Consider the following 288358-nt stretch of genomic DNA (forward strand, 5'->3'; position numbering starts at 1 on the left):
CCTTGACCCACAATGTACCCAAGGTAAGTCATAGTGGCATGTCCAAATTCACTCTTAGCCAAATTAATAGTTAAGTTAGCCTTTGAAAGCCTTTCAAACAATTTCTCCACCGCAATAATGTGTGCTTCCCAAGTATCATTTCCTGTCACTAAATCATCAATATAAGCATCAGTATCGTTCAATTCCTGAATCACAGAGTTAATCATCCTCTGGAAAGTATCTGGGGCATTCTTCATCCCAACTGGAAGAACATTATATTCATATAACCCAGATGGAGTTACGAATGCAGAAATCTCTCTACCTCTGTCTGTTAATGGGACACCAATACCCTTTCAATAAATCAATCTTTGTAAGGAACTTTGCTTTTCCAACTTTATCTACACAATCATCTACTCTAGGAATTGGATATGCATCTGTTTTCATTACAGCATTCACCTTCCTATAGTCCATACAAAACCTAATACCACCATCTGGTTTTGGCACCATAACACAGGGTGAACTCCAATCCGAGTTAGAATGTCTAATGATATTATTCTCTAACATAGATTTAATATCTTTCTCAGAAAGTTCACATTTTTCTATGTTCATCCTATATGGGTGTTGTTTAATAGGTTTGGCATCTCCAACATCTACATCATGTGAAGCTACAGTAGACCTTCTCGGAACATCTGGAAACAAATCCTTATATTTAAAAATTAATTCCTTCATCTGTTGTTTCTGCTCTAGCTGTAAATGTGCTAATTTCTCATCAATATTTTCCAGAATGGTTGAATTTGTTAACCTAACAGAAACAATGTTGGATTTAGAATGAAATTCAGATGAATCATCATGTTCCTTGTTAAATCAACCTCATTATCACTAACCACAACAGTCACAGTATCAAATTGTTTCTCATAATATGGTTTTATCATATTTATATGGCAAAGTTGTGTTGACCTTCTACGATCTGGAGTTTTTATCACGTAATTCAAATAATTGATTTTAGACAATTTCATAAGGACCATGAAATCTAGGTTGTAAAGGATTCTTTTGCACTGGGAAAAGAACCAACACCTTATCTCCAGGCTTAAACATCATCCTAGCTTCTTTATCATACCAAGTTTTAATTTCTTCAATTTTAAATTTTCCTTGGCTAAGCTACAAGCTTTATGTAATCTGTCCTTAAATTTCAAAACATAGTCCAACAAATTAGTGTTTATTTCCTTACTAATCCACTGTCCTTTTAATAAAGCTAAAGGTCCTCTAACTCTATGCCCAAATACAAATTCAAATGGACTGAAACCTAAAGATTCTTGTACCAATTCCCTTACTGCAAATAAAAGTTTATACCCTCATCCCAATCACTTTCATTTTCCACACAATATGTCCTAATCATATTCTTGAGGGTAGAATGAAACCTCTCCAAGGCACCTTGAGATTCTGGATGGTATGCAGATGAAGTGACTTGCTTAGCTCCCAATTTATAAACTATCTGTTGAAACAATCCAGACATAAAATTACTGCCTTGATCAGTTTGTATTTCCTTAGGTAATCCAAAATAAGTAAAGAATTTTATAAGAGCCTTTGTCACAGTTTTAGCTTTTATATTCCTAAGTGGTACTGCCTCTGGAAACCTAGATGAAGTACACATGATAGTCAACAAATACTGATAACCAGTTTTTGTCTTTGGTAATGGACCAACACAATCTACAATAACTTTAGAAAACGGTTCACCAAATGTTGGAATAGGTTGTAATGGAGCCACTGGTGTAACTTGATTTGGTTTACCCACAATTTGACAAGTATGGCACGTTTTACAAAACATCGCCACATCTTTTCTTAGACCAGGCCAGTAAAAATGTTTTAAAATCTTGTCCACAGTTTTCCTTACCCCTTGATGTCCACCTAAAGGCACACTATGAGCTAAAGTCAAAATCTCATTTTGATAAACTTTAGGGACAACTACCTGGTAAACAATATTCCATTCCTCACTTGCAGGAATTGTAGGCGATCTCCACTTCCTCATCAACACTCCTTTTTCCAAGTAATATCCTACTGGCACCTTCTCAATTTCACTATCTAGTAGAGCTTGTTCTCTTAATTTTATAATCTCAGGGTCTCTATTCTGCTCTGCTATCATCTCCTTCTGAGACAGAGATAAATCTTCATAGTCAGACTTACTCCAAGAATCTTGTTCAAACAACGAAGGTAAGAAAGTCTCTGACACATCCTCAAAACTCGAATCCTGAGTTGAACAGTCATGAGTGACAACCTCATTCTGTGCATCAATCTTTTTAGCCATAGCTCTAGTCACAACACAGGAAGAATCTGTGTTAGAATTCATCTCTGGTTCCTCTGACTCCATTGTCAAATGCACTTCAGGAAAAACTTGTCCACCTGCCAAGTCATTACCTAACAATAAAGAAATACCCTTCACAGGTAAGCTATGCTGTAATCCTACTTTAACAAATCCTGTAACTCTGACTTTAAATTTACTTTATGTAAATGTACAAGCATAAGATCACTCCCAACATCTCTTATATAATTTACCTCACCAGTATCAGACTCTTCATTAAACTTCAATACACTGTCTAACATCAGTGATTGAGAAGCTCCAGTATCCCTAAGGATTTTTATTGGCACCAGAGCATATCCTTCTTTCAAGGATACAAACCCTTCAGTTATAAAATGATCATATCCCTTTCTAACTTGGTCAGACTCTAACAAAACCTCATTTGTGTTTATCAAACCCTGTAATTTTACAGATGCTTCAGTATGTTGCACACAAGCATCTGGAACTGCTTTCTTCTCTTTTTTCAATCTGAAACAGTTAGCTAATACATGGCCAGGCTTCCTACAATAGCTACAAATAAGACCAAACTGTCTTTCTTTCATAGGTTTTCCTTCCTCCTTACCTTTCTCATTAACTTCTGATTTAATTTCTGATTTAGACCATAAGACATAGGAGCAGAATTAGACCATTTGGCCCATCGAGTCTGCTCCACCATTCAATCATGGCTGATCATTTTTTGCCCTCCTCGACCCCATTTCCTGGCCTTCTCCTGTAACCTTTGGCGCCATGTCCCTGGCAGCCTCTAACAACTAACTGAACTAACTATGATAAAGCGTGAATACATAACTATACTCATTTGCTTCTACCATGTCCCAACCAACATGATAAACTACCGTAACCCATTATAAAAGCACAACACAAAGTACAAAGCAGACAGACAGAAAATAGATACATGCTTCTTCATCCTGGCCCATAATTATTACACTGTAAAGATTACAATACATATTACACAAATAGGAGACATGAAATCTTCAAGGATAAACATCTTAACATTAATGCAAATGTCCTCTCTCTTCTTTCTTCTAAAAGTCAAATCATGTAATAGTCATCTAGGCCAGAAGTTATTAGCACTTAGGCTAGAACAGAATGGTCTTTACCGGCACTCTCTGTCAAGTCAAAATCAAAAAGCTTTGAGAGCTGTAGCTCCTCAAACCTCTGACTCCTGGAGAAGACAGATCTTAGTTATCAGCCTGTCCAGACTGCAGGTCCTGGTCTTGATGCACATCTGCCATACAAATCCTCTTCTATTTGGAAATACTTCAGTGACTCATCCCATGACCCATGAGTCTCCGTGTTATTTTTCCTCTTAAAAATTCTGCCCTGAGGAAATTTATTCTTATGGATTAAAACATACTCATCAGCTAATCTAGCACAGTCCTGCAATGTATCAGTATCCCTCTCGTTTAAGTAGGTCCTTACTTCAACAGGGATGCTTCTTTTAAATGCCTCCATTAAAATTAGCTCTTTCAATGTATCATAGTCCTCATTTACATTTTTAGAAGAAACCAATCTCTCAAAACACACAGCTTTATCATAGGCAAATTCCAAATAAGTTTTTTCCACAGACTTCTTCAAACTTCTGAATCTTTCTCTATACACTTCTGGGACTAATTCATATGATTTTAAAATATGCATTTTCACAATATCATAATCAAGTGCTTGCGCAGCAGTTAAAGCTGTATAGACTTGTTGTACTTTACCTTTAATTACACTCCGTAACAACACTGACCATTTATCTTTCGGCCACTCTGAAATCTGAGCAATCATTTCAAAATGTTGGAAATATCTTTCCACTTCTGTTTCACTAAATGGAGGGACAAATTTAATTCCTTGACTAGCAACAAACGGTTTTCTAGAACCAGAAGACTGAATCCCAGACCTTAATTTCGTCATTGCATATTCAAAATCCCTTTTTTTCTGATCAGCTTCTAACCTACAATGCTCCAATTCTGCTTTACTTTGTTCCAACTTCATCGGTTCAATTTGCAACTGCATCTCCAGATTACTTATTGGAAATGACTCTAAAATCGATTCATCAAAATCACCTGAATCCACATAGTGTGACACGATTTTACCCTGTATTACAGCCTTTGATGTAGTCTTCAAAATACCTTTAAGTTGCAATCTACTAGCTATCTCAGACACCTCAGTTTTTTTTGCCTTCGCTAACAACTCCGCGACTGGTGAAGCCAGAAACTCATCAATCTTCATTGTTGCCAAATACCACTCACAAGCCAAACAAAAGAATCAAGTATTCCCCTTTTCAAAACACCAATTCAAAATTTAACAAGCATTTAAACTCAAATGTTCCAATCTGGACGCAGCCCCCATATTTATGTTACGGATTCAAGCAACAATAAATATGAGTTAGGCAGGGGTTTTTATAACAAATAACACGTTTATTAAAAACTGAAAGCAAACCCCCCCCCCCCCAAAAGTAAACAAACCACTCACGTAACCGGAAATCAGCTGCTGTGTGGCAGCTTAAACAGTTCTTAAAGCAATGAAGCTTAAAGAGTTCTTAAAGTGATGTTGCAAAAACAGTTCTTCAAAGTAGTATTGCAAAAGTTCAAAATGCTCACAGTCCATTTAAGGGAGAGACTTTTTTAAGACGATTTAAATTCTCTTTCACGTTGTGTTGCTTCGGTTCCCAAATTGAACTTTTCCCACAAAGAATTTACGTAGATGGACACATGGAACGACTTAAAGGCACTGACCTTTCCTTTACAGAACTGTTCCCAATCCTTTCTGCTATTTCACAGGGATTAACGCAAGAACAGTCAACGAATTCCTTCCAAATGAGGATCAAACAAGGTCGAACCTGTTTCACCGTTGAAATCGATTCTCCTCGATCTTTTAACTCCCGAACTCCGATCTTCACTCTCCACTGATTCTCAACCAGCAGTATTATAAAGAAACTGCTGGCAATGAGCTTTTAAACTTTAGGCATTAGATAAAACTTCATCTTACAACTAAACTGCGTCATAACATTAAATCACGCAGTGGCATGAAGTCAACATGGCAAATCCAGCCATGAACTGCCCCTCCTCACAGGGAGGGGTCCTCCTTTTATACCCTGTAAAAAAAACCTGTCACATGACCTCTACTGGTGGGAAAATGACATCACTCCACCATCACAAGACCATTACCTCAAGTCCAGTATAGCTTCAACCCCAGTCACGTGACAAAGGTACGCAACACCTTGCCTTCTTTCGGTAGAGCTGAGATTATCGCTTCCTTCCAACTGGTTGGCATTTGTGCCTTTTTAGAGCCCAGTTCAGTATGGGGAGTAAAACAAGAATCAACTCATTTTTCAATTCTTTGTACCACTCTGCCATGTACCCATCTGATCCTGGTGACTTGCTTATTTTAAGCCTACTAATTGCAGCTTTTAATTCAACTTCAGTTATGTCAGCAGTCATCGTTCTTTTTGTTCTTCGCTTAAAGTGGTTAACTCTAGAGAATTCAAGAAGGTGTCAATTTGGGTTATGCTTCCCCTTGGAACTTTGAAATATAGAGTTTTGTAAAACACTTCAAAAGCTTCTTGAATTTCACTTAGCTTATTTTTTTTTTTTATCATTTTGGTTCTTGGGTCCCTAATTCTATGAATTGTATTTTCTGCTATCTTTTTTTTCCAGTTTCCATGCCAGTATTTTCAGAGATTTTGATCTGGTTTCATAATGTCTCTGTTTCAGAAACATTAAATGTTTCCTGATTTCTTGCGTAGCCAAACTATTAATTTCATTCCTAATTCTTTTAATTTCCCCTAATGTATCCTGTGCCAAATTCAATTTGTGTTTTTCTCTAGTTCCTTCAGCCTATTTTGTAATTCCTCTAATGTTTTATTTCTTATTTTTTTGTTATATGAAGATATCATTATAATTTTCCCTCTTAAGACAGCCTTCAAAGTATCCCATAAAATGGGAGGTGAAACCTCTCCATTATCATTAAATTCTAAAAGTAGAGACCAATTTTTTAAAAACTTGTTCCTTAAAGTACAGATCATTGAGTAGACTTGAATTTAATTTCCAAATAGTATTCTTTGGTTGTAGATCAGAATCAACATAAATATATAGGTGTATGGTCACTTACATCTATTGTCCCCAATCCACAGGTGTTTATTTTGTCTTTGTCTTTTCCAAATGTTATGAAATAGTCTATTCTTCTATATACAGAATGGGGAGCAAAATAATGAATGTAATCCCTTCTGTCAGGGAAAAGGTCCCTCCATATATCAATTAAACCAACATCCTCAAAAAATGTATTAACTTTCTTATGTAAAGATTTTGTTTCATAGGTTTTTCTGTTGGAAGAGTCTAAGTTTGGTTGTAATTGTAAATTTAAGTCTCTCCCACATATCAGGAGACCTTCTGTTTCTGTTACCATAATATCAGTAATTTTCTGAAAGAAACCAATATCACTTCCTGGGGGTGTGTATATATTCAATAGAATAACTGAATTTCTGTCTATATTCCCCCTTACCAGAATATATCTGCCCTCTTTATCTCCCCTCTTTATCTCCCATTCCAAATACTTTTTCAAAATTTAGCTTACTTGAGATAAGAATAGCAACTCTTCTCCCATGTCCTGATTTATGAGGTGAAAATCAAATTAGTAAAGCCTATTCTCTTTAGTTTTTTATGCTCATTATCGCTTAAATGAGTTTCCTGTAAATATACTACATGGGGTTGTTCTTTTTTCATTTTGGATAAAATTCTATTACGTTTGATTGGATTTAATAGCCCATTGACATTAAAAGAAATAAATTTTACTTTGTCCTTAGCCATCTGTATTTATCTGTCAATGTATCATTGAAATTAGCAGAATAAAACTTAATTAATCTACTCCTTGAACAAATAAGAACCAAGAACTGCAAATAATAACAAAAATGGCAACGTACGTGTGATTCCAAGGCTGAGGTCTCTAGTAGATGACCCTGTGTTGAGCTGGAGGAAATGTCTAGCTGTGGGGGGTAACCCCTCCTACTTGTGAGTTGAGGGCCCCCATTGCAGTATTCATAAAAGTCAGTGAACAAATCCATTACACAGAAAAGATTTCCCTGTATATTCCGCGCGCGTGCGTGTGTGTATATACATATACACACAAACATATATATTACATATATACACATATATGCACACGTATATATATTCTCATTTTGGTGGGGAAAAAGAAGTGAGCGAAGAATAAGAACTAAGTAATATAAAATCCACATTATAATAAGTATTTCTCGAGATAGGTATATCACCCTCTACTTTTGCTTCTGTTTAGCTTCAACATTTTTAAAGTTAGCCAAACCTTATGGCTCTTCTGGAGGGGGTGAGGACTGTCCTTGAAAGACTCCCAGTCTCTTTCTGATATACTTCTCTCAGCCTTCTCCCGTCTCCTGCCTTCTCGATTCTCGCACTATTTCCCAAGCGGAGCGGGATAATTCCTCTGCCAGGCTTTCCCATGGTTTGATCACGCTAACGGGCAAACCTTTGGCCTTCATGTCTGTAGTTGCCTCTTCCACTGTCTGGTACAACCTCGTCCTGTCTTCATAAAACACTCAAAGTTTAGCAGGGTACAGATTTTGAAATCTAATCCTTTTTTGCTTTGGTACTCGCTTTGCTTCAGAGTATTCTTTGTTTCTGCAGGACTGCAGGGGGGGTTAATCTTGGTTGAAATATATTAATCTATCGCCTGAAAACACCCTCTTCTTACCCCAGGCCCTTTGTAGAACCTCCGCCTTGGTACTGTATTGAAGGTTGTAACGTTCTCCTTCGGGTGTAACGAACGCCGAATTTAACGTCCGGATAAACCACAGTTAATAAGAACCAGGTCGCAGTAAGATTAACCATTTACTGTTCACTCTTCACATTAACATATGGTGAAAACTGTTGATAAAACAATACAAGATTGATACAGTATTTGTTCCTTCCTTAATATCACATTTCAAGTGTAAATACTTGCAAAGGTGACTATAACTACATTACACTAAGGTGCAGTATACAGGGAGAGTTTACCTGCTCCATTGACTACTTTAAATACACTTCCATGCAAACTATCCGCGACTCTTTAACTAACGAAAGCATAAACATTATCTACCGTCGTTACTTCTAACAGGATCGGCATTAACATCTTAGCTCAATATATCGATTATCTATTAACTTACAGCGTTGCTCTCACTGTGATTTCTCATGCCTGCAAAACTACTTCTGCTCAGGTGAGCCTCGTGGTAAGCCCCCACCCTCGCGCTAATTTCAAACCGGTATTTTCCCACAAGACGCAGCGAAACCGGATGTGACGTCATCGCATGCCGATATATTTTACATGCAATGAATATACTTTAAACACTTCTAATTCTAACTAGAAAATACTATTGAATGAATTACTAAGCGAAAATATTATAAACTAAATAACTGTCGTAAAGACAGCACACTCCCAGCTTGACCTTCGTAAGGTCACAATGAGCAGAGTACAAACTTAGTCTCTTAATCAGTCATTGGGTAGAAGTAGAATAACTTCTGTAACTGGCCTTTGGTAAATTTTCACATCGCCTTGGTCGGTAGTCTTCAATTCGATCTTCCTGACATGTCCATCCTCGATAGGGAATGTAGCAGTGATTCTGGCCGTTGACCAGCTGTTGCGAGCGACTAGCTTGTCCCTGAGCAGGACTAAGTCTCCAACTTGAAGATTCCTGCGGGGTTCTGTCCACTTTCGTCTCTGTTGCAACGAGGATAGATATTTTTGTCTCCAGCGAGGCCAGAACTGATTTGCCAGAGCCTGGACTTGTCTCCATTGCTTTGTGTACAAATCCTTGTCTGAAAAGTCTCCTGGTGGAGGAGGTGCTCCTGCCTTCTGCGTAAGGAGCGTTGATGGCGAAAGTATAAAGGGGTTTTCTGGGTCAGAAGACACAGGTAGATATGATTGTGCGTTTATAATGGCTGTGACCTCTGCCATTAGGGTGCACAGTACCTCGTGAGCCAATCGGGTGTGTTGCTGCATCTCAGGTTTCCTTTTCTGGGTTTTCCGTAAGGACGTGAACCGTTTGACTGCCTGCTCTTTGTTATCTGGTGAGCGCTGGCGTGGTTCTCTGAAAGGCAATGGGGCAACCCCATTATTTGCTTCATCTCTGAAGACCTTGGTGTCTTTGGGTTTTAAAGAAATGGTATCTTGAGCTGATTGTGCAAGTTTGTTTCCGTGCTCGGTTTGAACGAAAACTGACTGACCTAGCGTCTGGTCGGTTACTTTACGCTTGGTAATGTCTTGTTGTGCTTCTTTAGGGTACACCTCAGTGAGGCAGATCTCGGAACAAGAACGGCTTGACTGAGTTTGACCGCAAACTTCTGTACAGTTCGAGCTGACGATTGTTGTCCTGGAGTGAACCTCTCCCTCCCCGCCGTCCTGTTGTGGGGGTGAAAGAGCGTTGTCGGTTCTTTCATTCTTGACTTCATCACGGAGCCGTGAGGGTAAATTTCCTTCCTCGTATGGATGTGATGCAATCGTGACTCTCTGAGGTTCCTCGTAGCTGGGGAAGTTATCGAATACGTATGGAGAGGGGAGACGAGCCTGCCTGTCTATTTGATATTGTACATAGTCGCTCGTGCGTTCCAGTCTGGTCCTTTCTAAAGTAGATCTTACTTCGGTCAGATCACGTGACCCTTCAGCTTCTTCTGTGTACTTTGCTTCCGCCATGGCAGCTTCTCCTTCTCTTTCTAGCTGCAGCACTTGCAACTCTGTCGATATTTTTGCCATTTCCAACTGGATTTCGGCTTCTCTGGCAGCCGCTTCGGCTTCTCTGGCAGCCGCTTCGGCTTCTCTGGCAGCCTTTTCTTTCTGGATTTCGGCTTCTCGGGCGGCCTGTTTCATTTTCAAAACTGCTTCTTGTTTGGCGTAATGCAGTCGCACCTTGGCGGCTTCTGCCTTGGCTCTTGCCTGTGTGGACTTACTTGATGTCGGTTTACTGCCCTTGTCGCTGGGCGGCGTCGACTTGATGCTGGATTGAGCTGACATTGCAGCACTTGAAACACCTGATAATGCCGCTTTTTCACTGTAACGTTCTCCTTCGGGTGTAACGAAACGCCGAATTTAACGTCCGGATAAACCACAGCCAATGCAAACCAGATCGCAGTAAGATTAACCATTTACTGTTCACTCTTCACATTAACATATGGTGAAAACTGTTGATAAAACAATACAAGATTGATACAGTATTTGTTCCTTCCTTAATATCACATTTCAAGTGTAAATACTTGCAAAGGTGACTATAACTACATTACACTAAGGTGCAGTATACAGGGAGAGTTTACCTGCTCCATTGACTACTTTAAATACACTTCCATGCAAACTATCCGCGACTCTTTAACTAACGAAAGCATAAACATTATCTACCGTCGTTACTTCTAACAGGATCGGCATTAACATCTTAGCTCAATATATCGATTATCTATTAACTTACAGCGTTGCTCTCACTGTGATTTCTCATGCCTGCAAAACTACTACTGCTCAGGTGAGCCTCGTGGTAAGCCCCCACCCTCGCGCTAATTTCAAACCGGTATTTTCCCACAAGACGCGGCGAAACCGGATGTGACGTCATCGCATGCCGATATATTTTACATGCAATGAATATACTTTAAACACTTCTAATTCTAACTAGAAAATACTATTGAATGAATTACTAAGCGAAAATATTATAAACTAAATAACTGTCGTAAAGACAGCACAAAGGTATTTAATTATTATTGAGCGTGGCTTATCCCAGGTAGGTTTCAGGACTAGCGCGATGCTCTCAATTTCCAGCTCCATAGTCAAGGGAAGCTACAACGCATCCCACAGCAACTTTCCGACAAACTCCGTCATAGACAAGCCATCCGGTCCTTCGGGCATGCTGTATATTCTGATATTTTTCCGCCGTGATCTTCCCTCCAGGTCAAGCAGGTTACCTTCTTGGTGATTTAATATTTTTATTGTCTTACTCAGTATTCGTTCAACGTTTTGAACGCAATCTTCCACCTTCTTAATTCGAGTCTCTGCCACCACTATTTTTTGATTGATGTTGGCGAGCTCTGACTTAATATCACATAGCTGCTGCTTTATATCTTTCTGGAACTCCCTCATCTCTTTTCGAATTTTGATCATATTCACTGCTTCGCCTGAACGAGGCCCAGCGTCCGCCTCGCTAGCACGCTGTCGGGTAGGAGAGCCGCTTGCTGCACTCCTCTCAGCTGCAGGCTCCACAGTGTAGCTTTTTTCATTTCCATTCTTTTTCCCCATTCTTGCTCCTCTTTTCAGTTCAAATATTTTTCAAAAAATACTATATTTGATGGGTTAACAGGGCTTAATATGCATTTTTCTGGAGGAGCTAGTGACTTAAGCTGCCATTCTCGACGATGATGTCACCAGAAATGTAGCCTCCCCTTTCGAAGGCAGGTATAGCAATAACACCATTTCAGATTGGGGAGCTTTCGCCCTCCCCTTTCATAAAGCAGGTATAGCAATAACACCATTTCAGGGTGGGGAGCCATAGCCTGCCCTTTCATAAGGCAGATATAGCAACCTAAGTCTCAGTCTAGATTTTTTTATTATTCCAAATGAATTTACTAAAAATACTATTAAACCTTTCAAAAAGTAATTTTGGTAGTGGAAGGGGAAGTGATTGAAAAGGTATAGAAATTTTGGTAACATATTCATTTTGATCATGTTTATACAGCCAGTCATTGATATGGGCATTGTTATCCATTGATCCAACATCTCTTTCATTTTGTCTACTGGTGGGTCATAGTTTGTTAGGACAATCGTTTTAATTTTGTGGGTAATTTTGACACCAAGGTAGGTAAATCCTTCCTTTGCATTTACAAATGGGGATTTTATGACTAGTTTCAGTCTTTCTTCTTTGTTCAAAAATAGTATTGATGATTTTGAGTTGTTAATGTTATAACCAGAGAACTGCCCAAACAGTTCAATCTGTTGCAGTAAGTTTGGAATACTGATGGATAAATTTGTTAAAAAAAAGAATCACATCGTCAGCATTTAAGGATCTTCTGTGATCCTGTTCTCCTAGCTGGATGCCCAACAGGCCTGTATGCATTCTTATTGCCATAGCCAGGGGTTCTATGGCCAGTATAAACAACATTGGTGATGAAGAGCATCCCTGGCGAGTAGATCGCTCCAAGAAAACTGGTTTAGAAACTGCACTATTTGTTAAGACATTGGCTATTGGGTTTGTATATAAAATCTGAATCCATTTAAGGAAGTTCTTCCCAAATCCAAGTCTAGGCAATACATTAAATAAATATGGCCATTCTATTCTATCGAAGGCCTGCTGAGCATCCAGCTGATATATTTTTAGCGTCAAATTTTTCATGAATTATGTTAAGCACTCTAATATTATGGAATCCTTGGCATTTTTGCACAAAACCATTCTGATCATTATGAACTAGATGTGGGGTATAAGGATCCAATCTTCTTGCTAAGGCTTTACAAAGTATTTTTGCAATACTCTGATCCAATTAGACTTATCGGTCTAAATGAGGAACATTCTGTAGGAGGTTTGCCTGGCTTCAAGATCAGTGTTAACATTGCCAGCCTTAAAGAAGGTGGGAGTGTTCCATTCCGATAAGATTTATCATATAAATTTAAGAGTGGGACTAGTAATTTTTCTTGAACTGTTTTGTAGAATTCAATTGGTAGGCCGTCAGGCCCTGGCACTTTACCACCTTTAATATTTTGGATAACCTGTGATAACTCTTCAATTGTTAAACCTCAATCTAACTCTTTTGCATCTTCTGTCAGTGTCTGGAATTGAAACTGATCAAGAAATATGTCCCATTCTTCTGAGGCTTGGGGACATTCTGATCTATATAAATGTTCATAAAATTCTCTAAAACTTATTAATTTTCAATCGGTCTACTGTTAGGCTTCCTGATGAGATTATACTGTTAATTTATCAGACTGCACTTTTTTAATTCTCCATGCCAAAAGTTTCCCAGCTTTTTCTCCTTGATCATAATAAGATTTCTTCAGCCACATTAAACTTTTTGCAGCTTTATCAGAAGATAATTTATATTTGGCTCTCAAAAGTAGCAGATCTCTTTGTTTTGTTGGATCACCCCTTTCATTTAGTTTTACCTCTGAAGATTTAATTTGTTTTCACGAAGTTTCCATCTCCATTTTTTGTTGTTTGGACTTGGAGCTTATATAGTTGATGATTTCTCCTCTAATATCTGCCTTGAGTGCCTCCCACCTCATGCTGGCACGAGTTTGATCTGTACTTAACTCAATATAACCATCTATCTTAGTTCCCACAAATTTAACAAATTTTGTTTTTTTTTCTGGGTTTTGTAGCCATCTCATCTGAAATCACCAGTTAGGGGGACTGTGAATAAATGTCTTTATATGAATACTCAATGAAATAGCAGCATGGTTGCTTATTACTATGCTATCATACCAGCAACTTTTAATCTTTGATAAGAGCTCTCTTGAGACAAGAAAATTATCAATACGAGTATGAGATTTACATATACTTGAATGGCAAGAGTATTCTATTTTGCCAGGATTTTGTTCTCTCCATACTTCAACCAAATTTATATCAGCAATGTACTGTTTTAGTAATTTTCTAGTTTGTGCCTTATAGGTATCACAGCCTGTAGAGCAATCCATTATTGGGTTTAAAGTTCAATTAAAGTCTCCTCCAATGATATAAGAGCCTCATAAAGTGGACAAAGTAAGGAAGAAATCTTCAAAAATTTAGGATTGTCCTCACTTGGGCCACATATACTGACTAGGCTTAATGTGCAAGAGAGGATATTACTTTGCACAATAACATACCTTCCGGGTGAGTCTTGGATTGTTTTCATAATTTGAAATGGTATCGTTCTGTGAATAAGAATAAGTACACCTCTAACATAGTTGTTGTATGTTGCATATATTACTTGGCCAGGCCATCTATTCCATACCCGTTTAATATCCAAAACTGTCAGATGGGCTTCTTGAAGAAAAATTATTTTGGACTTAAGCTGTTTGATCCTATTCATAACCTGTTTTATTTTGGTTAACTTCTTTAGTCCCTTAACATTCCAGCTCGTGACTTATATTAAAGATATTCTGAGCACTCGTCTGTTCCATATATAGTACATGTCAATTATACCAGGAAAAGGAGTAAGAAATGTTCGACATGCATATAGAAAACAAAAAAACATATACATTTACACATATAGGCATTTGAACTCTTGAATTCCCCCTCCCTTACTCAAAACAAAGAAGAGTAGAACTTGTGCTGATCCACTCTGTGGAGGAGCAGCTGAACTATGGGAACCCAACTCCACAGGCAACTAGTGGTGTCCATCAACCACGCACCTTATTATATCTTAGAACATTTATATCAACCCATTTAGCATAGAAGTAAAGTCAAAGTAGCCACTGAACTGTATGCCAGTAATGTATTCCTATTATAAATGCTCATTCAGGTCCATGGAGTCCCATCTCAATAGAATTAAGGTTTCAACAAACAAAAATGTTGCAAACAATAAAAATAGACAAAATAATAAAGCTATTCTGACAGTATAAACAACCTCTTAAATACAGTATCTTTTCAAGAACAGAATAAAAGAGGCTAAAGTGGCAGTTCTACTAAAAGAAAAATAAAAGGAGAGATAAAAAGATGTCTTCTGGGACTCAGTGTAGGTTATTACCTGTTAAGCAATCAGTATCAGCTGATTCTTATGGGTATGGGAGTAAACAAATCTCACTACTGCCTTAATCAGACCCCTCATGTGTGTCCTCGATGGAAATCTTTTGCCTCTTTTGGTGATGAAAACAGGTGTATTTTCCCATTGTGGAGGACTCTCATCTTGCATGGATTATGTTGAAATTCACGGAAAGTTCCATTTTCAACGAACTCTCTTCCGACCGTGTTAAACTCGTTTTGCTGCCATATGGTCTCAGTTGATGGATCCTGACCTAAGAAAAGCTCGTTTCCCTCGTACATAACATTACGTTGTTTAATGGAGCGGAAAACAAACTCCCAATCTTGAAATTTCAGAAACCAAATGAGAACTGCTCTGTTCTGGTTTGGTTTTGATGGTGCTAGAGTTCGGTAAACTCTTCCTAGGATAAAGGATCTGTCAGTGTCCAGTTCCAACTAGCGCGGTAGCATGTTTTGTATGAATTCCAGCAGTGGTTGGTTTCCTTCAGCGCCTTACCAGAGGCCGAACAACTGCAAGTTTTTCTTTCGACTCCAATTCTCCAAGTCTTCAGTCTTGAATTCCAGGAAGGTGATTCGTTTCATGGTGTTGGTTAGTTCAGCCTTGTACTGTTCCACGTGCTCCGCTGTCATTATTCGATTTTCAGCCTCTACCATCTGCGTGGTATTAGAAGCAACATTTCACTTCACCTCCGACATATTGTTTTCCAAGACAACGACAGAGCTGGCCATCTTATCCAGGCGGTCATCTATACTGTCCAATTTGGATCCAAGCTCAGAGCGAAGTACTGTTGGGGGAAAAGCCTACCTGGGGGAAGCAACAGTGGCTGTGCCTCTGGCACAGAGTCCGACCCTGTAGCTCAGAAGGGTAGGGAAAGGAAGAGGAAGTAGTAATAGGGGACTCGATAGTTAGCGGGTCAGATAGGCGATTCTGTGGATGCAGTCAGGAGACCCGGATGGTAGTCTGCCTCCCTGGTGCCAGGGTCTGGGATGTTTCTGATCGCATCCAAGATATCCTGAAGTGGGAGGGTGAGGAGCCAGAGGTTGTGGTACATATAGGTACTAATGACATAGGTAGGAAAAGGGAAGAGGTCCTGAAAGGAGAATACAGGGAGTTAGGAAGGGAGTTGTGAAGAAGGACGGCAAAGGTAGTAATCTCGGGATTACTGCCTGTGCCACGCGACAGTGAGAGTAGGAATGGAATTAGGTTGGGGATGAATGCGCGGCTGAGGGATTGGAACAGAGGGCAGGGATTCAAGTTTCTGGATCATTGGGACCTCTTCTGGGGCAAGTGTGACCTGTACAAAAAAGGACAGGTTACATTTGAATCCTAGGGGGACCAATATCCTGGCGGGAAGGATTAATAGAGCTATTAGGGAGGATTTAAACTAATTTGGCAGGGGGATGGGAACTGGAATGATGGAGCGGAGGAGAGGGAAAACAGAAATAGATCTAAGGTAGTGAGCAGTAAGGATGTCAGGAAGGACAGGCAGATGATGGAACAAATTTGCAGCCATTGGGATGAGTTGCAGTGCAATCGATGCAAAAAGTACCAAATACTGGACTTCAAGTGTTATACTTGTAAGGGGGTTTCATCTTTGAGGGGGTTTCTTCTTCCTTTATATTACTGCGTGTGTTAATCAAAATAGCTTCTTTGTTTGTTAAAAGTAAAAATGCTTCTTTGTTATGCTAACTGGTGAGAGTGCTTTCTTTCAAAGCTTGCTTGGGTTATGATTGCTGATAATGGGAATTGTATTCTTTTGTTAACCAATTGGGACAGATTTTTTTTCTTGTGGGTCTGTGAGCTGTGGTTTTGCGGGTTTTTGGGAGACAGCACGAGGGGGTTAGAGGGAGAAGACACGATGCTGTAAGCTGGGTGATGGAATGGCCTGAGTGGGGGTCTGAGGCCCAGTGGTTTTGGCAAGGATAGGAGACGAGGACAGATTTGTGTGGAGCATCTGGTTGACCACCGTTGTTGGTCCCAGGCGGCGGGTTGAGGAGGTCGGAGGGGATCGAATGGTGGCAAGAAGACTTCGGTAACTGAGATCCAATGGGTTGTGCATGAAGTGGTTGGACATTGATAAGTTTGGCGCCTTTTACTTTTCTTTTTATATTGCCTCTCTATTAAGTACATAGTTCCAGTAAGATCTATAAAGTATAATCGTCTACCTCTGTCTGTTATTCAGCGGGGTGGGGACATCACACAGCATCGACACAAACTGATTACCCAGTTGGCGGGGCTGAAGGCTGCTCCCCCTAGACAGAAGCAAGCTGAGCGAGCCTGAGGCTTACCAGGGAGCTACACTGTGGGGGCTCGTCCGGGATTGAATTTTAGTGGAAGCTGTGTGATCACACTCTTTAAATTATGCATGCTGCGGGGATGGAAAGTTGGTGTGTCTCTGTGCAATTGGTTATCACTGCATGCGTGTTGGGTAGGGTGGCGGTTGGTACCCTGGAGGTCATTGTTCGAGTTCAGACTAGTGCTGATGAACTGGTGGTGGGACCATGGGCTATCCATACTGTTAGGAAAGAATGTTCCACCTATGACAGGTTCCGCCTGGTTGTTGGAATAATGTCCAGCACTAAAGGGGCAGAGTCATGGGCAGAGTGGAACTCTCAGTTGTTAGGTGAGTGGCAGTGCTTGGCTGAGGGAAAGTGACAGGGATTGGTTGGAAGTTTGAGTAGGCGGGCTGGTGACGTTGGTAGAACTGTCTGGTCCAATTGCCTCAAAGTGACAGCTGCCAGTTATCAGAAAGGGGGGAAAATGCATTTGGTTTGACTTGAAGTCAAATACTGCAGCTGGGGGGCTTACCATATTTGTGGCAGGAGATTGGTGGAAAGTTTTCAGGGTATCTTCTTTGGCTGGGGGGGGCAGATAAGTTGTTTGTGGTGCCCAGGGATCAGTCCAGGGGATCAGCCCCTCCCTCAGTTATTCAGCTGACCAGAGAGGTGTCGGGGAACTTAGAGGATGCCCAGTGGGGGAGCAGCTTGGGGTCTCTGGGGGAACACATTCCCAGCAATGTACCGAGGAACTCCTGAAAGGAACAGACCCTATACCTGAAGGCTTAGAGGGACCATGCGCTCTGGTGTCGTTACGGATAGATGGAAGCCACGCTAAAGCCATCCTTGACACCTGGGCACAGGTCAAGTTACTGTACAGTTCGTTTTACAACCAGTATTTGTAGCATTTACCCTTAACAACATTAAGGGCACTGGAGATTTGGGATACCAGTGCTGGTGATTATCCAGACGACGGTTATTGGTCAGTGAAAATGGAGTTTTTGGAGGCCAATGTCGGGGTGACTGAGATTCGTGAATCGTTAATGCTGATGTGTCTGGACACTGTTGAGACGGACAGCGTTTTGATTCTGGAGGGGACCAACACCCTGCTGGTGAGGAGGGGCCTGGGGGCCTGCCAGGAGGAGGCAGGCAAGAGCTGTTTGGAGGTATTGTCAATGCACCCAGAGTTTTGAGCTGCTTGTGTGGACGTATGTAGCAGTATTGGGCCAGTACCAAATTCAAACGAGAGCTGGTGGTGGTATGGCCTGTGGGAAGTATCTGAGGGTGAGACCCTCTTAGTGGACGCTCCGAAATACCACAAGGGAGGGGAGTTGACCACTGAAGACATCAGTGAGAGAGAGGTCACGGTGACTGCAGCCGTGGAAGACATAGGCAGTGTGTGTGTGGATTATAGTATTCTGAAGAGGCGCACTGTCATTGACCAGAATACAGCCCTGAGGGCCGAAGGGGCGATGGCCTGTGAGTGGTGCGAAGTGGTTTAAGGTGCTGTATCTGAGGAGTAGATGTTGCCAGATCCTGATGAGTAAGACTGGCACGGAGAAGATGGCTGTTATAGGTCTCCTAGGATTCTTCCAGTCTGAAAAAATGCTACAGGGCATATCTGGAGCCCTTGCAACCGGGGTGTGGGGAAGACCATGGGGGATGTGGAGGCGTTTGGAGTTTTGGCGTATGCAGATGATCTCCTGGTATTTGGATCTGCCTCAGAAGAATATGAAGCGAGACAGTTGCAGGAGTGGCTAAGAACTAAAGAGTTAAAGCTTTCTCTGGACACGTGCCAGGGCTGGCGAAGGTCGCAGCTCATGAGTGACTGTCTCTACGGGATCAAGTTTGAAGTGAAGATGGAGAGACCGAATTCTCAGCAGAGATTGAAGAAAGTGATCCGGAACCAGTTGGAAGTCTTGCAAGTTGGGGAAGACAAAGAAAGTTGTCTAAGGGTAACAGAAAACCGAGAGCCCAGAGAGGGGAATTTGAGGAGGTGAAGCAATTGCGGACAGATCTCGGAAGAGGGAAGCGGCAGCCTGAAGGGAACCTGAAGATGACCATCGACAGTCTAAATGAAGTGGAAAACCTGAAAGTTGACCTGGAATAAGTCATTAGGAAGAAAAAGCTGGAGATTAGTGCAGTGAATACTGAACTGGAGGCTGACCAATCTTTAACTGCTGCTTTTCAGGTCGGGGTGGAAGAAGCTAGTGGAGTAACTGCGTCCCAGATTGAGATGGCTAGGAAGCGTGAGTCAGAACTTCTGAGACTGTGGCAAGAGTTAGAGGAACCAGAGTAGAAGCTGACATCTCGATTGCAGGAGCAGTCCAGGCCAAGTGTCTCCATTTGAAGAAAATCAAACAGCAGCTACCGATTGCAGAAATGAGGAAGAATACGGATTTGAAGGATGATGTACTGGATGTGTAGTACATGCTGCCTTTTGTTAACTTCCCCTTGATTAAGGAAGAGACCTTTGGCCCTTCTTCCACTGAGTCAGGTGTAGTGGGGAGGGCTAGCTGTAGGCAGCCTGGGTTACAGCGGGGCCCGGGACACAGGACAGGGGGCTTCGAATTGCAGTGGGGGCATGAGTGAGAGCTTGAGAGAGGAGTTAGCAAGTGGACCTGAGGTATCCCCAGTTGTGTCCAAGCCTGGAGGGTTTAGGTGAGGGGGTACAGAGGTCTCGGAGGGCTAGGGAACTCCCAGATCGGTTGACCTATGTAGCACCTGAGGAACAGGGAGTGAGGTCTACTGTTTGGGGAGCAACGTCATTGTTTGTGCCTGGATTAGCTTTTGTGTTTGCAGGAAGGATTGGTGAGTTATTCAGCAGTCATGAGGACATAACTAGATTAGGTGGGGGGAGAGTGTAAGGGGGTTTCTTCTTTGTGAGGAAGTTTCTTCTTCCTTTATGTTACTGCGTGTGTTAATCAAAATGGCTTCTTTGTTAAAAGTAAAAATGCTTCTTTGTTATGCTAACTGGTGAGAGAGTGCTTTCTTTCGAAGCTTGCTTGGGTTATGATTGCTGATAATGGGAATTGTATTCTTTTGTTAACCAATTGGGATAGATGTTTTTTTTCTCTTGTGAGTCTGTCAGCCGTGGTTTCGCGGGTTTTTTGGGAGACGGCGCGAGGCAGTTAGAAGGTGAAGACGCGATGCTGTAAGCTGGGCAACGGAACAGCCTTGAGCGGGGGTCTGAGGCCCAGGGGTTTTGGCGAGGAGAAGGGACGAGGACAGATTCGTATAGAGTGTCTGGTCAACTACCATAGTTGGTCCCAGGCGGCGGGTCGAGGAGGTCAGAGGGGATCGAATGGTGGCAAGAAGACTTCGGTAACTAAGATCCAATGGGTTGTGCATGAAGCGATTGGACTTTGATAAGTTTGGCGGCTTTTACTTTTCCTTTTATATTGTATATTTATTAAGTATGTAGTTCCAGTAAGATCTATAAAGTATAATCATCTACCTCACATATGGTGTACTGTCTGTTATTCGGCGGGATGGGGACATCACACAGCATCTACACAAACTGATTACCCAGTTGGTGGGGCCGAAGGCTGCTCCCGCTAGACAGAAGCGAGCTGAACGAGCCTAAGGATTTCCAGGGGGCTACATATTCCTTATGCTGCATGCATTTAAGTAAGGTGGATGATCTTGTTGTACAGTTACAGATTGGCAGGTATGATATTGTGACCAACACTGAGATGTGGCTAAAGGATGTATGTCTCGGAGCTGAATGTCCAAGGATACACGTTATATCAGAAGGACAGGCAGGTTGGTAGAGGGGGATTGGCTGTACTGGCTTGGGTATTGTGTAATGAACCAGAGGTGAATAGAGAGATGGAAGTGAAGGAACCCTTAGGCAGCAGTGATCATAACATGATTGAGTTCACTGTGAAATTTGAGAAAGAGAAGCCGAAATCTGATGTGTCGGTATTTCAGTGGAGTAAAGAAAATTACAGTGGCATGAGAGAGGAACTGGCCAAGGTTGCCTGGAAAGGGACACTAGAGAGAAGGACGGCAGAGCAGCAGTGGTTGGAGTTTATGCGAGAAGTGAGGAAGGTGCAAGACATATATTCCAAAGAAAAAGAAATTTTCGAATGGAAAAAGGATACAACCGTGGCTGACAAGAGAAGTCAAAGTTAAACTAAAAGCAAAGCAGAGGGCATACAAGAATGCAAAAATTAGTGGGAAGACAGAGGACTGTGAAGTTTTTAAAAGCTTACAAAAGGAAACTAAAAAGGTCATTAAGAGGAAAAAGATGAACTATGAAAGGAAGCTAGCAAATAATATCAAAGAGGATACTAAAAGCTTTTTCAAGTATATAAAGGGTAAAAGACAGGTGAGTGTAGATATAGGACCGATAGAAAATGATGCTGGAGAAATTGTAATGGGAGATAAGGAGATGGCGGAGGAACTGAATGAGTATTTTGCATCAGTCTTCACTGAGGAAGACATCAGCAATATACCAGACATTCAAGGGTGTCAGGTTAGAGAAATATGTGCAGTCACAATTACAACAGAGAAAGTACTCAGGAAGCTAAATAGTCTAACAGTAGATAAATCTCCTGTACCAGATGGAATGCACCCTCGTGTTCTGAAGGAAGTAGCAGTGGAGATTGTGGAAGCATTAGCAATGATCTTTCAAAAGTTCATAGATTCTGGCCTAGTTCCAGAGGACTGGAAGATTGCAAATGTCACTCCGCTATTTAAGAAGGGGGCAAGGAAGCAAAAAGGAAATTATAGACCTATTAGCTTGACATCGGTGGAAGGGAAGTTGTTGGAGTCAATTGTCAAGGATGAGGTTACGGAGTACCTGGAGGCATATGACAAGATAGGCAGAACTCGGCATGGTTTCCTTAAAGGAAAATCCTGCCTGACAAACCTAATGCAATTTTTTGAGGAAATTATAAGTAGGCTAGACAAGGGAGATGCAGTGGATGCTGTGTATTTGGATTTTCAGAAGGCCTTTGACAAGGTGCCGCACATGAGGCTGCTAAACAAGATCAGAGCCCATGGAATTACGGGAAAGTTACATATGTGGATAGAACACTGGTCAATTGGCAGGAAACAGAGAGTGGGAATAAGGGGATCCCATTCTGGTTGGCTGCCGGTTACCAGTGGTGTTCCACAGGGGTCTGTGTTGGGGCCGCTTCTTTTTATGTTGTATATCAATGATTTGGATTATGGAATAGATGGCTTTGTGGCTAAGTTTACTGACGATACAAAGATAGGTGGAGGGGCTTGTAGTGCTGAGGAAACAGAGTCTGCAGAGAGACTTGGATAGATTGGGGGAAAGGGCAAAGAAGTGGGAAAAGAATTACAATGTCGGAAAGTATACGGTCATGCACTTTGGTAGAAGAAATAAACAGGCAACCTGTTATTTAAATGCGGAGAGAATTCAAAGTTCTGAGATGCAGCGGGACTTGGGAGTCCTCGTGAGGGACACCCTTAAGGTTAACCTCCAGGTTGAGTCAGTGGTGAAGAAGGCGAATGCAATGTTGGCATTCATTTCTAGAGGAATAGAGTATAGGAGCAGGGATGTGATGTTGAGGCTCTATAAGGCACTGGTAAGACCTCACCTGGAATACTTTGTGCAGTTTTTGGCTCCTTATTTAAGAAAGGATGTGCTGACATTGGAGAGGGTTCAGAGAAGATTCACTAGAATGATTCCAGGAATGAGAGGATTAACATATGAGGAATGTTTGACCGCTCTTGGACTGTACTCCTTGGAGTTTAGAAGAATGAGGTGGGACCTCGTAGAAACATTTTGAATGTTGAAAGGCATGGACAGAGTGGATGTGGCAAAGTTGTTTCCCATGGTGGGGGAGTCTAGTACGAGAGGACATGACTTGAGGATTGCGAGGTGCCCATTCAGAACAGAGATGCAAAAAAATTTTTTTAGCCAGAGGGTGGCGAATCTATGGAATTTGTTGCCACAGGCAGTGGAGGCCAAGTCATTGGGTGTATTTAAGGCAGAGATTAATAGGTATCTGAGTAGTCAGAGCATCAAAGGTTATGGTGAGAAGGCAGGGGAATGGGACTAAAGGGGAGATTGGATCAGCTCATGATGAAATGGCAGAGCAGACACAATAGGCCAAAGGGCTGACTTCTGCTCCTTTGTCTTATGGAAGTAACTTTAATTCATCTAACACCGTTGTTAGCTCCCCCATGTTGCTAGAAACTTCCTCTTCTTGCTTCGTCGATGAAGTGTTGATTTTTGATTTTTTGGAGCCATGTTCTCGGGTGAAAATATCACAGTCCTTGATTGTAGTCATTTTTGACATAGCCCAAGTTCAGTTGGTATTGTTAACTTAGGGTTTTTAAGTAATTTAGTGCAAGGTTGTACGGAGCCTCCACGTTAAGCTGTAAGTTCCGTACAACCTTGGTTTGAGGCTCCATCCTCTGCACCCTTTATATGGTTTCCACATCCTTCCTGTAGTGAGGCGACCAGAACTGAGCACTGAGCACAAAAAGTGGGGTCTGATCAGGGTCCTATATAGCTGCAACATTACCTCTCGGCTTTAAAACTCAATTCCACGATTGATGAAGGCCAATACATCGTATGCCTTTTTAACCACAGTGTCAACCTGCAGAGCAGCTTTGAGTGTCCTATGGACCCCAAGATCCCTCTGATCCTCTACACTGCCAAGAGTCTTACCATTAATACTATATTCTGTCATCATATTTGACCTATCAAACTGAACCACCTCACACTTATCTGGGTTGAACTCCATCTGCCACTTCTCAGCCCAGTTTTACGTCCTCAATCAATGCCTCACTGTAATTTCTGACAGCCCTCCACACTATCCACAACACCCCCAACCTTTGTGTCATCAGCAAATTTACTAACCCATCCCTCCACTTCCTCATCCAGGTCATTTATAAAAATCACAAAGAGTAGGGGTCCCAAAACCCTAACCCTGAGGCAACCACTGGTCACTGACCTCCATGCAGAATATGACATGTCTACAACCACTCTTTGCCTTATGTGGGCAAGCCAGTTCTGGATCCACGAAGCAAGGTCCCCTTGGATCCCATGCCTCCTTATTTTCTCAAAAGCCTTGCATAGGGAACCTTATCAAATGCCTTGCTAAAATCTATATACACTACATTTACCTTCATCAATATCTTTTGTCACATCCTCAAAAAATTCATTCAGGCTTGTAAGGCACAACCTGCCTTTCACAAATCCACACTGACTATTCCTAATCATATTATGCTTCTCCAAATGTTTATACATCCTGTCTCTCAGTATCTTCTCCATCAACTTACCAACCACTTTAGTTAGACTCACTGGTCTATAATTTCCTGGGCTACCTCTACGCCCTTTCTTGAATAAAGGAACAACATCCGGAACCCTCCAATGCTCCAGAATCTCTCCTGTCCCCATTGATGATGTAAAGTTTGTTGCCAGAGGCTCAGCAATCTCCTCCCTCAATTCCCACAGTAGCCTGGGGTACATCTCATCTGGTCCTGGTAACTTATCGAACTTGATGCTTTCCAAAAACTCCAACACATCCTCTTCCTTAATATCTACATACTTCAGCTTTTCAGTCCACTGTAAGTCATCCCTACAATTGCCAAGATCCGTTTCCATAGTGAGTATTGAAGCCTCTTGTAAGCTTATCTACCTCATCTAAACCCATCACTCTAGGGACATGCCAATCAATACATTGGGAAATTATAATCTCCCACCACAACAACCCTGTTATTACAACTTCGCAGAATCTGTCTCCCTATCTACTCCTCAATACCCCTGTTACTTTTGGTTGGTCTATAAAAAACACCCAGTAGAGTTATTGACCCCTTCCTGTTCCTAACTTCCACCCACAGAGATTCCATAGACAATCCCTCCATAACTTCCTCCTTTTCTGCAGCTGTGACATTATTTCTGATCAACAGTGCCACACCCCCACCTCTTTTGCCTCCCTCCCTGTTCTTTCTGAAAGATCTAAAGCCTGGCACTCAAAGTATCCATTCCTGCCATTGAGCCATCCAAGTCTCTGTAATGGCCATATCATAACTCCAAGTACTGATCCATGCTCTGAGCTCATTCTCTTTGTTCATAATACTCCTTGCATTAAAATAGACACATCGATCTGAGCACGTCCCTTCCCTATCACTTGCCTATCCTCCCTCTCGCACTGTCTCTAAGCTTTCTCTATTTATCAGCCAACTGCCTCTTCCTTTGTCACTTCAGTTCAGTTCCTAACCCCCCAGCAGTTCTAGTTTAAACTCTCACCAATAGCCTTAGCAAACCTCTCTGCCAGAATATTGGTCCCCTTGGGATTCAAATGCAACCCATCCTTTTTGTACAGGCCACACCTGCCCCAAAAGAGGTCCCAATGATCCAGAAATCTGAATCCCTGCCCTCTGCTCCAATCCCTCAGCCAAGCATTTATTCTCCACCTCATTCTATTCCTATACTCACTGTCATGTGGCACAGGCAGTAATCCCAAGATTACTACCTTTGTGGTTCTGCTTCTCAACTTCCTTCCTCACTCCCTATAGTCTGTTTCAGGACCTCCTCCCTTTTCCTACGTATGTCGTTGGTACCAATATGTACCACAACCACTGGATGTTCTTCTTCCCACTTCAGGATATCGTGGACGCGATCAGAAACATCCTGGACCCTGGCACCTGGGAGGCAAACTACCATCTGTTTCTTTCCTGCATCCACAGAATTGCCTGTCTGACCCCCTAACTATAGAGTCCCCAATCACTGCTGCCATCCTTTCCTTTCCCTACCCTTCTGAGCCATAGGGCCAGACTCTGTGCAAGAGGCACACCCAGTGTTGCTTCCCCCAGGTAGGTCGTTCCCCCCAACAGTACTCAAAGGGGGACAGCCACTGGAGTACTCTAATATCTGCCTCTTGCCCTTCCCTCTCCTGACTATCTCTCCCGAGATTATCTCTCTCCCAATTATCTCTCTCCCGAGGCCCTGATGTGACAACCTGCCTATAGCTCCTCTCTATCACCTCCTCACTCTCCCTGACCAGACAAAGGTCATCGAGCTGCATCTCCATTTCCCTAACCCGGTCCCTAAGGAGCTGTAGCTTGACGCACCTGGAGCAGATGTGGCCATTTGGGAGGCTGGTAGTCTCCTGGACTTCCCACATCTGACACCAAGCACAAATCCTGTTCCTAATAATCCTCTCTAAATCGTGTTCCTAAATCTCATAAATCCTGTTCCTAAGAATCCGCTCTATTAGTTTGCCCATCACTGGTTTTTCATTCCTAGGATTATCCCTATTGCCTTTCATGACAATACAGTAGCATTTTCCATCCTCCAAACCTTTGGTGCTACTCCTGTTGTCAGTGAGGACACAAAGATTATTGTCAAGGGCACAACAATCACTCCCCTCACTTCCTGTAATAGCCTGTAGAATATTGCGACTAGCCTCAGTGATGTATAGAGCTATAGTCAGACTACTAATGCACAAACAAGCCCTTTGACCCACCTTGTTCCTCTCAAACTGTTTATTCTGCCTAGTCCCATCCACCGACACCTGGACCATCGCCCTCCATACCCCTCTCATCCATGTACCTATCCAAACTTGGTTTAAATGTTGTATTTGAATGTGCAGCTACCATTTCCACTGGCAGCTCATTCCACACTCTCACCACCCCATGAGTGAAGAAGATCCCCTTCAGGTTCCCCTTAAGTATTTCCCCTTTCACCCTTAACCTGTGATCTCTAGTGTTGTCTCATCCACCCTCAGTGGCAAAAACATTTTTGCATTTATCCTATGCATACGCCTCATAACTTTGTCTACCTCTTCCAAATCTCCTACACTCCAGGGAATAAAGTCCTAACCTACCCAACTTTTCCCTTCTCCCAGCTCTCAACCTAATCCAGGTCCTCAAGTCTTGGAAACAACAACTTACACTCAGTACTCTGATTAATAAAGGCCAAAGGTTCTCTTTACAACATTTACCTAACACATCACTTTCAAAGAATTAAGGACCTTATGCCCAGAAGTCATAAGGTTCTGCACTCCTTATTGCCCTGCCCTTCACTGAGTAAGTCCTACCCTGATCCCCATTAAATTTAATCTGACATTTTTCAGCCCATTTTCCAGCTGGTGCAGATCCAGCTGCCACCTTGATAGCCTTCCTTGCTGTCAGAAGGCCTCAAATGTTCGTGTCATCCACAAATTTCTTGACCAAATTTACCACATCATCATCCAGTTTGTTGATATAGATGACAAACAGCAATAGACTCAGCACCAGTCCTGTGGCACACCACTAGTCACAGGCCTCCAGTCAGTGAAGCAACCACCTAATACCACTCCCTGGCTTTTCCTGCAAAGCCAATGTTGAATCGAATTTATTATCTAATCCTGAATGCCAAGACTAAGCCTTCCTGACCAGCATCCCATGCAGGACTTTGTCAAATGTCTTATCCGTCCTAATGTTTTGCAAAAGTTCCAAAACTGCCTCTTTCTTAACCTCAATATATTCCAGCATGTTAGCCTGTTCTATACGTGATCTACCTAAGCAGTCTTACTCTCACACTTGTCATCCTCCTGTTCTTCACCTACATACTACTATAAAATATAGGAGTAGAATTAGTCTCTTTGAGCCATCGAGTCTGCACTGCCACTTTATCATAGCTGATCCAATTTTCCACTCATCCCCAGTCTCATGTCCTCTCCCCATATCCCTTCATGCTCTGACCAATCAAGAATCAACAATCTCTACCTTATATATACATAAAGCCTTCACAGCTACCTGTGGCAAAGAATTCCACAGATTCACCACTCTCTGGCTGAAGAAATTCCTCCTCATCGCCATTCTAAAAGGATACCCGTCTATTCTGAGGCTGTATCTTCTGGTCTTAGACTGAACCCCATAGGAGAGTCAAGGTCTTCACCCTGCCTTGTGCAGCTGGATCCTGGACTTCCTGTCAGATCGCTGGCAGGTGGTAAGAGTGGGCTCCCTCACCTCCACCACTCTGACTCTCAACACAGGAGCCCCTCAGGGCTGTGTGCTCCCTTCTTTACTCCCTGTATACTCATGACTGTGTCACCACCCACAGCTCTAATCTGCTAATTAAATTTGCAGACAACACCACATTGATTAGCCTAATCTCAAACAATAACGAGGTGGCCTACAGGGATGAAGTCATCTCTCTGACACAGCGGAGTCGAGAAAACAACCTCTCCCTCAATATCGCAAAAAACAAAGAAGCTGGTTGTGGATTACAGGAGGAATGGAGATGGGCTAACCCCTATTGACATCAGTGGATCTGGGGTTGAGAAGGTGAACAGCTTCAGGTTCCTTGGCATCTACATCACCGAGAACCTCACGTGGTCTGCACAAACCAGCTATGTTGTGAAAAAGGCAAAACAGTGCCTCTTTCACTTCAGACAGTTGAGGAAGTTTGGTATGGGCCCCCAAATCCTAAGAACTTTCTTTAGGGGCACAGTTGAGAGCATCCTGACTGGCTACATCACTGCCTGGTATGGGAACTGTACCTCCCTTAATCGCAGGATTCTGCAGAGTGTGGTGTGGACAGCCCAGCGCATCAGTAGTTGTGAACTTCCCACTATTCAGGACATTCATAGAGACAGGTGTGTAAAAAGGGTTCAAAGGATCATTAGGGACCTGAGTCACCCCAACCACTATCTATTCCAGCTGCTACCATCCTGGAAACGATACCGCAGCATAAAAACCAGGACTAACAGTCTCCAGGACAGCTTCTTCCACCAGACCATCAAACTGATAAACTCACACTGTTTTTAGTGTATTTCTGTTACATTGGCTGTTCTATTTATTATAAGTTACTATGATTGCACATTTAGATGGATACATAACATAAAGACATTACTCCTCATACGTAACATTACTCCTCATGTATGTGAAGGATGTAAGAAATAAAGTCAATTCAATAGGAAACATCCTCTTTACATCCACTCTAGCAAGGCCTTTCACCATTCGATACTCCAAGTGAGGCCTCAACAGTACTTTATAAAGTCTCAACATTACATCCTTACTTTTATATTCTAGTCCCCTTGAAATGAATGCGAACATCGCACTTGTCTTCCTCACCTCACCTCATTTCTTTTGCCAAACTGTATGACTATACATTTCCTGACATTGTATTCCATCTGCCATTTCTTTACCCATTCTCCCAATCTGTCCAAGTCCTGTAGCCTCTCTACTTCCTCAAAACTACCTGCACCTCCACCTATTTTCATATTGTCTGCAAATTTTGCAACAAAACCATCAAATCCATCATCCAAATTATTGACATGTGAAAAGAATTGGTCCCAACACAGACCCAGTGGAACACCACTAGTTACTGGCAACCAACCAGAAACAGCTCCCTTTATTCCCACTCTTTGCATCTTGCCAATCAGCCATTACTTTATCAATGCTACAATCTTTCCCATAATACCATGGGCTCATAGGTTGTTAAGCAACCACATATGTGGCACCTTGTTAAAGGCCTTTTGAAAATCCAGGTACACAACATCAACCAATTCTCCTTTGTCTATCTTGCTTGTTGTTTCTTCAAAGAATTCCAATTGATTTGTCCATCAAGATTTTCCTTTGAGGAAACTATGCTGACTACAGCCTATTTTATCCTGTGCCATCATACCCTGAGACCTCATTGTTAATAATCAACTCCAACAGCTTCTTAACCACTGAAGTCAGTCTAAATGGCCTATAATTTTCTTTCTTTAGCCTCTCTCCCTTCTTGAAGAGTGGAGTGACAGATGCAATTTTCCAGTCTTCCAGAACCCAGTGATTCTTGAAAGATCATTATAAATGTTACCACAATGTTTCCAGCCCTTCTTTCAGAACCCTAGGCTGTGCACCATTTGGTCCAGGTAACTTACCTACCTTCAGTCCTTTTAGTTTCCGAAGAACTTCTAGTAACTTCTAGTTTCTCTAGTAATTTCTCATACTTCATGCTCCCACACACTTGATACATGTAGAACACTTTGGGGTTTTCCTTAACCCTACTTTCTAAGGCTTTTTCATGTCCTATCCTACCTCTACTGTCCCTTTTTAAGCTCCTTCTTTGCTATCTTGTATTTCCCTAGAGCCCTGCCTGATTTTTGCTTTCTTCTTCTTTCACTTGACTAAATTTCCCAACTCTGTTCAACGGTACTTCCTTTACCTTATCATCCTTTCTCTGTTTCAGTGGGATAAACTATCCAGAACCCCATGCAAGTGCTCCCTAAACAATCTCATTTCTGATGGGCATTTTATTGAGAATATCTGCTTCCAATTTATGTTCCTGAGTTCCTGTCTAATACCATCATGATTAGCCCTCCCCCAATTAAATAATCAGCAAAGTGTCAAAATGGTTGTTGTGATGTGTCTAGTGAGGTAGTGTAGTGTAATATAGAAATATAGAAACCTACAGGACAATACAGGCCCTTCAACCCACAATGTTGTGCCAAACAAGTACTTACTTTAGAAATTACCAAGAGTTACCCATAGCCCTCTATTTTTCTAAGCTCCATGTACCTATCCAGGAGTCTCTTAAAAGACCCTATTGTAACCACCTCCACTAGTCACCAGCAGCCCATCCATGCACTCACCACACTGTGTAAAAAAAAAAACTTACCCCTGACATCTCCTCTGTACCTACTTCCAAGCACCTTAAAACTCGCATTTTCATGTTAGCCATTTTAACCCTGGGTAAAAGCGTCCACACGATCAATGCCTCTCATCAACTTATACACCTTAGTGTAAAGGTGGTGCTTGTTGCTCTCACTTTCAGCTTCCACCACTGGCTAGCAGACTTGCAAAAAGGAGAGATGAATGTGTAAGCCTCTCCCTGCCAGCAAATAGCCTCTCCAACAGCAGGCCTCATGTGGTGCTCATTCAGCAAGTCAGGACATAAGAAATCCTGGAAACTTGGCTGCATGGATTCAGAATTGGCTTGCCCATAGAGGGCAAAGGGTGGTAGTAGATGGACTGTATTCTATCTGGAGATGTGTGGGCAGTGGTGTTCTGGGACCTCTGCTCTTTATGATTTTTATAAATAACTAGGATGAGGAAATGTATGGTTGGGTGAGTACTTTTCAGTTAGCGGTGTTGTGGATAGTGTGGAAGATTGTAGTAGATTACAATGGGATAGTGATAGGATGCAGAACTGGGCTAACAATTGGCAGCTGAAAAGTATGAAGTGATATACTTTGGAAGGTCGAACTTACAGGCAGAGTGTAAGGTTAATGGCAGAACCCTGGCAATGTGGAGGAACAGTGGGATCTCGGGGTGTATGTCTATAGATCCCTCAAAGTTACAGTGCAAGTCAATAGGGTGTTTAAGATGGTATATAGTTAGTTTGTTAGTGAGGGAAATGATCTCAAGAGCCCCAAGGTAATGTTATAGTTCTATAAACCCTGGTTAGACAACACTGAGAATGTTAGGCTTTCTTTAAAGAGAGTGAAACCTCGCAAGGCGGAAGGTCCCGATGGAGTACCTGGTAAGGCTCTGAAAACCTGTGTCAACCAACTACCGGGAGTATTCAAGAGCATTCTCAACCTCTCACTGCTACGGGTGGAAGTTCTCACTTGCTTCAAAAAGGCAACAATTATACCAGTGCCTAAGAAGTATAATGTGGGCTGCCTTAATGATTATCACCCAATAGCACTCACATTGACAGTGAGGAAATGCTTTGAGAGGTTGGTCATGACTAGACTGAACTCCTGCCTCAGCAAGGACCTGGACCCATTGCAGCTTGCCTATCACCACAACAGGTCAATGGCAGACACAATCTCAATGGCTCTCCACATGGCTTTTGACCGCCTGGACAACACAAACACCTACGTCAGGATGCTGTTCATCAACCATAGCTCAGCATTTAATACCATCATTCCCACAATCCTGACTGAGAAGTTGCAGAACCTGGGTCCCTATACCTCCCTCTGCAATTGGATCCTTGACTTCCTAACCGGAAGAGCACAGTCTATATGGAATGGTGATAACGTTTCCTCCTCGCTGACAATCAACACTGGAGCACCTCAGGGGTGTGTGCTTAGCCCACTGCTCTACTCTCTATACACACATGACTGTGTGGCTAGGCATAGCTCAAATACCATCTATAAATTTGCTGATGATACAACCATTGTTGGTAGAATCTCAGGTGGTGACAAGAGGGCGTGCAGGTGTGAGATATGCCAACTAGTGGAGTGGTGCCGCAGCAACAACCTGGCACTCAACATCAGTAAGAGCTGATTGTGGACTTCAGAAAGGGTAAGATGAGGGAACACATACCAATCCTCATAGAGGGATCAGAAATGGAGAGAGTGAACAGCTTTAGGTTCCTGGGTGTCAATATGAGGATCTAACCTGGTCCCAATATATTAATGTACTTATAAAGAAGGCAAGACAGTGGCTATACTTTATTAGGAGTTTGAAGAGTTTTGGCATGTCAACAAATACACACAAAACCTTCTATAGTTGTACTGTGGAGAGCATTCTGACAGGCTGCATCACTGTCTGGTATGAAGGGTCTACTGCACAGGACCGAAAGAAGCTGCAGAAGGTTGTAAATCTAGTCAGCTCCATCTTGGGTACTAGCCTACAAAGTACACAGGACATCTTCAGGGAGCGGTGTCTCAGAAAGGCAGCGTCCATTATTGAGGACCTCCAGCACCCAGGGCATTTCCTCTTTCTCACTGTTACCATCAGGTAGGAGGTACAGAAGCCTGAAGGCACACACTCAGCAATTCAGGAACAGCTTCTTCCCCTCTGCCATCCAATTCCTAAATGGACATTGAATCTTTGGGCACTACCTCACTTTTAAAAAATATACAATATTTCTGTTGTTGCACTTTTTTGTAATATATTCAATATATGTGATTGATTTACTTGTTTATTTATTATTATATTATTTTTTCTCTGCTAGATTATGTATTGCATTGAACTGCTGCGTTAAGTTAACAAATTTCACATCATGTATCAGTGATAATAAACCTGATTCTGATCAACTGCTGACATCTGAATTGGACACTGTTGTTTTGTCTGGTTCACTTACTTTGAAAACAACATTGGTCAAGCTGGAAGCAATGATCTTGAGGTCAGGATGAAAAGAGAAATAAAACTTACTGGGAAATATTTGGTGAGTAGAGTTTACAATGTTCAGAATGAATATTATAAAATTGTTAAGAAGGTTAATGATTTAATACTGTTAGGGGTTTCTTGGTACAAGGAATGCAAAATGTCTCTCAAGTGCAGCCTCAAGAGTAGATGGAAGAACAGCTTTGGAGAAACCAGGAGCAGCTTAAGTGCAGGAAGAAACTGCAGCCAAGATGGCCAAAGTGAAACCAGTGTGATCGAGAAACCTTTGCAGCAGGACGAGGAGGAGCGAAGGGCACAGGAGAGCGCTGAGTACTGGGAAGCAACTGAGGTGAGCATGCTTCAAAAAGGCATGCACAGCAGGTACTTGAGACAGTGTGATCGAGAAACCGTTGCAGCAGGAAGAGGAAGAGCGAAGGGCTCATGAGATAATTGGCAGGGACAAATAAAAGAACAGGCAACTGAAGAGGAGCGGCCAGTGGTGTGAGTGGCTCAGGGTAGGAGTGGAGCTTTGAAGCTTTGGCTCGAGAGCCTTTGGCGAGCAGAGGCTGAGGACCAGTTTGCTCCAAGTGAGGTAAGGCCGGGTAAGTTCCTTTAATTAATTTAATTAACTTAAGGGTAGGTAATGGAGGCAGCAATTAGGGCAGTCGAGTGCTCCCTATGCAGGATGTGGGAAGTCAGGGACAGCACAATTGTCCCTGATGACTACACCTGTAAAAGATGCATCCAGCTGCAGCTACTGACAAACCGAGTTACAGAACTGGAGCTGGATGAACTTCCGATCATTTGTGTGGCAGAGGCAGAAATAGACAGGAGTTTCAGGGAGATAGTCACGCCTAAAAGTCGGGAGGCAGGTAGCTAGGTGACTGTCAGGAGAGGGAAGGGGAATAGACAGGAAGAGCAGAGCATCCTTATGGCCGTTCCCATCAACAATAAGTATACCGTTTTGGATACTGTTGGTGGGGACGCCCTACCAGGGACAAGTCGTCGTGGTCGCATCTCTGGCACCGAGACTGGACGCTCATCTCAGAAAAGGAGGGAAAAGAGGACAGCAGTAGTGTTAGAGAATTCGATAGTTAGGGGGACAGATAAGAGGTTCTGTGGGAGAGATCGAGAATCTCGGATGGTCTGTTGTCTCCCTGGTGCCAGGATCCGCTATATCTCGGATCGAGTTCTCAGTATTCTCAGGTCAGAGACAGCAGTCAAACGTTGTGGTCCATGAAGGGACCAATGACGTGGATAGGAAGGAGGAGGTCCTGCAAAGAGAGTTTAGGGAGTTAGGTGTAAAGCTGAAGGACAGGACCTCCAGGGTTGCAATCTTGGCCACGTGCTAGTGAGGCTAGAAAAAGGAAGATAATGCAGCTAAATACGTGGCTAAGGAGGTGGTGCAGGAGTGAGGGCTTCATGTTTCTGGACAATTGGGCTTTGTACCAGGGAAGGTGGGACCTGTTCCAACAGGAAGGTTTGCACCTGAGGTGGAAGGGGACTAACATCCTTGCAGGTAGGTTAGCCAGTGCTGCTCCTGGAGGTTTAAACTAGATTTGCAGGGGGAGGGGAACCAGAATGTTAGAGCAGATGGTGAGGTGGAGATAAAGGTCATGTGAGGACTGCTTGTAGCACTTGTTCCATTTACAAAGGGGCTTCCCTTCGTCCACCATCAATTCTGCTCTCAAATGCATCTCTCCCATTCCCGCACATCTGCCCTCACCCCATCCACCCGCCATCCCACTTGGGATAGGGTTCCCCTTGTCCTTACCTGCCACCCCATCAGCCTCCAGGTCCAACATATAATTCTCCGTAACTTCCGCCACCTCCAACGGGATCCCACTACCAAACACATTTTTCCCTCCCCCCTTTCTGCTTTTCGCAGGGATCGCTCCTTACGCGACTCCCTTGTCCACTCATCCCTTCCCACTGATCTCCCTCCTGGCACTTATCCTTGTAAACGGAACAAGTGCTACACCTACCCTTACACTTCCTCCCTCACCACCATTCAGGGCTCCAGACAGTCCTTCCAGGTGAGGCGACACTTCACCTGTGAGTCGGCTGGTGTGGTATATTGCGTCCGGTGCTCCCAGTGTGGCCTTTTATATATTGGTGGGACCCGACGCAGACTGGGAGACCGTTTTGCTGAACGCCTATGCTCGGTCTGCCAGAGAAAGCAGTATCTCCCAGTGGCCACACATTTTAATTTTAATGAGAATTAAGGAAAACCCCAAGGCATTCTACAAGTATGTGAAGAGAAGGAGGATAAGACATGAAAGAATAGGACCTATCAAATATGACAGTGAGAAAGTGTGTATGGAACTGGAGGAAATAACAGGTACTTAATGAATACTTTACTTCAGTATTCACTGTGGAAAAGGCTGTTGGTGATAAAAGTGATGACTTGCAGCAGATTGAAAAGCTTGAGCATATAGATATTAAAAAAGAGGATGTGCTGGAGCTTTTGGAAAACAACAAGTTGCATAAGTCGCCAGGCCCGGAGAGATGTACCCCAGGATACTGTGGGAGGTGAGGGAGGAGATTGTTGAGCCTCTGGCGATGATCTTTGCATCACCAATGGGGAAGGGAGAGGTTCCAGATGATTGGAGGGTTGCGAATGTTGTTCCTTTATTCAAGAAGGGGAGTAGAGATAGACCAGGGAATTATAGACCAGTGAGTCTTACCTAAGTGGTTGGTAAGTTGATGGAGAAGATCCTGAGAGACAAGATTTATGAACATTTGGAGAGGCATAATATGATTAGGAATTTTCAGCACGGCTTTGTCGAGGGCAGGTTGTGCCTTACAAGCCTGATTGAATTTTGAGGATGTGACTAAATACATTGATGAAGGAAGAGCAGTAGATATAGTGTAGATGTAGGGTTTCAGCAAGGCATTTGATAAGACACCCCATGCAAGGCTTATTAAGAATGTAAGGAGGCATGGGATCCAAAGGTACATTGCTTTGTGGATCCAGAACTGGCTTGCCCACAGAAGGTAAAGAGTGATTGTAGACAGGTCATATTCTGTATGGAGTTCGGTCACCAGTGGAGTGCCTCAGGGATCTGTTGAGACCTTTACTCTTTGTGATTTTTATAAATGACCTGGATGAGGAAGTGGAGGGATGGGTTACTAAGTTTGCTGATGACACTAAGGTTGGAGGTGTAGTGCATAGTGTGGAGGGCTGTCAGAGGTTACAGCGGGACATTGATAAGATGCAAAACTGGGCTGAGAAGTGGCAGATGGGAGTTCAACCCAGATAAGTGTGAAGTGGTTCATTTTGGTAGGTCAAATATGATGGCAGAATATAGTATTAATTGTAAGACTCTTGGCAGTGTGAAGGATCAGAAGGATCTTGGGGTCCAAGTCCTTAGGACACTCAAAGCAGCTGTGCAGGTTGACTCAGTGGTTAAGAAGACGTACGGTGTATCGGCCTTCATCAATCGTGGAATTGAAGTTAGGAGCCGAGAGGTAATGTTGTAGCTATATAGGACCCTGGTCAGACCCCACTTGGAGAACTGTGCTCAGTTCTGGTCATCTCACTACAGGAAGGATGTGGATACTATCAAAAGGGTGCAGAGGAGATTTACAAGGATGTTGCCTGGATTGGGGAGCATGTCTTATGAGGATAGGTTGAATGAACTCGGCCTTTTCTCCTTGGAGCAACAGAGGATGAGAGGTGACTGATAGAGTGTATAAGATGTTGAGAAGCATTGATCATGTGGATAGTCAGAGGCTTTTTCCCGGGGCTGAAATGGTTGCCACAAGAGGACCCAGGTTTAAGTTGCTGGGGAGTAGGTGCAGAGGAGATGTCAGGGGTAAGTTTTTTTTACTCAGAGAGTGATGAGTGCATGGAATGGGCTGCTGGCAAAGGTGGTGGAGGCAGATATGATAGGGTCTTCTAGGAGAATTTTGGACAGGTACATGGAGCTTAGAAAAATAGAGGGCAAAAGGTAAGCCTGATCATTTCTAGGGTAGGGACGAGTTTGGCACAACCTTGTGGGCCAAAGGGCCTGTATTGTGCTGTAGGTTTTCTACGTTTCTATGAACAGCGTGGGGCCTAATGCGAGGGGCTTCCAGGGCTGTGGGTGCCAAACATTCTCCAGCAGGACATTGATAATGTGTGTTCCTATGTTGACATGGTAGAGAAAAAATTCAACATACTTGATATCAATGTGGATACACTTGTTTCTCAAATGTTTATGAATGACATGTTTGGACCACAAGAAGAAGTTCAAGGTGTTCAATCTCAGCTGACATTAAAGAGGCACTCCGAATCTATGTCACATCCAACAGTACTAGGGGCTTCTGAGGACATTAATTTACAGTACAGTGAAACTCCAGTTTCAGATGAAAGTAGTCTAAATAGTGCACTGGAAGCCATAAGGACATGAAAAGAAATAGCAAACAGTGGTGCAACAATGGATTACATCTCTGCCTAAAAAGAGATTCAAATCTTTGATAGATATCATTCATTTATGGGGGCTTTCAACAATAGCATTCAAAGCAATACTGATGATTATGGCAAACATGGTCTATTTTCTCAAACAAGTCACTGGAGATTACCCAAAAGAGCTAGTCAAAAATTCCCAGTGAGCCTATCCAGAGCAAGGATAACTAAAGCCCCAAGCTTTACCTCAGGAAGATTTTGGTGATGAGTGTGAAGTTGCTGTGGGCAACATGGAAAAGGCTCTTTCTTGGCTGCATAACAAATCAGAGATTGTGAAAGCTCTTCAAGTCTACAGACTTTTTCTTAGTCTGCTGTGATGCATTGGAAGAAGTCCAGTGCATTTTAAAGCTCTGACCAGCAACCAATCCAGACATTAGAAGTTTGAGAGGAGGGGATTTTCACTCAGGTGTACTGACTGAGTAGAAAAAGGCAGCAGCGGATCATGGCAATTTATTTGGAGCTCTGACCAGTGACTAAACAGCATTTGGGACCTCTGACAGGTGACTATTCTGACAACAGAAGTTTGAAAGGAGGAGATTTCACTCAGGTGCACTAACCAAGTAGGAAAAGGCAGTGGTGGATCACAGCAGTTAATTTGGAGCTCTAACCAGTGACCAATTTGTGTTTGAGTGGAATTAACAAGTACAAATTAAAGGAAGCCAGGGCCAAGTGCAGTGGCCATAGTTAGAATGAGCACATAAAATTGAACAAAGAAATCATTAAAGGCCCTTCAGCCCACAATGTTGTGTTGAACATGTAACTTACTCTAGAAACCGCTCAGAAATTCCCCACCACATAGCCCTCTATTTTCCTAAGCTCCATGTTGTTATTTAAGAATGTCTTAAAAGACTATTAAACCATATAATAATTACAGCACGGAAACAGGCCATCTTGGCCCTTCTAGTCCGTGCCAAATGCTTACTCTCACCTAGTCCCACTGACTCACACTCAGCCCACAACCCTCCATTCCTTTCCTGTCCATAATTCTATCCAATTTTACTTTAAATGACAATACCGAAACTGCCTCTACCACTTTTACTGGAAGCTTGTTCCACACAGCTACCATTCTCTGAGTAAAGAAATTCCCCCTCATGTTACACTTAAACTTTTGCCCCCTAACTCTCAACTCATGTCCTCTTGTTTGAATCTCCCCTACTCTCAATGGAAAAAGCCTATCCACATCAACTTTATCTATGCCCCTCATAATTTTAAATATCAAGTCCCCCCCCAAACTTCTATGCTTTAAAGAATAAAGACCTAACTTATTCAACCTTTCCCTGTAACTTAGGTGCTGAAACCCAGGTAACATTCTAGTAAATCTTCTCTGTACTCCCTCTATTTTGTTGACATCTTTCCTATAATTCGGTGACCAGAACTGTACACAATACTCCAAATTTGGCCTTACCAATGCCTTGTACAATTTTAACATTACATCCCAACTCCTATACTCAAATGCTCTGATTTATAAAGGCCAACATACCAAAAGCTTTCTTCACCACCCTATCCACATGAGATTCCACCTTCGGGGAACTATGCACTATTATTCCTAGATCACTCTGTTCTACTGCATTCTTCAATGCCCTACCATTTACCATGTATGTCCTATTTTGATTATTCCTACCAAAATGTAGCACCTCACACTTACCAGCATTAAACTCCATCTGCCATTGTTCAGCCCACTCTTCTAACTGGCTTAAATCTCTTTGCAAACTTTGAAAACCTACTTCATTATCCACAATGCCACCTACCTTAGTACCATCTGCATACTTACTAATCCAATTTACTACCCCATCATCCAGGTCATTAGCGTATATGACAAACAACATTGGACCCAATACAGATCCCTGAGGCACACCACTAGTCACTGGCCTCCAACCTGACAGTTATCCACCACTACTCTCTGGCATCTCCCATCCAGCCACTGTTGAATCCATTTTATTACTTCAATATTAATATTGTATCTGCTTCCACCACCGCTAAAGCTGGCAATGTATTCCACACACCCACCACTCTCCATGTGGAAAAACTTACCCCTGACATCCCCTTGTGTTAGCCATTTCAGTCCTGGGAAAAAGTCCTGGCTATCCACATGATCAATGCCTCTCATCATCTTATACACCTCTATCAGCTCACCTCTCATCCTCTGTAGCTCCAAGGAGAAAAGACCAAGTTCACTCAACCTACTCTCATAAAGCATGTTCCCCAATCCAGGCAACATCCTTGTAAATCTCCTCAGCACTCTCTCTATAGTATCTACATCCTTCCTGTAATATGGTAACCAGAACTGAACACACTACTCCAAGTCGGGTCTAACTAAGGTCTTATATAGCTTTTACCTCATGGCTCTTGAACTCAATTCCATGGTTGATAAAAGCCATTACACACTACAACTTCTTAACAACACTGTCAACCTGTGCAGCAGCTTTGAGTGTCCTATGGACATGGACTCTCAATTATCTCGCTCATCCTCCACACTGTCAAGAGTCTTACATTAATATTATAATTAATGTCTTTAAATTGAACAACTTCACACTTATTTGGTTGAACTCCATCTGCCACTTCTTAGCCCAGTTCTGCATCCTACTGATGTCCCACTATAACTTCTGACAGCCCTCCACACTATCCACAACACCCCCAACCTTTGTATCATCAGCAAACTTACTAATCCATCTTTTACTTCCTCATCCAGATGATTTATAAAAATCACACAAGGAGGAGACAGAACAGATCCCTGAGGCACAACACTGGTCACTGTCCTCCATGCAGAATATGAACCATCTACAACCACCCTATGACTTCTGTGGGCAAACCAATTATGGATCCAGAAAGCAAGGTCTCCTTGGTTCCCATGTCTCATTATTTTCTGAATGAGCCTCACAAGTGGAACCTTATCCAATGCCTTACTGAAATCATGTACACTACATCCACTACTCTACCTTGATCAATATGTTTTGTTATATCCTCAGAGAATCCAATCAGGCTCATAAAGCATAACCTGCCTTTGACAAAGCCATGCTGACTATCCCTAATCAGATTATGTCTCCCTAAATGCTCATAAATCCTGCCTCTCAGGATCTTCAACAACTTACCCACCACTGAAGTAAGACTCATTGGTTTATAATTTCCTGGGTTATCTTTACTCCCTTTCTTGAACAAAGGAACATTTGCAACCTTCCAGTCATCTGGTACTTCTCCTGGCCCTACTAATGATACAAAGATCATTGCCAGAGGCTCAGCATCTCACCCCCCACCCGCCACCACTTGCCACAGTAGCCTGGTGTATATCTTGTCCAGTCCAGTATAACAAACTTAATACCTTTCAAAAGCTCCAACACATCCTCTTTCTTAATGTCTATACACTCAAGTACTTCAGTCCGCTGTACATTGTCCCCACAATTGCCAAGGTCCTTTTCACTGGTGAATAGCTTATTAGGGAAAGTGAGCAGGAGATAGATAGGAACTATAGGGAGTTGGTCACCCCGAGGCTGGAGGAGTTAGATAAGTGGGTGACTATCTGGAAAGGGAAGGGAAGAGCTCAGATAGTAGAGAGCACCCCAGTGGCCATCACCCTCAGTAATCACCGTCTCATTTTGGATGCTGTTGAGGGTTTGGGGGGGGGGGGACCTGACAGAGGAAGACCACGGCGATTGGGTATCTGGCACTGAGCCTGGTTCTGTGGTACAGAAGGGAAAGATGATGAGGAACGCAGTAGTCATAGGGGTGTTTCAGAGTGAGGAGAACAGACAGGAGGTTCTGTCAACCCGATAGAGATAACCGCATGGTGTGTTGCCTCCCAGGTGCCAGGTCAGGTGCAGAGTATTCTGAAGGGAGAGGGTGAACAATCAGAAGTCTTGGTACACATTGGTACCAATGAAATGGGTAGAAAAAGGGAGGAGGTCCTCAAGAGAGAATTCAGGGAGTTAGGGAGGAAGCTGAAAAGCAGGACCTCTAGGGTAGTGATCTCAGGATTGCTGCCTGTGCCACGTGCTAACAAGCGCAAGAATAGCATGATCAGGCATATTAACATGTGGCTAAGAGACTGGTTTAGAGGGCAGGGCTTCAGATTCCTGGATCATTGGGGCCTCCGCCGGGGAAGGTATGACTTGTACAAAAACGACAGATTACACCTGAACCCCAAGGGGTCCAATTGTTATTGTCCAGTCCGGAGCCCGCATTCTGTTTCCTGATCCAGTCTGCGGACTCTGGGTCTTGTAGCCGTCCCTCATTTCGCCCTTGAGCCCAATTAGTCACCTGAGGATCATCTTGGCTTAAGGAGACCACCTGATTGATGGCCTATCAGCTGACGGTGTATATAGAGGGCTCTGGGACTGAGCATAGTTGGGGGGTTGATTTGTTTACCCTGCTTATTGCCCTGTTTATCCTGCTCTTCCTGGCTTGGAGTACCCACCGTCAAGATTAGTTCTGCGAGTAAGTCTGGCAGCCACCCTGGACCGAGCTCCCTTCCTATTCCTTGCCTGTCGGGTAAGTCAGGCTGGACTGCCGTTGCCCAGTGGGGGACTCTGACCCTTTCTATCCTTTGCTGCTGATGGGTTGTGCCCTGTAACCTGCCCAGGTGCCCCGTGACTTGCCCAGGCGCCCGTGTTCCTGTCTGGGAGGTCCGGGCCCTGTCCAGGAGTTATGCAGCCCACCCAGAGAACTCCGAGATCCTGCCCAAACTTTGCGACTCTCTCTGAACCCCAGAATCACCTTGAACACCATGTCCCTCACACACGCCACGGTCTCCACATCTTGTCTATCATTTGTCCTGTCCTGCAATTGGGTCCAGTCTCACGCCCCCTTATGACACCAATATCCTAGCATGCAGGTTTAATAGAACGGTTCAGGAGGGTTTAAACTAATTTGGCAGGGGGATGGGAACTGGAGTGATAAGGTTGAGGAAGGGGAAAACAAATAAATCAAAGATAGTGTGAAACAGATTATAGAAGGGACAGGCAGGAGGTGAGGCTTAATCACAGCCAGTGGGATGAATTACAAGACAATAGAGGCATAGTGAAAACAGAAAGCAACAAATACTGGACTGAAAGTGTTATACTTGAATGCACACAGCATAAGAAATAAAAGGACCCCAACTACAGTTGCATACAGATCTCCAAACAGCAGCTGGGATGTGGATTACAAATTACAGTAGGAAATAGGAAAGGCATGTCAGAAGGGCAATGTCATGATGATCATTGGGAATTGTAACATGGAAGTGGATTGGGAAAACCAGTTCAGTACTGGACCTCGAGAGAATTTGTAGAATGTCTAAGGGATGGCTTTTTAGAACAGCTTGTTGTTGAGCCAATTGGGGGTCAGATGTGCTGGATTGGGTGTCCTGCAATGATCCAGAGGTGATAAGAGAGCTTAAGATTAAGGAACCCTTAGGGTACAGTGATCACAACATGATCGAGTTCCCATTCAAATTTGAGAGGGGAAAAATAAAATCCAATGTGTTAGTATTTCAGTGGAATAAAGGAGATTACAATGGCATGGGAAGGGAACTGGCAAAGTTGACTGGAAAGGGACACTATCAGGAAGGACAACAGAGCAGCAATGGCTGGAGTTTCTGCAAAAAAAATGAGGGAAGTGTAAGACATATATTCCAAATAGGAATAAATTTTCAAATGGAAGGACACTACTACAACTGACAAGTGAACTCAGAGCCAAAGTAAGAGCAAAAGTGAGGGCATACAAGGAAGCCAACCCTAGTGGGAAGATAGAGGATTGGGAAGCTTTTTAAAACTTGCAGAAAGAAACTAAGGTCATTAGGAAGGAAAAGATGAATTATGAAAGGGAACATCAGAGAAGATACTAAAAGCTTTTTAAAGTATATAAAGGGTAAAAGAGAGTCGAGGGTAGATATAGGACCAACAGTAAATGATGCTGGAGATATTGTAATGAGAGATGCAGAGAAACTGAATGTGTACTTTGCATCAGTCTTCACAGTGGAAGACATCTGCAGTGTACCAGACATAAAAGAGTGTCAGGGAAGTGAAGTATGTGCAGTGAAAATTACAACTGAGAAGGTATTCAGGAAGCTTAATGGTCAGAGGGTGGATAAACTTTCTGGACCCAATGGAATGGACCCAATGGACCCTCAGTTTCTGAAGGAAGTAGCTGGAGAGATCGTGGAGGCATTAACAATGATACTTCAAGAATTGATAGTTTCTAGCATTATACCAGATGACTGGAAAATTGCAAATGTTACTCCGTTATTTAAGAAGGGTTGGAGGCAGCAGAAAGGAAACGATAGACCCATTAGCCTGACATCAGGTTGTTGTTGGAATTGATTGTTAGGGATGAGATTACGGAGTACCTGGTGGGCACATGACAAGATAGGCCAAAGCCAGCATGGTTTCCTGAAAGGAAAATGTTGCATGACAAACCTGCTGCAATTTTTTTTGAGGAAATTACAAGCAGGGTAGACAAAGGAGATGCAGTAGATGTGGTGTACTTGGATTTTCAGAAGGCCTTTGACAAGGTGCCACACTTGAGGCTGCTTGGCAAGATAAGAACCCATGGAATTACAGGGAAGTTACTAGCATGGGTGGAGCATTGGCTGATCAGCAGAAAACAGAGTGGGAATAAAGGGATCCTATTCTGGCTGAACTTCCACAGTTGTCAATGTTGGGACCACAGCTTTTTATGATGTATGTAATGATTTGGATTATTGGATTAATGGATTTGTGGCTAAATTTACCAATGATACAAAGATAGGTGGAGGAGCAGGTAGTGTTGAGGAAACAGAGACTGCAGATGGAATATAAGATCAGAAAGTCTATAGTCATATACTTTTGTAGAAGAAATCAAAAAGTTGGCTATTTTCTAAATGGAGAGAAAATACAAAAACTCAGATGCAAAGGGACTTGGGAGTCCTTGTGCAGGATTCCTTAAAGGCTAATTTGCAGGTTGAGTCTGATGAGGAAGGCAATTGTGATGTTCGTATTTATTTCAAAATGACTAGAATATAAAGGATGTATTGATGAGACTTCATAAAATACTGGTGAGTAGTTTTTGGCTCCTGATCTTAGAAAGGATATGCTGAAACTGGAGAGCATTCAAAGGAGGTTCACATAAATGATTCCAGATTGAATGGAAGAGCACTTGTTGACTCTGCTCATGTATTCACGAGAATTCAGAAGAATGCTCATTAAGTTCATCTGCCATTCCTTTGTCTCCTATTACTACCTCACCTACACCATTTACCTGTGGTTCGATATCAACTCTCACCTCCCTTTTACTCTTTATATAACTCAAACTTTTAGTACACCACTTTATATTATTGGCTAGTTTCCCCTCATGTTCAATCTCTTCCCTCCCTATAGCTTTTTAGTTGCCTTTTGTTAGATTTTAAAAGCTTCCCAATCATCCAACTTCCCATTCACTTTTGCTGCCTTATATGCCATGGTTGCCTACCCCTGCCAATTGAGAACAACTTCTGTAGGACTTATCCATCCTGCACCTTATGAACTATTCCCAGAAACCGAGAAACCGGGGAATTATAGACCAGTTAGTCTGACATCGGTGGTGGGGAAAATGCTAGAATAGGTTATCAAAGATGTGATAACAGCACATTTGGAAAGAGATGAAATCATCGGACAAAGTCAGCATGGATTTAGACAATAGGTGCAGAAGTAGACCATTCGGCCCTTTGAGCCTGCACTGCCATTCTGAGATCATGGCTGATCATCTACTATCAATACCCCATTCCTGCCTTGTCCCCATATCCCTCGATTCCCCTATCCATGATACCTATCTAGCTCCTTCTTGAAAGCATCCAGAGAATTGACCTCCAATGCCTTCCGAGGCAGTGCATTCCAGACCCCCACAACTCTCTGGGAGAAGAAGTTTTTCCTTAACTCTGTCCTAAATGACCTACCCCTTATTCTCAAACCATGCCCTCTGGTACAGGACTCTCCCAGCATCTGGAACATATTTCCTGCCTCTATCTTGTCCAATCCCTTAATAATCTTATATGTTGCAATCGGATCCCCTCTCAATCTCCTTAATTCCAGCGTGTACAAGCCCAGTCTCTCTAACCTCTCTGCGTAAGACAGTCTGGATATCCCAGGAATTAACCTCGTGGATCTACGCTGCACTTCCTCTATAGCCAAGATGTCCTTTCCTAACCCTGGAGACCAAAAACTGTACACAATACTCCAGGTGTGGTCTCACCAGGGCCCTGTACAAATGCAAAAGGATTTCCTTGCTCTTGTACTCAATTCCCTTTGTAATGAAGGTCATTAGCCTTCTTCACTGCCTGCTGCACTTGCTCATTCACCTTCAGTGACTGATGAACAAGGACTCCTAGATCTCTTTGTATTTCTCCCTTACCTAACTCACCATTCAGATAATAATCTGCCTTCCTGTTCGTACTCCCAAAGTGGATAACCTCACACTTATTCACATTAAACATCATCTGCCAAGTATCTGCCCACTCACTCAGCCTATCCAAGTCACCCTGAATTCTCCTAACATCCTCATCACATGTCACACTGCCACCCAGCTTAGTATCATCAGCAAACTTGCTGATGTTATTCTCAATGCCTTCATCTAAATCGTTGATGTAAATCATGAACAGCTGTGGTCCCAATACTGAGCCCTGTGGCACCCCACTAGTCACCACCTGCCATTCCAAGAAACACCCATTCACCATTATCCTTTGCTTTCTATCTGCCAATCAGTTTTCTATCCATGTCAATATCTTCCCCCAAATGCCATGAGCTCTGATTTTACCCACCAATCTTCTATGTGGGACCTTATCAAATGCCTTCTGAAAATCGAGGTACACTACATTTACTGGATCTCCCTTGTCTAACTTCTTGGTTACATCCTCAAAATCCATGCTGGCTCGGCCCAATCCTATCACTGCTATCTAGAAATGCCACTATTTCATCTTTAATAATGGACTTTAAATGGATTTGTGAAAGGAAAATCATGTCTGACGAATCTTATAGAATTTTTGAAGATGTAACTAGTAGAGTGGATAGGGGAGAACCAGTGGAGGTGGTATATTTAGATTTTCAAAAGGCTTTTGACAAGGTCCCACACGGGAGATTAGTGTGCAAACCTAAAGCACACGGTATTGGGGGCATGGTATTGATGTGGATAGAGAATTGGTTGGCAGACAGGAAGCAAAGAGTGGGAGTAAACGGGACCTTTTTAGAATGGCAGGCAGTGTCTAGTGGGGTACTGCAAGGCTCAGTGCTGGGACTCCAGTTGTTTACAATATATATTAATGATTTAGACAAGGGAATTAAATGCAGCATCTCCAAGTTTGCGGTTGACACGAAGCTGGGCGGCGATGTTAGCTGTGAGGAGGATGCCAAGAGGATGCAGGATGACTTGGATAGGTTAGGTGAGTGGGCAAACATATGGCAGATGCAATTTAATGTGGATAAATGTGAGGTTATCCACTTTGGTTGCAAGAACAGGAAAACAGATTATTATCTGAACGGTGGCAAATTAGGAAAAGGGGAGATGCAACGAGACCTAGGTGTCATTGTACACCAGTCATTGAAGGTGGGCATGCAGGTACAGCAGATGGTGAAAAAGGCAAATGGTATGTTGGCATTCATAGCAAGAGGATTCGAGTACAGGAGCAGGGAGGTTCTACTGCAGTTGTACAAGGCCTTGGTGAGACCGCACCTAGAATATTGTGTGCAGTTTTGGTCCCCTAATCTGAGGAAAGACATTCTTGCCATAGAGGGAGTACAAAGAAGGTTCACCAGATTGATTCCTGGGATGATAGGACTTTCATATGAAGAAAGACTGGATCAAATCGGCATATACTCACTGGAATTTAGAAGATTGAGGGGGGATCTTATTGAAACGTATACAATTCTAAAGGGATTGGACAGGCTAGATGCAGGAAGATTGTTTCCGATTTTGGGGAAGTCCAGAACGAGGGGTCACAGTTTAAGGATAAAGGGGAAGCCTTTTAGGACCGAGATGAGGAAAAACTTCTTCAGAGAGTGGTGAATCTGTGAAATTCTCTACCACAGGAAACAGTTGAGGCCGGTTCATTGGCTATATTTAAGAGGAAGTTAGATATGGCCCTTGTGGCTAAAGGGATCAGGGGGTATGGAGAGAAAGCAGGTACAGGGTTCTGAGTTGGATGATCAGCCATGATCATACTGAATGGCAGTGCAGGCTCAAAGGGCACTCCTGCACCTATTTTCTATGTTTCTAGAAATGTCAGCCATCTCTGCTCTGCCATCATCCCCACCTGTACCCTCCTCCAATCCAGCTGGGTAAACTCCTCCTGTCATAAGTTGGGTGTTGAATCAGGACCCAGATACTGTAGTACTATGAACTGGGCAGGACGGAGGGACTGGGAAACAAGGAGCCTGGGGTGGACCCCGAGCCCGAGACTGGACAAGGACCCAGAACCTGGGTCTTGCCTCGGGCTCGGACCCCCAAACCCAGGCAAGGACATGAAGAAGCTTGAGGCTGCAGGCCTGGGTCAGGGCTTGAGGAACTCGAAGGCTGGAGCTAGGGGCAGACTAGGAACTGTACATCAGCATGGAGCCCGGACTTATCCTCCGACAAGCCGGGACTCATCTTTGACAGGATACTGACATGAGACGGGACTTGTCTTCCGACAAACCAGGACTCTTCTATAACTCCACACCAAGGTGGGGCAGGACCATCCATCAGGTAACAGCAGAACAGCCTGACCTACCCAACAGAAGCAAAGGCAAGACAAGACAGATTTCCCCCCGCAGGGCAATGGCAGAATGGCCTGACTTACCCCACGGAGGTGAGAACAAGGCAAGACAGATATCCCCTCACAGGGCAATGGCAGAACGGCTTGACTTACTCCAGAGGCAAAGACAAGGCAAGACAGTTCCCCCTACAGGGTAACAGGAGAACAGCCAGACTTACCCCACAGGGCAAGGACAGGAAGAGACAAACACCAAGGAACAACAGTCAGTTCCACCTCTGCATCAGGGTAGCTCTGAGTAACCATTACAGCCAGCAGCCTTGGCTGGCTACAGAAGCAACCAGATCCCTACCTAGCTCAGAGTGGCTGACAGTCACCCAGCTGGCCCAGGGAACAGCTGAATCCATATCACAATGACCATACCAACTACTAACAGCAAGAGTCCCTGAAGCCATGGTTCTCTACTGCAGCCCCAAGGATGGCAAAGTCCATTCTTACCTTCCACCAGCCATCTGTGCCATGAGTATCTTGACAAGACACCCACCCAGGAAGGAAAAAAACACAAACAACCAACCAACCACACTCACTGCCAGGGCCACTTATATTCCTAATTACAACATGAGCCTCAGGTGTTTCTAGTTAGGTCCAACTGCAGCAAGGGACCACCAGAAAACCCGGAGTCCGCGGACCGGACCATGGACTGAACTATCACACCTCCCTTATGCCTCTGTAATTCCCTTTATTCTATTGTGATACTGACATACGTGATTTATGCTTCTCCCTCTCAAATTGCAGTATGAATTTAATCATATTATGATCACTGCCTCCTAAAATTTCTCTTACATTAAGCTCCCTAATAAGAATGGGTTATTACACAACACCCCATCTAAGATAGCATTTCCCCGAGTAGGATCAAGCGCGAGCTGCTCTAAAATGCCATCTTGTAGAGTCAACAAATTCCCTCTCTTGCAATCTGACACCAACCTGATTTTCCCAATCCCCTGGCAGATTGAAGTCCCTCATTAAAATTGTGAGATTACCCTTATTATATGCCTTTTCCAGCTCCCTTTGCAATCTCAACTTCACATCTTGGCTACAATTTGGAGGCCTATATGATTCCCATGTTTTTTTCCAGCCTTGCAGTTTCTTAACCCCCTCCACCCACAAATTTTCATATTCTCTGACCCTATGTCACCTCTTTCTAAAGATGTAATTCCATCTCTTATCAACTGAGGCACATCACCACCTCTGCCTTCCTGCCTGTCCTCTCAGTACAAGATATATCCTTCTTTCAGCAGCGACTCAGTGATGCCCACAATGTCATACCAACCAATTTCTAATTTATCGACCTTATTCTGGCCTTTTATCCTTGGAGCGAGAGAGGATGCGAAGTGACCTGATAGAGGTGTACAAGATGATGTGTGATCGTGGGGATAGTCAGAGGCTTTTTACTAGGCTGAAATAGCTAGCACGAGAGGGCACAGTTTTAAGGTGCTTGGAAGTAGGTACAGAGGAGTTGTCAGGGGTAAGTTTTTTTACGCAGAGAGTGGTGAGTGTGTGGAATGGTGGTGGAGATGAAAGCGATAGGATATTTTCAGAGACTCCTGGATAGGTTCATGGAGCTTAGAAAAATAGAGGGCTATGGGTATCCCTAGGTAAGTACATGTTCAGCACAGCATTGTGGGCCAAAGGACCTGTATTGCGCTGTAGTTTTTTCTATGTTTGTTCTGAATGTTACGTGCATTTAAGTACAGCACCTTCGTTCTGCATTCTTTGCTTTTTTGAATTTTGTCTTTGTGGTACAATTTAACTCTTTGCTTTGTCTGTGATTGTACCCAATCATTGGCTTGTCCTTCCTTATATTCAGGTTACACCCATCATCTACTTGTAAACCTGCTGGCTCATCCTTAGCTCTGTCATACTGGTTTCCATCCCCCTGCCGTATTAGACAATAGGTGCAGAAGTAGACCATTCGGCCCCTCGAGTCTGCACCGCCATTCTGAGATCATGGCTGATCATTCACTATCAATACCCAGTCCCTGCCTTGTCCCCATATCCCTTGATTCCCCTATCCATCAGATATCTATCTAGCTCCCTCTTGAAAGCATCCAGAGAATTGGCCTCCACCGTCTTCCGAGGCAGTGCATTCCACACCTCCACAACTCTCTGGGAGAAGAAGCTCTTCCTCAACTCTGTTTTAAATAACTGACCTCTTATTCTCAATCCATGCCCTCTGGTACTGGACTCTCCCAACATCTGGAACATATTTCCTGCCTCAATCCTATCAAATCCTTTAATTATCTTAAACGTTTCAATCAGATCCCCTCTCAATCTCCTCAATTCCAGCGTGTACAAGCCCAATCTCTCCAATCTCTCTGCGTAAGACAGCCCTGCCATCCCAGGAATCAACCTAGTGAATCTACGCTGCACTTCCTCAATTGCCAGAATGTCCTTCCTTAAACCTGGAGACCAAAACTGTACACTAATTCCAGGTGTGGTCTCACCAGGGCCCTGTACAAATGCAAAAGAACATCCTTGCTCTTGTATTCAATTCCCCTTGTAACAAAGGCCAACATTCCATTTGCCCTCTTCACTGCCTGTTGCACTTGCTCATTCACCTTCATTGACTGGTGAATTAGGACTCCTAGGTCTCTTTGCATTTCTCCCTTACCTAACTCGACACCGTTCAGACAATACTCTGCCCTCTTGTTCCAGCTTCCAAAGTGGATAACTTCACATTTATTCACATTGAATGACATCTGCCAAGTATCTGCCCACTCACTCAGCCTATCCAAGTCTCCCTGTATTCTCCTAACGTCCTCTTTGCATGTCACACTGCCACCCAGTTTAGTATCGTCAGCAAACTTGCTGATATAGTTTTCAATGCCCTCATCTAAATCATTGACATAAATCGTAAAGAGCTGTGGTCCCAATACAGAGCCCTGTGGTACCCCACTAGTCACCTCCAGCCAGTCTGAGAAACACCCATTCACTGCTACCCTTTGCTTTCTATCTGCCAACCAGTTTTCTATCCATGTTGAAACCCTGCCCCCAATGCCATGAGCTCTGATTTTACTCACCAATCTCCTATGTGGCACCTTATCGATTGCCTTCTGAAAATCTAGGTACACAACATCTACTGGCTTACCCTCGTCTAACATCCTTGTTACACCCTCAAAAAACTCCAACAGATTAGTCAAGCATGATTTGCCCTTGGTAAATCCATGCTGGCTCGGCCTAATCCTATTTCTGCCATCTAGATGTGCCACTATTTCGTCCTTAATAATGGACTCAAGCATCTTCCCCACGACTGACGTTAGGCTAACAGGGCGAAAGTTCTCCGTTTTCTCCTTCCCTCCCTTCTTGAAAAGTGGGACAACATTAGCCACTCTCCAATCTTCAGGAACTGATCCTGAATCTAAGGAACATTGGAAAATGATTACCAATGCATCCGCAATTTCCTGAGCCACCTCTTTTAGAACCCTCGGATGCAGACCATCTGGACCCGGGGATTTATTAGCCTTCAGTCCTACCAGTCTACTCATCACAGTTTCTTTCCTAATGTCAATCTGTCTCAATTCCTCTGATATCTTATGACCCTGGCCCATCCATACATCTGGGAGATTGCTTGTGTCCTCCCTGGTGAAGACAGTTCTAAAGTATGCATTAAATTCTGTTGCCATTTCCCTGTTTCCCATAACAATTTCTCCCAATTCATTCTTCAAGGGGCCAACATTGTTCTTAACTATCTTCTTTCTCTTCACATAGCTAAAGAAGCTTTTGCTATCCCCTTTTATATTCCTGGCTAGACTGAGCTCATACCTGATTTTTTCTCTCCATATTGCTTTTTTAGTTAAGATCTGCTGTTCCTTAAAACTTTCCCAATCATCTGTATTCCCACTCATCTTAGCCCTGTCATACTTTTTCTTTAATGCTATACAATCTCTGACTTCCTTTGTCAACCACTGTGGCCCCTTCCCCCTCTTTGAATCCTTCCTTTGCATTGGAATGAACTGCATTTGCACCTTTTGTATTATGCCCAAGAATATCTGCCACTGCTGATCCACTGTCTTTCCTGCCAGGGCATCCGCCCATTTAACTTTGGCCAGCTCTTCCCTCATGGCTCCGTAGTCTCCTTTATTTAATTGGAACACTGACACCTCTGATCTGCCCTTATCCCTCTCAAATTGTAGATAAAAACTTATCATGTTATGATCACTACTTCCTAATGGCTCCTTTACTTCAAGATCACTTATCAATTCCTGTGCATTACACATCACCAAGTCCAAAATAGCCTCGTTCCTGGTTGGCTCAAGCACAAGCTGTTCCAAAAATACATCCCTTAGACACTCCACAAACTCCCTATCCTGGGGTCCAGCACCTACCTGATTCTCCCAGTCCACCTGCATGTTGAAATCTCCCATAACGACTGCATTACCTTTAGCACATGCCAATGTTAACTCCCTAATCAACTTGTATCCAATATCCACGCTACTGTTTGGGGGCCTGTACACAACACCCATTAGGGTCTTTTTACCCTTACTGTTCCTCAGCTCAATCCACACAGACTCTACTTCCCCTGTTCCCAAGTCACCTCTTGCTAAGGACTGAATCTCATTCCTCACCAACAGGGCCACCCCACCCCCTCTTCCCATATTTCTGTCTCTACGATAGCACGTATACCCTGGTACACTCAATTCCCAGGCCTGATCCCCTTGCAGCCATGTCTCCGTTATCCCAACAATATCGTAGTTCCCCATTTTCATCTGAGCTTCAAGCTCATCTGTCTTATTTCTGACACTACGCGCATTCAAGTATAGAATTCTTAGCCCATTCCTCCTCTCTTTGCTTAAAACACTATCTACTGTACCTAACCCAGCTCCTTGAACTTCCATCGGGCAAATTGCACCCTGAATTTTGATGACCTTCTCAAGATCACCCAAACCTTGTACACATTTAACCCCATGCACCTTCTGACCAACCCTCTGGATCTGGATCCCTGCCCCCTGCACATCTAGTTTAAACCCCCCCCCCGAGCAGCACTGGCAAATACTCCCGCAAGAATGTTAGTACCCCTCCGGTTCAGATGTAGACCATCCCTTCGAAACAGATCCCAATGTCCCTGGAACAAAGACCAATTATCCAAAAACCTGAACCCTTCCTTCCTGCACCATGCTCTCAGCCTCGTATTAATGTGCATAATCATTCTATTCTTCGCCTCACTCGCACGTGGCACAGGTAGCAATCCCGAGATTGTCACCCTGGAGGTCCTGCCTTTCAGCTTCACTCCTAACTCCCTGAACTCTCTAAGCAGGACCCCCTCACTCACCTTACCTACATCATTGGTCCCTACATGGACCACTACATCTGGGTTCATGCCCTCAACTCTCAAGAATAGCCCGCACCCGATCTGAGATGTCCCGGACCCTGGCACCAGGGAGGCAACATACCATCCGAGACTCCCGATCTGCCCCACAAAATCTCCTATCTGCCCCCCTAACTATAGAGTCCCCTAAAACTATCGCTCTCTTCTCTTCCCTCCTCCCCTTTTTAGTTGAGGGTTCAACCTCTGTGCCAGAGGCAGGACCACTACAACTCATTCCTGGTAGGTCATCCCCATCAACAGTATCCAGTACGGTATACTTATTGTTAATGGGAATGGCCGCAGGGGTGCTCTGCTCTCTCTGCCTGCTCCCCCTGCCTCTCTGGACCATCACCCATCTGCCTACTTCTTGGTTTTTTGGTGTGACTACCTCCTGATAACTCCTATCTATCTCTGCCTCCGCCTCCCGAATGATCCGTAGTTCATCCAGCTCCTGCTCCAACTCCCTAACTCGGTCTGATAGAAGCTGCAGCTGGACGCACCTTTTGCAGGTGTGGTCATCAGGGACAACTGTGTTGACCCTGACCTCCCACATACTGCATACGGAGCACACCACTGCTCTGACTGTCTCCCCCATACCTGAACTGGATTAATAGAATAAGTTTAAAAAGCACCGAGCGACCTTACCTTCTTCCCCTCAGCGAGCAATCACACAAGCTTGCCGAAGCCCACTTAGCCAAAGCCCAGGACTCTGCTTCCACGGACTCCGCTGCCCGCTCTGAAAAGAAGTCCTGCCTTTTAAAGTGCGCGCTCGACGCTGACATCACTCGCGCCTGCGCAGTTCCCCCTCCTCCACAGGTATTGACCAGGTAGGCTTAAATCCTACCTACACGGTCGAATTCTCTGAGCTCCCAGCTGAATCACAAGCTGTAACTTGCTCCCGATTCAAATTAGTCCTCATCGACTGGTCAGTGGTGGAGAGAGTGAGCAGCTTCAACTTATCTGGGTGTCAGCATCTGAGAGGATTTATTCTAAGCCCAACACACTGAAAATAAGCTATATTGCCTTAGGAACTTGAGGAGATTTGGCAAGTCACCAATATCTTTAGCAAATTTCTATAGATATATCATGAAGTACGTTCTATCCGGTTGCATCACCACCTGGTATGGTGGCTCCAATGCATAGGGTTGCAAAAAGCTGCAGACAGTTGTCGACTCAGCCAGCTTCATCATGGACACAAGCATCTCCACTCTGGAGGTCATGTTTCCTAGCCCACAATATAACTCAAACTCATCTAATCTACATTAAAACAGAGATTGGAAGACAATGAAAACAAATGATAAATGTGATTTCCTTGCAAACAGTCAAGATCAACATAGCAGTGTTAGATCAAGGGTTTTTTGTGTGAGAGCTCTACCATTGGGTTCAAACAGTCATAATAGCAGTGTTGCTGCATTCTTATGTCACTGTTCATCAAGAAACCCAATTGGCAGTGGTAGAACTCAAATTCATTTAGTGAGATAAAATGGAAACAAAAATAAATCACCATCTGCAATGGTGATGATATAACAAATATTGATTAAAATGCCTTGTCCTTTATGTCTGCACATAAAATATTAAATCTTCACTCCTTAGTAGTGCCCCACTAGGCAAAAACTGGAAGCTTCATATAAACTACCTAAAACAGCTTTACTGAAATTCTGAATTAAAAAAAAAGACCTGGAACATTGTTAAAATGTAATAAAAATATTTACATGCTCAATGTCATTACTTCAGTGTGGTTACATAAATAAAACCAGTTTTAATGTATGAAATGTTAAATCACATTTTCAGTGAATATAACTGTAGATTACAAATCTGTATTCAAGAAGTTCTGTGGTTTCAATACAGTGATTCAAATACTCAAATTTGATATTAGACATTTACTTAAGAATCAGCTGCATTCCATACTGATATTCCCACTGTACAGGTGCTCGACCATGAATAAAGCAACAATCTTCATTAATATTTTTCAACACATCAAAGCACTTTGTACTTCGCACTTAAAATCATAATAAAAACAAAACTGACAATCAGTACAGCTGTGTGTATTTTAAAATATAATTACTGGGTTATAAGGTTTACAAGATGACCAAAAGCAAAATTTACAAGCTTGACATGATCAAAGGATGGTTGCAGCTATCTGTCCCGCAGAATGACGCCATAACTTCGCTGGTGTTCCAGCTGAATTTCAGCTAATGAGTGGATATTTCAGACAATTCTTTCCCTTACAGAAAGCCAAAACTAATTTCTACATGATCTAAGGAACACAAAACCTTACACAACACATTCTGCTAACTCAGCTGTGGCTCTGCTTTATACAATATACTATCACACAAAAAGCACTACTTTAACTGGTAAACTGCAGATAAAGAAGAGCCCCGATGATTTCTAAACAGAAAAGGTGTATCATTCAGATTTTTGTTATTGTGAATTTCTAAAGTAGTGTACTGACCCTGAGTTGGCAATTACAAGTAGTTGAAAATTTTGATATAAAATGTAATTAACATTACAATGAAAACTAAAATGTATATAGGTGAAATATTGCCTTCAGATTTTATTATATAGAAACAATGTCAGTATGATGATTTACTGACCGTCAAACTGCAGGAAGCTGCTCAGGCTGCTGACAAGTTTAACTCAAGGACGGATTAACAAATCAGCAATCTTGAAATTTAATTTCCAGATTCAGCTCGCTTAAAACAAAATCCAATGACTTTAACATCAAGCTCTGTTAATATTGGATTCAGTTCTGGTGGCTGGGTTCTTTACAACAAATGTTTGAAAAAATTCCAGACCCAACAAGTTCCTTTATGAAAAGGCTCAACAAGCACAGCTCTAATTACTGTGCAACTGTATATAACTACCTCCCTAAAATTATACTAGGCTTGACAACATAACCATTACATTTGTGCATCAATACCCAAGTGATTTCGAGATAAATAAGTTTGCTTCTGTACAGATACTTAACCACATTATTCAATGAAAGTTGCTATGTATTTTCTTGCACACAACCTTGTTTCTTTAAATAGGTAAAAAGCAAATAAAAAATGCCTTAAAGATTTACTAAATTAGTGTTCACATAACTACAGGTTGGAAGCCTAGTGGACTGTGTGATTGAACGTGATGACGCAGATAAAGTGATGGCAATTGAAGCAACAAACATCACTGATGAAATTTTAAGAGAAGTTTGCAATTGACTGTTGTCATCAGCTGGCATAAAGGAGAATAGTTCTTCATTTTAAAAAATCTATTTTGTGAGACTCTTTCTTGTAACTTTGTGTGATTATCTTAACCTCAGGTGTAAGATTATAACCAAACAGCTAACTAACAGAATCAACAGAGAGGGATCACTGCTGCAAGCAGAGTTAATGGGAAGTATTTTCCTTGGCTCTATGGGAGCAGCAAACTGAGGAATATCAGTGCTGGTGAACTCAAACTCCAGGTGACAATCAAACCCAAAGCAGCCACTGCCGCTTTCTTCACCACTACCTTCGTCACCTGAAAGATAAAAAAAAAATTGATTTTTTTTGGCATTCCAAATAAATGCAGTGAATTAGAATATTTTGAACATAGAATTAAGAGTTATTGGCAAAGAGGATAAAATGAACTGTTTTAATGACAGAAAGCAGAATTGTGGCAAGTAGCCCAATGAATCAGCACGACTGATTCAACCCCACTCTCCTGCCTTCTCCCCATAACCTTTGACACCCTGACTAATCAAGAACCTATCAACCTCTACTTTAAATATACCTAATGACTTGGCCTCCACAGCCACCTGTGCCAATTAATTCCACAAATTCACCATTGTCTGGCTTAAAAACTCAATGTAGATTGGGGACCACATCACTGAGCATTTTCACTCTAACCATCACAAAAGGTGGGTTTTCCCACCTTAATTTTAATTGATTTTAATTCTTCTTACCATTCTGACATGTTGCCTTGTCTACTGCCACAATGAGGCCATTCTCAGGATGGAGGAGTTACACCTCATAGACAGGTAAATGGAGGAATTTAAGGTGGGGGGGGTTATATGGGAGGCAGGGTTTAAGGGTCGGCACAACATTGTGGGCCGAAGGGCCTGTAATATGCTGTACTATTCTATGTTCTATGCAGAGGATGTTCCCTATAGTGGGTGAGTCTGGGATACAAGGACACAACCTCAGAATAGAGGGACCCAGGGGATGCTGAATCTGTGGAATTCGTTGTCACAGATGGTTGTGGAGGATAAGTCATTGGATATGTCTGAGGCGGAGGTTGATGGGTTCGAGATTGGTCAGGGTTTCAAAGGTTAAGGGGAGAAGGTGGGAGAATGGCGTGGAGAGGGGTGATGGGTCAGCCATGATGGAATGGTAGGGAGGAGTTGATGGACCAGACAGGCTAATTCTGCTTCCATGTCTTATGGTGTTATGAACTTGTTACTTACTGTCCCCTCGATAACACCCTGAAGAAAGAGCTCCCAGATTTTCAGTGAGTGATCAATGTGAGTTGTATGTTGATAAAGAAACTCCCAATTTGGCAGTCAAGGAATCTCATACAGAGTATGCCCGGCAACATAACCTGGTGTACAAAAGACCTTAGGGAGACCTCAGCCACACAAAGGTTACTAATGCACATCAGTCTCCAGATCACATTCCTGACAGGTGTCGTTTAATGTGCGCTGGCATGATCTACATCTGGTAAAATTGCTTGAAAACTGTGGGGAAATGAATCCAATTTGTATTCTATTTAAAAACTATTTAATAAAAAGAAACTAAAGTTAAATATTTAATAGTGGTGGTGATGAACAAATTGTTTTTTATTTAGCATTTTTATTTTTGGTGAGACTTTGTTGGTATCAACCAAAGGATTTATCATCTAGTACAGGCATAAACACTGTTAAATACACTGGAGTTCAAACATGAACAGAATAAAGATCTTGCAGTTTCCTTTGAAACACACACGAGATTAATTAACTTAAAAGGGTTCAATTTATCCCTTGGAAAGAAAGAATCTTCCACCATGGTATTCCATGGTGAGGTTACTAATTTCATGCCACTTTGTGGCTAACTATGCATCTGATTTTGTTTTGTGATTACTGGAAACTCTAAAATTGATATCCACCAAGTCATATTAAACAGGTTAGACCACAAAACATGGAAGCAGAATTAGACCTATCGAGACTGCTCTGCCATTCCATCCTGGATGATTTGTTGTCCCTCTCAGCCCCAGTTTCTTGCACTTTCCCCATAATGTTTGATGCCCTTACTGATCAAGAACCTATCAGTCTCTGTTTTAAACGTACCCAGGGACATGGCCTCCACAGTTGTTTGTGGCAGTAGATTCCAGTGATTTACCACCCTCTGGCTAAAGAATTCCTCGGTATCTATGTTTTAAAGGGACGTTCTTCTAATCTGGGACTGTGCCCTCTGGTCCTGGACTCTTCCACAATAGGAAACATCCTCTTCACATCCAGTCTTTCTAGATTTGATTCAGTTGATTCATATTCTGGCTGGGCATCCTCCAACTGATGGCATGAACATTGCTGGCTCCCCCTTCTCCCTTTTTCCATTCCATTCTTGCTCTCCTCTTATCCCTGCTCCTCACCTGTCCATCATCTTCCTCTGGTGACTCTCCTTCCCTTACTCTGATGGTCTACTCTCCTCTCCTATCAGATTCTTTCCTCTTCAGCTCTACACTTCTTATACCTATCACCTCCCAGTTTCTTACTTCATCCACCTTCTCCTTCACCTGGTTATACTCCTACCAGCTGCCAGCTTGTACTCCTTCCCCTCTCCCTTGCCCACCTTCCTATTCTGGCATCTGCCCCCTTTCTTTCCAGACCTGATGATGGGTCTCAGTTCAAAATGTCCACTGTTTATTTCTCTGCCTAGATGCTGCCTGACCTGAGTTCCTCCAGCATCTTCTGTGTGTTACTCTGGCTTTCCCACATCTGCAGAATCTATTATGTTTATTAGCTGTGGTAAATTACCGACTTTCAGACTAGAGGATGGTGCACAATAACGTTCTCCAAGTGTTGGCACTGGACTTTTTGATTTACATTAATGACTTGGATATGGATCTATCTGCAGATATACTGGGGTGAGGAGCATAGTAAAATACAAGAAGCCTCAAATAGCCAGTGGGCTCAATCAGAATTTTCCAGAATTAATTTTATTTATTTTTCAGTATTTAGATGTACCAATGATGATGGTATGAAAATAAATTTTCAAGATGAATCATTAAATGGAGAAGAAGTTGGAAACAATAGACAATAGGTGCAGAAGTAGACCATTCGGCCCCTCGAGTCTGCACCGCCATTCTGAGATCACGGCTGATCATTCACTATCAATACCCAGTCCCTGCCTTGTCCCCATATCCCTTGATTCCCCTATCCATCAGATATCTATCTAGCTCCCTCTTGAAAGCATCCAGAGAATTGGCCTCCACCGTCTTCTGAGGCAGTGCATTCCACACCTCCACAACTCTCTGGGAGAAGAAGTTTTTCCTCAACTCTATTTTAAATAACTGACCTCTTATTCTCAATCCATGACCTCCGGTACTGGACTTTCCCAACATCTGGAACATATTTCCTGCCTCAATCCTATCAAATCCTTTAATTATCTTAAACGTTTCAATCAGATCCCCTCTCAGAATCCTCAGTTCCAGCGTGTACAAGCCCAATCTCTCTGCGTAAGACAGCCCTGCCATCCCAGGAATCAACCTAGTGAATCTACACTGCACTTCCTCAATTGCCAAAATGTCCTTCCTTAAACCTGGAGACCAAAACTGTACACAATATTCCAGGTGTGGGCTCACCAGAGCCCTGTACAAATGCAAAAGGACATCCTTGCTCTTGTAAACGTTCTCATACCCCTGAAGTACTTGTTCAATTTAGTGACAGAGGTTGCAGGTTTGGGAGGTGTAATTGTTATAACCTAGGTGAATAAATCCAGTAATAATGATTTAGGTAGTGGATGGGATATCAATTAATTGGACTGCTTTGCACTGGAATACTGTCAAGAAAGTTGTTGGAGGCACACAGATCTAAGGAAGTAAAGACAATGTTATCATGGTTGTGACTTGTAAATTATATACTGTAGAATGCCATTTGGCTCTCAGAGGCAATTCACTTCCAAATTCTGAGCTACTCCTGTATCTTTTTGTATCACCAACAAAATGTTGGGGTATCTCAGCAGGTCAGACAGCATCTATGAAGGGAAAATAAACAGTAAATATTTTGAGCCGAGATGATGGAACTACTGATTTTGGCTGGGCTAAGGTCATTGCTCTGAGGATTCCAGCAATGAAGCTCTAGGGATGGAATATGCCTTCAGCAACTGCAACCATCTTCTTTTGGCAAAGGTATCACTCCTATCCAGTCACTGGATTGTTTTTCTCCTGAACCAGCTAACCTATGTTTTACCAAAAATCTTTGATGCTAAACTCAACCAAATATCCCCAAACTTCAAGAATAGATCAGCTTGATGATCCATGTTCAGACTGAAAAGTCTGAGCTCAGTGGCCCTGGCCAAACATAAACTGGGAATTGATGAGAAAGTTACAAGTTCATAAATGCCACTTTGAGAACTGCTAACAAATTGCTGGTGACTGAGAGATGTTGGAAAATAATTAGTGGGATAGGGAATTGTCCTGCTTTTGTGAACAGAACCCAGGTAGGTAAATGCCAGGGCTTTTTCTTGGCAAGAGGTGCTGCTGGTTAAGGAGAACAGGTTGTCATTTCAACAAATACAATGCTGTCTGTTCCATTTCATCTGCTGTACATGGCGCTATCAAACCATTCCTTCCAATCCCGTGGTGAATAGAAATGGCTGAAGACAGGTTTCTGTAATGATGGAAATTTTAGGAGGAAGCAGAGATGGATTATTCATTCACATTTGAATGAACATATTACAACTGCTTCAGCCTTGAGAGAAAGTAATGTTTAGGGTTATGAGAAAGGAGTAAGGGATCTGATTGCTCTACAGGGATTCAAGTGTCAAAGTTGCTATCTTCTGTGTTCTAAAATTTGTATAACTTTAGAACACCAGTTAAATCACATGGCCAAGATCGGGTAAAATCTGTTAATGGAATGAGGAGTGAGCACAGGAAGGAGGTAAAAGAGTCTGACTCATTGATGAGCTAATTGAATAATTGGACAGCAGCTGCTAGTAAACAGAAGGGAAGATCAAGTGGAGTGGCCACTGTGTGAGTGTCTGAGTTTAAGAAAGGTCTTCAGGCTTGGGTTTTGGAGCTCTGAATCTTGGGAGGATGGGGTGAATCTAATTGGGGTTGGTTGGTCAAAGGCCTGAGCAGGTTGTTGAAAGTTTTCTCTCAGACAGGAAGTGCCTGAGATGACAAAGTTTGTGAATGGGAGATGGTATTGGGTGATAGGAGTTGTATGAACTAAGACTAATGGCAGGTTTCTGGGAAATGAATATATAAGCGGCTAATTGAGCACTGTAGTGGCTTATCATTAAGTGATGAAGGCAGTAGACAGGATTTAAATACAAACGTGTGTAAAAGGACGGGAGGAAAAATGTAAGATTTTGTTGAGTTTTGAATGTGAACCTGTTTCTAATATCAAACTAATTAGACTAACTAATGTTCCTCTTAGTTAGTTAGTTAGTCTAATTAGAATGATATTAGAAACAGGTTTACATTCCAAACTCAACAAAATCATACACTTTTCCTCCCTTCCTTTTATTTAAATCCTGTCTACTGCATCAGGGTTAGGGTTAGGATTAGAGGCAAGAGGAACATTGGTAGACCCCAGCTTCGCTTAAGCCTTAAAAATCAACACAGAGTGCTGGGAGGTATATGGAGGAATTTAAGGTGGAGGGTTATATGGGAGTCAGGTTTTAAGGGATAGCAATGTGGGCCGAAGGGCCTGTACTGTGCCATATTGTTCTATGTTCTATACAGTAGATGACCACAACAAATGGCCAGGACTTCTTCAGCAACACCTAGAGCAAGGTGAAAGAGTGATCCTGAGTCAGTTTGAGGAGTGGAGAGCACAGCAGACAATTCCACGATGCCCTACACATGCAGCAACTGTGGCAGAGCCTACCGTTCCAGGATCAGCCTCAATAGCCACAGACCACACTGCTTGACAAACCAGTGACTACCAGAAGCACAATACCCTTGGTCGACCATGACCGACGGAGGCCACAGTACAGACTAACTAAGGATTTGAGAAAATCATTAAGAAATATTGTGGGCAGAAATATTGAGGAACGACTGCGCAGCCATGTGGATATCAGCGAGTTCGACCGGCGGGAAGAGTTTAAAACAAAGACAGCTTTATAGAGCAGGCACTGGAGGAGAGGGCAATGGATTAAAGGGAGACAAAGTAGGAGGGCTTTGACTCAACAGGACTTCAGCATTAATGGGTTGAAGCGAGGTAAGTTACTTGTGAAGAATAGGAATAGGAAGTATGTCTGTGAGGCCAGTGTTCTGTACTGGGTGTCAGATGTGGGATGTCCGGGAGAAGCCGAACCTCCCGGATGGCTACATCTGCACAAGGTGCGTTGAGCCGCAGCTCCTTAGGCACCGAGTTAGGGAACTGGAGATGCAGCTCCATGACCTTCATCTGGTCAGGGAAAGTGAGGAGGTGATCGAGAGAAGCTATAGGCAAGTCATCACACCAGGGCCTCGGGAGACAGATAAGTGGGGAACAGTCAGGAGAGGGAAGGGCAAAAGTCAGATACCAGATGCCAGGGTCCAGGATGTTTCTGATCGCATCCACGATATCCTGAAGTGGGAAGGTGAAACGCCAGAGGTCGTGATACTTATTGGTTACCAATGACTTAGGTAAGAAAAGGGAGCAGGTCCTGAAAACGGACTACAGGGAGTTAGGAAGGAAGTTGAGAAGAAGGACCTCAAAGGTAGTAATCTCGGGATTACCGCCTGTGCCACGCGACAGTGAGTATAGTAATAGAGTGAGGTGGAGGATAAATGCATGGCTGAGGAATTGGAGCAGGGGGCAGGGATTCAGATTTCTGGATCATTGGGATCTCTTTTGGGGCAGGAATGACCTGTACAAAAAGGATGGGTTGCACTTGAATCCCAGGGGACCAATATCTTAGCAGGAAGGTCTGCTAAGGCTATTGGGGAAAGTTTAAACTAGAATTGCTGGGGGGTGGGAACCGAACTAAAGAGATGGAGGAAGGGGCTGTTGGCTCACAGAGCTTGTAGACAGTGTGAAAGGGGGGACAAGCAGGTGATACAGAAGGGATGTGCTCAGACCGATGGTTTCAGATGTGTCTATTTTAATGCAAGGAGTATCATGAATAAAGCGGATGAGCTTAGAATGTGGATCAGTACTTGGAGCTATGACGTTGTGGCCATTACAGAGACATGGAGGGCTCAGGGTCAGAAATGGCTATTTTGAAAGCCAGGCTTTAGATGTTTCAGACAGGACAGGGAGGGAGGCAAAAGAGGTGGGGGTGTGGCACTGTTGATTAGAAATAGTGTCATGGCTGCAGAAAAGGAGGAAGTCATGGATGGATTGTCTACTGAGTCTCTGTAAGTAGAAGTTAGGAACAGGAAAGGGTCAATAGGTGTTTTTTATAGACTACCCAATAGTAACAGGGACATCAAAGAGCAGATAGGGAATCAGATTCTACAAAGGTGTAATAACAACAGGGTTGTTGTGGTGGGAGATTTTAATTTCCCAAGTATTGATTGGCATGTCCCTAGAGTGAGGGGTTTAGACAGGGTGGGATTTGTTAGGTGTGTTCAGGAAGGTTTCCTGACACAATGTGTAGATAAGCCTACAAGAGGAGAGGCTGTACTTGATCTGGTATTGGGAAATAAACCTGGTCAGGTGTCAGGTTTCACACTGGGAGAGCATTTTGGAGATACTGATCGCAATTCTATCTCCTTTACCATGGAATTGGAGAGGGATAGGAACAGACAAGTTAGAAAAGCATTTAACTGGAGTAAAGGTAAATATGAAGTTATCATGCAGGAACTTGGAAGCATAAATTGGGAACAGATTTTCTCAGGGAAATGCACAGCAGAAATGTGGCAAATGTTCAGAGGATACTTGCATGGTGTTCTGCATAGGTATGTTCCAATGAGACAGCGAAAGGATGGTAGGGTACATGAATCACGGTGTACAAAGGCTGTTGAAAATCTAGTCAAGAAGAAAAAAGCTTATGAAAGGCTCAGAAAAACTATGTAATGATAGAGATCTAGAAAGTTATAAGGCTAGCAGGAAGGAGCTTAAGAATGAAATTAGGAGAACCAGAAGGGGCCATGAGAAGGCCTTGGTGAGCAGGATTAAGGAAAATCCCAAGGCATTCTACAAGTATGTGAAGAGCAAAAGGATAAGATGTGAGAGAACAGGACTGATCAAGTGTGACAGTGAAAAACTGTGTATGGAACGTGGGAGGTAGCGGAGGTACTTAATGAATACTTGGTTTTAGCATTCACTATGGTAAAGGACTTTGGCAATTGTAGGGATGACTTACAGCGAATTGAAAAGCTTGAGCATATAGACATTAAGTATATTAAGAGTAAAAGGATAGTAAGGGACAAAATTGGTCCCCTAGAAGATCAGAGTGGTCTTCTATGTGTGGAGCCTCATGAGGTGGGAGAGATCTTAAACAGTTTTTTTGCATCAGTATTTACTCAGGAAACTGGCATAGCGTATATGGAAGGAAGGAAAACAAGCAGTAGTGTCATGGAATATATAGAGATTAAAGAGGAGGAGGTGCTTACTGCCTTACAGCGAATAAAGGTAGATAAAACCCCCGGGCCTGACATATTTGCTCGGACCTTGAGAGAGACTAGTGTAGAAATTGCAGGGGCCCTGACAGTAATATTCAAAATGTCCTTAGCTGTGGATACGGTGCCAGAGGATTGTATGGTAGCTCAAGTTGTTTCGTTTTTTAAAAAAAGGCTCCAAAAGTAAACCAGGTAATTACAGGCCGGTGTGCCTGACACCAGTAGTCTAATCCTAACCCTAATTATTGGAAAGTGTTCTGAGAGATCGGATATACAAGTATTTGGACAGCCAAGGACTGATTAAGGGTAGTCAGCATGGCTTTGTGCGTGGTAGATTGTGTTTAATGAATCTTGTAGAGTTTTTCGAGGAGGTTACCAAGAATGTAGATGAAGGAAAGGCTGATGTTGTTGTCTACATGGACTTTAGTAAGACTTTTGACAAGGTCCCATGTGGTAGGTTAGTTCAGAAGGTTCAGACATTAGGTATCAACGGAGAAGTTGTAAACTGGATTCAAAATTGGCTGTGTGGGAGAAGACAGAGAGTGGTAGTGGTTGATTGCTTCTCAGACTGGAGGCCTGTGACTAGTGGTGTGCCTCAGGAATCTGTGCTGGGACCATTGTTGTTTGTTGTCTATATTAATGATCTAGACCAGGCATAGGCAAACTACGGCCCGGGGGCCATATGCGGCCCGTTAAGCTTTTTAATCCGGCCCGCAGAACTTGATGAAATTATATTAATAAACCTTGTTAACGTTTTCTCCCCACAATTCTGGCGTTTTCCCAATAGATGATGCACTCTATATACATTGACCTTTGTTGAGGTGCAGCGTATTACTCCACATTTGCGCATTACTCTTTGTTCGGCTCGACCTATTTGTGTGAACAGACGTTCAGCGTCATGAACATCAACAAAGCCAGCCACTGATCCAAGTTAACTGACCAACACCTCAGATCCATCCTGAGAATCGCCACAACAAAACTAAATCCAGACTTTGATGCGCTGGCTAAAAAGGGAGACCAACACTGTTCCCACTGAAATTAAAAATAAGTTTCTTCGTTGTGTTATGTAAAAAATGCATTTGAAAATATTTTTTTCAATAAGCCTTACATGTTACATGTCATTTCTGTTAAGTGATGGACATGAGTAGTGCGCAGGTGCACGCACGTTCTCAAAATAAAAAATGCGCTCCAGATCAAATAACGCGCTCCGCATACTGGCGCGCTGTCACTGTTCTGTCCTTGTGCTGGTCGTTGTTGAGTTTTGGCACAGGGGACAATTGAATAAGAAGGAGCAGGACAAGTAGACCTGCATCTCCTACCGTTTTTGAAATAAAGACAGTCAGGAGGAGAGTGATGATGATAATATCTTGAAGGATAACAGAATTTTCAGTGCTTTAAAATAATAACTGTTACTATTAAAAAAAGCTGTATTTTATTAATTTAATTTTCAGTGTTTTAAAAGTCATTTCAATAAATAGCTAAATACCATGGGACTTCAAAGACAGATATTTTGTTGTAATGCATTTGTTCATTTTCAATTGAAATTAAAGCACATGTTTTCTACATATCCCATGATATTTTATTTTCTCTTATGAGGTGTATTACCAAAACACTCCGTCCAATTGCTCCTGCCCCCCTGTCAAATTTTAGAACCCTTTGTGGCCCACAAGTCAAAAAGTTTGCCCACCCCTGATCTAGATGATAATGTGGTAAATTGGATCGGCAAGTTTGCTGATGATACTAAGATTGGAGGCTGTCATGGTCCCTTCTGGCAATCTGCCACCTTGCTATTTACCTCAGGAATTGGGCCTCAATCCCCTTGTTTAGGAAAGAGGCCAGTGAAGGAGTGGAGCTTTGAGGCTTTGACTCGAGAGATTCTGGCAGTTTTGGCAGTTGGACTGTACAATCAAGTCAATGAAGATTTGAATAGCTCAGCAGAAAGCTGTTGATTAGACAATCAAGATTTGAATAGCTCAGACTCAGCAGAAAGCAGCTGATTGGGCAATCGAGGTCAGGTGACCAAGCAGTTTGAAAAGCTCAAACGAATAAATAGAGGGGTAGCTCAAGCGGAGTGGCCTGTGGAAAGAGGCCAGTGAAGGAGTGGAGCTTTGAGGCTTTGACTCGAGAGGCTTCGACGAGAAGAGGCGGAGGAAAAGTTTGTTCCCAGTTAGTCTGGAATGTTCCCAATGCCTCCTGAGATGGTGATGTGCCTCTCCTGTGAGATGCGGCAGTCTTGGGGGAACTCCTCTCTCCCGCAGTCACGTCTGCCAGAAGTGCATGCAACTGGGCGATCTGGAAGACCATGTGAGGAATCTGGAGCAGCAGCTGGATGACCTTAGACTCATAAGGGAAAATGAGGCAGTCATAGATGTGGGCTACAGGGAGGTAGTTACACCTAGGCTGCTGGAAGCAGGTTGTTGGGTGATAGAAGGGCGAATGCAAAGGTGAGTAGACAGGTAGTGCAGAGCACCCCTGTAGCCATTCCCCTGAATAATAAGTTTACCGTCTTGGATACTGTTGGCGAGGACGACCGACCAGGTGTGAGCCACGGTGGTAGGGCCTCTGGCACTGAGTCTGACCCTGTGGTGCAGAAGGGTGGGACGGAGAAGAGGAGAGCTGTCGTCATTGGAGACTCTATAGTCAGGAGAGCAGACAGGAGATTTTGTGGACGTGAGAAGGACACCCGCATGGTCTGTTGCCTCCTGGGTGCCAGGGTCCGGGATGTCTCTGACCGGGTGCATGACATCCTGGTATGAAAGGGAAAGCAACCAGAAGTCGTGATACATGTTGGTACCAACGACAAAGGCAGGAAGAGGGATGAGGTCCTGAAGTGTGAGTTTCGGGAACTAGGCAGAAGGCTGAAGAACAGGACCTCAAGGGTGGCGTTTTCAGGATTGCTGCCAGTGCTATGTGACAGTGATGGTAAGAATTGGAGGAGATGGCAGTTGAATGCGTGGCTGAGGAGTTGGTGCAGGGGGCAGGGTTTTAGATTTTTGGATCATTGGGATCTCTTCTGGGGAAGGTGGGACCTGTACAGATTGGATGGGTTGCACCTGAACTCGAGGGGGAGCAATATCCTTGCAGGTAGGTTTGCTAGCATGGTTCGGGAGGGTTTAAACTAATTTGCAAGGGGGTTGGGACCCGGAGTGATAAAGCAGTGAAAGAAGTGCATGAGCAAAGCCAGATCTAACATATAGAGAGGGTTTGAGAACAGAGAAGCAGAATAAAGGGTGTAAAGGTAGAAGGGCTAAACTGCGTGTACTTCAATGCAAGAAGCATCAGGAACAAAGGTGATGAACTGAGAGCTTGGATACATACATGGAATTATGATGTAGTGGCCATTACAGAGACTTGGCTGGCACCAAGACAGGAATGGATTCTCAATATTCCTGGATTTCAGTGCTTTAAAAGGGATAGAGAGGGGGTGAAAAAAGGGGAAGGGGGTGGCATTACTGGTCAGGGATACTATTACAGCTACAGAAAGGGTGATTTTTATTAACGACCTGGATGTGGGGGTAGAAGGGTGGGTTGGCAAGTTTGCAGACAACACAAAGGTTGGTGGTGTTGTAGATAGTGTACAGGACTGTCGAAGATTGCAGAGAGACATTGACAGGATGCAGAAGTGGGCTGAGAAGTGGCAGATGGAGTTCAACCCAGAGAAGTGTGAGGTGGTACACTTTGGAAGAACAAACTCCAAGGCAGAGTACAAAGTAAATGGCAGGATACTTAGTAGTGTGGAGGAGCAGAGGGATCTGGGGGTAAATGTCTGCAGATCCCTGAAAGTTGCCTCACAGGTAGATAGGGTAGTTAAGAAAGTTTATGGGGTGTTAACTTTCATAAGTCGAGGGATAGAGTTTAAGAGACGCGATGTAATGATGCAGCTCTATAAAACTCTGGTTAGGCCACATTTGGAGTACTGTGTCCAGTTCTGGTTACCTCACTATAGGAAGGATGTGGAAGCATTTGAAAGGGGACAGAGGAGATTTACCAGGATGCTGCCTGGTTTAGAGAGTATGGATTATGATCAGAGATTAAGGGAGCTAGGGCTTTACTCTTTGGAGAGGAGGATGAGAGGAGACATGATAGAGGTGTACAAGATATTAAGAAGAATAGATAGTGGTCAGCCAGCGCCTCTTCCCCAGGGCACCACTGCTCAGTACAAGAGGACGTGGCTTTAAGGTAAGGGGAGGGAAATTTAAGGGGGATATTAGAGGAAGGTTTTTCACTCAGAGAGTGGTTGGTGCATGGAATGCACTGCCTGAGTCAGCGGTGGAGGCAGACACACTAGTGAAGTTTAAGAGAGTACTAGACAGGTATACAGAGGAATTTAAGGTGGGGGGGTTTAATGGGAGGCATTGTGGGCCGAAGGGCCTGTAATGTGCTGTACTATTCTATGTTAGTTTCCAATCATTCCCAGGATCCACTAACTACACACACTTGCTTTCCATCAGAAAATGCAGGATAGAGACCCTGTGATCACAACAAGGAGCTGCCAGTTCGTGAAGTCTCGAACGACTTCGGAGGTGGAGAGCTGGGGATAGTTTCTGTTGTGGCCAGCCAGGACATTTCCAGGATACCTGCCCTCAGCGGCCAAAAAGGGAGGGCATACCAGTGAAAAAGGAGGCCCTAGTGAGCCAGACAATACTCCCTTCAGCCCCCCCAGCATCGGATGTAAATCCCAGCTACCGTAAATTACCAACATCAATCTCTGTCCCTATCGGCTTTGTAGATTCCGGTGCCGAGGGCAATCTGCTGCCCGAAGACATAGCCTCACAGGCTGGAATACCTCATGAGCTGTTAACTACCCCACTGGAGGCCTGGACCCTGGACGGAAAACTGCTGGCTCGGGTGACCCACTGTACGCCTCCCCTGACCTTGATCCTATTCGGCAACATCGGGAGGAGGTATGATTCAGTCTCAGTCGTTCACCTCAAGTTCTAGGGTATCCATGGGTGACCCAGCACAATCCCCATATCAACTGGTCTACTGGAAGGATAGCCAAATGGAGCCAGTCTTGCCATGCCAACTGTCTGCAGTCAGCCCCATCTCCCAGGGAAGCTACTGCGACCCCGCCTGTCCCAGGACCCCTCAATTTGTCCCAAGTCCCCACAGAATACCATGACCTGGGACCGGTACTCAGTAAACAATAGGCCCTTTCCCTGCCTCCGCACCGCCCATATGATTGTGCCATTGGCCTTCTCCCCGGGGCCTCGCTACCCACCAGTCGCCTTTTTAACCAATCCAGACCAGAGAGATTGGCCATGGAAAAGTATATCGCGGCGGGCATTATCAGATCTTCATCTTTCCCGGTAGGCGCCGGTGTCTTCTTTGTAGAAAAGAAGGATGGGTTGCTTCGTCCTTGTATTGATTACAGATGCCTAAACAGTATAACAGTTAAGAATAAGTACCCTCTACCCCTCAATAGTTTGGCTTTTGAACCACTGCATGGAGCCACCACCTTCTCAAAGCTGGACCTTCAGAATGCCTACCATCTAGTCAGGGTGAGGGAGGGGGATGAGTGGAAGACGGCCCTTAATACATCTCTGGGCCACTTTGAATATTTGGTCATGCCGTTTGGCCTCACCAATGCTCCCGCCGTCTTTCAAGCCTTCATCAATGATGTGCTGAGGGACTTTATTAATCAGTTCATATTCGTTTACCTCAACAATATCCTGATATTTTCTAGCACCCCCCAAGAACACGTTAACCACGCCCGTCAAGTCCTCCAGAGACTGTGGGAACACCAATTATTCGTGAAGGCAATGAAATGTGAGTTCCACATTCCTTCATTCAGCTTCCTGGGTTACATCATTGAGAGTGGGCAGATGAGAGCAGACCCCGAGAAGATCCGGGAAGTGGAAGAATGGCCAAGGTCCACGACCCGCAAGCAACTTCAACGATTCCTGGGGTTTGCAAACTTCTACCGCTGACTTATCAGAGACTACAGTCGAGTGGCGGTCCCTCTTACCTGGCTTGCCTCACCTACTACCCCCTTCTGTTGGGACTCCGAAGCTGACTCGGCGTTCACCGACCTGAAGAGGCGTTTCACCACTGCTCCCATCCTGGTCCATCTGGAGCCAGCCTGTCCATTCATTGTCGAAGTGGACGCTTCGGACTCTGGGATCAGAGCAGTCCTGTCCCAGTGATCAAGTTTGAATGAAAAGCTTCAACCCTGTGCCTTCTATTCTCGCCGACACTCTCCTGCTGAGTGGAATTACGACGCGGGGAATCGGGAACTCCTGGCAGTCAAACTAGCATTGGAAGAATGGAGGCACTGGCTGGAGGGGGCAGAACAACTGTTTGCGGTATGGACTGATCATAAAAATCTGGGGTATATTCAGACCGCCAAAGGTTTGAATTCCCATCAGGCCCATTGGGCATTATTGTTTGGACGGTTCAAGTTCTCCCTCACATACCGTCCAGGGTCCAAGAACGGGAAGCCGGATTCACTGTCCCGCCAATACGACTCCAAGGAGTACACCTCCAGCCCAGAGACTATCCTCCCACCATCCTGCGTGGTTGCCACCCTCACTTGGGAGATAGAATCCAAAGTAAAAGAAGCCCAACGGGATAACCCCGACCCTGGCAATGGACCCAGTGATCGCCAGTATGTGCCCTTTTCCATCAGGTCTCAGGTTCTCCAATGGGGGCACACGTCTCGGTTCGCCTGCCACCCCGGGAGTGATCGGACCCCAGCGCTCCTGATAAAACACTTTTGGTGGTCGTCCATGGAGGCGGATGCCCATTCCTATGTCTCGGTATGTTCCATCTGTGCCCGGGGAAAAGCCTCTCATTGGCCACCTGCGGGATTACTTTCGTCCTCCACCTGTCCCTGGTTGTCCCTGGTCACATATTGCCCTACACTTCATCACTGGTCTAGCCCCTTCACGTGGGAACACCACCATACTCGCCATGGTAGACCAGTTCTCCAAGGTGGTGCACTTCGTAGCCCTCCCTAAACTCCCTCCCGCCCAAGAAACCATAGATCTTCTCGTCCGCCACGTCTTCCGCCTCCACGGAATCCCCGCGGACATCGTCTCCGATCGAGGTCCCCAGTTCATCTCACAAGTATGGAAAGCCTTCTGTCAAGCCTTAGATGCAACGGTCAGCCTGTCATCCGGCTTCCACCCCCAGACGAACGGGCAGATGTAACGGATCAACCAAGACCTGGAGGCGACGCTACGTTGTGTAACAGTAAACAACCTGTTGACCCAGAGCAACCACCTCCCATGGGTTGAGTATACCCACAACTCTCTGGTGACCTCTGCCATTGGAAGGCCTCTATTCCAGTGCTCCCTTGGGTACCCACCCCTGCTGTGCCTTGCGCAAGAAGAAGAGATTGCAGTAGCATCAGTTCATGACCATATCGATCAGTGCATTAAGGTTTGAGAGGAGGCACGCACAGCCCTACTCAGATTAGCAAATCTCAATAAGAAGACGGCCGACCGACTCCGGATTCTGGCGCCTGAGTACCAACTGGAGCAGATGGTGTGGCTTTCATCCGAGGACATCCCGCTCAAGAACGAGCATAGGAAACTCACCCCTCATTTCCTGGGACCATTCAAGGTCGAAAGTGTTATCAATCCTGCAGTGGTCCACCTAAAACTGCCAAGATCTATGCACATCCACCTGACTTTTCATGTTTCTCAGTTCAAGCCAATTTCTGTCATCCCCTTGTGTCCTCTGGCTGAGGCTCCCACACCTGCCTGTATCATCAACAACCATCCAGCATACACCGTCCAAAGATTACTGGATGTGCGCCATAGGGGCAGGGGTTTCCAATACCTGGTAGACTGGGAAGGGTACAGTCCAGGAGAGTGTTCCTGGGACCCCCGCTCCTTCATCCTAGACCCTTCCCTCATCTAGGACTTTCACCTTAACCATCCAGACAGGCCTGGAGGCTGCCATTGAGGGAGGGGTACTGTCATGGTCCCTTCTGGCAACCCCCCACCTCCTGGATACTGATTTCTCGCTCACTACATCAGTAATGCCTGCTGACTCTGCCTCTGTGCCTGTGCTCTGCACTTGGGTTCGTCCACTGCCACACTTGTGTAATAGAAGGGATTGTGGACTGCGAGGAAGGCTTTCAAAGCTTGCAGAAGGATCTGGGCCAACTGGAAAAATGGGCCGGAAAAATGGGCCAGAAAATGGCAGATGGAATTTAATGCAGACAAGTGTGAGGTGCTGGATTTTGGAAGGACAAATCAAGGTAGGTCATACACAGTAAATGGTAGGCTGCTGAGGAGTTCGTAGGAACAAAGGGATCTGGGAGCTCAGATACATAATTCCCTGAAAGTGGTGTCACAGGTAGACAAGGTTGTAAAGAATGCTTTTGGCATCCTGCCATTCTTAAATCAAAGTATTGAGTATAGGGGTTGAGATGTTATGGTGAGATTGCATAAGACATTGATGAGGCCAAGTTTGGAGTATTGTGTGTAGTTCTGGTCACCTAACTACAGGAAGGATATCAGTAAGATTGAAAGAGTGCAGAGAAGATTTACTAGGATGTTGCTGGGTCTTCAGGAGTTGAGTTACAGGGAAAGATTGAACAGGTTAGGATTTTATTCTTTGGAATGTAGAAGAATGAGGGGGGATTTGATAGAGGTTTACAAAATTATGAGGGCTATAGATAGAGTAAATGCGAGTAGGCTCTTTCCATTTAGATTAGGAGAGATAAATATGAGAGGACATGGCTTTAGGGTGAAAGGGGAAAGGTTTAGGGGGAACATTAGGGAGAACTTTTTCACTCAGTGATGGGAATGTGGAAAGAGCTGCCATCTGACGTGGTAAATGTAGACTCACAATGAAGAATAAACTGGATGGATACATGAATGGGAGAGTTTTGGAGGGTTATGGACTGGGTGCAGGTCAATGGGACTAGCGGAATAAAGTTTAGGCACGAACTAGAAGGGCTGAATGGCCTGTTTTCTGTGCTGTAGTGTTCTATGGCTCTAAGAAGATGTGCTAAAGCTTTTGGAAAGCATCAAGTTGGATAAGTCACTGGGACCAAATGAGATATACCCCAGGCTACTGTGGGAGGCAAGGGAGGAGATTGCTGAACCTCTGGCAATGATCTTTGTATCTTCAATGGGAATGGGAGAGGTTCCGGAGGATTGGAGGGTTGCAGATGTTATTCCCTTATTCAAGAAAGGGAGTAGACATAGCCCAGGAAATTATAGAGGAAGTGGAGGGATGGGTTAGTAAATTTGCTGATGACAAAGATTGGGAGTGTTGTGGATAGTGTGGAGGGCTGTCAGAGGTTATAGCATGACATCGATGGGATGCAGAACTGGGCTGAGAAGTGGCAGATGGAGTTCAACCCAGATAAGTGTGAGGTTGTTTATTTTGGTAGGTCAAATATGATGGCAGAATATAGTATTAAAGGTGTGTGGATTGATGTGGAGGATCAAAGGGATCTTGGGGTCCAAGTATACAGAACACTCAAAGCTACTGCACAGGTTGACTCTGTGGTTAAGAAGGCATACATTGCATTGGCCTTCATTAACCATGGGATTGAGTTCAAGAGCTGAGAGGTAATGTTACAGCTGTATAGGACCCTGGTCAGACCACACTTGGAGGACAGTGCTCAGATTTAATCACCTCACTACAGGAAAGATGTGGAAACTATAGAAAGGGTGCAGAGGAGATTTACAAGGATGTTGCCTGGATTGGGGAGCATTCCTTAAGAGAACAGGTTGAGTGAACTTAGCCTTTTCTCCTTGGAGCGACGGAGGATGAGAGGTGACTTGATAGAGGTGTATAAGATGATGAGAGGCATTGATTGTGTGGATAGTCAGAGGCCTTTTCCCGGGGCTGAAGTAGCTAACATGAGAGGGCACAGTTTTAAAGTGCTTGGAAGTAGGTACAAAGGAGATGTTGGGGTAAGTTTTTTTACGCAGAGAGTGGTGAGAGCATGGAATAGGCTGTCGGTGACTGTAGTGCAGGCAGATCCAATAGGGTCTTTTAAGAGACTCCTGGACGGGTACATGGAGCTTAGAAAAATAGAGGGTTATAGGTAACCCTTGGTAATTTCTAAAGTCAGGACATGTTCAGCACAGCATTATGGGCCAAAGGGCCTGTATTGTGCTGTAGGTTTTCTATGTTTCAAAAAGTTTAAGAGATGGGACACTTCTAGTATTTTGTAAAGATAGTGAGCAGTGTGAGAAAGTTTGGGGTTAAAAGCTGCAAAGGAAGAAATGTAACCTCAAGAAATTACATTGCACAACTGTGGCTTTGGACCATGTTAAAAATAACTTAGTCAGGGAAAAAAGTTGTGAATGCTAAATATTTAACAGGGTTTCGTGATAGAATTTGACCAGATAGCTTATTGGTGTTGATTAGATTTGATGGAGAAAGTTGCCGAAGAGTTAATTTAGGTTATATGCTTATATGGGCCAAGTGTCTGAAAAAATTTTCAGTGCTAGAAGTGTGGCCATGTAGCAGCTGTGTGTAAGGGTAAAAAGCAGTGTGGTAGATGTGGTGGAGAACATGATCATGGCAATTGTGAAGAAGGTATTCATCTGAACTGTAGCAACTGTGGAGAAGAACATAACTCTGTTTATGCAGGGTGCCTTGTACATAAGAAAGCTGAGGAAGTACAGCATGTCTGGGTGGAAATGGTATATCATATGCACAGGCTCTGCAGAAAGTACAGAAGACAATAAGACCTATTAGTATCTAAGAATACAGACAGTTTAAAGAGAATATGTAAAGTGCATAATTGTATTACAAAGGATTCTCTGATTGTTGACAAACTAAAGTTTTTCACTGTCATGACAGATGTGGTAAATCGTATTGCATAAACTAAAAGGACAGGAAAAAAAATATTAAAGGCTGCAGAAAAAACATCTAGAGATAAAAGACAACACTAGAAGATATTAATGATGCCTTAATGAGTAAATAATGTTGAGACTTCAAAGGAGGGTTATAATGGCTTTTCTGATCTTTTAATGGAATGCCAGAAACCTGTTAACTAATGGTCAAGATTTTAAGAAACCTATTGAAAATATGAGGGCAGACTAGCCAGTAATATAAAGCAGGACACCAAAAGTTTTTTCATTTATATAAAAAGGTGGGTGAGAGTTGTTATTGGACCACTGGAAAATGATGCTGATGAAGTAGTAATGGGGGACAAAGAAATTGCAGATCAACTTAATGGGTACTTTGCATCTGTTTTCACTGTGGAAGACACTAGCAGTGTGCCAGAGATCTGTGAGTGTCAGGGAGCAGGAGCGAGAGCCATTGCTACTACAAAGGACAAAGTGTTAAGCAATGAAAGGCCTTAAGGTGGTTAAGTTACCTGGACCAGATGGACGACATCAGGGTTAGGGTGTACATTAGACATAACGGATGCATTGCTCGTGATCTTTCAAAAATCACTTGATTCTGGCAAGGTCCCAGAAGAGTCACTCCAATTTAAGAAGGGAGGAAAGCAAAAGAAAGGAAATTATAGGCTAGTTAGCCTAAACTCAGTGGTTGAGAAGGTATCGGAGACTATTATTAAGGAGGAGGTTACGAGATACTTGGAGACTAATGATAAAGTAAGTCAAAGTCAGCATGGTTTCTGTAAAGGAAATCTGGCCTGACAAATCTGTTAGAGCTCTTTGAGGAAGTAACAAGCAGGATGGACAAAGAAGAGGCAGTAGATGTCATTTACTTGGATTTTCAGAAGGCATTTGATAAGGTGCCATACATAAGGCTGCTTAACAAGATAAAATCCTATGGCGTTACAGGATAGAGGAATGGCTGACAGGCAGGAGTCAGTGAGTGGGAATAAAGGGGTCCTTTTCTGCTTGGCTGCCAGTGAATTGCAGCAGGACTTGGACAAATTGAAAGAATGGGCAAAAAAGTGGTAGATGAAATACTGTGTTGGGAAATGTATGATAATGCATTTTGGTAAAAGGAACTATAGTGCAGACTATTCTAAATGGGGAGAAGGTTCAAACATCAGAAGTGCAAAGGAACTTGGGAGTCCTCGTGCAAAACTTCCAAACGGTTAATTTACAGGTTGAGTCTGTGGTAAAGAAGGCAAATGCATTTATTTCAAGGGGGAGAAAAACATAAAAACAAGGAGATAATGCTGAGGTTTCCTTTATAGGACAGTAGTCAGGCCGCACTTGGAGTATTGTCAACAATTTTGGGCCCCATATCTCAGAAAGGATGTGTTGTCATTGGAAAGAGTCCAGAGGAAGTTCATGAGGATGATTCTGGGAATGAAGGGGTTAACATATGAGGCACGTTTGGTAGCTTTAAACCTGTACTCACTGAAATTTAGAAGAATGCATGGGGGATCTCACTGAAACCTACTAAATGTTGAAAAGACTAGATAGGGTGGATGTGGAGAGGATGTTCCCTATGGTGGGGGTATCCAGAACTAGAGGGTACAGCCTCAAACTTGATGGGCAACCCTTTAAAACAGAGGTAAGGAAGAATATTTTAGCCAGAATAAATCTGTGGAATGCTCTGCCAGAGACTGTGGTGGAGGCCAAGTCCATGCATATACTTAAGGTGGAAGTTGATCAATTCCTGATCAGTCAGGGGATCCCAGGTGTATGGAGTTGAATGGGATCTGAATCAGCCATGATGGAATAGTGGAACAGACTCGATGGGCTGAATGGCCTAATTCTGCTTCTAAGTCTTATGCTTTTATGGTCTTGTATACCAAATTTAAGTTATATGTGAACAGGAAACCTGGCTGAAATATTGTCAAAGTTTTAAGATACAAGGTTATGTTGATATAAGATACAATCAAAAAATCAGCAATGGGGTTAGGGTTAGGCTAACTTTGTCAAAAATGGGATGGCACACAGAGTTTTGGAGATTGGGGTTGTTTATGAGCCTATTGTAGTTGTAATTTGGGGAAAGAATAGTAAAGTATAGGTAATAATTTTTTATAACCCTTGTGAAAGGTTAACACCTGATACATTGGAAAGTGTGGGTGGAGGTGACACAAAGGTGAATGAGATGGTGGTTGGAGTCTATCTGGAAGAAAAGTGTTTGGTGTGAATAGTTAGGAGTACCAGGATAAATCTATTTAACACCATTTCTGCTATATATCTTACACTGGCATGAGGATATAGCAAGTGTGTGTAACTCCAAAGTGTATAATGATACAAAAGTGGGGAGAGATAATTGTCCCATTATGGGTAAAGATGTGTATCACAGGAATGGTTTTCATATCCCCAGATAGGATTTTAAAAGGGAAAAGGGAATATTTGACAATTTATGTGAAAGTAGATTTCTTGATCACTTGGTTTTGAAGGATATCAAGATGAACAATCATTAATACCTTGTGCTTTGTACTCCACTCAATAGCTAAGAAATCAATTCCCAGATCACTGGGAGATAATAAAAGGAAGGTTGTTCCCTGGTGACGAGGTTTCTCACAGGTCAGCAATACTTGTTTAAAAGGAGACCCTCGTGGGCATTTGGACTCATTCTGGCAGCCCAATCAGGGGTAAGAACAGGCCATTGCGATGAGATTTTGCACAGATCAATGACACTTGTTTAAAGATAAGAAGGGACAAGTGAGGGGGCCAGTGTTGGGAGTAAGCCAGCGATGCAAGTAGGAGCGTCAGGCTTTGACTCAAGAGGCTTCAACAAGAAGAGGCTGAGGCCAAAGACAGAGGTTAGAAGATTTGATCTTGGCTGCTCAGTGCAGGCAGGATGGCAGATATAGCAGTGGAATGCTCCTTCTGTAGTATGTGGGAATTCATGGAACCTGATGGTCTCCCTGATGACTACACCTGAACAATGTGTAGCCAACTCCAGCTCATGAAAGACTGCATTAAGGAGCTGGAGCTAGAGTTGGATAACTTGGGAATATCCAGGAGGCAGAGCATTTGATAGATATGACTTTTGAGCAGGAACCTTTTCTGGGGAAGGGGTGACCTCAACAAGTAGAACAGGTTGCACCTGAACTGGAGGGGAACCAATATCCTGGGAGTTTGCTAATATTATTGGGGAGGGTTTAAACTAGATTTGCAGGGGGATAGGAACCAATGTGAAGAAGCAGAGGATGAAGATTGCTTGCAGGGAGTTTGTGAGTTTGTTAGAGCAGCTTGTACTGGTGCCTACCAGGGAGAAGGCAATTCTGGATCTAGCCAGAACTATGACAAGATAGGAAAACGTCAACATGGTTTCCTCAAGGAAAATTCCTGCCTGACGAACCTGTTGGAATTCTTTGAAGAGATCACAAGTAGGATAGATAAAGAGGATGCAATTGATGTTGTGTATTTGGACTCCCAGAAGGTCTTTGATAAGGTGCCACACATGAGGCTGCTTACCAAGTTAAGAGCCTATGGCATTACAGGAAAGTGCCTGGCATGTTAGAGCATTGGCTGATTGGTAGGAGGTAGCGACTGGGAATAAATGGATCCTTTTCTGATTGGTTGGCTGTCAGTCTGCAGGGTCAGTGTTGGGATCGCTTCATTTTCTGCTGTATATCAGCGATTTAACTGATGGAATAGATGCCATGTTTGCAGTTAATATGAAGATTGGTGGAGTGGCAGGTAGTGTTGAGGTAGGCTGCAGAAGGACTTGACAGATTAGGAGGGGCAAGAAAGTAGCAAATGAAATTCCCCTTACAATTCATCTACCGACACAACCAATCGACAGATGACGCAAAAGCCACTGATGTATATACTGTCCTTACATATCTGGAGAAGAAGGGTGCTTATGTGAAAATGCTGTCCTTGAACTACAGTTCAGCATCCAACACCATAGTTCCATCTAGCCTTGACAAGAAGCTCAGACCTTAGCCTTGACCTTGCCTTATGCAGCTGGATCCTGTCAGATTGCCAGCAGTTGCTAAGAGTAGGCTCCCTCACCTCCTCCCCTCTGACTCTCAATACAGGAGCCCCTCAGGGCTGTGTACTAAGTCCCCTCCTTTACTCCCTGTCACAACCCACAGCTCTAATCTGCTAATTAAATTTGCCATCAACACTACAATGATTGGCCTTATCTCAAACAATAACAAGGTGGCCTACAGGGAAGAAGTAATCTCTCTGACACAGTAGTGTCAAGAAAACAACCACAATGTTGCAAAAACAAAGTTGCTGGTTGTGAATTACAGGAGGAATGGAGACAGGCTAACCCCTATTGACATCAATGGATCTGGGGTTGAGAGGGTAAACAGCTTTAAGTTCCTTGGCATCCACATCACTGAGGACCTCATGTGGTCTGTACACACCAGCTACGTGGTGAAAGAGGCACAACAGCGCCTCTTTCACCTCAGATGGTTGAGGAAGTTTGATATGGGCTCCCAATTCCTAAGAACTTTCTACAGGGGCACAATTAAGAGCTGGCTGGCTGCATCATTGCCTGGTATGGGAACTGTACCTCCATTAAACACAGGACTCTGCAGAGAATGGTGTGGACAGCCCAGCGCATCTGTAGTTTTGAACCTCCCATGATTCAGGATAATTCCAAGGACAGGTGTGTAAAAAGGGCCCGTAGGATCATTGGGGTCTTGAGTCACCCCAAGCACAATCTATTCTGGCCGCTACCATCCAGGAAACAGTACCACAGCATAAGAGCCAGGGCCAACAGGCTCCAGGAAAGCTTCTTCCACCAGGCCATCAGACTAATTAATTCACGCTGATTTGAGTGCACTCTATGTTATATTGACTGTTCTATTTATTATAAATTACTATGATTGCACATTTAGATGGAGATGTAATGTAAAGATTTGTAGTCCTCGTGTATGTGAAGGATGTAAGAAATAAAGTCAATTCAAATTCGATGTTGGAAATGCATGCTCATGCACTTTGGTAGTAGAAATAAATGTGAAGTCTATTTTACAAACATGGAAAAAAATGCAAAAATCTGAGATGCAAAGGGACTTGGGAGTCCTTGTGCAGAACACCCGAAAAGTTAACTTGCAGGTAGAGTCGGTGGTGAGGAAGGCAAATGCCATGTTAGCATTCATTTCAAGAGGCCTAAAATACAAGAGCAGGGATGTGATGCCTCACTTTGAGTATTGTGAACAGATCTGGGATCCTCATCAAAGATGTGCTGGCATTGGAGAGGGTCCAGAGGAGGTTCACAAGGATGGTTCCAGGAATGAAAGGGTTATATGAGGAACGTTTGATAGCTCTAGGTCTGTACTCGCTGGAATTTAGAAAGGATGAGGAGGGAGGTAAGCACATTGAAACCTTTTGAATGTTGAAAGGCCTAGACAAAGATATCGAAAGGATGTTTCCCTTGGTGGGGGAGTCTAGGACAAGAGGGCACAGCCTCAGGATAGAGGGATGTCCATTTAAAACAGAGCAAGGAAATTTATTTAGCCAGAGGGTGGTGAATATGTGGAAGTTATTACCACAGGCAGCTGTGGAGGCCAAGTCATTGAGCATATTTAAGGCAGTGCTTGATAGGTTCTTGACTGGACCTGGCATGAAAGGTTTTGGGGAGTAGGCTGGGGAGTGGAAAAAAGAATCAGCCATGACTGAATGGCGGTGCAGATTTGATGGGCCAAATGGCCTAATTCTGCTCCTAGGTCTTATCCACGGATGAATGTAAAAGAATTGTGAAGAAGCAGAATGAACCTTTTAAGAAAGTTATGCAGTGTTACTCCTCTCATGCAATTTAAAAGAGCTCAAGCTATAGTACAGAACATAGTGAGACAGGCAAAGATAATGCTCTGGAGAACATGCTAAATGCTGGAGGAACTCATGCCAGGCAGCATCCATGGGGAAAAAAGTACAGTCAATGTTTCTGGTCCACTGAGTTCCTCTAGGTAGGTAGGTAGGTAGGTAGGTAGGTAGTGTGTGTGTGTGTACAGAATCTGCCGATTTTCTTGTTTTTACTGGATAACGTAATGTGATAGGATTAGGGAAGAGATCCAAGTAGCGGAAGAAAACGATGATGGGGGGGTGGGGGTGAGTTACAGAACCTGATGCATTACCGCTTTTGTATGGTGGGGAGAAGGTTGCAGTGCAGACTCTGATAATAATTTCAGTTATTAGCAAAAACATTTGTTGGTGTACATAGTTCGGCTAATTTAAGTAAAGAGAGGTCTTGTAGAAAACTCCATTTTGGCAAGCAATCCTTAAACCGCTGAGAGAAAAAGAATCTTCCAGTTCTTGCTTGCATGTCAAGCTTACCTTGAATTTAAAAGGGCTATTAATGGTGCTGGTCAGACATCACCTGGGAAAGATGGTATTTACTATAATCTGCTTAAGCGGCTATTGGGTTCGAAACTTATGTTGGTTTTGAAATTTTTTCACTACCATATGGGTTAGAACATACAACATAGAAATCTATAGCATATTACAGGGGGCCCTTCTATCCACAATGTTGTGCCGACCATGTAACCTACTCTAGAAACTGCCTAGAATTTCCCTAGCACATAGCCCTATATTTTTCTAAGCTCCATGTATCTATCTAATGCGCTCTTAAAAGACCCTATTGTAGCCGTTTCCACCACCACCGCCAGCTGTGCATACCACACACCTACCACTCTCTGTGTGGAAAAGCTTACCCTTGACATCCCCTCTACCCCTATCCGAATCTGTGCCCCCTTATGTGAGCCTTTTCAGCCTTTGGGGGGGGAAAGCCTCTGACTATCCATACAATCAATGCCCCTCATCATATACACCTCTATCAGGTCATCTCTCATCCACCATCGCTCCAAGGTGAAAAGGCCAAGTTCACTCAACCTATTCTCATAAGGCGTGCTCTCCAATCCAGGCAACATCCTTGTAAATCTCCTCTGCACTTTATAGTATCCACAATTGAAGGGTGACTTCCTTCTTCCTGGAAATTAGCAGTTGTTATCCCTATATTGATTCTTAACAGGATTCAATCAGATTCTTCCAGTTATAGACCTATTGTGCTAACTTCACATGTAAGTAAGATAATGAAATGAATGGTTTATACCAGGCCTTCTTATTTTGTGGAAAATAGCTTTTTACCAATCTGGATTTCATAAAGGAAGAATGAAAATGGACTATGTGCTATGTTTGAAATTTAATATTCTCAAGCCCAAGTTAATAAAGAATCAGTGGCAGCAGTTTTCTTTGATCTAAAGAAAGTTTATGATATGTTATGGACACGAGGTTTGCTGTTTATACTGGAAAAGATGGGAGTAGGTGGCTGAATGCTCAAATGGATTCAACATTTTTTTATGTGATACAAAGGGACAAGTTAGTGTAGAAACAACATTATCCAAAGAGTATGAGTTAGAGAATGGGATTCCAAAGGGGAGTGTGTAGACCACTCCTTTTTAATATTATGATTACCGTATATTCCACAGTATAAGCCGACCCCCCCATTTTCAAGGTTAAAAAAGTGACTTTTTCATGTTACCTTTGTATAAGCCGACCCCTTTTGTAGAGGTTTTTGATTTAACCAGAAAAGATCACAAGATCTCTCATGCCAGTACTCAGCTTTGCCAGATCCAGAACCAGGAAATTTTGTGAACCAGTACCTGGTAAGGAAACAGGCCTACACATTGTAGAGCGTTATAAGCAAATTCTTAATAAATCAGAGAGGGAAATTTTGGATTAGGTCTCCAATGGTAAAGAATCCTCTGAAATGTAACCCCCGTGAAACCATTTAGCGCCCATCGTAATCTCATTAAAACATAACACAGGGTGGCAGGATCAGTACGTCTACTCGGTATTGAGTTTGCAACCAACATGTACAAAAGATTAGAACGAATGTGATATGATGCTGGCTTCAAGCCGAAGGTTGTTGATTTTGCTAAAGGAACGAATAATTCTCAGCTGCTAAGAAGTTTAGTGTAAACGAGAAACAAGTGAGAGAGTGGAGAAAGGCAGAGGAGATGCTGAGGGAGATGCCAAGACAAAATGTGCAAACCATGGGAAAACCAGAACTGGAAGAAAAAGTTTTAGAGTGGGTGAATCACCAGCAATCGTCCAGATGCATTGTTACTAGAGAAATGATTTGAGCTCAAGCGTTGAAATGGGCCGAAAAACACCATGAGGTCAGCGAAAATTTCAAAGCTACGTGAAGTTGGTGCACCTGATTTATGAATAGACGTGATCTTGTGTTGAGACAAAAAACAAAGATCGCTCAGAAAATTCCCGTGGGGTGTTGTTTATGTTCAAGAACGCTGCTGGATGGACGAAGCCGGTTGCATGAAGTGGGTTAAAGAGGTGTGGCGTCAACGTCCTGAAGGTTTCGGGAAGGAAAAGTCGCTACTTGTCTGGGACATGTTCAAAGTACACTTGTCAGGTGAGACAAAAGCAACATTGAAAGCTGAAAATACAGACATTACAGTCATCCCCGGTGGCTTGATCTCCATGCTCCAGTCACTAGATGTGAGTTTAAACAAATCATTCAAAGAATTCATGCGCCAACAGTGGAACTAATTTGACTCAAAAACAGCCAATAAATACGACCTGTCTTCCGTATATTCATTTTTCCAAAGTTAGCACCCTCTGTATAAGCCAACCCCCTATTTTAGGACCAAAATTTAGAGCCAAATTCTCGGCTTATACACCGGAATTGACGGTAATGATATTTTATTCAATATTGGCTGAGACATTTCCAAGTTGTTATATGCTGATGATGGTGCAGTGTGGAAGAGAGGCAGAAATAAAAATTAGTTAGGAAAATGCAGGCAGCTATTAATGAAATAGAGGAATGGGGTGTCGGTAGGGGTTTAAATTTTCTGTTGCCAAGAATCAAATTATTTGTTTTTTCATAAAAGGGAGATTATACCCGCAAATGATCTGAAGTTATATGGTAAATCTCTTAAACAAGAGTCAGTGGTAAAGTTTCTAGGTATGTGGATGGACACAAGGCTAACATGAAAGGTGCATCTGAATAAAATTCTGGAGAAGTGTGAAAAAAGCCCTTAGTGTGTTCAAGTGCTTAGTTGGGTGTGCAACTGGGAGGTCACTTAAACAAATGTATATTGCAACATACACAAAATACTGGAGGAATGCAGTTGGTCAGGCAGCATCTTTGAAAATGAATAAAGAGTCAGTGGGAGCTGGGACCCTTTTTCAGGACTGGAAAGGAAGGGAGAAGATGCCAGAATTAAAAGGAGGCGGGAAGGGAAGTATTATAGCTAGAAGGTGATAGGTGAAACCAGAAGGGTAGAAAAAATAAAGGGCTGGAGAAGAAGGAATCGTTTCGGAGAGGAGAAATGTAAATTGCTTTAATCAGATCTATCTTTGATTATGAATGTGTTGCTTATGGGTCAGCTGCACTGGTGGTCTTAAAGCCCCTAGATAAAGTTCAAGCTCAAGCACTGAGATTATGTTAGGGTGCTATTAAATCATCCCGAGTTTCAGCATTACTGTTAGAAATGGGTGAAGTACCCTTACATTTATGCAGATTAGTTAGCAATGGTTTATTGGGTTAACATAAGAGGACATAAAGTTGGTCATCCAGTACTGGCAACCTTAAGTAGAAAGTTGGGAGCACTGCATTCATTACATCTTCAGTTTTGAGTGGAAGGGAAATGAATGGGCACAAAATCTTGAGTTGTTTAGTGTGAAGTATGGTCCCCTTTCTCTCAGTCCTCCATGGTTTTCCCTTTGTCTGTGGTTGATAAGCAGATATGCAAGGATTCTCAGATGGTTCAAAAGATCCAGTGACAGCTCGTACAGGAGTTTCTGGTTATGTTCCAAAGTTTCAGGTTACCATTAAGAAAAGATTATCAGACAGATATCACTATTCAGTCTGAGATGGTTGCTATAACTTTAGCCCTAGAATGGGTCAAAGATGTGCGTCTTATTATGCATTTCTGTGCTCTGGTTCGTTCTTGGTCTTGATATCTATTAAAATTGGCATTTCAAATTGCAGGCTAGACATCCTTCTTGAGATTGGATAAGATGTGTTGAGGCCTGTGTGTACATTTCAAATGGGTTTCTGCCCATGTTGGGGTTGAAGGAAACGAGGTGACAGACATTCTAGCCAAGCAAATGCTTACAATTAAGGATTAAATGTAGTGTAACCTTTGCATGAGGGGGAGATGAAAGTCATAATTAAAACATTAATTCGATCACTGTGGCAACAAAGTTGAGATAAGGAAAAGAAAGGACTGGAATTAATATAAAATTCAGAGGATGGTGGGAATTCAACTGCGAGATGGGTATAAAAAGAGAGAAGAACACATTTACATATTGGACATACGGGGTTGAATAATTCCTGTTCAGAATTAATATGTATGATATTGGAATCTGTAGTGAGTGCACCTGTCAAGAAACAGTGCAACATTTATAATTAGAATAGAGGCGACGGTTAATGGAGATGCCATTGTTAGGCAGTCAGCCAGGTTGAACAGGTTTGTGCCAAAGCCTGTGAATAATAAAGATAGCCCTTTGGAGACCTGCCGGTTAAGTTAAACGACTGAAACGATTAGTATTCGCGTAAACTTTTATAAATGCACCTAAGCTAAGGTCACACCTCCTTAGTTTTGTTGCAGAAAAAAAAATTAAATAGGTGGTTATTGAATTGAAGTCTGATGTACGGTTCGCAATGTTAAGATATGAAAGAAAGGGACACTGTAATCGTTAACTATTTAGATACTGACTTGAATGTATAACGGTAGTATTTTGTGAAAAGAAAAACTTGTGTATTGTGTTAGATCCAAAACTCCGGTAAGACTGTGTACCACTTCGTTTTAACCGCTGGTAAAACGTCCTTTAAGGGGGGAGATGTTATGATTCCAGCCCCCTCCTTTGTGAGAATCGCAAGAGCACCCGTCGAAGGGGGGGGGGTCAGTAGACCCAGTCGGAGAGAGAGAGAGAGAGACGTGTCAAATTGCAGGTACCACCAGCGATACAGAATAAAGACAACAGCGACTATTGTCTCATGGAGACCACGTGAAAAGCCCTCTGGCAAGGTGGGCTGGTTGAGAGAGAGATTGCATCATCCCAACCTGATTGACACCTGCGACCCCGTGAGGAAGTATAAAGGAGAGTCTCAGGGGAACAGCCCCTCAGACGCACCAAGAAGACACGAGAGTGTCCCGCAGTAGCGGGAAGCCATTCTGAAGGAAGCCATGTGCGTTAGATTCCAGGATTGGAATCTGTGGCTGGAATCTCAGAAAACTGCTTTAACTAACATTCGGGGAGAGGAAACCAACGCTCTCCCGATTTCACGGGAGATTCATCGAGACTCAGCAAGTTCTTTCTCTTCTCCCCCAATCTCTCTCTCTCGGTCGCCCCACGCAAAACGCAGCGATTTTAAAAGGGCTGAGGCCCGCAGACTTTCAGAGTGACTTTTATATTTCCAATGGACAATCTATTGACCCCTAGACACCAGCAGAGCTCAATTCTTAATGATTATTAATATACCCGCGCTTTAGATTGAGTGTTGACAATGTGCCCTATCTGAATGTATGTATTAACACTACTTTTGTGTCCCTTTACGAATAAAACGTTTGAAAATAGTGACAACAGACTTCAACAGACCTCTCTATCTTTGCTGGTAAGTTATCCAGTTACGGGATATGTAACAATTAGAATACAATTTCTATTGGGTACAAAGGAAACATCGAACTAATAAATTAAGATCTATGGGACTGATGAAAATTTGTTAGCATATCACCGCTATTGTAATGTTTGTAAGTGTGTGTTTGAGTTTCTGAAAAGCAGTACACATTTTCATATTATTTGAGTTTTTTTTGTGGGGGGGGGGAATTTAGTGGGTGTACTTCCTGTCTCTTTGCTTCATACTCCAATTCAGTAGGTGGCAGTAGCCAATTGCTATTAAACTTTACAAGAAGTAGAACTCTCAGGAGGCAGAGTAAGTGAGCAGAGACTAAGGTGAGATTCTTTTCATTACATAGTTAGAGCAGTGGGAATGGTTCTCAGAATAATGGACACTCCTCTTGCAGGATGCAAGAAATCAGTGAGATCTCCAGTGACCCTGTTGACTACACCAGTGACAAGTGTATCTGGCTGTAGCTCCTTACAGACCACATTAGGGACTGTAGCTAGATGAACTGCAGATCATTCAGTAGGCAGTCACATCCACATTGTAGAAGGCAGGTTCCTGAGTGACTGTCTGAAAGAGGGAAAGGGAATAGGCAGGTGGCACAGAGTACCCTTGTACTCAGTACCCTCTAACAGGTATATGATACTGTTGGTGGCAGAACTACCTACCAAGGGAAAGCTTAAGTGACCAGGTCTCTGGCACTGGTCTGGCTCTTGCCTGGTGGCGGGGAGAGGAAGAGGAGAAAGGTAGTAATAGGGTAACAAAAGGAGATTCTGTTAACAAGACTGATGCCAGAGTCATAGATCATTCAGTTTGAGAAGTGCAGGACAGAAGAAACTGGGTAATAGTCAGGAAGAAGAGGCAAGCTGTAGTGACAGAGGATTCATTCGTTCGGGAAACAGAAAATTGGTTCAATAGACAGTAGGTGCAGGAGTAGGCCATTCGGCCCTGCTAGCCAGCACCTCCTTTCACTATCATGGCTGATCATACACAATCAGTACCCCGTTCCTGCCCTCTCCCCATATCCCTTGACCCCGCTATCTATAAGAGCTGTATCTAACTCTCTCTTGAATGCATCCAAAGACTTGGCCTCCACTGCCTTCTGGGGCAGAGCATTCCACATATCCACCACTCTCTGGGTGAAAAAGTTTTTCCGCATCTCTGTTCTAAATGGCCTACCCCTTATTCTTAAACTGTGGCCTCTAGTTCTGGACTCACCCATCAGCGGGAACATGCTTCCTGCCTCCAGCGTGTCCAATCCCTTAATAATCTTATGTTTCAATCAGATCCCCTCTCATCCTTCTAAATTCCAGTGTATACAAGCCCAGTCGCTCCAATCTTTCAACATATGACAGTCCCGCCATTCCGGGAATTAACCTTGTGAACCTATGCTGCACTCCTTCAATAGCAAGAATGTTCTTCCTCAAATTTGGAGACCAAAACTGCACACAATACTCCAGGTGGGGTCTCACCAGGGCCCTGTACAGCTGCAGAAGGACCTCTTTACTCCTATACTCAATTCCTCTTGTTATAAAGGCCAGCATGCCATTAGCTTTCTTCACTGCCTGCTGTACCTGCATGCTTGCTTTCATTGACTGATGTACAAGAACACCTAGATCTCGTTGTACTTCCCCTTTTCCTAACTTGACTCCATTTAGATAGTAATCTGCCTTCCTGTTCTTGCCACCAAAATGGATCTCTTTTTCTTTTTAAATCTTTTTATTAGTTTTAAACAAACATAAATGAAACATGAATACAAAATGTTTGAGTACATAATAGTTTAAATAGACATTCAGATATGTAATAATAAAAATATATAACCTTTCAAATTCAGAACATTAATGAACAAAGAAGAAAAAAGAGAAAACCCCAATAAAAAACAAAAAAAAATGGATAACCTCACATTTATCTACATTAAACTGCATCTGCCATACATTTGCCCACGTACCCAACCTGTCCAAGTCACCCTGCATTCTCATAACATCCTCCTGACATTTCACACTGCCACCCAGCTTTGTGTCATCAGCAAATTTGCTAATGTTACTTTTAATCCCTTCATCTAAATCATTAATGTATATCGTAAACAGCTGTGGTCCCAGCACCGAACCTTGCAGTACCCCACTGGTCACAGCCTGCCATTCCGAAAGGGACCTGTTAATCGCTACTCTTTGTTTCCTGTCAGCCAGCCAATTTTCAATCCATGTCGGTACTCCAGAAGATTAGTCAAGCATGATTTTCCCTTCATAAATCCATGCTGACTCGAACTGAACCTTCGACTGCTATCCAAATGTGTCATAATTTCCTCTTTTATAATTGACTCCACTATCTAAATGTGTCATAATTTCCTCTTTTATAATTGACTCCAGCATCTTTCCCACCACTGACGTCAGGCTAACCGGTCTATAATTCCCTGTTTTCTCTCTCCCTCCTTTCTTGAGAAGTGGGACAACATTAGCCACCCTCCAATCAGCAGGATCTGTTCCTGAATCTATAGAACATTGGAAAATGATTACCAATGCATCCACAATTTCTAGAGCCACCTCTTTAAGTACCCTGGGATACAGACCATCAGGTCCCGGGGACTTATCAGCCTTCAGACTCAACAGTCTATCCAACACCGTTTCTTGCCTAATATAAATTTCCTTCAGTTCATCCTTTACCCTAGTTCCTTTGGCCACTATTACATCTGGGAGATTGTTTGTGTCTTCCCTAGTGAAGACAGATCCAAAGTACCTGTTCAACTCATCTGCCATTTCCTTGTTCCCCATAATAAATTCACCCGTTTCTGTCTTCAATGGCCCAATTTTGGTCTTAACTATTTTTTTGCTATTCACAGACCTAAAGAAGCTTTTACTATCCTCCTTTATATTCTTGACTAGTTTACCTTTGTACCTCATTTTTTCTTGGTGTATTGCCTTTTTTGTTATCTTCTGTTGCTCTTTAAAAGCTTCCCAGTCCTCTGGTTTCCCACTCATCTTTGCTATGTTATACTTCTCTTTTATTTTTATACTGCCCTTTACTTCCCTCATCAGCCAAGGCCACCCCTTACTCCCCGTAGGATCTTTCTTCCTCTTTGGAATGAACTGATCCTGCACCTTCTGCATTATTCCCAGAAATAACTGCCATTGTTGTTCCACTGTCTTCCCTGCTAGGGTATTGTTCCATTGAACTTTGGCCAGCTCCTCCCTCATAGCTCCATTGTTCCCTTTGTTCAACTGTAGTACTGACACATCCGATTTTCCCTTCTTCTCAAATTGTAGGTTAAAACATATCATATTATGGTCACTACCTCCTAATGGTTCCTTTACCTCGAGGTCCCTGATCAAATCCGGTTCATTGCACAACACTAAATCTAGAATTGCCTTCTCCCTGGTAGGCTCCAGTACCAGCTGTTCTAAGAATCCATCTCAGAGGCACTCCACAAACTCCCTTTCTTGGGGTCCAGTACCATTCTGATTCTCAGTCTACCTGCATGTTGAAATCCCCCATGACAACTGTATCATTACCTTTGCGACATGCCAATTTTAACTCTTCATTCAACTTACACCCTACATCCAGACTGCCGTTTGGGGGCCTGTAGATAACTCCCATTAGGGTCTTTCTACCCTTAGAATTGTTCGTGGACAAGAACAAAATTTCCGGATAGTATGTTGCCTCCCAGGTCCCAGGGTTAGGGATGTCTCAGATCGAATCTACAGCATTCTTAAGTGGGAAGGTGATCATCCAGAGGGTGAATACCAGTGACATGGGTAAGATGGGGGGACAAGGTCCTGAAAAGTAACTTCACAGAGGGATTCATTCTTTTGCATCATTGGCTCTCCCCCAGAGAAGGTGGAACCTCTAATGGATAGGATGCTTTGCACCTGTAAAAGAGAGAGGTCTAATATCCTTCTTGGGAGATTTGCTGGTGCTGCACATTGGGGTTGCAGGTGGGTGGGAATCAGAGCACTAGAGCAACTAGTGGAGAGACAGATGTCATTAAGCCTACAAACAAAGTCAGGACTCAAAAGGTTGAGCATGGTGGGACTAATGTTCTGGTTGTGTATATTTCAATGCAAGATGTATTGTTAGAAAGGCGGGTGAGCTTAAAGCATGGTTCAGCATGTGGAAATATGGCATTGTAGCTAATAGTGAGGCTTGGTTGCAGGAGGAGCAGGACTGGCAACTCAATGTTTCAGAGTTCTGTTGTTTTAGATATGCTGGAGGAGGAGGGATTAAAGGGAGCGGGTCCTGAAAAATATCACACTGCACAGCATGTCTCCTGAGGCTGTATGGGTGGAACTCAAGAATAAGAAAGGGATTACTAGGATAATTTGATTATATTATAGATAACCCAATTGTCGTGGGATTCAGAGGGACAAATTTGCAAGAAACATAAGGTTGTGATAGTAGGTGATTTAACTTTCCACAGACCTGGATGGGACAGAGTTTGGCTAATGTGTTCAGTAAAGTTTCTTTAGCCAAGAAAGAGGCTGCAGCTAGAGACAGTGCAAATACTGGATCTCCTATTGGGGAACAAGACAGGGCAAAGTGTCACTTTGGATCACATACCAAGTGTATGTAGAGGATCACTTTGGATCTTATGATCATAATTCTATTAACTTCGAGATATGGAGAATGATAGGTGTGGTCTTGAGATTCTAAATTGGAGAAAGGCCAATTGGTATCAGAAAAGATTTGGCAAGTGTGGATTGGAGGAGGTTGTTTTCTGCCAAAGGTCTTCAAATGTGACATTTTGAGAGTACACAGTTCGTGTGCTCCTGTCAGAATAGAAGGAAAGGTTAACAGGTTTAGGGAACCTTGGTTTACAAGAGATATTGAGGCCCTGGTTAAGAAAAAGGAGGTGCATAGCAGGTACAGGCAGGAGTGGCGTTGCAGCAACAATCCTGCGCTCAATGTCAGTAACTGATTGTAGACTTCAGAAAGGATAAGATAAGGGAACACACACCAGTCCTCACAGAGAGATCAGAAGTGGAAAGAGTAAGCAATTGGAAAGAATATATTTAAGATAGATAGATTTTTATATAGTAGGGGAAATAACGGTTATGGGGAAAAGGCAGGTAGATGGAGCTGAGTTTATGGACAGATCAGCTATGATCTAATTGGATGGTGGGGCAGGCTCGATGTGCCAGATGGCCTACTCCTGCTCCTATTTCTTATGTTCTTGTGTTCTTATTTCAAGATCCTGGGAATCAGCATCTTTTGAGAATCTACTTTGGGCCCAATATATCGATACAGTTCCAAAGTAGCCATATTTCATTAGGAGTTTGAGGAGATTTGGTATGTCACCAGACATTCACAAATTTCTACAGATGTACCATGGAGATCATTCTAACTGGTTGCATCACACTGGTATGCGGGGTGGGGAGAGAGCTACTGCACCAAATTGAAAGAAGGTGCAGAAAGTTGTGGACTCAAGTCAGCTCCATCATTTGCACTGGTCTCCCCAGCATCCAGGACATCTTCGAGGAGCGATGCCTAAAAAAGGTTACATCTATCATTAAGGACCCCCATTACCCAGGACATACCCTCTTCTCATTGCTACTATCAGGAAGGAGGTACATGAGCCTGAAGGCACACACTCAATGAGTCAATGCTTCTTCCTCTCTGCCATCAATTTTATGAATGAACACTACTTCACTACATTTTTTGCACTGCTTATTTAAAATAGATTTATATCTACAGTAGTTCAGTTTTTTTCACTATTGTGTATTGCAATGTACTGTTGTCACAAAAACTAATTTCATAACATATGCTGGTGGTATTAAATCTGATTCTGAAGGAATATACAAGATTCTGAAGAAATACAAGAGTATACTACAGGGGCACAGCAGAAGGGCTAAAAGAAGGCATGATGCTACTCTGCAGACACGATGAAGCAGATTTCCAAGGGCTTCTGCAGAGATATTAAAACCAAAAGGATAGCGAAGGACAAACTTGGTCCTCTTGAAGATCAGCAGTCATTTATGCATGGCACCAAAAGAGATGGGGAAGATACTAAATGGATATTTTGCATCTACGTTTACTCAGGAGATGGACAAGAATCTATAGAAGTGAAGGCATGGACTATTATACAGATTACAGAGGAGTAGGTGCTTGCCATCTAACGAGTTTCTACTTTCACCCCATGGCCGCGTGGGTTTCCTCTGGGTGCTCCGGTTCCCTCCTACAATCTAAAGATGTTCCAGTTAGTAAGTTAATTGGTCATTGTAAATTGTCCCATCATTGGGCTACGATTAATATGGGGGATTGCTGAGCAGCCCGGCTCAAAGGGCTCGAAAGGCTGAGGAGGTTGTTCGGAGTACTGCGCAGGTCCAGTGAATAGCTTTAAAAACCAATTCTCAAGAGAGGTACTGCCTAGTGGACCGGTCATGTTTGGAACAGTCGTTGTCGGCATAGTCTGAGGCAGAGTAGTAAGGCTTTGGCTTGTTATGCCTGTACCCCAACTCTGAGGGGCCGAAGGGTAGAAAGTAGCCCCCTCCTTTTTGAGAATCGCAAGATCGCTATTAATTCAGGTCAGGAGACCCAGGAAATGAGAGAGAGACGTTTGGAATGTGTCCTGGCCTCCGTGATACAAAGCCATGGATAATAGCCATTGTCTCTTGGAGACAGAATTGTGTATTGAGTACTGTACTTCATGGAAGCCCTCAGGGAACGATCAGAGGGGGTTGGTTGGGGGATTGCATCATCTCAACCTGATTGACATCTGAGACCACGTGAGTCAGGATAAAAGAGGGTTTGGGGAACACCCCTTTAGACGCACCAGGAGAAACGCTACGTGACAGCGTTTAATAGCGACAGCCAGTGGAGGGCCCACGTGTGTCCTTTCCCGTTGCCTGGGATTGGGGCCTTACTACGGAAGATGGCTTAGCTAAAGAAGAGATCACCACCGACGACATTTCGAAGGTTCGACATCATAAAAAGGAAAACGGGCAAGTTCTAAAACATTGTCTCTCTCTCCAACCAAAAGCTGCAGCCTGAATGAACTAAAGTGACTTATATATTTCCATCGGACAATACATTATCCCCTAGACAACGATAGAGCTGTTTCTTATTGATTATTATTATACCCGTGCTTTTAGATTTAGTATTGATGATGTATATTATCTGTATGTTTACATTGATATTATTTTTGTGTATTTTTATCAATAAATACTGTTAAAAATAGTACCATCAGTCTTCAACGGACCTCTCTATCTTTGCTGGTAAGTGACCCAGTTACGGGTTACGTAACAGGCTCAACAGGGATTCAGCAAGAACAGGTGGAGGCAAGGTAAGTAGGTAAGCTCGTTCCTTATTTAAATCTTGAGAGAATAGCCAGTGTTCTGTTCTGGGTGTCAGATGTGGGAAATCCAGGAGAATTCAGCCTACCCAAAGGCTACATCTGCACCAGGTGCAGCTACATGCAGCTCCTTAGTGACCGAGTTAGAGAAATGGAGCTGCAGCTTGATGATCTTCAGCTTGTTAGGGAAAATAAAGCAGTGATAGACAGGAGCTACGGGGAGGTGGTCACCTCAAGGATACAGGAGACAGAGAAATGGGTGACAGTCAAGAGAGGGGACAATCTCTCCCGGAAACAATCTCTCAACAGTATTTGTGTATTTATTTATTTTTTTTTTCAGGATCTACTGGGAAAGTCTCACAGATCGACTAGTCGATCGCGATCGACGGGTTGGTGACCACTAATATAAAACATACTCAAGGATATTACAGGGAGTACGTCAGATAGTGGAGAGCACCCTGTGGCCAACCCCTCAACAATAAGTATTCCATTTTGAGTACTGTAGCAGAGGACAGCCTACCTGGAGGAAGCAACAGCAGCCGCGACTCTGGCACTGAGTCTGGCCCTGTTGCTCAGAAAGGTAGGGAAATCAATAGGATGCAGCAGTAATAGGGACTCTATAGTCAGGGGACAGTTAGGCGATTCTGTGGATGCGAAAAAAGAAACATGGATGGTAGTTTGCCTCCCAGGTGCCAGGGTCCACGATATTTCTGAACACATCCACAACATCCTGAAAAGGGAGGGTGAGCAGCCAGAGGTCGTGGTACATATTGGTACCAATGACATGGGAATAAAAAGGCAGGAGATCCTGAGAAAAGAACACAGGGGTTTAGGAAGGAAGATGAGAAGCAAGACCTCAAGGGTAGTAATCTCAGGATTGCTGCCTGTGCCATGCGACAGTGAGGATAGGAAAGAATGAGGTAGCAAGTAAATGGATGGCTGAAGAATTGGAGCAGGGGGCAAGGATTCAGATTTCTGGATAATTGGAACCTCTTCTGGGGCAGGTGGAACCTATATAAAAGGGACAGGTTGCACTTGAATCCAAAGGGGACCAATTTTCTTGTGGGCAGGTTTAACAATTAGACAATAGACAATAGGTGCAGAAGTAGACCATTCAGCTCCTCGAGTCTGCACCGCCATTCTGAGATCATGGCTGATCATTCACTATCAATACCCAGTCCCTGCCTTGTCCCCATATCCCTTGATTCCCCTATCCATCAGATATCTATCTAGCTCCTTCTTGAAAGCATCCAGAGAATTGGCCTCCACCGTCTTCCGAGGCAGTGCATTCCACACCTCCACAACTCTCTGGGAGAAGAAGCTCTTCCTCAACTCTGTTTTAAATAACTGACCTCCTATTCTCAATCCATGCCCTCTGGTACTGGACTCTCCCAACATCTGGAACATATTTCCTGCCTCAATCCTATCAAATCCTTTAATTATCTTAAACGTTTCAATCAGATCCCCTCTCAATCTCCTCAATTCCAGCGTGTACAAGCCCAATCTCTCCAATCTCTCTGCGTAAGACAGCCCTACCATCCCAGGAATCAACCTAGTGAATCTACGCTGCGCTTCCTCAATTGCCAGAATGTCCTTCCTTAAAACTGGAGACCAAAACTGTACACAATATTCCAGGTGTGGTCTCACCAGGGCCCTGTACAAATGCAAAAGGACATCCTTGCTCTTGTATTCAATTCCCCTTGTAACAAAGGCCAACATTCCATTTGCCCTCTTCACTGCCTGTTGCACTTGCTCATTCACCTTCATTGACTGGTGAACTAGGACTCCTAGGTCTCTTTACATTTCTCCCTTACCTAACTCTACACCGTTCAGACAATACTCTGCCCTCTTGTTCCTGCTTCCAAAGTGGATAACTTCACATTTATTCACATTGAATGACATCTGCCAAGTATCTGCCCACTCACCCAGCCTATCCAAGTCTCCCTGTATTCTCCTAATGTCCTCTTCGCGTGTCACACTGCCACCCAGTTTAGTATCGTCAGCAAACTTGCTGTTATAGTTTTCAATGCCCTCATCTAAATCGTTGACATAAATCGTAATAAATCGTAAAGTTTGCTAGAACTGTTGGGAGTGGTTTAAGTGAAAATGGCAGAGGAACTGGAATAAGTATGATAGAGCTGAGGATGAGCCAGCAGCTTTACAAGTAGATGACAATGTAGCTCCCTTGTTTAAAAAAGATAATAGGGAGAAACCTGGGAACTACAGACCGGTGAGTCTTACGTTGGTGGTATGCAAACTACTGGAAAGGATCCTTAAGGATAGGATCTATGAACATTTGGAGAAGTACAGTCTATTCATGGATAGTCAACATGGCTTTGTGAAGGGAAGATCATGCCTCACGAGCCTGATTGAGTTTTTTGAAGAGGTAACAAAAGAAATTGATGAGGGTAGGGCAGTGGATGTGGTCTACATGGACTTTAGCAAAGCATTTGACAAGGTCCCTCATGAAAGACTCATCCATAAAATCATGAGGCATGGGATAAAAAAAAAATGGCTTAAAGGAAGAAAGCAGAGGATGGTTGTGGAAGGAAAGTATTCTGCCTGGAGGTCGGTGACTAGTGGAGTGCCGCAGGGATCTGTCCTGGGACCCCTGCTATTTGTGATTTTTATAAATGACCTGGATGTAGGCATAAGGATGGGTGAGTAAGTTTGCCAATGACACGAAGATTGGAGGAGTTGTGGGTGGAGCTGTAGGTTGTCGAAGGTTACAAGAGGATATAGAGAGGCTGCAGAGTTGGGCAGAAAAATGGCAGATGGAGTTCAATCCGGACAAGTGTGAGGTGATGCATTTTGGAAGGAAAAACCAGAAGACTGAGTACAGGATTAATGGTCAGTTACTTAAGAGTGTGGATGAACAAAAGGACCTTGGGGTTCAAATCCATACATCCCTCAAGGATGATAGGGTAGTTAAGAAGGCCTATGGGATGCTAGGCTTCATTAACAGGGGGACTGAGTTCAAGACTAGAGAGGTCATGTTGCAACTCTACGAATCTCTGGTGAGACCACACTTAGACAGACAGACAGACATACTTTATTGATTCCGAGGGAAATTGGGTTTCGTTACAGTTGCACCAACCAAGAATAGTGTAGAAATATAGCAATATAAAACCATAAATAATTAAATAATAAGTAAATTATTCCAAGTGGAAATAAGTCCAGGACCAGCCTATTGGCTCAGGGTGTCTGACACTCCGAGGGAGGAGTTGTAAAGTTTGATGGCCACAGGCAGGAATGACTTCCTACGACGCTCAGTGTTGCATCTCGGTGGAATCAGTCTCCGGCTGAACTTACTCCTGTGCCTAACCAGTACATTATGGAGTGGATGGGAGACATTGTCCAAGATGGCATGCAACTTGGACAGCATCCTCTTTTCAGACACCATCATCAGAGTCCAGTTCCACCCCCACAACATCACAGGCCTTACGAATGAGTTTGTTGATTCTGTTGGTGTCTGCTACCCTCAGCCTGCTGCCCCAGCACACAACAGCAAACATGATGGCACTGGCCACCACAAACTCGTAGAAGATCCTCAGCATCGTCCAACAGATGTTAAAGGACCTCAGTCTCCTCAGGAAGTAGAGACGGCTCTGACCCTTCTTGTAGACAGCTTCAGTGTTCTTTGACCAGTCCAGTTTATTGTCAATTCGTATCCCCAAGTATTTGTAATCCTCTACCATGTCCACAGTAACTCCCCTTGGATTGAAATAGGGGTCACCGGTGCCTTAGCCCTCCTCAAGGCTAAGTATTGTGTTCAATTCTGGTCACCTCATTATAGGAAGGATGTGGAAGCTCTGGAGAGGGTGCAGAGGAGATTTACCAGGATGTTGCCTGGTTTGGAGAACAAGTCATATGAAGCAAGGTTAGCAGAGCTGGGACTTTTCTCTTTGGAGTGTAGAAGGATGAGAGGGGACATGATAGAGGTCTACATGATTATGAGAGGCATAGAGTGGACAGTCAGTACCTGTTTCCCAGAAAACCAATAGCAAACACCAGAGGGCATATGTACAAAATTAAGGGAGGGAAGTTTAGGGGAGACATCAGGGGTAAGTTTTTTTACACAGAGGGTTGTGAGTGCCTGGAATTACTTGCCAGGGATGGTGGTGGAGGCTAAAATATTAGGGGTATTTAACAGCCTCTTGGACAGGCTCATAGATGAAAGAAAAATGGAAGGTTATGGGGTAATGTGGGTTTAGTACATTTTTCTAAGGATTATATGGGTCGGCACAACATGGAGGGCTGAAGGGCTTGTACTGTGCTGTAGTGTTCTATGGTTCTATGACAGATATAAAATGAATGTAAGGTAATGACACAATTCTAATGGGGGACTTTAATATGCAAGGGAATTGGGAAAATCAGGTTGGTGTCGATCGCAAGAGAGGGAATAAAAGGAAGATGAGAGTTGACATTGAACCACTAGAAAATGATGCTGGTGAAGTAGTAATGGGGGATAAAGAAATGGCAGATTAACTTAATGGGTACTTTACACCTGTCTTCACTGTGGAAGACATTAGCAGTGTGCCAGAGGTCTGTGAGTGTCAGGGGAGCAGGAGTGAGTGCCATTGCTACTACAAAGAAAAAAGCATGAGGCAAACTGAAAGGTCTTAAGGTGGAAAAGTCACCTGCACCAGATGGACTACATCCCAGTGTCCCGAGGGAGGTTGCTGAAGTGACAAGGTATGCATTTATCATGATCTTTCAAGAATCACTTGATTCTGGCATGGTCCTGGAGGACTGGAAGATTGGAAATATCTTTTCAATATGCGAAACGATTGGGAAAATCAGGGTGGTGTTGGATCGCATGAGAGGGAATTTGTTGAATGCCTACAAGATGGCTTTTTAGAACAGCTTGTGCTTCAGCCTACTCCATGAAGACTATCTCAGATTGGGTGTTGTGTAATAACCCAGATCTTATTAGGGAGCTTAATGTAAAGGAACCCTTAGGGGCCAGTGATCATAATATGATAAAATCAATACTGCAGTTTGAGAGGAAGAAGCATAAGTCACATGTATCAGTATCATAATGGAATAAAGAGAATTACAGACGCACGAGATAGGAGCTTGCCCAGGTGGATTGAAGAAGGATACTGGCATGGGTGACCACAGAGTAGGGATCGCTGAAAATTCTGGGAATATTTCACAAGGTGCAGAATAGATATACTCCACAGAAGACGTTGTTCTCAGATGGTAGGGGTAGGCATCTGTGGTTGACAAGGGAAGTTAAGGACTGCATCAAAGCCAAGGAAAGGGCATTTAAGGTAGGAAAAATGAGTGGGAAGTTGGATGATTGGGAAGCTTTTAAAATCCAACAAAAGCCATCTAAAAAAGCTATAAGAAGGGAAAAGATGAAGTATGAAGGCAAACTAGCCTATAATATAAAGCAGGATCATGGGTTAAGGATGAAAAGTGAAACATTTAAGGAGAACCTTAGGAGGAACTTTCTCACTCAAGAGGGTGGTGAGAGTGTAGAACGAGCAGCCAGTGGAAATAGAAACACAGAACAGAGAAAACCTACAGCACAATATAGGCCCTTCAGCCCAAAAAGCTGTGCCAAGCATGTCCTTACCTTAGAACTACCTACGTTTACCCATAGCCCTCTATTTTTGTAAGCTTCATATACCTATATGGGGAAATGGGGGATGTGGATTTGATTTCAACATTTAAGACAGATTTGGACAAATACATGTATGGGGGTGGGGGGGCAGTACGGGTTATGGACCAGGTAATGCAACTAAGCAGAATAATAGTCTGGTACAAACAGATGGGCCAAAGGGCCTGTTTCTGTATTGTAGTTCTCTATAATGGTAATTTTAAATTTAGTTCTTCAGTCAAACAAGAGAGGTGTAATATATGCTAGCTTGAAAGGCAAAAAAGATCACTTTTGATTATGTGTTGATAATCAGAGGCTTTTTCCCAGGGCTGAAATGGTTGCCACAAGAGGACATAGGTTTCAGGTGTGGGGGAGTAGGTACAGAGGAGATGTCAGGGGTAAGTCTTTTTAACTCAGAGAATGGTGAGTGTGTGGAATGGGCTGCCGGCAAAGGTGGTGGAGGTGGATATGATAGGGTCTTTTAAGAGACTTTTGGATAGGTACATAGATTTTAGTAAAATAGAGGGCTGTAAGTAAGCCTAGTAATTTCTAAGGTAGGGACATGTTCGGCACAACTTCGTGGGCCAAAGGACCTGTATTGTGCTGTAGATTTTCTGTTTTTATGACTCTCTCTTCCTAAAGTATTAAATACATTTGATTTTAAAAACATACATCAAGGTGACCTTTATCTAGGGAAAAGTAACTTACCTGCATCTTGAAATGTTGCATCATTTCCGTGATAGGCATTTTTAATTTTATTAGTCATTATTCGCAGCACCATTATCTCCCTCCGAATCACCATGTCTGGTTTGGTAATATCCACTTTAACAGCCGGGTTATTGAGCTGGTTAGCAAGGCCATTACCTGCCACTGGAAAATTGTACCTGGCAAACACAAATAATCCCTTTATATTGTAATGGAAAGCTGTCCGATTTGAAAAATAAAAGAAAAATTGCACTGTGAAAAACATAATGAAATTCTACAAGATGATTTGCATTCTGCACCACTGGACACACAATAGGGAAAACACTGAGGCTGTGTCTATGGTAAAGATCTTCTCCAAAGTCCTGAAATTCATTCTCCACTAACTACTGAAAAATAAATTTTAAAAAACAATGTTTCTTCCACCTTTCTATGTAGAAGATTCCAATTATGTCAAAATGAAACTCAACAGCACATTATTTTTTCAACCAATTTCAAGCCTTGTCCTCTGATCAAATTGTGCTTATTAACTCCAGCAAAGCTCTAGTTCTTCAAACGCCAGTATTAAATCTTGCCTTAGCCGATCCAGTTTCACTAAATCTCTCCACGTATAATAGTAAACCATAAAACATAGGAGCAGAATTACACCATTCATCACACCATTCTATCATGGCTGATTATCAGCCCTCTCAACTACATTTTCCTGCCTTCTCTCCATAACCTTTGAAATCCTAACTAATCAAGAACCTTTCAACTTCTGCTTTCAACATATTCCATGATTTGGCCTCCACAGCCACATGTGGCAATGAATTGCACAGGTTCACACCCTCTGGCTAAATAAATTTTTCAGCATTTCTGTTCTAAAGGGACGTCACACTATTCTTGGGCTGTCCCTCTGGTCCAATACTTCCCCCTCACCCCACGATAAAAAAACATCCTCTCCACATCCACTCTATCTAGGCCTTTCGATATTGGATAGGTTTCAATGAGATCCCTTCATTCTTCAAACTCTGGGAGTACAAACCCAGAGTTCAAAGCTCAGAGTTGCGTATTTATTTGATATTATTATTTTATACTGTTTTCTTTCTGTATTTGCAGTTTGTCGTCTTGGTGTTTGTGGTTTTTTTCATTGATTCTATGGCATTTCTTTGTATTTACTGTGAATGCCCGCATGAAAATACTTCTTGGAATTGTATATGGTGACACATATGTACTTTGATAATAAATTTACTTTGAACTTGGCAACAGGAGAATATAAGAACATATGAACATAAAAAATAGGAGCAGTAGACCATCTTGCCTGCCAAGCCTGCTCTGCCATTCAATAAGATCGTGGCTAATCTAGCCATGGTCTCATCTCCACTCCCTTTTCCCCATAATCCTTAATTCCCCTTCTATGTCTTAAAACATATTTACTGCTTCGTTGGGCAGAGAATTCCACAGAATCACCACTCACTGGGAAAAGCAGTTCCTCCTCATCTCCACCCTATTCCCCCGAATCTTGAGGCTGTCTCCTAGTTCTAGTCTCACCTACCAGTGGAAACAACTTTCCTGCCTCGATATTATCTATCCCAGGGGTCAGCAACCTTTACCACTGAAAGAGCCACTTGGACCCGTTTCCCACAGAAAAGAAAACACTGGGAGCCGCAAAACCCGTTTGACATTTAAAATGAAATAACACTGCATACAACGTTTTTTTTGCCTTTATGCTATGTATAAACAAACTATAATGTGTTGCATTTATGAAATTGATGAACTCCTGCAGAGAAAACGAAATTACATTTCTGCATGCAACAAAAACATTTTGAACTCCGAAAAAAAGACGTTGGGTTGAAAGTTACTTTTAAGTAAAATACTCAATGTCTATTTGAGTCCTTCTTGTATTTATGAAAAACGCCGAACTTAAATTTTCCGCCAGCAGCAAACCAAAAATATCATCAGCCAGCTGTCAGCCTGAAAAATAAAAGGACTATTTCACTGAACAATGAAAAAATATGAATATACATAAAATAATAGGCAATTAAAATATTTATCATACTTGGTTAATGGGATTTCTGCTCCTGGACCTCAGCGCACAGCGTCTGCACATCAGGGCTGTATGACGTCACCTTCATCTTTACACAGGATCGCAAGCTGTCATCTGTGAAGCATGCGCGATGTTTGTTTTTAATAAAGTTCATGTTGGAGAACACCTGCTCACATACATATGTGGATCCAAAGATCGACAGGACTCCAAGCGCATACTTTTTCATGTTTACATAAATGTCGGGCACAGCATTCCATGTTTCAAACACAAGTTGGTCCGGATTTGGAAGGTTTTCAATATCACTCCATTTGTGATTCTGAGCAAGAACGGCCTTCTGACGGGCAACATCTTCAAGGTCTGCTGTCAAGCGTCTAAACTTGGACACCCATATGTCTTTGTCGGCTATGTCGGCCAGTTCCATCTCAAGATCAGGTTGACTCACACCTGCCAATGCAGTCGTATTCAGTAGGGAAGGATCGATGCTTAAGGGAGTGACCGGGAAGGATAATGTGTTTTTTTCCTCTCTGAACTCACAGAAGCGTTTCCCAAACGATGTTTGCATTGCGATGATTGCAGAATGTAAATACTCCGAAATTATCATGTCGTGACCTTGTTTGAACTCTCTCAAATTGGGGAAGTGAGACAAAGTGCCTTTCTGTAAATCTCTGGCAAGCACTGTCAACTTGCGCTCGAATGCCAAGACATCCTCCAACATGTGCAGGGCTGTGCGTCCTTTCCCCTGAAGAGCTGTGTTCAGCGTGTTCAGGTGCGCTGTCATGTCTACCATGAAGTGTAGCTTTTCCAGCCACTCTGGCTGTTCCAGCTCAGGAAAGTTGAGCCCTTTGCTGCCCAGGAAAGTTTTCACTTCTTCCAGACACGCGACAAAGCGTTTCAGCACCTCCCCTTTGGACAGCCACCGGACTTTGTTGTGCAGCAGGAGATCAGAATATGCGCTTTCCATCTCGTCCAGTAACAAACGGAATTGACGGTGATTTAAACTTTTTGCCATTATTTTATTGACAATCTGAATGACAACATCCATTACTTCTGTGCATTCCGGAGGAAATGTTTGAGCGCACAGTGCCTCTTGGTGCAAGATGCAGTGAAAAGTCAGCAGCTTTCTGTCCAGCGACTTCTGCAGTAAAGCCACAAATCCCTTGTGCGTTCCCGTCATATTCGGAGCCCCATCAGTAGCTACTGACACCAGATGTGTGGTCTTTATTCCTTTGGCTCTTAAACAATTCAAGACAGCCTCACAGATGTCCTCCCCCCGTGTTTGGTCTTTTAGAGGTATCAACTCAATCAGTTCTTCCTGTGGCCCGGCAGAGTTTACATACCGGCAGAACAACGCTATTTGTTCAATATCGCCTTTGTCTTTAGACTCGTCACAGGCAATCGAGTAGGCCACAGCTGAATTGATGTCTTTAATTTGCTGTCTTGTGATGTCTTCTGCCATTTTTATGGTTCTGTCTTTGACAGTCTTTGCAGAGAGGGGCATATCCCTGATTTTCTGCACAATTTCACTCTTGTTTTTAAAGTCCGTGAATAGATGTTCTGAAATCTTAATGAAAGATTCTTTTATATATTCACCATCTGTAAACTGCTTCCCGTGCCTGACTATTTCCTGAGCGGCAATATAACTGGCGTATGTCGTTGATTTTCCTGACTTCATCCATTTCTGGAAATGATTTTTGCTCAGATCAACCTTCCGCATCAGTTCCGAAACGGCTTTTTTTCTCTCATCTCCATCCGGATATTTTTGAGCAAAGGCTGCGTGTTTACTCTGGAAATGCCTTGCGACATTTGACTTTTTGTTGTTTGCTAGTTTCTCATTGCATATTAAGCATACCGGTAAACCAGTCTCGTCAACAGTGAAAGCAAATGAATCTGTCCACGTATCATTAAACGTTCTGTTTTCTTCAGTCACTTTTCTTTTTTTAGAATTCTCCATAGTTGGCTTACCTTGGATCGAAAAATTAAAGAAATCGCGCACTGGCGGGTGTCAGGTATTGGCAGTGGTGACGTATATTAATAGCGATAAAAACACGTTGCAGCGGTGTGTTCAGGCAGTCAGTAAACTGCAGTCGAATAACTTTATTCGAACTAAACAGCCTTGCTTCTAAGCCTCCCTCAACCCAGCCCCCATGGACGCAGATGCTGCAAAAGACACGTACTCACAAACCCCCGTAGGCAATCTCCCTTAGCCGGAATGCTGGCTAATTGAGAGCCGTTTCGGATGTGTCAGAAAATGTGTCGCCACACTTACATTGTACAAGATCACCATAATCTTCAAATTTAGAATTACATTTCAAAAGCTAACAAACTAACATAAAATACATTTTAATTAAATACTGACCAATTATTTCCCAAAGCCACAGGGAGCCGCAGCACAGAGGTGAAAGAGCCACAAATGGCTCGGGAGCCGCAGGTTGCCGACCCCCGATCTATCCCTTTCATAATTTTATATATTTCTATAAGATCTCCTCTCATCCTTCTCAATTATAGCAAGTACAGTACCAGGTGACTCAATCTCTCCTCATAGTCTAACCCCCTCATCTCTGGAATCAACCAGGTGAACCTCCTCTACATCGCTTCCAAAGCCAGTATATCTTTCCTTAAGTAAGGAGACCAGAACTGCATGCAGTAGTCCAGGTTCAGCCTCACCAGTGCCCTGTTGCAGCATGACCTCCCTGCTCTTAAATTTAATCCCTCTAGCAATGAAGGCCAACATTCCATTTGTCATCTTGATAGGCTGTTGCACCTGAAAACCAACCTTGATTCATGCACAAGCACTCCCAAGTCCCTCTGCACAGCAGGATGCTGCAATTTTTTACCATTTAAGTAATAATCTGCTCTTCCATTTTTCCTTCCAAAATTGCATTTACCTACATTGTACTCCACCTGCCAGACCCTTGCCCACTTACTTAACCTATCTATATCCCTCTGCAGACTCTCTGTATCTTCTGCACAATTTGCTTTTCCACTCAATTTAGTATCATCAGCAAACTTAGATACACTACACTCAATCCCCTTTCCAGATCGTTAATGTATATCTTGAACAGTTGTGGGCCCAGCACTGACCCCGCACACTACTCACCTCTGATTGCTAACCAGAATAATGCCCATGTCCCCCAACTCTCTGCTTTCTATTAGTTAACCAATCTTCAATCCATACTAATACCCCACCCCCAACTCTCTGTATCCTTATCTCATCAATAAGTCTTTTATGCGGCACTTTATTGAATGTCTTCTGGAAATCCAAGTCCATCTGTACCCCTCTTGGATGCCAAGTCATTGAGTGTATTTCAAGCGGAGATAGATAGGCTCTTGATTAGCCAGGGCATCAAAGGGTATGGAAAGAAGGCAGGGGAGTGGGGATGACTGGAAGAATTTGATCAGCCCATGTTTGAATGGCAGAGCAAACCTGACGGGCCAAGTGGCCTACTTCTGCTCCTATATCTTATGGTCTTGTGGTCTTATCCACTGCGCTTATTCTATCCTCAAAGGAGGTGGACAATCAGATGCTTAAATGGTAAAAGAATGTTCTAGTCTCACGTCAGTGTTCAGCAAGAACAGTGCAACTCAAAACTGTTTCAACATTTATTGACAGATCACACAATTATGTCCTGAAGAAGTGAGAGAATTAAAAAAACTGATCAACAGTTGATGGCCTTGTATACCACTGATAATTTTTTTAGGATTCAATACTCCTTCAAACTAGTTCTAATTTCTAATGACTTAAGACCATCAGACCACAAGAAATAGGAGCAGTAATGTCTTATGATATTTTGAGACTGACTGTGCTCAGTAATTTATTCTAACTTGTATCATGTATATGACTAACCAGGCCAAATGTCATTGTCATGAATTGTCATGAAGCTTCACTCCCAGATGAACACAATGCCTTTTATTCATGCTTTGAAAGGGAGAATAAAACTACATCTGTGCAAATCCCTGCAGCATCCAGTGACTCTATGATCAAAACATCTTTCAAGAGAGTGAACCTCACAAGGCATCGGGCCCTGATGGTATACCTGGCGGAGCTCTGAAAACCTGTGTCAACCAACTGGCAGGAGTGTTCAAGGACATCTTCAGTCTCTCATTCCTAAAGTCGGAGGTTCCCACCTGCTTCGAAAGGGCAACAATTATACCAGTGCCCAAGAAGAGTACTGACAGCTACCTCAATGAACATCACCCAGTTGCACTCACATCTATAGTGAAGTGCTTTGAGAGGTTGGTCATGGCTAGAATCAACTCCTGTCTAAGCAAGGACCTGGACAATAGCAAGTTGCCTATCACCACAACAGAGCTACAGTGGATGCTAACTCTCTGGCTCTCCATTTGGCCTTGGATCACCTGGACAATAGCAACACCTACATCAGGCTATTGCTTAATGATTACAGCAGTATTTAACATCATCATGCCTGCAGTACTAATCAAAAAGCTCCAAAACCTGGGTCTTGGTACTCATTCTGCAACTGGATCCTTGACTTCCTCATTGGGAGACCCAGTGCAGACTGGAAGTACCTTCTCCTGCTCACTGATAATCAACCCCAGTGCACATTAAGGATGTATGCTTAGCCCACTGCTTTACTCTCTCTACACCCGATGACACAACTATCGTTTGCAGAATTTCTGATAGTGACGTGTAGGTGTACAGGAATAAGATAGATTAGCTGTTTGAGTGGGGTCGCAACAACTGTATTGTTTTATAACTTCAAAACAGTAAACTAATTCAAAGGAGATGGGAATCTGAAACATATGGGCGTAACTTTGTCCTTATTTTAAGTGAGGTGTGCCCTTATCATCTGGTAGTGTAATGACGTATGCAATTAATGTATTTCTACATATAACCATACATAATTATTTAAATAAACAAGAATGCTTAATCAATCCATAATATACACACAAGATTACTTAAGTATTAATGAAATATTAAATAGGCAACACTCCTCCCTGTATAGCTACAAACTCCAACTCTATAGAGAATGGATCTCAACTATATACACAGTATATTATATATTGAAACTACTATATATGGACACCTGTGGAATAGTAAATTAAAAATTAACCCATTCAGGCCTAAAGATTTAATCCCTGCGGAGGATTTCTTACCCTTGTGATTAACATATCAGAAGCTTTCTCATATATGTTGCCTTCTAAAATTGTTGTAGTCAGACTACTGTTTTTCTTACTTCCATGTTTCTTCTGAGCATCGTAGTCCTTCCTTGGCTGTCTTACGCAGAGAGATTGGAGAAATTGGGCTTGTACACACTGGAATTGAGGAGATTGAGAGGGGATCTGATTGAAACGTTTAAGATAATTAAAGGATTTGATAGGATTGAGGCAGGAAATATGTTCCAGATGTTGGGAGAGTCCAGTACCAGAGGGCATGGATTGAGAATAAGAGGTCAGTTATTTAAAACAGAGTTGAGGAAGAGCTTCTTCTCCCAGAGAGTTGTGGAGGTGTGGAATGCACTGCCTCGGAAGACAGTGGAGGCCATTTCTCTGGATGCTTTCAAGAAGGAGCTAGATAGATATCTGATGGATAGGGGAATCAAGGGATATGGGGACAAGGCAGGGACTGGGTATTGATAGTGAATGATCAGCCATGATCTCAGAATGGCGGTGCAGACTCGAGGGGCCGAATGGTCTACTTCTGCACCTATTGTCTATTGTCTATTAACATGCTTTCCTACCAGAAGGACAGAGGTTGACACCAACACCTATTTGTCCTCTGTTGGGCAATGGTTTTTGGGGTTCAGCATTGAGACAGTAATGGCAACATCCTTTATTAACTCACTTTCAGTTGGCTTCATTGCAGCAGATGTGACATGCAAATGGTGGATAGATCTACATTCAAGTTCTAACTGTCTCATCCACTCACATCCTATAATGCTAGCTCTTGTTTTTTTACCACATAAACGCTCAATGTGGCTTGTTGCTTGCTGTGTTTCACTGTCACAAATGCCACTCCTACAGAAATTACCTTTTTTTTTCCAGTGTAAATTCCCAGTTGGGTACCTGCAGGCTTCAGTTTAGTAACCATATAACATATAACAAATACAGCATGGATACAGGCCATCTCGGCCCTTCTAGTCCGTGCCAAATGCTTGCTCTCACCTAGTCCCACCGACCTGCACTCAGCCCATAACCCTCTATTCCTTTCCTGTCCATATACCTATCCAATTTTTTTCTTAAATGACAATATCGAACCTGCCTCTACCACTTCTACTGGAAGCTCGTTCCACACAGCTACCACTCTCTAAGTAAAGTTCCCCCTAAACTTTTGCCCCTTAACTCTCAAGTCGTGTCCTTTTGTTTGAATTTCCCCTACTCTCAATGGAAAAAGCCTATCCATGTCAACTCTATCTATCCCCTTCATAATTTTAAATACCTCTATCGTCCCCCCTCAACCTTCTACTCTACAAAGAATAAAGACCTAACTTGTTCAATCTTTCCCTGTAATTTAGGTGCTGAAACCCAGGTAACATTCCAGTAAATCTTCTCTGTACTCTCTATTTTCTTAACATCTTTCCTATAACTTAGTGACCATACTCCAAATTCAGCCTTACCAATGCCTTGTACAATTTTAACATTACATCCCAACTCCTATACTCAATGCTCTGATTTATAAAAGGCCAACATACCAAAAGCTTTTTTCACCACCCTATCCACATGAGATTCCACCTCCAGGGACATATGCACCATTATTCCTAGATCACTCTGTTCTACTGCATTCTTCAATGTCCTAACATTTACCATGTATGTCCTATATTGATTATTTCTACCAAAATGTAACACCTCACACTTATCAACATTAAACTCCATCTGCCATCTTTCAGCCCACTCTTCTAACTGGCCTAAATCTCTCTGCAAGCTTTGAAAACCTACTTCATTATCCACAACGCCACCTATCTTAGTATCATCTGCATACTTACTAATCCAATTTACCACCTCATCATCCAGATCATTAATGTATATAACAAACAACATTGGACCCAGTACAGATCCCTGAGGCACACCACTAGTCACTGGCCTCCAACTTGACAAATGCTATTCAAACTTACTTTGTGGAATGATTGAAAGAGCTGAACCAATTTCTAATTCCATTTTAGTTAATCTGCTGTTCACTTCTGGTGCAAGTGTTATTGCTTGTCTGTTGCTAATTTTCAGTGTAAATCTCAATGCTAAACAATACAGTGTCACTCTTTACATTATCGGATTTTCCATCAACAGCATGAAGATTAATGTTCTTTTTGAAACTGCAACTTTTTATCTTTTTCTCTTTCCAGTGCAGATCATTTATTTTCTTCTTGTTCTTTGCATGTGTCGTACTTTGTTGCATTTTTTGCAAGTTTCACCTTTTAAATCTGCATTGTCACAATGATAACACCATTTCTTTGACCAGGCTGGTTTCTGTTTAGATGCTGCAATTTTATTCACACTCACTTTAATTTCTGAGTGCAACTCCGTTGCATCTCTATCTGCAGTTTCCATTGAAACAGTGATTTCCACTGCACTTTTAAATGTACTTGTAAGTTGTGCTTCAGTTAGGAACCATTTTTGAATGCTTTCTTTGAAGATTCCACAAACTACACAATCTCTTAGTGCATCATTAAGACCATTACCAAACTGACAATGCTCAGACAATCTCTTCAATTCAGCCACGTATGCTGAAATGGGCTCCCCTTCTTTTTGATTTTGCTTATGAAACCTAAGATGTCCTGCATTCAACAATGGCCTTTGTACTAAGTGTTCCTGCAGTACTTTGGCAATAACAGCAAAGCTCATTTCTGATGGTTTGGTTGAAGCAACAAACTTTGAAGCAAACTGCCTTTAAACCCAATGAACTTAGCAAAATTGACACATACTTCTCGTTGTTTATTTCATTTGCTTCAAAATACAGTTCCAATAGCTCAGTCCACATAAGCCAATTACCCGTAGTATAATGAAATTCATCAATCTTCCCAAAGTAACTAGCCATTTCAGATTTTTTTTTATGATTATTATCACTCAGTGCTCACTCTTTACAAATCCTGAATTCTTCAGTTTTTTGGACTTTTTTAAAAACTCAATTGTTTCTTCCCTTCTGAATAATATGAGCTGCACTGTCTCTTGCTTAAAACTCTATCATCTTGCTGCACGTGCTGGACTGGGTATTTTAGTTGATGTTCCTGTGTGTTTTTTTAGTTTGAATGTTTGATTTAAAACTACCTCGTCGACAATATTATGCTCTGCAACTTCAAAACATTAAACTTATTCAAAGGAAACAGGGGAGTCCAAAGAATGCAGGTGTAACTTTGTCTTTACTTAAGCGAGCTGTGCAAGTATCAAGTGGCAATGTGGTGATTAATATATTTCTACATATAACCCGTAGTTAATTACTTAAAAGAACAAGAATGCTTAATCAATCTATACATATAAATACACAAAATTACTCAAATATTATTGAAATATTAAATATATAACAACAACCTTGCACCCAACATCAGTAGACCAAGAAATTCATCATAGACTTCAAGAAGGCAAGGTCAAGGGAAAACAAACAAGTCCTCATTGAGGGATCAGCAGTAGAAAAGGTGAGCAGTTTCAAGTTCCTGGGTGTCAATATCTCCGAAGATCTATTGTGGGCCCACCATTTTCATGCAATTACAAAGAAGGCACAACAGTGTCTCTACTTCATTAGGTGTTTGAGCAGACTTGGTATGTCACCAGACTCTTGTAAATTTCTATAGATGTACTGTGGACAGCATTCAAACTGATTGAATCACCACCTACCACTGCAAAGGACTGGAAAAAGCTGCAGGAAGTTGCAAACTCAACTAGGGGCACTCGCCTCTCTAGCACCCAGGACACCTTCTGAAAGCAACGTGTCAAAACTGTGGCATCCATCATTAAGGATCCCAACCACCCAGGACATGCCCTCTTCTCAGTGCTACCATCAAGGAGGTAGTACAGGAGCCTGAAGACACACTCAATGCTTTAGAAAAAGGTTCTTCCCTAACAAAATCAGATTTTTGAAAGGACAGTGAACCAATGTACACTACATCACTATTTTTTCTTTATTGCTCCATTTGCACTACATAATTAATTTGATTTATATATTTATTTCATGTTGTAATTTATAGTTTTTCAATTGTTTTGTGGGAATGCTGAAATATCTTGAATAGGAACTAAACTTGCCTGATAATTTTCTCCACAGCTGGACTTCAATTGGGAACAGGGCTGTAACTCTATCCTGTTGACATTCCCTACTGGAGAATCAGCTCTCTGATCATGTCCCCTGCCATAGCCTACACTTAAAAGGCACAGGCAGTGGTGTAGCTGTATTGATAAAACATGGAATTACATCTTTAGAAAGAGGTGACATAGGGTCAGAGAATGTCAAATCTTTCTGGGTGGAGTTAAGAAACTGCAAGTGTAAAAAAATCATTATGGGAATCATATGTAGGCCTCCAAATAGTAGCTAAGATCTGGGGTTGAGATTGCAAAGGGAGCTGGAAAGGGCGCATGTAATAAGGGTAATGTCACAATTGTAATGGGGGTCTTCAATATGCAAGGGGATTGGGAAAATCATGTTGGTATTGGATTGTAAAAGATGGAATTTGTTGAATGCCTAAAAGTGGTTTCTTAGAACATAAGGCACAGGAGCAGAATTAGGCCATTCAGCCCATCAACTCTGCTCTGCCATTCTATCATGGCTAATCCCAGATCCCACTCAACCTCAAACACCTGCCTCCTCGCCATATCCTTTGATGCCCTCATCGATCAGGAAACAATCAACTTCCATCCTAAATATCCCCATTGACTTGGCCTCCATCGCAGTCTGTGGCAGACCATTTCACAGATTCACCACTTCCTGGGCTAAAAAATCTCCCTTTTACCTTTATTCAAAAGGTCACCCCTCAATTTTGAGGCTCTGCTCTCTAGTTCTGGATATCTCCGCCACAGGAAACATCGTCTCCGCATCCACCCTATCTAGTCTTTTCAACATTCGGTAGGTTTCAATGAGCTCTCCTCACATTCTTCTTTAATTCCAGTGAGTACAGGCCCAAAACTGCCAAATGCACCTCATATGTTAACCCCTTCGTACTGGAATTATCCTCGTGAACCTCTTCTGGACTCCCCACTGACAACACATCCTTTCTGAGATATGGGGCCCAAAACTGTTGACAGTACTCCAAGTGCAGCCTGACTAGTGTCTTATTAAGGTGCTATCTCCTTGCTTTTATTTTTTCCCCCCCCTTGAAATAAGTGCCAACATTGCATTTGCCTACTTCACCACAGACTCAACCTGTAAATTAATCTTCTGGGAGTCTTGCATAAGGACTCCTAAGTCCCTCTGTACCTTTGATGTTTGAATCTTCTCCCCATTTAGATATTAGTGGGTACCAGAGTCCTGAAAGAGGCTGCTGAAGAGATAACAGATGCATCGGTTATGATCTTTCAAGAATCATTTGACTCTTGCATGGTCCCAGAAGACTGGAAAATTGCAAATGTCACTCCACTCTTTAAGAAGGGAGGAAGACAATAGAGTAGAAATTATAAGCCAGTTAGCCTAACCTCAATGGTTGGGAAAGTGTTATTACGGATGAGATTTCAGAGTACTTGTAGACTATTGATAAAATAAGTCAAAATCAGCATTATTTCTATAAAGGGAAATGTTGCCTGACAAGTATGTTAAAATTCTTTCAGGAAGTAACAAACAGGGTGGACAAAGGAGAGGCAATGGATGTAACTTACTTAGATTTTCAGAAGGCATTTGCTAAGGTGCCACACATGAGGCTGCCTAACAAGATAAAATTGTGTGTTGTTACAGGAAAGATACTGGCACAGATAGAGGAATGGCTGACTAGCATGAGGCAGTGATTAGGAATAAAAGGGGACTTTTTCTGGTTTGCTGCTAGCGACTAGAGGTGTTCTTAAGGGGTCTGTGTGAGGAGTGGTGCGCCACACAGTTTTTCATTCTGCGTCTTGTAAGGCATGAAAATGCCCAACGCTGGCCTCTCAGGCTGAGTCGACATCATCATAAGGGGTCAGTATTCGGACTGCTACTTTTCATGTTGCTTGTCAATGATTTGGATAATGAAAATTGATGGCTTTGTGGCAAAGTTTACAGATGTTACAAAGATAAGTGGAGGAGTAAGTAGTGCTGAGGAAACAATGTGTTTGCAGCAGGATTTAGACAAATTGGAAGAATGGGCAAAAATATGGCAGATGGAATACAGTGTTGGGAAATATTATGTTAATGCATTTTGGTGAAAGGAACAATAGTGCAGACTATTATCTAAATGAGGAGAAATTCAAACATCAGAGGTGAAAAGTCCTCATGCAAGACTCCCAGTAGGTTAATTAATATAAAAACAAGGAGATAATGCTGAAGCTTTGTAAGGCAGGCTGCACTTAAGACCATAAGATATAGGAGTAGAAGTGGGCCATTCAGCCCATCCAGTCTGCTCTGCCATTCAATCATGGGCCAATCAAATTCTTCCAGTCATCCCCACTCCCCTGCCTTCTCACCATACCCATTGATGCCCTGGCTAATCAAGAACCTATCTATCTCTGCTTTAAATACACCCAACGGCTTGGCCTCCACAGCCTCTCGTGGCAACAAATTCCACAGAATTTACCGCGCCCCGATTGAAGTAAATTTCTTCGCATCTCTTTTGATAAAGTCCCACATAGGAGATTAGTGGGCAAAATTAGGGCACATGGTATTGGGGGCAGAGTACTGACATGGATTGAAAATTGGCTGGCTGAGAGGAAACAAAGAGTAGTGATTAACAGGTCCCTTTTGGAATGGCAGGCTGTGGCCAGTGGGGTACAGCAAGGTTCGGTGCTGGGACCGCAGCTGTTTATAATATACATTAATGATTTAGATGAAGGGATTAAAAGTAACATTAGCAAATTTGCTGATGACGCAAAGCTGGGTGACAGTGTGAAATGTCAGGAGGATGTTATGAGAATGCAGGGTGACTTGGACAGGTTGGGTGCATGGGCAAATGTATGGCAGATACAGTTTAATGTGGATAAATGTGAGGTTATCCACTTTGGTGGCAAGAACAGGAAGGCAGATTACTTTCTAAATGGAGTCAAGTTAGGAAAAGGGGAAGTACAACGAGATCTAGGTGTTCTTGTACATCAGTCAATGAAAGCAAGCATGCAGATACAGCAGGCAGTGAAGAAAGCTAATGGCATGCTGTCCTTTATAACAAGAGGAATTGAGTATAGGAGTAAAGAGGTCCTTCTGCAGCTGTACAGGGCCCTGGTGAGACCCCACCTGGAGTATTGTGTGCAGTTTTGGTCTCTAAATTTGAGGAAGGACATTTTTGCTATTGAGGGAGTGCAGCGTAGGTTCACAAGGTTAATTCCCGGAATGGCGGGACTGTCATATGTTGAAAGATTGGAGCGACTGGGCTTGTATACACTGGAATTTAGAAGGATGAGAGGGGATCTGATTGCAACATATAAGATTATTAAGGGATTGGACGCACTGGAGGCAGGAAGCATGTTCCCGCTGATGGGTGAGTCCAGAACTAGAGGGCACAGTTTAAGAATAAGGGGTAGGCCATTTAGAACAGAGATGTGGAAAAACTTTTTCACCCAGAGAGTGGTGGATATGTGGAATGCTCTGCCCCAGAAGGCAGTGGAGGCCAAGTCTTTGGATGCATTTAAGAGAGTTAGATACAGCTCTTATAGATAGCGGGGTCAAGGGATATGGGGAGAGGGAAGGAACGGGGTACTGATTGTGTATGATCAGCCATGATCACAGTGAATGGCGATGCTGGCTAGAAGGGCCGAATGGCCTACTCCTGCACCTATTTTCTATTGTCTAAATGGATGTCCTTCAATCCTGAAGTCATGCCCTCTTGTCCTAGACTGCCCTACCACGGGAACTAACTTTGCCATATCTAATCTGTTCACTTGGAGTACTGTCAAGTTTTCGGCGCCATATCTCAGAAAGGATGTATTCTCCTTGGAGAGAGTCCAGAAGAGGATCACAAAGACGATTCCGGGAATGAAAGGGTTAACATATGTGGAGCGTTTGGCAGCTTCAGGCCTGTACGCACCAGAATTTCGAAGAATGCGCGGGGATCTCATTGAAACCTACTAAATGTTGAAAGGACTAGATAAGGTGGATGTGAGGAGGATATTTCTTCAGGTGGGGGTATCCAGAACTAGAGGGCACAGATTCAAAATTGAGGGGTGACATTTTAGAACACAAGTAAGGAGGAACTTTTTTAGCCAAAGAATGGTGAATCTGTGGAAAACTCTGCCACAGACAGTGATGGAAGCCAAGTCCATGGGTATATTCAAAGCAGATGTTGATAGATTCCTGATTGGTCAGGGCATCAAGGGATATGGTGAGAGAGCAGTGTATGGGGTTGAATGGATTCAGAGTCAGCCATGATGAAATGGCGGTGTGAACTCGATGGGCTGAATGGCTGAATTCTGCTCCTATGTCTTATGGTCTTATGATCTATAAGGAACTTTTAACAATGCAAAGTCCTACAAACTACTTGACAGTAAAGTAGTAAAACAATGAAACACTAAGCCACATGCAGAGATTTTAAGGGCAATGATCAGAATAAATAATATTGTTACTGATAAGTTGTGACTGTTATTTACAGCAACAAATACCCAAAAATTACTGTGAGTTATAATAAGTGTAATGCCCTGGTTAAGATTTCTAACGTTAGGCTGTGAGGTATTTTATTTTAGCAGTTTTCTGTAAAAGTAGTGTGTCCTGTTAGTAAGAATGTTTCAGTTTTGGCTAAAGATAAAGAGCCATGTTGTCCAATTTAGGAATGTTATGTAAACTAAGCAGGAGTGGGATGGTGTGGAACATTCTGGAGTGCTGGGTGGGAAGAGTTTTCTGAAGGATAATAATCTGGTTTGAGGCCTTTTGGGCAGAAGGTGCAGAGAGAAGAGCAACAGGGAAGATGCCTGGGAGTTCTCATCTGAAGGGGAAACCCTCTTGCAAAGAATACTTCGCATGGCGGAGCATTCCAAGAAGGGAAGGGTGGTTGGTGATGGGAATTCTGCATCATGAGTAAAGCTACTCCCAGCTACTACAGAAATGCTCCATCATTTATGTGCACAGTTAGACTGGGTCAACAGTAATGAGCTCTTTTATCTCTTTTTCTTTTACTGTAACGATTTGGTAAAGTTGAAAACTGGCAAATATACTTTCTTTAATATGAAAGTGGATTGGGAAAACCAGGTCAGAACTGGACCTCAAGAAAAAGAATTTGTAGAATGTGTAAAGGATGGCTTTTTAGAACAGATTGTTGTTGAGCCCACTAGGGGGATCGGCTGTGCTGGATTGGGTGTCATGCCACGATCCGGAGGTGAGGATAGGGCGTAAGGTTAAGGAACCCTTAGGGAACAGTGATCACATTATGATCGAGTTCACATTGAAATTTGAGAAGCAAAAAATAAAATCCAGTGTGTCGGTATTTCAGTGGGATAAAAAAAAATTACAATGGCATAAGAGGGGATATGGCCGAAGTTGACTGGAAAGAGACATTTGCAGGAAGGACAGCAGAGCAGCAATGGCTGGAGTTTTTGCGAAAAATGAGGGAAGTGCAAGACAGATATATTCCAAATAAGAAATTTTCAAAGGGAAGAAGGACACTACAGTGGCTGACAAGTGAAGTCAGAGTCAAAGAAAGAGCAAAAGAAAGGGCATACAAGGAAATCAAATCTATTGGGAAGATAGAGGATTGGGGAGCTTTTAAAATTGCAGAAAGAAATTAAAAAGGTCTTTTGGAAGGAAAAGTTGAATTATGAGTGGAAGCTGGCGACTAATATCAAAGAAGATACTAAAAGCTTTTTTAAGTATATAAAAGGTAAAAGAGAGTCGAGGGTAGATATAGGACCAATACAAACTGACACTGGAGATATTGTAATGAGAGATGCAGAGATAGCAGAAGAACTGACTGCGGTGGAGTTTCAAGATGGCGACGTAAACATCTGCCTTTTAGGCGCTCTTCACTTTTCTAACTATAATCACCCTTTAATCAAATCTTTTCGAATTTAATCAAATGAGTTGATATTTTCGATTGACTTTTTTTCCCCTAAAACTATATTTGATCTAACTTTGCCGAACTTAAAATGGCTACAAGTAAGAAATCCTCTAAGGAGCCTTTATCTATCGATGCAATTTCTAATCTTCTGGACACTAAACTTACAAGTTTGGAAAGCAAGACGGAAAGTAAAATGGCAAGTTTGGAAAGTAAAATTGCAAGTTTGGAAAACAAGCTCACCACGAAAATGTCTGAACTTGAAGGAGCTGTTAAATCGCTTGATACTAAGTTTCAGTCGCAGGCAACGGATATTCAGCGGCATGAAGATAAGTTGGAGACTCTTGAAAAATTAATTGTTGAAAAAGCACGTACACTTGAGGCGTTGGATAAGAAGGTACAATCGACTCTTAAAGCTGTAGATCAGCGTAAGTTTAAAATTACTGATCTCGAAAATCGATCTCGCAGACAGAATTTGCGAATTATCGGGTTTTCCGAAAAAGTTGAGTCCGGTGATTTAACTGAATTTTTCTCTAAATTACTGTGGGAAATTTTCGGTGATGAAGGTTTGCCAACTAAACCTGTTATTGACCGTGCTCACAGAGTTGCGAGGTTTTCGTCTATGACTGATAAACCACGAGCGGTGATTGTTCGCCTTCATTATCCTCGTGAGAAAGAGCTTTTAATTCGATTAGCTCGTAAAAAAGGTATGATTTCTTACAATAACTTCAAATTTCGAATTGTTGAGGATTATTCTTATGAGGTTATGAGAGCCAGAATCGCTTTTAAACCAGTGATGGCAGAGATTTATTCGATTGGACTTAAACAAGTTTTAATGTATCCAGCGAAGCTTAGAATTACGCTGAACGACAACAGTCAGCAAATTGTTAACACTCCGGAAGAAGCAAAGAAATTTGTTGAAGAATTTCGATCTTCTACTGCAACTTGAACTATGTGTTATGTGGAAGATTTTTCGGAGAGAGGATATCTTTCTATTTTAAGTTTTAACCTATGAAGCTGGGTTACAACTTATTATTTTGATCTATGGGTCTGGTTTTTTTTTTACTATCATCATTGTTTATAGATGTTCTTTTTAATTTTTATAATATCTTTTTTTTCTTTCTGTTTTGGTTATATACGTTTATATTTTGCAATAATGATTTACTTTTTTTTAAGATGTCGTTTCTTTTTCCCGTAAGATTCTGTTTTTTGTAAGCATTTATTTGTTTGCCTGTACTCAGAAATGGGACGAATGTTTTGGATTTTTGGTCTTATTTTTATATATATTGTACTGTTTATTATATCCCTTTTTTTAAAATCTTATTTTGTCTTTTAACAGATTGCTGAACTCACATTTGTATTTAGTAATATGGCTTTTTCAAAATGGCATTTCTTCTTCCCATAAGTCTTTGTTTTTGAAACGTCATCTTGTATTTGTACACGGGATTTTTTTTTAAAGGTATATTACACTTTTAAATTTTGATGTTTATATTTTTTTTATTAATGATTGTTTGTTTTATTATATTAGTTTTCTTTTATTCTGATTGATATATATTTTTTTTGCAACTCTATATCTTAATCTGGGTGTTATATAGTTTTCTTTTAATCTTTTTATAGAGCTGCCATCTTGAAATGGGGGTAATGTTAGTATTAGATTATGCGCCTGCCGCTTGGCTTTTTTTCGAAGGGTGGGGGGAGGGGGGAGGGATCTTTTTTCACGCTTTTGCTCTTTATTTTTTTGCTTTTAGTTTATGGGCCGACTTTAAATTATTAATATTGTTGAGGTGTCATGTTCTCCGGTTGCTCCTGAATCAATTTTCCTCCTTCCTGAATTGTGGGTTATGTGTCTTTTTAACCTTTTATGATACACACAACTAATATTAGTATGATGGATAAATCTGTTAACTTTATCTCCTGGAATACTAATGGTTTAAATCATCCGATTAAACGTAAAAAAATATTTAAAGTATTCCATAGACTGAATGCTAATATTATCTTTGCACAGGAGACCCATATCAGGAGGGAGGATAATCAACGTTTTTTTAGGTTCTGGAAGGGTCAACAATTTCACTCGAATTGTACCGCTAAAATTAGGGGTGTGTCTATTTTTATAGACCCCTCAATATCGTTTACACATCATGAAATTATTTCTGACCCACAGGGTAGATTTTTGTTGATAACTGGCTTACTTTTTCATCGGAAAGTTGTTCTAGTTAATATTTATGCTCCAAACTTTGACTGCCCTGAATTTTTTAAACGTTTACTTACTTCCCTTCCTAATCTAAATGAATATATGTTGATAATGGGTGGAGATTTTAATTGTTGTTTGAATCCTTCGATGGATAGATCTAAACCTATTCGTACTCTTCCGAACAGATCAGCCCTACTTATTAATTCGTTTATGGTTGATTCGGGAATTACAGAAATATGGCGGTTTTTGAACCCTAAAGATAAAGAATTTTCATTTTTTTCACATGTATATCATAGCTATTCTAGAATTGACTATTTTCTTATTGATCATCGGTTATTAACGGATGTTATTGATTGTAAATATGATTCTATTACTATTTCGGATCATGCACCTTTGAAGTTATCTATTAAGATTTCAGACTATTCCAATAATATCAGATCTTGGAGGCTTAACGCTACTTTGCTTCAAGACCCAGAATTTATCACCTATATAAAACAGCAAATTGACTTGTTTTTCTCAACAAACTGTACTGAAGAAATCGACAGAGGAATACTTTGGGACTCTTTTAAGGCTTTTATTCGTGGACAAATTATCTCATATTCTGCTGGTAAATGAAAACAAAGATATTTAGATATTGCTTTATTAGTGGATAAAATCAAGGAAATTGATAAGATTTATTCCGTGACTCCTACCAAAGAACTTTATAAGAAGAGAGTTGAGCTTCAAATGGAACATAGTTTACTATTATCTTCTTCAATTGAAAATCAATTAATTAGGACCAGGGCTCAATTCTATATTCACAGTGATCGAACTGGCAAACTGTTAGCTAATCAATTAAAAGCTATTTCGACTAAGCGACAAATTATTAAAATTCGCAAACAAGACAGTAATTTAACTACTGATCATAAAGAAATTAATAATACTTTTCAAGATTTTTATAAATCTCTATATCAATCAGAATTTGATGGTGACCAGTCCATGATAGATAATTTTTTTAACAATTTGAATATTCCTAAACTGATTGATGAAGACCATAGCCTGTTAGATGCTCCTATCTCTATGGTGGAAATAGGAGAGGCTATCTCATCAATGAATTCAGGGAAAGCTCCTGGTCCTGATGGTTATATAGTAGAATTTTTTAAAACTTTTTCTTCTTTGCTCTCTCCTTGGTTATGTGAAATTTTTAATGATGCGTTTGCTAAGAAGAGATTACCTCAATCTTTTTATGAAGCTAATATCTCTCTAATTCTTAAAAAAGATAAAGATCCTACTTTATGTACATCTTATCGCCTTATATCACTATTAAATGTAGATTCTAAGATTCTTACAAAAATTTTAGCCATTAGATTAGAAAAAGTACTATCACAGATTATTTCAGAAGATCAAACTGGTTTTATGAGGAATCGGTATTCCTTTTTTAATGTTAGAAAATTGATTAATATAATTCATACTTCACCACCCACAATCCCAGAATGTGTTATTTCATTAGATGCTGAAAAAGCTTTTGATAGAGTTGAATGGATATATTTATTTAATACATTGAGAAATTTTAATTTTAGTCCTAACTTTATATCATGGATTAAATTAATATATCATAAACCTGTTGCTTCTGTTCTTACAAATAACTATAGATCCTCTTTTTTTCAATTATCTCGTGGTACGAGACAAGGCTGTCCCTTAAGTCCTTTATTATTTAATATTGCATTAGAACCTTTAGCTATTGCTATTCGTGAATCTCCTAATATTTTTGGTATTACCCGTAATGAGAAGTTATACAAATTATCACTTTATGCTGATGATTTGCTGTTATATATTTCTGACCCTGATAGGTCTATTCCTGCTATTTTATCCTTGTTGGTTCAATTTGGTACTTTTTCTGGTTATAAACTAAATTTAGATAAGAGTGAATTATTTCCTTTAAATGCACAAACTTTATTGAGTGATAGGATACCATTTAAAGTTGTTACTGATAACTTTACCTATTTAGGTATAAAAATTACCAAGAAATATAAAGATTTATTTAGACTGAATTTTTTACCTATGCTTCATCAAATTCATCAACTTACTACAAGATGGTCTCCTTTGTTTTTATCATTAATTGGTCGGATTAATGCTATTAAAATGATGATTTTACCGAAATTTTTATACTTATTTCAAGCCTTACCAGTTTTTATTTCTAAATCTTTTTTTGATAACATTGATTCAAAAATTTCCTCATTTGTGTGGCAAAATAAAAACCCTAGGTTAAGTAAAAAGCAATTACAAAAATCTAAAAAAGATGGTGGTTTAGCTTTACCTAACTTTAGATTTTATTATTGGGCAAATAATATTCGTAATTTAATGTATTGGAAACTAGATTTGGATTCACCATTGTGCCCACAGTGGGTAAATTTGGAATGTAATGAGGTAAAGGGATATTCTCTATTCTCTGTTCTTGGTTCTTGTCTTCCTGCTGATTTAGTTAAATTTAATAAACAAATATCTAATCCTGTTATTAAACATACATTACGAATTTGGTTTCAATTTCGTAAGTTTTTTACTTTGAAAAACTTTGTTCTTGATAGCCCTATCTTACTTAATTTCTTTTTCAAACCCTCTTGGACAGATCAAGCTTTTAACATATGGAAAAGGAAAGGTATAAAATGTTTTCGTGATCTCTTTTTTGAAGATACTTTGATGTCATTTGACCAACTTTCCAACAAATTTGAATTACCTAAATCTAATTTTTTCAGATATTTACAAATTAGAAATTTCTTACATAAAGTTTTACCATCTTTTCCTAATTCAACTTTGGTGGACTTTACAGATTTGATTTTTACCTTAAACCCTTGTCAGAAGGGATTAGTAGCTTTTATTTATAAAATGATTATGAAGATACAACCAGAAATATCAGTTAGAATTAAACAAGAATGGGAAAAAGAACTTCGATATAATATATCAACAGATAAATGGGAAAAAATTTTGCAAATGGTTAATTCTTCTTCTATATGTGCTAAACATGCTTTAATACAATTTAAAATTGTACATAGAGCTCATATGTCTAAAGATAAACTTGCTTGATTCTATTCTCATATTAACCCTCAATGTGACAGATGTCATTCAGAAGTGGCCTCATTGACCCATATGTTTTGGTCATGTCCCACTTTACATAATTACTGGAAGGACATATTTACTACTATTTCCTCAATTTGGAATATAGATTTACAACCTCATTTTATTACTGCAATTTTTGGCATACCAAATGAAGATGGTAATCAGTTTTCCCCTTCAATCAGACGAATGATTGCTTTTGTAACATTAATAGCCAGAAGGTCTATATTACAAAATTGGAAAGAAGTAAATCCTCCTACCACGTTTCAGTGGCTTTCTCAAACTATTTCTTATCTGAGCCTGGAAAAAATTAGAAGCACTATTTTTGACTCATCAATTAAATTTGAAGAAACTTGGAGACCGTTTATTCGACATTTTCATATGAATTAATTTGGCCTTTTCCAGACCTTCTTTCTGCTTATTCATGTTCAGGTATGGAGTTCCGGAGTTTGTTGACACTATCATCTACTTGTAAACTATTATTATTGCCCATGTTAGTTTAGTTTAGTGTTTTATTTTTCTTAATATATACTTTTTTCACATATTTTCAAATTTTTTTTCTCTTTTAATGGTTATTTTTGTTTTTTTTCATATATAATCATATGGACTTGATTGATTAAGGTATTTTTTTTTCTGCTGATGTTTAATAGGATATTGTTATCTTATTATCAACGTGATTTCAAGTCTATTGTATTCATAATTTACTCATTATTATGTTATGTTTTTTTTATATGTATATATGAAAATCAATTAAAAAAAAAATTGAAAAGAAAAGAAAGAAGTACTGACTGCGTATTTTGCATCAGTCTTCACAGTGGAAGACGTCCGCAGTATACCGGACATTCAAGAGTATCAGGGAAGTGAAGTTTATGCAGTAAAAATTACGACTGAGAAGGTGCACAGGAAGCTTAATGTTTGAGGGTGGATAAATCTCCTGGACCTGATGGAATGCACCCTCGGGTTCTGAAGGAAGTAGCTGGAGAGATTGCGGAGGCATTAACGATGATCTTTCAAGAATTGATAGATTCTGGCATTGCATTGGATGACTGGAAAATTGAAAATGTTACTCCACTATTTAAGAAGGGTGGGAGGCAGCAGAAAGTAAACTATAGACCTGTTAGCCTGACATCAGTGGTTGGAAAGTTGTTGGAATCGATTGTTAGGGATGGATTACGGAGTACCTGGAGGCACATGATGAGATAGGCCAAAGCTAGCAAGGTTTCCTGAAAGGAAAATCCTGCCTGACAAACCTACTGCAATTCCTTGAGGAAATTACAAGCAGGGTAGACAGAGGAGATGCAGAAGACAAGGTGTACTTGGATTTTCAGAAGGCCTTTGGCAAGATGCTGCACGTGAGGCTGCATAGCAAGATAAGAGCCCATGGAATTACAGGGAAGTTATTAGCATGGGTGGAGCATTGGCTGGTCAGCAGAAAACAGAGCATGGGAATAAAGGGATCCTCTTCTGACTGGCTGCCAGTTATTTTTTACGATGCATGTCAATGATTTGGACTATGATATTAATGGATTTGTGGCTAAATTTGTCAATGATACAAAGATAGGTGGAGGAGCGGGTAGTGTTGAGAAAACAAAGAGTCTTTAGAGAGACTTAGATAGTTCAGCGGAATGGGCAAACAAGTGGCAAACGAAATACAATATTGTAAAGTTTATGATGATGCACTTCAGTGGAAGAAATGAACGAGCAGACTATTATTTAGATGTGGAGAGAATTCAAAATGTAGAGATGCAAAGGGACTTGGGAGTCCTTGTTCAAGATACCCTAAAGGTTAACCTCCAGGTTGAGTCAGTTGTGAAGAAGGCGAATGCAATGTTGGCATTCATTTCTAGAGGTAAAGAATATAAGAGCAGGGACGTGATGTTGACGTTCTACAAGGCCTTGCATTAGGGCTTTGGGCTCCTTATTTTAGAAAGGATATACTGACATTGGAGAGGGTTCAGAGAAGAATCACGAGAATGATTCCAGGAATGAAAGAATTACCGTATAAAAAACATCTGGTAGCTCTTGGGCTGTATTCCCTGAAGTTCAGGAGAATGAGGGGAGGATCTCATAGAAACATTCAGAATGTTAAAAGGCCTGAACAGATTAGATATGGCAAAGTTATTTCCCATGGTAGGGTCTTCTGGGACAAGGGGGCATGACTTCAGGATTGAAGGACGTTCTTTCAGAACTGAGATGCGGAGAAATTACTTTATTCAGAGGTGGTAAATCTGCAGAATTTGTTGCCACAAGCAGCTGTGGAGGCCAAGTCATTGGGTGTACTTAAGGCAGAGATAGATAGCTTCTTGATTTGACAGGGCATCAAAGGGTATGGGGTGAAAGCAGGGGGGTGGGAATGACTAGAGGAATTGGATCAGCCCATGACTGAATGGCGGAGCAGACTTGATGGGCTGAATGGCCTGCTTCTGCTCCTATATCTTATGGTCTTTATAAGTTTATGCAGTGTATGATCTGTTATTGCTTTTTACACAGCATTCGCTCAAACCAAATTTCTTAATTGGAATTCCCGACATTCCTGTTTGGTTGAACCCCAAATCATACCAAGCCTAGATGTGTATTGCTTATGAAAGGCAGCCTTCTCCATGCTGAGTCACATGGCTGTTAGCAGAGTCAGCTAGCAAGCCAAGTTGGTACAGACATCTGATCTTAGGATTGCAAAAAGAGAGCAAAGTAGTGAGGCAATATTCATGAAGGTTTGAGGAAATGTCTAATCCTATCGAAGAGAGTTCTAAGGAGAAACTTGGGGCTTTCGTAACAGTAGTTCTCACCTGCTGCTGTTACTGCCATTCCAACATTCATCTTGCTCAACCACACCTGCTGAGTCATTGTGGCTGCACATACTGTATGGAAGGGCTGACCAGAACTTCTTTGCATTCTTTAATTTTTCTTTTACATCTGTCACCTGAAATACATAGAATTCTCCACATTAAAATCGTTAATCACTCGTAACTTGTAAAATTTTTTATAAATCTGTTCAATAAAATTGACTGGACAAGTAACCTCCATGGGATCAGATCCTTCACGGCTTTAACACCTGTGAATTACAGACACTCACAGCACAGAAGTTGCTGTTTGGCTCACTGTGTCACTTTAAATGAAAAATTAACTTTGAATGAATCCTACTTCCTAGGTCATGGCAAATAATCCTCTACTTACAGCTATTCAAGTATTTACAAATACACTCAAAAGCTTCTATAGATATACTGTAGAGAGCTTTCTGACAGGCTGCATCACTGTCTGGTATGGGTGGGGAGGGGGTGGGCTACTGCACAGGGTTGTAAATTTAGTCAGCTCCATCTTGGGTACTAGCCTACAAAGTACCCAGGACATCTTCAAGGAGCGGTGTCTCAGAAAGGCAGTGTCCATTATTAAGCACCTCCAGCACCCAGGGCATGCCCTTTTCTCACTGTTACCATCAGGTAGGAGGTACAAAAGCCTGAAGGCACACACTCAGCGATTCAGGAACAGCTTCTTCCCCTCTGTCATCCGATTCCTAAATGGACATTGAACCTTGGTCATTACCTCACTTTTTTTTAATATGCAGTATTTTTTGCACATTTTTAATATATTCAATATATGTATACAATAATTGATTTAGAAATATAGAAAACCTACGGCACAATATAGACCCTTCAGCCCACAAAGCTACGCCGAACATGTCCCTACCTTAGAAATTACCTAGGTTTACCAATAGCCGTCTATTTTGCTAAGCTCCAAAATTAATTAATTCATTAATTAATTTTAATTTTAAAAAAATTTCTCTTCTCTATTATGTATTGCATTGAACTACTGCTGCTACGTTAACAAATTTCACGTCACATGCCAGTGATAATAAATCTGATTTTGATTTTGATTTATCTAGGTATTAACTACATTAGAATATCATGAGGGTTTCTGATTCTACCATCTTCATGGAATGATCATTTAATTGACAACTCTTTTCCCAACTCTCTGCAAATCTTCTACCAATTAATCAACCATGCCCTTAAATTAATGATCACTCTGTTAAGAGATGTAGGTCTTTTCTGTTTTCTTGGTCTAATCTTCTTAATTTTATATAACTCTGTCAAATTTACCTTCATTTTCCTCCAATCTAAAGAAAACAGCCTTGGTCTCTCATGAAAATATTTCTCCCATGCTGATTAGGTCCTGTTCCCTGTCCAGTCTAATCGCATCTTTCTTGTACTATGCTGACTCAGCTATACTCAGACCCTTGTTCATTGATTACAGTTCTGTCTTAAATATTATACTTCCATGCAAAGCCTTTGCCAAACTCAGGCCCTGAGAGTAAACAACTCCCTCTGCAACTGGATCCTCAATAGATCACAAACAGTAAGGAGAGGCAACAACACGTCCACCATGATTATTCCAAACACTGGAGCTCCAGAAGGTGGCATTACTCAGCCACCTACTCTACTCACTGTACTCTCATGACTGTGTGGCCACATTCTGCTCTAATTCTGTCGACAAGTTTGCAGATGATATCACAGTCACAGCCTCATATCTGCTAATGATGAGTCGGAGTAAAGGAGTCAGAGAGCTCTGTGACATGCGGTAATGATATCAACCATCCCTTCCAGGTCTACAAAGAGAGCCTGGTCTTCAGAAGGGCAGGCAATGCACATGCTCCTGTCTACATCAATAGCCGAGATATTCAGCTTCCAAGGTGTGAACGTAACCAGAAACATGTCCTGGTCCAACCATAATGATGTCATGGCCAAGAAAGCTCACTAAAGCCTCTACTTCCTCAAGAGACTAAAGAAATTGCATGACCATACACTTTCCAACACTGTATTCCATCTATCACCTCTTTGCCTATTCTCCTAATCTGTCCAAGTCCTCCTGCAGCCTCCCAGCTTCCTCGACACTACCTACCCCTCCACCTATCTTCATGTCGTCTGTAAACTGAACCATAAAGTCATCAATTCCATCATCCAAATCATTGACATACAATGTAAAAAGAAGTGGTCCCAACACTAACCCCAGCAGAAAGCCATTAGTCACTGGCAGCCAACCAGAAAAGGCTCCCTTTTGCCAATTTGCCACTGCTCTATCTATGCTAATAACTTTCCTGTAATATCATGGGCTCTTACACTGTTTAGCAGCCTCATGTGCCTTGTCAAAGGCCTTCTGAAAATCCAAGTACAAAACATCCACCTTAAGACCTTTCAGTTTGCCTAACACTTTTTCCTTTGTAATATCAATGGCACTCACTCCTGCTCCCTGACACTCATGGACCTCTGACACATTGCTAGTGTCTTAACATAGAAAACATACAGCACAATACAGGCCCATCGGCCCACAAAGCTCTGCCAAACATGTACCTACCTTAGAACTACCTAGTCTTTACCCATAGCCTGCTATTTTTCTAAGCTCCATGTAGCCATCCAGGAGTCTTGTAAAAGACCCTATCATTTCCACCTCCACTGTCAGCCCACCGAAGTCTCTTGGTAGATGCTCCGGATGACCACAAAGAGGAGCTGAAACTGGAAGGTGTCTTTTTTACTGACAAATTTGATGTTGGTTGTTCCAAGAGCACTTGTCACACTATCTGGGTGACTGAGAACACCTTGTACAGAGAAAGATAGCGGCAACTGGCCCCTGCAGAGATGGAAGACGTTCAGCAGCATTTGTGTAAGCTGAAGGAAGTTGGGATCATCACCTAGTCCAGACGCCCCTATGCGTCCCCAATAGTAGTGGCCAGGAAGAAGAATGGGAAGGTACGGATGTCTGTGGACTATAGGACTCTGAACAGGCACACCGTCCCCAACCAGTATATGCTTCCAAGGATCGGAGACGTGCTGGCCTGAGTGGTGCAAAGTGGTTCAGTGTGCTGGACTTGAGGAGTGGATATTACCAGATCCCCATGAGTGAGGCGGACAAAGAGAAGATGGCATTTATATGTCCCCTACAATTCTTCCAGTTCAAAAGGATGCCCCAGGGTATATTGGGAGCCTCTGCAACCTTCCAGCAGGTCATGGAGAAAACGGTGGCGGATATGAACTTGCTTGAGGTATTGGTGTACTTGGATGACCTCATGGTGTTTGGGTCCACCTTGGAAGAACATGAAGCGAGGCTGCTAAAGGTGCTGGGCCACCTGAAAGCTGAAGGTTAAAACCTTCCCTAGCCAGTTCTGCAAAACATCTGTTAGCTATGTTGTGCACGTAGTCTCATGGTTGGAGTAGCTACAGACAGAGGCAGTTACCACTTGGCCAAGACCCCAGACTGGGAGCACTCTGCGCTTGTTCCTCGGGTTCTGTGGTTACTATTGGAGGTTCGTGAAGGGCTACATAGAAGTGAGTCACCCGTTGAATCAGCTCCTGTGTGAGTAACCTCGCTTGGGAAGAAAGGGAGGGGGAAAAAGGGCAGGAGGGAGGAGAATATCTTAGCCCGTTGGAGGCCTTTGGACCGAGGTGAGACGCAAAACGTGAAGAGGCCTTCAGCTTACACAACTTGAGGAGTTGCTGACCCAGGTGCCGGTGCTGGCTCTTGCGGACCCCCAATTGCCATATGTACTGCATACGGATGCCAACAATGAGGGCTTAGGGGGTGTCCTGTATCAGGATCAGGGCACATGGTTGAGACCTGTTGCATTTGTCAGCTGGAGTCTGTCACCCTCTGACTCTCTTACGCAGAGAGGTTAGAGAGACTGGGCTTGTACACGCTGGAATTAAGGAGATTGAGAGGGGATCTGATTGCAACATATTGTTACGTACCCCGTAACTGGGTCACCTACCAGCAAAGATAGAGAGGTCCGTTGAAGTCTGATGGTACTATTTTTAACAGTATTTATTGATAAAAATACACAAAAATAATATCAATGTAAACATACAGATAATATACGTCGTCAATACTACATCTAAAAGTGCGGGTATAATAATAATCAAAAAGAAATAAGCTCTATCATTGTCTAGGGGATAATGTATTGTCCGATGGAAATATAAAAGTCACTAGCTCATTCAGGCTGCAGCCGTTGGTTGGAGTCAAGAGAGAGATTTTAGAACTTGCCAGCTTGTCCTTTTTATGATGTCGATCCTTTGAAATGTCATTGGTGTCCTTTTCCTTTTAGCTAAGCCGTTCTTCTGTGGTCAGTCCTGCCAATCCCAGGCAATGGGAAAGGACGCACGCGGGCCCACCGGCTGTCACGGGATTTCTAGTGTTTCTCCTGGTGCGTCTAAAGGGGTTGTACCCCAGACCCTCTTTTATCCTTACTCACGGGGTCTCAGATGTCAATCAGGTTGGGATGGTGCCATCCCTCAACCAGCCCACTTTGGTCATTCCCTGAGGGCTTCAATGAATAGTACAGTACTCAATACACAATTCCGTCTCCCAGAGACAATGGCCGTTATCCGTGGCTTTGTCTTTCGGAGGCCCAGGACACATTCCAAACCTTGAGGATCCTGCGTGTCTCTCTCTCATTTCTGAATTAATAGCGATCTTGCGATTCTCAAAAAGGAGGGGGCTACTTTGTACCCTTCGGCCCCTCAGAGTTGTGGCACATTCGTAACACCCCCTTTCTTCAATGCGTTTTCACCAGTGGTGAAAACGAAGAAGTACAGAGTCTTACAGGATTTTAGAATCTAACACAATACAAAAGTTTTTTTTTCTACAGAGTAATACAGTTATACATTCAATTCAGCATCTAAACAGTTAATGATTACAGTGTCACTTCCTTTAATATCTTAACATCTTGTACCTTACTGAAGTCTTGTAGCATCAGACTTCAATTTAATAACCACCTATTTTTATTTCTTTCCTTCAGCAAACAAAACTAAAGAGTTGTGATCTTAGCTTACGTGTATACTACAAAAGTTCATGCAAATACTAATCTTTATGTTACTTTCAAACTTAACAGTCAAGCTTCCATGGGGGTTGTCTTGATTAATTCACATGCTTTGTCGAAATCCCTTAAAACCGGCTTCTGCTATTTAAAAATGGCGTCCCATTAACCCCTGCCTCTTTTCCAGTTAATTCCCATGTGGTGAGCTTGTGCACCCTGGCGAAATAGGCTTTTGCCCGTTCCTTTCATAGGAGTTATTTTATCAACAATGTGTTCCAAACTTAGACCATTTTCCGAATTTCCACACAATTCTTTAATTTTATGCAAGTTGCTAGTTTTCTCTTCAGGACCCTTCAGGCTATTAGCTTTCAATGCCAGCGATCCCTCTTTGTTCAAACAGCATTTCGAATTCTGCGGTTTCACACCACATTCTGGAATAACAATAGCGTGTGGGGCCCCTTTACCTTCCAACTCGACCTGTAATTGATTCACAGGTACCGCGGTACCAAGCCATTGACTCTGTAGTTTGGTTGCTGCTTCTGACATCAGTCCAGACTTTAAATTTTCTTCATTCAATTTGGGAACTACACTTTTCCCTTTTCCTTCAATAATAATATTCACCTCACCACCTTTTATCTCCTCACTAACTTTTAACGCACCTTCGAGCACAAACAACTGGGAACTCTCACTTCCCACTATTACCAAGGTTAACCCTTTCTTCACTGAACCAAGTCCATCTGACCCACAAGGACTGCATTCCTTTTCAACTGAATCAAATACCTCAGACTTTTTCTGAGCTCCATTACTAGGTTCAGTACCACGTGCATCCACATCTTGGACACACTCAAACGGGACATTTGCCTCTTCCAGGCTTTCAATACCCGTACCCTTTTCAAATTCTAAATTCCCCTGATCCTCCCAGCTACTCTCTGGGCAACTCCCTTCCGGAGTAAACTCAACCCCGCGGGCTGAAACAACCTCATCTGCCAACCCAGCAGACTTCTTCAAGGTAATGGCATCCTTTTCATCTAGGACTGCCCTCATTTCATTATCGGGAACACCTTTAGAATTTTCAACTTCTTCAAACAGTTCTGCCAAACCAGACAGTTCATCCATGTCCAACTCTGGAACCTTTAACAGCTTTATCTGTTTCTCATCTTTATTTCATGCCTCTATAACTTTTCTCCTCGCTAAGGGCAGGTCTACCTCCTTTCCCTTACTCTCTTTCACTTTACTAATCTTCATTTTACCACCCTCTAAACCCTCGTGGTACAGGGTCGGTAAAAACGTCTCGGCCAAATCGATACTGGCCGGATTTAAATTGCTCTCGTTCTCAGCTACCTTTCTCAACATGCTTTGAGTGATCGCGCATGCGGGATAGATCTTGGAATCTAGGGGCGGAACCTCAACACTCACAGGCTGGCTTGTCAGCTTCATTGCTGACCAAACGTTACCACCAGCTAAATCGTTACCAAGAAGGACGTCCGCGTCAGTTCTCGGGAATTCTGATCGCACCCCCATTTCAACTGGTCCAGATACCAGCTCACAGTTTATAATGATCCTATGCAAGGGCACCGTTTCCGTCCCTTTTCCTATTCCTTTCAAAGCTACCATTCCCGTCTTGCGACCAAAATCCAGTACCTTACTGCTAATCAATGACAGTTCAGCACCCGTGTCTCTCCAGATCCACACGGGAACTGGTGGGTCTCCCTCTCTCAGAGACACGGTTCCGTTTGACATACAAGTCTCAGACCCTTCTCGTACTCTGTCTACCCGGGGCTCTCTTGTCGATTTACTGATCACCACGGCACATCCCATAGGGACTGCTGCTTTCCATTTTCCTGTCTTCTTCCTCAGAGCAAAGCACCTAGATGCAATATGTCCCCCCTTTCCACAATTAAAACAAGTCAAGTCCAGAAATCTCTGGCTGTCCTGCCTCTCCTCCTCAATCTTACACTAGCTCCCGGCAGGACCTCTGCCTCAGCCGGCGGGCTTTCCCTATCGTTCCCACGGACTCTCTGGTAACTTTTATTCAAGGAAAACTTTGTCTTGTGGGTTAGGGCATATTCATCTGCGAACCTAGCAAATTTGGAGATGGACTTATTCAGCTTCTCATTCAAATACAACCGGATATGCTCCGAAACACAACCTTTAAATTCCTCAATCAGAATTAACTCCCTGAGACGCCAAAAATCTTCATCCACTATTTCTGCTGCACATCAGCGATCCAAGAGCACACCCTTCTCATAGGCAAACTTGGTATACGTCTGATTCCACCCTTTCTTTAAATTTCTGAACTTTTGTCTTCAGGTACCAATTAGTAAGTCCAAAGAATGGCCTCCTTTACTTTTTCATAAGTCTCAGCCTCTTCCTCCTTCATGGACAACGCCACAAATGCTCGTTGTGCCTTCCCTTTTAACACAATTTGTAACAACGCCACCCACTGATCTTTTGGCCACTTCTGATTCACTGCCATCTTTTCAAAATGCAAGAAATAACTATCAACATCCGTTTCCTCGAACGGAGGTACTAACCTCAACTCCCGACTAACATTAAACCGCTCCTCTTGGTCTGACCCTTGAGCTCTTCGCTCTTGCCTTAACTTCTCCATGTCCAAGTCAAGTTGCCTCTGTTTCCCTGCCTCCCTCTCCTTCTCGGTCCTTTCCTTTTCTTTTTCAGCTGCTTCCAGCTGTTTTAACTGAATTTCATGCTCTCTTTGTTTCTCAGCTCTTTCCTGCTCCCTTTTCACCTCTAACTCCTTAAGCTGGAGCTCATGCTCCCGCTGCTTTTCGGCTGCTTCCAGCTGTTTTAACTTAATTTCCTGTTCCAACCTTAATTTCTCCAACTCTAACTGAGCCGTTCCACTAGCTGGTGCCTTTTCAGGGATATCTTCCAATACCTCAGCTGAAAACACATTCTTCACAATATAATAGTGAGTTATGGCGCTCCACACCTCCCGCTTTTTCATCGACAATCTCACCTCTGCGAGGCTTAGTCCTTTCGCAATATTTATTAACTCTGACTTGGTGGCCGCCTCTAGCGCCTCCAGAGTCGGGTTTTCTATAAATTCATCCACGTCCCTCTTTGCTGGTTTCCCGTCTGGCTACCCACGTAACCAGATCCAAGTTTGGACTTACAAGCCCAATTTACTGGCCCCCCAATTTGTTACCAAATCCCGAGACGAGAACCCCAAGTTGTTACGTACCCCGTAACTGGATCACTTACCAGCAAAGATAGAGAGGTCCGTTGAAGTCTGATGGTACTATTTTTAACAGTATTTATTGATAAAAATACACAAAAATAATATCATTGCAAACATACAGAGAATATACGTCGTCAATACTAAAAGTGTGGGTATAATAATAATCAAAAAGAAATAAGCTCAATCATTGTCTAGGGGATAATGTATTGTCCGATGGAAATATAAAAGTCACTAGCTCATTCAGGTTGCAGCCGTTGGTTGGAGTCAAGAGAGAGATTTTAGAACTTGCCAGCTTGTCCTTTTTATGATGTCGATCCTTTGAAATGTCATTGGTGTCCTTTTCCTTTTAGCTAAGCCGTTCTTCTGTGGTCAGTCCCGCCAATCCCAGGCAATGGGAAAGGACGCACGCGGGCCCCACCGGCTGTCACTATTAAACGCTGTCACGGGATTTCTAGCGTTTCTCCTGGTGCATCTAAAGGGGTTGTACCCCAGACCCTCTTTTATCCTTACTCACGGGGTCTCAGATGTCAATCAGGTTGGGATGGTGCCATCCCTCAACCAGTCCACTTTGGTCATTCCCTGAGGGCTTCAATGAATAGTACAGTACTCAGTACACAATTCCGTCTCCCAGAGACAATGGCCGTTATCCGTGGCTTTGTCTTTCGGAGACCCAGGACACATTCCAAACCTTGAGGATCCTGCGTGTGTCTCTCTCATTTCCTGGGTCCCAGACCCGAATTAATAGCGATCTTGCGATTCTCAAAAAGGAGGGGGCTACTTTGTACCCTTCGGCCCCTCAGAGTTGTGGCACATTCATAACAATATAAGATTATTAAGGGATTGGACAAGAAAGAGGCAGGAAATATGTTACAGATGCTGGGAGGGTCCAGTACCAGAGGGCATGGTTTGAGATTTCAAATACTTTTTCAAAATTTAGCTTACTTGAGATAAGAATAGCAACTTCTCTCCTATGTCCTCATTTATACAAGGAGAAAAACAGATTAGTGAAGCCCATTCTCTTTAGTTCTTTCTGCTCATTATCACTTAAATGAGCTTCCTGTAAATATACTACATGGGCTTGTTTTTTTTCCATTTTGGATAAAATTCTCTTACATTTGATTGGATTTCATAGCCCATTGACATTAAAAGAAATGAATTTTACCTTGTCCTTAGCCATCTGTATTTATCTGTCAATGTATCATTGAAATTAGAATAAAACAATCAATCTACTCCCTGAACAAATAAGAACCAAGAAACACAAATAATAACAAAAATGGCAACGAATGTGTGATTCCAAGGCTGAGGTCTCTAGTAGATGACCCTACGTTGAGCTGGAGGAAATGTCTAGCTGTGGGAGATAACCCTTCCTACTTGTGAGTTGAGGGCCCCCATTGCAGTATTCATTAAAGTCAGTGAACAAATCCATTACACAGAAAAGATTTCCCTGTGTAAGCCTCTTGTGTATATATATATATATATACACGCACAACGCACACACACATATACACACACACACGCACACACATTACATACATAGACATATATGCACACACACATATATATATATATTCTAATTTTGGTGGGGAAAAAGGAGTAAGTGAGCGAATAAAGAATAACAACTAAGTAATATAAAATCCACATTATAATAAGTATTTCTCGAGATAGGTATATCACCGTGTACTTTTGCTTCTGTTTAGCTTCTCAACATTTTTAAAGTTAGCCAAACCTTATGGCTCTTCTGAAGGGGGTGAGGACTGTCTTTGGGAAACTCTTGGTCTCTTCCTGATATATTTCTCTCAGCCTCCTCCCGTCTCCTGACTTCTCGATTCTCGCACTATTTCTGAAGCAGTGCAGGATAATTCCTCAGCCAGGCTTTCCCTCATTTTGGTCATGCTGACAGGCAACCCTCTAGCCTTCATGTCTGTAGTCGCCTCTTCCACTGTCTGGTACAACTGCGTCCCGTTGACATAAAACACTCGAAGTTTAGCAGGGTACGGAGGTTGAAATCTAATCTTATTTTGCTTTAGTACTTGCTTTACTTCAGAGTATTCTTTGTGTTTCTGGAGGACCGCGGGGGGGTAATCTTGGTCGAAATATATTAATTTATCCTCTAAAAACACTCCCTTCTTACCCCAAGCCCTTCGTAGAATCTCCGCCTTGGTACTGTACCGAAGGAATTTATGTATTATTGAGCGTGGTTTTCTATCCTGAGTAGGTTTCGGGACAAGCGCGCGGTAGGCTCTTTTGACTTCCAGCTCCCCACTTGGAGTACTGTGCTCAGTTTTGGTTGCCTCACTACAGGAAGGATGTGGAAGCCATAGAAAGGGTGAAGAGGGGATCTACAAGGATGTTGCCTGGATTGGGGAGCATGCCTTATGAGGATAGGTTGAGTGAACTTGGCCTTTTCTCCTTGGAGCGAAGGAGGATGAGAGGTGACCTGATAGAGGTGTACAAGATGACGAAAGGCATTGATTGTGTGGATAGTAGGAGGCTTTTTCCCAGCGCTGAAATGGTTGCCACAAGTGGACACAGGTTTAAGGTGCTGGGGAGTAGGTACAGAGGAGATGTCAGGGGTAGGTTATTTTACTCAGAGTAATGAGTGTGTGAAATGTGCTGCCAGCAAAGGTGGTGGAGGCAAATACGATAGGTGGTGGAGACTTTTGAATAGGTACATGGAGCTGAGAAAAAGGGAAGGCCATAGGTAAGCCTAGCAATTTCTTGGGTAGGGACATGTTTGTCACAACCTTATCGGCCGAAGGGCCTGTATTCTGCTGTAGGTTTTCTGTGTTTTGTATGTTTTTCTATGTTTTTTTTTCTTTGAGAACATATGTTCCCAATTTAAGCTTCCAAGTTCCTGCCTGATAGCCTCATAATTCCCCTTAATCCAATTAAACGCTTTTCTAACTTGTCTCTTCCTATCTCTCTCCAATGCTATTGAAAAGGAGACAGAATTTTGATCACCATCTCCAAAATACTCTCCCACTGAGAGATCTGACACCTGACCAGGTTCATTTCCGAATACCAAATCAAGTACAGTCTCTCCTCTTGTGGACTTATCTACATATTGTGTCAAGAAACCTTCCTGAACACACCTAATAAACTCCACCCCATCTAAAGCCCTTGCTCTAGGGAGATTCCAATCGATATTTGGGAAATTAAAACCTCCCACCATAACAACTCTGTTATTATTGCACATTTCCAGGATCTGTTTCCTTATCTGCTCCTCGATACCCGTTACTATTGGGTGGCCTATAAAAAACACCTAGAAGAGTTATTGACCCCTTCCTGTTCCTAACCTTCACCCACAAAGATTCCGTAGACAATCCCTCCATGACGTCCACCTTTTCTGCATCCGTGACACTATCTCTGATCAACAGTGCCACCCCCCCCCCCAGCTCTTTTGCCTCCCTCCCTGTCCTTTCTGAAACATCTAAAACCCAACACTTGAAGTAACCATTCCTGTCTCCGAGCCATTCAAGTCTCTGTAATGGCCACCACATGATAGCTCCAAGTATTGATCCATGCTCTAAGCTCATTGTTGAGACCTGTAACCAGAACAGTGTCTGCAGTTCTGGTTCCAATACTATAAGGATGTTATTGTACTGGAAAAGGTGTAGAAGATTCACAAGACCTTTTTTTTTGCTTTCATTTCAGAGATTTTGTTTTCTAAAGGTACTGAAGGATATGTGACAGAGCTGAGCACAATGGAGTTCGGTCACAGATGAACATATGAATTTGAAGCAGCAGCAGGCCATTTGGTCCCTCAAGCCCGATGCCCATTAAGTCATAGCTGATCTGATTGTAAAACAGTAAGAAGCAAAGGAGTTGAATGGCTTAATTAGATTCTTTTCTTCCCAATTTTTCATTCCACCACATAAAACTGAACCTATCTTGTTACTAACTGGTTATTCATTAGATACAGGACCACCTGTTGTACGCAAGTACAATGGCATGCAATCAGACTTTGAGAACTTACCAGTCTGTCAAGGCTTGTGCCAGCTGCAGTTGTAGGACGCTCTTCAGGACTGTAGGGGCGAAATCTTGGATTAAACCCATCTGTTATGGATCGAGTCAAACGGCTCACAGGTTGAGACTTGGGTTTTCCACATCCCTGAAATGCCTGGAATGAATAAAATTAATAATAAATTAAATATAAACAGTCATAAGAACATAAGAGATAGCAGCAGGAGTAGGCCATCCGGCCCATCCATCTGCCCACAGCTGATTTGAATGTAAAGTCAGCTCCATCTACCTGCCTTTTCCCCATAACCCTTTAATTCCCTTACTATGTAAAAAGTTAACTACTTCTTAAATATATTTAGTGAGGAAGCCTCAACTGCTTCCTTGGGCAGAGAATTCCACAGATTCACCACTCTCTGGGAAAAACAGTTTCTCCTCATCTCTGTCCTAAATCTTCTCCCCTGAATCTTGAGGCAATGTCCCCTAGTTCTACTCTCACCTACCAATGGAAACAACTTTGCTACTTCTATCTGAACTATCCCTTTCAAAATTTTGTGTGTTTCTATAAGATCCCCTCTCCTTCTTCTGAACTCCAGAGAGTATAGTCCCAGGCGACTCAATCTCTCCTCATAGGTTAACTCCTTCATCCCTGAAATCAACCTGGTGAACCTCCTCTGCACTGCCTCCAAAGCCAGTATATCCTTCCTCAAGTATGGAAACCAAAACTGTACACAGTACTCCAGGTGCGCCCTCACAAGTACCCTACATAGTCGCAGCATGACCTCCCTGCTCTTGAATTCAATCCCTCTCGCAATGAAGGCCAACATTCCATTTGCCTTCTTAATAACCCATTGTACCTGCAAGCCAACTTTTTGCAATTCATGAACAAGCACTCCCAAGTCCCTCTGCACAACAGCATGCTTCAATCTTCACCATTTAAATAACAATCTGCTCTTCTATTATTCCTTCCAAAGTGGATGATCTTGCATTTACCGATGTTGTATTCCATCTGCCAGACCTTGGCCCACTCACTTAACCTATCTATATCCCACATCCTCTGTACAAATTGCTTTTCCACTCAGTTTAGTGTCATCAGCAAATTTTGCTATGCTACACTCAGTCCCCTCTTCCAAATCATCAATGTAAATGGTAAACAGCTACGGGCCCAGTACTGACTCCTGCGGTACCCCATTCACCACCGACTGCCAACTGGAGAAACAACCACTTATACCAACTCTCTGCCTTCTATCGGTTAACCAATCCACCATTGATGCCAATACACTTTCTCTGACTCCATACATCAGTATCTTATTTATAAGTCTCTTATACGGCACCTTATCTGGAAATCCAAGTATTCGACATCCACCTGATCCCCTCTATCCACTGCACTCATTATGTCCTCAAAGAACTTCAGTAAGTTTGTCAAACAGGACCTGCCCTTTCTGAATCCATGCTGTGCTTGTCTAATGGAACCACTCCTTTCTAAATGTTTTGCTATTTCTTCCTCAATGACAGCTTCAAGCATTTTCCAGACTACAGATGTTAAGCTAACTGGCCTATAGTTGCCCGTCTTTTGCCTACATTCTTTTTTAAAAAGTGGTGTGACATTTGCTTCCAATCCGCCAGGAGCTGCCCAGAGTCTAGGGAGTTTTGATAAATGATTACCAATGCATCTGCTATAACCTCTGCCAATTCCTTCAGCACCCGGGGATGCATCCCATCAGGACCAGGGGACTTACCTACCTTTAGGCTCTCTAGTTTGCTCATCACTATTTCTTTAGTGACAGTTATTTTATCAAGATCCTCACCTCCCATTTTGTCCATAACATCCTTCTTTGGCATATCCTCCACTGTGAAGACCAACACAAAACAGTCGTTCAATGCCTCAACCATTTCCTTATCACCCAATATTAATTTCCCCTTCTCGTCCTCCAGGGGACCTACGTTGACTATAGCCACTCCCTTCTGCTTTATATATTTATAAATACTTTTGCTATCTGTTTTTATATTTTGTGCTAGTTTACTTTCATACTCTATCTTCCCTTTCCTTATTTCTTGCTTAGTTGTTCTTCATTGCTTTTTAAAGTTTTCCCAATCCTCCAGTCTCCCACTACTCTTTGCAACTTTGTACACATGAGCTTTTAATTTGATACAATCTTGTATTTCCTTAGCTATCTAAGGCTGGCTCTCCCCACACTTACTGTCCTTACTTTTGACTGGAATATACTTCTGTCGAGCATTGTGAAAAATCTCTTTGAAAGTATTCCACTGTTCCTCAACTGTCCTACCAAATAGCCTGTGCTCCCAATACACATTAGCCAACTCCTCCCTCATCCCATTGTAGTAATCTTACCTGTCTCATTGCATAGGACTAGATCTAAGGTAGTATTTTTGCTTGTAGGTTCACTAACATGCTGCTCAAGAAAGCCATCACGGATGCATTCTATGAAGTCCTCCAAGACTTCCTTGACCAACCTGATTCACTCAATCTATGTGGAAGTTAAAATGCCCCATGACAACTGCCGTTCCATTCTTACAAACCTCAATTATTTCTTGGTTAATCGCCTCTGCCACTGCAATATCTTTATTAGGTGGCCTGTAGACAACACCCACCAGTGATTTTTTTTCCCTTTACTATTCTTAATCTCTATCCAGACGGACTCAACATACTGCTCCATAGATCTTATATTGTTTCTCACAATCGCCCTGATCTCATCCCTAAACAGGAGCGCCACCCCACCTCCTCTGTCTTCCTGCTTATCTTTCCGTATTACTTGAGTCACTTGGATATTTAATTCCCAGTCATCTCCACCTTGCAACCAGGTTTCTGTAATGGCCACTAAATTATATGCCTTGGTACTGATCTGTGCCACAATTTCCCTTCCCTCTTCTTTTCTGTGTGGGTTCCCATCCCCTTGCCATATTAGTTTAATGCCTCCCCAACAGCACTAGCAGACAATCTCCCTAGGACATTGATCCCTGCCCAGATGTAGACCATCCAGATGGTACTGGTCCCACTTCCCCCAGGAGTGGTTCCAATGCCCCAAGAAGCTGAAACCCTCCTTCCTGCACCATCGCTCAAGCCACATATTCATTCTAGGTATCTGGCTATTCCAACTCTGGCTAGCACGTGGCACCGGTAATAATCTCGAGATGATTACCTTTGAGGTCCTACTCTTTAATTTATCTCCTACCTCCCTAAATTCAGCTTGTATGACCTCATCCCACTTTCTTCCTATATCGTTAGTACCTACATGCACCATGACAGCTGGCTGCTCATCCTCCCCTTTCAGAATGCCCTGCAGCCTCTCCGAGACATCTCTGACCCTTCTACCCGGGAGGCAAAGCACCATATGGGAGTCCCATTTGCAGTCACAGAAACTCCTCTCTATTCCCCTTACCATGAAATCCCCTAGCACAACAGCTCCGCCACTCCCTTTTTTGCCCTCAAGCGCAGCAGAGCCACCCACTGTGCCATGATCCTGGCTACTGATGCCTTCACCTGATGAGCCATCTCCCCCAGCAGACTCCAAAGCGGTATATCAGTATTGGAGGCAGATGGACCACAAGAGACTCCTGAACGACCTTCCTGCTACTACTCTTCCTGTTGGTCACCCATTCCCTATCTTTCCTTATATCCTTAAACTGCGGTGTAATCAACTCATTAAATGTGCTATCCACAACATTCTCAGCATCTCGGATTCTCCAAAGTGAGTCCATGCGCAGCTCCAGTGCTGCCATGCGGTCTATCAGGAGCTGCAGCTGGACACACTTCCTGCACACGTAGACTTCAGGGACACTGTCAGCCTCCCTGAGTTCCCACATGTCACAGAAGGAGCATGGCATGGGTCTGAGCTCACTTGCCATGGCAGAGCAACTGATGTTAGTGGGAGGACCACGGGAGAAAGGGAAGAGCCCGTTGGGGAAGTCGAAGACTGTTATCTGTGAGCCTCTGTGAATCAGTTCTTCACCTTGACCTTCACTGAACCCCCTTTTGAGCCAAAGCCCTTTTACTCTGCTACACTCTCTCTCTCTCTGTTGCCAGCTCCGAACACTGCCCGCTGTATACAGCAGTTTTATTTTTATGCTCTTCCCGCTCTCTACTGGGTGACGTCAAGTGCCTGCGCAGTCTTGCCCCGAGCAATAAAATGCCCTCGCTCTGGAAATCCCTTCCGACGTTCCACTCACAGCCATCTTGCTTCAAATCTAAAACGGCTGAAGAGTCCTTGCATTTTTAAACTCTTCCCACTCTATACTGGCTGACATCATGCACCTGCACAGTCTTAGAACAGAGAACATAGAATAGTACAGCTCAGGTCAGGCCCTTCGGCCCACAATGTTGTGCTGACCCCTAAACCCTGCATCCCATATATCCCCCAACCTTAAATTCCTCCATATACCTGTCTAGTAGTCTCTTAAATTTCACTAGTGTATCTGCCTCCATCACTGACTCCATGCACCAACCACTCTCTGAGTAAAAAACCTTCCTCTAATATCCCCTTTGAACTTCCCATCCCTTACCTTAAAGCCATGTCCTCTTGTACTGAGCAGTGGTGCCCTGGGGAAGAGGTGTGGTTGTCCACTCTATCTATTCCACTTAATATCTTGTATACCTCTATCACGTCTCCTCTCATCCTCCTTCTCTCCAAAGAGCAAAGCCCTAGCTCCCTTAATTTCAGATCATAATGCATACTCTCTAAACCAGGCAGCATCCTGGTAAATCTCTTCTGTACTCTTTCCAAAGCTTGCACATCCTTCCTATATAGTGAGGTGACCAGAACTGGACACAGTACTCCAAGTGTGGCCTAACCAGAGTTTTATAGAGCTGCATCATTACCTCACGATTCTTAAACTCTAGCCTTCGACTTATGAAAGCTAACACTCCATAAGCTTTCTTAACTACCCTATCTATCTGAGAGGCAATTCTCAAGGATCTGTAGACATGTACCCCCAGATCGCTCTGCTCCTCCACACTACCAAGTATCCTGCCATTTACTTTGTACTCTGCCTTGGAGTTTGTCCTTCCAAAGTGTACCACCTCACACTTCTCTGGGTTGAACTCTGTCTGCCACTTCTCAGCCCACTTCTGCATCCTATCAATGTCTCTCTGCAATCTTTGACAATCCTCTACACTATCCACACCACCACCAACCTTTGTGTCGTCTGCAAACTTGCCAACCCACCCTTCTACCCCCACATCAAGGTTGTTAATAAAAATTGTGAAAAGTAGGAGTCCCAGAACTGATCCTTGTGGGACACCACTAGTCACAACCCTCCAATCTGAATGTACTCTCTCCACCACGACCCTCTGCCTTCTGCAGGCAAGCCAATTCTGAAACCACCTGGCCAAACTTCACTGGATTCCATGCCTTCCGACTTTCTGAATAAGCCTACCGTGTGGAACCTTGTCAAATACCTTATTAAAATCCATGTAGATCACATCCACTGCACTACCCTCATCTATGTGCCTGGTCCTCAAAGAACTCTATCAGGCTTGTTAGAGACAATCTTTCCTTCACAAAGCCATGCTGACTGTCCCTGATCAGACCATGATTCTCCAAATGCCCATAGATCCTATCTCTAAGAATCTTTTCCAACAGCTTTCCCACCACAGACGAAAGGCTCACTCGTCTATAATTACCCAGACTATCCCTACTACCTTTTTTAAACAAGGGGACAACATTCGCCTCCCTCCAGTCCACCGATACCATTCCCGTGGACAACAAAGACATAAAGATCCTATCCAGAGGCTCAGCAATCTCTTCCCTTGCCTTGTGGAGCGGCCTGGGGAATATTCCGTCCCAGGGACTTATCCGTCCTAATGTAGTTTAACAACTCCAACACCTCCTCTCCTTAATATCTTGCTCCAGAACTTCAACCTCACTCATATTGTCCTCACCGTCATCAAGTTCCCTCTCATTGGTGAATACCGAAGAGAAGTATTCATTGAGGACCTCACTCATTTCTACAGCCTCCAGGCACATATTCCAACCTTTATCTCTAATCGGTCCTACCTTCACTCCTGTCATTTTTCTGTTCTTCACATAATTGAAGAATGCCTTGGGGTCTTCCTTTACCCTACTCGCCAAGGCCTTCTCATGCCCCCTTCTTACTCTCCTCAGCCCCTTCTTAAGCTCCTTTCTTGCTCCCCTATATTCCTCAGTAGACCCATCTTTGCTTCCTAAACCTCATGTATTCTACCTTCTTCCACCTGACTAGATTTTCCACCTCACTTGTCACCCATGGTTCCTTCACCCTACCATTCTTTATCTTTCACACGAGGACAAATTTATCCCTAACATCCTGCAACAGATCCCTAAACATCGACCACATGTCCATAGTACATTTCCCTGCAAAAACATCATCCCAATTCATACCCACAAGTTCTAGCCTTATAGCCACATAATTTGCCCTTCTCCAATTAAAAATTTTCCTGTCTTCTCTCATTCTATCCTTTTCCATGATAATGCTAAAGGCCAGGGAGCAGTGGTCACTGTCCCCCAGATGTTCACCCACTGACCGATCTGTGACCTGACCTGGTTCGTTACCTAATACTAGATCCAGTATGGCATTCCCTCTAGTCGGCCTGTCAACATACTGTGACAGGAATTCATCCTGGACACACTTAACAAACTCTGCCCCATCTAAACCATTGGAACTAATCAGGTGCCAGTCAATATTAGGGAAGTTAAAGTCACCAATGATAACAACCCTGTTATTTTTGCACCTTTCCAAAATCTGTCCCTCGGTATCTCTGCTGCTAACAGGGGGCCTAGAGAATACTCCCAACAGAGTAACTGCTCCCTTCCTGTTTCTGACTTCCACCCATATTGACCCAAAAAAGGATCCTGCTACATTACACACCCTTTCTGTTGCTGTAATAGTATCCCTGACCAATAATACCCCCTCCTCCCCTTTCTCCCCTCTCTCTATCCCTTTTAAAACACTGAAATCCAGAAATATTGAGAATCCATTCCTGCCCTGGTGCCAGCCAAGTCTCTGTAATGGCCACTACATCATAATTTCATGTATGTATCCAAGCTCTCAGTTCGTCACCTTTGTTCCTGATGCTTCTTGCATTGAAGTCCACGCAGTTTAGCCGTTCTACCTTACTACTTTTACACTCTTTATTCTGCTTCTCTTTCCTCAAAGCCTCTTGATATGTTAGATCTGGCTTTACTCCATGCACTATACTTGCAGTTCTCTCATGACCTTTATCCTCTTCCACCTCATTATCTGCTCTAACACTCTGGTCCCCTCCCCCTGCAAATCTAGTTTAAACACCCCCCCCCCCCCCCCGGAGCAGCACCAGCAAACCTTCCCACAGAGATATTAGTCCTTCTCCAGTTCAGGTGTAACCTGTCCCGTCGGAACAGGTCCCACCTTCCCTGGAACAAGGCCCAATTGTCCAGAAACATGAAGCCCTCCCTCCTGCACCCTTAGCCACATATTTAGCTGCACTATCTTCCTATTGCTAGCCTCACTAGCATGTGGCACGGGTAGCAATCCTGAGATTGCAACCCTGGAGGTCCTGTCCTTCAACTAACTTTGCACCTAACTCCCTAAACTCTCTTTGCAGGACCTCCTCCTTCTTCCTACCCGCGTCATTGGTCCCTACATGGACCACGACATCCGGCTGCTCACACTCCCTCCTGAGAATATTGAGAACTTGATCAGAGATATCGAGGACCTGGTAGCAGGGCGACAACAGACCATCCGGGATTCTCGATCTCTCCCACGGAACCTCTTATCTATCCCCCTAACTATCGAATCCCCTATCACTACTGCTCTCCTCTCTTCCCTCCTTCCCTTCTGAGCTAAGGGTCCAGTCTCGGTGCCAGAGACACGACCATTGCAACTTGTCCCTGGTAGGTCATCCCCGCCAACAGTATCCAAAATGGTATACTTATTGTTGATGAGAACAGCCACAGGGATGCTCTGCTCTTCCTGACTATTCCCCTTCCCTCTCCTGACAGTCACCCAGTTACCCGTCTTCTAACTCTCGAGTTTTATTACATCCTTTCTAAGGGGCCCAAAACTGCTCACCACACTCCAAGTGAGGCCTCACCAGTGCTTTATAAAGTTTCAACATTATATTCTTGCTTTTATATTCTAGTATTCTTGAAATGAATGCTAACATTCCATTTGCCTTCCTCACCACAGACTCAACCTGCAAGTTCCTTTGCACCTTTTTTGTATTTTCATTAATAAGAACATAAGAAATAGGAGCAGGAGTAGGCCATCTGGCCCATCGAGTCTGTTCTGCCATTCTACCTGGCACCTGGGAGGCAAACTACCATCCATGTTTCTTTTTCACGACCACAGAATCATATCTGTCCCCCTGACTATATAATCCCCAATTACTGCTGCCATCCCCTTCATATCCTTACCCTTCTGAGCTACGGAGCCAGATTAAGTGATAAAAGCATGACCACTGTGGCTTCCCCCAGATAGCCCCCCCCCCCCCCAACAGCACTCAAAATGGAGTACTTATTGTTGAGGAGGGACGGCCTCGGGGGTGCTCTCTATTATCCAATTTTCTCCCTTCCCTCTCCTGACAGTCACCCATTTATGTCTCCTGTAGCTTTGAGGTGACTACCTCCCTATAGCTCCTGTCTATCACTGCTTTATTTTCCCTAACATGCCGAAAGTCATCAAGCTGCAGCTCCAGTTCCCTAACAGTCTCTAAGGACCTGTATCTCAATGCACCTGGTGAAGATGTGGCCATTAGGGAGGCTGGAAGTCGCCTGGAAATCCCACATCTGCCACACAGAACAGACTACAGACTACTGACACACCTCCTATACTCTCAAGATTTAAATAAGAAATGAATGAACTTACCTACTTACCTTGCCTCTGACTGTAGTCGCCAAAGACATGTTGAGCCAAAGCCTTACTACTCTGCCTCAGACTACTCTGACGATGACCACTCTCACGATGACCGCTCCACTAGGCGGTATCTCTCTTTTATAGGACTGGATTTTTAAAGCTCCTCGCTGGACCTGTGCAGGAACACATCTGTTGCATCTGCACAGTACTCCAATGACAAGTAGTTTTGTGCTGTTGAAGTCAACCTTATGGCATTGTAAGTGCAATGTTCTCCTACCATCAATTTCTCTGGGTACTGACCATCCTCTCATTCCACAGAGACTGTCCACCCTCTGAAAGTCCGTTCCATAGACTGACCACCCTCTGACAGCTCGTTCCAAACTTTCCACCCTCTCATTCCATAGAATGACCACCTTCTGACAGCTCATTCCATAGACGGACCACCCTGACAGCTCATTACGTAGACAGACCACTGTCTAAGAGCTCCGTTCCACAGACTGATTAGCCTCTGACAGCTCATTCCACAGACTGACCACCCCTGACAACTCATTCCATAGACAGACCACCCTATCATTCCATTGACTGATCAGCTGCTGACAGCTCGTTCCATAGATGGACCACCTGCTGGATGAAAAGGTTATCCTTCAAGTTCCAGTGAAGTCTCTCTCCTCTCACCTTAAAAGTATGCCCCCTAGCTCCTGATTCCCCAAACCAAAAAAGACTGCGCTTTTTCATTTCATTTATGCCCCTTATGATTCTATGTCACCCCTCATTCTTCAACACTTCAATGAAAAAATCCCACCTTGTTCAACACTGTTTCATAACTCACTCTCAACATCCTCATAAATTTCCTTTGCACTCTTCCCAGCTTAAAGGCAAGATGACCAAAACTGAACACAATATTTTAAATGCGAGCTCACCAACATCTTTCATAATTGCAACTTAACATCCCAACTCCTATGCATACTGCACTGAACAATGAAGGCCAGCATGCCAAAAGCCTTCTCCCCATCCTGTCTACTTGTGACACCATTTTCAGAGAACCACATACCTGTACTCTCTGTTAAGCAACGCTTCCCAGAGCCCTGTCATTCACTGTGAAAGTCCTATCCTGGTTTGCTTTTCTGAAATGCATGACTCACACTTACCTGAGTGGGACAACTGTTCTTAAATATTGACTCCCCTGCATCACACAAGGGTTCCAAGAACCATCTGTAAACCAAGGTTTCCATTAATTGCAAACGGTGTCAGCTGAGATCATAAAACTTGCATTGGTTGGTTAATTAGCTACAAATCAGTATAGAGCTTAGTTTTAGATCTTATAATTAATCAGTGTAGATCTGCATTACAGATTCAAAACATGTCAGACTATAGGAACTGGTGGACACAATGCCAGGCTACAGAGTTTCAAGCTATGTGATTCTGAAAAGCATACTGGAAATATCTATTTGGCTGTAAATCTGTGTTAGACAGTGGAAGGCAACAAAGCCCATTCATACCTTTTCAGAGATATGTATACTGTTCTCCTGCATGTTCATGATTGCATCAGAAATCTTAACATCAATGGGGTCCATGACTGCTTCAATGTTGAATGGTCCTTCCAATCTCTCTGCAACCATCAGCATTGAATCTGTTTTTTTTATAAAAATGGAGGTGAACAGAAACTATTCAAGCAGGCTTACTGAATCACAACACAGATGAGTCTACGCAGATTCGCTGTTAAACAACCCACCTATAGCCACATCATACTGCACTGTGACTCTCTGTTGAACAACCCACCAGTAACCACATCACTACACCATGACAGCTAAACAACACTTTTGATTGTCAACAGTCTTGCCAGTCTTCAAAGACAGAGTTCTACGTTATCATCTCAGCATAAAAAAAATTCTACAGATTTCCATGCCCCTACCGCTACATCTGGCAAATGGAAACACAATTTCACATAAACATCACAGCTTAAGACAAAACGTCATAGATTGTGGAACTTGAAATAAAACAGAAAATGCTAGAAATACTCAAAATGGCAGGCAATACAAACAGAAAGATTATGGCAAATTCTGATTAAAAATTACACCATTAAAAGAAAGGAAAAAGAATTAATTTGGTTGAAATCTGTAAGCTTGATGAACCCATCACAATCCTATACATCTGTGTTAAATTTCCCATCTACTACTTTGCTCTCAAAAGAATAACCTGAATTTTTCCAACATAACCTAGTTACTGCAATCCCTGTAACCAGTTTGAAATATCTGCTCTATGCTCACTCGTAGATTGAGATGAACAGAACCTTCTGGTAAGACAGTACTGTGCTAGGATGCAGAAGCTTCGACGGGGCCAACAAGGGTATCATTGTCCTTTTTAAACATATTTTTATGATCATAACACCCAGCTGCACATAATGAACTTAAGTGGGAGGGTGACAGCCAAAAGTCATGGTCCATGTACAGTGGTGTTAGAAAGTTTGTGAACCCTATACAATTTTCTTTATTTCTGTATAAATGTAACCTAAAATTTGATCAGATCCTCACACGTCCTAAAACCCTATTAAATAAATAACACAAAAAACTTGTTCATTTAGCGAGAAAAATGGTCCAATATTACATGTACTTGTTGGAAAAAGTTTGTGAACCTCTGGTGTAATACTTTCTATAAAAGCTATTTGGAGTCAGGTGTTCCAATCAATGAGATGAGATTGGGGGTGTGAGTTACAGAGATGTCCTGCCCGATAAAAAAGATACCCAAAGTCATGTTTAATTGGGAGCAAGAAGACTGCGAGTGAACTGCTGATTTTTCGAAGCAAAGGGAGTTGTTTTGTTTTTACTACTCGGGTTAAAGAGATGCGAGACTGCGCAGGCACGTGACGTCAGCCAGTAGAGTGCAAAAGGTTTAAAAAGGAGGCAGTCATATCCAACAGGCAGCAGAGTCATAGGGCTTTGGCTCAATGGGCTTAGGCGGTAATGGGACGAGGCGAGGTAGGAAGTATGTGTGTGAGGCCAGTTTTCTGTGCTCAGTGTCCGATGTGGGAAGTCCTGGAGTATCCCAGCCTCCCGGACAGCCATATCTGCACCCAATGTGTCAAGCTGCAGCTACTGAAGGACCGAGTTAGGGAACTGGAGATGCAGCACGATAACCTTCGTCTAGTCAGGGAGAGCAAGGAGGTGATAGAGAGGAGTTATAAGCAGATGGTCACACCAGGGCCTCAGGAGACAGACAAGTGGGTCACAGTCAGGAGGGGGAAGGGGAAGAGTCAGGTACCAGAGAGTGCCCCTGTGACTGTACCCCTTGGCAATAAGTACTCCTGTTTGAGTACTGTTTGGGGGGGGCGGGAACAGCCTACTTGGGGGAAGTAACAATGGCTGTGCCTCTGGCACAGAGTCTGGCCCTGTGGCTCAAAAGGGTAGGGAAGGGAAGAAGAAGGCAGTAGTGATAGGGGACTCTATAGTTAGGGGCTCAGACAGTAGATTCTGTGGACGCAGGAAAGAAACTTGGATGGTAGTTTGCCTCCCAGGTGCCAGGGTCTGGGATGTTTCAGATCGCATCCAAGATACCCTGTGGTGGCAGAACAGCCAGAGGTCATGATACATAATATTACCAATGACATAGGTAGGAAAAGGGAAGAGGTCCTGAAAAAAGACTACAGGGAGTTAGGAAGGAAGTTGAGAAACAGGACCTCAAAGGTAATAATCTCTGGATTACTGCCTGTGCCACACGACAGTGAGAATAGAAATAGGATGAGGTGGAGGATAAATGCGTGGCTGAGGGATTGGAGCAGGGGGCAGGGATTCAGATTTCTGGATCATTGGGACCTCTTCTTGGGCAGGTGTGACCTGTACAAAGAGGACAGGTTGCACTTGAATCCCAGGGGGACCAATATCCTGGCAGGAGGGTTTGCTACGGCTACTGGGGAGACTTTAAACTAGAATTGTTGGGGGTGTGAACCGAACTGAAGAGACTGGGGAAGAGGATGTTGGCTCACAAATAGAGAATGCTTGTAGACAGTGCGAGAGGGAGGACAGGCAGGTGATAGAGAAGGGATGCGCTCGGACCGAAGGCTTGAGATGCGTCTATTTTAATGCAAGTAGTGTTATGAACAAAGCGGATGAGCTTAGATGTGGATCAGTACTTGGGAGATATGATGTGGTGGCCATTACAGAGACTTGGATGGCTCAGGGACAGGATTGCTTACTTCAAGTGCTGGGTTTTAGGTGTTTCAGAAAAGAGAGAGAGGGAGGGAGGCAAAAGAGGTGGGGGCATGGCTCTGTTGATCAGAGATAGTGTCATAGCTGCAGAAAAGGTGGAGGCCATGGAGAGATTGGAGTGGTTTATTTTGGTAGGTCAAGTATGATGGCAGAATATAGTATTAATGGTAAGACTCTTGGCAGTGTGGACGATCAGAGGGATCTTGGGGTTAAAGCAGCTGCGCAGGTGGACTCTGTGATTAAGAAGGCAAATGGTGTACTGGCCTTCAATCGTGGAATTGAATTTAGGAGCCAAGAGGTAATGTTGTAGCTATATAGAACCCTGGTCAGACCTCACTTGGAGTACTTAGGAACAGAAAGGGGTCAATAAATCTACTGGGTGTTTTTTATAGACACCTAATAGTAACAGGGACATTGAGGAGCAGATAGGGAGACAGATTCTGGAAAGGTGTAATAATAACAGGGTTGTTATGGTGGGAAGTTTTAATTTCCCAAATATAGATTAGCATCTCCTACAGCAAGGGGTTTAGATGGGGTGGAGTTTGTTAGGCGTGTTCAGATAAGTGTGAGGTGGTTCATTTTGGTAGCTCAAATATGATTGCAGAATACAGGATTGATGGTAAGATTCTTGGCAGTGCAGAGGATCAGAGGGATGTTGGGTTCCAAGTCCATAAGACGCTCAAAGCAGCTGTGAAGGTTGACTGTGGTTAAGAAGGCATACAGTGTATTGGCCTTTATCGATCGTGAAATTGAATTTAGGAGCTGAGAGGTAATGTTGCAGCTATATAGGACCCTGGTCAGACCCCACTTGGAGTACTATGGACCGTTCTGGTCGCCTCACTACAGGAAGTATGTGGAAGCCATAGAAAGGATGCAGAGGAGATTTACAAGAATGTTGCCTGGATTGGGGAGCATGGCATTAGTAATGATCTTGCAAGATTCAATGTTTTCTGGAATGGTTCCAGAAGAATGGAAAATTGCAAATGTCACTCCACTCTTCAAACAGAGAAAGAAGCAGAAGAAAGGAAACTATCAGCCAGTTAGTCTACCCTCAGTGGTTGGGAAGATGTTGGAGACAATTATGAAGGATGAGGTGTCAGGGTACTTGAATGTACATGATAAAATAGGCCATAGTCAGGTTGGTTTCCTCAAGGAAAATCTTGTCTGACAAATCTGTTGTATTCTTTGAATAAGAACAAAGCAGGATACACAAAGGAGAATCGGTTGATGTTGTGTTCCTTGGATTTTGCCATACATGAGGCTGCTTTACAATCTACATGCCCATGGTATTTCAGGAAAGATTCTAGCATGGATAAAGCAGTGGCTGATTGGCAGGAGGGCTAGGTGAAGGAGAATCCTAAGGGATTCTACAGATATGTTAAGAGCAAAAAGAAGACCAGAATGGTAATTTATGCATGCAGCCAACAGAGATGGGGGAGAGATCCTGAATGAATGTTTTGCACCGTATTTACTCAGGAGACAGACACAAGAGTCTATAAAAATGAGGCAAAGTGGCATCAACTTCATGGACCCTATACAGATTATAGAGGAGGAGGTGTTTACTGTCTTAAGACATGTGAAGGACCAGGGTAAGCATAAAACTGGGAGAGCAGGTAAAGGTGAAAAAAGTAGGGGCTTTTTTACCCAAAATGTTTACAAACTCAACAAAACTGTTCTAGAGTCTAAACTTGAATTAGCTAAACAGAATTTGGTTACAACAACATAGTAAATACTCCTAAAACCAAGAAACACCACTCATCTTGTGACTGTGGGTTTATATTTGGCCAGTCCATAGTAAAATTGCAGGGGAGAGAAAACATTCCTCTCCTTAAAAAGATATGGCATAAATTTAGCAGCTCCAGAGAACACCCCTCTGGCTGTAGCAGAATGGAACAATCCAATTATCCAAACCCATCTACTTAGGCTGGTGTAATACAACAGCTCAGTCATTTACCAGATTATCAGGAGGATGGTCGGCTACAAAACATTTTAATATTCCCGGTTGATGGTACAGCTGGTAATTGCACCCACCACAAGGCATGTCAGGTTGGGTAAATCACCAGGGCCTGACAAGGTGTTGCCTCAGACCCTACAGGGAGCAAGAGCAGTAAATACCAGGGTCCTAGCAGAGATATTTAAATCAGCCTCAGGAACAGGTGAGGTATTGGAGGATTGCAGGATAGCCAATGTTGCTCCACTGTTTAAAAAAGGCTCTGAACATAATCATCAACCATGGGACTGAGTTCAAAAGCCATTAAGTAATGTTACAGCTATACAAGACCTCGGTCAGACCCCACTTGGAGTACTGTGTTCAGTGCTGGTCACCTCACTATAGAAAGGATGTGGATACTATAATTTACAAGGATGTTGCCTGGATTGGGAGCATGCTCTATGAGAATATGTTGAGTGAACTTGGCCTTTTCTCCTTGGAATGATGGGACAATGGAAGATGAGAGGTGACCTGATAAAGGTATATAAGATGATGTGAGGCATTGATCGTGTGGATAGTCAAAGGCTTTTTCCCAGGGCTGAAATGGCTAACACAAGGGGACACAGTTTTAAGGTGCTTGGAATTAAGTACTAAGGGGATGTCAGGAGTAAGTTTATCACACAGAGAGTAGCAGGTGCGTGGAATGCACCGTTGGCAGCGGTGGTGGATGTGGATACAATAGGGTCTTTTAAGAGCCTCATAGATAGGTACATGGAACTTAGAAAAATAGAGGGCTATGCACTTGTGAAATTCCAGGCAGTTTCTAGAATAGGTTACATGGTCAGCACAACATTGTGGGCCAAAGGGTCTGTAATGTGCTGGAATTTTCTATGTTCTAGAGTTTTGCTTGCCCTTAGTGCAGCGTCCACTGTCCTTTGTCATGTAGATTAATAGATTGGAAGGGGAAGTATTTAATTAATACATACAAAATTCTGGAGGAACTCAGCAGTTCAGGCAGCATGTATGGAAGGGAATAAACAATTGATGTTTTGGGCAAACACCCCGATGAAGTCTTATTTAAAGGTTGTCGCTGGTAACATCAACTGTTTATTCCTCTCCATTGATGCTGCCTGAGTTGCTGAGTTCCTCCAGCATTGTGCATGTTACTTAAGATTTTTAGCATCTGCAGCACTGGTGATATACAGGACAGTGAAGATGGTTGTCTAAGGTTACAATATGATCTCAATCATCGGGGAACAAACACAATGAATGGCAGGGCCCTAGGAGTGTTGTAGCACAGAGAAGGGATAAATAGTTCCTTGAAAGTAACAACATAGGCAGACATCATCAGATGGGTTATCGAGTTCAAGGTTGTATTAAGCTGTCTAGGACATTGATGAGACAGCATCCAGAACATTATTTGCAGTTCTCATTGCACCTTCAATGCGAGTAAACACTAGAGAGTGCAGAAATTCACAAGGATGCCATGGACCGTAGGGCTTGCGTTGTGAGGAGAGACTGGACAGCTGGGACTGGTATCCCTGAAGTGAGGGATGAAATTACTGGGGTTTATAAAATCAAGAGGAACAGAGATAAAATAGACTGTCAGTCTTTTTCTTCAAATTGTTAAAATAGTGGGCACAGATTTAAGGTGAGATGTTAGCAAGCATATGGGAACAGCTACCGGGAAACCTATAGTCAAGTACAATTCTAACATTTAAAAGATACTTTGACAGCTACGTGGGCAGGAAAGATTCAGAGGGATGTGGACCAAATGCAGGTATATTGGACTGGGTCAGATTGCCATCTTGGTTGGCATGCATGAGTTGGGCCAAAGGACCAGTGTCCTTGCTGTTTAATTTCATGACTCAAACAACGATTAATAACATTAATTGTTGACTGTGGAAAACAAAACTCACCAATAAAATTGTTCCACTCTATATCCAGATCTGCCTGATTGGCCAAACAACCCTTCATGACGTTGAGACAGTAATTGTTGCATGGTCTAACTGCAAGTAACCCATGGCAACGTGGACAATATGTCATCTTCAACAACGCATCAGCACACTCTCTTGTTGGATTGACCTATTTGATAAAAATGTATTTTTTCAAAATACAATGATATGATTATTTTGAATTTAATACCATTTTACAACTTTAAATATTCAGTTTTGCTTTAAACATTTTCCAAAACTGCATTATCACCATGACGGTACTCCAGCAAGGTATTCAGAGGATGGGTATGTACTTTCTCACAGAACCCCTGCCCATTGAAAACATTTCTCCATAAACCTGTTTAGCTGGAAGTCCATATTTACACCCAATGAATGACACAGAATATTGAAAAATATGATTAAGAATTCTTCATAGTTTCCTGCTGTACATGACAGTGAGCTTGAAGATGGAATACAATAACCAAAGCTTAATTAATTTAGGCAGAAACTGACAAAGGATATGAGCTGCCACAACACCAGCAATGAAGGTGGTAGAACCTATAGCACAAATACCATTGCAACTGACCCTAATGCAACTGTGGTTTTTAATCATCTTACTTGGAAAGTTCACAATCAAAAAGAGGGCAAGTCTGAGTCAAAGCACTAATTCAAGGATACGAAAACTCAGAGGTTAAGCAGAACTGTAGAACGAGCAGTGATGTTCTATGACTTCCCCAGCCCAGTAAACACACTGGTTGACAAACAGGAGCCTTAACACTTAGTAAACAGAATGGGACGTTAAACTTGTTAAAGGTACAAATGTCAAAAGGAATGACATGATGAACTGCTGCAAAGTCACCCAATGAAAGAATGAAATTACGAGAGCCAGAAGAGGCCTTGGTGAGCAGGATTAAAGAAAACCCCAAGGCATTCGACAAATACGTGAAGAGCAAGAGTATAAAATGTGAGAGAATAGGACCAATCAATTGTGAATCAAGCTTAAGAATGAAATTAGGAGAGCCAGAAGGGGCCATGAGAAGGCCTTGGTGAGCAGGATTACAGAAAACCCCAATGCATTCTACAAGTATGTGAAGAACAAGAGGATAAAACGTGAGAGAATAGGACAGTGGAAAGGTGTGAATGGAATCAGAGGAGATAGCAGAGGTACTTAATGAACGCTTTGCTTCAGTATTCACTACGGACAAGAATCTTGGCGATTGTAGGGATGTCTTAGAGCGGACTGCAAAGCTTGAGCACATAGACATTAAGGAAGAGGATGTGCTGGAGCTTTAGGAAAGCATCAAGTTGGATAAGTCTCTGGGACTGGATGAAATGTACCCCAGGCTGCTGTGGGAGGTGAAGGAGGAGATTGCTGAGCCTCTGGCAATGATCATTGCATCATCAATGGGGACAGGAGAGGTTCCTGAGGATTGGAGGGTTGCAGATGTTGTTCACTTATTCAAGAAAGGGAGTAGAGATAGCCCAGGAAATTATAGACCAGTGAGTCTTACTTCAGTGGGTGGTAAGTTGATGGAGAAGATCCTGAGAGGCAGGATCTATGAACATTTGGAGAGGCATAATATGATTAGGAATAGTCAGCATGGCTTTGTCAAAGGCAGATTATGCCTTACGAGCCTGACTGAGTTTTTTGAGGATGTGACTAAACACATTGATGAAGGTACAGCAGTAGATGTAGTGTATATGGATTTCAGCAAGACATTTGATAAGGTACCCCACGCAAGGCTTAATGAGAAAGTAAGGAGGCATGTGATCTGAGGGGACGTTACTTTGTGGATCCAGAATAGCCTTGCTCACAGAAGGTGAAGAGTGGTTGTAGACGTGTCATGTTCTGCTTGGAGGTCAGTGACCAGTGGAGTGCCTCAGGGATCGGTTCTAGAATCCCTCCTCTTCGTGATTTATAAAAGTGACCTGGATGAGGGCGTGGAGGGATGGGTTAGTAAATTTGTTGATGACACAAAGGTTGGGGGTGTTGTGGATAGTGTGGAGGGCTGTCAGAGGTTACAGCAGGACATCGATGGGATGCAAAACTGGGCTGAGAAGTGGCAGATGGAGTTCAACCCAGATAAATGTGAGGTGTTCATTTTGGTGGGTCAAATATGATGGCAGAATATAGTATTAATGGTAAGACTCTTGGCAGTGTGGAGGATCAGAGCGATCTTGGCGTCCAAGTCCATAGGACACTCAATGCTGCTGCGCAGGTTGACTCTGTTGCTTACAGTGCATTGGCTTTCATCAACCGTGGGATTGAGTTTAAGAGCAAGGAGGTAATGTTACAGCTACATAGGACCATGGTTAGTCCCCACTTGAAGTACTGTGCTCAGGTCTGGTCACCTCACTACAGGAAGGATGTGGAAACCATAGAAAGGGTACAGAGGATATTTACAAGGATGTTGCCTGGACTGGGGAGCATGCCTTATGAGAAAAGGTTGAGTGAACTCGGCTTTTTCTCCTTGGATTGACGGAGGATGAGACGTGACCTGATAGAGGTGTGTAAAGATGATGAGAGGCATTGATCGCGTGGACAGTCAGAGGTTCTTTCCCAGGGCTGAAATGGCTAACATGAGAGGGCACAGTTTTAAGGTGCTTGGAAGTAGGTACAGGGGAGATGTCAGGGTAAGTTTTTTTTTTATGCAGGGAGTGGTGAGTGCTGCCAGTGACGGTGGTGGAGGTGAATTCGATAAGAGTCTTTTAAGAAACTCCTGGAAAGGTACATGGAGGTTAGAAAAACAGAAGTCTATTGGTAACCCTAGGTAATTTCTAAAGTAAGTACATGTTCGGCACAGCATTGTGGGCTGAAGGGCCTGTATTGTGCTGTAGACTAACTATGTTTCTCTATGTTTCCATGTTTTCTAACATAGAAAGAAACTCTTTGGCACATCATGTCCATGCTACCATTTACCAGTGTTAAATCTGTAACTTTCTACGTTCATCTACAGACTTCCCAAACTCCTCAAGAAACACATTCCATTACTCTGTTGGGGAAAAATATCCCCTAAAGACTTCCTCTAAACTTCCTACCACTAACCTTAAAGCTACACCTCAACGTAACACTATAAGTAAAAGACTTTTCCCTGTCCCTCTCCCTCATCTTTTTATCTACACCGGGTATGCTCTTTGGTCCAAGACAAAACAAAACCCGCCTGTCCAGCCTCTCCTAATAACTATAAGGCTCAAATCCAGACAGTATCTCGGTGACTCACATCCTCACCCTCTTTGAACCCTATGTACTTTCATAACTAAGTAGACAAGCTCCTTCAGGGTTGGCTTCAAGTCCCTTATTCAACCTGTCTCAATGCGGTGGCAGCAGAACTCTGAATCCGCTGTGTTTCTGTTCACGAAAATAATCACGATCATCAGTGAAAATAAAGCACAGGATTTTAATTTTCCACATATTGATTGGAACTCCCATACTGTTAAAGGTCTAGACGGGTTAGAGTTTGTAAAATGTCTTTCAGGACAGGTGACGTAGTGTGTGTAGGGGAACACTTTGGTTCAAGTGATAATAACACCATTAGTTTCAACTTGATCATGGATAAAAATAGATCTGGTCATCGGGTTGAGGATCTAAACTGGAAAAAGGCCGAATTTGAAGAAATGAGAAAGGATCTAAAAAGCATGGATTGGGACAGGTTGTTTTCTGTTTTCTGGCAAGGATGTTGTTGGTAAGTGGGAGGCCTTCAAAGGAGAAATTTTGAGAGTGCAGAGTTTGTATGTTCCTGTCAGGGTTAAAGGCAAAATGAATAAGAATAAGGAACCTTGGTTCTCTAGGGATATTGGAACCCTGATAAAGAAGCAGAGAGAATGTATGACATGTAAAGGAAACAGGGAGCAAATAAGGTACTTGAGTATAAAAAGTGCAATAAAATGCTTAAGAAAGAAATCAGGAGGGCTAAAAGAAGACATGAGGTAGCTTTGCCAGTCAAGGTGAAGGATAATCCAAAGAGCTTCTACAGGTATATTAAGAGCAAAAGGATAGGAAGAGATAAAATTGGTCCTCTTGAAGATCAGTGTGGTCAGCTATATATGGAACCAAAAGAAATGGGGGAGATCTTAGATGGGTTTTTTGTGTCTGTATTTACTAAGGAAACTGGAATGGAGTCAATGGAAATAAGGCAAATATGTAGTGAGATCATGGAAACTATACAGATTGAAGAGGAGGAGGTGATTGCTATCTTGAGGCAAATCAGAGTAGATAAATCCCCAGGACCTGCCAGGGTATTCCCTCGGACCTTGAAGGAGACTAGTTTCGAAATTGCAGGGGCCCTGGCAAATATATTTAAAATGTCGGTATCTACGGGTGAGGTGCCAGAGGATTGGAGGGTAGCTCATGTTGTTCTGTTGTTTAAAAATGGCTCTAAAAGTAATCAGGGAAATTATAGGCTGGTAAGTTTGACATCGGTAGGAGGTAAATCGTTGGAAGGAGTACTAAGAGATAGGATCTACAAGTATTTAGATAGACAGGGACTTATTTGGGAGAGTCAACATGGCTTTGTGCAGGGTAGGTCAAGTTTAACAAATCTATTAGAGTTTTTCGAGAAGGTTACAAGGAAAGTGGATGAAGGGAAGGCAGTGGATGTTGTCTACATAGACTTCAGTAAGGCCTTTGATAAGGTCCCGGATCAGAGATTAGTTAGGAAGATTCAGTCACTAGGTATACATAGTGAGGTAGTAAATTGGATTAGACATTGGCTCAATGGAAGAAGCCAGAGAGTGGTAGTGGAGGATTGCTTCTCCGAGTAGAGGCCTGTGACTTGTGGTGTGCCACAGGGATCAGTGCTGGATCCATTGCTATTTGTCATCTATCTCAATGAACTGGATGATAATGTGGTAAATTGGATCAGCAAATTTGCTGATGATACAAAGATTGGAGGTGTAGAGGACAGTGAGGAAGGTTTTCAAAGCTTGCAGAGGGATCTGGACCCGCTGGAAAAATGAGCTGAAAAATGGCAGATTGAGTTTAATACAGACAAGTGTGAGGTACAGGCAGTCCCCGGGTTACGTAAGAGTTCCGTTCCTGGGTCCGTCTTTAAGTTGGATTTGTATGCAAGTCAGAACAAGTACATCCAGTATTACTTAGCGCCAGTTTGTCAAATGTTTGTCTTAGTATATAGTATATATTTTACCTTTTTATGCATATAAAACACTTAAGAAATGTATGTATTCCAATAATTAAACCGCTGCGTTGCTTAGTAATAATTGTAGTTTTCATCGGGGCAGGGCATTTCACATGCTCCATTATTCTCAATTTATCCGTTATCCTTTAAAATTGTTCCTATCGTTGACTGACTGTAGCCTAATGCTCTTCCAATGACTGATGACGTTTCACCTCTTTCCAAATGCTTTATTATTTCCACTTTATTTTCAATCGCAATAGCTTCCCGTCAATGGAACAGAAACACTGCGGGCAGCGGGACCCGACCTCTGCCGGCTCCCGAGGTTCGCTGGGTCCTCAGGACAACCACACTGAGGCAGGCTAAATGGGACAAGTGGGGGCTGTGCTGGGTTTTTGATCCTCCACAATATTCCACGTGGGTATCTAAACTGGAGGTGGTAGTGTTTTTTTTTAATGAGGTCGAGTTGCGAGCTCGATATCAACCTGGCACGGATGGTACGGAAGTCACTGGATCGGCATCAACCCGGCACGGGAGTGGTATGTCATTGAATCGAACTTGCTGATCTCACTGCGCCACCAGCTGATCAGACCGGGGTCAGGGTAAACCTTACTAAGAAAAATTTAAGCCAAATACAAAGTTAAACATTCAACACAATGTCAATGGCAACGACTTAAAATGGCGGACGGTGTTCTCCTTCCTTGGTTCGTAAGTACAAGTTGTCCGTAAGTCGCACGTTCATAACTCGGGGACTACCTGTATTGCACTTTGGAAGGAAAAACCAAGGTAGAACATACAAGGTAAATGGTAGGGCACTGAGGAGTGCAGTAGAACAGAGGGATCTAGGAATACAGATACAAAATTCCCTAAAAGTGGCGTCACAGGTAGATAGCTTAAAAGAGAGCTTTTGGTACATTGGCCTTTATAAATCAAAGTATTGAGTATAAGAGTTGGAATGTTATGGTGAGGTTGTATAAGGTATTGGTGAGGCTGAATTTGGAGTATTGTGTGCAGTTTTGGTCACCGAATTACAGGAAGGATATTAATAAGATTGAAAGAGTGCAGAGAAGGTTTACAAGGATGTTGCCAGGACTTGAGAAACTAAGTTACAGAGAAAGGCTGAATAGGTTAGGACTTTATTCCCTGCAGCGTGGAAGAATGACAGAAGACTTGATAGAGGTATATAAAATTATGATGGGTATAGATAGAGTGAATGCAAGCAGTCGTTTTCCACTGAGTACAAACAAGCTGGAGAAACTCAACAGGTTGGGCAGCATCCATTAAAACGAGCAGTCAACATTTCGGGCCGAGACCCTTCGTCAGGACTGAAGAATTTGGGGGCAGGGGCCCTATAATGAAGGTGGAGGGGAGGGGGGAGGGTGCCAGGTGAAAAACCAATCAGAGGAAAGATCAAGGGGTGGGGGAGGGAAAGCAGGGAGGGGATAGGCAGGAAAGGTGAAGAAGGAATGTAAGCGGAAAGCACTATGGGTAGTAGAAAAAGGCAGAATCATGCGAGAGGTGATAGGCAGCTGGAAGAGGAGGCAGAGTGAAAGTGGGATGGGGAAAGGGAGAGGGGGGAATTACCGGAAGTTGGAGAATTCGAAGTTCATACCAAGGGGCTGGAAACTACTCAGACTGTATATGAGGTGTTGTTCCTCCAACCTGAGTTTGACCTCATCATGGCAGTAGAGGAGGCCTTGTATGGACATATCCAAATGGGAATGTGAAGCAGAGTTGAAGTAGGTGGCAACCGGGAGATCCTGTCTGTTCTGGTGGACGGAGTGGAGGTGCTTGACAAAGCGGTCCCCCAAACTGCGTCGGGTCTTGCCAATGTAGAGGAGGCCACACCAGGAACACCGGATACAATAGGTGACCCCAACAGACTCAAGTGAAGTGTTGCCTCACCTGGAAGAACTGCTTGGGGCCCTGAATGGTGGTAAGAGAGGAGGTGTAGGGACAGGTGTATCACTTATACTTGCAGGGATAAGTACCAGGTGGGAGATCTGTGGGGAGGGACGTGTGGACCAGGCAGATGTGGAGGGAATGAACCCTCTGAAAAGCAGAGAGGGGTAGAGAGGGAAAGATGTGCTTAGTGGTGGGGTCCTGTTGAAGGTGGTGGAAATTGTGGAGGATAATATGCTGGATCTGGAGGCTGGTGGGGTGATAGGTGAGGACAAGGGGAACACGGTCCCTGTTGTGGTGACGAGAGAATGGGGTGAGGGCCGAAGTGCGGGAAATGGAGGAGATGCTGGTGAGGGCATCATTGATGACAGCAGAAGGGAAACCACGATTCTTAAAAAAAAGAGGATGTTTGAGGTATCCTGGAACGGAAAGCCTCATCCTGGGAGCAAATGCAGTGGAGACGGAGGAACTGGGCATCTTTCCGGATATGTCCATACATGGCCTCCTCTATTGCCCTGATGAAGCCAAACTCAGGTTGGAGGAGCAACACCTCATATACTGTCTGGGTAGTCTCCACCTTCCAGTAATTCCCTCCTCTCCCTTCCCACTTTCACTCTGCCTCCTCTTCCAGCTGCCTATTACCTCTCTCATGATTCTGCCTTCTTCTACTACCCATAGTGCTTTCCGCTTACATTCCTTCTTCACCTTTCCTGCCTATCCCCTCCCTGCTTTCCCTTCCCCACCCCTTGATCTTTCCTCTGATTGGTTTTTCACCTGGCACCTTCCACCCTCTCCCCACCTTCTTTATAGGGCCCCTGCCCCCTCCTTCTTCAGTCCTGATGAAGGGTCTCGGCCCAAAACGTTGACTGCTCGTTTCAACGGATGCTGCCCAACCTGCTGAGTTCCTCCAGCTTGTTTGTACAGCATCTGCAATGTACTTTGTGTTTTTTTTCCCCACTGAGGCAAGGGGAGAAAAAAATCAGAGGACATGGGTTAATGGTGAAGGGGGAAAAGTTTAAAGGGAGCATTAGGTGGAGCTTCTTCACACAGAGAGTGGTGTGAGTGGGGAATGAGCTGCCAGATGAAGTGGTAAATGCGGGCTCACTTTTAACATTTAAGAAAAACTTGGACAGGTACATGGATGAGAGGTGTATGGAGAGATATGGTCCAGGTGTGGGTCAGTGGGACTAGGCAGAATAATGGTTCAGCACAGCCAAGAAGGGCCAAAAGGCCTGTTTCTGTGCTGTAATGTTCTATGGTTCTAAGCAACAAAAAGCAAGGGACTACATACTGAGCAGGGTAGAACACTGCTAGTCATAGGCTTACACAGTACCTGACTCATTTTACACTAGTAATTTTAAACTAACTTTGCTGTAATTAAATAGTTTATTACTTCCTTCTTTTTCAAATAAAAGCTAGCTGTCCTTCCTTTCTCTGGCAACAGCTCTGCAGCTAACAGCAACTTGATGCTCAGGGAAAGTTCTTCTCTTGCTTCTTTTAACAACTAGGGATACATTTCATCTAAGCCTGGCAAGGCTTTCAAGGGCGGTAAACCCTTAAGGTTCATTTAATAAGCTTATTATTCCAATATTTCACACATTTAACATTAATGTTAACTGTATGCTACCTGACTGCAAAGCATTTCCAAATTCTATTAATTTAGACGCTCAACATCTACTTCCTCCAAACATCCCTCATAGCCAGTACTGTTCACTCAGTTATCCATCTGCCTCCCATCTCCAACATTTACTTTCTATCCACACAAATTTTTATTGCCCACCCTCCATTTAATCCTCTACTGTACTGCTTTCAAACATATTTGAATACATGATTCATCCAGGATTAGTGTTGTTAAACTCAAATAACACTTTCACCTTTGCTTATCTAATCCAACATTTCACAATCAAACTCAAGGGTTCAAAGAGTCAGATTACTACAGTACCAAAACCAGCTCTTTGACCACCCTGTCTGTATCAACCAAGATTCCTTCCTGAGCTAGTCACTTTCCTTCTCGTGCCCATGAACCTGTCTAAATGCCATTTTAAATGTTATAATTATACCTGCTCAAACACTTTCTCTGAAGCGAGTTCCATATACCCACAACTCACATGTGAAAAACTTCTCTCTCAGGTCCACTTTGTTTTCTTTGCACAAATCAATATCATCTAGTTTTAAACTTCACTACTCTAGGGAAAGAGACTGAATATCTACTCTATTTAAGCAAAATACTCCACCATAGATAAGAACTAAAATTGGTTTATTGTCACATGTACTGAAATACAATGAATAGCTTGTCTTGTAGACTGTTCATACAGATCAAATCATTACACAGTGCTTTGAGTAGAACAAGGTAAAACAATAATAGAATATAGAATAAAGTGTAAAAACTAATGAAAAATGCAGTGCAGGTAAACAATGTGCTAGATCATAACGAGGTAGATTGTGAAGTCATGAGTCCATCTTATAGTACCAGGAAGCATTTAGTAGTCTGATAACAGCAGTATAGAAGCCGTCTTCGAACTAGTGGTATGTGCTTTCAGGCGAGCCTTTATATCTTCTGCCCAGTGACAAGAAGAGAGACTGTTCAGACTCAGATTTATTTAACACATGTATAGTATATTGAAACATACATCAGAATGCATCTTTTGCATTAACAACCAACACACCCAGGGATGCGGAGGCAGTTTGCAAATATTGTTATACATTCTGGCACCAATATAGATAGCATGGCCACAATGTTCAGCAGAACACAAGCAGCAACAAACAAGAGGATTCAAGTCACAGAGTGTATGCTTTGGTTTTATTAACAACCAACACACCCAAATTGAGCTAAGGGCAGCCCACAACTGTCACTACACATTTCGACGCCGATAACATCAGTACAAGACCCTTTGCCATCTCCCACTCACACAAAGAGAGGCCCCCTGGGGTGGGTGGGGTCTTTGATAATGCTGGCTGTTTTCCTGAAGGACAGAGAAATAGAGTCCATGGTTTCCATGATGTGCTGAGATGCAGTTGCTTGCAGTCATGCTCAAAGCATTGTCATACCAAGCTAATATGCATCTAGACAGAATGCTTTCTATGGTGGATCCATATATAAAAAAATCAACAGGGACATGTTGACTTACCAATTTCTTTAGCTTCTGAGGAAATCTTTGCGAGCCTTCTTGGCCATAATTTCTATGTGACTGGACCAAAACAGAATATTGGTGATGTTCACCCCTAAGTTCTCAACCTCAGCACTGTTGATGTAGAGAGCAGCATGTACACCACCCTTCCCGAAGTCAATGACCAGCTCTCTTGTTTTGAAGATATCGAGTGAAAGACCATTGTCCTGACAGGCTTCTTGAAGTACTCATCATGCTGGATGTCAGAGCCACTGGGTGGTAGTTGCTAAGGCATGTTACTTAGTTTTTCTTAGATTATGCATTCACTCAGATGTATACTAACATAAATATTTAACGATGCAAATAAAATGTATAAGTGTATATAGAAAGTTTCATAGTAGTGTAGAGGTGAAACGTGCATAAATATTCAAAGCTGAGGATGACTGACTGTTGAGTTTGGATTGATCTAGTAAATAAGGGAACAGGCACAGTGGTACAATAGACTATTGGAGTCCATTCAAAATCATACAAAAAGTATGGCCCAGTCCATCTCGGGTAGAGCCCTCCACACCCTTGTGCACTACAACACAAAACATTGTTGCAGGAAAGCAGCATCCATCATCAGGGACCCCTACCACCCAGGAACTCTTCTCGCTGCTCCCATCAGGAAGGAGGGACAGGAGGCCAGTCCACCAGGTTCAGGAAGTTATTACCCCTGAATCATCAGGCTCTTGAACCAGAGGAGATAACTTCACTTATGCATCATTGAAGAGTTTCCACAACCTATGGACTCACTTTCCAAGCACTCTTCATCTCTTGTTCTCAATATTTATTGCTTATTTATATATTTCCTCTTCTTCTTTTTGTATTTGCACAGTTTGTGGTCTTTTGCACATTGGTTGTCCACCCTGTTGGTGTGGTCTCTCGTTGATTCTACTGTGGTTCGGGGTAGTTTATGCTTTGTTAACACGAGCAGCTGTGGAAGTCAAGTCATTGGGTGCATTTAAGGAAGAAATAGATATGTTCTTGATTAGCCAGGGCATTAAAGGGTAGGGGGAGAAGGCAGGGGAGTGAGGATGACTGGAAGAATTGTATCAGCCCATGATTAAATGGCGGAGCAGATTCAATGGGCCAAATACTTCTACTCCTATATCTTATGGTCTATGTGAATATGGCGTGTATGTACTTTGTTCAATACTCCCTCAGGCCCTAATGTTCAAAGTTCAAAGTAAATTTATTATCAGAAGGACCTTGGTGTATAAATACTTGAAGGGACTAAGCCCAGTACATCGGATGGCAAACACAAACATAGTGTTTGTCTTCATTAGCCAGGGCAGTGTATAAGAGCCACAAAGTCAAGGCACGTTTATAAAACAATTATTTTACTGCGACTCAAGCCAGGTGAAAACAACAAATAATTCAAAGTTGAGAGTAAATTTAATATCAAAGTACCTATATATCACCTGAGCTTAATTTTCTTGCAGGCATTCACAGAACAAAGAAACACAACAAAATCTATGAAAGACTACACACAAAGACTGAAACAACCAAGCTGTGAAAAAACTAACTGTGAAAATACAAAAACAAATATTAATAATAAATATGTACATAAATAACTGAGAACTTGTGTGTTATACAGCCTTTGAAAGTGAGTATATGGGTTGTGGAATCAGTTCAGAGTTGAGGTAAGTGAAGCTATCCACACTGATTCAAGAACCTGATGGTTGAGGGGTAAAACTGTTCTTAAACCCGGTGATGTGGGTCCTGAGGCTCCTGTAACATTCCTGGTGACAGAAGTGAAGACTATAAGACCATATGACGTAGGAGCAGAATTATGCTTTTCACCCCATCAAGTCCACTCCACCATTTTATCATTGCTGATCCTGGATCCCATTCAATCCCATACATCTGCCCTATCACCATATCCCTTGATGCCCCGGCCAATCAGGATATATCAACTTCCGCTTTGAACATACCCACAGAATTGACTTCCACCGCAGTCTGTGGCAGAGCATTCCATAAAATCACCACTCTGGTTAAAAAAAAATTCTTACTTCAGCACATTGTTCCTTTTGCCAAAAAGCATTATCATACATTTCCCAACACCATATTCCACCTGCCACTCTTTTGCCCATTCTTTCTGTCTAAGTCCCGCTGCAATCGCATTGCTTCCTCAGCACTAGCTACCCCTCCACCTGTCTTCATATCATCTGCAGACTTTGCCACAAAGCCATCAATTCCACTATCTAAATCAATGACAAACAATGTGAGAAGTAGTGATCCTAATACTGACCCCTGAGGAACACCATTGGTCACTGACAGCCAATCAGAAAAGGCCATCTTTATTTCCAATCACGACCTCCTGCTTGTCAGCCGTTCCTCTATCCATGCCATAGGTTTTTATCTTGTTCAGCAGCCTCATGTAAGACATCTTATCAAATGCCTTCTGAAAATCTAAATGGCGTCCATTGCCTCTCCTTTGTGCACCCTACCTTTTACTTCCTCGAAGAATTCTAACAGATTTGTCAGGCAAGATTTCCCTTTGCAGAAACCATGCTGACTTTGATTTTAACATTAGTCTCCAAGTATCTTGAAACCTCGTCCTTAATAATGGACCTCAACACTCTCCCAACCACTGAGGTTAGGCTAACTGGCCTATAATTTCCTTTCTTTTGCCTTCTTTCCTTATTCAAGAGTGGAGTGACATTTGCAATTATCCAGATTTTTTGTAGACTTTCCTAGTGTTTCAATATCTGGCCGTGATGCAATCAGTCAGGGTACGCACCACAGTGCATCTGTAGAAGTTTGTTAAAACCTTAGATGACATGCCAAATCTGTGCAAACTTCTTAAAAAAATAGAGGTGATGCCATGCCTTCTTTGTAATGGCACTTGCATGCTGGTCCCAAAACAGGTCCTCTCATATGATAACACCAAAGAATTTAAAGTTACTGACTCTCTCCACCTTCAATTTCCTAATTCAATATTCAAATAATGTTATTTCCTGTACACAAGTGTAAAAGAGAAATAAATAATTGTTTCTCCATTTCCAATGCAGCACACAAAAAAACACAAAACAATAATAATTTTTAAAAACACAATAAATATAGATACATAATACAGCTTTTATATATATAGATTGATTGATTGCTTGTGGATAAGGTGATAAACAGGAAATAAAAAGGTAGTGGTGGAGTAAGTGAGTGAAGCTGTGGATCAGTTTTACTGCTTGCGGAAAGTAACTGTTTTTGAGTCTGGCAGTCCTAGCGTGGCCTCCTCCCTGAAGGGAGGAGCAAACAGTCTATAAGCAGGGTGGGTGGGATCCTTCATGTTACTGACGCTTTTCCACGACCTTTCTCTATATATCTCTTTGATGGCAGGGAGGCCGTTGCCAGTGATGCACTGGGCTGTGTTAACTACCTGTTGTAAAGCCTTCCCGTCCATCGCAGTGCAGTTTCCGTACAAAGCAGCGATGCTTTCTAGTGCTTGCAATTTCTGTTGCTGTGGTGTGATGTAAAGTGGTTGATGAGCCCTACCATTGTCATGTCATCGGTGTACTGGACAATGTGATCGCTTGGGTGCTTGGCTATGCAGTCATGCGTAAGCAGAGTGTACATCAGTGGGCTCAGCATACAGCCCTGGGGCCACACGTGTTTAGGATGACATGGAGGGAAGAGTACTTGTGTAGCCAGACCATCTGAAATCTGTTCTTTAGGAAGTCCAACACCCAGTTGCACATTGATGCATTTAGACCAGTGGTTCCCAACCTTTTCTATGCCCCACACCACTAGGAAATGTTTGATTAATGGTCACACCCCCTACAAAAGTAATATCACATTTGAAGATGAAGAAGTCTAATTTCTAATTTTTGAACCACATACAATACTACGGGTGAACAAACTGAACTTAAAAAAAAAGCTTAATTCAGTGCATAAAATGCAAATATAAGCTGAGCAATTAGATTCTAATTTATTCAGAAAAAATTGTAAACAGTAAAATCAATCCCAATTGTGAACATAAAATTCAATGACTTCTTTGCTCCTGCTTCTCATTCATGATTTTGTCAAAACGTGGAACTCTCTTGCTGACTGTGATCCGCAGGTCTGCCTGTGGATTCAGGCGATTCCTAGATTTTGTCTTGATTGACAAAAGAGAACTGAATCCAGATTCACACAAGTATGTTGTTGCAAATGGAGTGAGGACATAGAGTGCTTTTCCACCAAGTCTTGGGAACATATCCAGTGCTGCACACCAAAACTACTCCAAAGTCTTGCTTTCAAATTGCATTTCAAAAGTTCAATTTGTCCACAAATCAGTAAGATCTTCCTTCAGCTCTTCATTATCTGACATTTTCTCCAAATTGTAGGAATATGGATTCATGATCCATTCTTCTGAAATCTTCAGGTCTCCAGCAGCAAAATATCCATCAAATGATTCTGACAGCATTTCTAAATGAGGCACAATTTCTTCACACACAGTAGGAGTTATGGATCCAGCATCATCAACCATTTCTTCTAGTGAAGGAAAATTTGAGAGACTGCTTCTTTCCATCCTTCGACGCCAAAGGAGTAACTTTTCTTTGAAGGCATTCAACTTTTCACAAGCCTTCAATATGTTTATCCCTTTTCCTTGAAAAGAAACACTCAGGTCATTCATACGAGTGAAAAGGTCAGCTAAGTAAGCCTGTATTTGGGCGAATTCCTGTGATTCCATTGCCCCAACCAGATCACTTTCACACTCCTCCAGAAAAACTTTGATTTCTTCCCGCAGTTCAAAGAAGCGGGTTAAAGCTTGTCCTCGTGACAACCAACGGACAAAGTGTGGAAAACCAAAACTGAATGCTCATTTCTCAGATTGTCCAAAGCACGCCCCCAATCCAGTTGGTCATCTTCACACAAGTATCAACAACTTTCTTCAAATTTGGAGGCAATGTGTTTGATGCCAAAGCATGCCGATGAAGAAAACAATAAGTAACTTGCAAGTCTGGAATCTCCTTTTTCATCAATGCAGAAAAGCCAGATTAATTTCCAAGCACTGCAGGTGCCCCATCAGTGCACACAGAACCAATGACTTTGTTATCAAAATCATGTTTGGCAAAGATGTCTTTCACCAGCTGCATCACATACTTTGCAGTTGTGTTTGTTTTCAGACCTTTACAAAACAGGAAATCTTCCTTCACAGCACCATCATTGACATACCTCACTAATGTGATGACTTGACTACAACTGGAGACATCAGTTGACTCATCCAACTGAATAGAGATTTTAAGAGGACTAGCTCTAACATCTGAGATGACTTGGTCCAAAATATCTTCACTCTAATCACTGATTTGGTTGTGAAGGACATTATTTGATAGGGGCACCTGTTCAAATTTTTTCCTTGCTTTTTTGCCCAGGATAATTGTTGCCATTTCCAGTGCACGTGGCTTGATGAAATCTTCCGCAATTGTATAGGGCAGGGGTCAGCAACCTTTACCACTGAAAGAGCCACTTGGACCCGTTTCCCACAGAAAAGAAAACACTGGGAGCCGCAAAACCCGTTTGACATTTAAAATGAAATAACACTGCATACAACGTTTTTTTTGCCTTTATGCTATGTATAAACAAACTATAATGTGTTGCATTTATGAAATTGATGAACTCCTGCAGAGAAAACGAAATTACATTTCTGCATGCAACAAAAACATTTTGAACTCCGAAAAAAAGACGTTGGGTTGAAAGTTACTTTTAAGTAAAATACTCAATGTCTATTTGAGTCCTTCTTGTATTTATGAAAAACGCTGAACTTAAATTTTCCGCCAGCAGCAAACCAAAAATAACATCAGCCAGCTGTCAGCCTGAAAAATAAAAGGACTATTTCACTGAACAATGAAAAAATATGAATATACATAAAATAATAGGCAATTAAAATATTTATCATACTTGGTTAATGGGATTTCTGCTCCTGGACCTCAGCGCACAGCGTCTGCACATCAGGGCTGTATGACGTCACCTTCATCTTTACACAGGATCGCAAGCTGTCATCTGTGAGGCGTGCGCGATGTTTGATTTTAATAAAGTTCATGTTGGAGAACACCTGCTCACATACATATGTGGATCCAAAGATCGACAGGACTCCAAGCGCATACTTTTTCATGTTTACATAAATGTCGGGCATAGCATTCCATGTTTCGAACACAAGTTTGTCCGGTTTTGGAAGGTTTTCAATATCACTCCATTTGTGATTCTGAGCAAGAACGGCCTTCTGACGGGCAACATCTTCAAGGTCTGCTGTCAAGCGTCTAAACTTGGACACCCATATGTCTTTGTCGGCTATGTCGGCCAGTTCCATCTCAAGATCAGGTTGACTCACACCTGCCAATGCAGTCGTATTCAGTAGAGATGAATCGATGCTTGGGGGAGTGACCGGGAAGGATAATGTGTTTTTTTCCTCTCTGAACTCACAGAAGCGTTTCCCAAACGATGTTTGCATTGCGATGATTGCAGAATGTAAATACTCTGAAATTATCATGTCGTGACCTTGTTTGAACTCTCTCAAATTGGGGAAGTGAGACAAAGTGCCTTTCTGTAAATCTCTGGCAAGCACTGTCAACTTGCGCTCGAATGCCAAAACATCCTCCAACATGTGCAGGGCTGTGCGTCCTTTCCCCTGAAGAGCTGTGTTCAGCATGTTCAGGTGCGCTGTCATGTCTACCATGAAGTGTAGCTTTTCCAGCCACTCTGGCTGTTCCAGCTCAGGAAAGGTGAGCCCTTTGCTGCCCAGGAAAGTTTTCACTTCTTCCAGACACGCGACAAAGCGTTTCAGCACCTTCCGTCTGGACAGCCAGCGATAAAAACACGTTGTAGCGGTGTCAGTAAACTGCAGTCAAAGATAGCTTTATTCGAACTAAACAGCCTTGCTTTTAAGCCTCCCTCAACCCAGCCCCCATGGACGCAGATGCTGCAAAAGACGCGTACTCACAAACCCCCGTAGGCTATCTCCCTTAGCCGGAATGCTGGCTAATTGTGAGCCGTTTCGGATGTGGCAGGAAATCTGTCGCCACACTTAGATTCTACAAGATCACCATAATCTTCAAATTTAGAATTACATTTCAAAAGCTAACAAACTAACATAAAATACATTTTAATTAAATACTGACCAATTATTTCCCAAAGCCACAGGGAGCCGCAGCACAGAGGTGAAAGAGCCACAAATGGCTCGGGAGCCGCAGGTTGCCGACCCCCGGTATAGGGCTTCTTGAATTTGGCCACTTTATATGCCACTTGGTATGAAGCAAGAAGAAGTGGTTTTTCAACAGAAACTGAACCTAATTTTGGAAGAGTTCCTTGTGAATCAAAATGAGCTCTTTTGATTTTCAATGACCCAACATCATGTCCTTCAACATCAGCTCCACCATGCTTGTTCTTGAAGTGCTCTTGAAGCTTGGATGGCTTCAGGTTTGAGTTGGAAAACACAACGCTACAAAGAATGCACTGGGTTTTTTGCAAGCCATTATTTCCTGTTGTGCATGTACAGACTATTTTTTCTTGTCATTATTCCCTAAACAATACAGTATAACAACTATTTACATAGCATTTATGTTGTATTAGGTATTATAAGTTATCTGGAAATGACTCAAAAGTACAGGCAGTCCCCGGGTTATGAACGAGTTCCATTCCTGAGTCCATCTTTAGGTCGGATCTGAAGCCAGAACAGGTACATCCGGTATTATTTAGCGCCAGTTAGTCAAACATTTTTCTTAGTATATAGTACATATTTTACCTTTCTATACATATAAAACACTTAAGAAACATAAATATTTCAATAATTAAACCACTGCGTTGCTTAGTAATAATTGTAGCTTTCATCGGGGCAGGGCCTTTCACATGCTCCATTAAAATTGTTCCGATCGTTGACCGACTGTAGCCTGACGCTTTTCCAATGACCGATGGCATTTCAATCGTTTTATTACTTCCACCTTATTTTCAATCGTGATCATGATTATTTTTGTGAACAGAAACACTGCAGATTCAGAGCTGCACCGCCATGTCCTAATGTCCACCACACTGAGCATGTTAAATAAAGTCTGGGGTTTTGCTATATCCTAAAGACCACCACACTGAGCCAGGTTAAATAAGGGACTTGATCATCCATGATTTTTGGCATCCGCAGGGGGTCTTGGAACCAACCTCCCGCAGATAAGGAGGGCCAACTGTATCCCTAATCAACAGTGCCATGCCCCCACCTCTTTTGCCTCCTTCCCTGTACTTTCTGAAACATCTAAAGCCTGGCACTCAAAGTAACCATTCCTGCCCGAGCCATCCAAGTCTCTGTAATGGCTGCAACATCATAGCTCCAAGTACTGATCCACGTACTAAGTCATCGCTTTGTTCATAATACTCCTTGCATTAAAATAGACACATCTCTAACCATTGGTCTGAGCACATCCCTTCTCTATCACCTGCCTATCCATCCTCTTGCAATATCTCCAAGCTTTCTCTATTTGTGATCCAAAAGCCTCTTCCTCCGTCTCTTCAGTTTGGTTCCCACCCCCCAGCAATCCTAGTTTCAACTCTCCCCAATAGCCTGAGCAAACCTCTCCACCAGAATATTGGTCCCCCTGGGATTCAAGTGCAACCTGTCCTTTTTGTACAAGTTACTCCTGCCCCAAAAGAGATCCCAATGATCCAGAAATCTGAAACCCTGCCTCCTGCTCCAATCCCTCAGCCACGCATTTAACCTCCACATCACTCTATTCCTATACTCACTGTCACGTGGCACAGGCAGTAATCCCAAGATTATTACCTTTGTGGTCTTGCTTCTCCACCTCCTTCCTAACTCACTAGGGGTACTCACTAGCATCTGACTTCTGCCCTTCCCTCTCCTGACTGTTACCCATTTATCTGTCTCCCAAGGTCCCAGTGTGACTACCTGCCTATAGCTCCTATCTAGCACCTCCTCATTCTCCCTGACCAGACGAATATCATCGAGCTGCATCTCCAGTTCCCTAACACAGTCCCTAAGGAGCTGTAGCTCGATGCAACTAGTGCAGATGTGGCCGTCTGGGAGTCTCCCGGATTTCCCACATCTGACACAGAGCACAGAACACTGGCCTCACACACATACTTCCTGTCTGTATTCTACAAACAGGGACCACAGCTCTTTACGATTTATGTCAATGATTTAGATGAGGGCATTGAAAACTATATCAGCAAGTTTGCTGACGATACTAAACTGGGTGGCAGTGTGACATGCGAAGAGGACGTTAGGAGAATACAGGGAGACTTGGATAGGCTGGGTGAGTGGGCAGATACTTGGCAGATGTCATTCAATGTGAATAAATGTGAAGTTATCCACTTTGGAAGCAGGAACAAGAGGGCAGAGTATTGTCTGAACGGTGTAGAGTTAGGTAAGGGAGAAATGCAAAGAGACCTAGGAGTCCTAGTTCACCAGTCAATGAAGGTGAATGAGCAAGTGCAACAGGCAGTGAAGAGGGCAAATGGAATGTTGGCCTTTGTTACAAGGGGAATTGAATACAAGAGCAAGGATGTCCTTTTGCATTTGTACAGGGCCCTGGTGAGACCACACCTGGAATATTGTGTACAGTTTTGGTCTCCAGGTTTAAGGAAGGACATTCTGGCAATTAAGGAAGTGCAGCGTAGATTCACTAGGTTGATTCCTGGGATGGTAGGGCTGTCTTACTCAGAGAGATTGGAGAGATTGGGCTTGTACACGCTGGAATTGAGGAGATTGAGAGGGGATCTGATTGAAACGTTTAAGATAATTAAAGGATTTGATAGGATTGAGGCAGGAAATATGTTCCAGATGTTGGGAGAGTCCAGTACCAGAGGGCATGGATTGAGAATAGGAGGTCAGTTATTTAAAACAGAGTTGAGGAAGAGCTTCTTCTCCCAGAGAGTTGTGGAGGTGTGGAATGCACTGCCTCGGAAGACGGTGGAGGCCAATTTTCTGGATGCTTTCAAGAAGGAGCTAGATAGATATCTGATGGATAGGGGAATCAAGGGATATGGGGACAAGGCAGGGACTGGGTATTGATAGTGAATGATCAGCCATGATCTCAGAATGGCGGTGCAGACTCGAGGGGCCAAATGGTCTACTTCTACACCTATTGTCTATTGTCTACAAAGGCAACCTACCTCACCTTGACTTGTACTTACTTTAGAGATTACCTAGGGTTACACATAGCCCTCTATTTTTCGAAGCTCCATGTACCTATACAGAAGTCTCTTAAAAGATCCTATCGTATCCGCCTCCACCCCCGTTGCTGGCAGCCCACTCCACACACTCACCACTCTCTGCATAAAAAACTTACCCTTGACATCTCTTCTGTACCTACTTCCAAGCACCTTAAAACTGTGCCCTCTCGTGCTCGCCATTTCAGCCCTGGAAAAAAGCCTCTGACTAACCACATGATCAATGCTTCTCATCATCTTCTACACCTCTATCAGGTCACCTCATCCTCCATCGCTTCAAGGAGAAAAGGCCGAGTTCACTCAACTTATTCTTGTAAGGCGTGCTCCCCAATCATCCTTGTAAATCTCCTCTGCACCCTTTCTGTAGTTTCCACATCCTTCCTGTAGTAGAACTGAGCAGTTCTCCAAGTGGGGTCTGACCAGGGTCCTATATGGTTCATCTCCTTGGTCTTGCCAACAATGAGTGACTGTTGTTGTGGCACTGTATCCAGAGATACCGGCCACGTGACAGATGCACTGCCACCTGGCTGGTCGGAGGACACTCTACATGCCAATCAACATTTGGTCCCTCCCAACTAATCAATGCACACCTAAATTATTGGTCACTTTAATTGGATTATCTCACCCAGCCCCATGCTTTAAAAGGTGAGACTTGGCCTTGGCTAGCCCTCTCTTACAGACCATCACATTGAAGGTAAGTGCATTAATTTATGTTTGGGAAGGTCTATCATTTGTCCTGGTAAGGGTGCCGCAGCTATCCAAGGTCAAGGGGGATAGCTGTTGTAGTGCTTTTCCCTTGTTCTTTGTATGTGTAACCGTACCCTGTCCCCACACCGCTTCCTGTGTATTGTAGTTGCTTGTGTTGACCCAACTTCCCCTTGTAAATAAATTCCTTATTATTAAAACTGTGTGTGTCCAGGCCTCTACTGTTGAGACTCAAAGAACCAGTTACTTTCCATCACAACAGGCACCATTCAACCAGATTTTTATCTCCCTTCTGTATGCCAATTTGTCACCACCTTTGACTTGGCGAACAACAGCAAACATAAGTATGACAATGGAGCTGTGCTTAGTCTCAGTCATAAAGAAAAAGTGAGTAGAGCAGAGGGGCTAAGTACATAGGCTTGTGGTGCACCTGTGCCAAATATGCACCATCATAATATACCAGTATTGTCAGGCCACATTGGCAATATTGTGTGTAGTGTGAGTCAACTTGGTATTGAAAACACATGATTTCTCTGGAGAGGCTGTACAGGGGATTCACTAGGATGTTGCCAGGGATGAAATGTTTGTTTTGCGGATAGGTTGTGTTAAAGGAGATGAGGGTGGTTAGAGTTTAGAACATACCACATCAGAAGGTGGTGGACTCTCAATACTTAACAAGCATCAGACTGAGCACTGAATTGCTAAAGTATTATAAGTCACGGAACAAGTGGGGTGAGTACAGACCACAAAGAAACAAGAAAGGGCAGATGCTGGAATCTGAAACAACAAACAATCCTCTAGAGGAACACAGTGCATCGAGCAGTATCTGTGACTGGGGGGGGGGGGGTGGGGGGGGGGTGGACTTTATCCTGAAAATTAATTACATTTCCAAATTCATAGTAGAGCAGAGAGGCAAAGACTTCAGACACATGGTTTTTAAAAATTTATCTGGTGGCCTGATTAATTCTGACTTCTATAAATATTGAACCAAAGGTGGTTTTTTTGTCCTTTTTAGGATTGCAAGGCAACGTTGGACATTAAGAACTTCAGGTTATGCAGGTCTACCCCGGCAGCAAATTGCTCGTTGGCAGAGTAGGTGGAGTTGGTGCAGACTGTGTTGTTGCTTGCTTCAGAGAGGTGTCAGAGTCATTGTGTGAGTTTCTAATAGCGAGTGATTGCCTTGGATGTTTCCTTGGGACCACAAGACCATGTTGAACACTGGTAATATAAAATACTGCAAGTCCAGTTCACTGATATATTGGGAAGCTGCGTTGCCTCGACTGTAGTAAGGACTAGGCCTTATGCCTCAGATTTGCCTGTTGCAGCAGTCCAAGAGGGGAAATGCCTGAAGCGGTGTGGCACAGTATCATGCTGAACTGGGAGGGTTGCCCACCCCACTGGTGTTGCCCTGCAGTCTTCCCATGTTGGAAGACAAGTTGGATTGTGTGCATACGTTCATCTGCGCACTGCTGAGAAGTGATTGTTCTTGGTGACAATACCCATGCACCAATTTACAGGACATGACAATCAGAAACTTTTTTTGTGTGACCGTATGTTTACTTGTTATATGTGCGATATGTGCCATGTACTGTGTATGACTGTGTTTTGCACCTTGGCCCCAGACCTACGCTCTTTCATTCGGCGTATTCCTGTATGGTTGAATGACAATTAAACTTGAACACTAGCTACACTGAAAAGTAAAATAGTACAGATGCAGGAGAACTGAAATAAAACTAAGAGTTAGAGATGCAAACAATCCCCATGGCAAAAGATGTGAGTAAATTCTGCATTCCTTTAGTTGTTTTTATAAGAGCTAATTTGTATTCTGCACCTCAAATTTTTTTTTGGCAGTGATTTGTGAATTCCATGAGGGCAAATTTCCATTGCTTGAACTGCTGCGATTTCAGCATTAACTGTACTGATTGTTAGTGCCCAGCAAGTGTTTATCATAACTGATCTGGGTGTAGGAGTGTAAACAAGGAAGAATGAATAACAATTATGTAGAGAAAGAAAAATGAAATCCATGAGGCAGGACACACTAGTTGTGGTCTATGTTGAAGAGAATGCTGCATAACTAAGCAGACTAGATAACATCTGCAGAGAGAGAGAAAGGCTGAGTTAATGTCATCACTGTGATGAGAAATGGATGGTTCATCCTTCAGATCAAGACTCTTCATCTTCAGTCCAGATGAGTGATCTCAACAGCAGCTTCAACTGAGTTCCTTGAGTACTCTGCTCCATTTTGCTCCAGATTTTACCATTTGCAGTTTCTTGTACCTTCATAATTACCTTCACCAACTGAGTTCGAGTACTTTACTTTTTTGTTCTGGACACTACAGTACCTTGTACTGTAGTACCTTGTAGTAACTGCAGTACCTTGTACCCTCACAATTAAGTACCATAATTATCTCTTTGCTGATGTATTCTTTTGAGCGGGACAAATAGATAATGTAGTAAGGCAGCATAGTCTATAACAGAATGTACATTCATTAAAAAATAGATGTGCACAAAAATATTCAGCTATACAAATAAAAATAGCTCATGGTATGTTTGAGATTTATTAATGTACAATATTCAAAGCTGATGATGACTGGTTAAGTATGGATTGCTCTAGAATACAAGGGGACAGGCATGATGGAAGAACGGACTATTTGTGTCTTCTCATTTCTCGAAAAGATCCCCAAAGGTTTAGTCTGCCAAAAAAAGCTATTTTAGCCACAACTCTACAATATTTCACCAATGTGCCTGGTTGGTATTACGACCATAACTTTCATACTATAATGGGAAGCAATGCAAAAACAACAGCATGAATTACTGAACTGTCAAATTATAATGGTCTGAAAAGTTGAAAACTTGCAGAGTGTTTTCTGGAAAATTCACCTGTCCCTGGGAAGAGCCAGAGCACAATTCATTCATAAAATGATGAATATCAATGGCTGGATGTGATTTTATTTCCATAGAACATTACAGAACAGAAACAGGCCTTTTGGCCCTTCTTGGCTGTGCCGAACCATTTTTCTGCCTAGTCCCACTGACCTGCACCATATCCCTCCATAGACCTCTCATCAAGTTTTTCTTAAATGTTAAAAGTGAGCCCACATTTACTACTTTATCTGGCAGCTCATTCCACACTCCCACCACTGTGTGAAGAAGCCCCCCCAATGTTCCCTTTGAACTTTTCCACCTTCACCCTTAACCCATGTCCTCTGTTTTTCTCCCTCCCCTAGCCTCAGTGGAAAAAGCCTGCTTACGTTCACTCTATCTATACCCTTCATAATTTTATATACCTCTATCAGATCTCCCCTCATTATTCTACACGCCAGGGAATAAAGTCCTATTCAACCTTTCTCTGTAACTCAGTTTCTCACGTCCTGGCAACATCCTCGTAAACCTCTGCACTCCCTCAACCTTTCTGTATCCTTTCTGTAATTCGGTGAACAAAACTGCACACAATACTCCAAATTTGGCCTCACCAATGCCTTATACAACCTCACCATAACATTCCAACTCTTATACTCAATACTTTGATTTATAAAGGCCAATGTACCAAAAGTTCTCTTTACCACCCTATCTACCTGTGACGCCACTCTTAGGGAATTTTGTATCTGTATTCCTAGATCCCTCTGTTCCACATCTAGTATTTCGTAAATACTAAAGTAACAACATTTGTAATGATAAAAGGAACAATTTACTTACTATGGATACTTTGCTCACTACATCTCTTGCAACTCGAAGGCCTTGTGCAAATGTTCGAGCAGCAATAAATGCCCTGGTCACTTGAAGCTTCAGTTTGCGGGGCACATCTCCAAATGGCTTCAGCTGTTCTGTATATTTACTAATACAATCCAAGTACTCTTCTGTGAAATGGTACTGAGGATTCATCAACTGAAACATCCGCTCTAGGAGACAAGCCCAAAAATCATTCAACATGTCTTCCAGGTTTCGATTTCCAGCCAGATAGTACTTCTTCAGCTCCTTAAACAGATCCTGGAACACGTCAGAGTTTTTCTTATAAACCTGGCCGTAAGTACGTACAAACATATCATTCAAGGATTTCTCAGCATTATCCAATAACTCCTTGAAAAATTCTGTGGAAATAAATTAGCATCTATTATTAGGTGACAACTGATTAAAGTAAACAGATCTCAAGCATTAATTAACATTAAGATGATAATGAGACATACCTGGCAGATTAAACAGTCAAGTAGGTCTTTAGGACCTGTCAGAATTTGCGAGCAATCACACACATGCTCCCTGCATTTGTTCTCACTTGCTATAGTGTTAGCTGATTTCTCATCAGATGGGAGTGATCAGTAAATTTATTGAAGACATCAAAAATGGTGTCATAGTGAACAGGTTGTTCAAATCAACATCAGCATGTGACTCAACTGGGAAAGTGAGAGAAGAGTGGCAGATGAAATTTAACTTGGACAAGTGTATAGTGATGTATATTGGGGAATTAAACTATTACAAGCTCCCTTACCTCCTCTTCTTCCAGGCACATTTCCCCCTTTATCCCTGAACAGTCCTGCCCTCAGCTAGTCATCCTCATGTTCTTCACATACACATTGTGATTCCCCCCCACCCACTTAATCCAACGTTAGCTCTTCAGTCCCTCCCTGGCTGCCTTAGAGTTCTCAAGAGACCTGCTTGATTTTTGCTTCTTAACCCTTAAATATTCTTTCTTGTGCCTTTTGACTAAATGCACAGGCATAGTTCCTTAATCGGGCTGTCCTTTCCTGGTTTTCAGTGACACAAACCTATCCCAATCACCACTAACTACCTTCACACAGAAAAAGGACTCTAGGTGCTAGAGTCTGGAGTAATGAACAAGAAGATGGAGGAACTCAAGAGTGTCAGGCAGCACCTGTGCAGACTAAATGTCCATTTCCCTCCAGAGCTGCTGCTCAATAAGTTGAATTCCTCCAGCGACCAATTTCTTGCTCCTTGTTGCTCCAGGGAAGGTGGGACAGGTTGCACATGAACTGGAAGGGGACTAACATCCTTGTGGGTAGATTAGCAAGTGCTGCTCCAGGGGGTTTAAACTAGATTTGCAGGGGGAGGGGAACCAGAGTGTTAAGAGCAGATGGTGAGGTGGAAGAGGATAAAGGTCATGCGAGGACTGCTTGTGTGGACAGAAATCAAAGGTTTGTATGTGATAGAAATGTTCTCAGGTGCCAAACTGAAGAGACTGGGGAAGAGGCGACTGGCTCTCAAATAGAGAAAGATAGGAGACAGGGTGTGAGGGAGAATAGGTAGGTGATCGAGAAGGGATGTGCTAAGACAGAAGGCTTGAGATGTGTCTATTTTAATGCAAGGAGTGTTGTGAAAAAAGCAGATGAGCTTAGAGCATGGATCAGTACTTGGAGATATGATGTGGTGGCCATTACAGAGACCTGGATGGCTCAGGGACAGGAATGGTTACTTCAAATGCTGGGTTTTAGATGTATCAGAAAGGACAGGGAGGGAGGCAAAAGAGGTGGGGACGTAGCATTGTTGTTCAGAGATAGTGTCATGGCTGCAGAAAAGGTGAACGTCATGGAGGGATTGTCTATGGACTCTCTGTAGGTGGAGATTAGGAACAGGAAGGGGTCAATAACTTTACTGGTGTTTTTTATAAGCCGCCCAATAGTAACAGGGATATCAAGGAGCAGATAGGGAAACAGATCCTGGAAAGGTGTAATAATAACAGAGCTGTCGTGATGGACAATTTTAATTTCCCAAATATAGATTAGCATCTCCCTAGAGTGAGGAGTTTAGGTGGGGTGGAGTTTGTTAGATGTGTACAGGAAGGTTTCTTGACACAATATGTAGATAAGCCTACAACAGGAGAGGCTGTACTTGATATGGTATTGGGAAATGAACCTAGTTAGGTGTCAGTGATCTCTCAGTGGGAGAACATTTTGGAGATGGTGATCATAATTCTATCTCCTTTACGATAGCATTAGAGAGAGATAGGAACAGAAAAGTGTTTAATTGGAGTAAGAGGAATTATGAGACTATCAGGCAGGAAAACGGAAGTTTAAAGTGGAAACAGATGTTCTCAAGGAAAAGTATGGAAGAAATGTGGCAAATGTTCAGGGAATATTTGTGTGAAGTTCTGCATAGGTACGTTCCATTGAGACAGGGAAGTTATGATAGGGTGCAGGAACCATGGTACACAAAGGCTGTAATAAATCTGGTCAAGAAGAAAAGCAAAGCTTAACAAAAGGTTTATAAAGCTAGGTAAATGTTAAAGATTAAAAGATTATAAGGCTAACAGGAAGGAGCTTAAGAAGGAAATTAGGAGAGCCAGAAGAGGCCATGAAAAGGCCTTCATGGACAGAATTAAGGAAAACCCCAAGGCATTCTACAAGTATGTGAAGAGCAGGAGGATAAGACATGAAAGAATAGAACCTATCAAATGTGACAATAGGAAATTATGTATGGAACCAGAGGAAATAGCAGAGGTACTTAATGAACATTTTACTTCAGTATTCACTATGGAAAAGCCTCTTGGTGATAATAGTGAAGACTTGCACCAGATTGAAAAGCTTGAGCATGTGATTGGAGTATTGTTTGGAGTACTGTGTACAGTTCTGGTCACCAAATTATAGGAAAGATGTCAACAAAATAGAGAGAGTACAGAGAAGATTTACTATAATGTTACCTGGGTTTCAGCACCTAAGTTACAGGGAAAGGTTCAACAAGTTAGGTCATTATTCTTTGGAGCGTAGAAGGTTGAGGGGGGACTTGATAGAGGTAATTTAAAATTATGAGGGGGATAGATAGAGTTGACGTGGATAGGCTTTTTCCATTGAGAGTAAGGCAGATTCAAACAAGAGGACATGAGTTAAGAGTTGAGGGCAAAAGTTTAAGGGTAATACGAGGGGGAATTTCTTTACTCAGAGAGTGGTAGCTGTGTGGAACGAGCTTCCAGTAGAAGTGGTAGAGGCAGGTTCAGTATTGTCATTTAAAGTAAAATTGGATAGGTATATGGACAGGAAAGGAATGGAGGGTTATGGGCTGAGTGCGGGCCAGTGGGACTAGGTGAGAGTAAGCGTTCAGCAGGGACTAGAAGGGCTGAGATGGCGTTTCCGTGTTGTAATTGTTATATGGTTACATATTAAGAAAGAGGATGTGCTGGAGCTTTTGGAAAGCATCAAGTTGGATAAGTCACTGGGCCCAGATGAGATGTACCCCAGGCTACTGTGGTAGACGAGGGAGGAGATAGCTGAGCCTCTGGCGATGAGTAAATGGCAGGATACTCCATAATGGAAGAGCAGAGGGATCTGGGGGTACATGTCCACAGATCCCTGAAAGTTGCCTCACAGGTAGATAGGACAGTTAAGAAAGCTTATGGGGTATCAGCTTTCATAAGTCGAGGGATAGAGTTTAAGAGATGCAATGTAAAGATGCAGCTCTATAAAACTCTGGTTAGGCCACACTTGGGAGTACTGTGTCCAGTTCTGGTCGCCTCACTATAGGAAGGATGTGGAAGCATTGGAAAGGGTACAGAGGAGATTTACCAGGATACTGCCTGGTTTAGAGTGTGCGTATTACGATCAGAGATTAAGTGAGCTAGGGCTTTACTCTTTGGAGATAAGGAGGATGAGAGGAGACATGATAGAGGTATACAAAATATTAAGAGAAATAGATAAGAGTGGACAGCCAGTGCCTCTTCCCCAGGACACCACTGCTCAATACAAGAGGACATGGCTTTAACGTAAGAGGTGGGAAGATCAAGGGGGATATTAGAGGAAGGTTTTTTATTCAGAGTGGTTAAACACAGAAACATAAAAAATAGGGGCAGGAGTAGGCCATTCGGCCCTTCGAGCCTGATCATGGCTGATCATCCAACTCAGAACCCTGTACCTGCTTTCTCTCCATACCCCTGATCCCTTTAGCAACAAGGGTCATATCTAACTCCCTCTTAAATATAGCTAATGAACTGGCCTCAACTGTTTCTTGTGGCAGAGAATTCCACAGATTCACCACTCTCCGTGTGAAGAAGTTTTTCCTCATTTCAGTCCTAAAACTTTTCCCTTTCCCCTTTATCCTTAAACTGTGACCCCTCGTTCTGGACTTCCCCAATATCGGAAACAATCTTCCTGCATCTAGCTTGTTCAATCCCTTTAGAATTTTATACATTTCAATAAGATTCTCCCTCAATCTTCTAAATTCCAGCGAGTATAAGCCTAGTCGATCCAGTCTTTCTTAAATAGAAAGTCCTGCCATCCCAGGAATCAATCTGGTGAACCTTCTTTGTACTCCCTCTAATGGAAAGAATGTCCTTCCTCAGATTAGGGGACCAAAAGCTGCACACAATACTCCAGCTTGGTCTCACCAAGGCCCTGTAGAACTGCAGTAGAACCTCCCTGCTCCTGTACTCAAGTCCTCTTGCTATGAATACCAACATACCATTTGCCTTTTTCACCGCCTGCTGTACCTGCATGCCCACTTTCAATGACTGGTGTACAATGAAACCCAGGTCTCGTTGCACCTCCCCTTTTCCTAATCGGCCACCATTCAGATAATAATCTGTTTTCCTGTTCTTGCAACCAAAGTGGATAACCTCACATTTATCCACATTAAATTGCATCTGCCATGAATTTGCCCACTCACCTAACTTATCCAAGTCACCATGCATCCTCTTAGCATCCTCCTCACAGCTAACACCGCCACCCAGCTTTGTGTCATCTGCAAACTTGGAGATGCTGCATTTAATTCCCTTGTCTAAATCATTAAAATATATTGTAAACAACTGGAGTCCCAGCACTGAGCCTTGCGGTATCCCACTAGTCACCGCCTGCCAATCTGAAAAGGTCCCTTTTATTCCCACTCTTTGCTTCCTGTTTGGCAACCAATTCTCTATCCACATCAATACCATACCCCAATACTGTGTGCTTTAAGTTCGCACACTAATCTCCTGTGTGGGACCTTGTCAAAAGCCTTTTGAAAATCCAAATATACCACATCCACTGGTTCTCCCCTATCCACTCTACTAGTTACATCCTCAAAAAATTCTATAAGATTTGTCAGACATGATTTCCTTTTCACAAATACATGCTGACTTTGTCCGATGATTTCACCTCTTTCCAAATGTGCTGTTATCACATCTTTGATAACCAACTATTTCTGGAAGATTATTTATGGTTCTGTCTTCACTAAGGAGGACAAAGTAGTTATTCAATTGGTCTGCCAGGTCCTTGTTCCCCATGATCAATTCACTTGTTTCTGACTGTAAAGGATCTACACTTGTCTTAACCAATCTTTTTCTTTTCACATATCTATAAAAGCTTTTACAGTCAGTTTTTATGTTCCCTGCCAGCTTTCTCTCATAATCTTTTTTCCCTTTCCTAATTAAGCCCTTTGTCCTCCTCTGCGGGACTCAGAATTTCTCCCAGTCCTCAGGTGTGCCGCTTTTTCTGGCTAATTTGTATGTTTCTTCCCTGGAATTGATACTATCCCTAATTTCCCTTGTCAGCCACAGGTGCACTACTTTCCCTGGTTTATTCTTTCGTCAAACTGGGATGAACACTTGTAGTTCATCTATGCGACCTTTAAATGCTTGCCATTGCATATCCAGCGTCAACCCTTTAAGTATCATTTGCCAGTCTATCTTAGCTAATTCATGTCTCATACCTTCAAAGTTACCCTTCTTTAAGTTCAGAACCTTTGTTTCTGAATTAGCTATGTCACTCTCCATCTTAATGAAGAATTCCACCATATTATGGTCACTCTTACCCAAGGGGCCTCACACGACAAGATTGCTAACTAACTCTTCCTCATTGCTCAATGGCCTGCTCTCTAGTTGGTTCCTCGACATGTTGGTTCAGAAAATCATCCCGTATACATTCCAAGAAATCCTCTTCCTCAGCAGCCTTACCAATTTGGTTCACCCAATCTATATGTAGATTGAAGTCACCCATTATAACTACTGTTTCTTTATTGCATGCATGTCCAATTTCCTGTTTAATGCCATCCCCAACCTCACTACTACTGTTAGGTGGCCTCCCACCAGCGTTTTCTGCCCCTTAGTGTTATGCAGCTCTACCCATATCGATTCCACATCCTCCAGGCTAATGTCCTTCCTTTCTGTTGCGCTAATCTCCTCTCTAACCAGCAACGCTACCCCACCTCCTTTTCCTTCCTGTCTATCCCTCCTGAATATTGAATATCCCTGGATGTTGAGCTCCCATCCTTGGTCACCCTGGAGCCATGTCTCTGTGATCTTAACTATATCATATTCATTAATAACCATCTGCACATTCAATTCATCCACCTTGTTACGAATGCTCCTCACATTGAGGCACAAAGCCTTCAGGCTTGTTTTTACAACACTCTTAGCCCTTATACAATTATGTTGAAAAGTGGCCCTTTTTGATTTTTGCCCTGGTTTGCCTGCCTGCCACTTTTACTTTTCACCTTACTACTATTTGCTTCTACCCTCATTTTACATCCCTCTGTCTCTCTGCACTTGTTCCCACTTGTTCTCTGCACTTGTTCCCACTCTCTCCACTTGGAAGTGTAAGGGCAGGTGTAGAACTCGTTCCACTTACAAGGATAAGTGCCAGGAAGGAGATCGGTGGGAAGGGATGGGGGGGGGGAGAGAGGAGACGAGTGGATAAGGGAGTCGCATAGGGAGCGATCCCAGTAGAAAGCAGGGGGGGGGGGGGGGGGGAGGGAAAGATATGCTTGGTAGTGGGATCCCGTTGGAGGTGGCGGAAGTTACGGAGAATTATACGTTGGACCTGGAGGCTGGTGGGGTGGTAGGTGAGCACAAGGGGAACCCTATCACGTGAGGGGTGGCGGGCAGATGGGGTGAGGGCAGATGTGCGGGAAATGGGAGAGGTGCGTTTGAGAGCAGAGTTGATGGTAGAAGAAGGGAAGCCCCTCTGTTTAAAAAAGGAAGACATCTCCTTCGTTCTGGAATGAAAAGCCTCATCCTGAGAGCAGATGCAGCAGAGATGGAGGAATTGTGAGAAGGGGATAGCATTTTTGCGAGAGACAGGGTGGGAAGAGGAATAGTCCAGGTAGCTGTGAGAGTCTGTAGGCTTGTAGTAGATATCAGTAGATAAGCCGTCTCCAGAGATGGAGACAGAATGATCAAGAAAGGGGAGGGAGGTGTCAGAAATTGACCAGGTAAATTTGAGGGCAGGGTGAAAGTTGGAGGCAAAGTTAATGTTCCAAGTTCCACGTCTATAGGGTATCCATCCCCCTCTTTTCCTTTGCTACATTGACGATTGCATTGGCACTGCCTCCTGCACGCATGCTGGGCTCGTTGACTTCATTAACTTTGCCTCCCTTGTCCACTCGTCCCCCCCATCCCTTCCCACTGATCTCCCTCCTGGCACTTATCCTTGTAAGCAGAACAAGTGCTACACCTGCCCTTACACTTCCTCCCTCACCACCATTCAGGGCCCCAGACAGTCCTTCCAGGTGAGGCGACACTTCACCTGTGAGTCGGCTAGTGTGGTATACTGCGTCCGGTGCTCCCGGTGTGGCCTTTTATGTATTGGTGAGACCCGACGCAGACTGGGAGACCATTTCACTGAACACCTACACTCGGTCCGCCAGAAGAAGCAGGATCTCCCAGCGGCCACACATTTTAATTCCACGTCCCATTCCCATTCCAATATGTCTATCAATGGCCTCCTCTACTGTCAAAATGAATCCAAACTCAGGTTGGAGGAACAACACCTTATATACCGGCTGGGTAGCCTCCAACCTGATGGCATGAACATTGACTTCTCTAACTTCCGTTAATGCCCCTCCTCCCCTTCTTACCCCATCCCTGACATATTTAGTTGTTTGGTTTTTTCTCTCTCTCTGCCCATCACTCTGCCTGTTCTCCATCTCCCTCCGGTGCTCCCCCCCCCTTCTTTCTCCCGAGGCCTCTCGTCCCATGATCTTTTCCCTTCTCCAGCTCTGTATCACTTTTGCCAATCACCTTTCCAGCTCTTAGCTTCATCCCACCCCCTCCAGTCTTCTCCTATCATTTCTCATTTCCCCCTCCTTCCACTACTTTCAAATCTCTTACCATTTTTCCTTTCCTTTCAGTTAGTCCTGAGGAAGGGTCTCGGCCCGAAACGTCGACAGTGCTTCTCCTTATAGATGCTGCCTGGCCTGCTGTGTTCCACCAGCATTTTGTGTGTGTTGTTTAAGTGTGAGGCGATGTATTTTTGACAGTCAAACCAAGAAATACAGGATATACAGTGAATGAAAGACCACCAACAGGTGTGGTAGAAGAGGGACCTGGGTGTACAAATGCACAGTTCACTGAAAGAGACCAGATATGTAGACAAGGTGGTGAAGGTAGTGTTTAACATGCTAGTCTTTGTCAGTCAAGTTTTGATAAATGACATTATTTTGCAGTTATGCAAGTTAAGAGACCACACTCACAGTTTGGTCATCACACACAAAATGCTGGTGGAACACAGCAGGCCAGGCAGCATCTATAAGGATTTGGTCACTAGCAGTTTGGTTACTCTATTATGCAAAGGACACTGTCGTGCTGAAGAGATGCAGAGGAGATTTACAAGGATGTTGCCTGGACTAGACTGCCTGAGTTGTAAGGAGATGCTGGCCATTCTAGATTAGGGTTAGGCTAACCCTAACGCCACTCTGGATCTTTATTCTTAGGAGAACAGGGGAATGAGGGATGATGTCAGTTTGCAAAATTGTGAGAGGTATGGATAAGGTGGAAAGTCATACTCTTTTCCCCAAGGTTGTGAAGTCCAAAACTAGAGAGTACAGATAGAAGGCCAGAGGGAAGAGATTTAAAAGAGACCCGAGAAATAACTACTTTACACAGAGGGTATTGAGTAACTGGAATGATCTGCCAGAGGAAGTGGTTGAGGCAGGTAGAATTGCAACATTTAAAAATTCTCTGCCTTCAACTCCCAAATCCACATCAAAAAGTTGTTAATTGATAGACTACACTTGAAATACTGTATGCATCTCTGGTTGTCAGATGAATTGGAAATGTTTAAAGAGATGTAGATTACCATGGATCAGCATCTTGATGAGTTGGGTGTGCTTTACCTTATACGACTCTAGGACTTTTGCAAGAAGTATTGCCATCTCCTGAGGAAGTCCATTAGGAATATTTTCACAGTGCAGAATCAACTCTACTACTTAGGCAACTTTCCACTCATGCCACTTCAATCTCCACAATATCCCTTGCTGAGTGCAACTTTACTATTTTGCCCCTTGAAACAATGCCCATTCTCTGATCGCTTCAATAAAAAGCTATTCTTGAACCATAAGACACAGGCCATTCAGTCCATTGAGTCCACACCGCCATTTCATCATGGCTGATCCCAGATCCCATTCAACCCCAAACACCTGCCCTCACACCATATCCCTTGATGCACTGACCAATCAGCAATCTATCAATTTCCACCTTGAAAATACCCATGGATTTGGCCTCCACCACAATCTGTGGCAGAACATTCCACATATTCACCACCCTTCAGCTAAAAATATTCCTCCTTACTTCTGTTCTAAAAGGTTGCTCCTCAGTTTTGAGGCTGTACCCTCTAGTTCTGGATACCCACACCAAAACAAGTATCTTTCCACATCCACCTGATCTAGACCTTTCAAAATTCGGTCAGTTTCAATGAGATCTCCATGCATACTTCTGAATTCCAGTGAGTACAGACCCAAAGTTCCCAAACACTCCTCATATGTTAACACCTTCATTCCCAGAATCATCCTCATGAACCTCCTCTGGACTTTCTCGAATGACAACACATCCTTTCTGAGATAAGGGGCCCAAAATTGTTGACAAAACTACAAGTGTGGCCTTCCTGGTGTCTTACAAAATCATCAGCATTATCTCGTTTTTATATTCTATTCCCCTTGAAATAAACGCTAACACTGCATTTTCTTCCTTACCACAGACCCAACCTGTGAATTAACTTTCTGGGAGTCTTGCACGAGGACTTCTAAGTCCCTTTGCATCTCTGATGTTTGAATGTTCTCCCCAGTTAGATAATAGTCCACACTATTGCTCCTTTTACCAAAAAGCATTATCATACATTTCCCAACACTGTGCTCCATCTGCCATTTTTTTTGTCCATTCTTCCAATTCATCTAATTCCCACTGCAATCACATTGTTTCCTCAGCACTACTTACCTCTACACCTATCTTCACAAATGTTGTCACAAAGCCATCAATTCCATTATCTAAATCATTGACAAACAATCTGAAAAGTAGCAGTGACAATACTGACCCGAGGAACACCACTACTCACTGGCAGCCAACCAGAAAAGGCACCCTTTATTCCCATTTGCTGCCTCCTGCCTGTCAGCCATTCCTCTATCCATGCCATTATCTATCTTGTAACACCGTAGGGTTTTATCTTGTAAAGCAGCATCATGCAAGGCACTTGATCAACTACCTTCTGAAAATCTAAGTAAATGACATCTACTGCCTCTCCTTTGTCCACCCTGCTTGCAACTTTCTCAAAGAATTCTAACAGATTTGTTAGGCAAAATTTACCTTTAAAGAAACCATGCTGCGAATTATTTTATCATTACTCTCCAAGTACCCCAAAACCTTGTCCTTAATAATGGACTCCAATACTTTTCCAACCATTAAGGTTATGCTAACTGGCCTGTAGAACATAGAAATCTACAATACATTACAAGCCCTTCAGCCAACAATGTTGTGCTGACCACGTAACCCACTCTTAAAAACTGCCTAGTATTTCCCTACCACATAGCCCTCTATTTTTCTGAGCTCCATGTACCGATCTAGGAGTCTCTTAAAAGTCCCTATTGTATCCACCTCTATCATGGTCGCTGACAGTGCATTCCATGCACCCACCACTCTGTGTGGAAAAACTTACCTCTGACTTCCCCCTTGTACATACTTCCAAGCACCTTAAAACTAAGCCCCCTTGTGTTAGCCATTTCAACCCTAGGAAAAAGCCTCTGACTCTCCACACCATCAATGCCTCTTATCAGCTTCTACACCTCTATCAGTTCACCTCTCATCCTCCGTCACTCCAAGGAAACTGACTGGCACCTCCTGAGTGCAAGGGGGGATAGATGGGGCTGAATTTGTCAGGTGTGTTCAAGAAGGATTCCTGACACAGTATGTGGACCGGCTGATGAGAGGAGAGGCTATACTGGATCTAGTACTAGGTAATAAACCTGGTCAGGTGACAGACCTCCTGGTGGGGGAGCATTTTGGTGAGAGTGACCACAACTCCCTTAGCTTCAGCATAGCTATGGAAAGGGATAACATCAGACGAAGTGGTAAAGTGCTTAACTGGGGAAGGGCTAACTTTGAAGGGATGAGGCAGGAACTAGCGAGAGTAAATTTGAAACAAATGTTCAAAGGGGAAAGCACAGAAGTAATGTGGGAGAAGTTTAGGGACCGCTTGAGCTGGGTTCAGGATAGGTTTCTCCCACTGAGGCAAGGAAAAAATGGTAGGAAAAAGGAACTGTGGCTGACAAAACATGTGAAGCAACTCATCAAGAGGAAAAGGGAAGCACATGTTAGATATAAGTAGCAGGAAGTAGGAGGGGCTCATGAGAAACATAGGGTAGCCAGAAAGGAGTAAAGAAAGGATTTAGGAGAGCTCGAAGGGGGCATGAGAAGGCCTTGGCATGTAGGATTAAGGAGAACCCCAAAAGGCATTCCAGGTGTACGTGAAGAATAGGAGGATGACGAGAACGAAGGTGGGACTGCTAAAGGATAAAGAGGGCAACATGTGCCTGGAAGCAAAGGAGGTTGGGGAGGTCCTAAATTAATACTTTGCTTCAGTATTCACAAATGAAAAGGATCTCGATCAGGTCGAAGTAGAGCGGGCCTGTCTGCTGGACAATGTGGAGATTAAGGAAGAAGAAGAGCTGGATCTTCTTCAAAACATTAAGATAGATAAATCCCCAAGGCTGGATATGATACACCCCAGGTTGTTGTGGGAATTGAGAGAAGAGATCGCAGGAGCATTAGCTATGATCTTTGAATCCTCTTTGGCTACAGGGGAAGTGCCAGAGGACTAGAGAACGGCAAATGTAGTTCCCTTCTTTAAAAAAAAGGTAATAGGGAGAAACCTGGGAACTATAGACCAGTGAGTCTTACCTTGGTGGTATGCAAACTACTGGAAAGGATTCTTAAAGATAGGATCTACGAGCATTTGGAGAACTACAGTCTACTCATGGATAGTCAACATGGCTTTGTGAAGGGAATATCGTGCCTCACGAGCCTGATTGAGTTTTTTAAAGAGGTATCAAAAGAAATTGATGAGGGTATAGTCTATATGGACTTCAGCAAAGCCTTTGACAATGTTCCACATGGAAGGTTAGTTAAGAAGGTTCAGTCGTTAGGTATTAATGCTGGAGTAATAAAATGGATTCAACAGTGGCTAGATGGGAGATGCCAGAGAGTAGTGGTGGATAATTGTTTATCGGGATGGAGGCCGGTGACTAGCGGGGTGCCTCAGGGATCTGTTTTGGGCCCAATGTTGTTTTTAATATACTTAAATGATCTGGATGATGGGGTGGTAAATTGGATTAGTAAGTATGCCGATGATACTAAGGTAGGAGGTGTTGTGGATAATGAGGTGGGTTTTCAAAGCTTGCAGGGAGATTTATGCCGGTTAGAAGAATGGGCTGAACGTTGGCAGATGGAGTTTAATGCTGAGAAGTGTGAGGTTCTACATTTTGGCAGGAATAATCCAAATAGAACATACAGGGTAAATGGTAGGGCATTGAGGAATGCAGTGGAACAGAGAGATCTAGGAATAACAGTGCACAGTTCCCTGAAGGTGGAGTCTCATGTAGATAGGCTGGTGAAGAAGGCTTTTGGAACGCTGGCCTTTATAAATCAAAGCATTGAGTACAGAAGTTGGGATGTAATGTTAAAATTGTACAAGGCATTGGTAAGGCCAAATTTGGAATATTGTGTACAGTTCTGGTCACCGAATTATAGGAAAGATATCAATAAATTAGAGAGAGTGCAGAGATGATTTACGAGGATGTTACCTGGGTTTCAGCACTTAAGTTACAGAGAAAGGTTGAACAAGTTAGGTCTCTATTCATTGGAGTGTAGAAGGTTGAGGGGGGGATTTGATCGAGGTATTTAAAATTTTGAGAGGGATAGAGTTGACGTGAATAGGCTGTTTCCATTGAGAGTAGGGGAGATTCAAACAAGAGGACATGATTTGAGAGTTAGGGGGCAGAAGTTTAAGGGAAACATGAGGGGGTATTTCTTTACTTAGAGTGATAGCTGTGTGGAATGAGCTTCCTGTAGAAGTAGTAGAGGCCATTCAGTTGTGTCACTTAAGGTAAAATTGGATAGGTATATGGACAGGAAAGGAGTGGAGGGTTATGGGCTGAGTGCAGGTAGGTGGGACTAGGTGAGATTAAGAGTTCGGCACGGACTAGGAGGGCTGAGATGGCCTGTTTCTGTGCTGTGATTGTTATATGTTATATATGTAGGGCAGTGGATGTGGTCTACATGGACTTGTTACGGAGACAAAAGAACCAGGGAGTCACTAATGCAAGGAGTGCTTTGCAAGACAAAGGATTCCAAGGGTAGTTCTCCCTGTAGCTGGTGATGGGAATTCAGTGCTTTGAGTAAAGTGATATACCCATCTACTACAGACACGAGCTCCAACGTGTATGTTCGCATTTAGATTGGCTTAATTCTCATTCGCCCTTGTATTATTTTCTTTCTTTTCCTATTAATTGCCCGATAAAGTTGAAAATTGATAAATATACTTTTTTTAATTTTATACTGGTGTATATCTCATATCTTGGTGACTGATAATTGTGTATAGGCAGTACTTACACAAAACATTTGCTACAATCAACATTCCTTAATTGGAACATTCCAACCTTTCCAGTTTGGTGGAACCCAAATCATACAAACCCTAAAAATATTTGCTTACGAAAGGTGGCCCCCTCACTGCTGAGTGCAGAGTTAGCTAACAAGCCAAATTTGTATATGAGCCCAGTGAGAAGGTTGCATATGCAATTATTAATCAATCATGTTGCATTATACAATCCTAGATCCACACAGCTACCACTCTCTGAGTAAAGAAGTTACCCCTCGTGTTATCCCTAAACTTTTGCCCCTTAACTCTCAACTCATGTCCTCTTATTTGAATCTCCCCTACTCTCAATGGAAAAAGCCTGTCCACGTCAACTCTATATATACCCCTCATAATTTTAAATACCTCTATCAAAACACCCCCTCAACCCTCTATGCTCCAAAGAATAAAGACCTAACTTGTTCAACCTTTCTCTGTAACTTAGGTGCTGAAACCAGGTAACATTCTAGTAAATCTCCTCTGTACTCTCTCTATTTTGTTGACATCTTTCCTATAATTCGGTGACCAAAACTGTACACAATACTCCAAATTTGGCCTCCACAATGCCTTGTACAATTTTAACATTACATCCCAATTCCTATACTCAATGCTATGATTTAGAAAGGCCAACATACCAAAAGCTTTCTTCACCACCCTATCCACATGAGATTCCACCTTCAGGGAACTATGCACCATTACTCTGTTCTACTGCATTCTTCAATGCCCTACCATTTTACCATGTATATCCTATTTTGATTAGTCCTACCAAAACGTAGCACCTCACACTTATCAGCATTAAACTCCATCTGCCATCTTTCAGCCCACTTTTCTAACTGGCCTAAATCTTTCTGCAAACTTTGAAAACCTACTTCATTATCCATAACGTCACCTATCTTAGTATCATCTGCATACTTACTAATCCAATTCACCACCCCATCATCCAGATCATTAATGTAAATGACAAACAACATTGGACCCAGTACAGATCCCTGAAGCACACCACTAGTCACTGGCCTCCAACCTGACAAACAGTTATCCACCACTACTCTCTGGCATCTCCCATCCAGCCACTGTTGAATCCATTTTACTACTTCAATATTTATACCTAACGACTGAACCTTCCTAACTAACCTTCGGTGCGGAACCTTGTCAAAGGCCTTACTGAAGTCCATATAGATAACATCCACTGCTTTACCCTCGTCAACTTTCCTAATAACCTCTCCAAAAAAATCAATAAGGTTTGTAAATATCCATGCTGACTGTTCCTAATCAGACCCTGTCTATCTAGATAATTATATATACCATCTCTAAGAATACTTTCCATTAATTTACCCACCACTGACATCAAACTGACAGGCCTATAATTGCTAGGTTTAATCTTAGAACCCTTTTTAAACAATGGAACCACATAAGCAATACGCCAATCCTCTGGCACCATCCCCGTTTCTAATGACATTTGAAGTATTTCTGTCAGAGCCCCTGCTATTTCTACACTAACTTCCCTCAAGGTCCTAGGGATTATCCTGTCAGGACCCGGAGATTTATCCACTTTTATATTCCTTAAAAGCGCCAGTACTTCCTCCTCTTTAATTGTAATAGTTTCCATAACTTCCCTACTTGTTTCCCTTACCTTACACAATTCAATATCCTTCTCCTTAGTGAATACTGAAGAAAAGAAATTATTCAAAATCTTCCCCCATCTCTTTCGGCTCCACGCATAGCTGTTCACTCTGATTCTCTAAGGGACCAATTTTATCCCTCACTATCCTTTTGCTATTAATATAACTGTAGAAACCCTTTGGATTTATTTTCACCTTACTTGCCAAAGCAACCTCATATTTTCTTTTAGCTTTTCTAATTTCTCTGACATTCCCCCCTCCCATATACTTTCCTTCAATCAGCTGAAAGTTGTATCCCCTCATATAAGCCATTTCTGTTCTGGGAAAAAGTCTCTGGCTCTCCACACTTTCCACTCCTCTTAACAATTTGTACGAGCACGACTCCATTTTGCAGCAAATGGAGTGGGACATGCTTTTACTGCTGCTCTACTTTTTAATATCTTATTATGTCTGGAATTGGTGGGGTAAACATAATTGTTAATATAGCTGCAAAATGGAGGATGGGGTTAAGGGTTATTAGGTTTAGCTTGTGGCCTGACTATTGGGTCGCTAATATTCAGGCTTTGGGGAGTGGGGCTATTAGATTAGTTTTTTTTCTCAATTGGGCAGTTCTAAGAGGTTACATTTTCTATCAATTATGTCGTCACTTCCAGTCAAGTCAATGCTGGTTTTTTTCTTCTGGATCTAGTGTGCGCTTGCGCAATAGCTTTCTTTATAAAACTTTAAGTTAAATCTTAAACATGGATGTTGATAAAATCAATATAATTTCTTGGAACTTGAATGACACGAATCATCCTATTAAGCGTAAAAAGATTTTTAAGAAATTAAGAACACTTCATGCGGATATTATTTTTGCGTAAGAGACTCGTGGACAGAGACAGGATGAAGATTGCTTTTTTAAATTTTGGAAGGGCTCTTTATATCACTCCTTATCAACAAATAAAGTTAGAGGGGTATCTATTTTTGTTAATTCTAAAATCCCTTTTGTGCACTTTAATATTATTACTGATTCAATTGAAAGATATTTAATTATCACTGGTTTATTATGCAGTCAAAAGGTAGCTTTGGTGTGTGTTTATGCATCTAATTCAGACAGTCCTGAATTTTTTAAGAAGCTTTTTTCTGAGCTACCGAATCTAAATGGATATAAATTGATCATGGGCGGTGACTTTAACTGTTGCCTTAATCCAGTGATTGACAGGTCATGAACCAATCCGTCGCTTCCTAATAAAGCAGGGACCTGTATTCATTCTTTTCTTTTAGAATATGGCCTGGTCGATATCTGGAGATATAAACACCCTAATGACAAATATTTTTCTTTTTTCTCACACGTTCATCATAAATATTCAAGAATTGATTATTTTTTTCTAGATATACGGTTGTTATATTCCATTGCCGAGTGTGCGTATGACGTCATTGTGCTGTCGGATCATGCACCTGTGAAATTAACTCTGAAGTTCTCTGATAATCTTTTTGAAAATGTCACAATGGAGATTGATTCCTGTATTGTTACAGGATCCAGCTTTTGTTAGTTTTATCAAGAAGCAAATTTCCATATTTTTTGAACTTAATACAACTGAAGGTATGTCAAATTTGGTTATATGGGATACGATGAAATCCCATCTCAGGGGGCAAATAATTTCATATTCAGCAGGTTTAAGATGGTAAACCAAAGCGGAACCTTTAGTGATTACTAATAAAATTAGAGAGATAGATAAAGCGTACTCAGTAAGACCTAGTGAAGTTCTATATAAGGAAAGGGTTAAACTCCAAACACAATATGATCTGCTTTTGACCTTCCCCATTGAGCAGCAAATTTTTAAATCTATAAGTCAATTTTTATATGGTGATAAATCAGGTAAACTGCTGGCTGGTCAGTTAAAGGCAAATATGGTCAGAAGACAGATTTTGAAAATACGTAGATCAGATAGAACTGAAATATTAGACCCTTATGAAATTAATAAGATATTTATGGACTTCTATTCTAATCTTTATAAATCTGAATTCATTGATAATACTATTATGAATAGATTTTTGCAAAAATTAAATATACCTAAAACTTCTATTCAAGGTATTAATACACTAGATGCACCTATTAAGCAAGAAGAAATAGCTAAGGCTGATTCCTCTATGCAATTAGGGAAAGCTCTGGGACCAGATGGATATACAGTGGAATTTTATAAGATCTTTAATGAAATGCTTACATCACATCTTTGTCAAACTTTCACTGATTCTATATCCTCTGGGAATCTTCCGAAAACTTTTTATGAGGCATCAATTTCACTGATTCCTAAAAAAGGAAAAGATCTATCTGAATCTGCCTCCTATAGAACAATTTCCCTATTGAATGTGGATTTTAAAATTCTAAGATTTTAGCCAATAGACTTGAGAATTTTTGCCTGCTGCTATCTCAAATGATCAAGCTGGATTTATTAAAAATAGGTATTCACATTTTAATATTCTAAGATTGTTAAATATTATTTATTCTCCCTCAGTCAAAGAATCTGAATGTATTGTTTCTCTCAATGCAGAGAAAGCTTTTGACAGGGTGGAATGGCCTTATTTGTTTCAGGTTTTGGAGAGGTTTAATTTTGGTCTGGGATTTCCACGGGATCATGGAAAGCGGCCAGTGAAGGAGTGGAGCTTTGAGGCTTTGACTCGAGAGGCTTTGACGAGCTTGTTCCCAGTGAGTCTGTACAATGCCTCCGGAGACAGAGATGTGCCCCTCCTGTGAGATGTGGCAGTCTTGGGGGGAATTCCCCTCTCCTGCAGAGTCACATCTGTCAGAAGTGCATGCGGCTGGGCGTTCTGGAAGACCGTGTGAGGAATCTGGAGCAGCAGCTGGATGACCTTCGACTCATAAGGGAGAATGAGGCATTCATAGATGAGAGTTACAGGGAGGTAGTCACACTTAGGCTGCCGGAAGCAGGTCGTTGGGTAACAGTCAGAGGGGGGAAAGCAAAGGTGAGTAGACATGTAGTGCAGAACACCCCTGTATAATAAGTTTACCATCCTGGATGCAGTTGGCGGGGACGACCGACCAGGTGTGAGCCACGGTGGCAGGGCCTCTGGCACTGAGTCTGACCGTGGTGCAGAAGGGTGGGACGGAGAAGAAGACAGCTATCGTCATTGGAGACTCTATAGTCAGGGGAGCAAACAGGAGATTTTGTGGACGTGAGAAGGACATCCGCATGGTTTGTTGTCTCCCGGGTGCCAGGGTCCGGGATGTCTCTGACTGGGTGCATGACATCCTGGTACGAGAGGGAAAGCAACCAAAAGTCGTGATACATGTTGGTACCAAAAACATAGGCAGGAAGAGGGATGAGGTCCTGAAGTGTGAGTTTTGGGAACTAGGCAGAAGCCTGAAGAACAGGACCTCAAGGGTGGCGTTCTCAGGACTGTTGCCAGTGCTACGTGATAGTGATGGTAAGAATTGGAGGAGATGGCAGTTGAATGCGTGGCTGAGGAGTTGGTCCAGGGGGCAGGGTTTTAGATTTTTGGATCATTGGGATCTCTTCTGGGGGAGGTGGGACCTGTACAGATTGGATGGGTTGCACCTGAACTCGAGGGGGAGCAATATCCTTGCAGGTAGGTTTGCTAGCATGGTTCGGGAGGGTTTAAACTAATTTGCAAGGGGATGGGGCCCGGAGCAATAGAGCAGTGAAAGAAGTGCATGGAGTAAAGCCAGATCTAACATAGAGAGGCTTTTAAGAAAAAGAAGCAGAATAAAGGGTGTAAACGTAATAAGCTAGAAGGGCTAAACTGCATGTACTTCAATGCAAGAAGCATCAGGAACAAAGGTGATGAACTGAGAGCTTGGATACATAGATGGAATTATGATGTAGTGGCCATTACAGAGACTTGGCTGGCACCAGGGCAGGAATGGATTCTCAATATTCCTGGATTTCAGTGCTTTAAAAGGGATAGAGAGGGGGGAAAAGGGGAGGAGGGGTGGCATAACTGGTCAGGGATACTAGTACAGCCACAAAAAGGGTGGGTAATGTAGCAGGATCCTCTTTTGAGTCAGTATGGGTAGAAGTCAGGAACAGGAAGGGAGCAGTAGCTCTACTGGGGGTATTCTATAGGCCACCTGGTAGCAGCAGAGATACCGAGGAGCAGATTGGGAGGCAGATTTTGGAAAGGTGCAAAAATAACAAGGTTGTTATCATGAGTGACAAAGTCAACATGGATTTGTGAAAGGAAAATCATGTCTGACAAATCTTATAGAATTTCTTTGAAGATGTAACCAGTAGAGTGGATAGGGGAGAGCCAGTAGATGTGGTATATTTGGATTTTCAAAAGGCTTTTGACAAGGTCCCACACAGGAGATTAGTGTGCAAACTTAAAGCACACGGTATTGGGGGTATGGTATTGATGTGGATAGAGAATTGGTTGGCAGACAGGAAGCAAAGAGTGGGAGTAAACGGGACCTTTTCAAAATGGCAGGCAGTGACTAGTGAGGTACTGCAAGGCTCAGTGATGGGACCCCAGTTGTTTACAATATATATTACTGATTTAGACGAGGGAATTAAATGCAGCATCTCCAAGTTTGCAGATGACACAAAGCTGGGCAGCGGTGTTAGCTGTGAGGAGGATGCAAAGAGGTTGCAGCGTGACTTGGATAGGTTAGTTGAGTGGGCAAATTCATGGCAGATGCAATTTAATGTGGATAAATGTGAGGTTATCCACTTTGGTTGGAAGAACAGGAAAAGATTATCTGAACGGTGGCCGATTAGGAAAAGGGGAGATGCAACGAGACCTGGGTGTCATTGTACACCAGTCATTGAAGGTAGGCATGCAGGTACAGCAGGCGGTAAAAAAGGCAGATGGTATGTTGGCATTCGTAGCAAAAGGATTTGAGTACAGGAGCAGGGAGGTTCTACTGCAGTTGTACAAGGCCTTGGTGAAACCGCAACTAGAGTATTGTGTGCCGTTTTGGTCCCCTAATCTGAGGAGAGACATTCTTGCCATAGAGGGAGTACAAAGAAGGTTCACCAGATTGACTCCTGGGATGGCAGGACTTTCATACGAAGAAAGACTGGATCGACTAGGCTTATACTCACTGGAATTTAGAAGATTGAGGGGGGATCTTATTGAAACATATAAAATTCTAAAGGGATTGGACAGGCTAGATGCAGGAAGATTGTTTCCAATGTTGGGGAAGTCCAGAATGAGGGGGTCACAGTTTAAGGATAAAGGGGAAAGGGAAAAGTTTTAGGACCAAGATGAGGAAAAACTTCTTCACACAGAGAGTGGTGAATCTGTGGAATTCTCTGCCACAGGAAACAGTTGAGGCCAGTTCATTGGCTATATTTAAGAGGCAGTTAGATATGGCCCTTGTGGCTAAAGGGATCAGGGGGTATGGAGAGAAAGCACGTACAGGGTTCTGAGTTGGATGATCAGCCATGATCATACTGAACGGCGGTGCAGGCTCCAAGGGCCAAATAGCCTACTCCTGCAACTATTTTCTATGTTTCTATGAGTGACTTTAACTTCCCTAATTTGATTGGCACCTGATTAGTTCCAAGGGTTTGGATGGGGCAGAATTTGTTAAGTGTGTCCAGGATGGATTCCTGTCACAGTATGTTGACAGGCCGACTAGAGGGAATGCCATACTAGATCTAGTATTAGGTAATGAACTGGGTCAGATCTCAGATCTCTCAGTGGGTGAGCATCTGGGAGACAATGGCCACCACTCCCTAACCTTTAGCATTATCATGGAAAAGGATAGAATCAGAGAGAACAGGAAAATTTTTAATTGGAGAAGGCAAATTATGTGGCTACCAGGCTAGAACTTGCAGGTGTGAATTGGGATGATGTTTTTGCAGGGAAATGTACTATGAACATGTGGTCGTTGTTTAAGGATCTCTTGCAGGATGTCAGGGATAAATTTGTCCCAGTGAGGAAGATAAAGAATGGTAGGGTTAAGGAACCATGGGTGACAAGTGAGGTGGAAAATCTAGTCAGGTGGAAGAAGGCAGCATACATGAGGTTTAGGAAACAAGGATCAGATGGGTCTATTGAGGAATATAGGGTATCAAGAAAGGAGCTGATGAAGGGGCTGAGAAGAGCAAGAAGGGAGCATGAGAAGGCCTTGGCGAGTAGGGTAAAGGAAAACCCCATTGCATTTTTCAATTATGTTAAGAACAAAAGGATGACAGGAGTGAAGGCAGGATCAATTAGAGATAAAGGTGGGAAGATGTGCCTGGAGGCTGTGAAAGTGAGCAAGGTCCTCAATGAATACTTCTCTTCAGTATTCACCACTGAGAGGGAAGTTGATGACGGTGAGGACAATATGAGTGAGGTTGATGTTCTGGAGAATGTTGTAATTAAGGGAGAGAAGGTGTTGGGAGTTGTTAAAATACTATAGGATGGTACCAGAGGATTGGAGGGAGGCGAATGGTGTCCCCTTGTTCAAAAAAGGGAGTAGGGATAGTCCAGGTAATTATAGACCAGTGAGCCTTATGTCTGTGGTAGGAAAGCTGTTGGGAAAGATTCTTAGGGATAGGATCTATGGGCATTTAGAGAATCATGGTCTGATCAGGGACAGTCAGCATGTCTTTGTGAAGGGCAGATCGTGTCTAACAAGCTTGATAGAGTTCTTTGAGGTGGTGACCAGGCATATAGATGAGGGTAATGCAGTGGATGTGATCTACATAGATTTTAGTAAAGCATTTGACAAGGTTCCACACAGTAGGCTTATTCAGAAAGTCAGAAGGCATGGGATCCAGGGAAGTTTGGCCAGGTGGATTCATAATTGGCTTGCCTACAGAAGGTAGAGGGTCGTGGTGGACGGAGTACATTCAGATTGGAGGGTTGTGACTAGTGGTGTTCCACAAGGATCTGTTCTGGGACCTCTACTTTTCGTGATTTTTATTAACGACCTGGATGTGGGGGTAGAAGGGTGGGTTGGTAAGTTTGCAGGTGACACAAAGGATGGTGGTGTTGTAGATAGTGTAGAGGATTGTCGAAGATTGCAGAGAGACATTGATAGGATGCAGAAGTGGCCTGAGAAGTGGCAGAAGGAGATCAACATGGAGAAGTGTGAGGTGGTACACTTTGAAAGGACAAATTCCTAGGCAGAGTACAAAGTAAATGGCAGGGTACTTGGTAGTGTGGAGGAGCAGAGGGATCTGGGGGTACATGTCCACAGATCCCTGAAAGTTGCCTCACAGGTAGATAGAGTAGTTAAGAAAGCTTATGGGGTGTTAGCTTTCATAAGTCGAGGGATAGAGTTTAAGAGATGCAATGTAAAGATGCAGCTGAATAAAACTCTGGTTAGGCCACACTTGGGAGTACTGTGTCCAGGTTCTGGTCGCCTCACTATAGGAAGGATGTGGAAGCATTGGAAAGGGTACAGAGGAGATTTACCAGGATGCTGCCTGGTTTAGAGAGTATGGATTATGATCAGAGATTAAGGGAGCTAGGGCTTTACTCTTTGGAGAGGAGGATGAGAGGAGACATGATAGAGGTGTACAAGATATTAAGAGAAATAGACAGTGGACAGCCAGTGCCTCTTCCCCAGGGCACCACTGCTCAATACAAGAGGACATGGCTTTAGGGTAAGGGGAGGGAAGTTCAAGGGGGATATTAGAGGAAGGTTTTTCACTCAGAGTGGTTGGTGCGTGGAATGCACTGCCTGAGTCAGTGGTGGAGGCAGATACACTAGTGAAGTTTAGGAGTCTAGTAGACAGGTATATGGAGGAATTTAAGGTGGGGGGTTATATGGGAGGCAGGGTTTCAGAGTCAGCACAACATTGTGGGCCGAAGGGCCTGTATTGTGCTGTGCTATTCTATGTCTATGATTTTTTTCCTGGATCAAACTTATTTATCAAGCCCCAATGGCTGCAGTTATAACTAAGAATCAAAAATCTCCTTATTTTAGATTATAGAGAGGAACTTGTCAGGGTGGTCCACTTAGCCTTTATTATTTAATTTGGTTTTAGAACCACTTGCTATTGCTCTTAGGGAATTTAACTCTGTTCAGGGTATTAAGAGAGGATAAATTACATAAGGTTTCATTATACGCAGATGATTTATTAATTTACATTTCAGATCCTAGGAAATCTATTCCCTCCATGATATCCATATTTACAGAATTTAGTATTTTCTCTGGATATAAATTAAATTTACATAAAAGTGAATTTTTCCTATTGATAATTATTCTATTATGATCAAATACCTTTTAATATTGCTAAAATTATTTTACCTATGTTGGTATTAAAATTACTAAAAATTTTAAAGATTTATTTAAGTATAATTTTCTCCCTCTAATTGAATATACAAAACAAACTCTTCCCCAACGGTCGCCTGTGACGATGTTGTTAATTGGTCGAATAAATGCTATAAAAATAGTAATTTTACCAAAATTTCTATATACGTTTCAAGCCGTTCCATCCTTTGTCCTGAAAACATTCTTTGATAGAATAGATTCTATGATCCTGTCATTTATCTGGAATAATAAGAGTTCTAGACTGAGTAAAGCTGTATTGCAAAAATTTAAAAAAAGATGGGAGGATTGGCATTACCAAACTTTAGGTTTTATTATTGGGCAATTAATATTCATTATATTACTTATTGGATTTACGGTATAGATAATAAGGACTGTCCTTCATGGGTGGACTTGAAGGAGAGCTCCGTAAGGGGGTTTTCTTTGGCTTCCTTACTGGGAGCTCCTCTTCCTTTTTTGTTTTCTAGGATTGGTAGACAAGATTGTTAGATATATATTAAAAATTTGGTTTCAGTTTCGCAGATTTTTTGACTTAAATATCCATCTTAACTATTTTTTTAAACCATCAATTCTGGATAAGGCCTTTTTAACATGGAAAACAAAGAATAAAAACTTTTTTAGATTTGTTTTTAGAGAATTGTTTAATGTCTTTTTCGCAGCTAATGGATAAATATGATAAAACTAATTCACAATTTTGTAGATATTTACAAGTTAGGAATTTTCTACAAGATTTGTTACCGAATTATCCATTTGCTCATTTACCAAATATGATAGATGTTATTTTTCAGCTTAAACCATTTCAAAAAGGATTGATAGAAATTATATATAAACGGCTCATGAATTTACCAATGATGTCTAATGATAAGGTTAAACGTGCTTGGGAATTGGAACTTCCAGTCACTTTCAGATGATCAATGGAATAAAATTTATCATTTAGTTAACAATTCATCTAATTGCACCCGTCACGCCTTGATTCGGTTCAAGGTAGTGCACAGGGCAGATATGTCAAAAGATAAACTAGCCTATATTTTTTCTAATATAAATCCTCTCTGTGATAGAAGTAATGCTGAGGTGGCTACCTTAACTCGTATGTTTTGGTCTTGTATGAAGTTAAATAATTTTTGGAGAGATGTTTTTAAAACGTTATCCAAAGTCATAGGTTTGGACCTACAACCTAATCCACTTACAGCAATCTTTGGGATCACTCCGAAGGAAGCAGGCAATGTTCCTTCTGCTCAACGTATTTTAGCTTTTTCAACTTCATTGGCTTGGACAGCTATTTTGTTGTATTAGAAAGATCCTAATCCACCTACTGTTTTTTGGCTCTCCTCCATTATGTTGTGTTTAAGCTCAGAGAAAATTAGAAGTCGGACATTTGAAACATCTTTTAAATTTGAGCAAACCTGGAGACCTTTCAATCAATATTTTCATATGATTTAAATTTTTGTTTTTTTTGCTTTTTTTTAGATAATCTTTTATCATCTTCTCAGTGATGTTTCAGATTTGACCAGAAGAATTTTTCCCTTTTTTTTGAAATTATATCCTCAAATGCACTGCCCAGTCTTTTTTCTCGTTTTAGCTTAGTTCAGTGGTGCCCTGGTGAAGAAGCACTGGCTGTCCACTGTCTATTCCTCTTAATATCTTGTACACCTCTATCATGTCTCCTCTCATCCTCCTCCTCTCCAGAGTAAAGCCCTAGCTCCCTTAATCTCTGATCATAATCCATACTCTCTAAACCAGGCAGCATCCTGGTAAATCTCCTCTGTACCCTATCCAATGCTTCCATATCCTTCCTATAGTGAGGCGACCAGAACTGGACACAGTACTCCAAGTGTGGCCTAACTAGAGTTTTATAGAACTGCATCATTACATCGCGTCTCTTAAACTCTATCCCTCGACTTATGAAAGCTAACACCCCATAAGCTTTCTTAACTACCCGATCTACCTGTGAGGCAACTTTCAGGGATCTGTGGACATGTACCCCCAGATCCCTCTGCTCCTCCACACTTCCAAGTATCCTGCCATTTACTTTATACTCTGCCTTGGAATTTGTCCTTCCAAAGTGTACCACCTCACACTTCTCCGGGTTGAACTCCATCTGCCACTTCTCAGCCCACCTCTGCATCCTATCAATGTCTCTCTACAATCTTCGACAATCCTCTACACTATCTACACCACCAACCTTTGTGTCATCTTCAAACTTGCCAACCCACCCTTCTACCCCCACATCCAGGTTGTTAATAAAACTCACGAAAAGTAAAGGTCCCAGAACAGATCCTTGTGGGACACCACTAGTCACAACCCTCCAATCTAAATGTACTCCCTCCACCACGACCCTCTGCTTTCTGTAGGCAAGCCAATTCTGAATTCACCTGGCCAAACTCCCCTGGATCCTATACCTTCTGACTTTCTGAATAAGCCTACCATGTGGAACCTTAGCAAATGCCTTACTAAAATCCATGTAGATCACATCCACTGCATTACCCTCATCTATACGCCTGGTCACCTCCTCAAAGAACTCCATCAGGCTTGTTAGGCACGATCTGCCCTTCACAAAGCCATGCTGACTGTCCCTGATCAGACCATGATTCTCTAAATGCCCACAGATCCCATCTCTAAGAATCTTTTCCAACAGCTTTCCCACCACAGACGTATGGCTCTCTGGTCTATAATTACTCGGACTATCCCTACTACCTTTTTTGAACAAGGGGACAACATTCACCTCCCTCCAATCCTCCAGTACCATTCCTGTGGACAACGAGGACATAAAAATCCTAGGCAGAGGCTCAGCAATCTCTTCCCTCCCCTCATGAAGCAGCCCCGAGAATATTCCGTCAGTCCCTGGGGACTTATCGTCCTAATGTATTTTAACAACTCCAACACCTCTTCTCCCTTAATTACAACATGCTCCAGAACATCAACCTCATTCATATTGTCCTCACCATCAAGTTCCCTCTCATTGGTGAATACCAAAGAGAAGTATTCATTGAGGACCTCGCTCACTTCCACAGCCTCCAGGCACATCTTCCCACCTTTCTCTAAACAGTCCTACCTTCACTCCTGTCATCCTTTTGTTCACATAACTGAAGAATGCCTTGGGGTTTTCCTTTACCCTACTCACCAAGGTCCTTCTCATGCCCCCTTCTTGCTCTTCTCAGCCCCTTCTTAAGCTCCTTTCTTGCTACCCTATATTCCTCAATAGACACATCTGATCCTTTATTCGTAAACCTCGTGTGTGCTGCCTTCTTCCACCTGACTAGATTTTCCACCTCACTTGTCACCCATGGTTCCTTCACCCTACCATTCTTTATCTTCCTCACTGGGACAAAATTATCCCTAACATCCTGCAAGAGATCCTTAAGTATTGACCACATGTCCACAGTACATAGTTTTCTTCTCAACAATAGAAATTGAGTCTTTTTTTTATGAATTGTTAAGAGGAGTTGTGCTCCTTTTATATATTAGCTCAATACTATGCTATACATGATTTTGACAGTGTATATTCCTTTGTATTTTTATTGAAATGTGTATTTGATATAACTTCTCCTAATTTGTATTTATTCTTACTTTTTTAAATCAATAAAAAAAGATTGAAAATGACAAAAAACAATTTGTAAACCTCTGTAGAACAAAGGACATAAGCCTTAGAAACCTTGCAACCCCCTGTTCCTCATCCACACAATCGATGATAGACGAGCAAGACAGGAATGAGATGTATTTACTGAAAACTGTAGGATTGCAGCCACCTGTACCAAGTGGGAATGTGAGTGTTGAAATGTGCCTAGTCGTCCTTTGCCCCTCCCCACACCATTGCCCCCACTCCCCCCAAACCATGACAATCGACAGAGTCCGAGGCTGGGAAAACATCGCCAGTGAGGCTGATTGGCGGCCACTCCTTGTGCACCTGCTCACTCTCCTCAAGTGAGATCCTCTCCCACACACACATTACCCACTTACAGACAGTTCTCAGCACATAATCTAGTCATAACCAGGTATTTCCATTACATCATATTCCCCCCTACACTTACCATCAAATTTCTTATATCTAGAGGCGAAGGTTGAGTGCAGGGTATTGCAGGTCTCCAAAACTGTTTTGCTAAACTCTTGTTGGCTTTGCAGGTTGAGTTTGTCCTCCATTTCAGACGTACAGCAAGTATAGAGCTGTGAGCAGACCTTCAGCTTATTACCTGGGAACAGATTGGACATATTTTACTCTGGGATTTACTCCTACTGATCACATCAAACTGTAATGGATCTGAGAACAATGATTCTAAAAGTTGAAAAAAGTTAAGTACATTAAAGCACAAGATTTGAAAAGCAAGCTGGACCTGTAGGGAATTTCATCAGGCTTGAGATCATTTGGGTTACAGCATTTAGCAAGGCCAATAAAAAGAAATTAGGTTTCAGAGGAACAGCAATAATGAGTGGGCTAGGGTTAGAGTGGGGAGGTGAGGAACATCCTTCCAGTGAGTGGGCCAGGGTTAGTGCGGGAAGGTGAGGCTTTAGCTCAAGAGGCTTTGGCAAGAGGAGGTGGAGGCTAAGGTAAGCTTCTGATAAGTTCCTCTCTTGCACAGTTAGAGCTGTGGAAATGCCAGACAGGATAGTGGAATGCTCCTCATGTGGGATGTATGAAGACAGGGAGAACTCTAGTATTCCCAATAACTTACACCGCAAAAAAGTGCAGACCATGCTTCTTACAGACCATGTTTCGGAACTGAAGCTGAAGCTGGATGAACTCCAGATCATTTGGCAGGCTGAGGTGTTGCTTGACAGGCAATACAGGGAGGTAGGTACACCTATGTGCAGAAAAAGAGAGGAAAAGGGGAAAGACAGACAATGCATGGTTGTACCCCTCAATAAAAAGAAATTTGTTTTGGATACTATTGGAGTGGAAGGGAGATAACCTACTAGACGACAGCCACAGTTGTCAGATCTCTGGCACTGAGTCTAGCTCTGTGACTCACAAAGAAGGAGAAGAGGTGAGATGCAGTGATAAGGAAGTCACTGCTTATGGGAAGAGGTTCTGAGGACAAGAATGAGATTCCTGAATGGTATGTTGCCTCCCAGGTGCAAAGGTTAGGGACATCTGGGATCAAGTCCACAGCATTCTTAAGGTGTAGTGTGAGTAACCAGAGATCACGACATGGTCCACATGGTACCAGTGACATAGGTAGAAAGAGTGACCAGGTCCTGCAAAATGAGTTCAGGGAGCTGGGTGCTAAGCTAAAGAACGGGTTGTGATCTCAGGATTGCTACACTTGGCTCATGTTGGAGAGGTCAGATATAGTAAGATCATACAGTTTAACCTGTGGCTAATGACAGGGTGCAGGAGGGAGGGATCCAGATTTTTAGATCACTGGGCTGCACCTGGGTTTGCACCTGAACTGGAGGGGAATTAATATCCTTGCGGGAAGGTTTGCTAGTGCTGCATAGGGGGCTGGTTGAACTGGAGTTGTGGAAGATGGGAACCAGAGTGCCAGGGTAGCTAGCAGAATGGTTGAGAGGAAAGTTGATGTTCAGCCTACTATAAACTGAAAGGTTGAACTTAGTAGGACACGTTCTGAGTTGCAACTATTTCAGTGCAGGGAATTTTGCAGGAAAGGCAGATGAGCTTAGGACATGGATTAGCATGTGGAGTTATGATATTTCAATCCCAAGTAAGATTTTGTTCCAGAATGGGACTGGACTGGCAGCTTAGTTTCTGAGGTTTCTTGGTTTTAGAAGTGATGGTGTGTGAGGAATTAAAGGGGAAGGGTTGGCATTAGTAGTCACAGAAAATATCACAGCAGTGCTCAATCAGGACAGGCTGGAGAACTTGTGTCGTGTAGTTTTATAGGTAGAACTGAGAAATAAAGGCATGACCAGATTAATGGGGCTCTATTACAGACAACCCAACTGTGGATCGGAGACTGCTGTAAGAAAAATACAGTTATGATAGAGGGTGATTTTCACTTTCTGCACACTGTCAGACAACTCCATAACTGTAAAAGGACTGGATGGAATAGAATTTGTCAAAAGTGTTCAGGAAAGTTTCCTTAATCAATAGAAAGTGGATACAACTAGAGATAGTGTGATACTGCAACTCCTATTGGGAAACAAGACAGGGCAGTGACAAAAATTTGTCAGGGGACAATTTGAACCCTGTGATTATAATTCCATTACATCACTTGTAGGAAAGTTATTGGATGGTATTCTAAGGAACTGGATTTATAAGTATTTGGATAGACATGGACTGATTAAGGATAGTCAGCAAGGCTTTATGCATGGTAGGTCACCTCTTACCACTCATATAGTGCTTTTTGAGGAAGTTACCAGGAAAATGGATGTTGTCTACATGGACTTTAATAAGGCACTTAACAAGGTCCCACATGGGAGACTGGTCAAAAAGGTTCAGTCGCTCGGCATTCAGGATGAGGAAATAAACTGGAGTAGACATTGGCTTTTTGGGAGAAGCCAGAGATTGGTAGTAGAGAGTTTCCTCTCCTACTGGAGGCCTATGACTAGTGTGCCACAGACATCAGTGCTGGGTCTGCTGTTGTTTGTCATCTATATCAACAATCTGGATGATAATGTAGTTAATTGGATCACCAAATTTGTGGATGAGACTATGATTGGGGGTGTAGTGGACAGTCAGGAAGGTTATCATGCCTTTGCATCAGCTAGAAAAGGCAGCTGGAATTTAATACAGGTAAATGAGGTTTTGTACTTCGGTAAGACCAACCAGGGTGGGTCTTATACGGTGAATGGTAGGGCACTGAGGAGTGTGGTAGAACAAAGGAATACAGATGCATTATTTGAAAGTGGCATCACAGGTAGATAGGATCATAAAGAAAGCTTTTGGCATATTGGCCTTCATAAATCAATGTATTGAGTACAGGAGATGGAATGGTATGTTGAAGTTGTATAAGACTTTGGTGAGGTCTAATTTGGAGCATTATATGCAATTTTGGTCACCTACCTACAGGAAAGATGTAGACAAAGTTGAAAGCGTACAGAGAAAATTTACAAGCATGATGGTGGGTCTGAGGGACCTGAGTTATAAGAAAAGGCTGAATAGGTTAGCCTTTTATTCCTTAAAACGTAGATATTGAGGAGAGAATGCAAGCGGGACTAGAACCAGAAGTCATGGGTGAAGGGTGAAAGTGAGAAGTTTAAGGGGAAAATGAGCACTAAGCACAAGTGTTGTATGCAGGCAATGTTTAAGAGAAGTTTGGATACGTACAATACATGGATGGTGGTGTATGGAGGGCTCTGTTCCTGGTGCAGGTCAATAGGAGTAGGCATTTGAAATTGTTTCAGCATGGACTGGATGGGTCAAAGCTGCTGTTTCTGTGTTGTACTTCTCTATGTCACACACCCACATCACTGGGCTTTGACTGTGGAGTGGAGGCCTAGAATCAGTCCTGGCATTGAACTCCCCCACATCCCTGACCCTAAACCACACTCCCCTCTCTGTAAAAATCTAAAAAACTGAGCCACAACCGCAATGGAGACTGCAGCTCAGTGCCATACTAATCAGAATTAAGAATCAATCAGTAAATTCATTGATCATATTCAGATTACAGAAGAGGAGGTGCTTGCTGTCTTGAGGCAAATTATGCTGGATAAATCCCCAAGGTTTGACGAGATGTCCATTCAAACCCTGTGGAAAGCAAGCGCAGAAACTGCAGCGCCCTCGCAGAGACAATTAAAATGTCCTGGGCCATGGGTGAGGTGCCAGAGGACTGAAACATAGCTAATGTTGTTCCACTGTTCAAAAGAGGTTCAACAATAAGCTGAGAAATTATTGGCTAGTGAGTGTGACATCTATAGTGGTATTATTAGGTATTTATTAGGTATTTTAAGACATCAGATATACAAGTATTTCGATAGACAATGCCAGATTAGGGATAGTCAACATGGCTTTGTGCATGGCAGGCCACATCTAACCAATCTTAAAGAATTTTTCAAGGAGGTTACCAAGAAAGTTAATGAATGAAAGGCAGTGGATGTTATTTTTCATAGACTTTAGCAAGGCCTTTAAAAACTCTTGCATGGCATTCAGGATGAAGTAAATTGGATTCAACATTGGCTTTGTGCGAGAAGCCAAAGTGGTAGTAGATGCTTGCTTGTCTGACTGGAGGCCTGTGATGAGTGGAATGCAGCAGGGATTGGTGCTGACTTGTCATTTACACCAATGATCAAATTCTCCTTAAACCAGGGGTGTCAAACTCATTTTAGGTCACGGGCTGGTTTGGGCAAAATGTGACTTCATGTGGGCCAGATCAGTTGTGCACGCGCATGCTCCCACAGCTCTCATTGCCTTCGTTTTTTTCTACCTGCTCTCATGTGACTCATGTCAAGACGACAAATGGAATGTTGTCCTTAATTGCTAGAGGGATTGAATTTAAGAGCAGGGAGGTTATGCTGCAACTGTACAGGGTACTGTTGAGACTGAACCTGGAGTATTGCATGCAGTTCTGGTCTCCTTACTTGAGGAAGGATATACTGACATTGGAAGCGGTGCAGAGGAGGTTCACCAGGTTGATTCCAGAGATGATGGGGGTTAGACTATGAGGAGAGTAGGCTCAACAGGCCAGATGGCCTACTCCTGCTCCTATTTCTTATGTTCTTATGATTCTATTGTGGTTATTGGATTTATTGAGTATGCCCACAAGGAAATGAATCTCAGGCCTGTGTATGGTGACATATGTAATTTCATAATACATTTAATTTGAACTGGCCTGTAATTCCCAGGATTAGCTGTATTACTTTCCTTGAACAAAGGAAAATGCTTTTCGGGAGTTCCAACACTGTCTCTTTCTTACCCTTGACAGGCTCTAGCACATTAGCCTGTTTGATGCTGACCTCACATTCATTAAGGTTCCTTTCACTGGTGAACACTGAAGCAAAGTTTTCATTTAGGACTCCAGCAACAATCCCTTTTCTATCTCTGACTGCCTGGCTGAAGACTGCAGGGTATGGCCACTTAGGACTCAGCAACAATCCACTTTCTGTCGCTGACTGCCTGGCTGAGTGCAGGGTACAGCCATTTAGGATTGAGATGAGATCTCTAACTGCCTGGCTGAGGAGTGCAGGGTACGGTCATTTAGGACTCCAGCAACAATCCGTTTTCTGTCGCTGACTGCCTGGCTGAGTGCAGGGTACAGCCATTTAGGACTTCAGCAACAATCCCTTTTCTATCTCTGACTGCCTGGCTGAGTGCAGGCTAGGGCCATTTAGGACCGAGATGAGGAGATTACACATCATTGAATAGGTGGTGAATCACTGGAACTATTTACTCCAGGAAAGTTGTGGCCAAGTTTGTTCATTCAAAACAGATAAATGTATTTCTAGATATGAAGAAAACACACTTCCATAAGTGAGGTTTTACTACCTGCCTGTGGAAAGCAAATTCTTATATTTTATTTAAATTCACTGATTACCAGGATTCCAAGTCACTGGGAAGGCAAGCATTATGTCTCCACAGGTTTTTGGAGACTAAGTTTGAATACATTTAATGCTGAGAAAGGTTTTGGGAAGAAGGTAACATGACTTGAGCAGAAATGTACAACATCTATTCAGTTCCAGACTGACTGAGTACAGAGCAAATGTCTATTTTCCTTGTGTGTGGCTGATAACCCAGGAAATTGATTCTATTATGCTTATTGAATTTATTGAGCATGTGCAAAAGAAAATTAATCTCAGGGCTGTATATGGTAACCTTTATATGCCTTTAAATTTGAACTTTGATATCAACTGATTCATTCCACGGATGCAAGTTGCAAGTAAGGAATGCAGGGATGGTAAACATAGCCAGGAAATGTCTATGCATGGCTAAAGAGCAGAATTAGGCCATTTGGCCCATCAAATCAGCTCCAGCATTCCATAACACCAATAGATTAACATGTATAAGAGTGCTTCACCTGGGACCGTTTAGTACTCTGACAGTGGTGGAATAACACCTTGCACAGAGAGAAAAAAAAATCGGATTTTATAAAGCCTGACATTTTAAATCGAAAAGATGCGTGTCCAAAACTCAGATTCAAAACTTTGTGGGCACCACATTTGAACACACAAAAATCGCCATACCAGAGTCCTGAACATGAAGGGGTGAAGAGTGGTGGGCAGAACAATCTGGTGGGAAAGTGGAGCAGTTCCATCTGCACTTAAAGTCAAATAAGATGAATCAAAATTAGCATCAAAAGGTAAAATTCATTTGAATCTTCCTATTCAACTACCTATTCCCCAACCCAAAGTAGAACAGTAGAGGAAATGCACAAAAGCAAGGATTTTGGAAAATATTACCAAGATCAGTCTTGCAAATGAGTAAGTGTTGACTGACTAAAATAAAAGTCGATGTACAGCCCCAACCCTGGAACATTGTAGGGATGCCCGAGTACAGATTGCAGCCGAGCTAGTCTGTGTAGTGACAGCAGCTGAGACACAGTTCAATGCTCTCAAGATTCTGCATTTTTCTGCTATTCAGTCATGCATTTTTGTTATTGTTGAAAGCACTGCGGAATTACATTGCAGAAGATGAAGACCTTGGTGGTCCTTCAAGAACTGGAGCAAAATAGCCAGGTTCTTTGTTTGTAAGGAGAATGTAACCCATTTGGCCATTCAACCAAGAAATAAAAGCAACAGGCTTAGAAAGAGGGGCAATAGAAATAAAACAGAAAAAGAAAATAGCTCATGTCTAATTACATTTACCAGTATTTCATTTAGCCAGCAACAGACAAACAATTTCTTGCTGAAATTCTCTTGATGAATATTAAGATGCAAAATGCTGATTAAACTTGTTTGAACTCATCTGAACATTTATGAAACAGCCAAGCAGATTTGCTCATGAATACCATACAGCCAAATACAAAAACACTCAGTTTTTCCCAAACAAATTTACAACATCTGTAATGATGACAATCAAGGTTTTGGTTTCCTTAGCTGCAAGTTTTCAGAGTTTGAAAAATTCCCAAAATTCAACATTCCATAGACTAGATTCATATACAACACACTCCATGTGGGAAGCAATGCAAACTGCGACCAAACAATGATCACCTAATCCAACACAGGAAGGAAAGGGACAGGTAAATTCCCCACAAACACACTGCACAATAACCTAATTACTTCAAAATGTAGTAGAATAACAGTATAACAATAATTGGCTTGTAAGGAAAATAGCTAAGGGAAAAGTAGAATACAAAATAAATACTTCATAAAATAAAAACATCAAAAGTTTCTGGGGACTCCAAAAAGGAAAACATTAGCAAAAGTTAATTTACCTCCTTTAAATATAGGATGAGAAAAATATATTTAGGTAGTAGGAAAAAGCTGCAAAATTGAACGTATTTTGTATGTGTTTTCATAGAAGTCAAAACTTAATAGAAGAAAACTTCCAAATAAAAAGTTAGAGTGAATAAGGATCAAAAAGAAATTGTCATTGAAGAAACAGCAATAAAAAGATTAAGATGATAAATCCCCACAACTTAATGACACATATTTTTGGAATCTGCATGTGACAGCCAAGTTTTCTTTGGAATCTTACAAACCTCCATAAATTCCAAAACAGTTTCCAGATTGGAAATGAGCAAATGCCAAGATGGTAGCACCAGTGTCTGCAGAGATTGAGACAACTTGGTTTATGTTCTCAAATATGAAGAGCAGGACAGAATCTCAGTGAAACTAAATACTGACAGGACTGGACATACCATCTCCATAGAAGATTTTCCAATGGTCAGGAACTCTAGAATGAGGTGTCATAACTTAAGGATACAGGGCAAACCATACAGGATGGACTATTTAGGACTGAGGAGAGGACTAAGGTTAGGGTTAGATTTATTCACCAAGGAGTGGTGAACCTATGGACAGCAGTTAAGACCAAATCATTAAATATAATTGAGGAGATAGGTATGGTGTTAATAGCTAAATAGATTGTGGTTCATGGGGAATGAATTTGAATGATCATACATATTAAAAGTAGAACAAACTCCAAGCTGAATGGTTTAAATCCTATGTTTCTACCTCAGAAATGAAAAAAAATCAGAGAGGGAGAAGCAGTGAAATTCTAGAAAAGTTACCAAAAAAGGAGGGGGTTATTAGATGTTTTAGTAAGGTAAAGATGGACCAGAGGCTTTATAAGATTCATCCCAGTCTACTGTGGAAACAGGGTGTTCGTTTGAGGAAGAGGTAGAGAATGCTGCAGTTCTGACAGCTTTTTCAGTTTCACTGGCCACAGATGAAGTGCCTAATAACTGTGGTACCCTTATTCAAGAAGGGCATCTGGATAATCTAGATAATTACAAAAAAAAGAGGGATAGGCAGAGATGAATGGAAGAAAATAGTTTTGTTGGGGAAATCTGTCAGACCAATTTAATTGAAATTTTCAACAAGGAAGGAAAATATACAGATGAGACAATCTAGCTGACATGGCAGTCTCGTCAAGACCATTGATGACATCCCAAGTGACTGGTCCAATGGGTATTCATCACAAATTAGCAAATTTAATTGAAAATTGTCTTGGAGATATGGGCAATGGTGGAGGATTGCTTTTGCTATGGAAGGCTGTGACTGGTGGTTTGCAATAATGATTCCTATAGAAAACTGTTTCTTGTAGACATTAACAACTAAGATATGAATATAGAAGGTATGGTGAATAGCAGGTTTGTCAATTACAAAAATTGGTAGCATTTCATATATGCAGATGATGATAGGTTACAAGATGACATTAATCATTTGATAAAATGGGAAGAGTAACTGAATTTAGTCGTAATCCAGTGTGAGGTGATACATATTGGAGGGGCTGGGCTAACAAGATTAGATCATACACAATTCACGTCAGAGCCTTGGGTATTGAGGAATAGAATCCCTCAAGCTGGTGGCAAAAGGAGACAAGGTGAAGGCATAATAGATACTTGCCTTCATCTGCTGTGACATGGTACACAAGAGCACAGAAGTCATAGTATAACTTTATAAAACATTGGTTACAGTTCAAGTAATATGGCAAATAGAAGAATACATTTTAGGAAGGATACAAGTGCATTGGAGAGGGTGCAGAGGACATTCATCAGAACATTGTCTGGGATGGAGCATTTCAAATACGTTCAAGACTATACAGGCTGTACTTGTCTGCAGGCCGACAGGAGGAGACCCAATAGAGGAATACAAAATTCAGAAGGGCATAGGTGAAGTAGATAGAACAAAAGCATTTGCTTAAGTTTAAGTAAAGGACAAAAGGTTCAGAGGGGCTCCGAGAATGAACTGTTACCACTTAGAGGGTGGTTGAAATCTGCCCAATGTTTAGTATCTACATGAGCCCTTGAATTGCCAAGAGACAGAATACTATGAACTATGTTCTGGGTAAAGGGACAAGGACAGATATAGCCCTGCTGGTCAATATGAACATGGTTAATTGGTCAGTCCTTTCCAAAGGTTCATGAGATTGATTGCCAGGCTATCAGTTTTTGCCATGCAGAAAGATTAAATAGACTTAATCCTATATTTCATTCTTCTGAATGAGAGTATCGCATTGAGTTCTTAAGGCATTTTACAGGAAAATTCTTTTGCACAAATAGGTGTTCAGAAGTAAAGGTTATGACAAAGGAATAGAATAACTGGATGATTTCTAACCAATGAGGTGCCACAGGTATCATACTGTCCTCCCCATCTGTTGAATTATGGCACATTACATGATGAAATTTCTTCACCCGAAGACTAATTAATCTTTGGAATTCACTATTCAACACTAGAATGAAGTAGAAGCTCAGTCTCCAACTATAAAGACAAACTGATAGATCAGATTGACAGCTGGTGACCAGTGGTGTGCCGTGGGGATTGGTGCTGTATCCACTATTGGTTGCCATCTGTAATAATGATTTAAATAAGAAAGTAGTCGGTACTGAGAGTAAATTTGCAGATACGCTAATAATAAACAGTGATAAAGGTTATGTAAAATTACCATAGGCTCTGGATCAACTGGGAAAGTGAGGCAAGAAAGGGCAGATGAAATTTTATGCAAAATGCTGCATTTTGGTAATTAAAATGAGGGCAGTAAACAGCAGGGCTCTGCAGAGCAACACACACACGCACACACACAAACTCAGCAGGTCAGGCAGCAGCTATGCACAGGACTAAACAGTCAACATTTCAGGCTGAGACACTTCATTCGGACTAGAAAGGAAGGGGGAAGATGCCAGAATAAAAAGGTGGGGAATGGGAAGGAGATCTAACTAGAAAGTGAAAGGTGAAACCCCAGGTGGGTGAGGGAGAGGGATGGTGAGACTGAGATGCAATAGAGAGAAAATGTAAGGGCAGGAGAGTGGACTGCGGCAGAAATGGAAGGGCACCAAGGTTAGGTGATGAACAGGTGAGAAAATGTAAGAGGGGAGCCAGAATGGGGGAATTGATGGGCTCTGGAGAGTGTTGTAGAACAGAGACCTAGGGATACAAGTATGTGGCTCCCAAAGTATTTGGATGAGAGAATTGAGAGCTTTGTGGGTAAGTTTACAGATCATACAAAGATAGGAGCAGAAGCAGGTAGTATTGAGGAAGCAGGAAAACTGCAAAAGACAGATTGGGAGAATGGGCAAAAAAATGGCTGATGGTATAGTATAGTAAAGTGTATAGTCACACACTTTAGCAGGATTAAAATCACATAATATTTTCTAAATGGGGAAAAAATTCAAAACTCAGAGGTGGAAAGGGACTTGGGAGTCCTCGTGCAGGATTTTACGTATTCTGAACAGTTCTGGGCCCCTTATCCAAAAAGGATGCGCTGGACTTGCAGCGTATCTAGAAAAGGTTCAAGAGAATTATTTTGGGACTGAAAGGGTTAATGTATGGGGAGCTTTTGATTACTCTGGGCCTGTACTGGCTGGAGTTTATTCAAATGAGGGATCTCATTGAGACCTTTCAAAATACTAAGAGGCCTAGATAAAGTGGACTGAGAGGAACTTATAGTGAGGGAGTCTAGGACCAGAGGGCACAGCCTCAGAACACTGGAACATTCCTTTAGAATAGAGATGAGGAGGAATTTCTTTAGACTAAGAGTGGTAAATCTGTGGAGTTCATTACTAGAGATGGCTGTGGAGGCTGAGTCATTGGCTATGTTTAAAGTTGGTAGTTTCTTGATTAGTCAGGGAATCAAAGGTTACAGGAAGAAGGCAGGAGAATGGGGTTGTTAAGGATTTTTAAAAAATTCAACCTTGATGGAATGGTGAGCAGACCCAATAGGCCAAACAGCCTAATTCTGCTATGTCTTACTGTACCATTAAAATTCAAAGTAAATTTATTGTTGAAGTTCATATGTCACCATATACAACCCTGAGGTTTATTTTATTGCAGGCATACTCAATAAATACACAGAATAACCATAATGATGATGAATACTACTTTTCTGCAACAACACTCCATGTAGATTTGCTCAGTTGCAGGAAGGGCTTTACAATGAGTGGACTGGGCCGTATCCTCTACTTTTTGAAGGAATTTCCATTCAAGGATATGGTGTTCCCATACCAGGCTGCGTTGCATGTTGCTCCACTAGGTCGTGTGCTTATCCCCTGCTCTACTCACATTACACTTATGACTATGAGACGAAGCACAGCTCTAATTCTATATTTAAGTTCACTCTTGTAGGCCGAATCAAAGGTGGTGATGGATCAGCATATCAGAGGGAGACTGAAATCTGACTAACTGGTGCCACTCAATGTCAGCGAGACCATGAAGCTGATTATTGACTTCAGAAAAAGGAACCAGCGGTCCATGTGCCAATCCTCTTCAGGGGATCAAAGGTGAAGAAGGTCAGTAACTTATAATTCCTCAGTATTATCTTGGAGGACCTGTCCTTGGCCCAGCACACATGTGCAATTACGAAGAAAGCATGGCAGCACCGTTACTTCCTTAGGAGTTTGTGAAAATTTGGCTTGACATCTAAGACTCTGACAAATTTCTATAGATTTGCAGTGGCAAGCATATTGACATCAAAGGTTTTTCCCCCAGAGCAGTGGAGTCCAAGAGTGCATGGGTTTAAGGTGAAAGAAGAAAGATTTAAAGAAGCGCTAAGAGTCAATTTACTGTTCCCTCCAGCCCACTCAGAAAGTAGGCATTTGTATGAGGCTGGCAGAGGAAGTGGGATGGCAGGCACAATTGCAACATTTAAACCAATAGGACATGGCCAAATGCAAGGAAATATGCTTAGGTCAGATCAACATGGACAGGTACAGTCATAGACCTGTTTCCATGTGGCATAACTTTCTTTCAGTTTTAGGAAAATCAAATGCATGGGAATTAATACCACAAAGGTATTAAAGCAGGTGATGGCTGGACCATACTCTTTATTTCATATGTTCTCATCACAGATATAAACAAACACAAGTAGATTACAGCACACGCATACACACAGATCAGACAGAACTGGTACTCTACACAACACCAGTGCTAATAGCAGATTTCTTTTGAAATCATTGTGGAGACAAATGCTTCCACATTCCCATTATTTGTAAAATAACTTCATCGATTAAAAATAGCAAATATTGTGAAATACACTGTGTCAGTGCATTAACCAGAGGACTTCAATTGGAAGTAATTGTTTTATTTAGTTGCCTATACATAGAAACACACAACAGAATTAAAATGAACATTAATCCAGCTCTATTCGTAATGACCAGCGAGGGTTGCGTGGATGTGGAAGCAGTTAGTCTACCTGGGAAAGAAAAAACTACCTGGAACATCCACTAAAACTCAACAGACTGAAGTTGGACTGTTTCAGTCATTCATCTTGCAACAGAGGCATCTCCTAGCAGATTGTCTCCAATCCCGCTACCACTCACGAGAGTGTCCCCTCCTAACCCAAACCCAACTACATCTCCCTTCCACCCCACAACCACTCTCCCCCATCATGCTGAGGTTCTTGAATATAATCACCAACCCAGCCTCCATCGGTCTCCCCATCCCGCCCCCAATACCCGCTCACTTACCCGTCACCTCCCCGGAGGGGCCGCCGCTCAGTTCCCGCGGGCTGTAAACTCTCATCACCTGGGAGCAACTCGGCGCCTGGAGCTCAGGCCGAGAGGGGAGACAAAACAGAGCGAGCGCCAGGACACAGAACAGGAACCGAGACATGATGAAGCCGGGTTGGAAGTACCGGGGCAAGAGTTAAGGAGGGAGCTCAGCCCTCGGTGCCGGTTACAAAGAGTCGGGTGGACGGCGTGGTGGCGGGCACAAAGGGCGGCTGGAAATCACGGAACTCAGCTCACTGAGTCCGCATCCATCACCAACCCCGTCGGCTGAATAGCGACAAACTACGGGCACTACACCTAAACCACGAGCGCATCGAAGGGCCACAAAGGGAGAGCAGCTTCGGGCAGTCGTTACAATCCGGGCCAGGAGAGGGGAACGCGCCCAAACACAGAAAAGTTTCTTTCGCGATCCCGACCCCAAACTTTATCGAGCGGCCATTGGTCACAGCTGAACATCGATCACAGGAGATCCGATAAGTTCATTGGTTAAAATATGCCGCGGAGTCGGACCTACTTTGGATAATGACGAGCACTTCCCATTCCCTGGAGGAACCCCGCCGGTCTTCCTGCTGCAGCTAAACTGATCTCACCTTGTCTCCAGCACCACTCGATCCCATGAGCCAACACATACATGACTAGATTGTCCACCAACTAACAAACATTTGACTCCCATCTTCAACTTGACTTTTACTGGTGTTACCTCAACACCATTTTCCTTCGATTCTTTTCGCATCTCTCGATACCCGTCTCTAGATTGAATGACGGAATTCACTCAGCACTTTGAACAGATAATTTTCTTCATTTTTAGCCCTTAATATCCTTCTCTTTGTGACCACACCTCCAGACCCAGACTCCTTATTTTGTGGATACCCCTGTGCAGGCTTTAAAACAAGAATATCGAGTACTTCATTGTTCTAAATAGAAGATATATTCGATTCACGTTCTCCTCATACAACCGACCTACCATTCCAGGAATTAGTCCAATAAATTTTCATTACATTCACTCTGTGACAAGTTTTTTTTTAGGAAAAAAACAAAATTAAAAACAATGTGCTTCAACAGGTCAACCGCGGATTCAATCTCACAGGCTCCACTCAGCCTTGGATCACATGGACGATAGTAAAGCCCTACGTCAGGCTGCTGTTATTGACAATAGCTCAGCGTTCTACACAATCATTCCATTAGTTCTTCCAACAACAGGCTCCAAATCCCGGTCCTCTGTGTCTCCCTCTGCAACTGGGTCCTGGACTTCCTCACTAGGAGGCCATAATCTGAGTGAATCTGAAATAATATTTCCTTGCTGACAGTCAAGACTGGAGCTCCTCAAAGGTGTGTATTGCGCCCTCCGCCCTCTCCCGTTGCGTGGCTGGGCACAGCTCAAATGCCATCTGTAAATTAGCTTACCACACAACTATAGTTCACATAAATTTCAGATGGTGACAAGGAGGTGCACAGAAATGAGAGTTCAGCTGGTTGAGTGGTGTTGCAACAACAATCTTGCACTCAAAGTCAGTAAGACTTGATTGTGGACTTCAGGGAGGAGAAGTCGAGGGAATACACAACAGTCCACATCAAAGAATCAGAAATGGTGAGCAGTTTCTAATTCCTAGGTGCCAACATCATTGAGGATCTACCCTGGGACTAATATATTAGTGTATTTACAAAAGCACGACAGCAGCTATATTTCAGTAGGAGTTAGAGAAGAATTGGTATGTCATCAAAGACATTCTCAAATTTCTACAGATCTACCATTGAGAACATTGTAACTAGCTGCATCACCAGCCAGTATGGATGTGCCACTGCACAGGATCAAAATAAGCCACAGAAAGTTGTAAACTCAGCCAGCTCCACCATGGGCACCATCTTCCCCAGCATCAAGGACCCTTTTAAAAGGCAATGTCTCAAAAAGGCACTATCCATCATTAAGAACCATCTCCCAGCACATGCTACCATCTTCTCATTGCTACCATCGAGGTGGTGGTACAGGAGCCTGAAGACACACTCAACATTTCAGGAACAGCTTCTTCCCCTCTGCCATTAGATTACTGAATGAACAATGAACCTATGAACACTATCTCACCATGAGAAAATCTACAGATGCTGGAAAACCAAGCAACACACACACATACACACAATATGCTGGAGGAACTCAGCAGGCCAGGCAGCATCTATGGAAAAGAATAAACAGTCAACATTTTGGTCAAGACCTTTCATCAGGACACTACTTCACTATATTCATTTACTTTTCTTGCAACATTTGATTTTGTGTGTGTATGGGTGTGCATGAATATATATTATATATGAATATGTAATAGTATTGCTGCTGCAAACCAACTCGAGTATTTCCTAGAACACAAGAGAATGGGGGAGATCTTGTAGGAGGATACAAAATTATGAGTTATTTAGATAGAGTGAATACAAAGTCTTTTTCCCCATCGAGGTTGGGAGACTAGGTCTAGAGGTCATAGGTTAGAGTAAAAGGCGAAATATTTAAAGACAGTTGTGGTTAACCTACAGCACACATGACCAAGATGGCAGACACAAATATTTTGCGGTAGCCAACATTTATTTTTAAAACCCACAATAAGATTACAATCTTTACTGGTGTTCTCACAGGAAATGTCTCATGGCAGCTTGGCACCAGCATGACTGTTGCAAGAACATGTGATGTTGGATGATACAGTTTGAACTCCTCATAGACCTGGTGTACACTTCAGTATTTGGATGAACATAGAACAGTACAGCACATTACAGGCCCTTCGGCCCACAAAGTTGTGCCAACCCTCAAACCCTGCCTCCCATATAACCCCCCCACCTTAAATTCCTCCATATACCTGTCTAATAGTCTCTTAAACTTCACTAGTGTATCTGCCTCCACCACTGACTCAGGCAGTGCATTCCATGCACCAACCACTCACTGAGTGAAAAACCTTCCTCTAATATCCCCCTTGAACTTCCCTCCTCTTACCTTAAAGCCATGTCCTCTTGTACGGAGCAGTGATGCCCTGGGGAAGAGGCGCTGGCTGTCCACTCTGTCTATTCCTCTTAATACCTTGTACACCTCTATCACGTCTCCTCTCATCCTTCTTCTCTCCGAAGAGTAAAGCCATAGCTCCCTTAATCTCTGATCATAATCCATACTCTCTAAACCAGGCAGCATCCTGGTAAATCTCCTCTGTACCCTTTCCAATGCTTCCACATCCTTCCTATAGTGAGGCGACCAGAACTGGACACAGTACTCCAAGTGTGGCCTAACTAGAGTTTTATACAGCTGCATCATTACATCATGACTCTTAAACTCTGTCCCTCGACTTATGAAAGCTAACACCCCATAAGCTTTCTTAACTACCCTATCTACCTGTGAGGCAACTTTCAGGGATCTGTGGACATGTACCCCAGATCGCTCTGCTCCTCCACACTACCATGTACCCTGCCATTTACTTTGTACTCTGCCTTGGAGTTTGTCCTTTCAAAGTGTACCACCTCACACTTCTCCATGTTGAACTCCTTCTGCCACTTCTCAGCCCACCTCTGCATCCTATCAATGTCTCTCTGCAATCTTCAACAATCCTCTACACTATCTACAACACCACCAACCTTTGTGTCATCTGCAAACTTGCCAACCCACCCTTCTACCGCCACATCCAGGTCGTTAATAAAAATCACAAAAAGTAGAGGTCCCAGAATAGATCCTTGTGGGACACCACTAGTCACAACCCTCCAATCTGAATGTACTCCCTCCACCACGACCCTCTGCCTTCTGCAGGCAAGCCAATTCTGAATCTACCTGGCCAAACTTCCCTGGATCCTATGCCTTCTGACTTTCTGAATAAGCCTACCATGTGGAACCTTGTCAAATGCCTTACTAAAATCCATGTAGATCACATCCATTTCACTATCCTCATCTATATGCCTGGTCATCTCCTCAAAGAACTCTATCAGGCTTGTTAGGCACGATCTGCCCTTCACAAAGCCATGCTGACTGTCCCTGATCAGACCATGATTCTCTAAATGCTTATAGATCCTATCTCTAAGAATCTTTTCCAACAGCTTTCCCACCACAGACGTAAGGCTCACTGGTCTATAATTACCTGGACTATCCCTACTACTTTTTTTGAACAAGGGGACAACATTCGCCTCCCTCCAATTTTCCGGTACCATTCCCGTGGACAACGAGGACATAAGGATCCTAGCCAGTGATCAGTTTCAATAGCAATACTAGTTAAATATGATGCATTTTCAATTGTATTTTTGAAGATTAATATTTTTGATCAGATTTTCAAAAATGCTTCATTTATTTCAATTTGCCTCTATTATACCTTTATGAATTGTAAACATATCTGTAGGTCATTGAACATGTAGTTCCAGACGACTTATTCGGCAGCACATCTATTCATTGAGCCCTTATTATTTTTCAAGGTATTCACCTCATTCCTCTAAACTCCTGAAAATAGAGATCTTATCTTTTCAATCACTGTTCGTAAAACAAGCCGACCATCCAAGAAACCAGCCTAGTTAACTGTCACTGCATGCCCTCTATGGCATGTGTAAACTTGTCTTTGGCAGCAAAACAACAATGTAGGCTCATCAAAGCTTGACATAATTGTAATATAACATTTTTACTCGTACAACCAAATCTTTTCTCCGATTCTGTTTTTGAATGATAGGTGACTTCATATTTTCCCCACATTATATCATTATCTGCCATATGGTCAAATACAAATTCACTTGTTTAGCCTTAAGGCCTCTTTGCATCCTCCTCCCTCAAATAGTATGAACTCCATACAATACCCACCACCACCACCGGTTCAGTCCCTCTCACCTATATCAGTTACACTTCACTCTCTTCAACAACTTTAAGTTCCCTGACCCTGATCACCTCATTTTCACCATGGATGTCCAGACCCTTTACACATCTATCACCAATCAAGAAGGCCAAAAGCTCTCCAGCTTTCTATACAACAGACTTAACCAGTTCTCATCCATCACCTCTCTCCTTTATCAGGCAGAAGTGGTCACCATACTCAATTCTTCCTATGGCTCCTCCCACATTTTCTAAATCCAAGGGCATGAGCACCCCTAGTTATGCTTGCATTTTGATTGACGATGTAGAACAATCCATGTTTCAAGCCTTCACTGGTCATGCTCCCAAACTTACTGCCCCACATTGATGACTGCATTGGTGCTGCTTAAATGCACCCATTCTGAGCTCAATTTCATCAACTTGTAAAAATTATTCTCCCTTTTCTCAATTCCTCCATATCTGAAAGGCTTTCCCTCCCAAAATAGTTGAGATATCCACCTTCAAAGAACAGGTTTCCTTTCCTCTACTCTTAATACTGCCCCCACTCACATCTCCATTTACCAGACATCAGTCCTCACCCCAGCTTTCTACCACCTCAACAGTGTTAGAGTTCCTCATGTCCTTACCTAGCAGCCCAAAGCCAACATAACATTCTCCACAACTGCCCCCATTTTCTACAGGTTACCTGTAGATTTTACCTCCACATTTTACATTTTACCTCCACACTCTGCAGTTTCCAGTGATCGCTTTCTCCATGATTCCCTTGTTAATTTGTCTTCACCCTCCCCCCACTGATCTTCCTCCTGATATGTGAAACAAAACCTTTCTCTCAGCGTTAATGACAATACTGGGGCTGCAGATTGACCATAAGGCACTGGAGTAGAATTAGGCCATTTGAACCATCAAGTCTGCTCCACCATTCCATCATGGCTGATTTATTATTTCTCTCAAAGCCATTCACCAGCCTTCTCCCCATAATCTTTGCATGACTAATCAACAGCCCATCAATCTCCACTTTAAATATACCCAAAGACTTGGCCCCCACAGCCATCTGCAGCAATGAATTCCAGATTTACCACTCTCTAGCTAAAGGAATTCCTCATCTGTTCTAAATATACATCCCTCTAATCAGACACTCTTCTATTGAGGCTGAGCCCTCTGGTTCTACATTCCTCCCCACTCCTCAACATCCACAATATCAAGGCATTCCAATATTCGATAGTTGTCTCATTCTTCTGAACTCCAGTGAGTATAAGCCCAGAACCAAACCTTCCTCATACATTAACCCTTTCTTTCCCAGGATCAGTCTTGTGAACCTCCTCTGCACCTTCTGAAATGCTAGCACATCTTTTCTTAGATAAGGGACACAAAACTGCTCACAGAGTTCTGACAAACAGCTGATACAAATACAGTGATCCTCAAACTAATGCCCAAATGAGGATTGATGTTTCAGACCTGGACAAGTATTCCTGCTGAGGGTCTACAGAGGTGATCAAAAGTGTGTACTTTAAAAGATTAAGGACAGAACTACTCCACTCTCTGACACAGTGGAGATTCCATCTGTCGTCATCTGCAGGTGACAAATTGACCAGTTCAGGACAGCAGAGTGAAATGTTAAAGAAAGGTGTCCAGAGCTGTCAAAACCACTTCCTGTAGTCTCAGAAACAACTCTGACAACCACCACAGAGGACCCAGAACCTGAGATTGTTTCACAACCACAAGCCTCACCTGCTAAGAGTGATGACACCCCCCCCACCCCCAGTCAAGAGACATTATCCCACAAGCACAAGAAATGCTTCATAGCAATTAAATCTTCAGTCCTGAATGGGACAATGTAAAATTCACTACACTGTGCATGTCTATATGGTAGTTGTATTATATAGGATGGGACCTCAATATTCAGGAGGGATAGACAGGAAAGGAGGTGGGGTAGCGTTGCTGGTTAGGGGGGAGATTAACACAATAGAAAGGAAGGACATTAGCCTGGTGGATGTGGAATCGTTATGGGCAGAGCTGCATAACACTAAGGGGCCAAAAACGCTGGTGGGAGGCCACCTAACAGTAGTAGTGAGGTTGGGGATGGCATTAAACAGGAAATTAGAAATGCATGCAATAAATGAACAGTAGCTATAATGGGCGACTTCAATCTACATACAGATTGGGTGAACCAAATCGGTAAGGGTGCTGAGGAAGAGGATTTCTTGGAATGTATACGGGATGGTTTTTTTAAGCAACTAGAGAGCAGGCCATTCTAGACTGGGTATTGAGCAATGAGGAAGGGTTAGTTAGCAATCTTGTCGTGCGAGGCTCCTTGGGTAAGAGTGACCATAATATGGTGGAATTCTTCATTAAGATGGAGAGTGACATAGCTAATTCAGAAACAAAGGTTCTGAACTTAAAGAAGGGTAACTTTGAAGGTATGAGACGTGAATTAGCTTAGACTGGCAAATGGTACTTAAAGGGTTGACGGTGGATATGCAATGGCAAGCATTTAAAGATCGCATGGATGAACTACAACAATTGTTCATCCCAGTTTGGCAAAAGAGTAAACCAGGGAAGGTAGTGCCCCCTTAGCTGACAAGGGAAATTAGGGATAGTATCAAGTCCAAAGAAGAAACATGTAAATTAGCAAAAAAAAGCAGCACACCAGAGGACTGGGAGAAATTCACAGACCAGCAGAGGACGACAAAGGGCTTAATTAGGAAAGGGAAAAAAGATTATGAGAGAAAGCTGGCAGGGAACATAAAAACTGACTGTAAAAGCTTTCATAGATATGTGAAAAGAAAAAGATTGGTTAAGACAAATGTAGGTCCTTTACAGTCAGAAACAGGTGAATTGATCATAGGAACAAGGACATGGCAGACCAATTGAATAACTACTTTGGTTCTGTCTTCACTGAGGACATAAATAATCTTCCAGAAATAGTAGGGGACAGAGGGTCTAGTGAGATAGAGGAACTGAGGGAAATACATGTTAGTAGGGAAGTGGTGTTAGGTAAATTGAAGGGATTAAAGGTAGATAAATCCCCAGGGCCAGATGGTCTACATTACAGAGTGCTTAAGGAAGTAGCCCAAGAAATAGTGGATGCATTAGTGATAATTTTTCAAAACTCCTTAGATTGTGGATTCGTTCCTGAGGATTAGAGGGTGGCTAATGTAACCCCACTTTTTAAAAAAAGGGAGAGAAAAACCAGGGAATTATAGACCGGTTACCGTTAGCCTGACATCAGTGGTGGGGAAAATGCTAGAGTCAGTTATCAAAGATGAGATAACAGCACATTTGGAAAGAGGTGAAATCATCGGACAAAGTCAGCATGGATTTGTGAAAGGAAAATCATGTCCAACGAATCTTAGAATTTTTTGAGGATGTAACTAGTGGAGTGGATAGGGGAGAACCAGTGAATGTGGTATATTTGGATTTTCAAAAGGCTTTTGACAAGGTCCCACACAGGAGATTAGTGTGCGAACTAAAAGCACATGGTATTGGGGGTATGGTATTGATGTGGATAGAGAATTGGTTGGCAAACAGTGGGAATAAAAGGGACCTTTTCAGATTGGCAGGCAGTGACGAGCGGGGTACCACAAGGCTGTGCTGGGACCCCAGTTGTTTACAATATATATTAATGATTTAGACGAGGGAATTAAATGCAGCATCTCCAAGTTTGCGGATGACACAAAGCTGGGCGGCAGTGTTAGCTGTGAGGAGGATGCATGGTGACTTGGATAAGTTAGGTGAGTGGGCAAATTCATGGCAGATTCAATTTAATGTGGATAAATGTGGGGTTATCCACTTTGGTTGCAAGAACAGGAAAACAGATTATTATCTGAATGGTGGCCGATTACGAAAAGGGGAGGTGCAACGAGACCTGGGTGTCATTGTACACCAGTCATTGAAGGTGGGCATGCAGGTACAGCAGGCAGTGAAAAAGGCAAATGGTATGTTGGCATTCATAGCAAGAGGATTCAAGTACAGGAGCAGGGAGGTTCTACTGCAGTTCTACAAGACCTTGGTGAGACCAAGCTGGAGTATTGTGTGCAGCTTTTGGTCCCCTAATCTGAGGAAAGACATTCTTGCCATAAAGGGAGTACAAAGAAGGTTCACCAGATTGATTCCTGGGATGACAGGAATTTCATATTAAGAAAGACTGGATCAACTAGGCTTATACTCGCTGGAATTTAGAAGATTGTGGGAGAATCTTATTGAAACATAAAATTCTAAAGGGATTGGACAGGCTAGATGCAGGAAGATTATTTCCAATGTTGGGGAGTGCAGAACAAGGGGTCACAAGGATAAAGGGGAAGCCTTTTAGGACCGAGATGAGGAAAAACTTCTTCACACAGAGAGTGGTGAAGCTGTGGAATTCTCTGCCGCAGGAAACAGTTGAGGCCAGTTCATTGGCTATATTTAAGAGGGAGTTAGATATGGCCCTTGTGACTAAAGGGATCAGGGGTATGGAGAGAAAGCAGGTACAGGGTTCTGAGTTGGATGATTAGCCATGATCATATTGAATGGCGGTGCAGGCTCAAAGTGCCAAATGGCCTACTCCTGCACCTATTTTCTATGTTTCTATAGTATACTGCAAGTGTATGTATACATGAATATAAAATTACTGGAGAACATTACATACGAGTTGAGACATTGAGCATATAGCTAAGCAGGTTGTGTAGTTAATATTCAGTAATATTGCAAATATACTATTTGATTAAGCATTCTTTATTTAAATAATTCATTACAGATTACATGATTGCCAAACGTCATTAACACATTATGCGTTTGCCTCACTAAACTGGGAAAAAAGTACATACGTTTATCTTGTGATTCGTTTTTCTCTTAATCAGTTTTGTTTCAGGAGTTACAAAGACTATATCTTTATTTCTACCACCAAAGTACATTACAAAGGAAAAATTGGTAGGCCAATTGAAAGGTCTTAAAGTGGATAAATTACCTGGACCAGATGGACTACATCCCAGATTCCTGAGAGGCTGTTGAAGAGATTGCAGATGCACTAGTCATGATCTTTCAAGAATCACTTGATTCTGGTATGGTCCCAGAGGACTGGGAAATTGCAAATGTCATTCCACTCTTTCAGAAGGGAAGACAAAAGAGAGGAAATTATAGGCCAGGTAGCCTAGTGGTTGGGAGATTGTTGGGAGTCCATTATAACAGACGAGGTTTCAAAGTACTTGGGAGATTAATGATAAGTCAATCAGCATCATTTCTGAAAAGGGAAGTCTTGGCTGATAAATCTGTTGGAATTCGAGGAAGTAAGAAGCAGGGTGGACAAAGGAGAGGCAGTGGATGTCATTTAGATTGTCAGAAGGCATTTGATAAGGTGCCTCACGCGAGGCAGTTTTAAGAAGATAAAATCCAATGGTGTTGCAGGAAAGACACCGGCATGGAGAGTGGAATGGCTGGCAGGCAGTGAGTGGGAATTATAGATAATAGGTGCAGGAGTAGGCCATTTGACCTTTCAAGCCAGCACCGCCATTCAATGTGATCATGGCTGATCATCCACAATCAGTAACCTCTTCCTGCCTTCTCCCCATATCCCTTGACCCCGCTATCTTTAAGAGCTCTGTTTAACTCTTTCTTGAAAGCATCCAGAGAAATGGCCTCCACCACCTTCTGAGGCAGAGCATTCCATAGATCCACAACTCTCTGGGTGAAAGGAAAGGTTAAAAGTTTGAGAGCGCCATGGTTTTCAAGGGATATTGGAAACTTGGTTCGGAAAGAGGGAGATCTACAATAAATATAGGCAGCATGAAGTAAATGAGGGGCTCCAGGAATATAAAGAATCTTAAGAGATTAGAAAAGCAAAAAGATATGAGGTGGCTTTGGCAAGTAAGATGAAAATAAATCCAAAGGGTTTCTACAGTTATATTAATAGCAAAAGGATAGTGAGGGATAAAATTGGTCCCTTAGAGAATGTGTGGAGCCGAAAGAGATGGGGGAGATTTTGAACAATTTCTTTTCTTTGGTATTCACTAAGGAGAAGGATATTGAATTGTGTAAGTTAAGGGAAACAAGTAGGGAAGTTATGGAAACTATGACGAGGAAGTAGTGGCGCTTTTAAGGAATATAAAAGTGGATAAATCTCCAGATCCTGACAAGATATTCTCTAGGACCTGGAGGGAAGTTGAAGTAGAAATAGCAGGGGCTCTGACAGAAGTATTTCAAATGTAATTAGAAATGGGGATGGTGCCAGAGAATTGGCGTATTGCTCATGTGGTTCCATTGTTTAAAAAAGGTTCTAAGAGTAAACCCAGCAATTATAGGCCTGTAGGTTTGATGTCAGTGGTGGGTAAATTAATGGAAAGTATTCTTACAGATGGTATATATAATTATCTGGATAGATAGGGTCTGATTAGGAATAGTCAGTATGGATTTGTGCGTGGAAGGTCATGTTTGACAAATCTTATTGAATTTTTTGAAGAGGTTATGAGGAAAGTTGACGAGGGTAAGGCAGTGGATGTCTATATGGACTTCAGTAAGGCCTTTGACAAGGTTCCGCACGGAAGGTTAGTTAGGAAGGTTCAATCATTAGGTATTAATATTGTAGTAAAATAGATTCAACAGTGGCTGGATGGGAGATGCCAGAGAGTAGTGGTGGATAAACTTGTCAGGTTGGAGGCCGGTGACTAGTGGTGTGCCTCAGGGATCTGTATTAGTTCCAATGTTGTTTGTCATATACATTAACAATCTGGATGATGGGGTGGTAAATTGGATTAGTAAGTATTTAGTTGATACTAATGTAGGAGGCATTGTGGATAATAAAGTAGGTTTTCAAAGCTTGCAGAGAGATTTAGGCCAGTTAAAAGAGTGGGCTGAAAGATGGCAGATGGAATTTAATGCTGTAAGTATGAGGTGCTACATTTTGGTAGGAATAATCAAAATAGGACATACATGGTAAATGGTAGGGCTTTGAAGGATGCAGTAAATGCCGCATAGTTCCCTTAAGGTGGAATCTCATGTAGATAGGGTGGTAAAGAAAGCTTTTGGTATGCTGATCTTTATAAATCAGAGAATTGAGTACAGGAGTTGCAATATAATGTTAAAATTGTACAAGGCATTGGTAAGGCCGAATTTGGAGTATTGTGTACAGTTCTGCTCACCAAATTATAGGAAAGATATCAACAAAATAGAGAGAGTACAGAGAATGTTTACCAGAATGTTACCTGGGTTTCAGCACCTAAGTTACAGAGAAAGGTTGAATAAGTTGGGTCTTTATTCTTTGGAGCGTAAAAGATTGAGGGGGGATTTGATAGAGGTATTTAAAATTATGAGGGGGATAGATCGAGTTGACGTGGATAGGCTTTTTCCATTGAGAGTAGGGGAGATTCAAACAAGAGGGCATGATTTGAGAGTTAGGGGGCAAAAATTTAATTGTAACACAAGGGCAGATTTCTTTACTCAGAGTGTGGTAGCTGTGTAGAATGAGCTTCCAGTAGAAGTGGTTGAGGCATTGTCGGTATTGTCATTTAAAGTAAAATTGGATAGGTATATGGATAGGAAAGGAATGGAGGGTAATGGGTTGAGTGTGGGCCAGTGGGACTAGGTGTGTGTAAGCATCAGCATGGACTAGAAGGGCCGAGATGGTTTGTTTCCGTGCTGTAATTGTTATATGGTTAGAAAAAGTTTGTCCTCAACTCTGTTCTAAGTGGCCTACCCCTTATTCTTAAACAGTGGCCTCTGGTTCTGGACTTCCCCAACATCAGGAACACGTTTTCTGCCTCCTGCCTGTCCAATCCCTTAATAATCTTATGCTTCAATCAGATCCCCTCTCATCCTTCTAAATTCCAGTGTACAAGCCCAGTCACTCCAATCTTTCAACATATGACAATCCTGTCATCCCGGGTATTAACCTCGTGAACCTAAGCTGCACTCCCTCAATAGCAAGAATGTCATTCCTCAAATTTGGAGACCAAAACTGAACTCAATACTCCAGGTGTGGTCTCACCAGGGACCCATTTAACTGAAGGGCCTCTTTGCTCCTATACACAACTCCCCTTGTTATGAAGGCCAACATGCCATTAGCTTTCTTCACTGCCTGCTTATTTTCAGTGACTGATGAACAAGTACACAGAGATCTCATTGTACTTCACTTTTTCCTAACTTGACACCATTTAGATAGTAATCTGCCTTCCTGCTCTTGCCACCAAAGTGGATAACCTCATATTTATCCACATTAAACTGCAACTGCCCACTCACCCAAACCGTCCAAGTCACTCTGCATTCTAACATCCTCCTATTTCACACTGCCACCCAGCTTTGTCATCTGCAAATTTGCTGTTACTTTTAATCTTCATCTAAATCATTAATGTATATTGTAAATAGCTGTGGTCCCAGCACCGAGCCTTGTGGTACCCCACTAGTCACTGCTTGCCATTCTGAAAAAGACCTGCTAATCCCTACTATTTCCTGTCTGCCAACCAATTTTCTATCCATGTCAGCACCCTACCCCCAATACCATGTGCTCTAATTTTGCCCACTAATCTCCTATGTGGGACCTTATCAAAGGCTTTCTGAAAGTCCAGGTACACTACATCCACTGGCTCACCCTTATCTTTTTTCATTATTACATCCTCCAAATATTCCAGATTAGTCAAGCATGATTTCCCCTTCACAGATAACTTCACAAGCATTGCCTCAGAAAGATAGCATCCTTTATTAAGAACCCCCATCACCCAGGACATGCCCTCTTCTCATTGTTACCATCAGGATGGATACAGAAGCTTGCAGGCACACCCAGCAATTCAGGAATAGCCTCTAGCCCTGCCATCCATTTCCTAAATGAACAATGAATCCAAAAACAACACGAGTGAATCTGCAGATGCTGGAAATAAATAAAAACACAAAATGCTGGCAGAACTCAGCAGGCCAGACAGCATTTATGGGAGGAGGTAGTGACAACATTTCGGGCCGAAACCCTTCATCAGGAGGCTCTATCCCTAACCCACTAACAAATACCACATGAAATTGAACCCTATCCTAATAATTCACAAACCCAACCACAAAGCTATCAATTCCATCATCCCAATCAACACAAAAAGCAGTCCCAATACCACTACTCTCCAGCAGTCAACCAAAAAAGGCCTCCTTTATTCACACTCTTTGCCTTCTGCCAATCTTCTATTCATGCTATTCTATGCGCTTATTTCAAGCAGCGTCATGTTTTGCACCTTGTCAAAAGACCTTTTGTAAATCCAACTAAGGAACATGCACTGACTCTTTGTCGGTCCTGATATTTCCTTAAATATTTCTAACAGATTTTGAAAGGCAAGATTTCCTCTCAAGGAAACCATGCACAACTTTAATCTATTTTATCATGTGCCTTAAGTATCTCAAAATCTCATCCTTAACAATGGACTCCAATGTATCCCCAACCACATAAGTTAGGCTAGCTGGCCATTTCTTTTCTTCTACTTTTCCTGTCTTGAAGAGGAGTGACATTTGCAATTTTCCAGTACTCTGGAACCATTCCAAAGTCAAATGCTTCCTGAAAAAAATCATCACCAATGTCTCAAAATGTCAAACTAATCAAGATCTCCTTGTAATTTATTGCAACCTGGGTCACCATCAACAAAACTCCCAAATTTGGCATGATCAGATAAGTGTTAACCATGTCATATGCATCCACATTATTTACACACAATGATGGGGAACCAGAATGAATAAACTCAGGTTAGGACAGTTTAAAAAAAACAAGTCAACATGCAGTTCAGACTGCCAGAAAGGGGAGGCAGATGACAGGATAAAATTACAGCCAGCAGTGTATCAGTGCAATAGGGATGCACAATAAAAAAAAATTGTAGCAAATATACTCATAAGGTGTTATACTTCAATGCACAGAGTACAAGAAATGAGGTGGTTGCACTTTTACAGATTGTTGGGTATAATGTTATGGCCATCACTGAATCATGGTTGTAGTTGGGAGCTGAGTGTCCAAGGTTACACATTACCAGAGGAATGGAAAACTAAACAGGGGTGGTATGGCTCTGCTGGTAAAGAATGGCATCAAATCAATAGAAAAATGTGACATGGGATCAGAAGATGATAACTCCTTCTGGGTTGAGTTAAGAAACTAAGAGTAAAAGGACACTGATGGCAAAGAGACCTCCAAAGAGTAGCTGGGATGTGATTACCCACTAAAATGGGAAATGGAAAAGACGTGTTATAAAAAGTAAAGTTATAATAGTTATTAGAGATTTCAATATGCAGGTTGAATGGGGGGGGGGGGGGTAGTGGGGAAAGATTGGTTTGATAATGGTTACCAAAAGAGTGAATTTGTTAAATGCCCATGAGATAGCTTTTTAGAGCAGTTTGTCATTGAGCCAACTCGGGGATCAGCTATAGAGGAATGGGTGTTATGTAATGAACTGGAGGCAATTAGCAAGCTTACTGTAAAGGAAGCCCGAGATACCAGTAATCACTATGATTTGAGTTCAATGTTAAATTTGATAGGGAGAAAGCAAAGCCTGACATAGCAGTGTTTCAGTAGTGTAAAGGAAATTATTGGTACGAGAGAAGTTGGTCTAAGTAAATTGGAAAGAGCTGCTGGCAGGGATGTCACCATCGCAGCAATGGTGTGGGTTTCTGGGAATGAGGATGGTGCGGGGGGGGGGGGGGGGGGAACAGATGTATCCCAAAAACAGAAATACAGTACTCAAAAGGCAAAGCCATGGCTGACATAGGGAAGTCGAAGCTTATGTAAAAGCAAAAGAGGGCATACAACAAAGCAAAAATTAGAGGGAAGGTAGAGATTTGGAAAGCTTTAAAAACCTACAGAAAGCAAACTTAAAAGAATCATTAGCAGGGAAAAGATGAAATATGCAAGAAAGCCAACGAACAAATCAAGGTGAATAGGAAGTATTTTCAAGTTAAAATAAGATGGGAGTTGATATAGGACCACTAGAAAACGAGGCCTGAGAAATAATGGGGTACAAGGAGATTGCAGATGAACTAAATGAGTAGTTAGCATGAGTTTTCATTGTAGAAGACAGACTCCTGATGAAGAGTTTTGACCCAAAAAGTCACTACCTCCTCCCATAGATGCCGTTTGGCCTGCTGAGTTCTGCCAGCATTGTTATTTATTTCCAGCACCTGCAGATTCACTCGTGTTGCCTTTGAATACACTAGCAATGAGCCAGGGTTTGAGTGTGAAGGAAAGGGGGCAGTTACAAAAGGAGAAGGTGCTCAAAAAGATGAGACCTAAAGCTTCTCGTCACCCAGACCAGATGAACTGCACCCAAGGGTTCTGGTAGAGGTAGAGATTGTGGAGGCATTAGTAATGATCTTTCAAAAATCATTGAGCTAGCATGATTCCTGTGCACCGGAACAATTCATGTGTCAGCCCACTGTTTAAGAATACACCAGTTAGCCTGACCTCAGTGGTTCCGAAGATGTTGGTATCAATTGTTAAAGACGAGGCAAGAAAATCTAACCTGAAGAACTGCTGGAATCCTTTGATGAACTACAAGTAGGATAGATAAGAAAGTACAGTGGATCTTGTATATTTGGACTTTCAAAAGGCCTGACAAGGTGCCATACATGATGCCACTTACCAAGTTAAGAGCCCATATTATTACAGGAAAGTTATTAGCATGGTTAGAGCATTGGGAGAGTTTTTGGGCTACCAGTGATTAGCCTTGTTCCGCAGAAGTTAGCACTGGGACTGCTTTTTATGTTGTATGTTAATGATTTCAGCAATGGAATAGATGGTTTTGATGTCAAGTTTTCAGATATTGATGGGAGCGGCAGTTCATGTTCAGAAAATGGGTAGGATGCAGAACTTAAGATTAGGAGAATGGGCAAGAATATGGCAAATGAAATACAATGTAGGAAAATACATAGAGGTAGAAATAAATGAGCAAACTATTTTCTAAACAAGGAATAAATCCAAAAAAATCTGAGATGCAAAGGAACTTATTAGCACTTGTGCATAACACCTTAAGGGTTGAGTCACTGGTGAGGAAGGCAAATGCAATGCTAGCATTCATTTCAAGAGATCTGTAATACAAGTGCAGGGGATGTGATACTGAGGCTTTATAAGATACTGTTGAGGCCTCACCTTGAGTATTGTGATCAGATGAACAGCCCAAAACTAAGACATGCTGGTATTAGAGGGGGTTTGGAAGAGGTTCAAAAGGATTCTGGGAGTGAAAGGGTTAATTTGATGGCTGTGGGCCTGCAGTCATTGGTGTCTATAAGTATGGGGGGGGTGGTGGTGGTGCCTTTTTGAAAGATTAAAGGCCTAAGCGTAAAAGTGGAAAGGATATAAGACACGAGTAGTCTCAGGATATAGGGGCATTCAATTCAAACAGATGGAGAGAAATTTCTTTACCCAGGTGGGGAATTTATCAAATTTGTTAACACAGACAGCTATGGAGACCAGGTTATTCAAGATGAAGATTGATAGGTTGTTGACTGGACACTGCAACCAAGGTTACAGGGAGAAGGCTGGTGAGGAAAAACCAGATCAGCCACAATTGAATGGCAGAGCAGATCCATGGGCCAAATGATGAATATTACAAGCCCCAATACTTAACTCTGGGAATCCCTGCTCATCACAAGGTTTCCAGAGAACTGACCATCAACTATTACCTTATCATATACACTACCTTTAAATTCACTTGGTTAATTTCTAACACCTTTACCCCTTTTTCACTCACTGCAAACTGTCAACCCACATCTTAAATAGACCTTGCTCCCATGGCTCTCTTGACTGTCATTTCCTAGTCTTCTGTAAAAGTATTTTCTCAGTTCCTTCATCTCCCAGGATTTCCCTCCTCCACCATTCATGCTGCCCTCACCCACAACTCCTCCATTTCCTGGACATCCACTCACCCCATCTTCCCGCTGCATTCAATAATTTCTCTGCAATTTCCACCATCTTCAGTGGGACTCTACCCCAAATACACTTTTTCCCCACCACCACCAATTGCCTTCCTGGCACATACCAATGGAAGGAATGCTACAGCTGCCCATTCACCTGCATTAGCCCTTCCAGGTGAGGCAATACTTCCAACTGGAAATCTGTGGGGAGTCATCTATTGTATCTGGGTCTCCTGATGGGGCCTGTTCTGCATTGGTTTGATGCCATGTAAACAGTCACTACACTCCATCTGCCAAAAGTGAAATTTCCCAGTGGTCAACCACTAATTATTTAGGACCACCCTTTGGGACAGAAGGGTTAGAAGGAATTTCTGTAGCCAGAGGGTAGAAAACCTGCAGAATTCACAGCCATAGACAGCCTTGGGAGCCAAGCCAGTGGGTATATAAACAAATCTACAACACATAATAGCCCACAATGCTGTGCCGACCATAAAATCTGACCTAGAATTTCACTACCACATAGCCCTCTATTTTTCTAAGCTCCGTGTATCTATCTAATAATCTCTTAAAAGACCCTATTGTATCTGCCTCCACTGCTACCACCAACATTCAACAGTGCATTCCATACACCCACCATTCTGTGGAAAAACTTTCCCCTGACTTCCCCTCTGTACCCACTTATAAGCACCTTAAAACTATGCCCCCTCGTGGAAACAATTTCAGCCCTGGGAAAAATCCTCTAGCTATCCATATGACCAATGCCTCTCAGTATCTTATACACCTCTATCAGGTCACCTCTCATCCTACGTCACTCCAAAGAGAAAAGACCAAGTTCACTCAACCTATTCTCATAAGGATATGAGAAATGCTCCCTAAACCAGGCAACATCCTTGTAAATCTCCTCTATACCCTTGCTATATTTTCCCACATCCTTTCTGTGAGGTGACCAGAACTAAGCACAGTATTCTATACAATTGTAACGTTACCTCTCAGCTCTTGAACTGAATCCCACAACTGAAGGACAATGCACCATATGCCTTCTTAATCAGTCAACCTGTGCAGCTGCTTTGAGTGTCCTATGTAAAGGACCCTCTGATCCTCCACACTGCCAAGTCTTACCATTCAAACTATATTCTGCCATCATATTTGACCTACCAGGCAGCATTCTTGTAAATCTCCTTTTGCACTCTACACACCCACTACTCTGTGTGAAAAACCTACCTTTGACATTCCCCTTGTATATTTAAAGCAGAGGTTGTTAGGCTCTTGATTAGTAAAGGTACCAAGTTACAGGTAGAAGGCAGAGAATGGAGTCAAGAAGAATAAATCAGCCACAATTGAATGGTGTAGCTCTGACTCATGGCTATATCAGCATTTACAACACAACTATACATGAAAATGTTATACTGCAATTATATCAAGCCTGTTAAACTGTCATATTTGGTGTCCTTACCCAGGAATTTATACATTTGCCAGATTGTTGAAGTGAAGATTCACTCCACTGATTGGGATGGCATGTTTGCTGACTGAGCATATCAAGTATAACTGACATGAATTCTTCAGGGTTCAGAAGAACAAATTTCTCAGTAATGCACAGGCTGGATATAGGAACAGTACTTCCCAAATTGGGCGCTCAAGCACTAGGTGATAGCTTCAGAAGCAAGAGTTTTACAGAAAAAAAAATTGGTGAGTATTTGAAATGCTGATTGGCTATGAAAGTGCACTTCACTTGAAAACAGTCTGATAATACTTGTGTACGAGGGAATCAAGGGCAGGGGAATAATGTAGAAAATTAGCAAGAGGCAAGTTTTTTTTCTATACTGAAATTAGACAGAAACCCATTTTTAGAATTACCCAAAAAATTGAAGTATGACTGAAATGCAGGGACCCAATGGTCTTTTTAATTTTTCATTTGAGCAACTTTACTTTCATGAAAATGGATAGAACTGCCAAGACCTAAATGTTTTCAATTTTTAAAAAAAACAGCTAGCTAATTTACCATCTGAAATGAACTACAATTTCAAGAAACATTCTCCTTGAAGACCAGACTGGGAAGTTGTTCCACTCAAAGAACACTGATAGTCTAATCGCTGACATAAGGTCACAAATTATTGCAGCCATAAATTGTCACTTGCAATAAATAGCAGACTTCAATTATTGAGCCAGTGCTGCACATTAAAAATTCACATATTTTGTTTTGCACAGACTTGCAGGTCTCCAAACACCTTAAAACAAAAAAAAAACTCATAAAAGTCACCAATGTTAAACATTAAACCTCTTAAGCAAATGTCTTGCGGATTACAGATGGATACCGTGCAATTTTATAGAAGCAAATAAATCAAAATTGCATCGTGATCCACCCGACAACAGCAAGACGATAGGAGACAACACTCCCTATAGGAGAGAGTAAATTTTGCATCAGTTAGACCATTTGCTGTCAAGTCCTTTTTTCCTCCACAGGCCGGGACAAGTGCAATACTGTTAATACAACACCCAGTAATGCAACAAATCCCCACCCATGCAGAAACCAGCCTGCATTGCTCAAAAATGTGCTTATTGTTACTAATTCTGTTACAAAAACTACTCAGCTCCCCAGAAACCACTGCTACAATCAGTTTTGCATGGATTTGCACAGCACCTGGTATTTTGACAGCTGGATGCAAACCTGCAAAACTAACTGTAAACAGTAATCAATAATTTCCACTGTTCAGGAAGACAAATTGTGTTTCTTTTTGTCTAGCATGACTGTAAGTGCTCATATTACAGTAGATTTCTTACACTACTACCTGCACTATGAGCACTTTGGTACTGCATGGACAGTTCACATTCCTGTAAATGGCAAATGACAGGCTAATGAAAACAGCCGTCGGTTGCACAAAGGGAGAACAGAGAGGAGGCAGTAGGCAAATAAATGCAGCAGCAAGCAGCAGTACAATTCCCCACACAAGAAAATCTGCAGATGCTGTAAATTCAAGCAACACAAACAAAATGCTGGTGGAACGCAGCAGGCCAGGCAGCATCTATAGGAAGAAGTACAGTCGACATTTCGGGTCGAGACCCTTCGTCAGGACAATTCCCTGCTAGTTTTGCATAGATTTGCACAGGTCACTTCTTCCTGTAGTACAAAACTGCAAAACTGACAGAGAATTGCATATGCTTCATTGAAGCAGCAGTGAGAGCACATGAGCAAACAGCTGTCATTTTTGGTAGAAGGCAGTGATTATATTAAAAAGGTACCTATAAATGTAGATTTTTGCATAAGAATTTAAGTGTTCAATCATTAAAATCCTTTCTATTTGTAGAAACTGAGCTATATTTACTACAAAACTACCTTCTAACAAAACCCAATATTTTAGAAAGGTGATCTAAACATTCATGGTAACAAAACCAAGAGCTTGCAACTCCCTGACAACAGAATAGCTGTTGCCTCACAGACTAAGTATCACCATTCATGCTATGGAATGTGAGACTGTAATTTCATGAATAAATGTTACATTATTTTACAACATATCATGCCATATCAAACAGCCATTAGAAACATTTTCACCTTACAGGTTGCATGCAACTACAAAACAACTCACTTCATGCTCAAACTGCAAAATGAAAGCAACAAATTAGAAGTTGCCAAATAACTTGCAATGCAGGATCCGAGTGGTATTAACGGAATTAGCAGTGATCTGAAGATATCAGGTGAAAGTTTAGTTTCACATCCTTAAGGATGTGCCAAGCCGACTGTGTAAAATCTTGTGCCAGAAGGAGCACTTAGGGCAGTAGATTCTAAACTACTTCACTAACTGCACTAGATGCACCTTAACACAAGGGGTACGTTAGCATCATGCATGCATGGCTGGAAAAGCAATTAACAGTATGATATGATGAGGTTAGGACTGGGCCAATTGTAGTCAAACAACTGCCAAAGTAATGCAAGAAGTGCTTGCACTGCAGTAGATGTAGCCTGCTACCTGCACTGTAAGCACTTTTGCACAACTTTGACTAAATCCAGTGCACAGCTCGAAAAGTCGCATCGATGATCATTCACCATCTTCAAAGCTTCTTAACTTCAGACCTGTTAAAATGAATAAAGAATTAAGTCCAACTTTATAAAAATTTAAAATAAATGTGAAGTGCATTCAATTTGCGGGACAATAAGAGGCGAATATGTGTTGTTTAGTAAAATGTTGATTACTATACCAGAGAACAATCTTTACAAATAAAAAGGGCAGATTTTAAAAAGATCGGGTCCAAATTGCATTTCCTTACATCTTCAATTTGATTGTCTAGGTAGAGGTGTAACATCATCCACTACCCCATCCAGTCAAATGTCCAAACTCTTTACTTTTCCAACTCAGTTAAAATGACAATTCAAAAGACTGTATAAACATTGCCAGCAGCAATGTTGGACGATTAAAAACAGTATCAATAATTAAGATAGCACAAGTTAATGACACTTAAATGTTAGCAAAAATAGCCAATAATTGAACCTATTTATAAAAACAAAATGCCCCTTTAATCAAAAGGTGTTGCCCTGAAGTAGCCCTGTTCCAGATGAATTCTTAAAGGGCTCTTCAACCTAGTTGCAAGGCAATGCACACCAGTTTGAGATCTCCAGAAATAACAGAAGGTGTACCTTTGGTTTTGATATGGCAATGATATCTAGTTAGATTTTAATTTCTGCTATAGTATGGCTATGAAACTGCACAATTGAACATTTTCAGCTGAGAACTACTGTTCAAGTTTCTGTAATGCCAAATGGTGCAATGGTATACCCATTTTATGTCAGAAGCACCAATTCTCGCATCTGTATTGAAAGTATTTCAATTACTTTCATAAAAAACAAGGACCAGTCTAAAAGCTCAACTTAATTTCCATATTGAAATTGAAGTGACTTCCCCCCAAATCAATTGACACATTCGTGTACACGATCAATTTTAATGGGATTAATTATTCGGTAAGGCTTTTCATTAAGACCTCCAAGTTACAATACTGCTCCTTACATATCTTTAACTTAACATGTCTATACTCCTTTTGTTGGTAATGTTGATCTCTGAAAATCGATTTTTGAGATCGATACTTTACACCACTAACCAGTCGAACCAAACTTTGTAATAAAGTAACATGACCATTTCAAAAAATAAAAATCAAGCAGAGATGCTCTAGGCAGAGATATTTGTGATAAGGAATGTTCAAACGCGTGATCGGGTTTGGGATGCAGTGGAGGACACGATTATACCCATCCCCCACACTGTAGCTCGGAGAGGGAGGGGGAGGGACGGGGACCCTGGGACATTACGTTTACCACCTTAGGAACCTGGTGAAAGAGCGCGAAATCGAGAAAGGAGCAATAATTGTGGGCTCTGGAACGGAAAGACGTCATTTGAAATAAAGATAATGATTATTTAAACATGCAAGTTTAAAACTGGATGGCATTGTGAAATGTTACGGTGTAAACACCAAATTCCGAGCGGGACCATTGTGAACAGCAGTTACAAAGCCACAGCAAGTTACTGAACGCGAGCAACGTATCGCAGCATCAGGTGTGACTGCGAAAAGTTGTCCCGCCGAGGTTTTGGCGCCGGTACCGTCTCGGCTCGTCATCCGCACCCGACCGGCCACAAAATACCAGCCCGCTCTCTCGCCCGAGACCCTTCGGGTAACTCAATGAGGGCGTTTTCCACCTTTCCACTTAATACGAGTGCCGCCCTTATACAAGGCGAGATGAGAATGGGTCAGCGCCAGGAGCCGATGGTCCGTCCCGGAGACAAAAGGTAGAGCGCGAGTCCGGGGGGAGGGGCGGCCGCGTGCTCCGGGACCCGCCGCCACTCTCCCTTCAACAGGGAACTACAACTCCCGGCGGCCCAGCGCATGCGCACTGGATCGTCCGCCTCACAGGCCCGGAGCGGGCTCTTCTTCCGCCGCGCCATGTGCTTTGCTCTGTCGCCAGAGCCAGGCCGAAGAGCCGGGACGGACCGATTCAAGGCCTGCGATTCGACTCAAGGCCTGGATATCACTTTGACCTTCGGGCAACAATAGTGGCATTTTCTTCAGATTGGTAGAGGGCTAGGCGGGAGATGGAGCCGGGCCCGAGAGCCTCAGCCTTGAACGGCCTGCCACCCTCCCCCACCTACCACTCCGCGCCCCTGCTCCCGCGGTGGGTGTGTCTGTTCATTCCGGCGGGTACCTACCTTCCTCAGTGCAACCGGCGTGGAATAGACGCCGACACTGCGCCATGAGGAAAGAAGCCAGCCACGCAGCCATCGCCCCTCGGCTCACACTGTGCTGGCCGGCTTTCCGAAAGTGGCGCGAAGAGAAACCCACGTGATGACGTGAGGCGTGTTTCCATTGCCCAGCCCTCTCATTAGCATAATACACAGCAGCATCCCATTGTTGTCCGGCTCAGCTCGGTGCATTTTTTCAAAGGGCATTCATTAAACCATTTAACTAATTTAAACAAAGCTTTAACACCGTTGAATGGGTTGACCAAATGACACGAATAATGTATAAAGTTTTGCACTCTTTTTGATACATTGATATGAATAAAGTTTAGTTTTGAAATTTAAAAAATCTAACAAGCGCATTTAAAGAAAAATATCCCAAAAGGACCAGGAACGTTGAACAGGAAATCTATTCTGAATGCTTTCATTTGACGGTGTAATACTTCGGAAACTGTTCAGGCAAACCTTTCTGAAACTTGAGCAGCATGGAGCTACACTAACATTGTCAAGAACCCGGGGCGGGGGGGTGGGGCAGTTGGTCAACACTAACTACAATAGTGCATGCACACTTCTCCAAACGTAAAACACATCGACACAAATTAATTCAAGAAACAGATGCAAGCACAGAAATTGAACACGTGGCTTCGATAAATTTTGTCGTAACGCTTCATACAATTTAATTCTTCAATCGTACCGCCTATATCGGCCACCTTTTTATCCTCGAACGGCTGTGGGCTGTTCAAAACCTGCTGCTGAGCGTGGAAAATGAGTGAGCCTCGTGAAAAACTACCGGACGGTATTGCGGTGACCCGTTAGGGTTAATTGTTGGAGATCTATAGGAGTAAATTTTAGTTTCCCTTTCTACGAATACTTTTATAAAGTTTATCACCTTTGGATCTGTTATGTTATATTTTAGCAATAATTGCAATAAGACCGATCAGCGAAGTTTTCCGGGAAAATAACAATTATTTCAATGATTATGTGTTATACAAATAGGAAACCGTTAATTCTGAACAGATCAAATCAGACTCGAGGAATATATTACGTTTTATCGGCAGAATAGGACATATGAGTTTCTTAATTAGCTATGTTAAGAATACAATAGAATGCAGTTCTTGGAAATTATCATTAAAGGAGCTTTATCAGAGGGTAATATGATAAACATACTGGTATTACAAAATTAAATATATTGATATTGAATATATATATTAAAATCAAACGAGCGCATTCAAAATTGATATCGAAAATATATAACCAAGCCAATATTAATTGTTTGTTGCTATAAATTTAACAAATTTCAGACAAACGCCAGTGTTGTTAAACCTGACTCTATGACTATGTAATTATTAGTTCATCCAAAGTTCAATATAGGTTACTGAAACTAATTTAAATTATTTGAGATGTTCACATATTAAATCTATTTTTAAAACCAAATCTTGTTTTCTGCTACTTACTCTGCATTTACTTTGATTTTCATTCACTGTATTTAGAAACCAGATTTATTGGAACAGCTGAAAGAGGGCAGGTAATTAAAAACATTGCATTTTCAATTAACAGAATAAACAAAAGTGGATATTTATTGTGTGTTTTCAAGATAGTCTGGAAAAGCTAGGAAATGCCCTCAAAATGTCCAAAGTTGATACAAGGCTAATTTCAATGGCATCTGGCAAGAATTGACAAAAGTGATGCAGGCTGCTTGCAGGTGAAGGAACATCTGGCAAGTGGGAGGCTTTTAAAAGTAAGATAGGAAGAGCTCAGGATTCAGTATGTTTCTGTTAGAGTGAAGGGCAAGGATGACAGGAGTAGCTGATGAGAAATATTAACTCTGGTCTGGAGGCATATGAAATATATTGGCAGCTGGGATTAGGTGAATTTCTTGCAGAGAATAAAGGGTGTGGCAGATAAGGTGAAGGAAGATGATCAAAGGTTCTTTAAGTATATTTAGGAAGAGAGTTGGTGTGGTCCTCTACAATTGCATGCACTATCATTGTGTGCTCACTGTGGGAAATGGATGAAGTCTTAAGTTAATACCTCAGCTGTATTTACAATGGGAACCAGTGGGTTCAGGGGAAGGAACAGTGGTTACCTAGAGCAGATCTGCATTGCAACTCTTTGTTTGCTACTCCTTCGCCCTTCTTCCCCAAATAAACAAGATTCCTCTGTAATTAATGATAATTTTAATGACTGTCAACTTCTAATTTCATATCATTAGAATGATAGCTTAGAGTGGATGAGTTTAGAGTGTGGATCAGTACTTGCAGCTATAATGTTGTGGCCATAACATAGACTTGGATGGCTCAGGCAGGATTGGTTACTTAGAGTGTCAGGCTTTAGATGTTTCAGAAGGGACAGGGAGGGGAGCAAAAGAGGTGGGGTGTGGCACTGCTGATCAGAGATAGTGTCTTGGCTGCAGGAAAGGCGGAAGTCATAGAGGGATTGTCTACTGAGTCTGTGGGTGGAAATTAGAAACAGGATGGGGTCAATAACTCTACCAGGTGTTTTTTTTATAGATCACCCAATAGTAACAGGGACATCGAGGAGCATATAGGAAGACTGATTCTGGAACAGTGCAATAATAACAGGGTTGTCATGATGGGAGATTTTAATTTCCCAAATATTGATTGGCATCTCCCGAGAGCGAGGGGTTCAGACAGTGGAGTTTGTTAGGTGTGTTCAGGAAGGTTACCTGACACAATATGTAGATAAGCCTACAAGAGAAGAAGCTGTACTTGATCTGGTATTGGGAAATGAACCTGGACAGGTGTCAGGTCTCTCAGTGGGAGAGCATTTTGAAGAGAGTGATCACAATTCAATCTCCTTTACCATAGCATTGGAGAGGGATAGGAACAGACAAGTCAGGAAAATGCTTAATTGGAGTAAGGGGAAATATGAAGCTAACAGGAAGGACCTTGGAAGTATGAATTAGGAGCAGATGTTCTCAGGGAAATGTATGGCAGAAATGTGGCAAATGTTCAGGGGATATTTGCATGGCATTCTGCATAGTTTCATTCCAATGAGACAGAGAAAGGATGGTAGGGTACGGGAATCATGGTGTACAAAGGCTGTTGAAAATTAGTCAAAAAGAAAGAAAAAGCTAGGTAATGATAGAAATCTAGAAAATGATAAGGTTAGTAGGAAGGAGAGCCAGAAGGGGCCATGAGAAGTATGTGAAGAGCAAGAGGCTAAGACATGAGGGAATAGGACCAATCAATTGTGACAGTGGAAATGTGTGTATGGAACACATATGGATTTCAGCAAGACATTTGATAAGGTACCCCATGTAAGGCTTATTGAGAAAGTAAGGTGGCATGGGATCCAAGAGGACCTTGCTTTGTGGATCCAGGATTAGCTTGCCCTCGGAAGGCAAAGAGTGGTTGTAGACAGGCCATATTCTGCATGGAGGTCAGTGACCAGTGGTGTGCCTCTGGGATCTGTTCTGTGTATCCAACCACTGAAGTAAGACTCACTGGTCTATAATTTCCTGGGCTATCCCTACTCCCTTTCTTGAATAAGGCAACAACATCTGGAACCCTCCAAACCTCTGGAACCTCTCTGTCCCCATTACACCCCAGCCACCATTTAACTCTTATTATACCAATGGAACCTCTTGGGATTTTTTTTTAAACTTTACATCTCACCCTAACTCTCTGATCTCCTGATCTTCCATTCTTTGCCAATTTATAGTCCACCAAGCAATTCACTCATTCTGGACTCTCAAATTCCAATGCCTGCTTTCTTATTTTTCTTGAAGAAAGCCTCCTTATCTCATCAGCTGGAATTCCCTAATGTTTATATTTCACTCATAGGAAAATGCTGCTCCTGGACTCTCTGTCACAGGCTTTAATGTTCTTACTTCCCTTCAAACAGGCTCATCCAATTTACCTCTGCTAGTCCCTATCTAATACCCCCAAATTTAGCCCTGCTCCAATTTAGGACCCTCACTTGTGGACCTATTCAATCCTATAACCAAACAGAAAATCTTACAAAAAGTGGTGGATACAGCCCAGTTCATCAAGGGTAAAGCCCTCCTCACCATTGATCACATCTAAATGAAACGTTGTTTCAGGAAAGCAACATCCATCATCAAGGAACCCCACCACCCAGGACTTGCTCCCTTCTTGCTGCTGCCATCAGGAAGAGGATACAGGAGCTTCCAGACTTACAGCACCAGGTTCAGCAACAGTTATGACCTCTCAACCGTCAGACTCCTGAACCAGAGGAGATAACTTCACTTGCCCTATCACTGAACTGTGGTCTCACTTTCCAGGACTATTCATCTCACGTTCTTGATATTTATTGTTTATTTATTTTCTTTGAGCTGTTCCATCACTATATTAAAACTATCAGAATTATGGTTGCTGGAGCCAAAATGCTCTCCAACTAAATCCCTTTTCACCTTTGACGTTTGAACCTTCTCCCCATTTAGATTACAGTATGCACTATTGCTCCTTTTACCTATCTGCCACTTCTTTGTCCATTCTTCTACTTTGTCTAATTCCCACTGCAATTGTGTTGCTTTCTCAACACTACCTATCCGTTAAACTATCTTCACAAACTTTGCCACAAAGCCATCAATTCCATTATCCAAATCATTGACAAACAATGTGAAAAGTAGTGATCCCAATACTGATCCCGAGGAACACCACTAGTCACTGGTAGCCAAACAGAAAAGGCCCTTTTCATTCCCACACGCTGCCTCCTGCCTGTCAGAAATTTTTCTATCCATACCAGTCAGTCTCTCCCGTAATGCCGTAATGTCATCTTGTTAGGCAGCCCCATGTGTGGCACCTTACCAAATGCCTTCTGAAAATCCAAGTAAATAACATCTACTGCCTCTCCTTTGTCCACCCTGCTTGTTACTTCCTCAAAGAACTCTAACAGATTTGTCAGGCAAGATTTCCCTTTACAGAAACCATGCTGACTTTGACTTATTTTATCATTAGTCTCCAAGTGCCCTGAAACCTCATCTTTAATAATATACTCCAACACTTTCCCAAACACTGAGGTTAGGCTAACTAGCCTATAATTTCCTTTCTTTTGCCTTAATCCTTTCTTAAAGAGTGGAATGACATTTGCAAACTTCCAGTCCTCAGGAATTCTTGAAAGATCATGACCAATGCATCCGTTATCACTTCAGCAACCTCGCTCAGGGATGTAGACCATGTGGTCCAGGTGACTTATCCACTTTAAGACCTCTGAGTTTGCCTGGTACTTTTATCTTTATTATAGCAATGGCACTCACTCCTGCTCTGTGACACTCACGGACCGCTGGCACACTGCTAGTGTCTTTCACAGTGAAGACAGATGCAAAGAACCCATTAAGTTCATTTGCTATTTTTTGTCCCTCATTACTACCCCACCAGCATCATTTTCAATAGTCCAATATCAACTCTCACCTCCATTTTACTCTTTATAAAACTGAAAGATACTTCTGGTATCCTGCTTCACATTATTGGTTAGTTTTCCCTCATAGTTAATCTTTTCCCTTCTTATAGCTTTTTTAGTTGCCTTTTGTTGGAATTTGAAACCTTCCCCATCATCCAACTTCCCACTCACTTTTGCTACCTTGTATGCCCTTTCCTTGGCTTTTATACAGTTCTTAACTTCCCTTGCATCACGTACAACAAGCTGGAGGAACTCAGCAGGTCAGGCAGCATCTGTGGAAATGAGCAGTCAACGTTTTGGGCCAAGACCTTTTATCAGGACAAAGGGTCTCAGCCCGAAACATTGACTGCTCGTTTCCATGGATGCTGCCCAACCTGCTGAGTTCCTCCAGCTTGTTGTACGTGTTGCTTTGACCCCAGCATCTGCAGTGTACTTTGTGTCTTAACTTCCCTTGTCAGCCATGGTTGCCCACCCCTGCCATCTGAGAACTACTTCTTCTGTGGGACATATCTATCCTGTGCCTTGTGAACTATTTCTAGAAACTTAAGCCACCTCTGCTCTGCCATCATTCCACAAGTATCCTCCTCCAATCCACCTGTGCAAGGTCCTCTGTTGTGCCTCTGTAACTCCCTTTATTCTATTGTGATACTGATACATGTGACTTATGCTTCTCCTTCACAAAATGCAGTATGAATTCAATCATATTATGATCACTGCCTACTAAGGGTTCCTTTACATTAAGCTCCCTAAGAAGATCTGGGTTATTACACAATAGCCAGTCTAAGATAGCCTTTCTTCGAGTGGGCTCAAACACAAGCTGCTGTGAAAAGTCATCTCATAGGCATTCAACAAATTCCCTCTCTTGAGATCCAACACCAATCTGATTTTACCAATCCCTGTGCATATTGAAGTCCCCCATTATAATTCTGCCATCATCCTTATTACATCCTTTTCCAGCTCCATTGCAATCTCAACCTCACATCTTGGCTACTATTTGGAGGCCTATATATGATTCCCATAATGGTTTTTTCACTCTTGCAGTTTCTTAACTCCACCCATAAAGATCCAACATTCTCTGAACATATGTCACCTCTTTCTAAAGATGTAATTCCATCTCTTACCAATAAAGCCACACCACTGCCGTGGCCTTCATGCCTATCCTTTCAATACATGCTATGTGCATTTAAATACATCACCTTCAGTCCTGCATTCTTTGCCCTTTTGAATTTTGCCTCGGTGGTATAATTTAACTCTTCTCTCTGTCTGCATTGGCTTGTCCTTCCTTACATTCATGTTACATTCAACATCTACTTGTAAACCTGCTGGCATTATCATTTTGATTCTCACACATTTTCCAACATTGCTTTTCATTTGCCACTTCCTTGCCCATTCTCCTAATCTGTCAAAGTCCTGCTGCAACCTTCCTGTTTCCTCAACACTACCTGCCCCTCCACCAATCTTCATATCATCTGCAAACTTGGCAACAAAGCCATCTATTCCATCATTGAAATTATTAATGTACAGCAGAAAAAGAAGCGGTCCCAGCACCAACTCTGCAGAACACCACTAGTGACTGGCAGCCAAAAAGGATCCACTTGCTGCCTCCTACTAATTAGCCTATGCTCTAACCATGCCAGTAACTTTCCTGTAACACCATGGGCTCTTAACTTGGTAAGCAACCTCATGTGTGGCATCTTGTCAAAGGCCTTCTGGAAGTTCAAATATACAACATCCACTGCATCCCTTTTATCTATCCCACTTGTAATCTCCTCAAAGAATTCCAATAGGTTTGTCAGGCAAGATTTTCCCTTAAGGAAACCATGTTGACTTTGTCCTTTCTTGTCCTGTGCCCCAACCACTGAGGTCAAGTTAACTGGTCTATAATTTACTTTCTGCTGCTTTCCTCCTTTTTTCAAGAGTGGAGTGACATTTGGTACCATGCCAGAGTCCAATGATTTTTGAAAGGCCATTACTAATGCCTCTACAATCTCTACCGCTATCTCTTTCAAAACTTTGGGTGCAGTTCATCTAGTCCTGGTAACCTATGCATCTTCAGGCCTTTCAGCTTTTTGAGCATCTTCTCCCTTGTAATTGTAACTGCACTCACTTCTTTTCCCTCACACCCTTCAATAGCTGGCATACTGCTAGTGTCTTCCACAATGTTGACTGATGCAAAATGCTTTTAGTTCATCTGCCATTTCCTTGTATCCCATTATTATTTTTTGAGTATTTGAGTATTTCTTTGTTTTTGGAATACATCTATCCTGCACTTTCCTCATTTTTCCCAGAAACTCAAGCCATTGCTGCTCTGCTGTCATCCCTGCCAGTAGCTCCTTCCAATTTACTTTGGCCAACTCCTCTCTCATACCACTGTAATTTCCTTTACTCCACTGAAGTACTGCTATGTCAGACTTCCTTCTTATGAAATTTTAAGTTGAACTCAATCATATTGTGATCATTGCCTCCTAAGGCTCCTTTACCTTAAGTTCCCTAATCACCTCCAGTTCATTACATAACACCCAATCCAGTATAGCTGATCCCCTTGTAGGCTCAATGACAAACTGCTCTAAAAAGCCATCTCGTAGGCATTCAACAAATTCTCTCTTGGGATCCATTACCAAACTGATTTTTCCAATCTACCTACTTGTTCAAATCTCCAAGACTATCATAACATTGCCCTTTTAGCATGTCTTTTCTATTTCCCGTTGTAATCTGTGGTCCACATCACAGCTGCTGCTTGAAGGCCTGAATATAACTGCCATCAGCATCCTTATACTCTTGCAATTTCCTAACTCAACCCAGCAGATTCAACACCCACAAAATTCTGGAGGAACTCAGCAGGCCAGGCAGCATCTATGGAAAGAAGTAGTCCAAGTACTTTTTTCCATAAATGCTGCCTGGCCTGCAGAGTTCCTCCAGCACTTTGTGTGTGTTGCCAGAAGGATTCAACATCTTCTGATCCTTTTTTTGCTGCATACTCTTTGTTATTTTTACCATCCAACCTACTCTGAGTCCCTTCACTCCAGTTCCCATCCCCCTGCCAAATTAGTTTAAACTCTCTCCAACTGCTCTTACAGCCTGTAGGAATATTGGTCCCCTTCAGGTTCAGGTGCAATCTGTCCCTTTTGTACAGCTCCCCCAGAAGAGATCCCAATGATCTAAGAACCTGAAGCCCTGCCCCCTGCACCAGCTTCTCAGCCACACATTTATCTGCCAAATCATCCTGTTTCTACCCTCATTGGTGCAAGGCACAGGTAGCAATTCAGAAAATACTATATCTTGAAGGTCCTACTTCTCAGCTTATTGCCTTGCACTCTAAAGTCTCTCTTCAGGACGTCATTGCTTTTCCTTCTTCTGTCAATAGTATCAATATGTACCAAGACATCTGGCTGATCTCTCTCCCTCTCCAAAATGCTGTGGACACAATCTGAGACATTCTTGACCCTGGCACCTGGGAGACAACATACCATCCATGTGTCCCATTCACATCCACAGAATCTCCTGTCTGTTCCTTTAACTATTGAGTCCCCTATCACTACCAGTCCCATCTTCTCTCTCTTTCCCTTCTGTACCACGGACCCATGGTCAGTGCCAGTAATCTGGTCTCTGTGGCATTCCCCTGAGAGATCATCCCTCACAATAGTATCTAAAACAGTATACTCATTATTGAGAGGAATGGCCACAGGGGTGCTCTGCACTAACTGCTTATTTACCTTCCCATTTCTTCTCCTGACAGTCACCCAGCTACTCGCCTTCTGCAACTTAGGGGGTGACTGCTTCCCTTAACTCAAATTGATGAACTCCTCACTCTCCTATACAAGCCAAAGGTTATCCAGCTGCTGCTCCAGATCCCTAACACAGTCTTCAAGGAGCTGCAGCTGGATGCACATCACAAAGGAAACCTAAACAGAAACTTGGTTGAACAACCAACCCAGAGCAACCCCTCTTCCAAGCTGAAGCCTCCTTTGAGCCAAAGCCTGATACTCCCACTGGCCCAACTCCCAACAATTACCGCTCCACTTTTCCCTTCTGTACTTTTATTTACTCCTAGCTGCTTCCACCAACCTCAAGAAACCTCCTTTGTGCTGCTCTGCCACTGATTGGGCCGTTGGAATGACACCGAATGCCCACAAAGCTCTCCTTTTAAACAAGCACTGCCGACCTGCGAGAACTCTCCTCACTGTGCACTGCACCCAAGGCTGGAATGACATATCTACCTGGGGAAAAAGATTCTGACTTGATAGAGGTATTTAATATTATGAGGGGGATAGATAGAGTTGACGTGGATAGGTTTTTTCCATTGAGAGTAGGGGAGATTCAAACAAGAGGACAGGAGTTGAGAGTTAAGGGGCAAAAGTTTAGGGATAACACAAGGGGGAACTTCTTTACTCAGAGAGTGGTAGCTGTGTGGAACAAGCTTCCAGTAGAAGTGGTAGAGGCAGGTTCGATTTTGTCATTTTTAAAACAATTGGATAGGTATATGGACAGGAAAGGATTGGAGGATTATGGGCTGAGTGCAGGTAGGTGGGACTAGGTGAGAGTAAGCATTCGGCATGGACTAGAAGGGCTGAGATGGCCTGTTTCCGTGCTGTAATTGTTATACGGTATATCACCTAGCTAGTCCAAATTTCCCATGTTTGGTCCATACCCCTCCAAACCCTGCCCCTCCATGTACTATTGTACATGCCTCAACTACTTTCTCTGGAAGCTCATTCCATATACTCACCACCCTCTGTATGAAAAGGTTGCCTATCAGGTATCTTTTAATCTTCCTCCTTTCACCCTTAACCTATGGCCACTAGTTTCAGACACCTCTACCCTGAGAAGTCTGTGACTGGTCTATACCTCTCATAGTTTTAAACAGTTCTATAAGGTTGCAACTGGCCCCTCTGGGCCCCTATGTTCCATTATGCTCCCTACTGCCCTACCATTGAGAGTTGGTTGGTTTATTGTCACATGTACTGAGACACAGTGATAAGTTTGTCTCGCATACTGTTTCTACAGATCAAACCATTGCACAGTGTATTGAGATAGAACAATAACAATGCAGAATAAAGTTTAAAGTTGCTGAAAAGCTGCAGTACCAGGTAAATGATCAATGCAAGATCATAATGTGGCAGATTGTGAGATTAATAGACCATCTTACTGTACAACAGGTCCATTCAAGAATTTGATCACAGTACTATAGAAACTATACTTAAGCCTAATAGTTTGTGTTTTCAGGCTTTTGTTTCTTCTGCCCAATGGGAGGGGGAAGAAACAAGAATATCCAAGAATATCAATGGAGGGAAGCTAGCTTTTGTGATAGACTACATTATGTTCACAATTCTCTGCAGTTTCTTGCCATCTCAAGCAGTACAGTTAATACACAAAGCTATGATGTATCTGGATGGGATGCTCTCTGTGGTGCATCTATTAACATTGGTGAAGTCTTTATTCCTGGATTTGAATCCTCCAGTAATAAAGGGTTATGGGCTAAATGCAAGCAAATGGAACTAACTCAGCTACACACTTGGTCAGTAGGGAAGAGTGGGGCCAAATGTCCAGTTACCATGCTGTACAACTCTCTGACTCCAAAGGCCAAATATTTACCCGCCTATTTGCTTGTTACAACCGCAATAGTTTGAGCATATGGACACTAAATTACAGTTTGTAAATTGGTTTATTATTGGCACATACTGAAGCACAATGAAAAGATTGTCTTGCATACTGTTCATACAGGTCAATTCGTTATACAATACATTGAGGTAGAACAATAAAAAAGTGCAGAATAAAGTGTCACAGTTACAGAAAAAGTACAATACAAGTAGACAATAAGGTGAAAGTATATAAGATAGATTGTGAGGTTAAGAGTCTATTTTATTGTACTTAAGTCTGTACAATAGTCTTATAAACAATGGAGTAGTAGCTGTTCTTGAACTTGATAGTACGTGCTTTCAGTATCAAAGAATGTCTGGTGTGGATGGGGTCTTTGATTGCATTGGAGGGTTTACTGAGAAAGCAAGAAGTGTAGACAGCATCTGTGAACAGAAGGCTTGTTTCTGTGATGCACTGAACTGTGTCCATGAATCTCTCACAGCCAGAGCAGTTGTTATACCAAGCCGTTATGCATTCAGTCTGTATTCAGAGATTCATCTTCAAGTCTGCATGAATACAGAGGGTTATCTCAAGAGCAGAAGAACAATTCCAATCAAGGTTAGAAGTGGAATTGGATGCACATTAACACTGGCAGGGTTTGCAGGCCATTAATTCCTGTAAAGCAAAACCTATCATCATGAATAGCAGTGATGCTTCACTCCAGTTGAGCTTTAACGCCTTTTATGCATACTACAGTTATGAGGATCCCTGCAGCACCCGGTGACCCTGTAATCTCTGTTTTGGTGAGCGATGTCAGAATGTCTTTCAAGAGGGTGAAATCTCGCAAGGAGACAGGTCCCGATACCTCAAAAACACGGCATCCATCTTTAAGAACCCTCCCCCGTCACCCAGGACATGCCCTCCTCTCATTGCTACCAACAGGGAGGAGGTACAGGAGCCTGAAGGCACACACTCAATGATTTAGGAACAGCTTCTTCCCCTCTGCCATCAGATTTCTGAATAGACATTGAATCCATGAACAATACCTCACTACTTTGGTTTTCTCTTTTTGCACTAAACTTAATTTTAACTTTTAAAAATATATATACTTCTTACTGTAATTTACAGTTTTTATGTATTGCTGCCACAAAACAATGAATTTCACAACAGATACCAATGATATTAAACCTGACTCTAATAGATTGCTTTCTATGGTGCATTAATATAAACTAGTGATGGTAAAAGGGAACTTGCCCGAATTTCTTTAGTCTCCTGAAGAAGTATAGGTGCTCGTGAGCTTTCTTCATCATAGCATCTACATTGTTGCCATTCTGGAATCCTGAAGGTCTCAACCCTCTTCACCTCAACACTGTTGGTGCCCCACTGGTTGAATGCCCAAGTTGGTGACAGTCTTTCACTGATTCTTTTAGGTTATTATTCTAATATGGATTTATTGAGTATGCTGCCAGGAAAATGAATCTCAGGTGTATGGTGACATATATGTAGTTTCAACTTTATAAATTTATTTTGAATTTTATTGACAGGAGCATGTACCTGCCCCCTCCCTTCCTGAAGTCAATGACCGGCTCCCTTGTTTTGCAGACACTGAATGAAAGGTTGTTGTCATGACACCATGTCACTAGGCTCTCTATCTCCTTCCTGTACTCTGACTCACCATTCTTTGTGATGCAGCCCACCATGGTGGTATCATCTGCAAACTTATAAATGGAATTGGAGCAAGATATAATTTACAATTTAAAAAATGCACTGCCTTTTGTGTGGTAAAATGTATAACTTCAGAGATTATTACGTTTCTGGATGCCAAAGTATATGGAGGCACTGTAGGAAAACTTACCAAGAGCGAACATCAGCCAGGATTTTTCTGAATGGAAGACCATTCTGAAGTGAGAGGGTGATCAGCCAGATGTCATGGTACACATCAGTACCAGTGACGTAGGAAGAAAGAGTGAGGAGGTCCTAAAGAGTGAGTGTAGAGAGATTGGTAGGAAGTTAAAAAGCAGGACCTTGAGGGCGGTAATCTCAGGATTGCTACCTGTGCCACGTGCCAGTGAGGGCAAGAATAGGATGCTCTGGAGTTGAACACGTGGCTGAGGAACTGGTGTAGGGGACAGGGATTCAGATTTCAGGATCATTGGGACCTCTTCTGGGGCAGGTGGGACCTGTACAGGAGAGATGGGTTGCACCTGAACTACAAGGGGACCAATAACCTTGCATGGAGGTTTGTTAGTGCTGTTGGGGAGTGTTTAAACTAGATTTGCAGGGAAATGGGAACCAGAGTGCCAGAGCAGATAGTGGAGCAGGTGTGAAAATAAATTACTTTAGAAGTACATGCAAAGTCACAAATAGAAGGGTTGTGTGTGGCGGTAATGATATTCTGAGGTGTGTCTATTTCAATGCAAGGAGTATTGTGGGGAAGGCTGATGAGCTGAGGGTGTGGATTGACACATGGAATTACGACATTATAGCTATTAGTGAAACCTGGCTACAGGAGGGGCAGGACTGGCAGCTTAATGTTCCAGGGTTCCGATGTTTCAGACGTGACATAGGCAAAAAATAAAGGGTAAGGGGGGTGGCGTTGCTAGTCAGGGAAAATGTTACAGCGGTGCTCAGGCAGGACAGATTAGAGGGCTTGTCTACCGAGGCCATATGGGTGGAGCTGAGAAACAGGAAAGGTATGTGATGCACCATCATTAACTCACTCTGAGACGTAAAGGCAAGATATCGGCTTTTATTGACTGGAAGAAGGAACCAGCAGTGAGTGACCATCATACTACATCCTGGAGACTGAGGCCGAGCATCAGGCCTCGACCGCCTTTATACAGGGGCCTGTGGGAGGTGCCACAGGAGCAGTCAGCAGGGGGCGTGTCCAGACAGGCACACGTAGTTCACCACATTCACCCCCCCCTTTGTTTAAAAGAGTCCCCATGTGGCAAAGTTTCTTACAGGTCAAGTCTATCAGGTGGTCGAATCTGTCGCTGCGATCTACGTAGCACCGGCTGTGATTGCACAGAGGCCGGCGACATTGGTGATTGCACAGGAGACGGAGGTTGTGCTGGTTCCAGCCCACTAGGCGCCAGTGATCCCTCACGCATGTGCGAGGCGCCTGGTATATATGCGTACGAAACACCCGGTATATAAGTGTCGTGAGGAGTCTGTGTAGGGCCTGGTGAGCACGGTGTCACCTCAGGTACAGGGTTCATAGTTACCGGAGAGTGTTCAGGGTAGTGGTGTGCTGCACCTGCGGGCGTCAGGTCGCGGATGGAGACCGTGTCCTCCCGCCCATCAGGTAAGACCACGTAGGCATACTGGGGGTTCGCATGTAGAAGGTGAACCCTCTCGACCAGCGGGGAGTATTTATTACTCCTCACATGTTTCCGGAGCAGCACTGGCCCCGGGGACGTCAGCCAAACTGGTAGGGTGGTCCCAGTGACAGACTTCCTGGGAAAAGAGAATAGGCGTTCGTGAGGGGTGGCATTGGTGGACGTACATAACAGGCCAAATGGGTGGAGCTGAGAAACAGGAAAGGTATGACCACTTTAATGGAGTTGTATTATAGACCACCCAGTAGTCCATATAAACCATATAACATATAACAATCACAGCACGGAAACAGGCCATCTCGGCCCTCCTAGTCCGTGCCGAACTCTTAATCTCACCTAGTCCCACCTACCCGCACTCAGCCCATAACCCTCCACTCCTTTCCTGTCCATACACCTATCCAATTTTACCTTAAATGACACAACTGAACTGGCCTCTACTACTTCTACAGGAAGCTCATTCCACACAACTATCACTCTCTGAGTAAAGAAATAGCCCCTCGTGTTTCCCTTAAACTTTTGCCCCCTAACTCTCAAATCGTGTCCTCTCGTTTGAATCTCCCCTACTCTCAATGGAAACAGCCTATTCACGTCAACTCTATCCCTCTCAAAATTTTAAATACCTCGACCAAATCCCCCCTCAACCTTCTATGCTCCAATGAATAGAGACCTAACTTGTTCAACCTTTCTCTGTAACTTAAGTGCTGAAACCCAGGTAACATCCTAGTAAATCATCTCTGCACTCTCTCTAATTTATTGATATCTTTCCTATAATTCGGTGACCAGAACTGTACACAATATTCCAAATTTGGCCTTACCAATGCCTTGTACAATTGTAACATTACATCCCAGTGAGAATTAGAGGAGCAAATCTGCAGAGAGATAGCAGACAACTGCAGGAAACATGAAGTTGTGATAGTAGGGGATTTTAATTTTCCACATATTGATTGGGACTCCCATACTGTTAAAGGTCTAGACTGGTTAGAGTTTGTAAAATGTGTTCAGGAAAGTTTTCTAAATCAATATATAGAGGTTCAGGCTAGAAAGGATGCAATATTAGATCTTCTATTAGGAAACGAGTTAGGACAGGTGATGGAAGTGTGTGTAGGGGAACATTTTGGTTCCAGTGATCATAACACCATTACTTTCAACTTGATAATGGATAAAGATAGATTTGGTCCTCAGGTTGTCGTTCTAAGCTAGAAAAAGGCCAAATTTGAAGAAATGAGACAGGATCTAAAAAGCGTGGATTGGGACAGGTTGTTCTCTGGCAAGGATGTGATTGGTAAGTGGGAGGCCTTCAAAGGAGAAATTTTGAGAGTGCCAAGTTTGTATGTTCCTGTCAGGATTAAGGCAAAATTAATAAGAATAAGGAACCTTGGTTCTCAAGGGATATTGGAACTCTGATAAAGAAGAAGAGAGATGTATGACATGTGTAGGAAACAGGGAGCAAATAAGGTGCTTGAGGAGTATAAAAAGTGCAAAAAAAATACTTAAGAAATTAGGAGGGCTAAAAGAAGACAAGGTTGCTTTGGCAATCAAGGTGAAGGATAATCCAAAGAGCTTCTACAGGTATATTAAGTGCAAAAGAATAGTAAGGGATAAAATTGGTCCTCTTGAAGATCAGAGTGGTCAGCTATGTATAGAACCAAAAGAAATGGGGGAGATCTTAAATGGGTTTTTTGCGTCTGTATTTACTAAGGAAACTCGCATGGAGTCAATGGAAATAAGGCAAATAGGTAGTGAGGTCATGAAACCTATACAGATTGAAGAAGAGGAGGTATTTGCCATCTTGAGGCTGTTATGTGGTGGCAACAATGAATATAGAATTGAGTCAGGTTTTATAAACAAACATAAACATTTATTAAACTCTGCCCAACAAAAGTGAGAAGTAAATCAATGACTAACCTAACCAGAAGTTAACTGCTATACGGCAATTTAACAAACAGCCAAACTCTGGAATACTTCTTAAAGTGGTAAATTCGAAAGTCCAAGTGATTTATACAGATAGTAAGGAGAGATTTGGCTGAAAACTGACTTCTTCAAAGTAACGATGATCTGCCAATCCTACAGCCAAGTGATGCCTTGTCCAAAGGATTCACGACGAAGGAAATAAAATGGCTTAAAGGAACTGACCTTTTTGCTGGAGGGTGAAAACTGCACAAACCTTCCTGATCTTACAGGGGTTATCTCAGATGCAGGCCACTGTTCCTGAATGAACATTCAATAGGGTCAATCCTTTACAATAGTGGTCACCAACATTTTTAAGTTCAAGATCCCCTACCTCGGCCATAGTAAAAGGCAAGATCGACCCCACATCAATTAGTTACACGCATGCACACCAGGGCAAAAAAGACCGCAACCTGGAAGTAGAAATAATATATAAACACCAGGGGTACCACCCTTTATTTTGCACTGTGGACCGGTTTAATACTGATAATATTCTTGCGGACCGGCCAACGGGGGTGCGGGTGTTAAACATGACCGGAATACAGCGATATTCCAAGCAGGTTCCTTATGTCCAGTCTATTCTAGTTTTTGCGGCTCTCAGCTCTGTCCCGCTTTCTCACATTTATTCCGCTGAGAAAACTCAGCGGGTTCGTCTTTAAGTGCTGGGTGCTTGGACTCAGGGTACTGAAGCAGTTTTGAGACATTACCTCATTAGACAGCCTCCAGGCCCGAAGTCAGCCTCCCGCCTGCCCACCCGCTGCCAGATGCCTTGGCCAGGTGCGGCTGGTTGAGGGTGGGGTGAGAGGACAAGGTCAGGGCCAGAGGTCCCCATACTGGGGCCGTGGCGGTCACAGTCCAGAGAGCACGGCCAACCGAGCAGGGAGTGCGACAGAGCACCAGCCTGCCCCCCTTGTAGGATCTATCGGCCGACAAATGTTTGTTTTAGTAGATCACAGCGTGGTAGCTGCTCTACTACTTACGAAACGCTGAGTTTGAATTAGGTCGTCTGCAAGTATTTTAGCATTGGGTTCCCCACGAATATTCAGAGTGCTAATCAGGTTCAGAGGCAGCACTCCAGGCTAGTAGTGACGACACTTCCCGCCGGCTGCCCGAGGGTAACTGGTGATCCCTGGCGCGAGGGTATCACTGCATTTCGTCGCCTGATGACTTCACGTGGGTTCAAGTTCAATAGTGGGCTGACAGGGATTGAGGAAAGGTGTAGCTGATTCATAGCGTTTCCTCGTGACCAGTGAATTACACTGTGTAGTGCGGGAGAGCTATATGCATGCGCACTGGACAGAAAAAATAGAAGTAAAACCTCGCAACCTGGAAACAATCTCTCAACAGTATTTGTGTAACCAAGGTAGAACATACAAGGTAAATGGTAGGGCACTGAGGAGTGCAGTAGAAGAGGGATCTAGGAATACAGATACAAAATTTCCTAACAGTGGCATCACAGGTAGATAGGGTCATAAAGAGAGCTTTTGATACATTGGCCTCTATAAATTAAAGTATTGAGTATAAGAGTTGGAATGTTATAGTGAGGTTGTATAAGGCATTGGCGAGGCCAAATTTGGAGTATTGTGTGCAGTTCTGGTCACCGAATTACAGGAAGGATATTAATAAGGTTGAAAAAGTGCAGAGAAGGTTTACAAGGATGTCGCCAGGACTTGAGAAACTGAGTTACAGAGAAAGGTTGAATAGGTTAGGATTTTATTCCCTGGAGCATAGAAGAATGAGGGGAGATTTGATAGAGATATATAAAATTACGATGGGTATAGATAGAGTGAATGCAAGCAAGCTTTTTCCACTGAGGCTGGGGGAGGAAAAAAACCAGAGGACATGGGTTAAGGGTGAAGGGGGAAAAGTTTAAAGGGAACATGGGGGGGGGGGTGCTTCTTCACACAGAGAGTGGTGGGAGTGTGGAGTGAGCTGCCAGATGAAATGGTAAATGCAGGCTCATTTTTAACATTTAAGAAAAACTTGGACAGGTACATGGATGAGAAGTGTATGGAGGGATATGGTCCAAGTGCAGGTCAGTGAGACTAGGCAGAAAAATGATTCGGCACAGCCAAGAAGGGCCAGAAGGCCTGTTTCTGTGTTGTAATGTTCTATGGTTCTACCAGACCACCACTCACCCTTTCAGGTCTCAAAGGGGCAAGTTGTCTTTGCCACAACAAGTAATTAGTGGTTACATATTCATTAATAGCCTCTCAGAGGTATTAGTAGAAGGTGAAGGATGAAACTGAATCCAGGTACATGAGAATGAATGAGCCACCGTTCACTACTGCAGTGTGTGGGGTGATGGACACCCAGCTTACCGACTCTATGTGAATGGGCGGGAGTTTCAGTCTGTTCATCAGTTTGGTGCCGACTGTCAGTGTTTAAGATTGTTTCATCACATCTGAAAGTAACACTGGCATTTTTTTTTTGTTTTACAGAAATTCCAAGAAATGGAAAAACAACACTATGTTCAGGATTTATTTCCTCCTCGCTTTAGTCTAGAGGACTTACTTGTGGGAAATACCTGCAGCTCAGAGGTCCTGCAGTTCTCTGAATGCTTTGCTGCCAGCAGAGTTAAAAGAATTGAATATATACCTTTATACCTGCAGGAAACTAAGAATTTTCAACAGCAAAAGAAAGCAAAACGAAAAAATACACTGAAGGGCTGATTGTACATAAGGTGAGTCCTATCAAAGATCAGATTGTTCAAAGTCACCTTCAGCTGCATGAATCGGCCAGTTTATGTAAAACTCTCTCTCATAGAATGGAAGACGGGTGCATCCCAAGTGCTGAACAACCAATAGATTCATGTAAAAATATGGAACAGTGCATGATAAAGGCACGGCTGGGTCTTACTCATTCACAAGTGCTACAGCTGAAAGCAATTTGCAAGCAACTAGAAGAAAGTCTGGAAAAGAGAGGACTGAACTGTGCAAAGCCCGACAAGAACTACAGGGCAGGGCTCTAATGCACATTCACAATGTACAAGAAATTTATGCAAAAAATTTACAAATTCAAATTCTCAGAGAAGATCTCCATAATGAATGTAAGTAAGCTGAGATCAGAAGTCCATCATGCCAGGCGAGAAGCTCAGGAATTCCAAATGGGTAAGCAAAGGCTCCTCTGGTCTCTGGAGCAACAGGCCTTGTGACATCAGTTGGAAAAGGCTGTCTTGGTGCAGAAGGTAAAATTACATTCTGCTACTGAGCTGAATAAACTACAGCTGGAAATGGATGCGGTGGAAGTTGAACTACAAGCTGAAAAGTGTCAAAATGCTCGAAACAAGAAAGATCTGGAGTTGTTCTATAAACATTTTGTTTGTTTAATTTCTTCAAACTCAAACTATCAGTGTTGAATTTCTAAATAAATAAAAATTACTTTTCTCACGTTGGAACAAATATCAGCTGAGTTCAATCGAATCATGTGACTATGAACTTGTTGGTTGATGGAAAAGAACTTGATTTTATGCATTTAATATTGTTTTCACATGAAGAGCAATACAGCACAGGTACACGTTCAATACATGCTGTCAACCATGGTCCAGTCCTGATGAATGTTGACTGTTGAATATTCATTTCCATAGATGCTGTCCGACCTGCTGAGTTCTTCCAGCATCCACAGAATCTCATTTATGGTTTACACCAGGATTGTCCCAGTTTCCTTTTAGGGGAAGCCTTTTAGGACCGAGATGAGGAAAAACTTCTTCACACAGAGAGTGGTAAATCTGTGGAATTCTCTGCCACAGGAAACAGTTGAGGCTGGTTCATTGGCTATATTTAAGAGGAAGTTAGATATGGCTCTTGTGGCTAAAGGGATCAGGGGTATGGAGAGAAAGCAGGTACAGGGTTCTGAGTTGGATGATCAGCCAAGATCATACTGAATGGCAGTGCAGGCTCGAAGGGCCTAATGGCCTACTCCTGCACCTATTCTCTATGTTTCTATGTTTCCTATGTTTTGTCCCTTTCTGTGTACCTATCAAAATTACTACTGTACTAGTCCCAACCACTTCTGCTGGTAGCTCATTCCACACTCTCACTACCATCTGAGTGAAGAATTCTCCAAGTTCCCTTTGAACATGTCACCTTCCTTTGAAAAAGGCACAGGATATATTCATCCTAAAGAGAAAGAAGTATTCTGAAGGCAAGATGACACAACCATGGCTAACAAGGGAAAAACAAAGCCAACATAAAAACCAAAGTCAGGGCATATAATAGAACAAAAATTAGTGGGAAGTGAGAAGATTAGGAAGCTTTTAAATGCCAACAGAAGGCAACTTAAAAAGTCATTAAGAAGCTAAAGATAGAATATGAAAGTAAGCTAGCAATAATATTAAAGAGGATACCAAAAGTTTCTTCAGATAGTTAAAGTGTTAAAGAAAGGCAAGAGTGGAATCAGATCACTGGAAAACAATGCTCAAGAGATAGTAATAAGGGTCAAGGAAATAGCAGACAAATGGATAAGTATTTTGTATCACTTTTCACTGTGAAAGACATTAGCAGTATTCTGGAAATTTTGCAGTGTCACGAGTCATGAAGTGTGTGAAGTCACCATTACTAGGGAAAAGGATCTTGGGAAATTGAAAGGTCTGAAGGTAGTTAAGTCACCTGGAACAGATGGTGTACACTCCAGGGTTCTGAAAGAGATGGCTGAAGAGATTGTGGAGGCATTAATGATCTTTCAAGAATCACTAGATTCTGGAATGATTCTGGAAGACTGGAAAATTGCAAATTTCACTCCATTCTTTGGTCGGGAGCAAGGCAGAAGAAAGGAATTAATAGGCCAGTTAGTCTGACTTCAGCGGTTGGGAAGATGTTGGAGTCAATTGTTAAGGATGTGGTTTTGTGGTACTTGAAGGCACATGATAAAATAGGCTGCAGTCAGCTTGGTTTCCACAAGGGAAAATCTTGCCTGATAAATCCATGGAATCCTTTGAAGAAATAACAAGCAGGACAGACAGAGGAGATTCGGTTGATGTTATGTACTTGGATCTTTAGAAAGCCTTCGACAAGGTGCCACATACAAGGATCTTTAACAAGCTACAAGCCCATGGTATTGCAGGAAAGATTCTAACATGTATAAAGCAGTGGCTGATTGCCAGGAGGCAAAAAGTGGGAATAAAGGGAGCCTATTCTGTCTGGCTGCCGGTGACTAGTGGTGTTCCATATGGGTCTGTATTGGGACTGATACTTTTTACATTATATGTCAATTATTTGGATGATGGAATTGATGGCTTTGTTGCCAAGTTTGCAGATGATACAAAGATAGGTGGAGGAGCAGGTAGTTCTGAGGAAGTAGAGAGGTTAAAGGACTTCGGAGAATGGGCAAAGAAGTAGATGATGAAATACAGTTTTGGGAAGTGTATGGTCATGCACTTTAGTATAAGAAATTAAAAGGCTTGACTATTTTCTAAATGAGAAAAAATACAAAAATCTGACGCACAAGGGGATGTGGGAGTCCTAATGCAGGATTCCCTTAAGGTTAAATTTGAAAAAGTTTTCGTGTGTGTTGAGGAATACAAATGCAATGTGAGAATTCATTTCAAGAGGACTAGAATATAACAGGAAGGATGTAATATTGAGACTTTATAAACCACTAGTGAAGCCTCACTTGGAGATTGTGAGGCGTTTTGGCCTCTTATCTTAGAAAGGTGAGAGTTCAAAGGAGTTTCAAGAAAATGATTGCAGGATTAAATGGGTTGTCGTATGAAGACCATTTGATGGCTCTGGACCCATATTCACTAGAATTCAGAAGAATGAGGAGTGACATCATTGAAACCTATCGAATGGTGAAAGGCATGGATAGACTGGATGTGGAGAGGATGTTTCCTATGGTGGGATAGTCTCAGACCAGAGGACACAGCCTCAGAATAGAGGGGCATCCTTTTAGAATGAAGATGAGGAGGATTTTTTTTAAGCTAGAGAGTAGTGAATCTGGGGAATTCATTGCTACAGGCAGCTGTGGAGGCCAAGTCTGTATGTATATTTAAAGCAGAAGTTGAAAGGTTCTTGATTTTTCAGGGCATGAAGGGAAATGGGGGGAAAGCTGGAGATTGGGGCTGAAAGAACAAATGGATCAGCCATGATGACATGATGGAGCAGACTTGATGGGTCAAATAGCCCAATTCTGCTTCTATATGTTATAGTCTTTCACCCTTGACAGGACCTCACGTTGTAGTCCCACCCAACTGTGGTGAACTACATATATCTGTCTGGACATGTTCCCCCTGCTGACTGCTCCTGTGGCTCCTCCCACAGACCCCTGTATAAAGGCGATTGGAGGCACTGCTCCTCCCTCAGTCTCCAGAATGTTGTGTGATGTTCTCTTGCTGCTGATAGTGCTCTCTCTTCCAGCTAATAAAAGCCAATCTCTCGTCTCACGTCTTCAAGAATTATTGATGGTGCATCACCAACCTCAGTGGAAAAAGACAGCTTGCATTTACCCTATCTATACCCTTCATAATTTTGTATACCTCTATCAAATCACCCTTCTTTCTCCTACACTCTACAGAATGGAGTCCTAACCTGTTCAACCTTTCCCCATAACTCAGGTCCTCAAGTCCCAGCAACATCCTTGTAAATTTTCTCTGTGCAATTTCAATCATATTGATATCTTTCCTGTAGGTAGGTAAGCAAACCTGCACACAACACTCCAAATTAGCTCTCATCAGCATCTTATACATCTTCTACATAACATTCCAACTCATGCTTTCAATACTTTAGGAAGACTCTATGACCATATCTACCTGCGATGCCATTTTCAAGGAATTATGGATCAATATTCCCAGATCCCTTTGTTCTACCTCAATCCTTAGTGCCCTATAGCTCTACTCCGAAGTGCAACAACTTATACATCTACATCAAATTCTATTTGCCATTTTTTCCAGCTGGTCCAGATCCTGCTGTAAGCTTTGATAGCCTTCCTCGCTGTCCATTACGCCCATAGTCTTGGTGTTATCTGCGAACTTGTTGATCCAGTTTACCACATTATCAACCAGATCGTTGAAAGAGATGGCAAACAACAACAGACACAGCACTGATGCCTGTGGTGCCACTGGTTACTGGTCTCCAAAGTTCAAAAGGTCAAAGTACACTTATTATCAAAGTATGTGTACTTTATACAACCTTGAGAGTCGTCTCCTTAAAGGCAGCTGCACAACAAAGAAACCCAATAGAACCATTAAAAAAAGACTCAAACACCCAATGTACAGAAAAAAAAACAAATTGTGCAAATAACAAGAAGAAGCAGTTCAAGAAAGTGAGTCCATGGCCACAAAGGCTGTCATCACTGCAGCTGATCTAGCAGCCTGTTAGTTGCAGGGCACATCTTCAATTCAGTGTAGACCTTGTGGAGCAGTGAACTGAATCAGGATGTCCCTTGCTATGGCCCTGACACCTTAACCTTTTCAATCTGACTTGGCACTGAAATTCCAGACCTCGGGTCGCTCCTCACTCTCAAGAGGCCTGAAAACCCATACTCAATGTTTTAGGAACAGTTCTTTCCCTGTACCATCAAACTTCTGAATGGTCCATGAACACTTCTTCGCTATTCTTTTTTTGCTCTATCTATCTATTTAGGTTTATCTATTAGGTAACTTACAGTAATTTCTTATGCCTGCACTGTATTGCTGTCATAAAAAAATGCATTTCACGATTTATATCATTGACAATAAACCTGATTCTGATTCTAATTCTTCTTGCTAAAGACATTTCAGGGCCTCCTTTAGCTCTTTTAATTTCTTGATTAAATTATTTCCTGCTTTCCTTAAGTGCCTTGACTGATTGTACTTTTCCTAATTTTGAGTTCAAACCGTATCAACTCATTGGATGAGGGTGACTGTGATATTGTCCATGATTAATAGTGCAACCACATTCCCCCACCCACCCCTTCAAACTTCCCTCTTTTCTAAAACATTGGAACCCAGGTACTGAGCAGGATACTGAAAGCCTGCCCTGCCGAAGTAGCTGGAATGATCAAGGACATATTCAACCTCTCCCTGCTGCAGTTGGTGGTTTCAAAGGTTTCAAAGTCAAGTCAAGTCACTTTTATCGTCATTTCGACCATAACTGCTGGTATATAGTAAAAATGAGACGTTTTTCAGGACCATGGTGTTACATGACACAGTACAAAAACTAGACTGAACTACACAAAAAAAAACAGAGAAAACTACACTAAACTGCAGACCTACACAGGACTGCATAAAGTGCACAAAAACAGTGCAGGCATTACAATAAATAATAAACAGGACAATAGGGCAAGGTGTCAGTCCAGGCTTCGGGTATTGAGGAGTCTGATAGCTTGGGGGAAGAAACTGTTACATAGTCTGGATGTGAGAGTCCAAATGCTTCGGTGCCTTTTCCCAGATGGTAGGAAGGAGAAGAGATTGTGTGAGGGGTGCATGGGGTCCTTCATAATGCTGTTTCCTTTGTGGATGCAGTATGTAGTGTAAATGTCCGTGATGGTGGGAAGAGAGACCCCGATGATCTTCTAAGCTGACCTCACTGAGATTAAGATACACTTAATGTCAGAGAAATGTATACAATATACATCCTGAAATGCTTTTTCTTTGCAACCATCCACGAAAACAGAGGAGTACCCCCAAAGAATGAATGACAGTTAAATGCCAAAACCCCAAAGTCCCCCCAGTCCCCTCCCTCCCATGCATAAGCAGCAGCAAACAATGATCCCCCTCCCCCACCAGCAAAAAAAAAGCTTCAGCTCCCACCACCAAGCACTCAAGCATGTAGCAAAGCAACAACAAAGACATAGACTTGCAGACCCCCAGTACCACAGGCTCTCTCTCTCTCTCTCTCCCCCTAATAAAGGAGAAAGAGATGTCTTCGTTTCACAGTGAGAGGGGAGACCTATCAAACAACTCACTGGTTTACGATGTTAAAAGTCCATTGTGTTGCTTTTTCCGAGCTCTGTGCCCAAAGATCTCATGTCTCTGGGCACACAGCCAGAGACCTTACAGCTCCCATGACACATTGATCTCCTGACGGGACACCGACCTTCGATTCACCTGTCTCCAGTGCCACAAGATCTTGGACCTCTGAAGGTGAGCTAAGTTCTTAGGCTGCGTCCTTGGCATGTCAAATAATGACCAGTCATGAAACCCCAAGTGTGGGTCCCATTCCCACAGAGAACCAAAGTCAGCGTGTAACTCCAGGTCAGGGTTTTCAAAAGTACCCTGAAAAAGAAAAATACAGATATTAAAGATGGAAGTAGAGCTGTTTCCAAAGATGCAAGCAAAGGAGTCGGGGTTTAGCATCATCATGACTAAGCTCCACCCTCTTTTACTTCCCACCTATTTCAAAATGGCATCAATCATACTAGTGCCCAAGAAGAGCAGGGTAAGCTGCTTCACGTTGACACTCAATAGTACTCAGATCTCCAGAGATTAAGTGTTTTAAGCGATTGGTCATGGCTAGAATTAACTCCTGCCTGAGCAAGGAACTGTATCTACTGAAATTTGCTTACCGCAACAACAGGTCTACAATGGACAATCTCACTGGTTCTCCACTTGGCTTTCAAACACCTTGGCAACATTAGGTTGCCGTTTATCCATTACAGGTCACCTTCCTGTCTCAGTACATTGAAGGAGCAGGAAACTATGTGGGTGTCAAGACGTGTTTGAGATTTGTACAAGTAAGCACCAGGTGAAGGTCAAACTGAGGGGAGAATTGAATGGCACAATTATCCACGCTCACTCAGTCTTTGCAATTGGAGGGAACCGTGGTTACTTGGTGTATGCTGGACAACCCAGGCTGTGTCATAACTGCAACAAGTCTGGAGACGTTGCAACCCAATTCAGTATATTGATCTGCAAGAACTGCATGGACAAAGAACATCAGACCAAGAACTACAGGGAAAGCAAATGGTGCATCCTGTGTGGAGAGGCAGGACACACACGTCTTCAGGCCTATTCAAAACATACTAGCACCTATGTACAGGCAATGTGAGGGGGTGTTGGCACTGATAGTGCCCAGAGAAATGCGGACACCCCCACTACAAGTGCGAAGGCCACTACGAAGATCAAAGCAGAGAGTGAACAACACACACAAAATGCTGGAAGAACTCAGCAAGCCAGGCAGCATCTATGGAAAAGAGTAGTTGACGTTTCGGGCCAAAACCCTTCAGCAGGACTGAATTAAAAAAGCTAAAGAGGAGATTTAAAATGTGTGGGGAGGGTGAGAAAACCACCAAGTGATAAGTGAAACCTGGAGGGGGAGGGATGAAATAAAGAGCTGCGAAGTTGATGGTGAAAGAGACAGAAGGCCATGAAAGAAAGAAAAAGGGGGAAGGAGCACCAGAGGGAGGCGATGGGCGGGAAAGGAGATGAGGTGAGGGAGGGAAAAGAGGGTGGGAAATGGAGAAGGGGGGGAGGTTAGTGGGCATTACTGGAACTTTGAGAAATCGATGTTTATACTATCATGTTGGAGGCTACCCAAATGGAATATAAGATGTTGTTAGAAACATAGAAAACCTACCGCACAATACAGGTCCTTCAGCCCACAAAGTTGTGCCGAACATGTCCCTACCTTAGAAATTACTAGGCTTACCTATAGCCCTCTATTTTACTAAGCTCAATGTACCTATCTAAAAGCCTCTTAAAAGACTCTATCATATCTGACTCCCCCACTATTGCCGGCAGCCCATTCCAGGCACTCACCACTCACTGAGTAAAAAACTTACACCTTAAATCTCCTCTGTACCTACTCCCCAGCACCTTAAACCTGTGTCCTGTTGTGGCAACTATTTCAGCCCTGGGAAAAAGCCTCTGACTATCCACACGATCAATGCCTCTCATCATCTTGTACACCTTTATCAGGTCACCTCTCATCCTCCTTTGCTCCAAGGAGAAAAGGCAGAGTTCACTCAACCTATCCTCATAAGGCATGCTCCCCAATCCAGGCAACATCCTTGTAAATCCCCTCTGCACCCTTTCTATGGCTTCCACATCCTTCCTGTAGTGAGGTGATCAGAACTGAGCTTAGTACTCCAAGTGGTGTCTGACCAGGGTCCTATATAGCTGCAACATTACCTCTTTGCTCCTAAATTCAATTCCACGATTGATGAAGGCCAATACACCGTATGCCTTCTTAACCACAGAGTCAACCTGCGCAGTTGCTTTGAGCGTCCTATGGACTCGGACCCCAAGATCCTTCTGGTCCTGCACACTGCCAAGAGTTTTAGCATTAATACTATATTCTGCCATCATATTTGACCTACCAAAATGAACTACTTCACACTTATCTGGGTTGAACTCCATCTGCCACTTCTCAGCCCAGTTTTGCATCCTATCAATGTCCTGCTGTAACCTCTGACAGCCCCCCACACTATCCACAACCCCTCCAACCTTTGTGTCATCAGCAAACTTACTAACCCATCCCTCCACTTCCTCATCCAGGTCATCTATAAAAATCACAAAGAGTAAGGGTCCCAGAACAGATCCCTGAGGCACTCCACTGGTGACCGACCTCCATGCAGAATATGACCCGTCTACAACCACTCTTTGCCTTCTGTGGGCAAGCCAGTTCTGGATCCACAAAGCAATGTCCTCTTGGATCCCATGCCTCCTTACTTTCTCAATAAGCCTTGCATGGGGTACCTTATCAAATGCTTTGCTGAAATCCATATACACTACATCTACTGCTCTTCCTTCCTCAATGTGTTTAGTCGCATCCTCAAAAAATTCAATCAAGCTCGTAAAGCATACCTGCCCTTTACAAAGCCATGCTGACTATTCCTTATCATATTATGCTTCTCCAAATGTTCATAAATCCTGCCTCTCAGGATCTTCTCCATCAACTTACCAACCACTGAGGTAAGACTCACTGGGCTATAATTTCCTGGCCTATCTCTACTCCCTGTCTTGAATAAAGGAACAACATCCGCAACCCTCCAATCCTCTAGAACCTCTCCCGTCCTCACTGATGATTCAAAGATCATCGCCAGAGGCTCAGCAATCTCCTCCTTTGCCTCCCACAGTAGCATGGGGTACTTTTCGTCCGATCCCGGCAACTTATCCATCTTGATATCCTTTGGTTCTTCACTCTTTCTCCAGATCAAGGGTGTAGCTATGGGCATTTGCATGGGCCCCAGCTATGCCTGCCTCTTTGTGGGTTATGTGGAACAGTCTATGCTCCAAATCTATACTGGCACCATTCTCCAACTTTTCCTCCGCTACATCGACGACTAAATTGGTGCTGCTTCCTGCACCCATGCTGAGCTCGTCAATGTCATCAACTTTGCTTCTGACTTTCACCCAGCCCTTAAATTCATTTGGTCTATCTCGGATACTTCCCTCCCCTTTCTTGATCTCTTGGTCTCCATCTCCGGAGACAGACTATCCACTGACATCTTCTACAAACCCACTGACTCCCATAACTATCTTGACTATACCTCTTCCCACCCTGCCCAATGCAAAAATGCTATTCCCTATTCCCAGTTCCTCCGTCTCCGCCGCATCTGCTCCCAGGATGAGGCTTTCCGTTCCAGGATTTCTCAAATGTCCTCTTTCTTTCAGGATCGTGGTTTCCCTTCTGGCGTCATCAAAGATGCCCTCACCCGCATCTCCTCCACCTCCCGCACTTCAGCCCTTTATCCATCCTCCCGTCAATACAACAAGGACAGGGTTCCCCTTTTCCTCACCTACCACCCCACCAGCCTCCGGATCCAACACATTATCCTCCGCAACTTCTGCCACCTTCAACAGGACCCCACCACCCAGCACATCTTTCCCTCCCTACCCCTCTCAGCTTTTTGCAGGGATCGTCCCCTCCGCGACTACCTGGTCCACATGGCCCTCCCCACAGAACTCCCACCCAGCACTTGTAAGCGCAAATGCTACACCTGTTCCCACACCTCCCCCCTTACCACCATTCCGGGCTCCAGACAGTCCTTCCAGGTGAGGCAACACTTCACTTGTGAGTCTGCTGGAGTTGTCTATTGCATCCGGTGCTCCTGGTGCGGCCTCCTCTACATCGGTGAGACCCGACGCAGATTGGGGGATCGCTTCATCGAGCACCTCCGCTCCATCCGTCACGATAGACAGGACCTCCCGGTTGCCACCCACTTCAACTCTGCCTCTCATTCCCATCTAGATATGTCCATACATGGCCTCCTCTGCCATGATGAGGTCAAACTCAGGTTGGCGGAGCAACACCTCATCTACCGTCTGGGTAGCCTCCAGCCTGGTGGTATGAATATTGAATTCTCCAATTTCCGGCAATTCCCTCCCCCCATCCTAGGTCCCTCTCTGCCCCTCTCAACTTTCTGCTCTTTTATCTCTACAGTTCTTTCATGCTTATCCCCTCCCCCCTTTATCCTTCCTCTGATTGGTTCTCCACCTGGTGCCTCTAGCCCTTCCCCCTCCCCTATCTCTATTACTGGGCTTCGGCCCTCTCTTCCCCCCACCCCCACCATTCCTGATGAAGGGTCTCGGCCTGAAACGTTGGCTACTCTTTTCTCACAGATGCTGCCTGACCTGCTGAGTTCTTCCAGCGTCGTGTACGTATTCTTTGAACCACAGCATCTGCAGTTGTATTTTTGTGTTTTTATCCATCTTGATGCTTTCCAAAAGCTCCAGCACATCCTCTTTCTTAATATCTACATGCTCAAGCTTTTCAGTCTGCTGCAAGTCATCACTACAATCACTAAGATCCTTTTCCATAGTGAACACTCAAGTCAAGTATTCATTAAGTACCTCTGCTATTTTCTCCGGTTGCATACACACTTTCCCATTGTCTCATTTGATAGGTTCTATTCTTTCACGTCTTATCCTCTTGCTCTTCACATACTTCTAGAATGCTTTGGGGTTTTCCTTAATTCTGCCCGCCAAGGCCTTCTCATGGCCCCTTCTCGCTCTCCTAATTTCCTTGTTAAGCTCCTTCCTAGTAGCCTTATAATCTTCTAGATCTCTAACATTACCTAGCTCTCTGAACAATTTTAAAGCTTTTCTTTTCTTCTTGACTAGACTTATTACAGCCTTTGTACACCATGGTTCCTGTACCCTACCATAACTTCCCTGTCTCATTAGAACATACCTATACAGAGCTCTACACAAGTATCCCCTGAATATTTGCCACATTTCTTCCGTACTTTTTCCTGAGAACATCTGTTTCCAATTTAAGCCTCCAATTTCCTGCCTGATAGCTTCATAATTCCCCTTAATCCAATTAAACGCTTTTCTAACTTGTCTGTTCCCATCTCTCTCCAATGCTATTGTAAAGGAAATAGAATTATGATCACCATCTCCAAAATGCTCTCCCACAGAGAGATCCGACACCTGATCAGGTTCATTTATCGATACCAGATCAAGTACTGTACAGCCTCTCCTCTTATAGGCTTATCTACATACAGTGTCAAGAAACCTTCCTGAACACACCTAACAAACTCCACCCCATCTAAACCCCTCGCTCTAGGGAGATGCTAATCTATATTTGGGAAATTAAAATTGTCCATCAGGACAGCTCTGTTATTATTACACCTTTCCAGGATCTTCTTCCCTATCTGCTCTTCGATATCCCTGTTACTGTTAGGCGGCCTATAAAAAACACCCAGTAAGGTTATTTTAAGAGCAAACACGAGGAGATCTGCAGATGCTGGAAATTCAAACAACAACACACACACAATGATGGTAGAACACAGCAGGCTAGGCAGCATCTATAAGGTTATTGACCCCTTCCTGTTCCTAATGTTCACCCACAGAGACTCCATGGCTTCCACCTTTTCTGCAGCTGTGATACTATCTCTGATCAACAGTGCCACATCCCCACCTCTTTTGCCTCCCTCCCTGTCCTTTCTGAAACCCAGCACTTGAAGTAACCAATCCTGTCCCTGAGCCATCCAAGTCTCTGTAATGGCCACCACATCATATCTCCAAGTACTGATCCATGCTCTAAACTCATCTGCTTTGTTCACAACACTCCTCACATTAAAATAGACACTCTCAAGCCCTCACTCTGAGTGTGTCCCTTCTCTATCACCTGCCTTTCCTCCCTCTTGCACTGTCTACAAGCTCTCTATTTGTGAGCTAACCTCCTCTTCCCCAGTCTCTTCAGTTCAGTTCCCCCAACCTAAGAATGGTCTCATCATGACAGTGGAGGAGGCCATGGATGGGCATATCGGAATGGAAATGGGAAGTACTATTAAAATGGGTGGCCACTGGGAGTTCGCATTTGTTCTGGTGAACGGAGCCTAGATGCTTGGTGAAGTGGTCTCCCAATCTAGGTTGGGTTTCAATGATGTACAAGAGGTCACACCAGGAGCAGTGAACACAGTAAACGTGTTTCAGCACAGGTACAGGAATTGCAGTCGTTGATATAGCATAGGAAAAGTGCGGGACAGTCACCAGTGCATGCTTGTTCCACAAAGCTAACAAACAGGCAGGCATAGAATTAGTGGTGTTTCCTGCACTCGTCGACTTCACCCACTTTGCCTCCAACTTCCACCCTACCCTTAAATTCACCTGGTCCATTTCCGACACCTCCTCCCCTTTCACGATGTCACTGTCTCTATCTCCGGAGACAGCTTATCTACCGATCTCTATTACAAACCCAAGGACTCTAACAGCTACCTAAACTACACCTCATCCCACCCTACTACTTGTAAAAACGCCATTCCTTTTTCTCAATTCCTCCATCTCCACCACATGTGCTCTCAGGATGAGGCTTTTCGTTCTAGAACGAAGGAGATGTCCTCATTTTTCAAAGAAAGGGGCTTCCCTTCCTCCACATCTCTTCCATTTCACGCAAGTCTGCTCTTACTCCATCCTCCCACCACCCTACCAGGGTTAGGGTTCCTCTTGTCCTTAGCTACCACCCCACCAGTCTCAACATTCAGCACATAATTCTTTGAAACTTCCGCCACCTCCAACAGGATCCCACCACCAAGCACATCTTTCCTTCCCCCATTTTCTGCTTTCTGTAGGGGTTGCTCCCTACGTGACTCCTTTGTCCATTCCCCCCTCCCTCCTGGCACTTATCCTTGCAAGTAGAAGAGGTGCTACGCCTGTCCCTACACCACCTCCCTCACTACCAACCAGGGCCCTAAACAGTCCTTCCAGGTGAGACAACGCTTCACCTGTGAGTCTGTTGGGGTCATTTACTGTGTTTGGTGCTCCTGCACATTGGTGAGACCGGACAGAGATTCGGAGACCGCTACATTGAGCATCTACACTCTGTCCACCATAATAAGTGGGATCTCCCAATGGCCACCCATTTTAATTCCACTTCCCATTCCCATATGTCCATTGATGGTCTCCTCCACTGTTGTGATGAGGCCAATTAGGTTGGAGGAACAACACCTTATGTTCCATTTGGATAGCCTCCAACTTGATAGCATGAACATCGATTTCTCAAACTTCTTGTAATGCCCTCCCAACCCCACCCCCCCTTCTCCACTTCCCATCCCCTTTTCCCTCTCTCCTTGCCCGCCCATTGCCTCCCTCTGGTGCTCCTTCTACCTTTTACTTTCTTCTATGGGTATCTTTCTCTTTCACCAATCAACTTCCCAGCACTATGCTCCCCCTCCAGGTTTCACCTATCACCTTTCAAATCTACTCCTCAGTATTTTATGTCCAGTCCTGCTGAAGGGTTTTGACCTGAAACGTTGACTGTACTTTTTTCCCATAAATGCTGCCTGGCCTGTTGAGTTCCTCCAGCATTTTGTGTGTGTTGCTCAGATTTTCAGCATCTGCAGATTTTCTCTCGTTTGAAAGCAGAGAGTGAGATGTCAGAGAGGCCAGCTACCTGGAGCTCCCACACCCCAGCTGAAAACCCTAGGCCTCTGCACAAGACAAGGAAGAGTCAGCAGAGGTGGGAAGGGCAAAGAGACAATGGTGGGTGGTGAAAAGGAGGGAGATCCAGAAGACATGATTCAAGAGGCAACAGGCTGCTGAGAGTAACACGAATGGGAGGAAATGGGCAGGACAACAGACAGACACCAGCAACAACTTTTTATTGGATGATGAAGCAAGCGTGGGAAACTGACTACAGGAGAGGAAATGCTAAACTAGAGACGACAAAGTAAAGTGGCCCAACAGGCTAACAGCTCCTGTGAACCAGGGGCAGCACAGAGCCCAATACATACCAGCCCCTGGAGACTGGGATAACACAGGGCCCAATACATACAAGCTCCAGGAAACTAGAATAACACAGAACCCAATAGGTACCAGTCCCAACTGTGGGATACACAGAACCTAATACAAAACAGCTCAAGGAAACTGGGACAACATAGAGCCCAATACACATCAGCTCCAGCAGACTCGGATAACACAACTCCATAAGACTAAAGTTTTCTTTCAAAAGTTCATAGGGGGAGCTCTGTAATCCACAACTTTATGTAAGATTACATCTCAGTAGCATCCTCACAGTCGGACATTGAGGTTCTGCAGACCCTTCTATGCCAATTTGCATGACAGAACGGCCACAGATAGCACAGCCTTCCAGAACCTCCTATGATCTATTAAGAAGGGGTTAGACAACAGCAAGTGGGAGAATCTGGACCACCTTCAGACCCTACAGGAGCTGACTGGCTTCATCCCTACCTTCAACTCAAGTAATGATTCCGGAAGCAACAGTTTGCCAGCTCAGTTGTACTTGGTTCTGTGAGAGTGGATGGGCCCAGACTCGCTGGAAGTGTACAGTGCTATGCTTCTAGTGGCAACTTGTCAGATTCCATGACGAATGGCATCATTACCCATATTTACAATCAAAATGAAGAAAGGGATGTTATCAGGAATTGGAAACCCATTTCGCTGTTGAATGTAAGCTGTAAGATCCTGTCCAAGGCCATTGTCAACAGGATTATGTCTCTTCTGGGATAGGCAATCCACCCAGACCAAACCTGTACTGTACCTTGCAGGAAGAAGTTTGACAGGCTTGTGCTGCACTGAGATACCTTTGCCTAGAGTAGGACTAGGGGTTGGACACCTACCTGGTCAGCTTGGCCTAGGAGAAATCCTTCAACAGGATATCACACACATGTGATAGATGCACTCTCCAAAATGGATTTTGGGGAGGCAATCAGGAATTGGATCTAACTGCCGTACACAAGCATTTGTAGAGCAGATGGAGTCAGCCAGGGTTGCCCAGTCTTCCCCATCTTGTTTACATGCAGTATAGAACCCTTTGCTGAAGCTATCGGGAAGAATGAGAGGATAAGAGGGTTGATGCTGCCAGGCAGTGGGGAATGCAAGTTAAAAACTTCCCTGAACATAGACAATGTCACTGTCTTCAGCTCAGATCTGAGGTTGGTTCACAGATTTACAAGCATCTGCCACCAGTTTAGGTCAGCATCAGAGGCCAGGGTTAACAGCGTGAAGAATGAAGCCATGCACTTCAGGAACTTGCCTGCCTGATCTAGTATCCCCTTCACTATCAGGTCTGATTACCTGAAAGCACTGGAGATCTAGTTCAAAAGGACTGAGGTGACAAGAATTGGCTGGAGCAGATTGAGAATGTAATTGTTCTCAATAACTGGGAAGAATGTGGTCATCAGGTACAGTACTCTCAGGGCTGCTGTACTTGGCACAGCAGTGGCTGAAACCCACTCCTCCAGCTAGGGAATCACTTGAGCTGTCTTTAAGTTAATTTGGAGATCCAAGATGGAATGAGTCAGATGGGTCACGAGAGTGAAGTCCTGGACAATGGGGTAAACATGTACCCAATGTTGCTCTCACCCTAATGACTACTTTTATATGTGGCCGCATCAGGCTGTGTGTGAACCTAAGCATGTGGGCATCAAGTACCACTACATGCCCAGGTCCTATCTGTCCCCAATATTGTGAAGGGTAGGACTGGCCCTATTGCCACGCAACAGCCTTGTTAGTTGGATGTTACAGCACTACCTGTCATCTTGTGTTAAAGTTCTTCCTAACTGCAATGCCCTGGTTCACATCTTTACTGTTATGCTGTAGGTATTTCATTTAGCAGCTCTGTAAGAGCTGTTTTTTCTATTAGCCTGTTTGGGTTATTGTTGAAAATCAGGGATGATGTGGAACGTGTGCCATCTAATTAGCAGGTTTTTCTTGGTGAGGGACAATAAGGTTGGTCTTCGACTTTTGTTCAATGGGAGATGGAGGGAAGATACTGGGGAGAATTGGTCGTAGTAAACGATCCAGTGGAAGACCCATTTATTTGAGATGGATTGCGAGCAATGTTCAGAAGGTGGTGTGTGCTTTCATGTTGACCAAGGACCCAGTGCATGAGTGACAGAGAAGTTCAAGGTGAGCTCCAACTTGTGTACATTTGATTGTTTAATTAGAATGGGCCCTTTTTGTTATTCTTTACTGACCCTTCATTTAAGATTTATAAATATAATTCCTTTAATCATATGCAGTGTACTGTCTGTTATTTCAAGGCATTAATTTGTAACAGGGTAGCAAATGACACAGCATCCACACAAACTGGAGTTTGGGGTGAGATCCAGTGTGCCTCAGTCTTTAAAGTTTGGCAGGGCCGGAGATTGTCTTCCTTGGACTTATGCAGCCAAAGAAACCAGGGTGTTTCATAACCAACACCTTTAATCCCAAGTCCATGAGGAAATGGTCAACAACATCCTATGAACCCTGCAGGAATGAACTCATTGGATACAGTAGGGTGGTTTCCCAAGCAGACTGTCCAGACTAACTGGCAGAATGCATTTCCAGGCCTCTCAAAAGGCATCAAGATCTTGCTTGGCTGGCAGTGAGAGCTGCCTTTCCAGCATGCCTGGATCATTACTCCCACTGTGTACTGCTCGACAGGATTGGAGTGGGGACAAGATGGCAGCTTACTTTTTTGTGGACTGTGGATTTGCAAAGAGGATGTGGAGAAAGTTGTAAGGACCTGTGTCACGGTTCATCCGAACAGCTGTGTAACAGAGGATTCAATGATCTATGGCCTGCTCCCAGGGCATACGCAGTGTATTTGCACAGTTGTGTTTTGCACATTGCCCTCCAGTTCCTCAGTGCTGCACTCTGGTGCTCACTCAGTGGAAGAACAAGTATTACTGTTAAAAGACAATCTGCACTCAGGGATGTTCCGGTCAAGATGGCGCCTGCGTACAACACTCTGGATAGATCACAAAACTATCTTTTTCACTTTCTTTATATATTTCTTGTTTGTTTCTCATCCTGAATGTAATTCTGGAACTGTTGGAACCTGTGCTTTGCTGATTGGAGATTGTTTGGATGCTTCAGCACTCTGTAGTCACTGAGGGGATAGCAGGAGGCAGAGGCAGTTTAAGTGAACCTTGTGGTGAGCAGATGTTTGATCCCATTTTGCTGATTATAGCTTCCATTGTTTGCCAATTAAAGTGAAGAGAGTGATTCAAATATCAAAGCGAGTGTGAAAGTTTGGATATAGTTTGGGTTTTTCAGTGCTCTTCAGTCTCCATGAGGATTCCAGGAGGCAAAGGCAGTGTGTGCAAACCTCGTAGCAGGCAGGCTGCAGGACAACTGCACATTGATGCTCAGCGCCATTTCACCAATTATAACTTCTATTGTTTGTCAATCGAAACAATGAGGGAGATTGAAGCATCGAAGCAAGTGTAGAGGGTGACCACTGGCTGGCTGCTCTGTACCAGTGGGATGAACTGCTGCTGCTCCCGGAGAGTGTTGCCCTGGCTTTTTCTGCCACTTGGATTATGGATTCTTTTCTTTCAGTCTCAGAGTCTTTATTTTTTTTGGTACAATTTTCTCATAAATTTTCATGAGATTTGGTGGTTGATGTCCCTGATCAGTTTTGTTTGGTTTTTGCGCAGGCAGGTTGCGGGATGGGGGAGGGGGGTTTGATGTGTCTGTTCCATTTTTGTTTGCTTTTTTTGCGGAGAGGTGGGATTTGGGGTTGGATGATCATGCTGCCTTTCTTTTCTCTCTTGGTTTCGTGGCTACTTGGAGAATTGAAGAATGTCAGAGTTCTATACTTCGATAATAAATGAACCTTTGACTTAGGCTTTTATTTCTTTGTGATTGTATGTTTTTCTGAAATTGTGACCATATAGACAATAGGTACAGAAGTAGACCATTCGGCACTTCGAGGCTGCACCACCATTTTGAGATCATGGCTGATTATCTACTATCAATACCTGGTTCCTGCCTTGTCCCCATATCCCTTGATTCCCCTATCCATTCGATACCTATCTAGCTCCTTCTTGAAAGCATCCAGAGAATTGGCCTCCACTGCCTTCCGAGGCAGTGCATTCCAGACCCCCACAACTCTCTGGGAGAAGTTTTTCCTTAACTCTGTCCTAAATGACCTACCCCTTATTCTCAAACCATGCCCTCTGGTACTGGACTCTCCAAGCATCTGGAACATATTTCCTGCCTCTATCTTGTCCAATCCCTTAATAATCTTATATGTTGCCATCATATCCCCTCTCAATCTCCTTAATTCCAGCATGTATAAGCCCAGTCTCTCCAACCTCTTTGCGTAAGACAGTCCGGACATCCGAGGAATTAACCTTGTGAATCTACGCTGCACTACCTCTACAGCCAGGATGTCCTTCCTTAACCCTGGAGACCAAAACTGTACACAATACTCCAGGTGTGGTCTCACCAGGGCCCTGTACAAATGCAAAAGGATTTCCTTGCTCTTGTGCTCAATTCCCTTTGTAATGAAGGCCAACATTCCATTAGCCTTCTTCACTGCCTGCTGTACTTGCTCATTCACCTTCAGTGACCTTTGAACAAGGACTCCTAGATCTCTTTGTATTTCTCCCTTACCTGACTCTACACCATTCAGATAATAATCTGCCTTCCTGTTCTTACTCCCAAAGTGGATAACCTCACACTTATCCACATTAAACGTCATCTGCCAGGTATCTGCCCACTCACCCAGCCTATCCAAGTCACCCTGAATTCTCCTAACATCCTCATCACATGTCACACTGCCACCCGGCTTAGTATCATCAACAAACTTGCTGATGTTATTCTCAATGCCTTCATCTAAATCGTTGATGTAAATCGTAAACAGCTGTGGTCCCAATACCGAGCCTGTGGCACCCCACTAGTCACCACCTGCCATTCCGAGAAGCACCCATTCACCGTTACACTTTGCTTTCTATCTGCCAACCAGTTTTCTATCCATGTCAATATCTTCCCCCCCAATGCCGTGAGCTATGATTTTACCCACCAATCTCCTATGAGGGACCTTATCAAATGCCTTCTGAAAATCAAGGTACACTACATCCACTGGATCTCCCTTGTCTGTTGGAGTTTTTTGAGGGTGTAACAAGGATGTTAGACGAGGGTAAGCCAGTAGATGTTGTGTACCTAGATTTTCAGAAGGCATTCGATAAGGTGCCACATAGGAGATTGGTGAGTAAAATCAGAGCTCATGGCATTGGGGGCAGGGTTTCAACATGGATAGAAAACTGGTTGGCAGATAGAAAGCAAAGGGTAACAGTGAATGGGTGTTTCTCAGACTGGCTGGAGGTGACTAGTGGGGTACCACAGGGCTCTGTATTGGGACCACAGCTCTTTACGATTTATGTCAATGATTTAGATGAGGGCATTGAAAACTATATCAGCAAGTTTGCTGACGATACTAAACTGGGTGGCAGTGTGACATGCAAAGAGGACGTTAGGAGAATACAGGGAGACTTGGATAGGCTGAGTGAGTGGGCAGATACTTGGCAGATGTCATTCAATGTGAATAAATGTGAAGTTATCCACTTTGGAAGCTGGAACAAGAGGGCAGAGTATTGTCTGAACGGTGTCGAGTTAGGTAAGGGAGAAATGCAAAGAGACCTAGGAGTCCTAGTTCACCAGTCAATGAAGGTGAATGAGCAAGTGCAACAGGCAGTGAAGAGGGCAAATGGAATGTTGGCCTTTGTTACAAGGGGAATTGAATACAAGAGCAAGGATGTTCTTTTGCATTTGTACAGGGCCCTGGTGAGACCACACCTGGAATATTGTGTACAGTTTTGGTCTCCAGGTTTAAGGAAGGACATTCTGGCAATTGAGGAAGTGCAGCGTAGATTCACTAGGTTGATTCCTGGGATGGCAGGGCTGTCTTACGCAGAGAGATTGGAGAGATTGGGCTTGTACACGCTGGAATTGAGGAGATTGAGAGGGGATCTGATTGAAACGTTTAAGATAATTAAAGGATTTGATAGGATTGAGGCAGGAAATATGTTCCAGATGTTGGGAGAGTCCAGTACCAGAGGGCATGGATTGAGAATAAGAGGTCAGTTATTTAAAACAGAGTTGAGGAAGAGCTTCTTCTCCCAGAGAGTTGTGGAGGTGTGGAATGCACTGCCTCGGAAGACGGTGGAGGCCAATTCTCTGGATGCTTTCAGGAAGGAGCTGGGTAGATATCTGATGGATAGGGGAATCAAGGAATATGGGGACAAGGCAGGGACTGGGTATTGATAGAGAATGATCAGCCATGATCTCAGAATGGCGGTGCAGACTCGAGGGGCCGAATGGTCTACTTCTGCATCTATTGTCTATTGTCTAACTTCCTGGTTACATCCTCGAAAAACTCCAATAGATTAGTCAAGCATGATTTGCCCTTGGTAAATCTATGCTGGCTCGACCCAATCCTATCACTGCTATCTAGATATGCCACTATTTCATCTTTAATAATGGACTCTAGCATCTTCCCCACTACTGATATTAGGCTGACAGGACGATAGTTCTGTTTTCTCCCTCCCTCCTTTCTTAAAAAGTGGGATAACATTAGCCATTCTCCAATCCTCAGGAACTGATCCTGAATCTAAGGAACATTGGAAAATGATTACCAATACATCCGCAATTTCCAGAGCCACCTCCTTTCGTACCCTAGGATGCAGACCATCTGGATCTGCGGATTTGTCAGTCGGATGATCAGCCATGATCATACTGAATGGCGGAGCAGGCTCGAAGGGCCAAATGGCCTATTCCTGCACCTATTTTCTATGTTTTTGTTTCTATAAAAAACAAAGATGCTCTGGCAGGATAGATTAGAGGGCTCGTCTAGGGAGGCTATTTGTGTGGAATTCAGGAATGGGAAAGGTGTAGTAACATTTATAGGGGTGTACTATAGACCACCTAATGGGAAACAAATATTGGAGGAGCAAATTTGCAAGGAGATAGCAGATATCTGTATTAAGCACAGGGTTGTGATTCAGGGAGATTTTAATTTTCCACACATAGACTGGGAAGCCCATACTGTAAAAGGGATGGATGGTTTGGAGTTTGTAAAATGTGTGCAGGATAGTTTTTTGTAGCAATACATAGAGGTACCAACTAGAGAAGGGGCAGTGTTGGATCTTCTGTTAGGGAATGAAATAGGTCAGGTGACGGAGGTATGTGTTGGGGAGCACTTCGGGTCCAGTGATCACAATGCCAATAGTTTCAATATAATTATGGAGAAGGATAGGACTGGACCAAGGGTTGAAATTGTTGATTGGAGAAAGGCTAACTTTGAGGAGATGCAAAAGGTTTAGAAGGAGTGGATTGGGACAATTTGTTTTATGGAAAGGTTGCAATAGAGAAATGGCGGTCATTTAAAGGTGAAATTTTGAGGGTACAGAATCTTTATGTTCTTATTAGGTTGAAAGGAAAGGTTAAAAGTTTGGGAGAGCCATAGTTTTCAAGGGATATTGGAAACTTGGTTAGGAAAAAGAGAGATAGCTACAATAAATATAGGCAGCATGGAGTAAATGAGGTGCTCAAGGAATATAAAGAATGTAAAAAGAGTAAGAAAGAAATTAAAAAAAGCTAAAAGAAGATACGAGGTTGGTTTGGCAAGTAAGGTGAAAATAAATCTGAAGGGTTTCTACAGTTAAATTAATAGCAAAGGAATAGTGTGGGATAAAATTGGTCCCTTAGAGAATCAGAGTGGACAGCTATGTGTGGAGCCGAAAGAGATGGGGGAGATTTTGAACAATTTCTTTTCTTCGGTATTCACTAAGGAGAAGGATATTGAATTGTGTAAGGTAAGGGAAATAAGTAGGGAAGTTATGGAAACTCTGACAATTAAAGAGGGTAAGTACGAGTGCTTTTAAGGAATATAAAAGTGGATAAATCTCTTGGTCCTGACAGGATAATCCCTAGGACCTTGAGGGAGGTTTGTGTAGAAATAGCAGGGGCTCTGACAGAAATATTTTGAATGTCATTAGAAATGGGGATGGTGCCGGAGGATTGGCGTATTGCTCATGTGGTTCCAATGTTTAAAAAGGGTTCTAAGAGTAAACCTAGCAATTATAGGCCTGTCAGTTTGACATCAGTGGTGGATAAATTAATGGAAAGTATTCTTAGAGATGCTATATGTAATTATCTGGATATACAGGGTCTGATTAGGAACAGTCAACATTGATTTGTGCGTGGAAGGTCATGTTTGACAAATCTTATTGTATTTTTTGAAGAGGTTACGAGGAAAGTTGACGAGAGTAAAACAGTTGATGTTGTCTATATGAACTTCAGTAAGACCTTTGACAAGGTTCTGCACGGAATGTTAATTAGGAAGGTTCAAACGTTGGGTATTAATATTGAAGTAGTAAAATGGATTCAACAGTGGCTGGATGGGAGATGCCAGAGAGTAGTGGTGGATAACTGTTTGTCAGGTTGGAGGCTGGTGACTAGTGGAGTGCCTCAGGGATCTGTACTGGGTCCAAATTTGTTTGTCATATACATTAATGATCTGGATGATGGGGTGGTAAATTGGATTAGTAAGTATGCAGATGATATTAAGGTAGATGGCGTTGTGGATAATGAAGTAGGTTTTCAAAGCTTGCAGAGAGATTTTGTCCAGTTTGAAGAGTGGGCTGAACGATGGCAGATGGAGTTTAATGCTGATAAGTGTGAGGGGCTACATTTTGGTAGGAATAATCCAAATAGGACATACATGGTAAATGGTAGGGCATTGAGGAATGCAGTAGAACAGAGTGATCTAGGAATAATGGTGCATAGTTCCCTGAAGGTGGAATCTCATGTGGCTAGGGTGGTGAAGAAAGCTTTTGGTATGTTGGCCTTTTATAAATCAGAGCATTGAGTATAGGAGTTGGGATGTAATGTTAAAATTGTACAAGGCATTGGTCAGGCTGAATTTGGAGTATCGTGTACAGTTCTGGTCACCAAATTATAGGAAAGATGTTCAGAAAATAGAGAGTACAGAGAAGATTTACTAGAATGTTACCTGGGTTACAGCACCTAAATTACAGGGAAAGATTGAATGAGTTAGATCTTTATTCTTTGGAGCGTAGAAGGTTGAGGGGGGACTTGATAGAGGTATTTAAAATAATGAGGGGGATAGATCGAGTTGACGCGGATAGGCTTTTCCCATTGAGAGCACGGGAGATTCAAACAAGAGAACATGAGTTGAGAGTTAGGGGGCAAAAGTTTAAGGGTAACACGAGGGGGAATTTCTTTACTCAGAGTGGTAGCTGTGTGGAACGAGCTTCCAGTAGAAGTGGTAGAGGCAGGTTTGGTATTGTCATTTAAAGTAAAATTGTTTAGGTATATGGACAGGAAAGGAATGGAGGATTATGGGCTGAATGCGGGTCAGTGGGACTAGGTGAGAGTAAGCATTCGGCACGGACTAGAAGGGCCGAGATGGCCTGTTTCCGTGCTGTAATTGTTATATGGTTATGAAGATGTAATGCTGAGGCTTTATGAGGCCCTGGTGAGGCCTCATTTAGAGCATTGTGAGCAGTTTTGGGCCGTCTGTCTGAGAAAGTATGTGCTGATATTGGAGAAGGTTCACAGAAGTTATTCTGGAATGAAAGGCTTATCATATGAAGAGTGTTTGATGGCTCTGAGCTTGTACCCACTGCAATTGAGAAGAATGAGGTGGAATCTTATTGAATGTTGAATTCACCTTAGATAGGGTGAATGTGGAGAGGATGTTTCATAATATGGAGGAATCTAGAGTCAGAGGGCACAGCCTCAAAATAGAGGGA

At 42.7% G+C, this 288358-nt stretch overlaps 2 protein-coding genes across 3 annotated transcripts; one reads left to right on the plus strand and one right to left on the minus strand.

The window, feature by feature from the left end:
- Positions 1-55533: 55533 nt before the first annotated feature.
- On the minus strand, positions 55534-221984 carry LOC132397885 (glypican-4-like). Of its 2 annotated transcripts, XM_059976639.1 has the most exons (10): positions 221349-221984; positions 209067-209195; positions 208428-208586; positions 180437-180828; positions 155689-155854; positions 149137-149267; positions 138825-138968; positions 126635-126768; positions 101519-101694; positions 55534-57293 (listed from the first exon to the last, which is right to left on the minus strand). In XM_059976639.1, exons 1-10 carry the CDS (start codon positions 221491-221493, stop codon positions 57079-57081), a joined length of 1791 nt encoding a protein of 596 aa, XP_059832622.1. In that variant the 5' UTR covers positions 221494-221984; the 3' UTR covers positions 55534-57078. The 2 variants fall into 2 exon arrangements, with proteins under 2 accessions (XP_059832622.1, XP_059832624.1); XM_059976641.1 differs by lacking the exon at positions 209067-209195 and having other exon boundaries at positions 221349-221977.
- A 41609-nt stretch (positions 221985-263593) lies between these two features.
- On the plus strand, positions 263594-264845 carry ccdc160 (coiled-coil domain containing 160). Its single transcript, XM_059976623.1, is given in 4 exon segments — positions 263594-264148; positions 264151-264411; positions 264414-264534; positions 264536-264845. Coding segments are annotated over 4 exon segments (900 nt in total). The 5' UTR covers positions 263594-263940.
- Positions 264846-288358: the final 23513 nt, after the last annotated feature.

The sequence above is a fragment of the Hypanus sabinus genome, chromosome 8 (assembly GCF_030144855.1).
Source record: "Hypanus sabinus isolate sHypSab1 chromosome 8, sHypSab1.hap1, whole genome shotgun sequence".
NCBI classification, from domain to species: Eukaryota; Metazoa; Chordata; class Chondrichthyes; order Myliobatiformes; family Dasyatidae; genus Hypanus; species Hypanus sabinus.

Excerpts from the sequence above, each read along its gene's own strand:
- LOC132397885 (XM_059976639.1), bottom strand. The coding sequence starts at position 221,493 with ATGTCTCGGTTCCTGTTCTGTGTCCTGGCGCTCGCTCTGTTTTGTCTC. Across the intron at positions 209,196-221,348 it reads CCCCTCCGGGGAGGTGACGG|GTGTACCTACCTCCCTGTAT; the intron begins GTAAGTGAGCGG and ends TTCTGCACATAG. Across the intron at positions 208,587-209,066 it reads GGTCTGCACTTTTTTGCGGT|GTAATAAGCTGAAGGTCTGC; the intron begins GTAAGTTATTGG and ends ATCTGTTCCCAG.